At 35.7% G+C, this 288,358-nt stretch overlaps 1 protein-coding gene and 2 pseudogenes across 9 annotated transcripts; 2 read left to right on the top strand and 1 right to left on the bottom strand.

The window, feature by feature from the left end:
• Positions 1–52,089: 52,089 nt before the first annotated feature.
• Positions 52,090–52,197, bottom strand: LOC114208315 (U2 spliceosomal RNA; annotated as a pseudogene).
• An 11,911-nt stretch (positions 52,198–64,108) lies between these two features.
• On the top strand, positions 64,109–64,705 carry LOC114208285 (prefoldin subunit 3 pseudogene; annotated as a pseudogene).
• Positions 64,706–75,512: 10,807 nt separating this feature from the next.
• Positions 75,513–279,047, top strand: BLTP1 (bridge-like lipid transfer protein family member 1). Of its 9 annotated transcripts, XM_028102339.2 has the most exons (87): positions 75,525–75,728; positions 77,413–77,499; positions 92,265–92,394; positions 95,109–95,225; positions 96,226–96,304; positions 97,422–97,486; positions 108,650–108,836; positions 111,451–111,532; positions 111,895–112,088; positions 114,025–114,104; positions 115,962–116,112; positions 120,962–121,118; positions 121,533–121,611; positions 123,707–123,798; positions 125,091–125,208; positions 131,964–132,119; positions 132,381–132,478; positions 135,054–135,232; positions 135,400–135,506; positions 136,457–136,665; positions 143,436–143,663; positions 144,678–144,815; positions 149,405–149,584; positions 151,534–151,662; positions 154,522–154,641; positions 155,524–155,804; positions 160,551–160,801; positions 163,419–163,677; positions 164,633–165,470; positions 168,078–168,148; positions 169,286–169,459; positions 169,939–170,059; positions 171,058–171,204; positions 171,597–171,724; positions 172,054–172,250; positions 174,463–174,660; positions 175,369–175,580; positions 178,976–179,127; positions 179,580–179,730; positions 179,892–180,044; positions 181,034–181,274; positions 182,469–182,611; positions 185,012–185,231; positions 185,691–185,849; positions 187,374–187,549; positions 191,464–191,639; positions 194,233–194,939; positions 195,352–195,597; positions 196,056–196,149; positions 201,245–201,451; positions 203,123–203,361; positions 208,511–208,755; positions 211,579–211,684; positions 217,510–217,607; positions 218,306–218,491; positions 226,111–226,279; positions 228,016–228,227; positions 230,439–230,637; positions 236,849–236,908; positions 239,129–239,355; positions 240,091–240,291; positions 240,487–240,617; positions 241,677–241,800; positions 243,698–243,807; positions 244,335–244,425; positions 244,981–245,043; positions 247,136–247,389; positions 247,960–248,175; positions 249,684–249,864; positions 250,569–250,770; positions 252,471–252,632; positions 253,830–253,969; positions 255,288–255,489; positions 259,200–259,400; positions 260,249–260,428; positions 262,861–262,998; positions 263,761–264,018; positions 264,949–265,099; positions 265,484–265,641; positions 265,740–265,932; positions 266,152–266,369; positions 268,812–269,063; positions 269,757–269,960; positions 271,836–272,030; positions 272,468–272,602; positions 275,685–275,850; positions 278,310–279,047. In XM_028102339.2, exons 3-87 carry the CDS (start codon positions 92,298–92,300, stop codon positions 278,524–278,526), a joined length of 15,228 nt encoding a protein of 5,075 aa, XP_027958140.1. In that variant the 5' UTR covers positions 75,525–75,728; positions 77,413–77,499; positions 92,265–92,297; the 3' UTR covers positions 278,527–279,047. The 9 variants fall into 9 exon arrangements, with proteins under 9 accessions (XP_087877181.1, XP_087877180.1, XP_027958140.1 ...); XM_088021053.1 differs by lacking the exon at positions 240,091–240,291 and having other exon boundaries at positions 149,408–149,584; positions 181,034–181,277; XM_028102340.2 differs by lacking the exon at positions 240,091–240,291 and having other exon boundaries at positions 181,034–181,277.
• The last annotated feature ends 9,311 nt before the right edge of the window (positions 279,048–288,358 follow it).

The raw sequence follows: 288,358 nt of genomic DNA, 5'->3' as shown, positions 1-288,358 counted from the left end.
TGCCTTCAGCTCCCAGGTCCTGGGATAGAGCCCCTTGTCAAAAAAAGTAGGAAACACCCATAACTTGGTAACATTTAGCTCCCAAAACCTAACAGTAAATTAATTAAAAATTAATTAAAAATTAAATTAAATTTAAAATAAGTTTCAGCAAATTAACTGAAACTGGGCCTGGATTAGGGTGAAGCAAGTGATTTACCGGGACACCAAAAAACTCAGTAACCAAAAAAATTATATTTGAATGCAATATTTTAAAAAATCAATATGAATACCAAAAAACATGATGTTTTTAGAATATCAAATCTTTTTTATTTATTTTTATTAATATTATTTTTTTTAGAGAGAGAGCAGGCATGCGCGCAAGTGGGAGATAGCAAGGGAGAGAATCTTAAGCATGTTCCACGCTCCACGGGAGCCAGCCCTGGGACTTGATCTCAAGACCCTGACATCATGACCTGAACTGAAATCAAGAGTTGGTGGCTTCACGGACTGAGCCACCCAGATGCCCCAGAATATCAAACCTTTTTTAAAGACCAGGGCAGTAGCAAGCCATATTTGAGCCTGAAGCAAAAGGAGAATTATGTACCCCGATATAAATGTTTTTATGTGTTTTTTTAAAAAATGGTTATTTTTTTCACCAGAAGTAGTTGAAAAAATTATTGAAAATTTTGAGTTTAATAACATTGTGAGTTCCTGTATACCCTTCCAGAAATGTCCTAAGCACATAAGCATATATATTATATTTTTAAAACTTGGGCTCCCATTATATATTTCCATAAATTCTTTTTACCTTACTTGTTCTATTTTGTGTACTTTTCCATATCCATAGAGATCACCCACATTCTTTTTCATGTACATTATAAGTATTGTTTTTCATGCCGTGCATGTAGTCACAGGGTCTTAAGAGCAGAGACCATAAAAATCATATTCCCGAAGCAAGAATCCCTTCCTGAATGTACCCTGAGAAATGGCCCTTGCTGGTCTATTTGAAAATTCAGTCTCATAATCTCATTCCAAAACAAAATACAAAACAAAATAAACCAAAAAATTATCCCATTATTATTTACTTTAAGTATCTTTTTGAGATAAAATTGATATACATTATATTAATTTCAGGTATATGAGATGATTTAATATTTGTATATATTGTGAAATTATCACCACGATAAGTCTAGTTAACATCCATCACTACACATAGTTATAATTTTTTTCTTGGGATGAGAACTTTTAAGATCTACTTTTCTTAGCAACTTTCAAATATGTAATACAGTATTATTACATATAACCACTTGCTGTACATTATGTCCCCATGACTTATTTATTTTATAACTAGATGTTTGTACTTTTTCACCACCTTTACCCATGTCGCCTGCCCTCTACCTCCACTAAATATTTTATTCACATCAAAAATGGAATTTTACAATTTTATTTTCCTAGGTTTAATGGAAGCAAATTTATCAATAACATTTCCAAACTCCACTTCTTTGCTTCTCTCATTTTCAGTTGAGAGAATTGCCATTTGACAATTTTTCTTGGCCAAACAATGATCTTAAATAACCACTGTTAGAATAAAAAATAAGCTGCAGAATTTTTAAAAAAAGAAAAGAAAAGATGCAGGATTTCTAAATTAATGGAAGGGTAAAAATGCCAAGAAAAAAAATTGAGTCATTACAGTAAATTCAAAGAGGAGGAAAAAAGAAAATGCAAAAAAAAAAGGCATCAAATAAGATGACAAAAATCAGATTAAATATATTAATTACATAATGACTGTAAAACAGATGATTTCTTTTTTTTTTTTTGAAATTTTATTTATGTGTTTGAGAGAGTGAGCAAGGGAGAAAGAGAGAGAGAGCGCACAAGCTGGGAGAGAGGGAGAGGGAGAGGGAGAAGCAGACTCCTCACTGAGCAGGGAGCCCATTGCAGGGCTCAATCCCAGGACTGGGATCATGACCTGAGCCAAAGGCAGATGCTTAACCAACTGAGCCACACAGGCACCCCAATGGCTAATTTCTTGATTAACAAAGATTATCAGATTGAATAACAAAGACATCCTCTTGTACTGTTTGCAAGGCATATGCTTATAACCAAAAGACCCCAAAACATTGTCAGTTGATTGACAAAGAATATCAATAAACGTAAACAAGAGAGAAAAATGGCAATATTAAAATTAGAAAAGTAGAGCTAAAAGGAAAATGCATTAAATGGGACAAAGGTATAAAATCTAAAAGGAAACTGCAATAACATTTAGCTTTTATTCAACTAACAAAGAAGTGAAATATAAAGCAAAAACTTTTTATAAAGGAGCCAAAGAGAATTTACACAAATTGCAATTATAGTGGGAGTCTGACACTTTTAGAATTTGATGGATCAAGGAAACCAAAATTTTTTTAAATACGTAACTATTGAATGATATCATTAAGGAGCTTGATTTAACTAATATATTTAAACTCTACAGAGAATATATATTCTTAATACAAGCTTTGAACTCTATGAGGCTAACATAACTCTGACATTAAACCTGACAGGGGTAGAGACACACACACTCACACCACAATTAGAGCTCATTCTCACCTATGAATAGAAATAATCATTAAAACATACATAGTACTTACTATGTGCAGGCTACTCTAAGCAGTTTACATGTATTAACCCACCTAAACTCCATAACAACCCTATTATCATTTTATAAAAGAGGAAACACACAGAATGATTAAGTGACTTGCCCAAAGTCACACTGTGATTTAGTGGTAGGTAGTTTATAAGAAAGCTGGAATATGAACCCAGGAAAACAGAGCTGATTTGTGATTTATGATTACATAAATAGAATAAAGGAGAAAAACCATACCATCATATTCATTAATGCTGAAAAGACACTTGACAAAAATTGAAGTTTCTAGTTAACAAAGAAAACATTCATGGTGAACTAGAAATAGAAGAGAGCTTTCTTTGTTAGAGAATACATCAAGCCAAAGTAACAGCAAAACACTAGATGCCTTCCCACTAAAATTAGGACATTAATAATAAATACTTAAAATGGCAAGCTACACATTTATGGAAAGATAAAAAGAACTTTGTAAACAATTCACACATATCACCTACTTTTGTTCTGAAAATGAACAATTAGAATCCTGAGTTATTAATCTCTCTACTTTGTGGAGCTACAGTTTTGGTGATGGAATAGCTGTTACTTCTTTTTGGAAAGTTTTGATATTTCTTAGGCCTTTTTTCTGTTCAGACAAAAGAAGCAAACAACAGAATGGTAAAATCCCAAATTAAAACTTTCGGGATTTCATAATTCATTCCTCATACTAACCAACACACATCTTCTCCCACCCTCTCCCGCAGCTGCAGCTCCAAACCTAGACAGAGATGGTTGGGGTAGGGGATGATTAGCATCTCCAGATTTGCAAATGATACCTCCAATAAGAAGTTAATATCCAAAATATATAATGCACTTATATAACTCAACACCGAAAACCCATAAATAATCCAAATAAAAAATGGGCAGAGAAACTGAATAGACATTTTTCCAAAGACATACAGATGGCCAACAGACACGTGAAGAGATGCTCAACATCGTTAATCACCAGGAAAATGCAAATCATAATCATGATAAGATATCACCTTACACCTGTCAGTGTGGCTATTATATAAAAGACAAGAAATAGCAAGTATCGGTGAGGATGTGGAGAGAAATAAATCCTTGTGCCCTGTTGGTAGGAATGTAAATTGGTACACTGACTATGGAAAATAGTAGATTCTTCAAAAAATTGGAAATAGAATTACTGTATGACTCAGTAATTCTAATATTGGGTATTTACCAAAGGAAAACTAAAACACTAATTCAAAAAGATATATGCACTCCTATGTTTATAGCAGCATTATTTACAATAGCCAAGGTATGAGCGGCGCCTGGGTGGCTCAGTTGGTTAAGCATCTGCCTTTGGCTCAGGTCGTGATCTCAGGGTCCTGGGATTGAGCCCCATGTCGGGCTCCCTGCTCAGCTCAGCGGGAAGACTGCATCTCCCTCTTGCTCTGCCTGCAGCTCCCCTTGCTTGTGTTCTCTCTCTCTCTTTGTCAAATAAATAAATTCTTTAAAAAAAAAAACTATCATATTACAATAGCCAAGATATGGAAGTGTCTGATAAATGAATGGGTAAAGAAGATGGGATATATATATATCCCAAAGATCTCTCTCTCTCTCTCTCTCTTTCTCTCTCCCCCCCCCACAGGAATATTAATCAGTAATTAAAAAGGATGAGATCTTGCCATTTGAGACAACATGGATGGACCTAGAGGGTATTATGCTCAGTGAAAGAAGTCAAACAGAAAAAGACAAATACCATATGATTTTTCTTATATGTGGAATTTTAAAAACAAAACAAATGAATAAACAAAAAGCAGAATCAGACCACATAAATGCAGAGAACAAACTAATGGTTAGAAGAGAGGAGGGGGTAGGGAAGTGGGCAAAAATAGGTGAAGGTGGGTGGGAGATGCAATATTCCAGTTGTGGAATGACTGGGTCGCAGGGATGGGAGGTACAGCTTGGGGAGTGTGGTTAGCGGAATGGTGATAGCATTGCTTGGTTACAGATTGTAGCTACACTTATGGTGAGCATAGCATAACATGTAGAGTTGTTGAATCACTATGTTGTAACTAATGTAACATCATGTGTCAACTATACTCAAAAAAAAGCACAAGATTTATTTTATTTTTTTACAACACTGTTGCAGTTCCATTAACTTTGTTCCCTGTGCTATGCCTTTCTTCCCTATGACTTGTTCATTCCATGGCTGGGGGCCTGTATCTCCCATTCCGCTTAGGAAATAGAAGCACAATATTAACAACAAGAATAGTGTGTGCATGTGTGTGTGGGAAATATATAATATATATATATATATATATATGTAGTGAATTCCCAATTATATTTGTATTTCAGATGAACAATAAATTTGTTTAGTGTATGTCTCCTGCAATATCTGGGACATACTTATATTAAAAAATATTCATTATCAGAAAGTCAAATTCAACTGGGTGTCCATTCTATGTTTTATCTGGTTGACCTAAGTCTGATTGCAGGTTTTCATTTTGTACTGTGTGTATCTAAAACTGTGGCTAGCTAGACTGAAGACTTTTTTTTTTTTAATTTATTCATTTGACAGAGAGAGACACAGCGAGAGAGGGAACACAAGCAGGGGGAGTGGGAGAGGGAGAAGCAGGCTTCCCGCTGAACAGGGAGCCCAACGCGGGGCTCGATCTGAGGACTTTGGGATCATGACCTGAGCCAAAGGCAGGCGCCTAAACAACTGAGCCACCCAGTTGCCCCAAGACTGACAATTTTTAAGTGCCAATTTTTCCTATCTTACTCAAATTTCATTTATAAGTTCACCAATTTACATGGTGAATCTAAGATACTTCTTTTTCAGCACTCTTCCATATCGATATGTTTTTAAATATGGGTATGGATATAATTAAATTTTATTTTATTCCTGTCCATCAACCAGCAGACAAATCTGTGCATGTTTAGCTGGAACAAGTAGGCCAATGGGTGTTTTCTAGAGGCATTAATAAGAAAGACAGAATTGCAGCAGATGTGTTTTCAGTACATATCCGAATAACAGGGCCCCAAAGAGCAGTTAGTGCTCCTTTTAAAAGTACCTATTAAATATAAAATTAGAAAATGTATCAGGTGGCAAAAAAGTGTTTATTTCCTAACCATCTTATTTTAAAGGCTTGAGTTCCCTAGGGCTTATATTTAGAAATTCCAATAATCACTAACTTGAAAAAAATATCTTATTTGTATATGAACTAGTTGTGCAAATAGACACTGTGAGGCTGAAAGGCTAGAACAAGGCTTTTCACTGCAGTAGGACCTGAATTCAAACCGACATTTGACTACTTACTAACAGTATGATTTTTTAAATATATATGTTTTATTTTGAAAAATTTCAAACCCACAGAAAAGTTAAGAGAATGGAACAAAAAAACCCCTCATATACTCCTCATCTAGATTCACTGCCAACATCATTCTACACACACACACGTGTGCACACACACACACACTCAAAATCATTTGAGATCATGTAAACATTCTGGGCCACAATAAATCTGTACCTCAAGGCTTAACTATTTATTAATAACTCATGCCTGAATCAGCTATTATATTGTGTGTTATAAAAAGGTGATTTTCCAATCTTATAATTCCTTCTATCTTTATTACCTGTCATTCTACTGTAAAGAAAAGCTCTCCCTTTCCCATCCCCCCTTCCCATATCATGTAAATTTGTGATTTCTTTTTTTAATTTGGTGTGTTATAATTATCATTTTTCTTTTTCATGCTGAAATTGTCACAGATTTGGTCAGCAGGTGGCACTTCTCGCTGGCTCCTGGGTCCTTTTGACATGGCCCCATTAATCTCTGAGCACTTTGCTGCTTTCTGGGCACAAGATGTTCCAGACTCACCTTGTACTTGTACTTTTCTTGCCTCACACCTGGAATCATCCATTTCTCCAAGGACACTTGGTTCCTTTTAATGGGAAATAGTTTTAGAATCAAGATCTAGATCCTGGATACAATTACAATAGGGATGTTATTTTTTCTAAGCTTGTTCACTGAAAAAAATATATATATATACATATATGTATATATGTATATATATTTTAACATGTGCATCTATGTATATAACTATATATGTAATGCATCTTAAAATCCTAAGTTCATACTAACATGTACAATTGAAATCCAAACTGTATGTTTCTTTTTCTTTATCCCTTTTTGGATACCCTGTTCCCTTGGTGAAAATCAACTAATGTTTCCAACAATGTCAAAATATTTACTCATTAGTTCTATCCAACATACATGCAAAATAGTTTCAGAATTATAGCACCAATACTACCGCCAATAACAAACCTAGTAAGTAAAATTATAAAATTATTTGCAGGGGCACCTGGGTGGCTCAGTCGTTAAGCGTCTGCCTTCAGCTCAGGTCATGATCCCAGGGTCCTGGGATCAAGCCCCACATCAGGCTCCCTGCTAGTCAGGAAGCCTGCTTCTCCCTCTCCCACTCCCCCTGCTTGTGTTCCCTCTCTCGCTGTCTCTCTCTCTCTCTCTCTCTCTCTGTCAAATAAATAAATAAAATCTTTAAAAAATAAATAAATAAAATTATTTGCAGTGTCTTTATATATCCTACAGATGTATACAACCTAGAGAGTGTGCTTAAAAGTTACTTGAGTTAATTTTTTCTCTATGGATATGTTATTAATTTCTCATACTACTAAAATCATTTGTTTCTATTGTATTTCATTTTGTGCTTGATTTTTCAGACTTCCTTATTTAGTTGTATTTTTTGAAAATATATAACATTGATATGTTTCACAAATCAAAACTATATAAAAAGGTATACTCAGCTAAGTCTCTCCAAATCCCCTCTACCTTGTTCCCATCATAGTTAGGTACATGGTTGATAATAGATAGATAGATAGACAGATAGATGGATAATAGATAAATAGATAGATGATTGACAGATATTCATGTGTATTCTTAGCTCACCTTTTTGCACAAAAGGTACCATGTTATACACATTTTTTTTTGTCTTTTGCTTTTTTCAATTAACATTATATTCTGGAAATGATTCCACATTATAGAGATTTTTGTCATTCCTTTTATACTACTATCACTCTATTGTTTATTGAACCAGTCTTTTATGGATGACATTTAGGTTGTCACAATGTTTTGCTACTACAAATAATGCCACAATGAATAAACTTATGCACATGTAGTTTTGAATTTGTGGAGGCATATTAAGGATAAATTCCAAGGAGTGAAATTTCTGGGCCTGAAAACAGATGCCTACATAGTTTTGTTAGATGTTGCCAAATTTTCCTTCCTAGGGATTATAACATTTCGTGTTCCCACCACCAGTGAAAAAAAGGGTTTTTTTTTCCTACTGCCTGGGCCAATAGTGTGTTTTCAAGTTGCCAATCTTAGAAGTAAGAAATGATAAATTTAAAAATACTTTAATTTAGAAGTATAATCATGAGCAGGTTAATGAGTGTCTCTGAGTTTCGATTTCCTAGTTAAGATAAAAATGCCCATCTTAAAAGGTTGTTCTGATGACCAGATGTATGTAACAGATGGATTTATGGATGTGCTAAAAATCTATGAATGGACACATAATAAATATTCAATAAAGAGCATTTATTATTAATATTATTATATACTTGGTAGGCAATAGATTTTGAAGTAATTTATTGATCTTAAATAAGTCTTGGTAACTAACATGGAAAACTATCATTCCTATGACAATGGAGAATAATAGAGTCAGGGGCCTTAAAGATTATTAATGGTAAATAGTTTCTATCTTATATTCCATCTTTAATTGCTTGGTAGTGATTTATGGAGTGTTAGGTTAACAATGACTAAAATGACAAATCTTTGTTTAGCAGGTAATGTATACCTATTACGGGCATGAATGTGAGGAGTAAACACATACTTCCTATCACTGATTTGGTCCACTTCATTGATTTTTATAGTTGAGGAAAGAAGGGCAAAGAGACTGAGATATGCTATAGATGATATAGCAAGTTAACATCAGAGTCAAGATTAAAAACTAGAACTTCTCACTTCCAGTGTCAGGCTTTTTTTTATTGTACCATAGGGCTCTCTTCTCTCCCTCTCCCTCCTCTCTCTCTCTTCTCTCTCTTTTTCACACACACACACACACACACACACACACACACACACACGCCCTCGAGTGTTTGGTGCTTTGGGGTTTGTTGTTGTTGTTGTTTTACACAATTTAGCCCTCTTTTTCTGGAAGAATACACTAGACTAATAGTGTATATGGATTTTACATTTGTAAAACTTTGCCGTAATACGGTCTGTATGCTAGAGATTGCCCTGTGGTGTGTAAGCAGTGGGAAATCACCGTTTGCACAGGGGCTATCCTTCTACGTTTGTACAGCATGACCACTTGCCAATCGAGTTGCTGGTCTTGCAAATGAGGAGGTAAGCTGTGGTGTCAATGAAGAAGAAACGGTTCTCAAGTTCGGGTCTGGGTGACTTAACATGAATGGAAAAGTAAAAGGGTAAACAGCTTTTCAAATGGATAAAACTGATCATTACAGGCATCTTACAGTCCACTGAATCATTGATTCTGTTGTTCATTTTTACTTTTCCAAAGTGTGAGGTCTGTTTGTAAGCAGAGGTGGTAAGCGAGCATTCACTGTGTGAAGAGCAGTATGGCGGGGGGAGGTAAAGATTTGCATGAAGAATAGTTCAGCTGCAGAAGGAGAAAGTGAAAACCAAAATGACAAGCATTTCTACAAAGCAATACAGCAAGTGCAAATTAATACACAGTTATACCTTATCAAACCATCACTTATCTAATGATCTCAACTCTGGAACACAACCTTAAATCCTGAATAAGCAAAACAGTTTCTGAATAAATGAAAACACAAGTTAGAAAATGAGTGCACTTCACCAGACCCATCTTATGTAGCCACAGTTCAGCATACTGTCAGGACTTTGGCTTTTATTCTTCAAAGTGAGGAAGGTATTGAAGGGCTTTGAGCCGGGGAGTGACATGAATTAACCAACTCCCTGTGATCCTTTTTTAAAAAAATTGAAGTGTAGCTGACATACAATATTAGATTAGTTTCAGGTGTACAATATAGTGAATCAACCTTTATATACATTATGAAGTAATCACACAGTAAGTATAGCTACCATCTGACTGTGAACTAACTCCCTTTGACAGAATCACTTTGCCCGCCATGTTGAGAGCTGACTGTGGGTAGGAGAGGTCTAGGGTAGAAGCATGGAGACTAGTTAGGAGGTTATTGTAATCATCCAGGTAAGAGATGATGTAGGCTTGGACCTAGATAGAAAGAGTAGAGTCTGTAAGAAGAGTTCAGATTCTGGATATATGTTGGAGGTAGGGCCAACAGAATTTGCTATTAGGATGGATGTGGTATGTGAGAGACAGGGAGGAGTGAAGGATGACTCCACATTTTTTGTTGAGCAGTTTTAAGTACGGGATTGCCAATAAATGAAATGGGAAAGACTATGGGAGGAGCAGGTTAGACAGAAAGATTAATGCTTTTTAATGACGGTGCCTTGGCATCAAGAACAAGTTAATTTATATTCAATAGACTTGGTGATAAAGGGCAGAACAAATAGGTGATATATCACCTATATATAGAAAATTTACCTTTGAAAAACAATTTGGAAAAAAAAACAGTTTAGCTGACTAACCATTGGCAGTTAAAGAAACAAGTTTAGGTCTTCAAAATTGTTCCTGGTGTAGAACAGATCATTCCCTCAAAAAAAAAAATCAGAAAAATGAAAATGCTTTTATTACTAAGAGCTAAGAGGACACAAAGTACAGAAATAATCAGATTTAATCAGGCTTATTCAGGGAAGTCTTTTGGCATAGGTATGGTTTAACTCAGAAGAAAGGTTTTCCAGAAGAAACAAGGCAGAAGGAATCTTAAAGAGAGACACTCCAGCTTGGAGAATTCAAGGGGCCTCCAGCTAAAAGCCAAGGCCTTCGATTCAGGGAGATAGAAAATGGACCTGGGAGAGGCTCTGAGAGGAGGTAGTTTGAGCCACTAAGTCACAAAGTAAAAGAAAGAACAAATGGTTAGGCACCAGGATTTCTGGGGCCACCACTGACTTGATGGGCAGGTACCTACTTCCTCTCCAGAGGGGTTGGCTAAATTGTGTCAAGGCACATTTATGCCTCAGTTCATATTCTATAATTTTAAATGAGACTTCCTCTTCAAGCCTGGGAAGGGCTTATTTTCAGAAGGTATTAACCAACTGCTCATCACCTCCAATAAGGACCGGATGTGAAGAAAAAGGATAGGTTAATTCTAACAGAATTTCTTGCCTGTTATTAAATCTCAGAATGAGGTCCTGAAACAATCTGCCATGAGATTAATCTTCTTAAGCACCACTTTTTGTCACTGGCCTTTGCCAAACTCCCATGGTTTCTCATTGCTACCAACTCTAGTCTCACCTGCTCAGACCTCTGTGATCTGGCCCCAAAGTGTCTGAGCAGACGATGCCCACCCCTCTTGTCCACATGCCTAAAGATCCAGTCATTCTGGCTGCCCATCACTCTTCCCACAGACATAATGTCAGGAGCCTTTGTTCATGGTAGTACTACCTATCCAGGAATGTTTCCCTCTCCCCACTTCCCTTTCTCCCAGCTACTTTCAAGAGAGGAATGCCTTTCTGGGCAGCAGTGATCTATCTCTATACATACACCAGTTTCCAGTTTAGTATGTATGTTCATTCTTCTGGTTGAATATCCAAGGACAGGTTTTACGGTGTGATATGTGCTGGTTAATTCCAGATACTGATTTTGATAACGTATGTTTTTGTTAGAGTATAGAAAACCAACAAAATGAAAAAAAAAATCAGAAGCATGAGTACACATTCTTTCAGGTTATCAAATGGTACGTTTACGATATACCAACAGGAGTGCCTGGGTGGCTCAGTCGGTTAAGTGTCTAACTTTGGCTCAGGTCATGATTTCAGGGTCACGGATCAAACCCCAAGTCAGGCTCTGCACTCAGTGGGGAGTCTGTTTCTCCCTCTCCCTCTCTCTCTGCCCTTCCTCCCACACATATTCTCTCTCTCTCTCTTTCTCCAAATAAATAAGTAAAATCTTTAAACCAAACAAACAAAAAACACAATATACTAAACAAATGAGGATCATATGCCTTAATAAATCAGCTGAAATTAGGAATTGAGGAGGATAGGAGGGGTGAATAGAGAAAGGAGGGGAGAGCAATCTAAAGCCTGTGGAATACTTAAGAGAAATGATTTACTGCCAAATGATGAACTGAATTAGAGATTTCCTATTTTATTTTTAAAGGCTTTATTTACTTATTTGACAGAGAGAGTGAGTGAGCGAGAGAGAGAGAGAGCACAAGCCAGGGGAGATGCAGAGGGAGAGGGAGAAGCAAACTCCCTGCTGAGCAGGGAGTCTGAGGAGGGGCTCAATCCCAGGACCCTGAGATCATGACCTGAGCCCAAGGCAGATGCTTAACAATTGAGCCACCCAGGTGCACCTAGAGATTTCCTATTTTATAAACATGAATTTAAAACATAAATACATTTCTCAAACTGCAAGAAATATTTGATTAAAACTTGCGAGGGGCGCCTGGGTGGCTCAGTTGGTTAAGCGGCTGCCTTTGGCTCAGGTCATAATCCCAGGGTCCTGCGATCGAGCCCCGCATCGGGCTCCCTGCTCGGCAGAGAGCCTGCTTCTCTCTCTCCCTCTGCCTGCCTCTCTGCCTACTTGTTCTCTCTCTGTATCTCTCTGCCAAATAAATAAATAAAATCTTAAAAAAAAAAAACTTGTGAAAATGCTCTTATTTCACTCTGAGGAGTAAAAGGAGAGAAAAGGATGATCTCAGTCGTGATGGCAACAAAGCTGTATCTCATTAGTGAATGTAACATAATATGAAGACACAGAATTTCAAACCTGTCCCTCAGGAAACACTTTGCAGTTTATTGATTGTAGCAATATATGCCTAACTCTGCATGGCAGTAAAGTATATTAAATTAATTCCATTAGCCTATGGCTTGAGATCCCTACATAAAAGATTGCTAGTCTAACCACTTGAGCATTTTGCATTTCCCCAGCATTGGATGTTTTATAGGTGTCTGTGTTTACAGCAGTTATTTACGCCTATGTTTTATTTATGATAACTCACTCAGGATCGATGGTCACTTGGTAAGCTCATCTCGTTGGAAAAAACACTGATATTAATAACCTGATTCAATGGCGAGGAAAATAGTGTCATCATAAACATATATTGGCATTTCTTTTTTGTCACTGAGTTTTTAATTCCTAACTCTCTATACGGCTCAGACCGCAGATTTAAAAAGGAGGAAAACTCTAACATATGGTAGTTGTTTCAAAAACTGAATTTCCAGCATTTCTTTCTTCAAACTAGTCTAAAATATTTTCATCATTTTGAAGAAGCTTTAAATCCCCACTTAAGTAGAAAATTCTATACTTTCTTCTTTTTCTTCCCAGAGGTTCAACCGTAACTTACATGAACAAAATGACAAAATGCAATGTTTTATCAGGGGAAAATAATGATAGCACTAGTAATGGAATAAGGGAAGAACCTAAAAGGTTCAATTTCAAATAACTAACTCTAACCTTCTCTATGGCAGTTATTCTTATGAGGATTTTGTTATTCTTAAGAGAGAGATGGTGTGCGTGTGTGTGTCTGTGTATGTTTAGATTAATTTTGAGTTTTTGATGTTGTTTCATCTGAGGCTTTGATGCTTCTGTTGTTGTTGTTGTTATCTGACAGGGTAACGATAGAACTGTTTGATGGCCACAGTATAAATACCGGATCATAAACATTATGCTAATCTCACAAGAATAGTTACATGTGAATAAGTTGAATGACTAAATAAACATACTGCTTGTATTAGATTTTACACTAATTAAAATAATTTAGTGTTAGATCACAATTAACTTTTCCCTCATTAAAATTCCTCTGGCATTTAGATGTCCATCCAGGATATATGACGGACGGCACCATTTCCTGGTAATTTGGAGAGGCGTGGGAAAGGTAGGGAACTTCACTGGTAAGACATCTGAGCAACTCCTCAGACCAGATGGAGCTAACCTGGATGGGGGTTTGATGAGAACTAGGTTAAAGTCTGTTTTAATAAAGAAAAGGAGAAGAAATGGTGGATAGAAATTCTCACCCAGCCCCAGCAGCTGACAGGGACTGTGCCAACCAGATCGCCTCCATAAAGGGAAAGGCCAGAGGAGGGGTGCCAATGCTCACCAGAAAGTTCAACAAAGATAGTAAGAGAGAACGGGTAGAGGACAATGAGGAGGACCCAGAGAAGGTTGTTCTTTCCATTTATGTTTAAGGGGTGTGCATTAACTGCGCCAGTACCAGTCAAATGATATGTGTATCAACTCATGTCAATTCTAGCAATAAGGTACAAATGATTAAAGAATGAACAAAAATTCCTTGGCAGTTATGAATACCTTTGGCCATTTAGATAATTTTAATTTTGTGTGATTTTAAACTTTCACTTAGACAAACCTTTGTAGTCTTAGGAGAACCAAATTAGAAGACTTCTGTGTTTAACCCCCATAAAACCTGATCTTTGTGGTACTGGCTGAGCCCAGCTGAGAACCCTTAATTAATAAGATTGTTGTTTGGTGTCCTCAGTGCGAAGTATCGCTTGAAAGTATCATTGTGGAAGTATTCACCACAACCTGGGGTGAATCTGCTGTTAAGTATCAAGGCTTTCAGTCTTCTAAATTACTATACCTGGGCCTCATCTACTTTGTCTGCTTAGGGAGAGTCCCACAAGTGCCCCGTTAATGATCTTTGTTCTCTCCACCTAAAACTTAATTAATAGAGTAAACACCTTCTGCCTGGTAAGCGCCATCTTCCTCACAGTAAAAACTTAATTCAATTTCTCCTAATGAAAGTTTAATGTATATTCTGCTACATCCTATGACCCGGTAGGGACAGAAAAACTCAGAGTAGCAGATGGGATAGAATGAGAGATACTGCAAGATGGAAATTCAGGAGTCAAGCTGCAAAAAGGGGAAGAAGATCCAACTTCAAATGGTAGGAAATACATCCAAGTGCCAGGGCACTGTATCCAGAGAACACAGTCCTAGCGGGTAGTAGTTATCATCAGGAAAAAGAAGAAGTGGGGAAGAGAGAGAGAGGGAGGCCATCAACCGAATCTAGAACATTTCATTTCTCATAAGAAAGAGAGAGGGAGAGGGAGATCTAATGCACACACAGCAAAATGAGAATACTTGTTAAATCTGGGTGGTGGATGCCCACGTATATAATAAACCAGTGGTTCTCAAAGTAGGGTCCCCAGACCAGCAGCATCAACATCACTTGGAAACTTGTTAGAAATGCAAATTCTCAGGCTCCACCCGAGACCTACTGAATCAGAAACTCTGGAAATGGAACTCAACAATATGTATTTCAGTAAGTCCTCAGGTGATCCTGGTGCACACTAAAGTTTGAGAACCATTGTTTTAAAAGTATTCTCTGTGCTTCTCTGTATGTTGTTTTAAAATGTCACAGAGGTGATGGGGGAGTCCTTCCTGACAGGGGCGTTTGTGGAGGACAGCTCTGGGAAGAGGGTGAATTATTCTGGTCCTACAACGGAGTTTTAGGAACAGGACCCTGGTGCCCTGCAGGGTGAGGGATGGGGTGGGCAAGAGCTTGTTTAAAACAAAAGTGAAAGAGAGGTTAAGTGAGACAAAGTCTCAGGTCCAGGACAGGAAGGCTAGAACATTGTTAGCAGAGAATGTGGATGGAGAGTTAGACTAAGAACACGGCAGGCCTGCTGTGGCCAAGCAGGGCCCATCTCAGCACTGGACTGCTTAGCTACAGCAGGGCTGACTTTCGGCTGAAATGCCTGGGCTACTGAATGCCCTTTCTTCCTTCCCCTCCTTTGTCCCTGCTTGCCTTCCCACCCAGGGCAGGCCACTGGCAATCCTGCAGGGAGGGGCCAAGGGGCTCTGCGGCAATTAGAGGCCTAGGCTGGCTAAGAGTAAGGATGGTTGATGCCTTTGGACCAAACTTCTCCCCGGTCACAAAACTCCCCGTTCCTTGCCTATTCCAGATCTGAGCAAAAGGAGCAAAGTTAATTTAAAACAATTTTTTAACTGTATTTTCAACTCTATAAAAGGTAACAAATTTTAAAATGTACAGAATACAAGTGTACCAACAATCACAACCATGAATGAAATATTCACAAGGCTCCAAGTCTTCAGATTTGGCCTGAATTGACCCAGATGTTTTTCTCATCTTTTCAGTTTCATGTCGCTCCTCTCCTATGTACTTTGTTTCATCCCAGAAAGTTCTTAAGGCTCCTGGAGTTTAAATGCGCTGACCTGAAGCTCCCTGCCAAGACATTAGTACTAATGGCCCAGTCTGAAGAGGCTGCTGTATTAAGACATCAGTGCTTGACACTTCGGTCACACTTACCCTGGTGAAGAAGCCCTTATCATTTTACCTCAGACAGGGGATGCTGAGAAGGAAAAAATGCAAGGAGACTGAATTCTAAACTTTTTAACATTGCTTTTGAATTTAGTACAAATGGCACATCATAGATAACTCGCTATTTCAATACACACACATACACACTGAAGTTTATAGAAATACGTGTTGAATTCCTTCTCAGAAATTTATTTAGCACACCTTGGAAATGTTTGTGTTGCAGTTCTATCATTTACCAAAGTGCAGGAATAACATCATATTTCCTCACAGGGGTATCTAAATCTCCAAGATCTGTTAAAGGCAAACTACTATCATTATCCTGTTTCAATTATAATCAAGAACTGGTATTCATTTCAGTATCTTCCCTTTTATTCAATAGTAAAAATTTCCAGGAAGCACGTCACATGAGCTTGGAGGATCCAGACGAAGTGAAAACTTTCCAAAATGAAAATTCCAATTTTGTAGGAATAAAAATTATTCTGAACATGAAATTAAGGTTCATAGGTGTAGTAAGCAGAATGCCCTGTAAAGGTGTCCACATTCCCACATTCCAAATCCCTGGAACCTGTGAATATGTTAGGCTGCACGAAAGGGGGAATGAAGGTTACTAATGAATGGACTTTAAAATAGGGAAAATACCATAGATTATTCAGGTGATCCCAATGTAATCACAAGGGTCCTTAAAAGGGGGGAAATAAGGGTAGGGAGAAGAAGTAGAGAGTGAAAACCAGTGACGTGGCAGCATGAGGACTTGGACTGGGGTTGCTGGCTTTGAAGACAGAAAGGGGTCACAAGCCAAGGAAAGCAAGTAGACTCTATGAGCTAGAAAAGGCAGGGATATGGATCGTCCCCTCGATTTTAGCCCAGTGAGATGTACTTCAGACTTCTGACCTCCAGAACTATAAGGTAATAAACTTGTGTTGTTTTAAGCCAATACTATAGCAACAATAGGAAAGTGATACAGTAGGTTTCTGGGAGATATGGTGGAAAAGTCAGAATCCCCATTTTCCATGATTTACTTGGGAAACACACTGCTGATGGGGAGCAGGAACGGGAAGGGGAGGAAGAGGGAGGAGGTTTCCTGAGGTTATGCTGGCCAGGTTCTCTTCTCAGTCTCTCTTATCATGAATCTTCTCTTTCAAGAGAGAATTCTAAGAAAGGCTAGAGCTGGTTTGGCAGTTGAAGTCTGAACCCTGACTTCTTAATTTGTAAATGAGGAGATTAGATCAGATCATTTCAAGAGAAAACCAAGTCCATCTTGGAAATGCCCTCATTCCATCAATGAGGAGATATGGATATACTACATGTATAGAACTATGTCATCACTTCAAGCATTAAGAAGGCTCAAAACTTAAAACCTATTTGTGGTTTGGTTATAAAGAATGAGGATTTGGGATATTCTGCTTTATTTCATTACGTTTAAAAGACCTATATTTTCCATTATTTGAAAACACCTTCTGAGTTTGGTTTGTAATTCCTCAAGGCTGGGGTTCAGCTACAACCAAAGTTAAGCTCAGCAGGATGGGATTGTGTGACCACATCATGTGCCAGGGATGGGACAGTTTTCTGCAGATGGAGTACTGCTCTCTAGCTGCCGTTCAAGTAATTCTGCATCTGCAAATGTCCCAATGTCACAGCTACTGTTCTTACTGAAAAAAATGAATGAATATGCATGCATGAATGAGTATGCTGGCTCCTTGCTGCTTGTCTTCATTTATCCCACTCTCTATATAACCCAGCTGGGAAGTGAGAAAATACAATAGCTGCCTCTGGCCCAGGGCACACCTGATTTGCATTCCTCCATCCATACTTTTCCTATCACATAAAGAAGATCAAGTTGTTATTTTGGAAAAACTTAAATATTGCTTTAACACATATCTTTCCCATACTAATAAGATGAAGTAGAAAGAATATATATTCCTTCAGGGTCTTACATCCAAAATACACTGATGTTTCTAAGAAATAGTAAGGATTAAAAAATATCAACCAACCAAAAGAAATTGAATTTTTGCCACAGACTAGGTTATAACAGCATGAAAAACTGGCTGAAATGATCTATATGCTTCACCCTTGCATTCTCTCTCTTCTCTCACTAACTCATTTTCCACTTAATCTTCTGTTCATACAATTATCCACATTCTCTGTATTGACTGCGATGTCATGAGTTTTTTCATAGTGGTCTTTTGTTTGAATGAATTAAGATTGGCTGTCTAACATGTGCTGACTAACTCCATAAAGCATGAGTTAATTAATCTGTTTGATTTTCTTTTTCGCCCACCATGTGAAACTAATGTTACATCAGAGGTTGACCTTGATAGATAATCAGAAATAATGAGAGAAGAAAGCAGAGAACTGGTTTTCAGATATTTATTAGTGTTCATTTTTCGCCAAACTGAGGAATTTTAAACTTTCATGTAAAACATTTCTTAAACAGAATGTAAATTATTCACAGAATATGCCTGGCAATATATAGTATAAAAATAATACTTCTTAGGCCAGTTCAAGATCACTTGACTATCTTACCAAAGTGGCATACAGTCTTAGGAAGAACTTATTCTTTTTTTTTCCTATTCTGAAAGTTACAGCCACATTGAGCAAAGTCCTACATTTCCTCCTTCCCATTTCCCATGATGCTGGAATATTACCCAGGAAATAAACATGATTGAATCTGTTTGTTTCCTAAAACCATGAGAAAAATGCGAACTGCTTGGAAAGTTACACCCAAGGGAAAAGGCTCATGCTGAGATCATTGACGTTGTGAACATGTTTGGTTACTTTTCTCAAGAGTCCACTTCTCATCCCAGGATTGGGTAGCCTGCAGCCCATGGAGAAACAGCCTCCTGTCCAAGGTCAACAGAGTTGGGGAAAAGGACTAAGCTTGATGGACCTCTTGAATGTTTAGTGATGTTGATGGTGACAGAAATATTGCACTCAACCTTCCACCTCTGTCAGTTCCTTGGCAGGGCATGCATTTGATATTTTAAGTATAATTTACTAGATGCCTTCAAACCGAATCAAAGATTTGGATTCAGTTATACTCTCCAAGCTGCCTTTGTTTACATCTGTGGCCTCAGTTCTTGTAGAGTTAATTCTTTGTTTATCTTGCTTGCAGTCAAATGTATAAATAAAGTGGCAGCCTGTAAAGGACTTTTTGGACAACTGCCATCATGAGAATAGGGAATTGACAAAGAGAAAGAGAGGAGTAAGCAGCTCTGCTGTGTAGTGGGCAGAACAGGAAAATACTGGGGGGAGGAGAAAGGAAATAGGAGAGCTCTGTGTTTGAGATGTGTCACGAGAGAGCATGAGAGAGCATGGAAGGCATGAGATGGGTAAAGGAAATCAACAACCAAAACAGTCAAATATAGAGCTCTTGCAAGGCACAGTAGAAGAGGAAGACATCTATTTGGATTATTTTGTAAAAAAAAAAAAAAATAGCTCCCATAACCAAAAGGTTGTGAACCAGCTGAGAAGTTAACTGGCTGAGAGGCAGACTCTCTGGAGGATAATGAAAATTCAAATGAGACCCTTTTTGCCCTATAATTCAGCCTGGAGGCCACAAACTTTGAAACAAAAAAATTAGTGGCAATAAGGAGGGGTTAAAAAGAATACTTGAAATGTTGTCTAGAAAAGAGAATTCTCAAATCTTTTTCCTTCTCTTGAGAAATCTTTCCTAGCTCCTTTGTTGCAGCTTCTTTGTTCCTGATGACCTGCTTTCTGAGTTTGGTTTTCCTTATTAATAGCTTTCTAGCTTGTGGCTGAGATGGTTTTATTCTCCAGGGTCCATGTCCCTTTCTCTTGAACATTAATATTTCATCTTCTATCTCCCTGTCTTCTTGATCAGGTGTCTGCTGCCTACCATGGCATAGCTTTTCATCCGTAGAAATTTACATAGAATAAGGGCAGAATTGTGGCATGACATCTTCACTTAACCACTATTAATGTTGCCATGGCTCTAGAATACAATTTAGGGATCATCTAGTAACTAGTTAACTCTTCATATTAACTGTTGAAAATGCTAAAGCCCTCAGTTTTCTCTTTTTATCATTATCCAGGTCCTTTTTAAAATGTTTTCTTTATAAAATGCAGGTGAAGTGGTCTAGAATATGTCATTGTGACATAAAAATTATTTTGTGCAGAAGGTACTTGAAATAGGCCTTTTTCTGAATTTCCTTATCTGCCTAAAATCAGAGCCTCCCAAAAGAACTCAATTGTCCTAAATCCCCTTCCTAGGAGTTTTCCAGACTAAGGGAAGATTGACTCTTATAACCGGAGAGAAGTCACACACCACACCTAAATAGACATTGTCTTAAAACTATTATTATTTCTTATCTATTCTTCTAATGGTCCATTCATCTTTCCTAAACATCATTTGGTTTCTCTTTTCCCTTCCCTTTCATCTGTTAAGTTGACCTATAAGCCCCAAATTCTAACCATCTCCTTGATACACATTTTTCTGTGAACTTTCACACCTAGGTGATTAAATTTTGTCTTTCATTAATCTTTTGTCAGTTTAATTTACAGGCCTCCAATATAAACCAAAGAGGGTAGAATAAAATGTTTTCCTCACTGACATGGGCCATTCGGTATAAGCTTTCAATGTCCTACCGCCATATGAACTCTGATAACCCTGTGTGTTTGCCCACCCATTTCTCCAATCTGCATGGGTCCTGGCCCTCCTCCTTGCCATTTCTGATGGGCCTTTCTGTCTCTCAACCTCTATTTAAGAAATACCTTGTCAAAAAGACAACAAGTGTTGGTAAGGATGTGGAGAAAAAGGAACTTTTGTGCACTGTTGGTGGGAAATTAAATTGGTGCAGCAACTGTGGAAAACCATGTGGAGTTTCCTCAAATTAAAAATAGAAATACCATATGATCCAATAATTCCACTATTGAGTATTTACCCAAAGAAAATAAATATACTAATTTGAAAAGTTATATGCACCCCTATGTTTATTGTAGTATTAATTATAATTGTCAAGATATGGAAGCAACCCAAGTGTCCAACGCCAGATGAATGGATAAAGAAGTGGTGTGTGTGTGTGTGTGTGTGTGTGTGTGTGTGTGTGTGTGTGTGTGATGGAATATTATCCAGCTATAAAAAGAATGAGACCTTCCCATTAAGCATAATAACATCCACATTATAAGGTTCTCAGAAGAAGAAGAAAGAAAGAAGGGGTAGAAAATTTATTTGAAGAAATAATAGCTGAAACTTCCCTAATCTGGGGCAGGAAACAGATATCCAGATCCAGGATGCAGAGATCCTCCAAAAAATTCAACCCATGGAGATCCACACCAAGACACACAGTAATTAAAATGGCAAAAAGTACTGATAAAGCAAAAATTTAAAAGCAGCAAAAGAAGACACATACAAGGGAAACCTCATAAGGCTATCAGTGGATTTTTCAGCAGAAACTTTGCAGGCCAGAAGAGAGTGGCATGACATATTCAAAGTGCTGAAAGGAAAAAAATCTGCAGCCAAGAATACTCTATCCAGCAAGGTTATCATTCAGAGTAGAAGGAGAGATAAAGACTTTCTCAGACAAACAAAAACTGAAGGAGTTCTTGACCACTAAACCAGTCCTACAAGAGATATTAAAGGGGACTCTTTGAGTGGAAAGGAAGATCAAAAGTGAGAGTATGAAAAGGAAAAAACAGAAAAGCAGTAAAAATATTTCTGTAAAAATCAGTCAAGGGATTCATAAAATAAAAGAATGTAAAATGACATCATATACCTAAAACATGGGAGGGAGAGGAATAAAGAACGGACTTAAACTTAAATCATCAACTTAATATATACTGCTATATGCAGATGTTATATACAAACCAATGGTAACCACAAATAGATAATAGATATGCAAAAAATAAAGAGAAAAGGATCCAAGTATATCACTAAAGAAGGCTGACAAACCATGAAAGAGAGCAAACAAAACAAGCAGAGGATAAAGAGAGAGAGACCAAGAAACAGACTCTTAACTATAGAGAACAAACTGATGGTTACAGAGGGTGTAGGTCAGGGAATGGGAGACATAGGGGATGGGGATTAAAGAGTACACTAATAATGAAAATAAAATGAAATGTAAAAAAAAAAAAAGAGAGAGAGAGCGATCTTGCCATTTGCAACAACATGGATAGACCTAGAGGATATAATGCTAAATGAAATAGGTCAGACAGAGAGAGATAAATACCACATGATTTCACTTATATGTAGAATCTAAAAAATAAACAAAAAGCAGAAATAGACCTATAAATACAGAGAACAAACTGATGGTTGCCGGGGGGGTGGGGGATGGGCCAAAAGGGTGAAGGAGAGAGGGAGATACAGGCTACCAGTTATGGAATGAATAAGTCATGGGGATAAATGGTACATAGGGAATATAGTAAACAAGAAAAAAAATCGAGGATTCTCTTCCTTGATTTGAGGAACAAACTCTAAAAGTTAGAATAGTTAATATCTCATTGAGCACTCATTATGAGTCAAGCAGTGTCCTAGTACCTTCCCTTAGAAGTTAAATAATGGGGCACCTGGCTGGCTCAGTCAGTAGAGCATGCAGCACTTGATCTCAGAGTCATGAGTTCAAGCCGCACGTTGGGCATGGAGACTACTTTAAAAAAAAGTTAAATAACTTGCTGGAGGTCACACTGCTCCTGATGACTGGGTAGAGATTCCAGGGCACATAATCTGAGGCCAGAGCTCACTCTCTTAACCAATACACTTGATTATACTTCCTCCCCTGTTTTTAGGAACCAGTGTTTTAATAGAACCAGGTATAAGATAATAGGAAGTTATGTGACCTGGGACCTACCATAGAGATCACGCCCTACAAAAAGCTTTAAAATTCAGAATTCAAAAACACTTTTCAAATTGTTTTAATTTTTAATTTAATTTAATTTTTTGCCAAACAAAACCACTGTCTTTTGAATTAGGACTACTGGGGCAAGCTGCTAGTTTGCAGTCTTTGCCCCACAGTCAACTACCACCTTAGTAAATACCAAAGCTTCATACTCTATTTCTCTCTAGAGACCAAATGCCAATGATGGATGGACATTCCACTGGCATTTCAAGTTCATAATGGTTAAAAATCAACTGAATTCCTGCACTACCTCCTCACAATGAATTTTTTTTTTAAGTGTTTCTGGTTCCGTTATTCTGTAGTTAATCTGTATTCAAATCACTAAGCAATTGTTGACTCCTTCCCAAATCCCATCCTGGGTGAAACCAAATTTCTTTTTAGCATATCAAATTACTTCCTCTTTAAATAGTAATAGATAAAGACCTAGTTCAGGTCTTAGTCTTCATACCTAAGCTAACCTTTTAAATGGTGTCTACATTTCTAGTCTCTAATATCTAGCTCATTCAGTTGGCTTTAGATTAATCTTCCCACAAGCAAATATTTGTGCCACTCCTCTGCTTTGAAGCTTCAATTTTTCCTCTGCTAAATAATGTAGTAGAAGGTACTCTTTTGGTAATAAAGGCTGAAAGGAATGTGCATGTAGGAATCTAGAAAAGACTCCATGAGCTAAGGCCCTTAGAAGTGAGTCAAGGCAACTCTCAGATTGAGCTGCTCTCCAATCTTTCTCTCCCTCCTGGTTTCTCTGTTTATCATCATGCATCAGCCACAGAATTCCCCCCCCCCAACCCCAACCTGGTTTCCTTTGCTTATTCATAGCTTGAACCTGTACCATGCCAGGACGAATTCTGTCTGACCTCCCAAGTTCAGGGGCCATCGCTATCTGCAACAGAGTCTCTGTTCCACAATTTCAAAGTCCCTGAAAAAAAAGATGACTCAACCTATTCACCATTTGTCATTCACTTCTAGAAGGAGTATTTTGCTATATTTCCCCTTCTCATGTTGCTTTAGGATAGGTTGCTATTTGTCTCCAGAGGTGGGAGAGTATAGGAATCAATACTTCTAGTTTTCTCTATTCTTTAACTGTCTCTTGTCATGGGGTGGGTATCCAAAGACTTATGTCATCAGTGAGACTATAAAGAACTTGGCTTCTTTGGGCCATCTTATCAGTAGGAAGGATCATTTGCTCTCCAAACACTCTGCACCTTGGTTCTTTCTCTCCCTCCCTTCTCCCTCCCCCCCATCCACTCTCTTTTCTCTACCCCTCCCCTCTTCTGCCTCTTCTTTCCTCTTCTCCTCCCTTTGTCCTCCCCTTCCTTCTTGCTTGCCTCTCTTCCCCTCCTTCCCTCTCAGCTGCACTTAAGGAGCCAGGCTTGCTTTACATATACAATCTTCATGAAGTAAGTGTAGGGGAGGAAAATACCTTTTTCCTTTGTCTTTCTAAGTTCTTGGGTGGGACCCCTGTAACAAAAGATATATTCACAAGACAAAAACATATACATTTATTGTAAGTTTTATTTGACACAGGAGACTTCATAAGAAAACAAAGACCTGGGATGCCTGGGTGGCTCAGTTGGTTAAGCGTCTGACTTTGGCTCAGGTCATGATCTCAGGGTCCTGGAATCGAGCCCCATGTCAGGCTCCCCACTCAATGGAGAGTCTGCTTCTCCCACCCCCTCTCCCTCTGCCCCCACCCCACCCCCCACTTGTGCTCTCTCTGTCTCTCTCTCAAATAAATAAAATCTTTTAAAAAATAAAGAATAAAAAAAGAAAAGAAAATGAAAACCCAAGGAAGTGGTTAAATCTCAGTATTTTTGTGCTGGGTTTGATGAAAAGTGAAAAGGTATAGAAAGATGTGATAGGACAAGGGTTTGAACTAAGTGTCATAAACTGGGGGAAATAGCAAGGCCTGTTTGTTTAGATTCTTCTCTGTGTCCCTTTGTGTCTTCAAAGATAAGGATGCTCCTTTTCTCTGGGTATAGGAGGGCACCCCTTACACAAAGTTTTTATGATCCACTTTGGGGAAAGGTCAGAAAAATCCTTCCTATATGTGCTGTTTCTCAAATTCCTTCAGCTTAAAAAATATTCAATATCCCAAGGTGCCATATTTCCGGGTAGTATGCCCTGAACCTTGTCACAAGCAAACCAATGCACCTAGCTAGACCTACCCTTTTTAGTTCCAGTTTTTTTGCCTACAACTGAGTTAATCAGACCTATCCTTCCCAAGGAGTTAATCATCTTCAATCTAGGGGAAAGCTCAATTTTAGTTTCAGATCCGAGGATTCCCTAATCCAGTTTTACTAGGGAGACTTGTACTTTGAGAATTACTGGACCTCCACAGTAAAACTTGATCTCCATTGTTACCTCTTCTTAATTTGTTAGAATCCATATATATGGATTTTCATTTCATATATATTCCATTTTCATATGATTTTCTCCCTTGACCTCGAACAGAGACCCCAGATCCTCTTTCACTGAGATGGGAGTCAGGTATAGCCAGGGGTTGGGTCATGTAGTCTCATTCCTGAGATAACCCTACCTCGTGGTTTGTCAGGGACAGCCCCATTTTACAACTCATGACCCTACTGACTTATTACTATAGTACCCTCTCTCTTAAAACTGGGCTCTAGTAAGGACAAGTGATATAGTCACCCTCTCTGTTGTCTACCTAACAAGGGCTATTCATCTGCAGACTCCTAGGAGAGGGTATATGTTTAGCTATCACTATAAAATATGTCTTGTATCAGCTACAAACTTCTTGATTTGGCATTTGAGGCCCTCCATACTCCTTCTCTTGACTATTGGCTTATATGTTTTTTACACTTTAGCTAATGTGTCTGCTATTTTTTGTGGTCACACTATTTGGTTTTCAAACTCTATCCTGTTTTGTGTTACTCTGGAAATGTCTATCTCTTCTGTTTTTCATTCTGTTCCTTACAAAGCCCTGGCCTTCTTTCCTTTTCTCCAAAGCCAGGTGAAGTGCTATTGTCACCGCAAAACATATCATAAGAGTTCAGATAGAAGTAACATGGTATTTGAATGTCCATAAACAAGGACTTGAGCTTCTGTTCCATTAAGCTTAATTGTCTTCAGTCCCAGTTTTGTCAGATATCTAATGGGGAAAACACCTACCTAATAAGGTTGTTGTAAGATTAAATGAGATAATTTGTATGTAAAACACCTGGCATAGAGTGGTAAATAAACACGGGTTAACTTCCTTTTACTCCTCAGAATTCATCTAGTACTTTTGTTATACTGCTTTATATTATAGGTATTTATATATTGGTTTTACCACTTCACTAGATTTCTTAAAGTTAGGGCTTATGATGTATATGTGTGTGTGCATACATATATACATATAAATATGTATATACATGTGTATGTGTGTGTGTATTTTATATGTGTGTACATATGCTTGCATGTGTATATACGTACATATGTGTCTATGCAGAAAGCATTTTTATTACATATTCATTCCATAAATGTCCAAACTGAGACACAGAGACATTGTGACTTGCACCCAGCTAATTAGATGATTAAGGTTGCCTCCTTTTCTTTCACCCAAGATTTTATATAAGGCAAGTATGTATCTATACATAGACCTACACCCTAGAGAAGTCCATTAATGTGTTGATTGAACACCAAAGCCTAGAAGTTGGTACCATACTATCATAAACACTCTCTTCATGTATATGGATACACCATCAAGCACACACTATGATCTGCCCGTTGACTGCAGCTGGGCTGACCCCATGCCTTTACTGACCTGAGTCCAATTCGGTGATATGGACACTGGAACAGAGCATCCAGGTTAAACTGGGAAACTTCAGTAGGGGTAAACCTGGTTTGAATCCTGGTTCTCCCATTTCCCAGATTCAGACCTTGACAAAATCATTTAACTCCTCTGTGCTTCAGTTTTGTCATCTGAAAAGCAGTATCTATTTCATAGGGTTATTTTGAGGGTTAAATACTAGCACTTTAAAGAACTTAACCTGGCATATACTTAGTAATTTGCATTAGCTCTCCTCCTCCTCTAATAGGTGTTTCTACTTTAGAATTTGAAAGTTTGTGGGAGCTCCCCTCTACTTGCTAAATGGGATGCTACCTGATTCATGAATAGCTTAATAAAGTCCATTCAACCTTTAAAAATGTGGATGGGGGGGGCCTGAGTGGCTTAGTCGTTAAGCGTCTGACTTCGGCTGGGATCATGATCCTAGGATCCTGGGATCGAGCCCCGCATTGGGCTCCCTCCTCAGCGGGGAGCCTGCTTCTCCCTCTCCCACTCCCCCTGCTTGTGTTCCCTCTCTTGCTGTGTCTCTTGTCAAATAAATAAAAAAAAATCTAAAAAAAAGTGGGTGGGGGAAGAATATTTCATGTGAAATATTATATGACATGAAAATTATATGAAATTCAAATTTCAGTTTTTGCTACTCAAGTTTTATTGGAAGACAACCATGCTTATTTATTAAATATTGTCCTATGGCTGCTTTCACACCCAACAGCACAGTTGAGTAGTTGCATCAGAAAGTGTATCCTACAAAGCTGAAAACATTTACCAACTGGCTCTTTACAGAAACGTTTGTTGATCTCTGCTCTAAAAGGTTAAATTACTTGCCCAAAATTACAGAGCTTGGAGGTGCTTGGGTGGCTCAGTCGTTGTGTCTGTCTTCAGCTCAGGTCATGATCCCAGGGTCCTGGGATCGAGCCCCACATCGGGCTCCCTGCTCAGTGGGAAGCCTGCTTCTCCCTCTCTCACTCCTTCTGCTTGTGTTCCTGCTCTCGCTGTGTCTCTCTCTGTCAAATAAATTAAAAAAACTTTCATAAAAAAATTACAGAGCTTGTAGGACCCATATTTTGCATCTTGAATCCAGATCCTTTCACTCTCTCAAAAAACAAAACAAAACAAAACAAAACAAAACCAGGCTCACTGATTAGATATCTCTTTATTTTTTAGACACACAAAAAGTATATATATTTGTGTTTTTTAAATCTTTTTGGGACTGCCAGCTTCTTAGCTTCAATTCAATTGTAAAAACTTCAATTATGGAAGCAAGGTAAGTGCAAAACCCACAGATGCAGCCTCTCGAGCACAGCTGACATGAGCACCTCCTCCTCACCACTAATCAGACAGCTCCACTTTGCTGTCTCAAGCTCTCCTCAAAGCTGAAGTGTGTCACCTGCAGGATACTTGTCTCTCCCAACAGCACCATGATGAGACTTATTCTTAGCCTGACCCCAGCCATAATACTTATCAAGAGTATTATACCCCTCGGTGCTCTTGTGACTAAGGAAAATCAAAATAACATCAGCTGGAGAAAAATACCACCCTCCTATTATACCTTAATGGTGGTTTCTCCTTAAAAATTTTTTTTGAATATTTACTGACTGTGTCTACTCTGCTTACCACCTATACAGAGAAAGCTTTAGAAACTCATATGCTTACCTCTTCTGTTTCAAAATAGGTTTGTTAATGGTAGGTAAACTTACAATAACCTGGAAGAGAGTCCTCTGTTCTCAGCAGGAAGTAAGTTGCCCAGAAGATTTAATCGGGAGCAAGATGGCTGATTTGGGCAACTTCCCAGATATTACTGGGTTGGCCCATGGTATTCATTATTTTCTCCTTTTGTATGAATTCTAAAAATTAATCATGTCCATATCCAAATATAAATATATAATCATATTCCAAAACTCAGTTAATTTTTGAAACAGCCTAAATTTTGGCATAAGGCCCATTCTCCCTTCCTTGTGTTAGTGCTGAGAGTCAAGAATTGAATTCCTTCAGCAGTTGTAAATAGGGTATGTAATTTCTTTCCCAAATATGACATTGAGTACTAAGACCAGTTAGCCATTAGGCTGTGATTTCTCATGTATATTATAGTTATTAATAAATTTGTCAAGAGAAAAGGCAAAACACACATATACCACAATAAGCAGGTCTTTAAGGTAAAGCTGTAAGGTGGTTTATTTCATCATCATCGTGATCATCATTATTATGCCTATTGGAAATACATTAGGACTGATTCTCTACTAAGCTATCAGTCAGGGAAAACTCTTCCAAGGCAGTAATTATTTAAGAGTAGAGAGAATGGGTATGGCAGAGATTGCTTAACTTGCCTTTGTTAAAATTTGCACCAGGTCATGGAGCCTTCCTAATGCTATACAAAGCATTTTGTAATTTATCTTGCCATTGAAGGTTTTAAGTTTTCATTTGAAATGATTTAAGATTTACAGAAAAGTTGTAAAAATATTACAAAAACAAATTTCCCTATATTCTTCACCCAGATTCTTAAAAAATTAACATTTTACATGTGCTTTATCATTTTTTGTACAAATAGATATAGATAAATGAATAGATATAGTTGTGCTTTTGTACCACTTGAAAGTAAGTTGTAGACATGATGCTTCTTTATCACTAAATACTTCAGTGTCAATTTCCTAAAACCAAGGGCATTCTCCACATAACCACAGCACAGTCATCAAAATCAGGAAATTAACTTTGATACAGTTAAGCCAGGAAATTAACTTTGATTTATGGAGCTCATTCAAATCTTACCAGATGTCTTACAAATATCCTTTATAGGAAAAGAAAAATAAATCTGATTTAAGATTCACTCTAGGAGCACAAATTGTTGTTTGTTTTTTCTCTCTTTAGTCTCCTTAATCTGGAATCTCCAGCCTAATGACCTTGACACTTTGGAAGAGTCCATGCCATTTATTTTGAAGAACATCAGTTTGTAGATTCTGATATTTCCTCATGATTAGAGTCACACTATGTATTTTGGGCAGGAATATCACAGAGTGATGCTTGGCCCTTTCTCAGTGCATTGTATCAGGAGATACATGATGTCTACTTATTTAATTGTGGGTAATGTTAACCTCGAACACTTAGTAAGGTAGTTATGTACTGGGTTTTTCCACTATTGATTTTCCATATTTTCCCTTTGTTAATAAATATCTTATCTGGAGACTGTGTGATATCCTCTTTCTCATCAAACTTTCACCAGTAATTTCTCGCCTGAAATAGTTATTGCTATGGAAGTTGCCAAATGGTGAATTTTTAATTTCATTACTCCTTCTACATTTATTACTGTATGGAAGAGCTTTTTCTTCCTTGCACATTTATCTATTTATATTATGATAAACATAAACTCTTATTCAACGAATTTAAGTCATTCACATCATTGTTTATTTTGACGCATAAATTGTTCCAGTTTTGGCTAGTGGGAGCCCCAGTGCAAATTTCTGAGGTGAGCAATAAGGTCACCTGCACTGTGTTTATGATAAATCTGGCAGCACTGTAAAGAGTGCTTTAGAAATATGAGGTAGGAGGTAGAGAAAAGATGAGAAATGAGAGTTTGGGGTATGGGAGGGACAGACTGGGTCTTAATGTCCCTGGGGAGGCAGAATCACTAGGATTTAGAAATTGGGTGTCGAGTTAAAGGAATAGAGGTTTGGGTCTGGGTAACTAAGATAGTGGTACTTCAGGCAGAAGCAGAGGTGAGTTTGCAAATGAAGACAAGTTTCGGTTTAGACTCCTTGAGCTCAAGTCTCTAAGGAAATATCCATGTAGACATTTTTCTGCTATTTATTTGCCCCCAACCAGGAATTCTGCATCCTGGGACAATCAGATTCTACTAGAATAGGCCAGGAAGGAAGGAAAGAGAGAAAGGATGGAATTTCCAGAATTTCCGGAATTTCCTTCCTCCTGCCCTTTTCCGTAGCAGCATTCAGACCAGGTGTTAACTGAGGCACTTCTTCCCTGAGGTAGGAGAATGTGTGGTGACTGAGTGGTCTGGTTCCTATTGCTAGTGGGGTGATGGAGTGGCTTGAAAACCATGCACTCTGGGATTTGTTGTCTATTTTCACTCAGTCAAGCATTTTTTTTCTTAAGAAAAAAATAGAGACCTAGAGTTCAGAAAAGAAATAATGGTAAAGGAATAGAATGGGGAATTGTCAAAGACTGAGGCTTTACAAATAAATGAGCTCATTTAGCAGGAGTGTAAAATCAAAATAGAGGCCAGCCAGTTCTAGGGAATGCTTACAATTAAAATGTCAGTGGTAGAGGGGCACCTGGGTGGCTCAGTTGGTTGGGCGACTGTCTTCGGCTCAGGTCATGATCCTGGAGTCCCTGGATCGAGTCCCGCATCGGGCTCCCTGCTCGGCAGGGAGTCTGCTTCTCCCTCTGACCCTCCCCCCTCTCATGTGCTCTCTCTCTCTCTCTCTCTCTCTCATTCTCTCTGTCTCAAATAAATAAAATCTTAAAAAAAAATAAAAAAAATAAAATGTCAGTGGTAGAGTAAGGGAAAGACCCTACAGAAAGTAAGAATATCAAAGATGGCTTTTTGATCTATCATCAAAACCTAGATAAAACACATTTATAGGTGAGTAAGGTGAGATGAGAAAGGGACAACAGTGAATATAGTCTACACTTAGAACATCTGGCAGTGTAAGGAAGATAGCAAGTGCCTTGGATGAAGCAGGAGTAAGAGGGTTTTCTTAGGATGGAGGACCTGACCATTGCTTTACTCTAAAGTACATTAAAGAGAGCAAGATCAAGCATGTAAGAGGTCACCTCTGGAAAGCTGAAAGTTTTATCCTACCTGGAATATAGAAGAGAATAATGGATGGAATTCTAGAGAAGTCTTGAAGTGAAGACGAGGCTGATGTTCAGCTAAATAGCCTGATTTTCTCAGTGTGGTCAGAGTGAAAGAAAGAGAAGGATTCAGAGATTTCTGAGGAGTGGAGATGATTTTGGATAATGGCCATAAGGAGTGAAATATGCCGAAGGATAATGTAGCAGCATTATTGCATATAGGAGAATCTAATTGTGCATATGCCATGTTAATGATGGTTGAGCACGTTAACACCTCAAATCCTTTAGATCAGAATAAACAAACGAATGGGTATGTTTTGAGTGTGTTAAGCTTTTCAGAAAGCCGATGTTGAGTCGGGATTAGAAGTGCAAGAAGCTTATTCGGAAGAAATGCCTGTGAAGGATAGAAGGGAGGGAGTTGCAGAAGTTGGAGAGAGCCTTCAGACTCATGCAGGTCTGATCTCTGAAGGAGAAGAAGAAAGGATTAGCTAGGAAGAGTCTCAAACCTCAGTGCAGTTCTCAGAAGTTTTGCCAAGCCAATGGGAAATCCTCAAGCAAAGTCCCTTGTTAAGGGCGTTTCCCATCTTGCAAGAATGGGCTGGCTTTAGTATGCCATGGTCAGTCACTGGCTGGGAGCAGCCTGCAGAAAGCAGGGAGTGGACCTTGGGGTCAATCCAGGGAGAAGGCAGCTCCATTTTTCTCTGCAACAGGGAATTTGAAGGACCACCTACTCATGGCTGCCAAGGTGAGCATGTAATGAATACATATTTTTCAAGATCAGTTCTCTGAGGGGAAAAAAGAATCACCTGAAAGAGTTCCCAGCAAAAGCTCCAAAGATGGGCCAAGATAAAAATCATAGCCTGAGAGGACCTGTCAATCTGTTGTGACATAGGGCTGGAAACTGAACTTAAGTGGATGGATTCAGGAGGCTGTGGAAGGTTTGAACTGCCAGATCCAAACTGAGAGGAGTAGAACCTAGATAAAATTTAGGTAGAGCCCCTTATAGCCACTCTGAGGACCTTGCTTCACCAAATTTGAATAGGTAGGTGAGAAGTCAGGAAGGAAGCAAGCCATATAAATGCACCTGAACAGTTGTGGTGATTTTTCAGGAATAAGGGTAGTATTAAGGAAGAAACCACTGGGGATATAAACACTTGGGAGAAGAAACCAAGATCACATTTTTAATGCTTCCCTGATCAAACTTTGCATGGCTTTATGCTCTCTGTTAATGAGAGCAGCTGTTTTCTTATAGGTGAATAAAAAAAGATTAGCTAGAACACTCAGGACCAGCTGAGAATGGATAAATTGAATTTTTAATAACCTTAAATAGTATAATTATAGGAATCTTGGTGGAAAGTTAGGAATTAGGAAGCACCATGTAGAGAAACCAGTGTGGGTGGGTGGGAATAATCTAGGATGTTGGTCATAGCCAATATCCATCCATCCCCCTTTGTTGTTCCGTATAGCCTCTGCTCATCCTCAACCTAGGGTTGGAGTAAAAAAAAAAAAAAAATTCTCATATGCTCCTGAAGATTTCTGACCTAGATATATACCAGTGCCTAGAACATTCTGTAATATAGTATGCTTTAAGTATGTGTTGAATGAATGAAGGCATGTTCACTGAGATTTTGTAAGACATCAAAGGTCATTCTGGAGGACAAACCAAAAAACTGGGAAGTCAGAACTTTTTTCTCCTGGTTATCCCAGCTAAAGAAAGTCATCAGTTCATTTTCACTAATTTATCACCTCCAGTATGTATCTTTCTTACCTCCAAGTCCTGTTGCTTCTATTATAGATAATACTTAATAGATGTCTCTACTTTGAAAGTTGCTATATTAGTCTGGGTTCTTCAGAGAAATAGGACCAATAGGAGGTAGGTAGGTAGGTAGGTAGAGACAGATAGATGATAGATAGATAGAGATAGAGATAAAATGGATTTATTGTAAGGAATTGACTCACATGATTATGGAGGCTGAGAAATCAAAGATCTACAGTCAACAAACTGGAGACCAGAAAGAGCTTATGGTATAAGTTCTAGACCAAGTCCAAAAGCAAAAGAAGATGGATGTCCCAGTTCAAAGACAGGGAGAAAGAAAGAAATCTTTCTTATTCAGCTTTTTATTCTGTTTAGGCCTTCTACAGATTGGATGAGTCCTATCCACATTGGAAAGGGCAATCTGCTTTACTGAGTCTATTGATGCAAATGTGAATCTCATTCAGAAGCACCCTCACAGACACGTGGAAATAATGTTCAACCAAATATCTAGGCATTCCATAGCACATTCAAGCTGACATAAAATTAACCATCATAGTTGCTAACTGAAAATCTAAAAAAAAAATTCTGTGAATAAATATTTAAATAAGTGGTTCCTCCTTAGACTATTCCAATGAAGAAAACTTCCCCTGGGGTGGATTCAACACAGATGGAAATAAAAATTATACTTGGCTAATTCACAAGTTTTCAGAATTACGATTTTGCCTAAATGAGACCATTAATAAAGGCGAGATGTGAAAAAAGAGAGTTCTTTCCATTTTAATACTGACTGCCCTTATTGTATTTAAAAGACATAAAGAGTTCAGGGGCAGGCAGCAATCTCAGTTCTGATTAGTGTCATCATCCTTCAAGGTCTGAGCAAGAGGGCAGAGCCAAGAGACTTCCATTTTTAGCTAAAGGGTTATGTCATTTTAGAATAAATTCAATTATTTTTCTAACTCAGTGTCAAACTTTTAAACTCATCGGCTCTGAATGCAATTCTCTTGTGCAATGTTTATGTGCTTGACAGCTTTTGAGTAATAAACAAGTAGAAACGATAAGACTACTGGATCCCTCTAATAATCCTACCCTCTCTTCAGGATCCATCCCGTACCAGACCTGACATGTAACCATCTGACAGGCAGAGACAAAATCAGAGTGTTAGAACCAATCTCCATATTTAATAGTAGCGTCACTTGCTTTCCCTCCTCGCCCCTGGAATCCATCTTCATCCTGAAGTCATTTGTGGGCCCATCCCAGCAAGGCCAAGGAAATTCCAACTATGTATCACTGCAGAGACATTTAGATCCTTTAGGTTCTTCAGAGCAAAGCAACATTGAAACAAACCAACCTTCCTCTTCCTAATGTTGATAGAACTCTCATAACATAACTTTGGTGCATTATTTTGCTCATGGACCTTCTTTATATTTTGCTCTATCCTAAGCACTCCCCCTATATAAAAGTGATGGTAAGGAATAAGGACTCAGGATAGGGGAAAGGAAAATCCTGGCCTGCCACATTATCCGGACTCTAGCATTTAGCGTGTGCTCCACATTAAGTTGTCAAAGGGATGTGCTATTGATCTTTATCGCGATCTCATCGGATGTTAGGTCTCACTTTGTGGCATGCACAGAGCCAAACTTAGCCTGTGAGACCACCCCCTCTCAACGCTGACAATCCTTGATTCTATGAATCTGTGTCCTGGATGAAAACTGCCTACACTGTTTGACAGAGCTGTTCCTGGATGATGTGCACAGGTCTGAGTCCTCACTTGCCCCCATGTCTCACTCCATTTTTGCTGGAATGCAACAAGAGCTTCAAAAGATGGGCCTGAAAATGGATATTCCTGAGAATTAGAAACAAATCACAGCAGGGAACTAACAACATAAAAATACTTCAAACTGTGAGGAATTGAAGCAACAGTTCCTGTTGTGATGTACACAAAGGACACAGCATGTGAGCGGCTATTAAAAAAAAAAACTGGAAGGAAAAGTATGTCTTTGAGAAACAACTTTTAAAAACCACAGAGAACTCAAATGTCTCATGAGCAGAGCATGTAACTGCCACAGAAAAACCTCTGGGGTTGAAATAGTGAACCTGTGGAAGATGTTTAAAGTTTGAATCCCGACGTAAGTTTTGCCACACCTTGCTCCATCTCCTGGTGCTCACAAATCTTTCTCAGTACAACCAAAATTCCTCTTTCTATCAGTACCCAAGAACTACTTGGCCAAGGTTACCAAGTCCATTCCAAAATCACTTAAGTACATAAAAATGGCTGAGGAAGGTGAATAATCCTGATTCAGTCCCCAATCTAAAATAAGGCATTTATTTCTAGACTAATGTTTTAAGCTCAGGGTAATTTGTGAGTTGGTATGTCTGTGGGTGATTAATAAATCATATTACATCATCACTATATTACTTTTCAAATGTAGACCTACCATAGCATCTCAAGGCAAGATTACTCTGAATTGAACAAAGAATGAAAATAAAAGTGTAAGCCTATAATTAGTATTTAATATTATGTATGCCCAAAAGGGATTATTTACATAAGGATCACATTCCTCTGGGTGAAATTTTTTTTTAAAAGTCATATTTAACAAATCTGACAGTGACCCAGAACTCCCTTTTGATATTGAAGGAATAACTTCTCCTAATTGGAAAGCTAATGAGCAAGTTATTACACTCAATCTGTTTTATAATCATGATGTCTAGATTGTAAAGTCCTAGAGGGCAATGACTACACATTTTGTTCAGTGTTTTAAAGACCTTTTCCAGCTGGTGTAGTATTAAATAAGCAGAAAATTTTGGTATCACTTAGGATGCTTTCAGCTAGAATTAATGGAAATCTCATTTCAACCTGCTCAAGCCTTAGAGATATGTATTATCTTGTATAACAAATAGTCCAGAGTTAAGGAAAGTTATCAAGTCATGGGGCTCTTGGGTGACTCAGTTGGCTGAGCGTCTGACTTTTGATTTTGGCTCAGGCCATGATCTCAGGGTTGTGAGATTGAGCCCCACAGTAGGCTCTGTGCTCAGCGGGGAGTTTGCTTGAGATTCTCTCTCTCTCCCTCTCCCTCTGCCCCTCCCCTGCTCATGCTCTCTCTCTCTCTCTTTCTCTAAAATAAATAAATAAATATTTTTAAAAAGTGGCTCAATCACATTATCCAAGACTTTCCATTATACTACCATCAGAATATCAGCTTTGGCTTAGAAGCTAGCTCCCCTCAAGGTTGTAAGATGGCTACCATGTCCCAGGAATCATGAGTAGATATGTCAAAGTCTGAGGGATAATGTGGCCATCTCTTCCCATGCATCTCTTTTTAAGAGGAGGAAACATTTCCCAAGAGCCTCCTACATTCCTTTCTTCAGGAACTGGGTTATATGACTACTATTAAACCAATCACTTGCAAGACAAATATAACCCCGTGATTAATTTAGACTAATCATAATTTAAGACTTTGGCTCATGCTGGAAAGATGGACAGCTATATCAATTAAGAATAGGTTTGGTTGTAACAGAGATCCCAAACAACTGAGACTTAAATAAGAAAGAAAATCACCCCCATAAAAATTGAGAGGTTAGCAATCTTGGACTATGTACCAAAGATCTATTGCCACCCAGTGTCTTAAAACAATAAACATTTAGCTATGACTCTGAGGGTCAACTGATTTGTTCTCTGGTCTCAGAGGGACTTTGAGATCTGTTGTCAGTGGGTATGCAGCCACCGGTAGGATTTACTGTTGGTGGATGGGTTTCCTCATGTGTCTGGGACCTCAACTATGACAATTAGGCTGCCTCAGCTCTGTTCCACATTGTCTCTCAACTTGAAGTAAACTAGTCCAGGCTTGTTTCCATGCACAGGCAAGAGCAAGGAGAAATATGCATATCTTCCTATTGTGGCATAACCTCCCCAGAATGCAATGGCTTAAAACAGCAATTTCCTTAGTTTAAGAGACTACAAATAGCACTTTAGGCTGGTCTCACCTGGGCTCCTTCATCTGTTTACATGCAGCTGTGTGATGGCTAGGTAGCTCTGCTTCTGGAATTTGGAAGGCTGTTAGCTGGAACCCCTCAGCTCTCCTCCACATGGTCTCTCATCCTCCAGCAGGCTAGCCTGAGTTTGTGCTCGTGGTGGAAGCAGGGGTCCAAGGGAGAAAGTAGAAGCATGCAAGGGTGTTTGAGATCTAGGCATGAAACTGGCACATGGTCACTTCTGCTGCATTCTATTGACCACCACTACTTAGGCCAGCCCTGATACATGGTGTGTGAAAATATACACCACTCTTTTTGTTTTTTTTAGTTTAATTTTATTTCAAATCCAGTATAGTTAACATACAGTGTTATATTAGTTTCAGGTGCATTCAACAATTCTATACATCACCTGGTGCTCATCACAACAAGTGCACTCCTAATCCCCATTGCCTATTTTACCCATCCCCCCACCCACCTCCCTTCTGGTAACCATCTGTTTGTTCTCTATGGTTAAGAGTCTGTTTCTTGGTTTACCTCTCTATTTTTTCCTTTGGTCTTTTGTTTGTTTGTTTGTTTCTTAAATTCCACATGAGTAAATCATAAGGTATTTGTCTTTTCTGACTGGCTTATTTCATTTAGCATTATATATACTCTCTAGCTCTATCCATGTCATTGCAAATGGCAAGATTTCATTCTTTTTAATGGTTGAGTAATATTCTATTATATATATATAACCACATCTTTATCCATACACTTGGACACTTGGACACTTGGGCTGCTTCTATAATTTGGCTATTGTAAATAATGCTGCTATAAACATAGGGGTGCATATATTCTTTGAATTCATGTTTTTTATATTCTTTGGATAAATACCCAGTAGTGCAATTATTGGATCATATGGTAATTCTATTTTTAACTTGTTTTTTTAAAGATTTTATTTATTTATTTGACAGAGAGAGAGAGATAGCGAGAGCAGGAACACAAGGAGGGTGAGTGGGAGAGGGAGAAGCAGGCCTCCCACAGATCAGGGAGCCCAATGCAGGGCTCAGTCCCAGGAACCTTGGATCATGACCTGAGCTGAAGGCAGACACTTAACGACTGAGCCACCCAGGCACCTCTATTTTTAACTTTTTGAAGAACATCCATACTGTTTTCCCCACTGGCTGCACCAATTTGCATTTCCCCTTCTCCCCTTTCTCCACATCCTCACCAACACTTGTTGTTTCTTGTGTTGTTGATTTTAGCCATTCTGACATGTGTGAAGTGCTATCATTGTAGTTTTGATTTGCATTTCCCTGATGATGAGTGATGTTGAACATCTTTTCGTATGTTTGTTGGCCATCTGTATGTCTTTAAAGACATGTCTATTCATGTCTTCTGCCCATTTTTAATTGGATTATTTGTTTTGGGGGCGTTGAGTTTTATAAGTTCTTTATATATTTTGGATGATATGTCATTTGCAAATATCTTCTCCCATTCCATTGGTTGCCTTTTAGTTTTGTTGATTGTTTCCTTCACTGTGCAGAAGCTTTTTATTTTGATGTAGTCCCAATAGTTTATTTTTGGTTTTATTTCCCTGGCCTCAGGAGACACACTAGAAGAATATCGCTATGACCAATGCTAGATAAATTACCGCTTGTGCTCTCTTCTAGGGTTTTTATGGTTTCGGGTCTCACATTTAGGTCTTTAATCCATTTTGAATTTATTTTTGTGTATGGTGAAAGAAAATGGTCTGGTTTCATTTTTTGCAAGTCACTGTCCAGTTTCCCCAACACCATTTGTTGAAGAGACTATCCTTTTCCTATTGGATATTCTTTCCTGTTTTGTCAAAGATTAATTGACCATATAATTATGGGTTTATTTCAGGGTTTCCTATTTCTGTTCTATTGATCTATGTGTCTATTTTTGTGCCGGTACTATTGTTTTGATTACTACAGTTTTATAATATAACATGAAGTCTGGAATTGTAGTGCCTCCAGGTTTTTCTCTTTCAAGATTGCTTTGGTTATTCAGGGTCCATATAAATTTTAGGATTTTTTGTTCTAGTTCTGTGAAAAATGCTATTGGTATTTTGATAGGGATTGCATTAATCAATCTGTAGGTTGCTCTGGGTAGTATAGACATTTTAGCAATATTTGTTATTCCAATCCATGAACATGGAATTCTTTGCATTTCTTTGTGTCATCTTCAATTTTTTCATCAGTGTTTTACAGTTTTCAGAGTATAGGTCTTTCATCTCTTTGGTTAGGTTTATTCTTAGGTGTTTTATTCTGTTTGATACAATTGTAAAAGGGATTGTGTTCTTAATTTCTCTTTCTGATGCTTCATTATTAGTGTATAGAGATGCAGCAGATTTCTGCACATTGATTTTGTATCCTGTGACTTTACTGAATTCATTCATCAGTTCTAGTAGATTTTTGGTGGAGTCTTTCAGATTTTCTATATATAGTATCATGTCATCTGCAAATAGTGAAAGTTTTACTTCTTTCTTACCAATTTGGATGACTGTTATTTCTTTCTTGTCTGATTGCTGCAGCTAGGACTTCCAATACTATGTTGAATAAAAGTAGTGAGAGTGGACATCCTTGTCATCTTCCTGACCTTAGGGGGAAAAGCTCTCAGTTTTTCCTCATTGAATATGATATTTGCTGTGGGTTTTTCATTTATGGTCTTTATTATGTTGGGGTATCTTCCCTTTAAACCTACTTTGTTAAGGGTTTTTATCATGAATGGATGTTGTACTTTGTCAAATATTGAACAACCCTTGCATCCTGGGAATAAGTCCCACTTGATTGTGGTGAATGATTTTTTTTTTAATATATTGTTGGATTCTGTTTGCTAGTGTTTTGTTGAGGATTTTTACATTTATGTTCATCAGCGATATGGGCCTGTAGTTCTCTTTTTCAGTCTTTATCTGGTTTGGTATCAGGATAATGCTGGCCTCATAGAATGAACTTGGAAGATTTCCTTCTATTTTTTGGAATAGTTTAGTAGAATATATATTAACTCTTCTTTAAATGTTTGGTAGAAAAAAAATAAACGTTTGGTAGAATTTGTCTGTGAAGCCATCTGGTTCTGGGCTTTTGTTTGTTGGAAGTTTTTTGATTACCAATTCAATATCCTTGCTGGTAATTGGTTTGTTCAAATTTTCTATTTCTTCCTGCTTCAGTTTTGGGAAGTTATGTATTTCTAGGAATTTATCCTTTTCTTCTAGGTTGTCTAACTTGTTGACATATAGTTTTCATAATATTTTCTTACAATTGTTTATATTTTTGTGATGTTGGTTATTTCTTCTCTTTCATTGGTGATTTTGTTTATTTGAGTCTTCTCTCTTTTATAAATCTGGCTAGAAGTTTATCAATTTTGTTGATCTTTTCTTTTTTTCTTTCTTTTTAAGATTTTATTTACTTATTTGAGAGAGAGAGCAAGAGTGAGAGAGAGAGAGAGAGCATAAGAGCACAGAGGGAGAGGGAGAAGCAGACTCCCCACTGAGCAGGGAGCCCAAAGTGGGGCTTGATCCCAGGACCCTGAGATCATGACCTGAGCCAAAGGCAATTGCTTAACCAACTGAGCCACAGATGCCCCTCTTTTTTTTTTTTTTTTAACATGGGACTTAAACTCATGACACTGAGATAAAGACTTGAGCTGAGCTCAATAGATGCTTAACTGACTGAGCCACCCAGGTGCCCCCAATTGTGTTGATCTTTTCAAAGAACCTGTGTCATTGATCTGGTCTATTGTTTTTGTTTTTGTTGTTTTTGTTTTGTTTTGTTTTGTTCATATATCATCAATTTCTGTTCTAATCTTTATTATTTCCTTTCTTCTGCTGGTTTTGCATTTTGTTTGTTTTTCTTTTTCTAACTCCTTTGGATAATACACTCCACTTCTTGATGAGCATAGCTGCAAAGTCACATTGCAAGGATACTGGATTCAGGGGGTAGAATAACTGGGTTCACTTTTGCGGACCAATCTACCACAGCAGTGGCTCTGCTCCTTTCAGCTGACCGGTATGCTATTTTCAGGCTATGATCCTTGTCCTCCTGGTCCCAGATGTCAACCACCACATCTACATTCCAGGCTGCAGACTGAAAAAAAATAAAGAAGATGGGGTGAACAGCATGCTAGCTGTCCTTTAAGGAACATTCTTGGAAGTTTCTAAATAACTCTTTGTTTATATCCAGTTAGCCAGAACTCAGTCACATGGCCAAACAAGGGAGTCTGGGAAATGCAGTCTTTATTCTGGGTGGCCAAGGGCACTGATGACTTCTATTCATTTGGGAGAAGGAGGTAAACATTATTGTAGGATAACTGTTAATCAGCCACAACACCCAAACTGTATCAATCAAAGAAGGGGAAGGGGTTTTATATATATAACTGTATCTGATACAGTCTCTCATGTTTGAAATATATAAGAACCATTTCAATCTAGTTTTTGTTTTAACAAACTACCACCATGATTAGGGGAAAAAAAAAATACACATTGATTTTATGACTTCATTTTCCTTTTTCTCCAGAAGTGGGAGCTGCTGTGCACTAATATGATAAAGATCCCCTTTCTACTCTGATCCCAGCTTAGTTTGCACCTGGATTGACTGCAGAATGTCCCAGATATCCCTTGTAGCCCATCTTGGAGAATAGTTTTGTTACATTATTTCTATAACAGTGTGATAAAAATCTTGTCAAGAATCATACTGGCAGAATATCTTCTTGCATTCAATTATTCTTCCTAGGCTTTTGAACGACAATATGTCTGTGGGGATTGAGAGAAGCTCTGAAATTAGAGACTGTACTTAAGATTTTTCATTGTATCAGAAATCAACTCCAGTTAACTTAAACAGTAAAAAAGAATTATTGAAAGAGGTAAGAGGTGCTCAAAGTATTGATGAGAAAGCTGAACAACAGGACCGGACAGGTCCTAAACATGTTAAGACAAAGCCAAGATCAGCCTCAGTCATGGCTGCTTGGGACTTCACCCCTGACTCCGCTGCCTCTCAACACTTTCCACTGGCTTCTAGACTCCACAGCAGCTGCCCAGAACTCCCTTACTGACCCTGTGCCTTCAAGTCAATTCCTTAAGATCCAGAGTTCTAGGCAGAAGCATCCAATTAGACACTTTTAGGTCAGCTGTCCAGGCTCTGGCTACCAGAACAATGAAGAGAGAAATATCTACCCCTCCATAAGTTTTTGTAAAAAGAAATGAGGCTATTTCCCACCTGCCATTGGATTCTTCCTAAATAAAAATGATGTTAGGAAGCTGGTCAACAACAAAAATACAGAGACTATGGTTGGGTGCTACAGAGGAATAGGGCCACCTCACTCAGTTAAACAGGACATTGGGATGAAGGAGTTAGAGAATCAGTGAGCTAACATGGGGTGGGGAAAATGAAATTTATGTGTATTGGAATATATGCTGATTATCAGAATTCCAAAGGGAATTCATGATTTAGTTCAAATGATTTATTTTTTTATTTTTAATACTGGAAACAAACATTCAGTAAAATGAACAATTTGAACACAACATAGAATCTCGTGGAATATAGCATCTATACATTTGGAAATCTTATGTACTTTAAGGTGAGGTAGGAGAAATTTTAAATTGAGGGACACTCACCAATAGAAAAAATAATTATGAAATAAAAACAGCCATTTTCAGAAATGTGAGATCTCAAAAAGTGTTCACTTGTTATACCTGTTTCAGGAAGACTCTATGGCATGTACTACAACAAAAAAGAAAATAAATAAAGCAAGTGAAAAGCATAGGAAATAGAAAACAATGTATCTAGTGTAGGAGAACCCTGGGAAGAATTTCTAGGATGAGGGTGAAAGAAGATCTCAGGGGACAGCTATACAACAGCCCTAGACAGCCATTAACACATGGAGGATAGAGTAGGAGAATGGAGGATTCCAGGAGTGAGGACTCCAAAGAGTGGGAAATATTTATACATATGGATATATGTTTGGAGATATTTGGGGGATAAATTGGTGACAGACACATAAAAAATAAAGGAGGTGAAAAATGAGTTAATTATTAACCAGGTAAGATAAAAAATTATATAAGAAATATAATCACAGTCTACTATATAGTTCAATTGCAAATAACACAGTTAAAATAATGTTAACACTGAATATTGATCTAATAAGAAATAGTGATTAAACTAGATTCTGGGGCTTGCTTCAAAATAGTATGAGATGGTGGGGGAAGTAGGTGGTGGGTGGATGAGGCAGGACTAGCCATAAGCTAATGGTTGTTGAGGGTGGGTGATGGGAGCACAAGGGTTCAGTACGTAATATCCTTTTTGTGGATATGTTCAAAAGTCTCCATAATAAAATGCTTTTTTAAATGATGATATGACTATATTAGAAAGATAGTGGTGGGGGCAGGGATATAAGAGAACTAATCCTCTACTCCATAATCAGAAGCCCATAGAAAGTATCTAAAACTAAAAACTCACATAGTAGCTTAATATGCATGTTATTCAGAAATATGGACATAAACACCAGATATTATCGCTAAGACATAAAATAAAGTACCTTGAGGAGAAAGAATCAAGGATAAGGAGAGTGAGGATGCTGTTTTCCATTTTTGGCCTTATAAAGCAACTTGACTTTTATTTTTTATTTTTTTAAGATTTTATTTATTTATTTGACAGAGAGAGACACAGCGAGAGAGGGAACACAAGCGGGGGGGTGGTGGGGAGAGGGAGAAGCAGGCTTCCCGCGGAGCAGGGAGCCCAAAGCCCGGCTCCATCCCAGGACTCGGGGATACTGATACTATCTTAAGGGAGGGCACTCCTTGTATGGAAATTGTAGCTAGATGACAGCACTCTGGGGGTCCCATTCTCTTCTCAAATGGCAAGATTGTGCAAATCCAGGAGAATCTTAGATACCCAGGTGTGTTAAAAAAAAAAAAAAAGGGCAGTGGGTGATTAATGCTATTGCATTCTCTTCAGTCCTATCTGCCAACAACAGTCAGTTCATTTTGACAGAGAAAGGATGTTGCTCTGTTCTTAGATAAGCCTGACTGCTTTCCTCTCCTACTCAACTGCTTCCGGAACCCTACCCAATCTGAATGAGAACCTGTCGCCTATGACCCTAACATGTACTCCTCTTACTCCATCCTCCTAAAAGGCACTTGTCTTTGGATTGACGACTTACTGAGTCATGTATTGGTTTAATGATTTTATTCTGTTCTAGGTCTGTATCCAACTGTCTTAGGTTCTAAATTCAGGGAAATCAGGGAATGAGTCTATGTAACTGTCACATAAAACAGTCATGCAAAACATTAGATACAATTAGGTACTTCATAGATTGTTTTAAAATAGTGATGGTGAGGGACCCCAAAATCTGAAGCATAAGCTCATAATAATGATCACTTCTACAAACTGGGATTCTTAATCTGGGATTCATAAACATGGGTGGGAAAAATACATTTTATTCTAGTATCTCTAACTGAAATTTATTGATTTCTTTGGTTATTAATATAGGCAACAAGCCAGAAAAGCATCAGTTGTATATATGAATTTGTCTCCAATGGAAATCACAGATATGAGTGGCTGGGTGGTTTAGCCGGTTAAGCATCTGCCTTTGGCTCAGGTCATGATCCTAGGGTCCTGGGATAGAGTCCTGCATCGGACTCCCTGCTCAGTAGGGAGTCTGCTTCTCCCTCTCTCTCTGCCCCTCTCCCAGCTTGTGCTCTCTCTCTCTCTCTTGCTCTTGCTCTCTCTCAAATAAATAAATAAAATCTTAAAAAAAGAAATCACAGATACTTTTGTATTATATTACATTTGCTGTAGATAGCTCATAATAATGTTTACTCATCACTACTTCAAAATTACAATAGAAAAAATCAAAATTACACTACAATGTATATTTTACTATAATAAAATTATAGTAGTTATTTGACCTTGCCACTACACCTTGCTATTTGATGTGTTAATATAGAAGCAGTATATGTTCTAAATTTTTCTCTTAAAATATATGTTGTTAGATAATATATGCTTAGTATATTTTATTTCCTTTGTAATTCTATGTGTTTTATTTTATGTTTTTCAAAGCATATTCTGAGAAGCAGTTTATAAAGTCAGGCTGTCAGAGGGGCCCACAGCACATACGGAAAAAGGTAAGGATCCCCTGCTCTATGCAAAGCACTTTACGTAATTATTTCATCATTCCAGTAACCCCATGAGTTCGATAGTCTCATTCACCATGGTACAGATCATGACACTGAGCCTCAGGGAAACTAGTAACATACTCAAAATCAGAAAGCTGAAAGACGGCAAAGTTGGGATTAGTCAGTCTGATTCCAAAGCCTATGCCTCCATCACATCTCCAGCACGTTGTGAGAATTGCATGCAAATTATTATCTTATGTACTATAATAGGGTTAATTTCTGGTGTGAAATGAATTTAAAAATATTTTTGGTCCTTAGTATGCAAAAATGATTCTAGTTATTATTACTAGGACTTAAGAATAACATTTTCTGCTACAAAGGTCATCTAGGCATAAAGTGGTGGGACAAAGCAGGATAGCAGAATCTCTTTCCTCTAACATCTAATGAAATGAATTAAAAAATTGGTCTAAGTCAGGCAGCAAATATTAATTTCCAGTGATGTGACAGATAACCATTCTAGGTTGTGGGGCTGCGGCAATCAAACAAGACCCCGGTCTCATTGAACACCAGCTCAAAATTCACCCAGCAGCAAGCAAATGTGGAAAAGGAAAGAGCCTCATGGAGCAAATGGCTTCTAGGAAAGAAGATCCTGATATGATGATGTCTCTGCCTCCCAGAAGTAGTGCGAAGTCTAAAGATGGATTTCTTCTTAAAAGGTGAAAGGAAGTCTTTATCTTGATGAAGTCCCAAAAGTTCATTTTTGCTTTTGCTTCACTAGCCTTTGGAGATGTATCTTTAAAGAAGTTGCTGTGGCCGATGTGGAAGAGGTTACTACCTATGTTCTCTGCTAGGATTTTGATAGAGTCCTATCTCACATTGAGGTCTTTCATCCATTTTGAGTTTATCTTTGTGTATAGTGTTAGAGAATGGTCGAGTTTCATTCTTCTGTATATAGCTGTCCAATTTTCCCAGCACCATTTATTGAAGAGACTGTCTTTTTTCCATTGCATATTTTTTCCTGCTTTGTCGAAGATTATTTGACCACAGAGTTGAGGGTCCATATCTGGGCTCTCTATTCTGTTCCATTGGTCTATATGTCTGTTTTTGTGCCCACAGAATGGGAGAAGATATTTGCAAATGACACTACAGACAAAGTGCTGATTTCCAAGATCTATAAAGAACTTCTCAAACTCAACACCCAAAAAGCAAATAATCAAGTCAAAAAATGGGCAGAAGACATGAGCAGACACTTCTCAAAAGAAGACATACAAATGGCTAACAGACACATGAAAAAATGTTCATCATCATTAGCCATCAGGGGAATTCAAATCAAAACCACATTGAGATACCACCTTACACCAGTTAGAGTGGCAAAAATTGACAAGGCAAGAAACAACAGATGTTGGAGAGGTTGTAGAGAAAGGGGAGCCCTCTTACACTGTTGGTGGGAATGCAAGTTGGTACAGCCACTTTGGAAACCAGTGTGGAGGTGCCTCAAAAATTTAAAAATAGAGCTACCCTATGACCCAGCAATTGCACTACTGGGTATTTACCCCAAAGACACAGATGTAGTGAAAAGAAGGGCCATATGCACCCCAATGTTCATAGCAGCAATGTCCGCAATAGCCAAACTGTGAAAGAGCTGAGATACCCTTCAACAGATGAATGGATAAAGAAGATCCACATATACAGGTCCATATATACAATGGAATATTACTCAGCCATCAGAAAGGATGAATACCCAACTTTTACATCAACATGGATGGGACTGGAGGAGATCATGCTAAGTGAAATAAGTCAAGCAGAGAAAGTCAATTATCATATGGTTTCACTTATTTGTGGAACCTAAGGAATAGCGTGGAGGACATTAGGAGAAGGAAGGGAAAAATGAAGGGGGGGAATCAGAGGGGGAGACGAACCATGAGAGACTATGGACTCCAAGAAACAAACTGAGGGTTCTATAGGGGAGGGGGAGTGGGGGGATGAGTTAGCCTGGTGATGGGTATTAAAGAGGGCATGTACTGATGGAGCACTGGGTGTTATATGAAAACAATGAATCATGGATCATTACATCAAAAACTAATGATGCACTGTATGGTGACTAACATAACATAGTAAAATTAAATTAAAATTTTTAAGAAAAGGTGAAAGGAAGGTCAAGGAGGCAGGTACAGTAAGTCGGAGAAAAGACCTGAGGAGTTGAGTGCCCACATACCACCACAGGGAGTCTGCAGAGGCCGGAGATGGCACCATTTGACAAATTATTTTCAAATATGGACCTGAATGATAAGAAGAAGCCATGCATTCTAGGAATAGATAGTGGAGATTGTCAGCTGAAGAAACAGAGAACACAATAGGAAATTGAGAGGGTATGATAATTTGGTTATGTGGCAGTTGGCTAGGCAGTAATGCCCAGTTATTTATCAAACACTAGCCTAGCTCTTCCTATGCAGGTATTTGGTAGATGTAATTGACATCCGCAATTAGCTGACTTTAAGTAAAGGAGATACCCTGGATAATGTGGGTGGGCCTCATCCAATCAGCTGGAAGATCTTATGAGCCAAAACAGGTTTCCCAGAGAAGAGGGAAAAATTCTACCTCAAGTCTGCAGTATGAACTCCTGCTTAGGTTTTCAGCCTGCCCTATGGATTTCAGACCTGTCAGCTCCACACCTGCATGAGCCAATTCCTTAAAATATGTGGACTGAGATACACACACACACACACACACACACACACACAAACACACTCTATTTCAACATCTGCTTCTGAAGAACCCAGCCTACAGTAGTTGCTGCCAAGAAATATATCATATTGGTTCTGTTCCTCTGCAGAACGCTGACTGATAGGGTTCGAGGAATGGAAAGAAGGACAGTGTCATGGAGCGCAGCGGAAGTGGAGTGGGGGTATGGGTTGGTGGAAGAGTGATAGGCAATGAGGACAGAAAGGTAGGGACTGGCCAGGTTACCTTAGATCTTGTAGATTCCACAAGATAAGAATCCACAGAAGAGATGACAAGCAACAGGTTAACTGAGGAAAGATATCAAACTTTTATGGATCAAGAAATTTTTAACTATCAGATGGGCAAATATTCCAAGAATTGACAACGCACTTTGTGGTAAGGCTGTGTGAAAACAAGACTCTCAATTATCTCTGGTGCTTGATCAAGCAGCCCCAGTTCAAGGAATTTACCCAAAAGAGGTATCTTCATAAATATGAAAAACACAAAAAATTCTCCTTTGTAGCATTATTTGTAATAACAACATATTGGAAGCACCCTAAATGCTTATCCATAGGAGATCGGTTAGTAAACTCTAGTACATGCACACAGTAGAGTTCTGAGCAGCTGTTAAAAAAAAAAAAAAGGAAGATTTCTTGGTACTGATTGGGAATGATTTATGGGATATTTTGTTAAATGAAAAGCAAGAAAAATAATATAAATAGATTGCTAATTTCTAAGTAAGAAGGAAGGGGAAATAAGAGTGTGTGTGTGTGTGTGCATGTGCACGCACACACATATTTGCTTGTTTTTGCAAAAAAAATGCAGGCAAAAAAATAGCAGGAACTAGAAAAATGTTTTCTTATGGAGTGGAAGAGGTAGAGATAGGAATGAGACTTCCTTGAGTATAGCTTTTCACATGGCTTTGACATTTATACTATGTAAATATTTTAAATAATTCCAAACATAAAATTAAACGATGGGGTAGATATTGAAATCTTTGACCCAGATCCTCTGTTAAGGAAGCCTGGGCTGCCCAACTAAGCGAAGTGCAGACAGCGGCCATCCTGCAGCTGTCAGCTCCTCAAGGGCTTGCCTCAGCTGCAGATGAATGGCCTCATGCAGAGTCACACCCTTCCTGGGGCAACCACATCCTGAGACTGAGTGAAGTGGGGGCATAAAGGCCCAATGCTGGATAATAGTCCAGAGCTGCCGCCTGGTTGGCTGGGGTTTTGTTTGGCCTGTATCACAGTTTGTCTTCTCCCTTTTCCTAAATCCTGTTTCTCTTCTCTTCACAGATATTGATCTCTAATAAACACCTCGCACCCCAAACTCCAGCTCAGCGTGTTTCTGAAGAACTCCGCCTGCCACAGTTGCAGCTAAGAGCTGGACTACCCTCGCCTGGCTGGTAATATGGACCCCTCCACTGGTGGCAGGTGGAGCACAGCAGCCCCTGGCACAAGGTGGGGGTCCAATTGTTCCCTGGTGATGAGTTGGAAGAGCATACCAGTGGAGGGAAATGCGCTCATTGGTGCTCTGTGTCTCCTGTCTGAGAAGTAGACAGGAAATGGCAGTATTGCCAAACCCCATTGATGCCTTACGGAAGGACAGTGGACAGCTGACGGCCAGTTAGTAGACAATTAAAAGCCTTCTTGGGGAGCTTCTGTGGCTCAGTGGGTTAGGCGATGGACTCTTGGTTTCGGCTCAGGTCATGATCTCATGAGTTGTGGGATCAAGCCCCCTGGGGGCCCCCTGCTGAGTGTGGAACCTGCTAGAGATTCTCTCCCTCTGCTCCCCCTCCCTCCCTCTCTCTTATTCTCTTGCTGGGATAAATAAATACATTTTTAAAAAATCTATTCTCTTACAACTTTCAAATATACAATAGAGTACTGTTAACTATAGTCACCATGCTGTACAGTACATCCCCAGGACTTACTTGTTTTATAACTGGAAGTTTCTACCTTTTGACTACCTTCCCTCATTTTGCCCACCCCCCACCTCCACCTCTGGCAACCACCAATCTGTTCTTGGTATTTATGAGTTCAGTTTTTTAAAATTATTTTATATATATATATATATATATATATATATATATATATATACACACACACACATATATGTTAACATATAATATTATTTGTTTCAGGGGTAGAGGTCTGTGATTCATCAGTCTTACACAATTCACAGCGCTCACCATAGCACATACCCTCCCCAGTGTCCATCATCCAGTCACCCCATCCCTCCCACCCCCCTGCTCTCCAACAACCCTCAGTTTGTTTCCTGAGGTTAAGAGTCTTTCATGGTTTGTCTCTCTCTCTGGTTTTGTCTTGTTTCATTTTTCCCTCCCTTCTTCTATGATCCTCTGCTTTGTTTCTCAAATTCATCATATCAGTAAGAGCATATGATACTTGTCTTTCTCTGATTGACTTATTTCACTTAGCGTAATACCCTCTAGTTCCATCCATGTTGTTGCAAATGGCAAGATTTCATCTTTTCTATGGCTGAGTAATATTCCACTGTGTATATATACCACATCTTCTTTATCCATTCATCTATTGATAGACATCTAGGCTCTTTCCACAGTTTGGCTATTGTGGACACTGCTGCTATAAACATTGGGGTGCAGGTGCCCCTTCTGATCACTACCTTTGTATCTTTGGGGTAAATACCCAGTAGTGCAATTGCTGGGTTGTAATAAATAAATCTTTAAAAAAAAAAAAAGGCTTCTGGAGTTAAAAGGCCTCTCTCTTTGTTTATATACAAATAAGCTCATCTCTTTTACCAGGAGAGCAGAGGCAGTTGAGGAGCAAGTTAAGGTTCAACAACGTCAGGTCAGTTATGCTAAGGTCAGACTCTGGCGGGAGGAGAACTGGGCAACTGACTCAGGAATGGAGATGCTGGGCTGATGCTTCTGAAGACTTTGACTCCCCAGGTTCCCCTAAACCTTCTGAGCCTGTAGCAGTGTCCCACTCCTCCCTATTAAAGTGGAGTACTCCAACCAGTCTGGAAGATAATCACAGAGGCCTCTTTCCTACAAGGCAACAAATGCCTGCCTTAAGATCCCCCCCCCCTTCTCCCTTCTACCCTTTAGGTCTATGATTTGGGTTAAATCACAAAATAACAGCCAAAGTTCTGGAAAGAAAAAAAAAACACAGCTGGAAATGAGCTGGGCCTGATAATGGGAGGAAAGAAACCATATCCTAGAGCAACTGCAAGACTGTGCTAACAGGTATTGGGAGCTGAAGGAATATGCATTGATGGGATTCTGAAGGTGCTGATCAAGGGAAGAGTTTATTGACTTGAGAACACTCTACCAAGATACAGTATTTATTAGCCTTGCATGTACTCCAGAAGACGGTGTGACCTTCTTCCTAGAATGACTCCTTGAGGCATGGAAATGACCTGCCCACATGATGCCCACATCATGGCCCACACTGAGCAAACCTGGAATGCCAGTGTTGCTGTGGTAGACAGTAGAGCAAGGGATTAAAAAGTTCAGGAAAGGGAGTATGCTTGAATGGATATACTACTATGATGAGAAGACTCCACAAATGATTATGTTCCATGGGGAGACCCAGAAGACATACCATTTACCAAGGTGATGAGAACAAACCGGGACACCAGCATCAGTAAAAATTTCTAATGGGGTCAGCCCTGATGGGAGGAGAGTCTGTTACAGAACTTGGCTTACTGATAGAAATGGGGATGATAGAATCCCAAAATAATAGAAGGCTTGGGGTGGCACGTAAGTGCCAGAAGCCAGGGGATAGCAATTATTGTAATGACCCCCCAGATCAGAGGGGAAGCCAAGGGAGTCAGAACCACACAAAGTTACAGAGATTATTAGTGATATACAACTTCCCCAGGGGTAAAGTGGATTGGCAGCCAACATGGGAACTATTTAGCTTATACTGGCAGAAGCAATGAAGGATAGATAACCGAGGGGTGAGCGGTTTGATCCCTTACCCAGTTCTGCACCTGAGCCAACTTTCAGATGAAAAATTCTTTGACTTAAGAAGTGGCAGGATCTCTGGAAGGAAGAACTCTGCAACACCATGACAAGTAAACATGGGTGGTGATTTTCCTAGTCCTTTCCCCAAAAGACTTATGGTCATTTATTAAACTGATAAGAACAGATACTATACTTGATCTTAGCCAAAAGGCCGAGAAGCAATAAGACTTACGGTCACTTATATGGGTAATTATGCACCGAGGTAAAGGAAATATCCAGACGTTCAAGAACGGATGGATCCAGTGTCTAGGTGAGTCAAGACCAGGCTTACATTGGGTTCTCCGAGTCCATATTCATACCCATTGTTTATTTCCCCTGTCCCTGAATTGAGATTGGTACACTTGGCAGTTAGTATAACCTTCACATTGGTTTCTTGGTCAGTAAAGTAACAGTAGACAAGACCAAATGGAAGCCTCTAAACTACCTCCCCAGCACCCCCACCAAGATAATGGATATACAGTACAGTAATGCCTCCCCAGGGCAGCAGAAATTAGCGCCGATCTTAAGACTCTAAAGGATGCAGCAGTGGTGGGCTCTATACATTTAATTCACTAGTCTAGGCCCTGAAGAAACTGGATGAATCCTGGAGAATAACCATAAACAAGCTCAACCAACTAGTACCCCTGATCACAGCCACCATGCCAGATGTGGTATCTTTGCTAGAGAAGATTAATATGGCCTCATGTATGTGGTATGCAGCCACTGATTTAGTGAATATATTCCTTTCTATCCCAGTCAGGAAAAAGGATGGCATGGAACAGTTTTGTCCCAGACCTCTGTTAGCTTTCTTATCCTCTGTCATAATATAGCCTGAAGCCATCCAGACCATCTAGACATTCCACAGAATATCACACTAATTCATTACATTGACGAATTTATGTTGATAAAGCCACATAAACAAGAACTGGTTGGTGTGTTGGAGGCATTAGCAAGACACATGTGTTGCAGAGGGTGGAAGATAAAACCTGTAGAGTTTCAGGGACATGCTACATCTGTAAAATATTTAAAGTTTCAGTAGTCAGGGTTGCGTTGGGACAGCCCTTCAAAAGGAAAAGACAAATTACTGCCTCTTATACTCCCTACCAAGTAAAAAGAAGTATATTAACTGGTAAGCTTCGGTCTCTCTGACTCATATACTGGGTGATGAATGGCTGCCAGGTTTGAATGGAGCCCAGAGCAAAAAAGGGCTCTGCAATAGGTCCAAGCTTCTATGCAAGCAGGTCTGCCACTGGGACCACACGATCCACAGAACCTATGGTGTGAGTATATCAGTAGTAGGAAAGATGCTGCATGGAGTTTGTAGCAAGCCCTAGCAAGGAAATCAGAACAAGACCTCTGAGGTTCTGGAGCAAGGCTATGCCACTGATAGCAGAAAATTATGTACCTGACATGCTACTTGGGCCCTGTCAAGATGGAATTCCTAACCATGGGGAAACCAAGCCACCATGCATCTAGAATTGCCTCTCGTGAGAACTCACAAACTTGTAAGATTGAATAGCCAGCAATAATCTCTCATAAAATAGAAGCAGCACATCCAGGTTTGGGCACTATGAGGGCTAGAGGGCACAAAGCAAACTGCATGTGCAGGTAACCCAGACTCCCATGATTCACACTGCTGTTGCATTCATGCCCTCTCTTAGGTGAAGGAGGAGGAAAAAGTCTGACCTTGGTTTGTAGATGGGTCAGCTCCATATTGTGGGTGCAAGTTGACATGGAAGTCAGCTGCACTATAGCCTCATTCAGGAGTGGCCTTGACAGTGATGAGGAAAAGCTTACCTCAATGGGCAAAGGTCTCATGGGCAATGGCTTGGCCAAGATCAGTGACAAGGAGGTCTGGCATAGAGGCATATGGATGGACATATGGAAGTGCACACAAGGTGTGAGGATTTTTATATCACATCTTAATGCCCACCAGAGAGCATCCACTATAGGAGACAATCAAGGAGACAAAATGATTTGGACAGTTAATGTCAACCAGTTTTGTTGGTGCCCACCTAAGTACGGTACAATGGCACAAGTGTCAGTATGATATGTTTATTTCCTATCACTAGCCACTGAAATGACCTAGAAGCAATAATATTTCAGTAGCAATGAGTACATCTAGTTCCTAGATCTTGGTTTTTAAAATACTGAACTCCATTAAAAGGAAGTAGGACTCCTTGGAGAAATGGATTTCAGATCTGGGGCAGAAAAAGTACAAGGTGAGCCTAGAATATGTTTTCATTACTAACAAAGGAAGAAAGTGCTCGAAAGCTCACAGGTTCCAGCTTGAAGGAGTTCCCACCAAACTCGGGACTTTCTGGGCATCAAATTAAATAATGATGTTAATGAAATTATGACACATCGAATAAAAAGACAGTTATAAGTCCATAGTGTTCTTTTTTAAAAAGTAGGAGGGAGGAGAGAGAAGGGAAATCCTTTATCTACAAGAGAATATAAGCTAATAGATGCAGTAGAAATGATAAGTAGGAAAATCACCATTTGCAACCAATTGACATAGGTGGAGATCATTCATGAATGCTAAAACCTATAGGTAAAAATTATTAGAGAACAGGATATTCATCCAGTTTTCAAATATCACACCACAGATTATTCATTACAAAGAGAAAAAAAAGATACAGTTTTATAATGGAGAAAGGTGGTAGACACCGTTATAACCAAGAGTTGAAACTTGGCCTCATCAACAATGCAACAGGTATTTTTTTGCCTCTAGTTTTTATGTGCTTAAAAAGACATAGCATTATCTATGCTATGCTCTTGCCAGAATGTTAAACCTGAATCTAAACACAAGGAAACAGTCATACAAATCCAAATTATGGAACAAACCACAATAAAACAAGCTTTCCAAAATGCCAATCATTAAAAGCAAAATAAAAGGTCGGGGAGCTCTTCTATATTAAAGATGATTGAAGAGTTATGATAACCAAATGCAAAACATGGCCTTTGGACACTGGATCAAAAACAAAGGCAAAACCAAAACAAAACAAAAAACAAGTAGAAGGCACACTTTGGGGACGATTGGAGAAAATTGAGTATTGGACGGCATATTAGATAAAAATACTATGTTAGTGTTATGCCTCTTAGGTATAATAATAGTGTTATGATTATGTAGCAGAATGTATTTACTCATGGCACTTACTGAAGTATTTAGGCATGAAGTGTCCTGTAAGATAAAGGGAATGGGGCAAAGTGTTAACAATGGGTAAATCAGGTCGCAAGATAAATGAGTACTGGCGCGCCTAGGTGGCTCAGTTGTTAAGCATCTGCCTTGGGCTCAGGTCATGATCCCAGGGTCCTGGGATCGAGCCCACATCGGGCTCCTTGCTCCATGGGAAGCCTGCTTCTCCCTCTCCTGCTCCCCCTGCTTGTGTTCCCTCTCTCGCTGTGTCTCTCTCTGTCAAATGAATAAATAAAATCTTTTTTTAAAAAAAAAGATAAATGAGTACTAATTTTACTATTCAACTTTTCTATAGGTTTGAATTTTTTTCAAAATAGACTGTTGGGGGTGGGCACAAAGTTTTCAAAAGTAATGTGGTATACTCAACACACTGCGAAATTGATTTTGTGGTACTGATACACAAAATAAAGTGGTTTTAAAAGACAAAAAATAAATTAGGAACAGCAGTGCATGGTATAGACAAGGCTGCAAAATATATGATTGACGTGGAGGAAAAGCTTATGACTATCCCAGTGAATGCTGGGGAGATAAAGAGGTAGACTGAGAGAAGCTGCATATCCAGTGCAATAGAACTTTCTACACCTAGAAGGAAAGTGCTGTGCAGAAATGATTTTATCAGGACTCTCCTTAAAATTGAAACCATCCTCTCAGGCAGCCTGTGAAATTTAGGGCAGGAGAGTGGGGGTAATGGAGGGCAGAGGGAAGAAAAGGGCAGAGGCAAGAAGTTTCATGTCATCACCGCTGTCAGTGCTTTCTGCTCTGCTACCGGTTTATGGGATTGCAGGGAAATGATACACAGACACTCTCAAACATATAAACCTGCTGCACATCCCTGGAAAAGGGCCCTGAATCTGGGGTCACCTTGGGACTTCAGTTTGCTTCTTGGCTTTTCTCTAAGTCACAGTTCCAACCCTATTGCCACCAGAAGATCTAGGATTATCCTTCTTTTGTAAAGTTGTAGCAAGGTCTTTCTCTCATGAGCCCTGAAGATAAGCCCTGACATATGGGCAGTGCATGAATTGGATATTGGAGATAAATTATTGAAAAGCCAACACTTCATAAGCCCTTGTAACTATGGAATTAAGTTTTGGAAACATGTAAAGCTTTCCCCAGACAGGAAAAAATGTACGAAACATTTAGCATCTATATTACTTTCTTCCTGTTGCATCAACATTTTCTCATTATCAACATGTCTTTCTCAGCAAACCATTGTGCATTCAATGACATAAGCCTCTGTGTTTGCCTGTTCTGGGGACAGCCATGGACTCCACTATTGGTGTTCCATGCTGAGGAGACAGAGTCCTTTTTAGGAAAATGAAAAACTCAGCCCAGCAACCATCTCATTCGTTTTCTGTGCTTTTCTTGTGAGAAATATTCTTACATATTTACACATTGGCTCTGTTAAGTCCAACCGTATTCCTTTGCTGTTGCACGTAATAGCTTTCCGCACCATTGCAGAGAAAAAAAGATCAGGCAGGTCTTTGGGATACATGTAGCAAATACCAATAGCTCAGCATTCCTCGTCCTTGATGAGTTTCCTCTCAAATTTGTGCTGGGACCGTGTCTTGAGATACTTTTCCTAACATTTCTATTTCTAGGTAGGATGACAAAGAATGCTGGGCTTCTCCTCCTTGAAATGAGAAAATAGATCCACAGGTCTTTTATGTGCTGGGTTGCAGGGTTGTCACATCATGTGCTCTTCCTCTTTTTCTCCTTTTGCTTTACTATTTCTGCTTCCTTTCCTTTCACCTCTCTGGCATCTCATTTCTAATCAGAGATGAGTCAGAGTTTTGTGAGGCAAATGTTTCCAAACTGTATATTATAGTTCTCGATGTAATCATTCTTGAAACCCCTGGTTCTAAATGGAATCATAGTTTGCAGTGCTAGTGAAGGTATTAAAAATAAAATAAGAGTGATAAAATTTGTATTTTTTTCTTTAACAAGAATATGCCACAACTGGGCAGGAACAGATTTTGAAAATAAGGTCTCCAGTTGTTCTCAGGATTGAAAAATTCACCACTTTTGTCTCACACTCATGTGTATTAACTACTGTTTTAAGAAATCTTCCATGGCTGTCTAAAGAATGTCTGATTTAAAGACATTTTAGTTCTATTCAGAAAAAAACATCCAATTGAGCTGTTTCTTTTAATTTATTATTTTTCTCACTGGAGCATAAAGCAATACAGTACAGGCTGAAACTCTCAGGAGGAAGAGCAAAATTGTAGGAGGAAGAGCAAAATTTAGGATGTTTAGAGTTACAAGGGGCCTTGGAGGTCATTCAGTGCAACCCTTATCTGGTTCATGTAACCTATAAACAATACCCTCAACTAGGTCAAGAACTAGATTTAAAAATCCCTCCAGCAAAGATGGTACTAGAGTGGCTTGTTTTTCAGAGATCTTGAGCAAAAGACTTGTGATTCTTTTTTGAAAACTATGCAACTAAGTGTGAGAAGAATCACCTAGGATAGTATTTACAAAAACAGTACAAGGAAGCCAAATTTCAGTTTTTAAAACAAAGTAATTTTCTTGTTTGGTTGTTGTAAAGGGCTGCTGGAGCTCACAGAACAGCCTGAAAGTATTTTTATTAGATGAGCAGTGTAACTCTTATACATGAGAATGAACTATTCCTATGTCTACTTGTGCATTTGTAATATGTATTGAATTTTCTTCCCTTTTTTGGTGCCTGGAGGACAGAGTTGAGTTAGTCTTCTTCCTTAGTTCTTAGGACATTATCAGTATCTGTCCATATACTTATATTCTTCTCTTACCTTAGGTTCCCATTCTAGTTAAAAACAAATACAAGGGTAAATGTTCCTAACTACATATTTATTGTTGTAAAACATGTGGTACGAGATGCAGTTATGTGTTGTGCTATAAATCCCATTCTTCCCTCAACTTTTTCTTATTTTGATACCTGTCAAGTTGCTGTACATAAATATAACTTCTATTTGGTGTGCATCATATTTTATGCATCCATTCCTCTAGCCTCCAGCTCCCCTGATCCCTGACAATGCCACTGTATCTTCCAAAATAGCCCATCCAGGACTGTTAAAAAGATTTCTCTGGGATATATCAGGAGGGGAATCCCTGGGTCTTAGTGATCTAAGTGATCTAAATCTAACTATTTTGAGCATGCTCATATAGTTTTCAGAATGGAACTTCCACAAGCAGTGCACCATTACTCACCAAACCTTGGATTCATTCATTTTTATAATTTAAGTAACATGATAGATTATTAACATGACATTGTTAAAATTTCCACTTCTCTGGTTGCTAGTGAATTTGGGAATCTTTTGGTATGTATTGGGCTTCCTCTTCTGTGAATGTTTATTCGCGTCCTATGCCCATTTTTCAGTTATATCCCCATTTCAGTTATTCCTTCACTTTGATTTTACAACCCTTTGTTTTGTTTTTGTTATTAATGATTCATTGTTTTTAAATACTGCAAATGCTTTTCTCAGTCACCTGTCTACTAATGTTACCTGTGGTGTCTTACCCTGAACAGCAATTGTTAATTTTTTCTTTAATTTTGATGTAATCAACATCTATTTTTCATCTTATTGTTTGCCTTTAGGATCCTGTTTAGGAAGCTTGTCTGTGACGATATATCACAAATATATTCTCCTATATTTTCTTCCATTAGTGCTATTGTTTACTTCTAGTCTATTATTTATATGGATAAGGTAAGGATACAGTTGTATATTTCTTTATCTACTGAACCAGTTATTCTAATACCCCGATAATAAGTGCTTTGACTTCTCCATTGCTTTGGGGTGTGAATTTCACATATCAATTTACACACACACACACACACACACACACACACACACACACACACACACACAAAATATCTGTTCTGTTTCACCGGCTTATTTGTTCCTGCTTCGGCTCATACTGTTTTTCCTAGTAAAGCTTTGATTTAGTCTTATTATCTAGTAGGACATGCCCCTGTGCTTTCTGCTTGTTAATTAAATTGATTTAGGTATTAAGGCTTCTATTCATCAATATAAAATTTATGAGTTGTCAAGTTACTCATATTTGAACTGAATTTCCTAGGAGAGACTGCACCGATTTATCTATTTAATATAATCCATACTTAGGTTCAACTGAAACGTTATGAGCATAGCTCTCTGCTCACTCAGATCTTTCATATCCTTAAATTTTTTATTCATATACATTCTTTAGTTAACTCTTAGTTCTTGCTGGTTTTGTTAATGGTGTCCTATTTTCTGTTACAGTTCCAGCTGGAATTGTATAGCATACTATTTACACACGGTAAAAAAAAGGCAACATCACTGCTTTTGAAAGGAACCTAATTTTTGTAGTAGGTTCGTGTTTGTAAAACCCTTTAAAACCACTGTGTATTGGGGGGGGCAGCGCCTGAGTGGCTCAGTTGGTTGAGCATCTGACTCTTGGTCTCTGCTCAGGTCATGTTCTCAGGTTCGTGGGATCGAGCCCCACACAGGGCTCTGAGCTCAGTGTGGAGCCTACTTCTCTCCTTCTCCCTCTGCTCTGGTCCACCCCCTCCCATTTGCATGCTTTCTCTCTCTCCCTCCCAAATAAATAAATAAATGAGATCTTTAAAAACAAAAACAAAAAAACCCACTGTGTGTGTCTGTTCCATGGGAAATCCCATACTCAATCCTGTTCTTCATGTCTACGCTGCTCAGCGTCACCACTCTAGCTTTCTTTTCCTGAATATTAAAAACATGCTCCTTAAAGAGACTAAAATGATATGGAACCCTCCGAAACAAACAATACATTAAATAATGTTAAAAAAAAAAAAGAAGAAGAGAGTAGGAAGGGAAAAATGAAGGGGGGGAAATCGGAGGGGGAGACGAACCGTGAGAGACTATGGACACTGAGAAACAAACTGAGGGTTTTAGAGGGAAAGCGTTTGGGGGGATGGGTTAGCCCCGTGATGGGTATGAAGGAGGGCACGTACTGCATGGAGCACTGGGTGTTATACGCAAACAATGAATCATGGAACACTACATCAAAAACTAACGATATACTGTATGGTGACTAACATAACATAATAAAATGGAGTCTTGTATAACCTCCATATTTACATACTTTTAAAGTTTTTCTTTTATTCAAATTCTACTCAAAAGAGAGGGACTTTCAAGGCATTTTTGGACCTGAGAGCACACAACCTGATTTCAGTATCAACCAACATCTGTATCCACTGTTAGGGACACAGTTAGCTTATACCAATTGAGAAGAATCATGTTATAATTGGTTTTTTTTGTAAGAATCACCATTATAGCATGGAGAAAGAAAGTAGCAGCGGGCTGCTTATAATAGTTGTATGAAGGGGGAATAATTCAGTTACATGTTATTGAAGTGGGAGTTTATGGAAGAGAAAATGTGATTAGAATTTAATAAAAGTGTATATTAGACAATTATATCCTTGGTATAAAGTAATAGGTAAATAAATTAAAATATTTTGTCTTAAAGAGCTGACACTTTGATTTGTGGCCTTGACATTATTTAGAAGGTGCCATAAAAATTGCTATTGAGAATTGTACTTACTCTGAGAAATGTTAGCAATTTTAGAACACTAATTCAATGGTAGGATGTCCAACGTTTAAACTCGACTGAAACAGAGAAAAATTTTAATTCCAGAATAATAACATTGAGTATATGTACATTAACTGAAATACATTTTTCCTGTGCCATTTAAGTGAAGAGGTTGGGCAGCTTTTGCTATTGCTCACCTTCCTGGTTAGTCATAATTTTGATTCTGCTAAAAAGAGATCATAAAAAACTTAAGTCAAATTTAGGAGATTCATCATTTTAGTTTGCATATTTCCTCATAAAAAGTGAGTCTGTTTCTGTTTTGGGGTTTTTGTTTATTTTGTTTTTTAGATTCCACATGTGAGTGAAATCATATGGTATTTGTCTTTCTCTGTCTGATTTACTTCACTGAGCATAATACCCTCTAGATCCATCCATATTGTTGCAATGACAAGATTTCATTCTTTTTGATGGCTGAGTAATATACATATAATAACCCATATTTCACACCTTCTGTATGCACTCATCTATTGATCAACACATGGGTTGCTTACATATTTTAGCTATTATAAATAATGCTGCCATAATTGTTCCACAGTTCTTGGATGTTTTGTTCTATTTTTTTGTTTTTATTCCTTTTTTTCTCTTTGCATTTCAATTTGGGAAGTTTGTATTTACTTATCTTTAAGCTCCCTGATTCTTTCCTTGGTTACCTGCTCTTTACTGATGAATCCATGAAAGACATTAAGGTTTTGGATTTCTAGAATTTCTAGAGTTTACCCTTGATTCTTTCTCAGAGTTCTCACTCATCTCTTTATACTACCCATATTTTCTTTCATGTTTTCCTTTAGACTCCATGAGATAGTAATCATAGTTATTTAAAATTTCATATCTGATAATTCCAGCATCTGTATCAGCTCTGTGTTGATAAGCCTGTGTGCAACTTGGAGAATGATTTCAAGTCTGCCCCATGTCTTGCTTTGATTGCTCCTGAGTAGGTGCAGCCTAGCATATGTACACATCTTTCTGACCCCAGAGATGTCTATGATCTCAAGAAGGCTTTCTTGACAGCCTCTTTCCCTGGTTCTTTCCATTAAACTTCTGGCTGCTATGCAAGTTTGTATGAGAACAAGCAGCCTTCTCTTAATTGTTCTCCACCAAGATCTTAGTTATTTTCAATAACATCCTTAAGCATAGAGTTCTCCACTCTCTGTTCCAAATAAAGGCAGGCCTCTTAGGCAGAGCTGTGGAGGCTTTGTCCCCTGGCCTGCCTTTCCTCCTGGATAGAACCCATATGCCACTGCACTAGATCTCTGGCAGGAAACTGCTCCTCCTTCGCCCACTACCAGTGGCTACTCACTGGGATCAGGGCACAGCCCGGTCTTCCCAGCTTGCTCCTCCCAGGCTGGAACCTCCTCCCTTCCAGCTAGCTGGGGATGGGGTAAATTGGAGCCTTAGTATTTTCAGCCTGCCATGCCTGGGGTAGGGTTTCTGTCTTGAGGGGAGGCTATGTGTAGGAAGAGAGACTCCGTATACCCCTGCAGAAGTAGAGCTATTCTATTCCTTCAGTAATAGAGCTCCGGTAACATGGGCCTGAAAAAGATGAAACACCACCTGCCTACCCTTCTTGTGGTCATCATAGCCCCAGACTGGGAGCTGGGGGGAGAAGAATCTTATTCTTGGTTGCAAATTCCATCCAAGAGGTAGAGCTTCCATAATGTGGAACTGGCGGAGTATGTAAAGGAACAGATCGTGGTTCAGATGTCCCAGCCACTCACTGTTCTTACCCAGGATTTAGCATATTTTCTTGAAAGAATGTTTGCTCACATGCTCCGTGTTCTTAGTACAATTTCCAGACTTTGAATGATTGACCTTTATAATTTTCACCAGTTAAATCATTGTTTGGTGGGGGAGAGGGTCTGCTCAGGTCCTTACTTAATCATTCTGAAAATGATGTCACCCCAGGCACTTTTTTTTTTTTTTTAAACCAGTGGAGACCTGGTGTGGCAAAATGGAATCTGGAAGAGCTACAGTAAACTCTTTGTTCTCACTATCTGGCAGGAAAAAAAAAAATTCTTCCCCATTTTCTTCCAGATAGATGGTCCCAAGGCGCACTTCTTTCTATTTTTTTTCTTTTTTCAAGTTTTTATTTAAATTCCAGTTAGGTAATATACAGTGTTATATTAGTTTTGGGTGTAGAATTTAGTGATTCAACACTTACAGACAACACCAGTGCTCATCACAAGTGCTTTTCTTAATCCCCATCACCTATTTCACCCATCCCCCAACCCACCTCCCCTCTGGTAACCATCAGTTTGTTTTCTATAGTTAAGAGTCTGTTTCGTGGTTTTTCCCGTCTTCTTTTCCCCCACGTTCATTTGTTTTGTTTCTTAAATTCCACATATGAGTGAAATGATATGGTATTTGTCTTTTTCTGACTGACTTATTTCACTTAGCATAATACTCTCTAGCTCCACCCACATTGTTGCAAATAGTAAGATTTATTTTTATGACTGAGTAATATTCCACTACACACACACACACACACACACACACACGTATCACATCTTCTTCTTTGTCCATCGATTCATCAGTCAATGGACATTTGGGTTCTTTCCATAATTGGCTACTGTTGAAAATGCTGATGTAAACATCAGGGTCAAGGCACATTTCTTAGAGCAACTGATCAGGGTTAGCCAACTTTTGTATCATTTTCGTTCCATCCCTGCTTTTCTTCTCCTTTATTTCCTGACCCAGCATTTGATCTTAACCTCTGCCTTCGGTTCTGCTTTCTGGGGAACCCAGTATAAAACATATGCCATGTTTCTCTCTCTCTTTTTATTTTACTCCATGCTTTATAAATAACTAATGATTTGGGTTAACCATTGCATTATATTATTCTAAGTTAAATAATGAAAGCTAACATAAAACTTATTCCTTAGCTTATAGCTTATTATGAAAATGAAAAACATTCTATTAGACTATATGACTTTAATCTCAATGTCTTTACTTTTAACTATGTTACAGTTTGCTTTTCAGTGGTATTATCCCTCAAAATGCATAGGAACACATTCACTTGAATTAAAAATGTAAGACTTGTTATTTCTTTAACAGAAAGTCAATCTGATTTGCTTAACTGAGGTAACAATGAAACCTAACCTTGTAATTAGGTTCAAAGTGGACATTTTCGATAAGCAAGTTTAACCTGCAGCTCTGATTTTTGACAAAACATATTTAAATCACATGACATGACAAAACATTTTATCAAACATATTGTATGGAAAATATGCTGAAATTAGGAATATTTTAATTTTCCCTTTGTGACTGCAACGGGTGGCTTCAAGTGAAAAAAATATATAGTTAACGCTTCCCCACAATGACCTCCGCTAAGGATGGTTGTGGCTCAGGAGAAGGGTCCGCAGGGAACCAGCAGCAGCTCCACCTAGGGGTTCCTGAGGCCATGTTGGTGGAAGATGTAGATTCTGTCATGAAACAGCCTGGGAATGAGACTGCAGGTACATTACTAAAGAAGCGGATGAACAGTACCAGAAGTATAAGTTTATGGAACTCGACCCTGCTCAAAAGAAAAGGAGGCTGGAAGGTCAGATTTCTGAAATTAAGCAGACTTTAGAAATTCTAAAATACATGCAGAAGAAAAAAAAGAGTCCACCAGTTCACTGGAAACCAGATTCTTACTGGCAGATAACCTGTATGGCAAAGCTTCAGTTCCTCCTACTGATAAAGTGTGTCTGTGGTTCGGGGCTAATGTAATGCTTGAATATGGTATTGATGAAGCTCGGGCATTGTTGGGAAAGAATTTATCGACTGCCACTAAGAATCCTGATTCCCTTGAAGAAGACCTTGATTCTTTCTTTGAGATCAATTTACTACCACAGAAGTCAGTATGGCCGGGGTTTATAATTGGGATGTAAAAAGAAGAAACAAAGATGATTCTACCAAGAACAAAGCATAATGCTGGCAATTAAAAATGTGGTTCAGTTTTCCAAACATGTTATTTTACATACCCCAAAGTTTATCCCTAAAGGTTGACATCACTTTGACTGATTTTTTTTTTTAACAGCAAGAATGGTAATTAAAACTTAAAAAAAGATAAACATCATTTTATTATAAAAACAAAATTAGTTTCAAATATTTTATGAAATTAGCAGTATTTTAATTTTTATTTTATTTCCAACAAAGTAAATGCTACTTTCCTCATCTTTTTTGGTTTGTCATTTAAAAAGTCTTAGCTGAAATGGCTGAGGTATGCTATGGATGCTGAATTCAGGACACTTTTCTTTATTGGCTGATGTTACTTTCACTTGATGTGGTTAAACCAGGGTAGAGGTAGGAAAAACAGTTAGTTTAAATATTTCCAAACGTGCTGTCTTTAGTACATGTGGGGCCCTATGGCTCTCTGTTGCTGTTATTTGTCTTATATAACTGGATTTTCATGAATTACTGCTTAGCCAATAACTATTAAAATATTCTGTACTTTTCGTTTTTTTTTTAAAGATTTTATTTATTTATTTTGAGAGGGAGAGAATGAGAGATAGAGAGCACGAGAGGGAAGAGGATCAGAGGGAGGAGCAGACTCCCTGCTGAGCAGGGAGCCTGATGCGGGACTCGATCCTGAGACTCCAGGATCATGACCTGAGCCAAAGGCAGTCGCTTAACCAACTGAGCCACCCAGGTGCCCTATTCTGTACTTTTCAAGAAATGGCAATTTGCCTTCCTAAACAGTAAGAGGGCTATTGAGACAACACTTTTTCTTACCCCATAGAAGTACACGGGGTCTTTGCAATGCCAACATAAGGGAGATCTTGGCCAACATGAAATAACAAAATTCTTTAGCCACTCAAAACTCTTGGCTAAGGCACTTTTGTATTTCTTAACTGTTCCCCAAAGCAGCCGAACGGGAATATTAATATAAATATAAATCTGCAGTGGTTGAAAAGATTCGTGAGCTTTTTTATTCGTGATTAAACCTTATAGGAAGAATAGAAAAATCCCTGTGGAAAGCTGTTAGTACAGTGGCTAGCACTGGGTGATACAGATTCTGAGAAAAACACGAATGTATTATTCCATCTCCATGTAGTATAATACATACTTGTACAATGTTTTGTACTTGTATTTCATGATATTAAAACACTGAAGTTAAAAAAATATATAGCTAATATCATTCGAGAAATTTTGGTAAATTTCCTTTAACAACGAATGGCTGATAATTAGGTAATAAATCATTTTGTAACTCAAGAGATTTCTGATTGGCTTCTAATTCTTAGTATTATAGGGACCTAATCAAAGAAATAATTTTGATAATAGATCATAATGTGTTTTTTGGCATGTAACTCTAAAGGAATTCAGAGAATTAAGTGATACTGATATAATAAAACTCCTTTCATCCCTATCTCCTTGTTTATATGAACAAAGTTTCTGAGAGCCTATGTCAATGCGCATGAACAAATAGGAATAGTCAGGCCTTCTTCAAGCAATCGATAGGATTCATCCACAGATGCATTAACTAATTGGCGAAAAAAGGCCACTTTTTTTCACAATAAGAGATACATTTCCAGTACGTTTTACTTACTATATAATAATTTTTATCACATTTTATAAAATAAATATTTTGGTTAATTGGTTTTCATTAATAATTGCAGTTATAATTCAATGGGAATTCAAGAGGGGAGAAAGTTAACTATTAAAACTTTATGGTTACATAAAATTTTAGAAATTAAATCTATATTTATTTACATTATTTGTTGCAGATAAGAAAGAGAGGCACTCCATAAAAGGCTTTTAAACATTAAATATATATTATATTAGGTAACATTCTGCAAGGAAAATATGATGAAATTGCAAATTCAGAAAGAAAAAGAAATCATAATTTGCAATTATTAAAGAAAAATTTGTCCATTATTATTTTTAAGTGAATGATAGTTGATATAAATAACTGTAGTATTTAGGTCCCATTAAATACATTTAAAAGGGTGCTATTAAAGTTATTAAAAAAATCAATATTTGTGATAGTATAGAAAATTGTATCCTTTGCAATGATCTATATTATGAAAAATTTAAGATATTAATGTGTAGGGGTATATTGCTTACAAAATCTTTTAGGAACACATGAGCAAGAGCATTTGAAGGCCACTGACCTGGACCTAGCTGACCTGACCTAGTTCACTAACTGGACTTAAGCCCCAAAGAGAATACATGGAAGAAACCTGAAACATGCAAGGTGACTTAGAACTTTGAAACAGCCTTCTTACTAAGTAACTGCTGGAAGAGAGAGAAGAGCCCGAGCCAACAATATAATGAGCCTTATGGAGCTTGAAGTACAGTATAAAGCAAATTGGATTATGTCTCTTTTAAAGTCCTTCAATGGGGGCGCCTGGGTGGCTCAGTCAGTTAAGCGTCTGCCTTCGGCTTGGTCCTGATCCTGGGGTCCTGGGATCCAGCCCCGCATCGGGCTCCCTGCTCAGTGGGGAGTCCGCCTCTCCCCCTCCCCCTGTGTGCGCGCTCTCTCCCTGTCAGTCTCTCTCTCTCAAATAAATAAGTCTTAAAAAAAAAAAAACAGTCTTTCAATGGCTTCCCATTGACTTTTGCATATATTCCAAACCCTTCACGCCAGACTACCACCTGGATACCCAAGTCGGTTGCATGAAACAGCGGCAGCAATATCGTCCGGCATTTTGCTGAAAAGGCAGAATCTCTGATCCCACCTCATACCTTGAAACAGAATCTGTATTTTCTAAAGAATTTTTTAAGATTTTATTTATTTATTTGACAGAGACCCAGCGAGAGAGGGAACACAAGCAGGGGGAGTGGGGGAGGGAGAAGCAGGCTTCCCGCTGAGCGGGGAGCCCAATGTGGGACTCGATCACAGGACCCCGGAATCATGACCTGAGCCGAAGGCAGACGCTTAACGACTGAGCCACCCAGGCGCCCCCAGAATCTGTATTTTAAAAAGCCCCCCAAGTACTTTGTATGTATGTTAAAGTATGTGGAGCGCTGGTATACATGATAATAAATGAGTAATTTATGTAGTAGCATAAACAATGTAGTGATAGTCAAGGTATGTGTTTTAGCTTCGAAACAACCAATGTATGGTAGATTGAGGCTTAAACATGAAAGAACGAAATCCAGCTAGTACAAAACACCCAAGTGCTTCTCCTACTCCGTCAACCTTATTCTCCTGTACCAGTCTCTCCCTCTTTTGCTGTGCCTCCCCTCAAAGGTATCTTCTATCAATTCCTTTTGCATGCCAACTTTTTCTTGCCTTGGAGCTTCTTTGCGAGCTGTAGGAATTCTGCCTGAAATGCTACTCCCTTCCTTCTCAATAGACTAGGCTCATCTTTCTGATCTCTGCTCAAAATCACCTCCTCAGAGCTATCTTTCATGATCACCCTTCCTAAAGTCTCCAATACTCTCAGTGTCCCCTCTTTCTTTCCTTTATAGATGTTAGCACCATGTGTAAGTTATTTATTAGTTTTAAACTTTTTATACTGAAATAATCTGACTAGCAAGAAGTTGCAAAAATAGTACAGAGAGTTCTGTGCACCTCTTACGGAACTTCCCCATTAACAACATCTTACATGACCATATTATACTATTAAAACCAGAAAATTGATATTGAAGCAGTAACCTGTAAGTTTTTGTTTGCTTAGTTTTTCTCTCTGATCACCCCATTTAAAGTTAAACCCAGTCATTTTCTACCACATTCCCTTTTTTGATTTTCTTCTTTGTACTCACATCTTGTATACACTATGTGAAACTAATTTGTTTACTTGGATGTGGTCTGTCTCCACTTCCTGGATGTAATTTCCCTGAAAGCAAGTGATTTGTGCAGCATTGTATAACAGCACTCACAATAGTGCTGTAATTGTTAAACAAAAATACAGTAAGGGCTTAATAAATATTAATTCAATAAATGAATGGATGTAGGTAGAGATCCAATTCCAAATATCATAGTTAATTTGTACATTCGTAGTTGGGGAGCATGTTGCAACAATTAATTGTGTGCTAGTGGTAGTTATATAAATTCTGGAAATCTAATGTACATAGGGATTATAGTCAATGATATTGTATTATGTACTTCCAAATAGCTATGAGACCAGATCTTAAATGTTCTCAATACAAAAAAAGAAATAATAAATGTATGACATCATAGAGATGTGAGCTAAAGCTACAGGGTAACCATGTTGCTATATATATATATAGCAACATATATATATATATATGTTGTACACTTTAAATATACAGAATGTTATGTGTCAATTGAAAATGCCAAAAAAAAGTAATTGTAGAATTCAATATTTCTGATGACCACATTTTAATGTTGTCATATGTTAAGTGGTGGGAAGGAAATGTATAACCTCAGTTTCCCTGTCTATAAGAAGATACTCAGGAAATACAGTAATTCATACTTTTAGAACTCTTTTCTCCAACCTACAGTATTATTTTTAGTTGGGCTATTGATTTAAATATGTGATTTCATTAGAATGAAAGTAGTATATACCATACTTTTGTAAGATAATTTTTTTCAGGTGGATAATTTTCAGTTCCATTTCTTTTTAATCGGATACAGGTAGCTACTTTTTGAAACTATATTGGAAAGTTGCTTTGCTCAGACAAGAAGGAAATGACACTGAAGGGAAGAAAAAACATTTCAAGGAAATGAAAGTGATAATTATTCTATTTTGCATTGAAAATCGTGTTTTTCTTTGGCTTTGAGATTCTGTTCTGTTTTTTTTTTTTAAGATTTATTTATTTGGGAGAGAGAGAGAGAGAGCATGAGCAGGAGGGGCAGAGGGAGAAGGAGAGAGAATCTCAAGCAGACTCCGTGCTGAGCTGACCCTGAGATCAAGACCTGAGCCAAAACCAAGGGTTAGATGCTTAACCGACTGCACCACCCAGGCACTCCTCTGGTTTTGAGTTTTATTGCTACTGATAGATTCTAATGTCCCTGCAAAGATGGTATTTTTGTTTCCATCTTTATTCTCATAAATTTTGATGCAATGTTGGCATTTTGGATTCCTTAATAAATTCCACTGTATCACTACAACATTTTCTACTTAAGGCTTCATATGAAAACCCCTTGACTCAACCAGTTTTCAACAGCTAAATACCAAGGCATATTTAGGTGTTAGTTTTGCATTGCTTTTTATAGTATACCTTTTTAGATTAGGAAAGACTTAATTTGGACCAAACAAATTAATATACATTAAAAGGAAACACTGGCTTCTAGTTACATGTTTGTTTGAAGGACATCTGCTTTTTTTTAATCTGATTTTTTGTGTGTGAGAAACAAATGAATTAATATGTATAAGGTGCTTAGGAAAGATATATTGGAACATGCTAAGTGCTCAATATGTATTAACTATGACAACTGTGATGATGATGTCACTCAGCGAATTTGAATATGTAGTTTTAGTAGAAAATGTATGGTCCTTCAAACATAATAGCTGTTGGATCATTGCATCATATTTCAAACTGAGAAGTATCAACAACCAGAAACACTAGGTAATGATACCTTTATTTTTAAAGTATTATTCAGTAAATAGAAATTCTGATATAATGTGTGCAGTATTCCACATTCAAATAAAGGGTGTGATATTTACTAATTTTTAAACACTCTTTGGCTTGTCTGTTTTTACCTAGATTCCTGTTATCTTAAACTAATTATTCCCTTCTTCATTTATTTAATAACCATTTAGTGACTGTTTACCTTATGCCAGATACAATGCTGGGCCTAAATACAAAACCATGGAAGACATTCCTGGGGAAATTCACAATCTAGTAGTAGCACAAAAAGGTATTTAGAAACAGAAAAACTGGGAAACATTGTGAACATTCTGAGAAGTCTTTTTGTAGGGGCTGGGGTTGGCTTGTACAACAAACATTTATTTCTCACAGTTCTGGAAGCTGACAAGTCCAAGATCTAGACTGGCTGATTCAGTGTCTGTTGAGGGGTTGCTTCCTCATTCATAGCTGGCTGTCTTTTCACTGTGTTTTGTGATATACCTTTATTGAGTAAGTAATGGCAGCTTGAAGTTTGTAGTAGCTCTGATTCTGGGGAAGAGTGTATGACCAAGGCCGGTCAACACTACCACGGTCCCCATTGCCTTTAGAGGTAAGCATGGGACCCAAGTACAGTGAATGAGGCACAAGGAAACTTTGGCTGAGATTTCTGGAGGAAAGACTCTTGCTCTTTCTTACTGGATCAAAAAATGGGGAGGGTATAGGACCAGGAGCTCTGCCATTGTCTTGCTTCCATGGGAAACATGAGACTGAAGCTAACATAGTGAATGGCTCCTCTGAGGGATATAGCCAAACTGTTCCTGGAGATATATATGGCTTGGAACTTCATGCCTGACCTGAAGTTGATCTAATTCTGCTGTCTAAAGCTTACAAGGGCCAATACATTACCTTTACTTAGGCCAACTTATGTCAATTTTCTAGCACGTATAATTAAAAGGATTTGAGCTTAATATGTGTTAGAGGAAGAAAAATATAACCGGGGAATTGTTACACTGCAGTGATAGATTTTAATTTAGCTTTTGGTTTATTCTCTATCTTCACCACTGACTATCAGCTCCTCATGGGCAGGGACCATGTCTACCTTGATTATGTACCCATATCCAGGGCTTAGTCCAGTGTCTTACATACAGATATTAAATATTTCTTAAGTAAAGAAGAAAAATAGAGATATGAAAAATCAAAATAAAGAAGACTTCAAAATAATTTTTCACATTTATATATAAGAAATTTTATATATCACTGAGATATAGTGATAAATGATTAATGAATTGCAGAAAGAGTGTAACTACAAAGGCAATAAAGAGAGTTTATTAGAGAGATAAGATTCTGTCACTTACGCTAGCACACATGCCAAGAGAGGGTTTGAATAATACTAAGGGATGAGGGGAAAAAATCACCCTTTGTTCAGCCTTTTCTGGAACACACCCAAGATCAAGAGATAATTTACAAAAATTTTTAAATGTTATACTTTTTAAAAAAGAATAAGAAGAATAAATGAACAAGATAATAAAATATAAAAGAGTAGCAAGAGGTGTTTTTTAAGATTTTATTTATTTGAGAGAGAGAGAGAGAGATACCACAAGCTGGGGGTGGGGGTGGAGGGGGAAGGGGCAGAGGGAGAGAGGCAGAAGGAGAGAGAGAAGCAGACTCCCTCCTGACCAGGGAGCCTGACGTGGGGCCTGATCCCAGGACCCTGAGATCATGACCTGAGCCAAAGGAAGACACATAACTGACTGAGTCACCCAGGTGCCCCAATATACCAGTTTTTCTTCATCATTTTTTCATATATAACCTATGCCTAAAAGTAATACTATATATATATGCATATAAATGCTATTTTACACTATGTGCCATTGACCAGAAATTTTAACTTTTGTCCAATTTAGTCTTTTGAGCAATATGTTTATCAAGTCAGATTTGTAGGTCTGGGCTTATTACTAGTTTTCACAGGTACATGTACGTTTTTTGCTCTTCATCTTTTTTATAGTACCCTTTGTAGATCATCTCCTATAGGTGCTTTTATAGCTACCACATTTTTTTTTGCAGCTCTATGGATGTTCCATAATTTTTAAACTAGTCTTCTGAATTGGAGGTTACTTGGTGGTTAACAATCTTTTATTTTTATGAACAATGTAGCAATGGATAGCCTGTACATTTTGGTCATGTGTGAAGATATCCTATCCGTATGATTCATTTCTAGAAGTGGAATTGCTGGGTCAAAACATATGAGCACTGACAGCTTTAAGATGATATTACTGTATTGCTCTCCTTTGAAGCTGAATCAATTCACATGCCCGCCAGCAAGGTATGGGGGGTTTCTGTTTCCCCAAACCTTTTCTAATACTGAGCTATCAAAAATTTTTGAGCTTTGCCACTTGAAAAGAAAAGCAATGGTACCTCGACTGCAGCTTTAACTGGCCTTTAACTTGTTATGAGAATGAAGAACACCTTTTCTACTGTTTTAGGCCACTTGTATTTCTTTTTGTGTGAGCTGTCTGTTCATATTTTTTGCTCATGGGTTGGCGGTTTTACTTGTTGATTTGTAGGACATTACATGTTATTTTAAAGTTCAAATCATTATTAGAAAACTGGGTTCTTCTAGTATATCAAAAGATGTACAAATTTCCTCTTTCCAAATGCATGTTCAGCTCCTTTCACTTTTTATCAGCTTTAAAGTGGGTAATTGTGGTTTTCCTAAAACATATTTGACTTAAATCTCATTGATTTGTTTTAGCATTGGTGTCTCCTGAGATACTAGTTGGCATGACAGAAGCTTGAATTGTGGCCTGCATTGGCTAATGGTAAGTGAAAGAAAAATAATTTCAGTTGGCAGGTATATTGTGAAATAATACAGAAATCTATTGATTTTTTTTTGTTTTTATGGACTTACTAATATTACTGATGATGATGATGATGATGATGATGATGATGATTTGGTGTGAGAAATGACTTCAGACTTGGTATCCTGGTGTTATAAAAAGTACATAACAACTTGAGGAACACTCAAGTTTATACATCAAGACATTGCAGTTTTAAGAAATTATTAGATGATAGAAAAATAAAAACCTGAATTAAGCATTCAAAAAACTTTAACATCTTGAATTTGGTGGCAGTAAATTCCTTTATGCATTAAAATACAGATAGTATGCTGTTTTAACATTGTTTTAAAATTATCTGTAAAGTAGCTGTGGTTTTACATTTTTATGTGCTGTAGTTCTACAATTTGAGAGGTTTTTTTTTTAACTTGGATCTAGTATGGAGTAGTGAAAGATTCACTTGAGAAGTTCAAGTTCTGGTTCCATTTTCTAGCTTATGTGACCGTGGGCAAGTTATTTAACTTTTATAAACTTCCTCATCCACCACATTTACATTATGGGCTTGTGCAAGTTAAATGAAATAATACCCATAAGGCATAAGCCAAGCGCCTGGCACTTAGCATATATTTAATTTTTAAAAATTTTCTTAGTATATATTTAACTTTTGAAGCACATTTTATTTTACTCTAGTGTAAAACATTTTCATAGTGAAAATATCAATGTAACTTTGGTTAAATTGGTGGCTACCTTTGTGGATTATTTTGAAACTAATCCCTCTTATCCTTAAATAATCCTTTCATTGTACATGAAATTATGCCATTAGAGATTTATTCCGTTTCCTCTCTTTCCGTCTTCTCTCTTTCCTCTCTTCCCTCCTTCCCTTAGTTCCAGGGCAATTTAATTCAGTTCAGTTTTTGATTTGAAGAATCTGAACCACATCTAGGTAATTTCTAGATTTCTAGAGAATTTGTACTGTGACAGTTTCCCTCTTGGGCAAAGTTGGTAGTTTGGCTGTGGCAAACTTGAATTCATGTGGGGGTCCTGATGCCTTACTAAGGAACAAAAATTGAGAATGAATGGGATTCTTCCAGATTTTGAAAAAAGCTGTTGAAATTAATTTCTTTGCAGAAGTGGAGAAATAAACTCTAAAGAGGAATTCAAATAAGGGTGGTAGGTGTGTCCTGGTAGAAGGTGGAAGTAACTAAGATAGGTGAATGTTTTTCTCTTTTTGGCTTTTATCCAGTCCTTTCATAATGCACCTCTGCCAGGGCCTCTATTTCCTTATATGCAATAAAGGTTAATATGGTACGTCATATGTTTAACCTCTTCTGGCTTTATTTTATATTTGGTTTCACATCTGTTTCTTTTAGGGTAAGAGTAAAACTCCCACTTGAAAACGTTAGGAGATACAGTACTTCAGCTCAGGAAGGAAGTCAGAACTAGAGTTTTAGACATTTAGAACTTGAGGCAGGATAAATTAGACAGTAATGCTTAACAGCATGAACTTTGGAGCCACATTGCTTTGGTTCAACCCCTAGCCTTCCAAGTTATTTAACCTCTCTGTACCTTAGTATTTAAGGTACAGTTGGCAAGTTATTTAACCTTTCTGTACCTTAGTTTTTAATTTGTGAAATGGGAATAGAAGGGATAATAAGAGTACCTATCTCCCAGGGTTTTGGGAGGATTAAATAAATCAATAAATATGAAGTGCTTTGGACAGTGCCTGGCCCATGCTTAACACTCTGTTTGCTATTGCTTGCATATCACTGTGTGCATTTCTAGTGTCTTATGTACGTATTCCACATCTGCCCCACGCAATCACAAACTTCCATACAGCTAAGACTGTTTTCCACTTTCCTCTTCCTATTACAATTCGTACATAAAAAGTACGCAATATATCTGAGATAATTTTCGAACTCCAGAAAGTCGTTTGCCTTGGTTTACCCGCTGAACAATATGAAGAGTCTTTCTCTTTAAAAATGGTGAGCATCAAACCACTTTTCATTAATACAATAACAGACTCAATTGATTCAATGTAGTTTCATTTCATACAAAGTCCTGGTATTGATAAGGTCATAAAAGTATTACTCTCTATTCCGAGTAGATTCATTTCACTTCATAGCACGGGTCTGATTCTCCTTTTTGTTAGCGTTTTGTTCTTTTCTGTGCTTCTCTGTCTGCCGGCTTCAGGAAGGCCATTCATGGACATTCCCTTTGCATGAGTAGCAGGTGATTTTTCAAGCCCGCCCCTGACCTCCGCCTCATGATCCAGACTCCACCCCCAGCCCGGGGAGGAGGGAAAGGGGTGGAGAGGAAAGGGGTGGGACGCCGCAGATTCCTGGGTGGGGCTTGGGTGGCGTGCCGGCGCCATGACGTGTGGCGCTACCAGTTGACGCAGTCGCAGTGACGCCTGGCCCCGGCTGGGACCCCTCCCATCCTTCTCCGCCCCTGTGTGTCAGTGGCTGGGGCCCCCGGGCCGGACCTGTGGCAGCTGGCCGGGGTGGCGGGGTTAGAAGGTTGTGGGCGCGGGCAGAGCTTCGCGGGCCGGGTCCGGCTCGGCGCTGCTGCCGCTGCCCGAGGCCTTTGGCGTCCCTCGGAGAGAGACCGGAGCGGTTCCAGGCCGCCCCGGCGCTCACCCAGGTGAGGGGACGGGGTCGGACTGGGCAGGGTTGGGGTGAGCAGCAGTTTTCCGTCATCTCTGGAACTCAGCGGGGTGGGAGTCTGGAGGTTTGGCTTCACCGCTGTTGTCTGTTGCAGTGTCGACTCATTTTTTAGTTTCTTCTACAGCACCGGGACTTGTAGACCTGGTGTCGGAGGTCAATGGGAAGGCCTGGAAGGGCCATTGTAGTCAGATTTTTGGGGGCGCGGGCACGGGAGCGGCCTCTGTGGATGGTGATAAGGCGGGTGGGCGGCGCCCACTTGCTGGTGTGTGGACTCGGCGGGCGGGAAGGTCAGTGCACCTGCAGGCTCAGGCTTTAGCCTTTACAGCCTTTACCCGAACTGCTTAACGTAGGGTCGATTGACCAGGGGCGCTGGAGCCTTAGAATTCCTCTTTCCAATTCAGGCGTGGAGTGTTTTGTATTCTGAATTGGTGCTTGCCGAGTCTACATTACTGAAGAGTACATTTCAGTGGAAACATTATCTTTGGTCAAAGGAAGGTGAAGGGAAGTTGATTTTGCTTCTGCAGAGTATTGTCTCCCACCCACTCCCGACACTAACTCCCATCTCCATTTGCCTTAGTTTTGACAGTAGAAAGTTAGGGACGCTTGTTAAATGGAAAGAGTTCTTGTAAACTTCCCCCAAAAGGAAATCATGGTTTTTTTTTTTTTTTTTTTTTTTTACTGTCCAGGCGTGTAAGTTTCAACTGGTTTCATGTTGCTGCTTTGACTCCTTGCATGGCATTGAAGCTGATTTATTCTAAGTTAACCATAAACATTAAACATAAAAATAGATGAATTAACCAGAACATTTATCTTACATAATTGTTGAGCGGTACATATTTCATATGCATGTTCCGTCATAACAATCTTATCATGTAAGGTCCCTTATTATTATCATTTCATAGATAACGCACAGTCCTAAAAATCAACTTGTCCAAAGTCAAGGGATGAGATTTAAACTAGGTAATCTGACTCCAGTTTACAATCCCTTAATCAATACCCTTTATCATCTCCCAAGTATCTTAAGAGTTCAAAGTGGTTTTCATTAAATGAGTAGTGTGCCAGGTGCTTGGAATTGGAAGGAAACTGAGGCATCATTCTTGCCAGCAAAGACCCAACAGTTTGAGAGAACAACTTTTTTTAAGGCCACACTTTGGGTATATATATATTTTAAGATTTCATTTATTTGTTTATTTAGAGAGCGCACCCAGGGGGTGGGGCAGAAGAGAGAGAGAAAATCTCAAGCAGACTCTGAGTGTGGAACCCAATGGGGGGGGGGGCTGATCTCATGAGCCTGAGATCACGACCTGAGCTGAAACCAAGAGTCAGATGCTTAACCGACTGAGCTACCCAGGTGCCCCTTGAGTGTGTTTTAAAGGTAGGATTTGACCTCTACAACCCTCTAACTACCCAAATCATGCTCTTACTGTAGTTGTAGTGGTTTTGAAACCTTGGGAATGGTGTAGTTTGGAAACTGGTCTTATTCTAGATTTAGAAGTATTTCTTCTTTGGAAACTTTAAAGAAGGAAATGCAATTTTGGAGTAACATTAAAACTTTCCACATGTGTGCATTTGCACGCATGTAATCAAATAATTTAATCTGAAGTGGTGAAAATGATGGTATAGTCAGACTATCTTGTATATTGATTAAATGTTCTTTTCAGGTTTGTTAAGATGAAACGCTGCAGGTGGATCTTCTGAAGATAAGAAGGAAGCAAAACAACATTGCAGACTCTGAAAAAAAAATTGGGGTAAATATTTTGGCTAAGTTTTTAAAAAATCTAATTTCCAATTAAAGCTGAGATAGAGGAAATCTCACTTTCTGCTTCAGTTGTGTTTTAATCTGCTTAAATGGTCAAGGGGTGGGGGTTTGGGGGGCTGTATAATGTGACTTGCCATTCATTTTACCTGACTTTTGAATTGTTGATATCTGACAATTAAGTTATGTGCTTAGCTTGTATATTGGCAGGAGAAAGCCAAGGGGAACTTTGGCTTGATTCGATCAAGTGTCAACACTTTTTCCCCTCTTTTGCTTGCTCATTAATCTGCCTATGTTATAAACAGTTTTAAAAAGAAATGAAGAAAATTAGTTGACTTTTGGTTTGTTCTTCACAGAATACTGGGTATGATTGAACTCAAGTATATTTTTTACTATGAGTTCTATGGAGCATAGTAGAAAACATGGTTAAACATGATGAAGAAAAACTTAATTCATTTCCTTGATATTTATTGAGTACCATATACCTTATTTCAGGTTTTTAGTATTAGAATAGTGGTTATCATGGCCCTGGAGAGTCTAGAGTAGAGGATTTTTTCTAGAAGGTAATATTTTTGTGAAATACCATACATTTTCTTGAGTTTTATATGCAAAGATGTTTTTGGTTTATGTAAAAGACTAGGAAAACAGCACTACCCATATGGTAAATGTTTGTATTTATAAGTCTTTCATAATTTCAGTGAATAAATGAAGGTACTCCACTAGTGCTACTTTAAGGTACAGTGGGACACTAGGATTCTTATAGACTTCATTTTAGCATATTTTTTTTCATGTTAATGATAGTGTTGAAATTTAAAAAATTTCATGAGATGTTAAGAAAATTAACTCTTTAGGGGCACGTGGGTGGCTCAGTCGTTAAGCGTCTGCCTTCAACTCAGGTCATGATCCCAGGGTCCTGGGATCGAGCCCCGCATTGGGCTCCCTGCTCAGTGGGGAGCCTGCTTCTCCCTCTGCCCATTCCCCTGCTTGTGTTCCCTCTCTCGCTGTCTCTCTCTGTCAAATAAATAAAGAAAATTAAAAAAAAAAAGAAAATTAACTCTTTAATTTGAGAAAATTTCAGGCAATTTGTAAATAACAAGTACAAGTGACATGGTCAGGCAACAGTTTGGTGATGAATTGGAGAGTGATGAACTTGGCAGAGTGGTGATCATTTAGAGGCTGTTGTAATAATCCAGGTGGCAAATGAGAACCAGAAGTACAGTGATGCAGGTGGGAATTATGGATGGAGATGGATTAGATAGATGCAAAGGAGATGCACTGGGTAGGATTTAGTGGGCTTGAGGGAAAGTAGAGTCAGGAAAGTTTTTGGTCACTGTCATGTTCAAGCACGTAATTAATGTTTAATAAATATTTGAAAGATAAGCAAACTGAATTATATGATATCTGGCTTGGGAAACTGAGTGGATTCTGGGAAACTGAGTGGATTCTGGGGCCATTTATTATGGCAGTATACAAAGAACAGTAGATTGGGGAACATGGCTGGAGAAGATCAGTTTGGGGTTGTTATGAGGCATCTGTGAAATGTCATTAGGAAGTTGTATATATGGATCTTAGTTAAGAACACCTAGCTGGAGACATACAATTTGGAGTCTCAGATTATAGTTGCTGGTTAAAAGCAATGGGACTGGATGAGATCACTCAGGGAAAAAATGTAGAGTAAAAGAAGAGAAATGAGGATGGGGAACACTAATAAATCAGATGGAAGGAAAACACACTTCAAAGGAGATGAGTGAGTAGATAAGGAAGCAGGAGAATCACAGAAGTCAATGGAAGAACTGAGTTTGGAGAAAAGGAATGAATATTAAGCATCTTTGAGACATCAAATAAAATGAGGACAAGAAAAGTATCCATTGAACATCAAGAAGTCGTTGACCTGAGTAAGAACAATTATATATGTGGAGCCAGTTCACACTGGGTAAGAGATAAGAAAATTGAAATAGCTAATGTCATTTACTCTTTCAGAAAGTTTGGTTTTAAGTGGAACAGAGAGAGGATAGCTAGAGATACAAGTTTGAGAGAGAGTTTTTGTTTTCTAAAGGTATGAGTGATATGATTTATAATCTTTATTTGCTGAGGATAAAAAAACCATCAGAAATAAAATTTGAAGACAGAGGAATGAGGGAGAATAATTAATCACTACTAAGCTGGAAGGGATGGAATATGAGGATGCAGGGCAGGGGTACTTTAGATAGACTTCTACTGAGATAGGAGTTAAGGAGGTGGTGATGATTATGGATACAGATCCTCCTTTGTAGGAGGCAAGGTAGAGGTTGCTCCACAGAGCTCATCCAGGAGACTCCCACTTATAGTAGGGAGAGGAAATGATTCACTCGTATGATTGGTAATCTTCTTGGTGTGTTATTTATTACTCCTCATCTTTTGATAAGTTGGAGGAGAGTAGAGTACAGTAGTTTAGCTTAACCTGACAGGTATGAACCATTAGGGTAGAGATAACTTGCAGATATCTTACAAAATTACTTTTCTCATACTTTGTATTAGTTATCTATTGCTGAGTAACAAATCGTACCTGAATTTAGTGGTCTAAAATATTTAGTATCTCAATTTCTGTGGATCTGGATTTGGGAGTGTGTAAACTGGTTTCCTCCGATCTTAGGGTCTCTCAGGAGGTTGCAGCCAAAATCTTGGCTGGGACTTCAGTCATCTCAACTGCCGCTGAAGGATTTACATCCATGATGGCCCACTCACATGGCTGTTGGCTGGAGGCCTCAAATCCTCAGCATGTGAACCTTTCCAGGGCTTTTTAAGTGTCCTAACAAGGCAGCTGGTTTCCCCTGGAACAGATTATCTAAGAGAGCAAGGAGGAAGCTGTGATGCCATTTTTGACTAACCATTGCTTCTGTCATATTCTTTAGAACTGTATCACTAAGTCCAGCCCACACTTGAGAGGGAAATAATTAAGTTTGACCTCTTGAAGGGAGAAATATTAAGGAATTTTTAGACATTATAAAACCACCATACATCTTTTATCACTTGTCACATTCTTTAGGGTCAAATAAGCTCTTTCAAAGTACAAAAATATAGCCTTTATGACCAGGTGAGACAGAGGTTCTAGAAAATTGGGGAGGTGGTTAAGTCAGATTTTGCTCACTTTATAATTTGGCCTTCTTTCCTGCTAATCAGGCTCCATAACTTAACGTGCTACCAGTTAGGGTTATTTTTAAAAGTGCTTGTTGACCTTTGATTTAATGGAGGATCCTTTTAGAAGAAAAAAATTCCATAGTGGGCAAAATATGAATTTTTTATAACAAAATATGAATTTTGATAGCATTCATATTAGCTTGTAAATGTAAAGCTGGGAGGAAGGATCTCATTTTTCATATAAAGAAACTGAGAATGAAGAGATAATTACTGAGGCCATGTATTAATTGTGTTTGTGCTTAGCTTCTCAATGCCATAGTTTTCTCATCTGTAAAATGGAGAATTGTAAATGAGTAGTTATTTGTGACGATTAGATGAGTAAATACACATAAAGTGTTTAGAACAGTGCCTAGCACACAGCAAGCATTGAATAAACGTTACAGCCATTGTTATGGCAGCTATATTTTTATTATTTTAATGGTGAATTAATACCATGGAATGAACATTTCAAAGAGTAGGAGAACATTGACCAAAATGTTTAAAGCTTAAACTTTAGATTACTGATGTTATTGTACTTTGTCACTTTTTATGTATATGTAAAGTATATTTCTATATCCATTTTTTTCTACCCATATCCATTTAAAATGCTGTCTCTGATATAACCAGTAGTATTGTATAATCATATATTGTTGTTTTATTTACATGAAAGTTCAATTTCAGTTGTGGCAATTCTCCGCTCACAGGAATTGGCTACTAAATGGATCTTGTGGGCTCTTTGGGTAGCAACACGCTATTAAAAAACATTTTCTTTGTACTTGATATGATGAGAGTGTTGGTAAACACATGTTGCAAGTTTCATTCTCCTTCTCCCCACATCCAGGACCCTATTCTGTTGGGCAAGTGGTTTGAATATGTATTTGGGAGGGTTTTCTGACTGACATGACATAAGGTAGAACATAGCTTAAGGGACAGATAGGAAAATGGAAATAGTTTTATTACAAAAATCCTATAGAATTTTACTTTGCTGGTGCTTTTTAGCGTTATACCTTCTGGTGTATTTTTAATCAAAATGAAAGTGATATATTGAATTCTTGATTAAAATAAAACTTGGACAGTGTGTTCACTAGTCAGTACAAAAAATGAAGACAAAACCCCACAACCAGTGTATGGAATGTAGAAGTGGGAGGATTAAGCAGTTACTGTTGATCTCTTTGTATTACTGACCGTATCAAGGAATATGTTGAAGGTAGTAATTAGTTCTGATGGACTATTAAAAGTGGGTTATATTTAAAAATCATGGTTTCTTCTAGGTTTGGAGAGATCGAAGTCAGTTCTTTTTACCCTATTAGTAGATATGTTTTCTACAGATTTTTAAGAGATTGGTTTTGTTTTGCTTTTGCTTCTATTAAGTATTTAGGTAAATCAGCATAAATTTCTGGCTGTGGAAGTCACCTTTCCTAAAGTGCAAAATTTTTGTTGAATGATATGATTTCTTAGATGTTAAAAATTCTTCCATACATAGTATAAAGAACCATTTTTGTAGCATAGATTACAAAGTTAAAAAGTACATTAATTTGCAGATTTGTAGCGTTTGAATTGTCACTCACCATATCTGAATATTTCTTCAGCAATAGTTGCCTGGTGGCTAGTGTATTTTGGTATTTGATCTGCTTCTAAGAATCATGCTCACTGGTATTTGTAGAACTATATTATTCATATTAATGTAATACTTTCTTGATATTTATGCCAACTAATTTTTTTTGTAAAATTCTGTTATTTAGTTACATATATGTATTTTTCTTATATATTGTAAAGAATGAGATGCATTTTTAGTCATTTTTTTTTTTTTTTAAAGATTTTATTTGTTTATTTGACAGAGAGAGAGATAGCGAGAGCAGGAACACAAGCAGGGGGAGTGGGAGAGGGAGAAGCAGGCCTGGTATGCATTTTATTGTTTTTTTGTTTGTTTTTTGGTTTTTTTTAGATTTCACCTTTTTTGTTGAGCTGATTTTTTTTACATGATGTATACAATGTAACAAAATTTTATTTCACATTAGAGGCAAAAGTTACAGTAAAGCTGATTTTTTTAAAGAACATTAATAACAGTAGCTTAGCTACCACTGTTGTGTTTCTTGTCAAGCACTGTACTGTGAATTTTATGTTTGCTTTGTGTTTTTAATGCCTTCAGCATCTCTTCAAGGAAGAAATGGCCATGTGGAAACAGGCTCTGAGATGCAGTAACTTGCTCAAGCTTTATCATGGCTAAGGAAGGAATTAAAGGGATGGAGCGAGCTTTCCATTTCATATCTGGTTTTAAAGCCTATTCTAGTTCCAGGATACCAGATGATTTCTGTTATTTCTGATAGAATGTTATTTTACTACTTAATTCTGTTGGATTTTAGACTTAGTTAATAATGAATTGTGTTAGTTGCACATAGAATCCTGGGACTGAAAGGGACCTGGAGTGATTCTTTCTAGTCAGTGTTCTAAAATGAATAGCTCAGATGTTTTAATCATTCTTGAAACTTCATTTTGGATAAAAATGTTCTGATCTGATTTATGTTTTACTTTTGTTTTGGGATGTCATTATGCCATAGTAGAGATGAGCAGTATGTTCTAATAGGTGTTTAATTTTACCTGATGATGAACAGAATATCAATGTTGATGAAGTTCAAAGGAGAACTATAAAGTTGGTTTTTCAACTCTTAAAACCCATGAAATTTCTTTTATAGAAAAGGAACTGTAATTAAATCCATAGAACTTTAATAAAATGGTCTAAAGATATGTGAACAACTTTTATCCAAAGAATTGTGGCTTCATTGTTGTGTGAGAGATTTGAAATTAATTAAACTTTTTTCACATTTTTGTTACATTTGGCATTGGGTTATTAAAAAGTTGAATATCCTCTTCTTAAACTCAAGCAAATGAAAACCAGATTTTCTTGAGAGTGGAAAAGATCATTTAGGACTCTCTTTGGCTCTGGGTATATTGGGAATACTTGTTTTTGGCAATAGTTCATAATTATGTACTTTTTATAATGATGTATTTATTTCATTCATTTCTGAGACAAGTATTGAGAGACTGCTGTATACAGGAATGTGGTTGGATATGGCACTTCAATGAGTAGGGCAAACTCATCCTTAAGAACAGCTGTCTAGTGGGGGGGGCAGACTTCTAAAGTGATAATTACAATGTGATATAACTGCTAAGATACAGGTAGTCATTCAAACAGCCTTTCTTTAGCATTTTCTATATTGCCAGACATCCTATTAAAGATTATTGTAAATATTCCAAATCTTAAATTTAACACTCAGAACTCCTTAGCTGTATTGTAGAATTTTTTTTTTAAGATTTTATTTATTTATTTGTGAGAGAGTGAGTGAGAGAGAGAGCATGAGCTGGGGGAGAGGGGCAGTGGGAGGGAGAAGCAGACTCTGCTGAGCAGGGAACTCGATTCGGGGCTCAATCCCAGGACTCTGGGATCATGACCTGAGCTGAAGGCAGACACTTTACTGACTGAGCCACCCAGGCGCCCCAAATATTTTTATTTATTTGAGAGAAAGAGAGCGAGAGAGAGAGAGAGAGAGAGAGAGAGCGAGCAGGGGGGAGGGGTAGAGGGAGAAGCAGACTCCTCACTGAGCAGGGAGCCTGATGCAGGACTAGATCCCAGGACCCTGGGATCATGACCTGAGCCAAAGGCAGACGCTTAACCAACTGAGCCACCCAGGCGCCTGCTGTATTGTAGAATTTTTAAGCTCAGTACATATTTATTGAATGAACAAGCAAAAAAGCCCTACATTATCATGCAACTGTCTTAAGTATGTTCTTCCAAAAAATCAAAATCAAATATATACTTTCCCATGACAGTTCCAGAGAAAGCTCTGGCTCTTCATAACCAGGTCTTTTCACATTGTATGTAATGTATAGACTTATTCCAGTTTAAACCTGATATAGGATAACCTTCCTTCTGAAATCCTTTGTCAAATTATGGGGTGATATCTCTTTTAGAGGAGTCATGCAGCCCTGGAAGAAGATTAACCAGTGCAGTGAGGTTTTCTTGAGAAGCTGTGGGCAGGTGCACAAATCATCTAGTTCCTCCCACTCGCCTTTTCTGATCAAATGATTATTGCTGAGGTAGAGTGGAGTTGGAGGACATGGGGTAAGCTGTGGTGATGAAGGCCCTCTCATCCACCACCGTAGATCCATTCTTCTGACAGCCATTATAAACATAAATTAAAGATGAAGAAAAATAGAAGAGGAACAGGAACTGTAGAAGTAATGGGATTAGAGCCAAAAAACTGGGAGTAATAATAATTTTTTTAAAAAATGGAATGAAATAGAAGAGGTTTTAGATAAATATGAATTTGACTTTTTCAAAAATACATAGAAGCCATCAGATTCTCTCATCTTTCTGTCACCAAATCTCCCCATATCTGGGTCTTTCCTTTCCTCTTTCTTCCTGTTCAGATGAAGGAAATGTTTCTCTTTCTGTCAAAACCCAGTTCCAAAACCCAGCATATATATATATATATATACATACATATATATATATATATATGCCCTGAATTAAAGCTAACTTTAAAAAATACTAAATATTTAATATTGTGTCCTTTAAATCGTATGATTTCATGATCTCTTTAAGTACAGAATCTTTTTTTTTTCTATGTAAAAGAAACTGTCCTCAGATTTAATAGGACTAGTAACAAATTAAAAAAAAATAGTGCCTTAGTTTGGGTTTCCTCAGAAACAAAACCTGGGTAAGGATTCAAGTATAGGTAGTTTATTTGGGAAGTGATCATAGGAAACACTGGTAGAGGATGGGGAAGTAAGAAAGGAAAGGGACTGAAGTCAATAAAGGGCATTATTGTAGCAGTTACTGCTGTGGGCATCTGGAGCTCACTACCATTGGTGAACTCTTGGAGACCAAATGAAGTACTCCTCAGAGTTATCCCAAACTAAGAGCAAGGAAGCTGCAGGTGTTCATCCAACACTTTGCGAGCCATCATTGACATTAACTCTGGCATTTCTGGCTTGTCCTGATAATAAGCTGAGATGTTTCTGCAGTCAAAAAGCAGTCCTCAGGAAGATGTTACAGGTGTTCAAAATGAGCAGTATTCTTGTGTAGAGGTGAATGCCAACAGTATATGAGCAAGACACTAAAGCATTGGTTGCCATTAACAAACATTTATACAGTGTATTATTTACTATGTGCTGGGTGCAATTCTAAATGCTTTACATACATGAATTCATCAATTCTCACTATTCAGCTCTGTGACATAGGTACTGTTAGTGTTCTTGTTTTACAGATGAGGGAATAGAGCATAGAGAGGTTAGGTAACTTGTTTGTGGTCACACAGCTATAATGTTAGAACTGTTAGTTCTAACTTAGGTAGTCTAGTACAGAATCTAAGCTCTTAATCCATATAATGGCCCAACTCAGGGCTTGAACTCAAACTCAAGACCCTGAGATCAAGACCTGAGCTGAGACCAAGAGTTGGAAGCTTAATCGACTGAGCCACCCAGGCGCCCCCGCCACACCTTTTTTTAGGATTTTTTTTTAAAGATTTATTTATTTGAGAGAGAGAGAGAGAGAGAGCATGCATGAGCTCATGAACGGGGGTGGGGGGGAGCAGAGGGAGGGACAAGCCGACTCTGTGCTGAGTGTGGAGCCCAACATGGGGCTCAATCCCAGGACTCTGAGATCATGATCTGAGCCAAAATGAAGAGTCAGACACTTAACTGATTTAGCCACCCAGGTGCCCCCTTTTTAGGCTCTTTTGATTCTACTGTTTTTCTTTGATAACTGTCTCCTTCTCCCTTGCCCAGTCTCTTTCCTTTTAGTGTTCTTTACCTCCTTCTTGATGGCAGCTTACCTGCTGCCCCTTTCTAGAACAGTATAGCTATTCTTCCTTCCATTTTTTACACTCAAGGCTTTCAATTCAAATAATTTTTTCAAAGGTATTAACTGATCTTTCTGATGTTGTTTTGAAGTTTGAGTTTGATATTGCTCAGTATTTGCATTTTAATATTTTAAAAAGATAAGCATTTAAGAACTGAAGAAAGACATGATGGTAGAATGACAGATGACTGAGTTGTTACTTTTGGGTTGGGAGATACCTATTCCTTGGCCATATTTGTAAGGAGAGGCTGTGGGATACATGCTTGGGTAAAAAAAAGCCTCCTTCTAAACTGTCATTTCCTGTCTTCCAGCCACCACTCTCCCTTTTTCTTTTTAAATTATAGAAGTGTTATAATATATGCCACTTGTAAAACATTTAAACAATACCAAGAGTATCAAGAATAAAAGTGAAAGTCCTGTTTCACTGATTCTTTTCCTTCCTTCCAAATCTTTCTCACTGTTCTCTCTAGAGGTAACCACTCATGGCTTTGCTAGTGTTTTTGCAGACTTAAAAAAGTGTACACACACACACATACACACACTTCATGTATGTGCACATATATACATATGTGTATATATAGGATTATACATGTAACATACATAATAGTCTTTTTTCTTTTAGACATAAGTGGAATACTATACATTTTGTTTCTCAATTTACTTTTTCCCTGCTAACATTACATACATCCTGGACATTGCTCTCTATCAGCCCATATAGAGCCATCTCATTCTTTCAGAAAGGTTGCATATTATTTCCCAGTAGAGTATACCATGATTTATTTAACTATTTTCCTATTAATTGACAATTTTTCAAATTTCCCAGTATACTATATAATGCTGCAGTGATGTTCCTTGAAAAACATCTTTTTGTGCCTATTTCTGAGAAAGTCCTAGAACTGATATGTCCCAGTTAAAGCATATACATTTTTATAGTATCTGATAAATTATTCTTCCCAAAGATAGTTTACATCTATCAACTGTGTATAAGTGACCATTTTCCCACATTTTTGCCAATATAGTTGTTGCAGTCTTTCTCATTTTCACTTAATATGACTATTGGGTGATAAATGGTGATTGCTCCCATTTCTAGTGATACTATCTTCCTTTGTAAGTTCACTATATAATTTTGCTTATTTTTCTATCATATTCATATTTTTTTGTACTGATTTGTAGGATGGCCTCTATTTTTGAAGGACCAAATTAAGATTTGGAATTCTGTCTATAAAAGTGTTAATGGAAGTATTAGATGTTTGATAATTTTATTTTCTTTATGCCAGTGAGGCAGAAATAAAACAGTGTGAATGTAGTATTTGAAAAGATTTTACAGGTAATTCATTTTGAAAAGTAATCTTCTTGGAAAAGTATTTCCTAAAATGGTATAGTAGTGGTGGTATTAAATTAGGAACTTTGATAAATTTCTGGTTTGTGCTGTTTGCTTGAGCCATTTCACATTTTCATGCTTTTCTTTGTCACTAAAATAATAATTGCCACAGTTTCTATTCTAATGTGGACAGCAGTTTTGAAGTATATATAATGGACTTCAGGAAAAATGAAGAGAATATAGATGAATCATGAAAATATTGAGGGAGCTTGTGTTGAAACATGTAGATCAGTGTTATTTTCTTATGAACTAGATAAAAATACCATTTAAAATGATGTAATATTTGAAAACAGTGGCTGTGTTCAAGGCACTGTCACAAGTACTGGGAATACAAAGATGAATAAAACAATCTGTATTGGTCATAATCTATCAGAAGAGAGAGGCAAGATAGAGTAGGTTCAGGTTATGCATCTTTGGTGGGAATATCATAGAAGTGAGGCTGTGTTCTTCTATTAAGATGGTAGCTACATTTGTGGTGAGCTTAGCATAATGCCTGGGGAAGTTGAGCCACTGTGTTGTACACCTGAAGTGAACGGAACATTGTGTGTCAACTATAATCAAATAAAAAAAAGGGAGTGTACAGTTCCGATTTATCTTAATATTGATGGTGTTTACTTCGTTTGATCCTTAATTAAATTCACAAAGTTCTTCTTTCTCCCTTTGTCATTAATAATTATTTTGAGGGGAGTTATTTTGAGATGATATGAGAATCCTGTTGCTTATCAAAATTTAACTGATTATATTGGTATGGACTCACAGATTCTTTTTATTAAATGGGTTTTAATCTATTACTATTATTTATTTTGATGCTTAAATTGCCCCAGATTTTGCCACTGGGAGCCTCTTCAAGCTGGTTTCTGTGTCCTTTTGACATGTTCCCATCATTCAGGTATTTCCCGTCTGGAAAACATGGCTCATCTTGACTTTCCTTGCCGTATTTGTGGAATCAGCCATTTCTTCAAGGAGCCCTGTTTCTTCTTGATAGAAAATGTTTTTTAGGAGCAAAGTTCTCTGTTCATTTTAATTGCAGTGCTGCTGCTCTCAGACCTTTTAATGAGCATATGTGTATACATACATATACATGTTTGTAGCCGTATTTATTTCTGTATCTACTTATACTGAGAACTATACCTCTAGTTCTTATCAAACACCACGGGATTAATTCTAATAGTCTTCCTTTATATATCCTCCAACAGTGAGAAAACTGGCTTTTATTATCCATAATATGTTTACTTAATTAACCCCCTCCCCCATACCCTGCAAGGGCTGTTTCCTGGGTGTGTGCCCTCCTTATCCAGCTCCCACATCAACACACTACTCCAGATTGCCCTCCTGCATGGAAGCCCTATTTATCTCTTTGGGATCTGATGCTTTCCTCTTGGGTTCTGACACCCTGCATCAGGCAACCTCCCTGCTCAGGCTCCAACACCTTGAGCTGGTCTCCTTCTTCAGCCTCTTCCCCCCACTACTGATGCTCTCTTCCTTCCACTCAGACTCTAGCACCCTGTGCCTGACCTCTTCCCTACAAGTATGGTCTCCTCGTCCTGCTATGGCTTTGATACCCTGAAACACTGCCATTCTTTCACTAGCCTCTTCATCACACAAACAGATACTTAATATTATTGGGCTCTGACACCCCCCCTATGCTGAGGAGACTCCTGTCCATCTTTTCCCCAAATGCAGATGCTTACCTTACTGTGCTTTACCTTATGGATTTTAGACTGAACGATTGAGGAAGAGAAAACAACCAATTTGTTATTCCATCAATTGCTTCATGAAGAATATGCAGTAGGTTCTTTTATCAGTCTCTAATTACTCTCCATTAAGGAATTCGTAGTGTACCATGTAAACAGTGTGGCTAAGCATATAGCCCCACTTCCATCTGGATTCTCTGTGTCCATTGTTGCTTTGACTTAACTTCCTTTTCATCAGAATGTCTACTTCTTACTCAGGGCCTTTATTAAGTCTTAGCCTTTACTTCAGTACATACTCAAAATGTTGTTTTAACTATTGAGCCTTTATCTGTTGATTTCTCTTAAAGGTTTTGCATTAACTAATAATTGGAAAAGTGTAAACTTTGTGATACTGCAATTTTCTGTCTTTGCAACCTGAACACCCTCTTTCTCACTCTCTTTGGCTGTGGGTTGTTACAGTAGTTAGTGGTAGAGATTTTGGATGAGATCTTTAGATCCTCTTGGTGGATAGATCACTCGCTCTTGGATTTGATTCAAAACAGATCACCTTTTTATGTGGAAACCTGAATGCCAGGATACAACCCTCATGAAGCATCCCCAGGAGTTAGTAGGTGATCTTTTCATCAGCAGTGGTATGTTGATTACTATAAAATTGTAACAATAAATATGAAATAGGCACAGATGTTACTTTGTAGCATATAAGCCATTATTTTTAGTTTTGAATGTAAGACTTTTTCAGTGTTTTCTTCCTTTTAAAATTTGTATTTTTTTAGTTTTTTAGTTTATTTATTTATTTTTTAAGATTTTATTTGTTTGACAGAGAGCAGGAGAGCATAAGCAGCAGGAACAGTAGAGGGAGAGGGAGAAGCAGGCCCCCCGACGAGCAGGGAGCCTGATGTGGGGCTCCTTCCCAGGACCCTGGGATCATGACCTGAGCCGAAGGCAGACATTTAACCAACTGAGCCACCCAGGCGCCCCTTATTTTCTTTTTTTAGTTTAAAACAAAAAAGGAAGAAAGAAAGAGAAGCTCATGTTGTAAAGCTAGCCCCCAAATTTTAAGTTGCCAGTTGACATATTTTTCAAAGCTTTGAGAAGTATGAGAACACGTTTTTCTAGTTTTGAGATATAAAGGACATATTATATTAGGGTGCGCGACATGATTTGATACAAATATATATTGCAAAATGATTACCACAGTAACTGCCATCACTTCACATAGTTATAACTTTTTTTCTTGTGAGAAGAACTTTTAAGATCTATTCTCTTAGCAACTTTCAAATATATAATACAATATTGCTAACTACAGTCACCATAATGTACATTATATCCCCAGAACTTACTATCTTATAGCTGGAAGTTTGTGCCTTTTTACCATCTGCACTCATTTTCCCTACCCCCCAACCAAGCTGTTCACTATGAGAACATTTTTTTACTCATTTTCTAAACTGTAGGAAAAAACAGTTATTGAAAAATGAAAACATTTAAACATTTTTTTCTGGTTCTTTTACCCTTAGGTTTCCCTATCACTATTACTAATAAACATTTTGTTGTTAAGCTTTTCTTTTTCTTTTTTTTAAAGAGATGTTTAACTTGCCTCTGAATTGCTAACATTTCGACAATTTAGAAATATGAAACATTGTAATCTGGCAATGTTGTCTAACCCAATTTTTAAACTTGTTTTGTGATCTCTGAAGATAGGACTCTGGTGAGTAGAGAACATTTTTAGGAAGTTGACAAATCAGCTGTACTGAATTTCAACTAGAAAGTCGTTTTCATGTATTCTTCCTGTTTTAAAATCTGTTTTTCTAGTTTTCTGTAAAATCACCTATGCTATTTTGCCTTACATGATCATTAACCATGTATCTCTCTTTGTGATTAAGGCTCATTTTTCTTGTTGTTGTTTTGTTTTGTTTACCTTTTTCTGATTTATCACAAGATAATTTTGTTATAGGTAGGTTGGGTTAGTCATGTTAATGCTGTATTAACGTGAGAGAGAGTTTTTAACAGAGGGATAATTTTCTTGTTTCTTCGATCATAAAATAAGAACTTCTTTCCTCACTTTTTACTCTTCAGTTCATCTAACTCTTTCTCAATACATCTAAATGTGGACGTGCTTTGTTGCTGTTTGTTGCATCTGATAGGAGGAGATCTGCTTACTGTCCAAACTCTACTCAGAGTGAATCCAAAGTAGGAAGATTGTTTCCCCATGGAACAATGGGAAATACAGAGCTGATGGAGGTTAAGAAGGATTAATATAAGTTAATATATAAATACAACATTTAGTGGCAGCTTCTGAGACAAGTGTAGATGAATTTGTCTAATGTAGATCATTAATACTTCTTATTGTTGAGATAAATATCTTTGATTAGATTTAGTAATTATGTCCCTCATATTTGGAGCCAGAGTATGGTAACTGAGCCCAAGTCTCTACTCATTCTTAGAATGGTGAAATCAGGACACTAAAAATGTGATATGTTGTCTTACATTTTATATAGAAATGTGGACGTGCTTTGTTGCTGTTTGTTGTATATTTTTCATTCTTAAGGAACTGGAATGGGGTTTAATGAATTTTCACTTTTATTAAATTCACCTTTTTTTCTCCCTTACATAATTTACCTTGCAGTTTAATAAATCTCTGATTCTAAATTTAACTTTTGAACTCTTAGGCCTTTAGATGCTGGTCTGGAGAAACTTCAGTAATGGATCAAAGGAAGAATGAGAGTATTGTTCCTAGTATCACTCAGTTAGAAGATTTTCTAACAGAACACAATTCCAATGTTGTTTGGCTCCTTGTTGGTAAGTAGAAAATATTTTCTTACACTTTATTGTTTTTTATGTATGGATTAACAACTGCCAAATTTTAAGCAGTAGTTAGCTGAAGTTGAAATGCTTACAATACCATTGGTTTATTTCTTGGAAAAAAGGTTTTAATCTATGTTTCTATGAATATTTGTTCTGGCAAGTGCTCTGAAGGGCTCTTTTTCTTAGGCTTCCTCTTTGTCTGACTTAGGGGAGGTGGGAGGAGAAGAAAGACATCGTACTTAGCTTATCTTTCCTGTCTCAGGTCCACTCCTTCACTGTCCCCCTGCATCTCAACACATGTGCACGTGCGCGCGTGCGCGTGCACACACACACACACACACACACACACACACACACATGTTTGTTTTATTTTAAAAATAATAAATCCCCGTGGTATATATATTTTATAGCAAAATAGAGTGTATATGCCTAATTAATCTCATCTCTTTACTCACTCCTTACATACTTGACATGGAGCTCTGCCAGTAAAAAATTTTTTTTGTCTACTATTCCAGAAGCTTTCTAGGTTCATAGACATAATAAAAAAACAGTGTATAAATCAGTGGCAAAGAGAAGGGGGAAATATGAGTGAATGAATGACTATGAGCAAATAATAGGGGGAAATACAAAATAATAATCAGGAAAGGAGAGAATACTGTAGGCTGTTATTGTCCAGGCAGTTTTTGTGGAAGAACAGTATTTAATTTGAATTTCAGCATAACAATTAGAAAGGTAGAGGGGTAAATAGAAAGGGTAAGATGGGGTAAGAGGGAAAGAGAGTGTAATGATGTTTATTGAGTATCTTCTGTGTGCCACATATCATTGGCATTTTGCATATGTCATCTCACTTAATGCTCAGAGCAAACTTAAGAAGGCAGCAGACTCTTAACTTGTGGAATTGAGGCCCATAAGGATTAAATAACTTATACAGGTAACATAGCTGTTTTTTTCTGCATGCATGCTTATGCTTCTTTCATGACACCACAGGATATGTGGTAAGGAAATGGGTAGAGGTGAAATGTGTATAGAAGGAATTATTATTTGTGATTTGTATGTAGGATTGGATTACCATTTAAACTTTGAGTTCTATTTTTTCTAATTGACAGAAGTGAGCCATTATAAATTATCATTGAGTAAAGCCAAAAAAGTAAGATGAAATGCAGAACATTCATATGAAGTAGAATTGCATAAAAGCAGCATTGAAAATTCTCTTTTAGTTTAATTAAGGGTGTTTACTCTTGCTGTTTTACTAAGTGGCCTTATGACATTGAAGGGGGTTGGGGAACATGATGCAGTGAAAAGGCCACAATTCTCAGGTTGTATAATACTGGAAGCATACTTTCTCAGCAAATACCTCTTACCTTTCTGAATGGCCCACCATAACCTGCTCTTGACACAGTGATTTACAGTAAAAATTAGCACAAAATGTCTTTAAATTTAAAATGTAATGACATATTAAAATCACTATGTTGTATACGTGAAACTAATGTAACATTATGTGTCAACTATCCTTTAGTAAAAAAAACAAAACACCTTTTACAAAGAAAAAATAATGACATATCATCAAAATAACTTTTCAAAAGAATTGTTCTAGAAATAATTTTTGTGGGCAAATCATAGCACTTGCTACATCAGAGTTATCACTGTCAGTCTAAGCTACCCTGAGAAAATGTATTTTGACTCAGTGACTGCTTTGTTTTATCCACATTAAATAACTTTTTAAAAAAGTTAAGAACTTAATGTCATGTTGCTAAATGGTTGTACATGTTAAATTGTTTTACATTACTTTGTCCTAATTTAGAAAATAGTTATACTTTTAAAATGATTAAGTAAAAGGAAATTTATTATAGAAAATGCTTTCTTCTTTTTTATATTTTGTATATTCATGAACTAGGTTCTTTTGGGAATATTATGAATCCTATAGGTGACTATACACTTCTCATGAAAAATGGGTCAAATCTGAAATACCATTTACTGTAGCATATTCACTGGCATTCTTTAAAAGTGGGTTATTATCTTATCAGTTACAGCAAAATAGTATAAAATGGCCTGTTTAATATAGATATGCCTTTAAGTAGGGCAAAATTCTCACTTCTTTCCATTTTTTTTTAAAAAGCAGAAATTATTGATTAAAAATGAAACACTACCTTTTCTCTGATTTAAAAAATCATTGGTTTTCTTTCTCTTTAAATGACTGTAGCCTGTAGGAAGTAGCTTGGGAATGAGCTTTTAGCCTGATAAAGATGGATATTCTTCAAAATACTCAGAAATATGGGCTTTCTCTTTCCAGAACATGTTTATATGTTTACTAACAAAGAGTACAAAACAGTGAAAAAGGAAACAGAAAAAAGGAAGTATTTTTTTCTTTCTTATTTTTTGAGAGAGAGCACTTGCATGCAAAAATCGGGTGAGGGGAGTGGGAGGAGGGGCGGAGGGAGAGGGAGGAGGGGCAGAGGGAGAGGGAGAAAGAGAATCTTAAGCAGACTCCATGCTTAGCATGGAGCCCCCCTGTATGGGGCTCAGTCTCACAACCCTGAGATCATGACCTGAGCCTAAATCAAGAGGCAAATGCTTAACTGAGCCACCCAGGCACCCCCAGGCCTGGGTGTAATTAAATGAACTTTTACTGATAAATTTTTACTGAGATTAAGGTGATTGTACAGGAAACTTATAGTGAGATTCTTTTGCATTTTTTTTTCTCCCAACAGCTACCATTTTATCCTGTGGATGGATTATTTATCTCACATATTACAATTCTCGAAACGTTGGTCTTATTTTAACATTGGTTCTTAATAGACTATACAAACATGGCTATATCCATATTGGTAAGTTTGAGTAACACTGAATGTTTTTCTCCTGCATAATCTTGAGATATATATTATAAATTTATATTTTATTAGTGGTAGTAGCTTTAGAAATTTACCTTTGTTTCATGAACGTTAACCTAACTGGAATTTCTCTCATTCAGCACTCTATGACTCTATCACATGGTTAAGTTCTTTACCTCATTCTTATTTCTTAAAGGGTTTCTATAGTAACTTTTGGATTTTTTTTCTTATAAAAGATGCTCGTTAAAACTATTTGAAAAATATAGGCACATGTAAAATATGAAAATAAAAATTTCTCAGGATTCTACTATCCAAAGAAAGTTGCTAACGCACAGTGAGGTTTTTGCTTTTTTTTTTTTTTTCAGTAACCCATACTTAAAAAATCTATAAGTTGGAATCATTTTGTGCATTTCATTTTGTGGCCTACATTGTTAATTTAAGTTTCCAACTACTCATAAGTGGGAAGTTTGCAGATATGAGGGTCTATTTGGAAACAATATGCTTTGGAAAACCCTCTATCAGTGGGAAAATGGGGGAGGTCACTGTCTAGAACCATTCCAGCCTTCCTTAGAGTACTTCTTAGTGGACATAGATAAAATTTCTGTCAAACATTAAGTCATCTTCCACTAATTTGAGGCAATGACTGGTTCCTGGAGTCAAAGAAATTAATGGAGAAAGTTGGTGAATTAGTCACTGCTTTGGGGTTTATTTAAAGTTGTGCATAATTAAGGGAATTATTCATATGAAACAGCTCTTCAGAGTCTTCATATGGTTATTTAGTAGCTCAGTTCATAGTGATGGTACTTATTGTACTTTTTGTTATATTTGAGGAAAGAGCAATAGAAAATTAGTAAGGCTGGAAGGATATCAAGAGGGAGTCAGGAGAGAACATTTAATTATTGAATAAACTGAATGCTAAGATTATTTTAAGCTTCAAGTGCTCACTCTGGATCAAAACAATTCCATTAATCACTTTTTCTTTCCCCCCCTACAACAGGGTCCTTCTCTTTCTCTGTTCTTTCTGGAAAAGTCATGGTTCGTGAAATTTATTACATTACGGAAGACATGTCTATTAGGTAAAAAAAAAAAAAAAAAAAAACTCATTTTAAACAAACTTGAAATATTGTAAAAATTTTTTTCTGATGATATTTTATTTAATATGATTTGCTTTTTAAAATCCATAAATCAAAAATAATTTTTTTTTGTAAATCATATCTGGTGAATTGATGTTTAAAAATATTTTTATCAATAGATTAATTTAGCTAAGGTTTAGACTGGCACAAAGTTTATCAAATAGCAGCTTAAAGAAACGAATAATCTCATTTCATTCCTAAATGAACACTTGAGCCATTAAATTACCTGACCACTTTTCTTGTAGAATTCATGGTTGTCATTTTTTACATAAAACAAGGATCAGGGATGCTGATAACTCATCCACTAGCTCCTTATTATAGGTAATAAGTTTTAAGAATTGTTTAGTATCTGTTAGCTACTTTAATTTTACAGTAAGGAGGAAACACAAATCTGAATATAATAAGAAATGACAATTATTATGTTTGCTATGTTCTTTCTTCTGTAGGCCTTGAAAGAAAAGCTTACTCTGTTTTTGTGATTATCTTAATATTTGTTACTTAGAACTTGAAAGTTTTAAATTAGTTGAGAGGTGGTAGGGTTTGGCAATACTCATACCTCACTTAAAATAGTAGAGGCAACTTCTTTGTGAGTCTAAAATTATTTTGAAAAGAAAAGTAAAAAGTAAAGGTTGAGAGGCTATAAGTTCCTTCTTTTGAGGCATGAGGTTATATATGACTACAGAGAAGAAGGGGTATCTTTTTAAAAGTTTCTGTTAACATCCTAATGTCCCCCTTTCAAGATTTGGTTTTTGTTTATATAGTTTTTACACCATTTAAAAATTATCATTTATAAAAGAAAAAAAGTTTTTCTGTTAGCACTTCATTTTCCTATTACGTATGATCTGGTATTAAATTTTACCTAAATAGAATAATCTAATTTAGAGCTACGTAAATTCTCTTTTCCATTTTTAACTAGAGATTATGAAGCATTTATGTATACTAGTGATCTTTTGAGAATTTTCTGTATTTTCATATTCATTATCAATTGCCTGCTTTTTATAATAATTAAATGAGTAAATTGTTACTGAAGTTTTCATTTTTTGTAATTTATATTGCATAGAATTCAAGATGGATTTATAATTTTTCGGTGGTGGAAAATGTATAATCCAAAACAGAAACAACATGGTGAGTCTTCATGTTTTTATGTATTTGAAGTCTTTAGTTATATGATCAGTGTTTTCATTTATGGACATTAAAACGTTTCACATTTTATAATAGATAAAAATATTTTTTAAAACTTTGGCACTTATAAACTCTGATTTTATCACCAGTTGGCTGAAAATTCTTCAGCAGCTTTCCTTTTGCCTGGTTAAGTTTATTTACTTAAGCATATTACTTATTCAGGGTTATCCTCAGTATGACTCTTACTCCCATAGCCTTACCTCCTATTACATCTGTGGACCTAACCCAATCTGTGGTTAAAATGGACTTCCTAGTAGTCTTTAATCATTTCTACTAAGACACTTTTCTTATTTTTCAGCTTCTGTGCCTTTATTCATAGTCTTACCTGACACTGCTACTAATTCTCATTTATCTACTATGCTAAGGATGAGTAGGAAGAGGAAATGAAGGCTCTAGACTCTTCCAGCTCTGCTTTTATCATCAGAATTTTATCACCTCAGAATTTTCTCCCGAGGTCTTCATTGCACAACTCTATAGGTGCTCCTGTGCCCCTAACCCTCCTACCCGACATTAATCATACCAGTGACTTCAAGGAATGTTGACCTTGACTTTACTGTGTAGAATAGTGGTTCTCAAACTTTTCAATCTCAGGAACTGTACATTCTTCTAAATTACTGAGGACCCCAAAGAGCTTTTATTCATGTAATTTTTATTGATATGTACTGCATTCAAAATTCAGCCTGGGGGCGCCTCGTGGCTCAGTCGGTTCGGCGTCTGACTCTTGATTTCAGCTCGGGTCATGATCTTAGGGTCCTGAGACTGAGCCTGTGTTGGGTTCTGTGCTGGGTGTGGAGCCTGCTTGGGATTCTCTCTCTCCCTCTCCCTTTGCCCCTCCCCCTGCTCACACTCACATACTCTCTCTAAAATAAATAAAATCTTTAAAATAAATTAAGCCTGATAACTATAGAAATATTTATTTCATTAAAAATATCTATAACAAACCCATATGTATTAAAATAAATACCATACTTTATGAAGAATAACTTTTCTAAAGCAAAAAGAAAACCAGATAGAAGAGTGGCATTTTCTATATTTTGCAAATCTTTTTAATGTCTGGCTTAATAGAAGATAATTGGATTCTCACTTCTGCTTTTATGTTCAGTTTGTTAAAGTGCCATGTATCATACATACAGCCTTTAAAAAAAACTCCACTGTCCACTCATGGGAGAATGATTGAGAAAAAGTTTAACATCTTCAAATAATAACACTGTTAAAATAGTTTTGACCTTTTGGTCCCTGGAACAGATCTTGGGATCCCTGCAAAGGTCCCCAGACCAACTTTGGTAAATATTGCTCTAGAAGATTTTAGATGGGGCCTTGGAGAGTAGTGTCAGAAGATGATGAGACCCTTCCACCTTTTCTTAGCTATTAGGACTATCTGTGTTTCTGGCACCCCACATTAAGATTCTGAAATGGTGGTTACGGTCTGTAGAACTTTGGAATTTTCCAATTAATTTTTTTTTTTTTTTTGGTGGGTACACTTAGGATTCTTGCTATCATTTTTAACTTTGTTTCTGTGGTAAAATAGATTTAAAGTTCCCAAAAGTTTTTAAACTTACCACAAGACTGAACTAGCCTAAATTACTTTTGAATTCACTATTCATTATTATTTAGTCTTTTTTAACTGTCATTTCCTTGCATTTCCCACATAGCTTTTTCCCCTTTAACATAATACATCATGTACTTTTCCTTGAAAAGACTGGCATAAATTGATGACAATTTGACATATATAGAATTAATGAAATCAGAATGACTAGAAAGAATGGGCGGATTTCATGTCTGGAAAAAGTTTTCTAAAAATTAAGAGTTTATGAAATAATTTTGAGCAGAGGTTAAGTGATTTCAAATGATAAAAGTTTTCTTTTGGTAGTTTGAAATAGACTTTTCTGTCTGTCTCCTGTGATTCAGAATGGCTGTGTGTTAAGTCTCTATGGTTTTAGAAAATCGGTTAACACTGCCTTTTTACCTCTTTTTTTAAGCAATTGCTTTAAGCATTTTCACAGGAAAAAGTGTTCTTTAGATAGTCAATATGTTAGTGCACTGGAAATCTTTTAAGTTTTGACTTTTATCAAATATGAATATATTCAAAATTTTGAATCACTTTCCTACACTATTATCCACATTAAATTTTGTGGAGATAATATTCCTGATTATTTTTGATATTTTATTTGACTGTATGCCTTAAAAGTGGAATTTAAGTAAAGGTATTTTACTTGTACTTCAGAGATGGCTAGCACTCATTCCTAAGAGCCAAGTTCTTTTGAGTTCAGTCCCAGCTTTTGACACATTCACTTAACTTTGAGCAGGCCCAGTATTTTTGCCTCTAATTTGGTTTGTAAAGTCTATCTAGTTTGTCCCTGAGAGGTAGATTTACTTTAGGACCATATATTTTTGCTGCATGTCGTGCTTCTGTTAATCTTGCAATGATGTGCTCTTTTGATTTAGTCTCAGTTTAGTTTTTTTTCCCCACGTTTAGTTATCATAAGCTTTATTGTTAATGAGATTTCAGCAGAGCTGAAACAAAAGTTCTCCTTGTTTATATTTTAAAAAAAGCCTTTTTGTATATTTACATTAGAAATTTTATTGTATTTTTTTTCAGTGTTTTAAGATGTTCTTGTGAACCAATGAAACTATAGGGATATGAGTTGAGAAGGCCCATTTGACCTAACATCCCCCCTTCCCCACCCCATGCTCTTTACCCCAGGATTCCAAGGACTTACACAGTTAGGAAACAACTGATTTTCCCAAAATCCCTTATCAATTTGGAAACAACTAATGATCTCAAAAATCCTCATTTTGCAGATAGAAAAACAGAAATTCCTGTTACTAATAAATGGTAAAGCCAGAATGAAAACCTAGGTCTGCTAACTTCCAGTCTAGTGTTCCTTGTATTATAAAACAGGTTTGTCAAATGTGGCCAAGTAGGTTCTTAAAAATTCTTATATATAAACACTGGTGGCAGCTTATGGGAGGAATGAATATGATAATTTGCAGTATCCAGAGGCAACTGCAAGTTTTAAGGCTAAGCCTAATGGGGTTGCCCACTTTAGAATTTTCTTAGACATGCGGAATACCATCTTAAATTGTTTGTAGCTTTTTTTTCTTTTTTGAAGAAAATAATTACTTCATTTTATCTCCTTAAAGTGGATTGCTTTTCACCAAAATACATAGATGAGATCAAGAGTAGCTGACCCAAGGGCACCTTGGTGGCTCAGTTGTTAAGCCTCTGCCTTCGGCTCAGGTCATGATCCCAGGGTCCTGGGATTGAGCCCCACATCGAGCCCCATATCGAGCTCCCTGCTCCGTGGGAAGCCTGCTTCTCCCTCTCCCACCCCTCCTGCTTGTGTTCCCTCTCTCACTGTGTCTCTCTCTGTCGAATAAATAAAATCTTTAAAAAAAAAAAAGTTGGGAGACTTTATCAGTTATCACATTTGCAATTCTAATTATTTGCTCATAGTTTTGCCTACATTTCAACATTTAAATCTATGTGTTCATCAAGAAGAGCACAGCTTTGCTGAGGGTCAAAGAAGTTTCTCTCTCATGTGCTTTTAAAAGAAATTCTTGGGGTGCCTGGGTGGCTCAGCTGTTAAGCGTCCGCCTTTGGCTCAGGTCATGATCCCAGAGTCCTGGGAATGGGCCCCGCATCGGGCTCCCTGCTCTGTGGGAAGCCTGCTTCTCCCTCTCCCACCCCTCCTGCTTGTGTTCCCTCTCTCACTGTGTCTCTCTCTGTCAAAAAAATAAAATCTTAAAAAAAAAAAAATTCTCTGTTACAGAGGTTGCCATTCTTAAGATGCTAAGTCACACCTTTCCAAAATAAAGGCACAATGCCAAATAGCAATGCAGGAATAAGCGGTTTGATCTAAATACGTTATTAGTTTAGCATGATTCAGAGATAGAATATACTACATAGAAGAATGAGTAGGCTGCAAACTGAGCTTTTGGTAAAAAGTTGAACAATATTATGGAATATATATTAAAATAGTGAATTACATTCACTAATGAGACCTTACAGTCTAGATATGATTTCTTACTGCTGAAGGTCAGATCCAGATCATGTACTTTCACAGTTAACTGAGCAAGAAGTGGAGATGGTTGACATTTCTTGTTGGAAAATTTGGATACCTAATTGGAGTGTGTGCCTGAATAGATAATGGCCACTAGCAATCCAAAGAGATAGGCTAAGGTCTGTCTGGGTAAGGCTAAGATTTTCATGAGAAAACTTTAGAACTATTTTATTAGGAGAGAAGAGGAGTGTTCAGGTGCTCAAATTCTGTGCCATTGAGCTTGGTTGGGATAATTTAATGCAGGAGTAGATTTAGAGTTGTCAGTTGTTCAGTTTAATCTTAAAAAAAAAAATCTAATTTGTTTAACATAGAATTTGTTGTAAAATATTCCCTAGGTCATGAAATTAGTGATCTGCTATAGATGATTGTTGGCCAAAGACTAATTAGTGAGGATAACCATCAAAAACCTTTATTTTGGTTTTTAGGATAGTTGATTTTAAGCCATTCTTTTGGAAAATAAGTAGCAGAACCAAATACCTCTTAATATGTGATGATACAGTGTTTAAATGAATACCAATCTAAATAACCAGGCATGCATCTTTCTTATCTAGAGAAGTTCTTACATTGCTAAGAAGTGAAAGGATGATGGTAAAGTATGTCCCTTTCGTTATTTTGTCATTTAGAAGTTTTAGCCTAATATAATCTAGTACTTTAAATTTATAGCATCTAAATCTTATTTGTTAAATACAGGAAATAAAAATCGCTTAACAATTTAAAAGGTCAGTAGACTATTTTGTCTTTGTATTAAGTATTGATTCCAAGTATCACAAGGCCTTGGCAGCACTTTGCACTTCAGCTTTTTTTGCTACAAATAGCATGTGTCCCAATTACATAATTAAATAAGTGCCTTTTTCCTAATTTCCCTTTGGAAAACAAGAAGTCTCAATTAGCTGTTTGCTCAGGAGACTTAAGCAGTTCTACAACACTCATTTACCTTTTTTTCCTCCATAAATTAACTACTTATTAAGTGAAGAGCCTTTTATATTTATAATTTATATCTATCTGATTGTGTATTTATTAACAAACATTTTTGGGGGGTCCATTAGGTAAATATTAGATGATAAGGATATGAGAAGATTTCTGCCTTCAGAGATAGAACAATGTCAGTGTAGAGATGAGATTTAAAAGAGTCATCTGGGGCGCCTGGGTGGCTCAGTGGGTTAAGTGCCCGTGAAGTGTCCCAATTCTTGATTTCAGCTCAGGTCTCCCATCTAAGGGTCGTGAATTCAAAACCCACGTTGGGCTCCACGCTGGGCATGGAGACTACTTAAAAAAAAAAAAAAAGAGTCAACTGATTATACCTTTCTTAAATTATATATAAATTAAATTTTTTGCTTTGACTTTCAGTGTCATCAGAATGAATGAAACTTAAAAAAACTGCTTTTAAAATTCCCAGGAGGAATAAATGTCATTGAGAGATCTAATGTTACTAGAATTTAACAGTTTTAAATATTGCATTGAAGCTTTGAATATTGATCAGTTTTTCATGAAATTACAAAGAAATAACTGGATTCTTGATACATTTCTGTTTTCAGGGATTAATAACATTTTTTTGAAACCATCATTGCATTTATTAATATAATTGATAAGTAATTTTATGGTTAAGACCTAGTATTTAGAACCTTGGATTCTCTCTGCTACTTTCTAGTTGTGTAATCTTGGGCTTCAACTGACAGGGTTGCTGTGATGATTACATGAAATTAGCTGAAGAGAGTGTCTAGAAGAGTCCCTGGAATAGAGCATATGTTCAGTAGAGATGAGCTGCTTTTATTATTATTAACAATGTATCATATTATGAAATGAAAGATTATTTTATTTTATTTTTTATTTTTATTTTTATTTTTTTAAAAGATTTTATTTATTTGACAGAGAGAGACACAGAGAGAGAGGGAACACAAGCAGGGGGAGTGGGAGAGGGAGAAGAACGCTTCCCGTGGAGCAGGGAGCCCGATGTGGGCTCGATCCCAGGACCCTGGGATCATGACCTGAGCTGAAGGCAGCCACTTAATGACTGAGCCACCCAGGTGCTCCAATGAAAGATTATTTTAAAAAAAGAACTTATAAATTGAAAGTGAATGCATAATTTATATGACTAGTAAGAATTTGACCTGCAGAAACAAGGAAAGTAGTATTTATTTTGTATGACAGTCCTACAGGTAGGTAGAGATATTCTCATTTTATTTATTTAAACAATTTTTTAAAAAGATTTTGTTTATTGTTTGAGAGAGTGTGCACAAGCAGAGGAAGCAACAGGCAGAGGGAGAAGTAGGCTCCCCACTGAGCAGAGAGCCCCACTTGGGCTTAACCAACTGAGCCACCCAGGTGTCTAATATTCTTATTTTATAGATGGGAAAAATGAGGCTCACAGTGGTTACAGTACTTGCCTTAGGTCACATTAGTAAAAATGATGTCACATGGATCCAGTCTTACAGTCTTTCTACTGTTTAGTTACTACTTTTCTCCAGTTTCTGGAGAATCCAATGCAGGAGTCCCCAGCTTTTTTTTTTTTTTTTTTAATTAAAGAAGCTGTGTGTGCATGTATATGTGTGTGTACATGCACATTCCTTGGAAGAGGAGATACATGTCTTTGGAAAAGATGTCTATCTTTCGGGAATGTGCTCATCTGTCAGCGGAGATATTTATGAGGTTACCTTTCCAAATCAACAGGCACATTGTGTGTGTGGGGTATCTCTGTATGTGGGGCTCTGTATCGATTTATTGTGTGAAGGTGAGATTGTAAGTGTGCCAGTACTTCACATCTTTGTGTGTATGTTAGGATGGGGTAGGGGGCTGGAAAGGGTATTGCTATATTTGCTATATAGAATATTCCCCAGGGATCATAGAAAGTTGAGATTATTGACAGAAAAGATCCTGGACAAAGGCCCTGAAGAGAATACAGCCATGTAAGCCAGGTGTAGAGTTCTCCTTTATTGTTTAATCACATAGCTTGCTGGCTGGAATAGTAATTTTAATGCAGGTGAAACAAATAGAACTAGCAGAACAAATAAAAAAATGCTTTGTGAATGCAGCTAAATCTTTCTCTTTTAAAATACAAAACCAATAGGTGCTTTTAAAATGCTTATGGATTTGCTATTATTTTTCTGAAGTGATTTTTGGAAGGAAAAGAGTGGTCTAGGCATTTTATTCAATCTTATTTTTGTTTTGTTTTTCATTTTTTAATTTGAATTCAATTAATTTACATATGGGGTGTTACTAGTTTCAGAGGTGTAGAGTTCAGTGGTTCACCAGTCTTATGTAACACCCAGTGCTCATTACATTGTGCTCTCCTTAATGTCCATGTTCAATCTTATTTTAAAAAACCCACTTATTATTTCTATTTAATGATTTAACATATTTATTGAGCACCTCCTATGTACCAGGCATTGTTTTAAGGATATAATAGTAAACACAACAGGAAAAATGCTTCTCTAATGGAGTTTGCATTCTAGTGGGGGGAGGCAACAATAAATAAATATTAATGCCAAAGAAGTTGGAAAGATAGGGTAGGTATTGTTGAGGGGATCTTCCAGTATTTTAGTATCAAGTATTTAGTGTTTGTCAATGTTGTCAAAATGTTTTCAGAGATTAATACCTTTATCTTTGTGCCTTGGTGTCCTTATTAAGTTAATGTAGCCACATTCAAATCATATCAGTTATTCTGAAAGAAGAGAATCAGTTGTGCATGTCCAGTAAGTTAGTGATGAAATTGAGAGGAATCTTATTTCCATTTTTAGACAGTCACTTTTTGTTTATTCATCACTGCTGATCCAATTAGGGGCTAGTTCAGACTCTTAATTTTCCCCATTTGCTGCTACTCCAGCTCATCCACTGGCTTTTATAACATGGTCCTAATGATCAGGGCATTTGTATTCAGGGACCCTGGTAAACTATTCTGTAAGTAAATTTGAAAACAAATGACCTAAATGAGTTTTGAGGTAGATTTTGATTGAGTAATTTATGACCTTGAAGAATTGCATAATAATTCATTCCTACTTGTATGGATCAATGGGGGAATAGAAAAATATGCCACTTTGCAGTTATTATGCTTCTACATATAGGGTTTTCAAAAATTCTAAGATCCGTGTGTGGATATTTTTATTTTACTTAGGAGTATGATTTGTGGTAAGATGCTGTTATTCTTTGAAACAAATGAGTCCTATGTGCTAAGAATTGTAGATACCAGGGATACAACATTGGATAAAGCAAGTTCCTTCTCTTACAGATCTTGCTTCATTCAAGTTGGGAGGGATTCAGGTAATTAACAAGTAAATATATATAGCCTTGAGGAATGAGTGAGGAAAATATGGCATTTAGGAAAATCAGATTCAGTAGAATAGGGAGTGCTGGTTGTGGAGAGGGCTCTCTTTTACATAGGGAAGTCAGTAAAGGTTTTATTGTTTGGGGATAGTTAAACAGAAACATGAAACAAGTAAGGAAATGAGTTGTAAATGTCTGGGGAAAGAACATTTCCTGTTTGTTCATATCATTACCAAAGTTGAGACCAGTTTTTTGGAGAGATTAGGAGAGAAGAGTATGGATCCTGTAGGATTTTATAGGTCACTTAAAGGACCTTGATATTAATCTGAAGGGAAGGGGAAGCCATCAAAAAGTTAGGGAACAGAAGAGTAACATGATTTCAGTTAGGTTTTTGTAAGATCTGTAAAGATGTGTAAAGCACCCACGTAAGGGGAATAAGGGCAGAAGCATGGAGACTAGTTAGGAGGCTCATGTATTAAAACAGGTGTAAGTTGATGGTGACTTGAGCTAGAGTGGTGAGAAGTGGTTGGATTTTGGATATATGTTGAAAGGAAATCTGACAGAATTTGCTGATACTATCTGGGACACGAAAGAGAGAATTTTTTTGGCTTGAGTAATTGAAAAGATTGACTTAGTATTGATAAGATGGGGAATATTGTGGATTACATTTGGTCATCTGAGAAAAGCAGATGTTCAGTTGGAAATACCAAGTGTGAGATACCTGTTAATGTATCAAATTGGAAATATTTGAGTAATTTTCTGGGTAGTTGACCCTGGCATTTTGGGAAGAGGTTGTGGATGATTACTGAGGAAAGGTTTAAAACTAATTAGTGGTAGAGTTTGATGATTTACTTAAAAATGGATGATGATATTTATTACTGTCATGTCTTAGAATGCTCCAAATGTATTAAAAAACAGTGGTTCCTATTCTTTTTATTTTAATTTTAAGAATTTGGCCTATAGCAAGAAAAAGGGGTAAAACACTTGATTGTAATAGTTTAGGGGATTGTCTTAGTTTTTAGGCCTGTGATAAGTCTGAAGAAACAGGAGGAAACATAGGTCAAGAGTTATTTAAAAAATGCCAGAAAAATTACAGCTCCTAAACATTGTTTTTTTGTTTGTTTGTTTGTTTTTAAGGATTAGGCTTATCTTTTTCTTTTCTTAATTAGGAAGTGGTGAGAAAAAAAACCTAGATTGGAGTAGAACTAAAAGTATTACTGTATAAAAAATGAATGTTGTTGATTCATTTTCCAAGGTTTATTTTTGAAGTATGAGTGACAGTATTTTTCGTTTGTTCATTTAAACTAAAATTTACATTTATTTAGGGTCTTTGACATTTCTTACGCTTTTTTATTTTCTAGTAACTAGAGAAGAAATTAATTTTGGTGTAATTTGGTATATTACTAAAGGTGTGTACTTCATATTTAAACATAGCTTAAGCTACTGTAATGAAAGTAACAGTTCTCCATAGCCATTTTAAAAAAATAAGCCCTTCTAACTGATCATATCTAATTTTAATTGTCCTTCAATTGAATTTGATAGAGAGAAAAATGAATAAAGGTTAGAAAAAGGCAGTCTCAAAAAAAAACATGTATAATGTAAGAACACACTAAAGAAAGCACTATGGTACCTTTTTTCTGACCCTCTTTGGTTGACATGTGATACAGTGTCTTATTTTCTCAGTAGAAACAAGTACCCCATCTATCATTTTGTTGTTGGATTTAATAATTACTATTGTTACTTATACCTAAGGTAATTATGTCCTTTACTTGAGAAGATTATTGTTTGAAGTCTGCAGTTTATAAGATCTTGGTTTTGGTATTGTGTAGTTTTATTTAAAGAAAATTTTTTTAAGATTTTGGTTTATTTGTCAAAGAGAGAGTGAGAGTGAGAGAGCACAAGCAGGGGGAGCAGCAGGCAGAGGGAGAAGCAGGCTTCCCACTGAGCAGGGAGCCCAATGTGGGACTCGATCCCAAGACCCTGGGATCATGACCTGAGCCAAAGGCAGATGCTTAACCAACTGAGCCACCCACGCATACCATAGTATTGTGTAGTTGTAAAAAATAAACTAGTATTTATGAAAAATCTTTGTTTCTGTGATACAAAAATTTAAATACTAATGTGATGTTTAAATGCATCATACTTTGAGCATTTTCCTATTCATATACTTTATTATAAATTTATTATTAGGATAAAGTTTTACTTTTGGTCTGTAAAGGCCACTTTGCTGTTTTTAGCATAAAATCTTTAAATTCTGTTATACAGCCGGAATTTAGAAATCCAGGTTGTTTTAGAATGCTAAACTGGAATACTACAGTAACATCAGCTTTTTTCTTTCTTTTGCTGGTGTTTTATATATTTTTAAAATATATTTATAAGGATGCCTGGGTGGCTGAGTCGGTTAAGTGTCTGCCTTTGATGCAGGTCAAGATCCCAGGGTCCTGGGATCGAGTCCCACATTGGGCTCCTTGCTCAGCAGGGAGTCTGCTTCTTCCTCTGCCTACCACTCCCCCCCCCCCCGCTTATGCTCTCTCTTTGACAAAAAAATAAAATCTTAAAAAAAGAAAAAGAAACTTAAAAAAATAAAGTAAAATATATTTATATATTTTGTATATTTATGTTATATATATTAAATAAATTATATATTTTTAAGTTTTTGAAATTCTCTTGATCATAGAATTATGTTTTAAAATAGTTATTTTAGCTGTGAGAAAAAATTTGACTAAAAACTTCAAGTTTTTAAAAAAGTTGACTAAAAATTTTTTTTTGTAATTGGTATGTTTAGATCCAAAGGCGGAAACCAGATTATACATCACAGTCAATGACTTTGAATTTCATGTCTATAATCGTTCGGATCTTTATGGACGTCTTCAAGAATTGTTTGGTTTGGAACCAACAATAATTCCACCCAAGAAAGAGGATGATAAAACGCGGGAAAATGGAAGAACAAGAACCCAGTCCAAAATTGAAAGGTTCATAGTCACACTTGAATTTTATTAATCTCTAACATTTAACATTCACTTTTATTAGAATATCGTCGATGCTACTCACCTAAACCTAGCCTAGTCTTTCTTTGTGGTTTGACTAAAACTTACATTCACATAAATTATATAATTCCTTTATAATACAGAATTATATAATGTAAAAAGCAGTCTTGTTCTGCTTACTAGTTCTACTTACCTCCATATTGATAACTACTGTTGTCTATTTGTGTTTTTTTCTTTTGAGTGCATGTACATAAATATATACACATATATACATAGTTAAGATACAAATCTATGATTTTGTTTTATTTGTTTCTGGGCTCTCTACATTGTTTCTGTTACATTGACTTATGTTTCTATTTTTTCACCAGTACCTCACTATCTTGATTACTGTAGTTTTACAGTAAGTCTTGTAGTCAGGTAGTGTCAGTCCTCTAACTTTGTTGTTTTCCTTCAATGGTATGTTGGCTATTATGGGTCTTTTGCTTCTCCATATATACTTTGGAATCAATTTGTCAATATTCACAAAACAACTTGTTGGGATTTCAGTTTGGATTATATTGAATCTATAGATCAAGTTAGGAAAAACTTAACATCTTAATCATATTGAATCTTCATATCAGTGACATGAAATGTCTATTTATTTGATTGCTTGCTATCTTTCATCACAATTTTATACTTTTCCTTATGTAGATCTTCTATATATATTGTTAAATTTATATTTAAGTATTTCATTTTTATGGTGCTAATGTAAATGGTATTGTGGTTTTAATTTCAAATTTCACTTGTTCGTTGCTGGTATTTGGGAAAATGATTGTTGTTTATTATTAATCTTGAATCCCACAACCTTGTTATAATCACTTATTGGTTCCAGGAGTTTTGTCAGTTCTTCCAGATTGTCTACACAGATGATTGTGTCATCTGCAAACAAAGAAAGTCTTATTTCTTTCTTTCCCACCTTAATCCACTCTAGCCTCAGTAAACAACTTCTTTGTTGTATATGATGTTTCTTCTCTATGGAAGACTCATCTTCTTTGCCTAATTCATTCGCCCTTCAGGTCTCCCTGATCCTTCTATGTGTGCCCACAGAATTCTATTCTTTTTCCTAAGGTAACACTTCTTGCACTAAAATTGCCTATTGTAACTATTCTTACTCCCATTCTAGGGTACAGATTCCCTCAAAACAGAACAGTTGTCATATTCTCAGTATCCCCAATACCTCAGCTTGGTGCCTTGGACATAATATCCATGAAGTATTTAGTTGGGAATAAATGTCCTCATCATCTACTTAAAAAACTATTAGGTAAACAAGGCTAGTTCAACATTCAAAAATCAATTAACATGCTAAAAATGAAAAATCAAATGATCATATCAATAGATGCAGAATAAGTATTTGACAAAATCCAACACTCATCATGATTAAAATCTCACAGTAAACTAGGAATAAAGGAGAACTTCTTTGACTTGATAAAGAATATCTATAGAAACCCTATGGTTAACAGTATACTTAATGGTAAGAAAATAGAAGCTTTCTCACTAAGATCAGGTACAAAGCAAGGATGTCCCCTTAAACCACTCCTTTTCAACTTTGTACTGGAAGTACTACCTACTGCAATAAGACAAAAGGAAATAAAAGTTATACAGTTTGAGGAAGAAGAAAGATGTGACAGTTCAGGGAAGAGATGATCATCAATTGGGTTGGTAACAAGGAGAAGGGAGAGAAGTGGATGGATTCTAGATATACTTAGGCAAATGAATCCATAAGACAGTGATAGATTAGGTGTGGAGAATGAGTAAGAAGGATGAGTTAATAATGAATCCAGTTTCTAATTTAATTAGTGGTCATGCTCATGGAACCTCAGAGAAAGAGCAGGTTAGAGGGGAGATAGTGAGGTCAGTTTCAAATTTAGTTTTAAGCACTGAGGGCTACCTTAGTGGAGATGGCCTCAGAAATATGATTTAGGAGTTACTGGGTTATTGAAGAGTTATGCCTTGAGTTCTCATCTGAAATCATTGGTGACTTGCTGTGAAATTTTCATATCTTAAATTTTGTGTACTTTGTATGTGACCAGTTTCTTTTTTTCTTATTCTTGACCTATCATTTTCATTTTACCGAGAGGAAATTATTCTGTCACAAAGTGATAGGGATAAGGAAGGGAAAGGATCAGCTGAGTTGTCAAAAGTGCTTAAAACAGTAGAAAATATCAATGTGACTTGTACCTTGGTTATTTGTTATTTTAGTAATTAGTAATTAGGTTGTCTTATAGAATGTCATAGTGAGTATAATGGTCTATGTAATGACAACATATCATAATTTATACTTTTGTCATTAAAACTTATTACTCTGAAAACATAATTTTGTTATTATACCTTGCCAGTCTAAAAATTGATATATGATAGAGTGCCTTCCAAGAGATATTTGAGAGATATTAGTATTCTGTTAGATGTTGTCATTATTTGTTTACTGGAGCAATCGCTAGTAGATGTATTTGGAAAGTTACAGCTGGTATTACTGTGTATTATGAAGAAGTCAGCTGTGTTCTCAGCTATTTAAGCTTTTCTTATGTATGTCTATTTCTATTTTTATTTTTATTTTTCTCAGAGTTAAAGTAAAAACAGAATCTCAAGACCCAACATCTTCATGGAGATCACTTATTCCAGTCATAAAGGTCAATGTGAGCACAGTAAGTAAATTCTGCTGCAATTAATGTTTGGTGGGTTAATAATGAAACTCTTATTTTTGCAAATAAAATTTTCACTTAAGAAAGTAATTTTGGGGTTCCAAAGTTCATAAAAGTGTGAAAGAATTATTTCAACGCCAATACCATCTTAGCACACATTTATTAGGTCTTAAGGGCTACTTTATTCACAAGTACTTAGATTTCTTTAAACACTGGTCTAGATTGATCAGTGGAGTAATTTGGATAGTGTATAGTGCTAAAGTGGAATCATTTAGTTGTTGCTTGAAAATGTTTGTTATTAGGTCAACTAAGGAAAAATATATGGTCTGTATATTACAGCATAATTTCTCTTATCCATCTTTTAGGGACGTTTGGCCTTTGGAAATCATTACCAACCTCAAACTCTATGTATCAACTTTGATGATGCTTTCTTAACTTATACTACAAAACCACCTTCTAGTCATCTTGACCAATTCATGCATATTGTGAAAGGGAAGCTTGAAAATGTTCGAGTAATGCTTGTTCCTAGTCCAAGATATGTTGGTCTTCAAAATGATGAGTAAGATAGTCTTATAAATTGTCTTTCTCTGATTGACTTATTTCACTTAGCATAATCCCCTCCAGTTCCATCCATGTCAATGCAAATGGTAGGTATTCATCCTTTCTGAAGGCTAAGTAACATTCCATCATATGTATGAACCACATCTTCTTAATCCATTCATCTGTTGAAGGACATCTTGGCTCCTTCCATAGTTTGGCTATTGTGGACAAATGGGAAGAAATCAGAGAGGGAGACAAGCCATGAGAGGCTCTGGACTCCAGGAAACAAACTGAGGGTTACAGAAGGGAGGGGGGTGGGGGATGGGGTAACCAGGTGATGGGTATTAAGGAGGGCACATGTTGTGATGAGTACTGGGTGTTATATGCAACTAATGAATTGTTGAACACACATCAAAAACCAATGATATACTCTATGTTGGGCATATTTCTCTATTAAATCAGTTAACAGTGTAGTCTTGTTTTATAATTATAAATGGATATATTATCCATTGATGAACTCTAATTTTAAATATTTTCCTCTAAGATTATTACTATAAATTTTCTACCCTTTTCTCCTCCTCAGTATACTTGGGAAACTTATTTTGGGCATTTAAGCCAAACCTGATGTTTGTAGGTTAGAAAATGTTTGAACTGCATTCAACAAATGCAGTATAGTGGAATACCATTTTGAGTTAATAAAAAGTTGAAAATTGAATCTAAATTACTCTTAGAAAACTGGTGAAGTTTGGATGATACAGTTTTAGAACTGTCCCAGCTTTTGTTTTTGTGTGCAGGCAGTATGAAATTTATGAGGTTATAAAAAGCATAATTATTCCTTCTTAGTTCCAACTTTTGGCTAGCTTGCTTATTAGATTTCTCCATCATTAGGATGATGGAGAGGTTTTTCCCTACGTGGGTAGCAGAGAGGCTGTGGGTTTACCTCATCTTATTCTTCATAATCACAGACTTTGCTAAGCATCTTGTAGAATGTGGACTGTGTACACAATTCTATATATTATGGGTAAAAGTTATAATACTGAATAAATCTGGACTTTGTGAACTTTACTAGAGTAAGATAAAAAGGTGTTTTATTAATTTTTATAAAAAGATGTAAAATTATATTTTTCACTCTTCAAAGTAAGTTTGGAAATTAAATGATACTAGACATTAACCTTTGTCATTTAATACATATTTAGAAGATTGTTGAATTTGTATATATTATCTAATGATTGAGAAGTTAATTTTGATATGGAAGGAAGATGTGGTATATGAATGAAAAAGAGAAAAGTTGTTGAATCAAAGCAAGTAAAGATTAGAAGTTTGTGGGAAAGTGATTGTAGAGAAACATTCATTCCAGAATTTTTTCAAGTTGATCAACTAAATAATCTTGCAAATAGATAATATAAAGACAAAGATGATATAAAGTTGTTAAAAATAAAAATGACAGTATTTTTCTTATTTAATGTTTCTGACAGATTAAACTTTATTTTACAGATATAATAAAATATTTCCTGTTAAGTTGTAAAGTATTATTAATATAAAATGGTTGAATTTTAAGTTTAATTTTAAATTTTTGTTGTAAATGCAGAATATGGTTATTCCAATGATCATTCTTCTTCCATTGTATTTAATTAAACTTTGCTTTAAATTGAATTCTCTCATTTAAAACTTAAAAATATAAAACAAATTTTCATTTTTTCTTTTTGAAACTAATATATTGACTAAAAATTTTTCAGTACCAATTTATTATTTAGTCTAATATAGAATACAACTACGCAAAACTTCATTGTCTATGTAAAAGATGTTTTGTTTTCCTTTTTCAGTATGCTACACTTGATTGCTTTTGAGATTTTTTTTTCTCTTTTTGTCCTCAATTATTACTACCATAATTAGAATACAGAACATTTTATATTCTGGAGATGTACTTAGTTTGCCATCCCCCCTCCTTCTTATAGACCACCAAGATTAATGGGAGAAGGATTTGTGGTGATGCAGTCAAATGATGTTGACATCTACTACTACATGGATGAACCAGGTATTAGTCTTTGAAAGTGTGTTTCATAGCTACACTTCTATTCTATGAAATGTTGATAGTTAATAATATTTTAAGTCTTCTTAGTTAAGATAAAATGAACATCAATAAATCGTAAATGTGGGTGGAAGAGTGCCTCCTAAAAATTGTCTGTGTCATTTATCAAAAATTGAATATTACTATTTCAGACCAAAGGAACAATATAGGAATCTTTTGTTCTATTTTCAGAAGTATACCTCAGAAATTGTGAATGCAAGTAACCTGGTCTAAAAACCTTTAGAGAATGTGGTGACAGTTAAGGTAGTTCATGCTAGCTTAAAAAAAAAAAATCCTTTGAGGCTTGAAGTTTAAGGATTGAAATCTAGCTGGTTAGAGTGCTTCACAGGTGGCTTGAATTTTATGAAAGTAGCTAAACATTGGATTTTTAAGCCTTTTTCCCTACTTCTGGTTTTTTATGCCTTTCATGGGGTTTATGAGGTCAGAGTATTTTCAGAGTAAAACTAGGATATTACTTGCCTTTTTCACCATATGACATTTGCACTGCTGGTACAAAAGCAATGGTGGGTGAAAGTTTTCGTGCTTTAGCATGAATTAAGGCAGTGGTTCCAAACTATACTAGTCATCACTGTCTTTTTCACTGCCACCCATTTGCAGTAAAACAAATGCCAGTATCAGTTTAAAAAACTTTGATTAAGCAGTAAAAATTGTTTTTGTCAAATCTTGACCCTTGAATAAACTTTTTAATATTCAGTGTGAAAAAACGGCAAGTATACATAGTATACTTCTGCTACATACCAAAGTATACTGATGTTTGGAGGAAAAGCACTTGTATAGTTGAGTTTCTAGCTGAATTATTTGCTCTTTTCATGGAGCACCAGTTTTACTTGAAGGAGCAACTAGAGACAAATGATTTTGAGTTTCCATATGAGAATCAGAATTTTGGAAAATTTGGGTCTGCCACTGTGAGTTTAAGGACTTTTCTGATAAGACCACCAGTGATATTAACAAATGTGATTTTAAAAATGTTTAATGATGAAATTTATCAATATTTGGAAAACATATGTGTGTCTCTTTGAACCAATATTTTACAAATGCATGATGCTACAAAGTTATGCCATGGGTAAAAGATATATTCAAAGTGTTAGATCAGTAAATTTTAATGTATTAGAGTATGAAAAATTCAGTATAGGGTTTCAGATTCCACACTGCAACTAACTTTTAAGAAACTACCACTTGTTGAATTTTGGCATAGTGTCAGAGAAGAATATCCAAAATTATCTGAAAAAGCTATTAAAATACTCCTCCCTTTTCTATATAGCTATTTGCTTGAGGATAGGTTTTCTTCAAATCCTTAAACAACAGATTAAATGCAGAAGCAGCTGTGAGAATTTGCTTATTTTCTATTAAGCTGGACAATAAAGATATTTGCTGAAATAAAAACAATGCCAAAACTTATTTCTAAATGAATTAGTTTTAGAAAATATGGTTATTTTTCATTAAAAAGTATTTTCATTAAAAATGGAATTAAAATTTCATTTAATTTTTATAAAATACTTTTTTCATATATTTTCATTAAATTTTATTAAATGAAATGTAATGAGTTCAATTTTATTTAACATTTCATTACATCAACATGCAATGAGTTGTTGAAATAAAATTTTTAAAAATTGCTCAATTTCAATTTTGAATACAGTAAATTATGATTGATATAATACCAAAAAATCCCACTGTGCATCCTTGGTAATTTTTAAGAGTGTAAAGGATTACTGAGAGCACAACATTTTTAGAATTCCTGATCTAGGGAATCTTGAAGCAGTAATTTTAAGTAATTGTCTTTCTGTTGTATATTCTGCAATATAGGACTTGTTCCAGAAGAAACAGAAGAAAATATTGAAGGAGAAATGAGCAGTGAGGATTGCAAATTACAAGATTTGCCTCCATGTTGGGGACTGGATATAGTTTGTGGTAAAGGAACAGATTTCAACTATGGGCCATGGGCCGATAGGCAAAGGTACTTGAGTAAATTATATTTCTAGTAAATCTTTTAATGTATTAAGATAATGATATAAATTTTATTAAAAAGTAGCTTAATATTTTTATAAGCTACTTTATTATGGCAGAGTAAGATATCACTAAGCATTTTAATTCAAATTATAAGTTGTAAAGAAATTGGCATAAACAAGTGCACTCTGAAGGAGGGGCTAATTCCATTAGAAAAATGGTGAATGAGGAGCATATTGGTTTCTTTGTTTTTTCTTTTGTATTCAATGAGTTTGCCAGGGATTATTGGGCTGTGGAGATTCAGAGACAAAAGGGATGGGGTGGCTGGGTGATAGACATTGGGGAGGGTATGTGCTATGGTGAGCGTTGTGAATTGTGTAAGACTGTTGAATCACAGACCTGTACCTCTGAAACAAATAATACATTATATGTTTAAAAAAAAAAGAAGAAGATAGCAGGAAGGGAAAAATGAAGGGGGGGGAATCGGAGGGGAAGACGAACCATGAGAGACTATGGACTCTGAGAAACAAACTGAGGGTTCTAGAGAGGAGGGGGGTGGAAGGATGGGTTAGCCTGGTGATGGGTATTAAAGAGGGCACGTTCTGCATGGAGCACTGGGTGTTATATGCAAACAACGAATCATGGAACACTACATCAAAAACTAATGATGTAATTATGGTGATTAACATAACATAATATAAAAAAAAAAGTTCAGTTTTAGTGAGGAAAAAGAAAAGAGTTTTATTAAGGGCTGTAGTAAAGGTAAGTAAAAAGTCTTGATGAAGCACTTAGAAAGGTACTGTACTAGTTTGCTAAGACTGCCATAACAAAGTACCACAGACTGTGTAGTTTAAACAACAGAAGTTTTTCGCAGTTCTGGAGGTTAGAATTCTGTGATCAAGGTGTTGATAGGTTTGGTTCCTTCTGAGGGCTGTGAGGGAAGGGTGTATTCAAGGCTTCTCTCCTTGGCTTGTAGATGGTCATCTTTTCCCTGGTCTTCCCATGGTCTTCCCTTTAGTGTGTCTTGTAGGCCTCTGTGTCCACATTTCCTTGTCTTAGAAGAACACTAGTCATATTGAATTAGGGCCCATCCTAACAACCCCATTTAACTTAATTACCTCTCTTAAGATCCTATCTCCGAACATCAAATTCTCAGGTGCTCGAGGTTAGGACTTCAATATATGAATTTTTAGGGGACACAATTCTTCCCATAACAGGTACATAACTCATCAGAGAAGAGAATTGGGGAAGGCTTTTTAGTAGAGGTAATATGTGAGTTGAATTTTGAAACCTAAGTAGGAGTTATCCAACAAAGGAAGAGGACAAATAATTGAGGCAAAGGAATAGTTCTGCAAATGCATGATGACAATGGAGATTTGTCTTATAGTTTCTACAGGTTGTTCGGAGATTTGTAGGTAGTTAAGAAACAGACTTTATCCTGGACAGTGTCTGAGAGTTGTTTTTTTTTATTAGTCATTCTGTTAATTTTGAAGTAATTCTTATTTTAATTTATTCTAACCACATTTCTACTTACTGAAGAGTTTTAAGCGAAGAAGGGAACATTTACCTCTAATTATGAGGGAACATCTAAATTTTTACGTAAATAGACATTGCCTAAAGTCAGTTTAGTTTTTCTGTACATAAACAAGCTTGACTGGAGAAATACAAGCCAAATCATTCACCGAAGCAGATATTACTGGGCTGTTAATGGACTAATGAAGAGTGCTGATACTGACTTGATATACTGACTCTTTTTATACTTGTTTTAAAAAGTGCTTTCTACCTAGCATTGTTAGAAGAATTATATACTTTGTTAAGTAGCATGTTCTATTAATCTTTGTATCTCTAGTATATAGTAATACCTGCCTCATCAGATGTAACTGTTTAACAATTGTATGATAAATGAGTAAGTAAGTTTGTCATTTGAAAACTCTTGCAATATGCTAATACAATACTTTGTTGAGTTCTGGGTTAGGTTATTTATTAGACTTGAAAGTGAACAGCTTAAAATTTCAGGTTAGGAAACAAATGCTTTTCAAATTACTGAATTTAAAATTTCCTTTTATGATAAAATTTTTCCTGCAGTAAGCCATGCTGTATTTACTATTGAATAGTTGAAAATGAGGGTTTTTACATCCTGTTAAGTAACAGTTACATTTATACATTATTATATTTGAAAGAAAAAAATTAAAACAATGCTTTAACAGACACATAAAATATTTTTGCATTTCTAAGAATAAAGTGTGATTATTCTTAAACTGTATTTAATTTTGTTACATTAAAAAAATATTAGGGCATATTTACATAAAGTCCAAATTAAAATTCTTTTAATATATAGCCATTTTCACTTATGAGGTGATCTTTGTATTATATAGAGAAATGACAGTGAAGTTAACATAAAAGAAAAATTTGTTTTATCAACTCTTTTCAGTAGATCCTGCCACTACCAGGAGAGAACAGCAATATCTTTCTTAACCTGGACTTAACAAAACCATTCATTCAGGTTTATTTGAAAAAAAGAAAGAAAAGAAAAAAGAAAAACTTTTCTTTTTTTTTTTTTAAGATTTTGTTTATTTGAGAGAGAGAGAGACCACAAGTTGTGGGGGGAGGGCTGGGGAGAAGGAGAAGGAGAAGCAGACTTCTCACTGAGCAGGGAGCCTGATGCAGGGCTCCATCCCAGGACTCTGAGATCATGACCTGAGCCAAAGACAGACACTTAACCAATTGAGCCACCCAGGTGCCCCGAAAAACTTATTTTCACGTGGGTTTAGTTTACTCAGAATACTTTGCTCCTCACTTACATGTACAAACAGTGCATTTCCTCTTTTGTAGCCATTTCCTTTTCTTCTTCCCCATTTTCAGTTTCTATACAAATATGGATTGTAACTGGAAATGACTAGTAAGTTCAGTTTTCTTAGCATCCACTAAGATGTAAGAAATTTAGGAAGAAATCTTAACTGTTTTGCTATTGGATAGTTCATTCACTTTTGTGAAGAGATTTTGATCTCTGATATAGAATGACTTGTTAACGTATGGATTTTGATTTCATTCTACCACCTTTACATGATTTTTCTGAATCTTTAAGATACTCAGCTTTTCCTTAATGATATTTTCTTTCTGAGAATTTTCATGTCAGGGTTGAAATGCAAACTTTATGAGATTTGTACTTTATCCTTAGATAGATAATAATTACAATAACACAAACATTTTCAACATTGTCTAGCCTGTTACTGCTTTCACATAAGTGCTTTTATTTATATTTTCACACTTGATTCTCATAACCCAGTGAGATACATAGGGCAGGTATGGTAAACTTATTATACCTGTGAGAAAATGGAGATGCAGAGAGGTTCAGTGATTTCGGCAAGATAATGATGCTATAGCCATCTAGAACTAACATTCAGTCCAGCCTTTCAAGTCCACTGCTCTTTTCATTATATCCTACCTACTAAACAGTCCATTTTCATTCAATGATCATCTTGGACTTTGTCTTTAATAGTCTTAGTTTCATGTATTTGTATGTTGTAACCAAAACATTTGCAGAACTTTATTTTTCTTTCATACACACTTACTTAATGATGGCAAGTTATAGTCTATAATGGGTCAGTTTGCAACTTTTGTTCTGTTCATATAATTTTTCCCTATCTTATTTATTCCAAGTAGCATTTTCTGTTACTTTTTCAACCCTTCCTGTTTAAAAGCTATAAACTGGCACCTTCTCTGAATGTATGAATAACATTACATTAATTTTGATTCTGAAATGGAAATTCCTTGGGTTCTTTCATCTTTATGAAATGATGAGGGGAGGCAAATGTATTAGAGCCTTAGCTTCTTTACTTTTTAGAGATCTATTGCTCTTTAGACTCTTTTTGATAGATTACTGATTAAAAATAATGATTATAAGGGGCACCTGGGTGGCTCAGTTGGTTAAGCATCTGCCTTTTGATTTCAGCTCAGGGCATGATCTCAGGGTTATGAGGTCAAGCCCTGCATCAGGCTCCATGCTGGGCATGGAGCCTGCTTAAGATTCTCTCTTTCCCTCTCACTTTGCCCCTCTCCCCCTCTAAAAGATAATAAATGATTATAAAAATAAATAATAGCCACTTTATCTAGCATCATGTACTGCCAAGTCTTTTCCATATATGTTGTCATTTAATCCTCAGATCTAGTCTATGAGGCCAGTTATCTTACTCCTATTTTGCAGATGAGAAAGCAGGTCAGGTGTCCTCAGAAAGGCTAAGTAACTCATCCATAGTGTAATGATTCTAATTAAACCATCCTCCTTTAGTTCTTTGCTTTTTGATATGCTTGTAGAAAGTCTTAAATTTCTCACGGTATGCCTCAACAGTGTAAATTTGTTCTTACCTATATCTCATTTGACAACAGTATATTAAATACTCAAAGCTTGTTGGGGTGCCTGGGTGGCACAGTCAGTTAAGTGTTGGACTTTTGGTTTCAGCTCAGGTCATGATCTCATGGATCGTGAGATTGAGCCCCACATTGGGTTCTGTGCTCAATGAGGGAGTCTGTGTGAAGATTCTCTCCCTCTGCCCTTCCCCATTCTTGTGCATGTGTGTGTTGCGCATGCCTGCGCACACTCTCTCAAATAAGTAAATAAATCTAAAAAAATACTCAAAGTTTGTTGATTTTTGGAAGTATAAAACATTGGAGAAAAGAGTCTTTCATTTTACTGAAAAGAAATTAGAGTAGGTGCTATTTTGTGACTTAATTTTTTTTTCTATTTCATGTCCAATTGTTAAATGAGATAACAGTGATAGTACAAAGTTAGAATGCTGATTATGCTCCCTTATAAATGTAATTTTGTTTAAATAAGTTATTCTTTATACCTCCTTATATAGAGATTGTTTATGGAAGTTTTTCTTCCCACCTGATTATCAAGTTCTGAAAGTTTCTGAAATTGCACAGCCTGGGAGACCACGACAGATCCTTGCTTTTGAACTGCGAATGAATATTATTGCAGATGCTACAATTGATTTGCTGTTTACCAAAAACAGGGTAATTATTGAAATAATATAGTAGACAGTAGTGTTTAAAATTTAAACATGATTTTCCAGAGTATTTTTCTGGTAACTAGTTCTATACTTAGATTCATTTCTATGAGCCTCCTATCACCCTCCCACCACAATAATTGTATATATATTGCTTTCATTAAGTACCAAAAGTAGGAAAAATTAATAATAAACCTTAATTCTATAGTCTGGTTGATTTTCTTTTTTATATCTGGCCAAATTGTTTTAGTGCATTTTTAGTAAAACTTTGAACTTTTGTTCTTAGGAACTTTTAATACCCATTTCATATCATTGATGATTATATTTTGTCTGTGATAATAACTGAAAAGTAAAGATGGGAGTATGTCTAAACAGTGAGAAAATAATTATTTTTTATGGTTTAATTTTTTTCTTTTGGTAGGAAACAAATGCTGTGCATGTAAATGTAGGAGCTGGCTCATATTTAGAAATTAATATTCCAATGACAGTTGAGGAAAATGGTAAGCTGCAATGAGTACTTTCCTATTTTAAATGATTAGTAGGGGAATAATTAATCTATAAATAATAGCTTGTTATCCTATTTAGACTAACATAATGGGTTTTTTTTTCAGCTTTCTATTATATTAACAGTACATATTAATTACATAATGAAATTTTTTGTGCACCTGGAGAGAAGGGAAAATTTTTTAAATCAAGTTAGGTCTTATGCTTTTGTTATACCCTATACTTCTTTTTTGTAAGACTGAGCATAATTTGTTTAAAATGTATTTTTCCTATTAGTCTGTTGCTCTGTAAGAGCACGTGCTGTGTGTTTTTTTTTTAAACTGATGTAAATTTGGTGCTGAACCCAGTACCTGGCACATGGTATATGGGCAGTATGTGATAGTATGATTGATAGGCTTTGTTTTAGGTTATAGTGTTAATAGATTTTGTCAGGGAATAAGCCTGGTACTTTGAAAAATATAACTAAGAAAGCAGAACATTTCATATTTAAAATATTAAATAATACTCTGCTGTAGTTTCACCTGAGCTGATCTAAATTCATTATGCATTTGAAATTTTGACTCTGATACAAGTTAATCAATAATGTGATTAAATACATTTTGTTAAATTTATCAAAATATTATATAGCCTTTTTCATTTTCCTTTTTCCTGTCCTCTTATTATATTTGTAATTGAGAACAATTAAAATGAAATTCTGCTTTATTCACTTCTTAAGAGAATAGCAACGTACCTGTATTTTTAAGTCACTAAGCAACAGTGTTACTATGGCTAAGTATAATTAGAGTAATTTTTATATCATTCTTGGCTCTCTTTACTTGTTTTTGTCAACCTTTTTTTTGTTGCTGGTATAAGAAAGCAGGTAGCGGGTTGACTACATTCATTAGCTTGTATAAAAAGGTAGCAGTTGGGTCTACCTACTTAGATAATTAGTTGTGAAACAGTGACTGAGAATGGCATAGTGTATCTTTTCCCTGTAACTTTGAGGCTCTTGATGAAGAGTTAAACCTTACCTTTGCTGGTTGTAAAAGAGTGGTCATACTAAGTCTTGAAGCAGATGCTTGAGATTCTCTAGGACTGGGTGGTTCAGAGTAGTGAGCTGGAAAGAACATCTTTTAGGGTAGCCTTACTTACAGATACAAAGCAGGAGGAAAAAGACAGTTGGGGATTGTGTAAAATTGGGAGTGATTCAATTAAGGGAGTGCTTTTACCATTTTTAAACTGATATTGCACATAGGAAATATTTGTACACCTTTCTTTTGTACAATTATTGGTGCACTGGGGTAAGGGAGCCACTGAGGTTGAGGGAATCAATATCTGGAACATACTAATTATGAATTCATGCTCAGTGCCACAGCACACTGGTTGTGGAACTCTGAGTGAGTTACTGGTCTAAGGAAAGCTCAGTCAGGTTCTTGGGAAGGTTAGGTGGCTTTTAAGATGACTATCTGAGGGGAAAAGTAGATTAAGTCATAGACATTAACAAAATATAATTCAAACACATTTAAAACTTTTTTCAGAGATTCAGGTCTTTGAAAAAAAAATGCCCAGAGCAGGATACATGTTGAACTAGCCATATACTAATGACCATAGCATTATTCATAGAAGGGCAGCCCTTCAAGAAAAGAAGTGAAATACGCTGTACTTTTCTGCTTTTGTTCAGAATGGAGCTATGTTATTTGCTGTCATTAATTACATAAGGAATAGCCATTGTTTAGAAAGTATCACTATATAAGGAACAGTTGAAAATGAGGAAAACAACTTCCCTTGAGTCAGTGGGAGAAGAGACATAGTAGCCATCTTTAATAATTGAAAACTGTCAGTTAGATGGTAGGCTTACAGTTTTGCGCTGGAAAGCAAAATCAGGAGGACATTCTATGAAGATGGAACTTTATTCCTTTAGAGCTGTCCAAAATGAGAAAGGTCACCTATTAGATAGCAAGCTCCCCATCACTGGGATGTATTTGTATTGTGTCTGATGACCAGTTTTCAGGGATTCCTTCTTTGGGTGGTGATGGGAGTTGTTTTCAGTACAAAATTTTTAGTCACACATATATTTTGTAGGTTCTTAATTTTTATGTTTTCACTTACTAGGTTATACTCCTGCAATTAAAGGACAGCTCTTACATGTTGATGCCACCACCAGCATGCAATACCGGACCCTTTTAGAAGCAGAAATGTTAGCAGTAAGTCTAGAGTATATGATGATATGTATACATACGTAAAATCTGAATTTGGTTTTAATTTTTTAATACAAAATTTTAATGACCAGGAAGTCATTAAATAGTTAATCTTCTCATTCAAGAACTACCAGGTGCTCTTGGCCTTATTTTTGTGAAGAGGAGTAGATACCCAGGGCTGTGGACTCTGGCATCTCTCTTGCTCTGCTTATGGTTATGGGCAAAGTGAATATAAGGCAGTGCTAGCATGGTTTTTGGTCTTTAAGAATGTGAAAAGTTGTTAGAATATTAATTTTAAATTTTATTTTATGACTAGACTAACTCCTATGTTATAAATGAGATAATTTTTCACTATATGTTTCTGTCCCCATTGGATTCCTTCTTATGGCTTAATAAGTCATTTTGTTTTTTACTTGATGAATGAGCTTAAAAGAAGAAAATCTTACTGATACTGCAGATTACTCCATATTAGAAAAAATATGGAAATGCTTATAATTAAAATTGCAGATTAGGGATTCATTTCATTATCAGGCAGATTATTCCTTATCAGGGAAGACAACAATAACAATAATAACAAAAGCCACTACGTAGAATGGCTGATATTCAGAAAGGATTCTTTTATAAGATGGTATCATTAGGTCTTAATTGTCTAAAAAAAGCATTTTTTACACACATATATGTAAATTAAGAGGAAAAATGTGTAATTACCAAGAATATATTGAATACTACAAATGTATATTAAACTGGCGTATTCAGCATTTTAATGAATTCCAGAGCTATTGCTGATAAATGGTGCTGTGCCATAATGCTATTCCTGGTCAGGCAGCTCTTGCCTTTAGCAGAATCTCCAAACTTTGGCAGATGGAATACATGATAAGGCAACTTAAATACATGATAAAGCATGTATTTGCCAAAAGGGAACCTGGGAGGCACTGGTGGCCAAACCCTGAGCCTCTCACGTAACAGATTAGGTTTAAAGAGGAATTAAGGTCATTGATTGTTACTCTGTTGGTTTAGCTAGAGTACAGTATCAAAACTGTAGTCTGCTTTGTTGTTCTTAAAGTTTTCATGACTTAGTATTTCAAGGAGCTGGATATAACCACAGATACTGACCTTTAGCCACAGTAATATTAAAATCTCAAAGGGACCTTCTGTTTAGCTCAGTGGGAAAATAAGTTTTAATTACTCTACTAGTGTGTGTGTGTGTGTGTGTGTGTGTGTGTGAATTTATTTCTAATGTTCTTCACACAGTGTCACATTTTAAGCTCTAACATTTTTACTTAACATTTCATTTGCAGTTCCACATCAATGCCAGTTATCCCCGAATATGGAACATGCCACAGACTTGGCAGTGTGAATTAGAGGTTTATAAAGCCACCTACCATTTCATCTTTGCACAGAAGAACTTCTTTACTGGTAATTTTCTAATAAATGTAAATACAATGAGATTTATCACAGTGAACTTGTTTACATTCAGTAAGTTTTGCTTTTAGATTCAACATAGGGATTTGATGGTAGAGTTCATACTTTTTTTTACACTTCTTTTCGGGCTACGAATGTAAAAGGGAAAATTTAAATATAGGTATTTTGTATTCTCTTTTAGTGCAAACTAGGAAAATATCAATCCAAAATTGGGCTTACAAAAAAAATGAAAGAATTCATCTTAGTCTGGTACTTTCTATCATCCTAGTGGGGGATAATTTGGGGAGGATGAATCAATTTCTTTCTTTGCCTGAATTAGGCATCAGCATGGTTTCATTATTTTGTTTCAATTATTGTAATCCACAAACAGTATATTCAAATAGTCAGGTATGTTATTTTTTTATTTTACTGAAGTGTAGTTAACATGTCACATTAGTTTTGGTTATACAACTAGTGATTTAACAACTCTATGCTCACCACAAGTATAGCTACTGTCTGTCACCATACAATGCTACTACAATACCATTGACTGTGTTTCCTATGCCATGCCTTTCATTCCAGTGACTTCCTCAGTCCATAACTGGAAGCCTGTACCTCCCACTCCCATTCATCTATTTTTCTCATCTCTTTACCCTCCTCCCCTCTGGCAACCATCAGTTTGTTTTCTGTATTTATGGGTCTCTTTCTGCTTATTTATTTTGTTTGTTAGATTCCACATGTAAGTGAAATGTTGTTACAAATGGCAAAATTTTATTCTTTTTTATGGCTGCTTAATATTCCTCTGTGTGTGTGTGTGTGTGTGTGTGTGTGTGTGTGTGTGTGTGTGTGCGTGTGTCAGCACACATCACATCTTCTTTATTCATCTATTGTGGACATTTAGTTTGCTTCCATATCTTGGCTATTGTAAATAATGCTGCAATAAACATAGGGGTGCATACATTTTTTTTGAATTAGTGTTTTCATTTTCTTGGGTAAATACCCAGTAGTGGAATTATTGGATCATGTGGTATTTCTATTTTAAGTTTTTGAGGAACCTCCATACTGTTTTCCACAGTGGCTGTACCAATTTACAGTCCCACCAACAGTGCACGAGGGTATGTTACTTTTGTATTTGGAGCTCCTACTTCTTTCCATTGGCATGGATATTGAGTTGATGTTATTGTTAGTTGGAAAAAATTCGTTTATTTCTTGAAGCATATTATAATAGCTACTCATATTACTTGGGTTTAGGATCATGTAGTCTTGGTCTCTGACTAACATAAATATTACTAGATAAAAATAAGTTGTATTTATATAGAACCTTCCCATAAAAAGTTTAGCTAAACAGAGTTGGTCTGATTTGCCAGGGTCAGTGGCTACCCCAGAGCACCTAAGCTTTACTGATTGCTACATTTATCCAGCCAGCCAGCCAGCCAGCCCTCCATCCTTCCCTTTATCCACCAGTCATTTACAAGCATCTGATCTGTGCTGAGTGCTATTAGATATTTGGGGATATAGTGATAGTCAGGTATTCATAGATAGTCCTGCCTGCACATTACTTACTAGCAATATGATGTTGGCCAAATTAACCAATTATTTTACCTTCTGTTTCCTTATCTGTGAAATAGAGATAATTTCTGCCCTAATTTTGCTATTGTTAGAGTTTGGGCATTGTATAATGCCATTACTACAATATGTTCATTCGTAAGTTTTTTATATTTGTTTTTTAGTTTGGGAACTTTATTGTGGGGACTAGCTAGAAAGCTTCTGTGTTCTTGGAGTTATATAATTCCTCAAGGCTTGAGTCAGGGTCCCAGTACTAGAAGTTGTAACAAAATCCCTGGCAAGTTAAACTTTTGTCAGTGAAGCTGAACATTGAGTAAGTACTGCTCAATTCAGATTTATTAAAAAATATATAACTAAAACTCATAGTGTGTATTATGTGTCTGTCTCTGTTCTAAGCAATTTGCACATATTGAATTGTTGAATCCTTATAATAATTCCTGAGATCGATACTATTGTTATCCTTGTTTTACAGATGAGGAAAGTAAGTTACAGAGTGGTCAAGCAGTTTGTCCAGGGTCACACAACTAGTAAGTCTGTCGAGCTAGTGTTCCAACCCAAGTCGTCTGGCTCGAGATTCTGTTATATTTAGTTTCTTCGGCAGTAGCCATTTCTCTCTCAGTTAATGTTTTGTATTTTATAACTTTGCTAACCTTTTAAAATAGGTTCCTATTTTCAAGCATTTAATCCTTCACATTGTTTTTACTCCAGACATCTCACATTCTTAGACTATAGCAGTGTTAAGAATAGTTGGAGTAGATAATTCCTCAAGATTTAAAATTTTTACAGTAACACTTTAATTTAGGCTGAGCATTGTATTAGTCACTTTCAAATAGGATTTGAACGCATTTCCCAAGTTACAACCATGTTTTCCCTAAATTATTTTCTTTATTTCTAATCTCTAAGCTTATGTGTATTGCAGTTCACTTTTTTTTCCCCCTAAATTTATTTGGAGAAATTTAAAGAAAATAGGTACAAAACTTAAGTTCTCATATCCCAGATTTTACAGCTGTAACTTTTATTCATATGTCTTCTATTGCTTTTTAGAATCCTTTAAAAACTTATTTATTCTTTAAGAAGGATGACTATTAGTAACATGCTTAGCCTGGGGATGAATATACTGGGTCATAGTGTTTGAATTGTTTTGTTCTGTTCTCAGTTTTCTCTTTCCCTATTGACAGAACTCTGCAGAAAACAAATGATCTAATTTGGTGTGAGGATATGCCTAATATTCCCCAGTAGCCAGTCTTATGCCAATTATTAGATAAAGTTGTTATTTTATTTTATTTTATTTTATTTATTTGACACAGAGAGAAAGAGATAGCGTGCGAGAGAGAGAACACAAGCAGGGGGAGCAGCAGGGAGAGGGAGAAGCAGACTCCCCACTGAGCAAGGAGCCCCATGCGGGGCTCAATCCCAGGACCCTGGGATCATGATGTGAGCCAAAGGCAGACGGATGCTTAACTGACTGAGCCACCCGGGTGCCCCAAAAAGTTGTTCTTAAGAGATTTTAGTGTGGGGCAAAGACAGCTTCATGATAAATATAAAAAAGAGTCTCAGGAATAAAAGATGTAAAACAGGCAGAAGTGAAGTCTCTTCTGCTAGTATCAAAATTGATTTAGATTTACTCTGATAAGGGGGAGAAGACAATGGTAACAATATTGCTAAGCTCCAGTACAATTGACTGGCATTTTATAGGGTATTTGTCTAACAATATAATTATATAGTGAGTTGTAGAAGAGTTTTTTCCAGATGAATATTTAGATTACCAACTTAATTATTTTTTTTAAGTTTTTATTTAAATCCCAGTTAGTTAACATACAGTGTAATATTAGTTTCAGGCATACAATATAGTGATTCAGCACATCCATACAACACCCAGTGCTCATCACAAATTAATAACTTTTAAAAATTTGTCTAAATGAGTAAGGCAGTCATCAAGAAAGTGCTTCCTTTTTTCAATTATTTGATAAGATCATCTGCTAATGAGAGCAGCTTTTGGTTTAAAGAGAAATACTTATTAGATATAGTTGTTGAGGCTAGTATGAATATTTTACCATATTTTTAAATATTTATCAGTAAAGATACTATATAAGGTGATAAGGAAACTATACTGCAGAATATCTTGAAATTTCAAATAAAATATGGAAGAAAAGACTATAAGACTTGTTAAAATAGAAATTGGCTAATAACTTTATAAAATTACATTGGTTTCCTGAGATGATTAGTGGATTATTTGAATTTATGTTTATTTTACTAGCAATTATATCTCAATCTTTTAACTAGAAGTGTGAAGTAGATAAATGTAACCAATGTAAGTTGAAAGTCTCTTATTAATAATGATTCAAAACAAATTTAAACCATGATCTCAGCCCACAGAATTTATGGGTATGTTGCTTTATGGGCATTTCTTGTTTTGTATTATTTATCAGTCTCAAGTATATTGGCATGTACACTAGACTTAAACAAATGAAGCAATACAAAACAGTGTATATATTGATTGCTAGCATAAACTGAAACTAACAAATGCATATTAAGACATGAATACAGAGGAAATGGCCGTGACCTGAAGGCAATCAGAGAAGGTAAGGGAAAGACCATAACATCTAAAATGGTCTTTGTAAATGAACTCAGTGATATTAACTGATTATGTGCATAGTTTGTCACCATAGAACATTCCAAACCATGTTCATTTATATTACCTTCATGACTGTGAAAAGAGATAGCTGTTACTGCTATGCCTGAGTTAACAAGAGGACTTGAAGCAGGGAAACATTCAATGAATTGGTCAGACTCAATGAGGCTAGTAACTGGAAGAGATATTTAAGAACATTTTTTCACCTATGGACCCTGTGCTCTCTCTGTAGTATCATGTTGTTGTTAAAGATGGTTGGAGTTTTCCTTTAGCAGAGAGGATACCAAAGAGTATACTTATTTTAGATAGGATGAATAGTTTGAGTAAAAGTACAGAACTAAAAATGTTGATGAAGAAGAAAAGTGAGAAAATCAGCTTGATGAATGATAAATTTTTATGGTAGAGTTGGTTAATTCCAGAGATGACTTTTGGGTATCTCTCGATTGCTAGCCATTGTGCTAAAGAATAAAGTTAGAAAGTTGGGATGGAGTCATATTAGGTAGGGTGGCATGTGGAAGTAAAAGTTTAGAAGTAAGCATAGATACTATACAATATGATGAACCACTGTGATTGCTTGTTCAGTGAAATAAAAATACATTTAAAGTAAAATTGTCAAGTGGAGTTTTCCTTTATTCATAGAACAGGTTAATTGCCATATTCAATTTTATATCAATTGATTGATATAAAACTGCATCTCATTAATATTAATGCAAATTTTTGACATTTGATATTAAATGTATTGCCATTTTATTAAGAGAGGGATTTTTAATGTGCACAAGCTTTTGTACATTGCAGCTAAATTTTAAATGAGTTCATATGATATTATGTAAGGTAAATTTGACTTCTGATTTCCGTATTGAATATAATATCTTTCAGTTTAAAGACCTCATTTAAAATCCAAAGAAACTACTTTAAATAATTATTTTTACCTATTATTTTCTTTAGAATATCTTTAATAATAAGTGCTTCCATACATAGAGTGCTTACCCTGTGACAGTTACTGTGCTAAAACTTGACACATATAATTTCAGTTCTCACCATAAGTCTATGAAGTTGTCCTCATTTTGTAAAAAAGAGAACTGATAGCATTTATGTTATTCATTTAAGATTGCATTGCTAGTAAAATGGCAAAGTCAGAATTTAAGCCCAGGACTGTCTGCTGTCAGAGTGTGCTATAATACTGCTTCTAGTCGTTTCTCTCTCTCATATATACACAAAGTTCTAATTTTATATGCATAGCACAATGTTATATACTATGAATATACAGAGATGAGCTTGCCACCTTTAGGAGGAGACCATGTCCTGAAAGATATGATTGCTGGGAGTATAGGCACGTAAGCGATGTGAATGCCTGAAGAAAAAGTAAAACCACTGTTTTAGATTAGTGCTGATATCTTTATATAAAGAGTTTTTGCCTTTCAAGATTCAAAAAAAAAAAAAAAGGTACCAGAGGATAAGCAGACTAAATAAATGAATAGTTTTAAAAAGCAACACTTAAAACCATACAAATCAGAAATCAGGGATTATTGACTGTAAATACTAACAGGGCCAAGTTTCTGTTCACCATTATATTCTCTGAGTCTAGAACAGAGTCTGGCACACAGTAGACACTCTGTAGGTATTTGTTTAATGAGTAAAACAACATGAAAAATACGTTCAACCGTACTTATAATTAGGAAATTCAGTTAAATGAGATAACAATTTTAAATGATCAATTAATTACCAAGCTACATCCTCTCACTACCCCCAGAGAGAAAGAGAAAGAGGGGGGGGAAACAGGGGGAGGGAAAGGTAAAAAGAAGTATAATGCAGGAGGAGGGTACAATGAAATAGTCAAGCATATATTTCTGGCAGGAGTATAAATGGTTTCACTATTCTCAGAAAGCAATTCTGTAATTTATAATAGCTTTGAAAAAATTTATAAACGTTGACCTAGCCACATTCTACTTCTGGAATCAATACTGACAAAGTAATCCTGAATATGTAAAATATCTTGCATGAAAATATCCATAAAATTATATATAACACAAAAATTTGGAAAGAATCTAATATCCAAGATTACTAAATGGTTAAATAAATCCTGGCAAATCTCTTTAATGAACTGTCATTAAAATTTTTGTTAAGGTATATGAAATAACATGGAAAAATTTTGAGTTCAGTGAGAAAAAGCAGTATAGAAAATATGTGCATCTATATTGTATGAAAGTCTACATAGGAAAAAAAAAACTAGAAGGAAACCTATCCACCATGCTGGGTATTTGGGAAGTGGATTATCAGGTGATATTTTTTTCTCTTTTATCTTCTAAAGTTTTCTTTAAAAAATAATAGGTATAAAAAATAATACGTATATAAAATGCATAAAATTTCTATTTGGAACTGTGATTAGTAGGTAAATACTGGTTTGCTATTAAATCACTTACCTATATCTTAATCTTCTTTTACTATTTCAGTATAAAAGTTCTTTTTAGTTGCAAAAGAAAAATTCATTTTTGACTGGTGTTAGAATATTTATATTTTGTTTTCTGAATTTCGATTAATTTTTGCTTTCTGTTTCCCACTACCATAATTTTAGATTTAATTCAAGACTGGTCTAGTGATAGTGCTCCGGACATTTTTTCATTTGTGCCATATACATGGAATTTTAAAATCATGTTTCATCAATTTGAAATGATTTGGGCTGCTAATCAACACAATTGGATTGACTGTTCCACTAAACAACAGGAAAATGGTAAGAATTTCTTAAAAATTAGGCTAAGTATTCTGTTCATTAAGACAAATAACAATGAAAATTGATGTTGACTTTGTAGTTTTAATAGATACTAGATGTGATCTTTTTTCCATTGTCTTATAATACTCTCAGAGAACTACTTTAGAGTTTTTACTGGACTAAGCATATTATCTTTCATTTTCTTAGGTATGTATTTAAGGCAATTTTTATTTAAAGTGTTATTGAAGTTAAAAATAAATTTTCTCTTTTTTCCTCTTGTAGTATATCTGGCAGCCTGTGGGGAAACATTAAACATTGATTTCTCTTTGCCTTTTACGGACTTTGTTCCAGCTACGTGTAACACCAAGTTCTCCTTAAGAGTATGTATAATTGGGTGCCTGGGTGGCTCAGTCGGTTAAGCGTCTGCCTTCGGCTCAGGTCACGATCTCAGGGTTCTGGGATCGAGCCCCACATCTGGCTCCTTCTCAGCAGGGAGCCTGCTTCTTCTCTCCCTCTCCTCTTCCCCCCTGCTCGTTGTCTCTCTCTCTCTCAAATAAATAAATAAAATCTTAAAAAAAAAAAGAGTACACATAATTGTGTGCATTCTTTATTCCACAGGTTTATTAGTGTGTTTCCCCAAAGCTTATCTCTACTTTTCCCTGCCTGTCCTACTGCCATCCTGCAGTATTTTAGCTCTCCACCATTGTTCCTGTGCTTCAGTGTCACAGAAATGCTGCTTTTTTTTTTTTTGTAGTTAACAGTAATGTTCTGTCATTCCCCTAAGTTCCCCAACTTCCCCTGAGGAGTTTTGGCAATAAAAAGAAAATTCCCTGAGTTGATTATTTTCTTAACCAGCTCATTTCTAACCTTTGTGGCTAACTTATATGTTCTTTTGAAAAACCCCTTCTAACTCTAATGTTTAACAGTGGATGAACTAGATTTTGCACTTTCCTTAATTTCATTACTAATTGTAAACATGAATTCAAGGGACAGCCACAAATACCTCTCTTCCTTTTCTCTGAAAGGCAGCTTTAATGAGTTCAAAATTTTGTGGAATACCTAATTTTAGGGAATGAGCAATCAGATGTAGTTGTAGTATTGATGGAGGCTATGGTGGTAAAAAATAGCAACAATAAGAGCTGCTAATACCTATTAAACGTGTTCTGTGTGCCATACCCTATTCCAAGTGCTTTACGTGTATTAGCTCATTTCATTCTCAGAACAGTTTTCTTGAAGTAGTTGTTATCTGCATTTATGAAATAGGAAACTGAGAAGCTGAGTTTATATAACCTATGTGATTGGTGAGTAGCTGAATTGGAATTTGAACCCAAGTGGTATATGTTAGGCCTTCATTCTCTTAACCACTCTACTATGCTGCCTGTTGAGAAATCAGGCATCACGGCACCCCAATGTTTATAGCATTATCAACAATAACCAAATTACAAAGAGCCCAAATGTCCATTGACTGATAAATGGGTAAAGAGGTTGTGGTCTATATACACAATGGAATATTATTCAGCTATCAAAAAGAATGAAATCTTACCATTTGCCACAAAATGGATAGAGCTAGAGTGTATTATGCTAAGTGAAATAAGTCAGAGAAAGACAAATACCATATGATTTCACTCATATGTGGAATTTAAGAATACAGATGAACATCGGGATAAAAGAGATGCAAACCATAAAGTAGACTAATTATAGAGAACTGAGGGTTGCTGGAAAGTTGGTGGACAGGGGGATGGTCTAAATGTGTGATGGGTATTAAAGTTAAGGGCACTTGTGATGAGCACTGGGTGTTACATGTAAGTGATTAATCACTGAATGCTACTCCTGAAACTAATATTACACTGTATGTTAACTAACTGGAATTTAAATAAAAACTTGAAACAAAATAAAATTCATATTGTATGTAAATATGTAAAATTTTACAATATGTAAAATTATATATTATAATACATATTACATGTTGTAATATGTATTATATTATATATTGTAATTACAATTACATATTGTAATAATACAATCTAAAAAAAAAATTAAGCATCATGAGGAACAAGATTAGGGCACCGACCTATAAGGAAAAAAGTGAAGCCAAATGAAAATGTATCAATTCAGAATTCTTAAAAACCAGGTGATAATCCAAGACTTACTAGAATCAAAAAAATTAGTAGGGGCACCTCAGTGGTGTAGTCAGCTTAGTGTTTGACTCTTGGTTTAGGCTCAGGTTGTGGTCTGAGGGTCTTGAGATCCAGCCCCGCACTGGGCTCCATGCTCAGCAGAGTCTCCTTGAGTTTCTCTCTCCCTCTCCCTCTGCTCCTACCCCCGTGCCCTTTCTTTCTCTTTCTCTCAGATAAATCTTTTAAAAAATTAGTAAAATGCAGAATATATTCCACCTGAACTTATTATCAGTGATTTCTATTTATTTATTTATTTATTAAAGATTTTATTTATTTGAGAGAGAGCATGAGCGGAGGGAGAGGAGGAGGAGCAGAGGGAGAGAGAAACTCAAGCATACTCTGCTGAGCACAGAGCCTAACACAGGGCTCGATCTCACAACCCTGAGATCATGACCTGAGCTGAAGGTAAACACTTAACCAACTGAGCCACGTAGGTGTTCCTCAGTGAGATGATTTTTAATTGTTTTTTTTTACTGAGTTACATGTGAAATACCCATGAATACCCATAGAAGATAATCTTTTTACTGTTTTGTGGAAACTCTGTTATTTATTTCCTTAATTTTTTTTCTTAACTTTCTAATCAGAATTTAGTTTTAGTCTATGTAAAATCTTATTCCAGTTATTTAACTGACTGTTGATTATAAAATCTGCCTTTTGAAATTTGTTTATTTTCTTTTGAATTCTCAAGATTATTATAGATAAGTTTGGCTGGAAATAGAAACCTAACATATTTATGTTCCTGTTTTTTTACTTTGGGTTATTATGAATTATTTTTTAGGGAGAAGATGTTGATCTTCATTTATTTCTACCAGATTGCCACCCTAGTAAATATTCATTATTTATGCTGGTAAAGAATTGCCACCCAAATAAAATTACTCATGATACTGGTATTCCTGCTGAGTGTCAAAGTGGTCAGAAAACAGTTAAACCAAAATGGCGGAATATTACACAAGAAAAGTGAGTATATAAAATTAGTGATTTAAATATTTTGTGTTTATATATGGGGAAGATTCTTCTGATTCTTTCAAAGAATAAAGATAAAAGTTGATTATTTGTAATTGGTGTTTGTATACAATTAAATGAATTAAGTAACTGACCAGAATTTTATTTTTTATTCTTCAAAGAGCTGGTTGGGTTGAATGCTGGACTGTCCCAAGTGTCATGCTTACAATCGATTATACATGGCATCCAATTTATCCACAAAAAGCAGATGAGCAGCTAAAACAATCATGTAAGTGTTTTTATATAATTTGTACTTCGAGACATCTGGTTTTGTGATTGATAATCATTAAAAGTATAAGAAAAAAAATTTTTTAATTTGGAAATGTGTCTATTCATTTGATGTATTTGTATACATTTAAAAATCTTTTAAGGATTTTTGGCATAATTACAACTAACTTTCATTGAGCATTTACTGTATATCAAATACTAGACCAAGCTGTTTACTGGTTTATATTACTCATTTAATCCTTACAACAACTCTGTGAGATAAATGTTGTTATTGTAGATTTGAACAAATATGTTCAGAGTAAGTAAATAATTTTTTTTCAAGTTCTGCCAAGCTAGAAACAGAAGAACTAGAATATCAAATAAGGTGTATGTGAATATGAATATATATATAAAGCACTTGGTTTCATGAACTGTTAGTTTTTTTAATGCATTTTCACAATTATCATGTCATGTTTCCCTGAAGCTTATGTACCTTATTACCAGGGTCCAAAATGAAATTAGAGTCAAGTGATATTTTCTTTGTATTTTTCTAGTGAGTTAAGTGTTAAAGAATAGTTTTCATAATTGTTCTTGTGTTTGGAGCTTGATAATGTCACACTGTATTTGAATAGCTGTTTATGTGAAAACAACTTTGTACTTTAATGCCCAAGTATAGATAAAGCCTGTGACCTGAATTTATATTGCAGGGACTTGAGAATGTTAATAGGAAATTTTCATTGATTCTGTACCATCTAATTTATGTATTTCTACACATATTTCAATGAAGTCTGTTTTATTTCACATTCTTAATTACTAGTCTTGCAAGTTTGTTTTCATTATATACTACAGATACTGTATCAGAGATAGTTGCTTTCATGAAAAATTACAAAATAGAATTTCTTAGTGAATAGTTCCTTAAAGAACTTGTGAGAAATTCCCCACCACAAATTTTTTTTCCTTAATTTTTTTCAGTATCAGAAATGGAAGAAACAATGCTATCTGTATTAAGGCCATCCCAGAAAACATCAGACAGAGTTGTTTCTACTCCTTCTACTTCTTCACGCCCACCTATTGATCCCTCAGAACTTCCACCTGATAAACTTCATGTAGAAATGGAACTTTCCCCAGATTCTCAAATAACTCTCTATGGACCACTATTAAATGCCTTCTTATGTATAAAGGTATGATTTTTAAAAGATCTTACACATTTTTAAACACAGGCAAAATAGTTAATATCTAGTTGAAATTGAGACCATTTGAAATAGCCTGTTCGATGGTTTAAAGTTGTTGAAGATATATATGTTGACTATACTTCTGGTGCTAGAGTCAATTACAAACTTATTTATTTAAAATGGTGTACTTCTCAGTTGAGTTTTTATTTTGTATTTTTAGCATTTAATATATTCTAGGAATTGTGCTAGTTGGCTGGAGAAAGAGATGATACAGCATCTGTTCTCAAGGAAATAAGCTAGAGGACATAGTAGGATAGACATATATAGGGACAAATTTTAACACATTGTAATATAACACAGCAAAAGAAGTACAAGAGAACCTTGTCATCTGAGAATAATAAAATAAAACCAGGAAGAGTCGACTTCAATTGAATTCAGTAAAAACAGAAAACTTTATTTCATGCTAAATAATAAGCAAAGATTTGTTTGGAGCACTGTCTTAAAACCTGAAGCAAATATATGAAAATAAGTTTATTTCAGAGTATGACAAATTTAGGTTCTAAAAAGTACGCTTTCTTTGAATAAAGACCAAATCAAGTGTTGATTCATTTTAGTATAATTTTTCCATTGAAATTGTGTGACTGAATAGAATGATAGCTCTTGAAGGTTGATCAAGCATGATCAGGAACGGAGGCTATTTTAAGAAAAATATGTGAGTACTTTGTAAGTTTTCTACACATCACTTTTATTCTTTTGGTATTCAATTCGTACTTTAAAAAAGTCACCCCAGCAAGTCATCAATAACTCTTACTGATTTACTCCTTTTTTTTTTAAAGATTTTATTTATTTGAGAGAGAGAGAAAGCACATGAGGCGGGGGGAGGGTCAGAGGGAGAAGCAGACTCCCTGCCGAGCAGGGAGCCCGATGCGGGACTCGATCCCGGGACTCCAGGATCATGACCTGAGCCGAAGGCAGTCGCTTAACCAATGAGCCACCCAGGCACCCTGATTTACTCTTTTTTATAGGTAACCACTCTAAGCCTTCCAGATCCTCACTTATCACTGATACCTTTCTCTGTGATTTGAGTGGTTATCCAACATCACTTTTAGCAACTTCATGAAATGTTGCATTTTTCCAGGTTTTTGCTAATTCACTTTGCTTCAGATTTTCATCATACTGTTGGATGCTTTACTACATCTGATAAACAAAGTGAGATTGTCTAAACATTAACAGTCATGAGCAGTAGAGTTACTTGTGGGATAGGTTTTTGTGTGAGTCTAATTTTGTCAGTGTTTACTTATTTGCTTCCTTTTGTAATTTCACAACTGTGGAGGTTTGGATATTGAATGCTTAGGTAATAGGCAATCCCGTAATGTACAGTGACAGGAGTAATTAATTCTGGAAAGGGTCTAGGGTGATCAGGGTTGATTAAGGAAAGACAGTCAAGGTTTGTTAAGAAAGGTTTTCTGGAAGAAGTGCAGCTGAACAGGTTCTTATATTTATAAAATTTATATTTGATTTACTGTCATATTTACTATAAACTACCATAAAGCATCAGATGATACAATTTTAAGATAAAAGATGCAAGGGACATTGTATTTAATATTTGTGGAAATCTAAAGTTTTGCTTTGGTTTTAGGAGAGATTCCTAAAGGAGTGATTCTTCAGATATTCAAAGGGGAGAAATACATGCATACACAAACATACACATACACATGTATTTTTTTTTCTTTCTTGTGACCATTGTTTGACCTAAAGTATTCTTCAAATATTTCTCCTAATATCTTATTTTCTTGGGATTGCTTGTGAATAACTATAAAGGATTTAAAATGCAATTTTCAAGTTATAATTTCCCTGAAGAGGCTGAACTGTATTTTAATTTAAATGTAAGTAATGATTTAGTTAGCAAATGAGGGTGGTTATATTGATATAGTACTAGTTTTGAATATTACTAAAGAGATGTTATCACTGTTTTTTTTGCATTACTGTATGTATACTGAACCTCAATTTTTTCTTTTAAAAATTCCATAATTATACATATTCGTCAAAATTAAGAGGATTATAACAAAGAAGAATAAAGAGAAAGGAGTAAATGCCTTTTTTCAAGATTTCTTTACAAATTCTCCATAAATGTAACCTCTCTTGATAGTTTGTTTTGATCCAGTCTCTTCCATGCATTAAGATTTTATAACAGCTGTTTAATAGTTTCAGAGGTTTGTTGTACTAAAGTTTTTTTTTTTAATATTTTATTTATTTATTTGACAGAGAGAGGGAACACAAACAGGGGGAGCGGGAGAGGGAGAAGCAGGCTTCCTGCCAAGCAGGGAGCCTGATGAGGGGCTTGATCCCAGGACCCTGGGATTATGACCTGAGCCGAAGGCAAACACTTAATGACTGAGCCACCCAGGCGCCCCTAAAATTTTTATTAGTATTTGCATTCATCGAATTAACATAGAACTTGTATGTTCTACTAAACAAATTATTACTAAACAAATTAAAATTTTACTAAAACAAATTAAAAATTTTAAAGTTTTAAAATATTTTTAAAAATATGTGCCTAAAACATGACAAACAAAAAAGCTTTCTAGGCCAATGAACTGTGTGCTTCCTTTTATTGGGAATATAAGTAACTCGTCTTTTTTTTTTTTCTTCTTTTTTTCTTTCTGCCTACTGCCTACTAGAAAGCTTAGTGTCATGCTAACATGGAGATGCGTTCTATCTTAAATCTCTCTCTTTTAATTACTTTTTTTTTCATTTGTTTTAATATATAACTATGTTCTACTTAGTGTTAGAATGTATATATGTATATATAAAAGAAAACAAAGAGAATGTGAAAAGTCATGTAACCAAGATTGTATTTTCCTTAGTTACTAGAATTAAACATCAGGAAATTCTGAAGGATAGACTAGAAAAACAAAGAATATTTGACTGTTTAGAAAAAAGCTGATTTCCAGGGCTCCTGGGTGGCTCAGTCATTAAGCATCTGCCTTTGGCTCAGGTCATGATCCCAGGGTCCTGGGATCAAGCCCCACATCAAACTCCCTGCTTAGCAGGAAGCCTGCTTCTCCCTCTCCCGCTCCCCCTGCTTGTGTTCCCTCTCTCGCTGTGTCTCTCTCTGTCAAATAAATAAATAAAATCTTTAAAAAAAAAAAACCTGATTTCCAGGGCTTCTGGGTGGCTCAGTTGGTTAAGTGGCTGCCTTCAGCTCGGGTCATGATCCCAGGGTCCTGGGATCGAGTCCCACATCGGGCTCCCTGCTTGGCAGGGAGCCTCCTTCTCCCTCTCCTCCCTGCTCATGCTCTCTCTCACTGTCTCTCTGTCTCTGTCACAAATAAATAATAACTAAAATCTTTAAAAAAAAAAACTGATTTCTAAAATCCACAAGAGAAACTAGGGTCGCCATTATTATTACCAGGAACTCTGAGAAGAATATATACCAACATGCATTAAAATTTGTGAGAATATTTTATGGAAATATTTACATCTTCTGAATTGACTTCTCTTGGTCTTATTACATTTTTTCTTAATGGAAGAAGGGAAATCTGAATCTAAATAGTGATAGCATGTCAGTGGTAGTCAGTAGTAACTGTGGTTTAAGGGTTATGGCATATATGCTTTCCTTATTAGAAAAAACAGTGTTAATAGTCTTGAACAGAAGCCTGGCTAAGTTTCCATTAAAAAAATTTAATATTGGAAACAAACTACCTGTAGGTTGTTTTTTTTCCCCCCTGCTTCTCTGAATTTATTAGCTGTCTTCTTTTAACTATAGTGATAATTCTTTTTCCTCTTTTTTGAGAAATGAGTATCATTGTATAAGTAGGCTGGGGAAAAAAATGGTAATGTCCTGTTAACTTGAAGTAATTACTTGACACACATAATAAAATAGCTTTAGGAAAATAAAATTTCATAGAGCTCTTAAGTTGATTGAAAATACAGCTTGTTTTATCATTTTTAAATTCATTCATGCTGCAAACTCGACAAAAGAACACATTTTTTCAGTTATATAAGTTATTGCCTTTTTCTAATGTTGTTTGGAATTTGGTTTAGAGATAGTTCAATTTTGTATACTACCTACCTTAACATGGAACTGGAACTTTTATTTGTATTTGTAAATATTTATGTACATTTATTAATCTTAAAATACCATAAAAGTTTGCCATGATATATTACTACTTACCTTATACTTTGGTCAACCTTTTGGTAATTTTTTTTAGTGAATCCTTAAGAAATTAACCTTTACAGATGGAGTTCACATACTAAAAAAACAAAGCAAAACTAAAACAAGCACATGCAAAACTTAAATCTCACACTCCATATAACATTTAACGTGAGGCTAGTGTTTTAAGGGAGTTATAATTTTAAAAGTACATTTTGTTGATAATAGTCAATATGTACTAATATGATAACTTATAAAAGACTCCTAGAGTTTTATAACTCTTTAAAAACAGTCATTGACACATTTAATAAAAATTAGCAAATGTTCTCTACTATGTTGGGGATTCAGTATTTCCTAAAGAATTTGCTATGAGTTGTTCCTGTCTCAGATAATTAAATGGAGATTGTTTTGGTAGCAAATGAACTTTAGGCCCAAGAGAATATTTTTCTTTTGATTTTAATAATCTACATGAATCTTTTCTGTTTATAAGGTTAAAAATGGCAAGAGACTGTAAGAGACTTCTAAGGAATCTTTTAAAAATAAGAGATTTATAGAGTACGATTATTAAAAATTGGCTAAAATGAGTATAACTTATTTTTATTGATTTGTTGGTAACTCTTAGTATGTCAAAAGCTAATAATCGTGAACATTGTACACTGATTCCATTGACCAGTTTTATGGAGGAAGGGTGGAGTAGAGGTGATTGGGTCTGGAGGCCGTTTGTAGATAAAATCACTGAAGGAAATATTTTACTTTTCTTCTGTCTCTGAAATCCATGCCCATTGCAAACTATTGAACCTGTCCCCAGGACCAGAATGGCATGTGTATTTTTCTTTATTTTAAAGATTTGATTATTTATTTGACAGAGAAAGACACAGCGAGAGAGAGGGAACATAAGCAGGGGGAGTGAGAGAGGGAGAAGCAGGCTTCCTGCAGAGCAGGAAGCCTGATGCGGGGCTCAATCCCAGGACCCTGAGATCCTTACCTGAGCCGAAGGCAGATGCTTAACGACTGAGCCACCCAGGTGCCCTGGCATGTGTATTTTGAAAAGGCTTCTCAAATGATCTGAGGACTGCTGCTTTGAATACTTCTAGATCTTTAATGTTTAGATTAAAATCAATTAGACATTTATTTTTAGTTTTAGAAATTTAATGTTAGAATTTAGGATATAGGTTAATGTTTATTTACATTTATATTTGTGCTTGAATTTGTCCATGCTTCAGAGTTATATAATAAAGGCAATTTTCAAGATGTCAAGCAGGTTCTAAGTAGGACCTATATTATTAGAGCCAGATAACAATACAGAATGAGGAAAAAGTATCAGTTTTGTGAGTCCATAGATTTGGGATTTTATTACTAGTCCTACCACTAATTAACCAAATGACTGTAAACCCTTCAACATCCTTTTCTATGAGAAGATATTTAATTGGCTTGATTAATTGACTAGAATTCTAGCCAGAAAATAAATGTGCCAATAAGTAAAATGCAGAATTTATCAAAATACTGACTTGATTTCTAATATTGAACAAATACAGTTAACTGTGTTAACAGGAATATTTTAACAATTTTTGATTACTACTGACAAATAGATAAAACTTAAATTCAGAATAATGGGAAGAAAAAAGAATTTCATTTAAATAAGTCAGAGAAAGACAAATACCATATGATTTCACTCATATGTGGAATTTAAGAAACAAATGAGCGTGGGGGGTGGGGAAGAGAGAGGCAAACCAAGAAACAGACTCTTAACTATTGAGAACAAACTGATGGTCACCAGAGGGGAGGGGGTAGGGGTAGGGGTGAAATAAGCAATGGGGATTAAGGAGGGCATTTGTGATGAGTACTGGGTGTTGTATGTAAGTGATGAATCACTAAATCCTACTCATGAAACTAATATTACACTGTATGTTAACTAACTGGAATTTAAATAAAAACCTTAAAAGAAGAAAAAAATAATAATAAATTTAAATTCTGATGCAAAAGGAACCAGAATATTAAGTTAAAATACTTTGCATAAGAAACCAGGATGAATTATATGAACGGATGTTTTAGTAACTGTTGATAACACGTTTTTATCATCAGTAACCAAAATTGGAGATTCTTACTTAAGTTGTTAAAAACACTTCTGATAAATATTTCCCCCAGAATATATGAATTGTAGTAGTTAGCTAATTGGATTTAGTCAAATTGATTTTCAGGGACTTGATCTTCCCTTAATGGATGTCTCTGGGTATTATTGCCTCAGAACTCTGAGAAAAATTGAAAACTATTGAACATTACAAATTTTCAAAGTTTTCTTCTAGGACCTAAATTGCAAGTTTTTTGGTATAATTGGAGGTGGTGTTGTCATGAAGCTTTACTATAAACTTACTTAATTTTTTATGTTTTTGTTTGTTTTGTTTTTGTTTGCTACAGAATGTTTATTTGCTAACTAGCCAAGTAAGTATATGTCTTAAGCATATGTATCTTTTTTTGTTTGTTTTTCATTTCAAGGAAACAGACCATATACTTTTAACTAAATAAAATAGTTTAGGGAGATGCTTGGTTTACAGAATTCAGGTTCTAAGTTGAAAAGTTATTGATACATATCTCTTTAATAGAAGTTTGTTCTTGATATTTATAGGAAAACTACTTCGGGGAAGATGACATGTATATGGATTTTGAAGAGGTTATTTCAAGTCCTGTTCTGTCACTGTCAACATCATCTAGCTCTGGGTGGACTGCTCTTGGAATGGAAAATGACAAAAAGGAAAATGAAAGTTCAGCCAAGTCAATTCATCCACTTACCTTACGTCCTTGGGATATTACTGTACTTGTTAATTTGTACAAAGTTCATGGGCGCCTTCCTGTTGTAAGTGTTTACGTATCTAAATAGCTTGGAGTATATTATGAAATTCACCCAACTTAGAAAACTGTAGGTGTTTGTACACACATGCACACACTAATAAAAAAAAATCAGATTTGAAAACTTTAAAATCTATCCTTTTACCTTTATAAAGCTAGTTTATTATTTTCTTCTTAATGTGATTACTTGATCATGGATAATTTTCTGCTTTTCTTCTTTCATTTGAGTTCCTTCTTGCTGTTCTGTATAACTTTAGAACTTTTTGTCATGATGTTGAGTTGCTGGGTTTATAGTTAGCCTGATGGATACTCTAGGATTTACATTTTCTTATCCTTTATCCAACTCTAGATCATTTGGGGCCCTTATGGTGCACCTACTACAAAATCAAGATTCCGTTTGATCCTGAAGGTTGAATTGTTTTTAGGGGCTCAGATCCAGCATAGAATCCTGGTTCAGTCTAAGGTTGACCAATGGACCATTTGGGTTGACTTGGAATGAGATTATATTGCCCAGAGAACCCAGGGTCCTTGGAGTGAGGCCAGATAGGGAGGGTGAGGCCCTAGAGCATTGTGCTGTTTACTGGCTCCATATCATGCACCTAGGATTGCAGAGCAGAGGAGTCATCCCTGGTGCTTAGTGAACCTAATGTTCTTACTTGGGTACAGAATAGTTAATTTTGTCAGTAAGCACTATTTCTCCTTTTTAAGAATCAAAATCTCTTAATTATATAAATGTAATTTTGGGGATGCATGGGTGGCTCAGTCATTGAGCCTCTGCCTTCGGCCCAGGTCATAATCCCGGGGTCCTGGGATCAGGCCCTGCTTCCGGCTCCCTCCTCGGCAGGAAGCCTGCTTCTCCCTCTCCTACTCCCCCTGCTTGTGTTCCCGCTCTCACTGTCTCTTTCTCTGTCAAGTAAATAAATAAAATCTTTAAAAAAAAATTAATGTAATTTTTATTTTCATGTACCTCTTTGGTCTTATTTTCTCTATATCGTGATTATGGTATTTTGTTTGACTTTAGCATGGAACCACTGATGGCCCTGAGTGCCCTACGGCATTTTTGGAAAGACTGTGTTTTGAAATGAAAAAAGGATTTCGGGAGACCATGCTGCAACTTGTCCTGTCACCCCTAAATGTGTTTGTCAGTGATAACTATCAGGTAATGTGAAAGTGAGTTATGGTAGAGACTTAGAGATGTATTATTATTGTTTATGGGGTTGAAACTGTGTGTTAGCTTCTGTGCATAGAATATATAGCTCTTTAAATTAGAGGCTTTTAATTTAACCATATTAAGAAGTTTTGTATATTTATGTGAGTTTTTCAAGAATCTCAGTTTTCTTTTTCTTTTTTTTCTGCTGTTCCCTATTTATGTGATCCCATATAATTATATTCTATATCTATTGTTTTTAGAAATGGAAAGAAATACTTTAAAACTTTTTCATTTGTTTATGGAAGGGAAAATGTATAAAATTTTGGCGGATTCTATTGAAAATTACAACCTCAATATTCATATTAACCAGTACTCTAAATCTTCAAAACATCCATATCCACATGGATGATGCTTTTCACCAAATGTACTTACAAGACACTTTATTAATCCCATCAAGATATCCCCAGGGCTCTTTTGAAAGGGAACCAATGATATTCAGCAAATGGGAATAATTTACATTCTTGGGTAATCACTTTGTTACTATTATTTTTTATTGCCAAATGGCTTTACTTTTCATTTAACACTACTTTAGGGCTCTTCTCTACTTTTAGTCAAGTTGTGAGCTTTGGAAAAATAAATGGATTTTAATATAAAGCAAGGTAAAATTATAAATGGGTGGTGAATCTGATACCCCAAAATCACAACAGATGATAACTTACTATGGACTCTATATAGTAACTGATCATTTTATATAAAATAGCTTACCCCCCTTTGCAACTCTTTTGCCATAACTGACCATATTTTTCTACATAGAATTTAAGTTTTCCATATGTGTATATATTCAACACAGCTGACCTCATAGTAGCTGAAACTTAACACCTAATATATGCTTATTTTTGCCACTGAATGTGTTTCCTTTATCAGACTTTTGACGTAGTTGGCATACCTCATTTTATTGCATGTTGCTTTAGTGCACTTTGCAGATATTGCATTTGTTACAAATTGAAGATTTGTGACAGCTCTGCATCAAGCAAGGTTCTCAAAGCCATTTTTCCAGCAGCATTTGCACACTTTATGTCTCTGTCACATTTGGTAATTCTCACAGTATTTTAAATTTTTTCATTATTCTAATGTTATGGTGATTTGTGTTCACTGATCTTGATGTTACTATTTGTAATTGTTTTGGGGTGCCACAAACTGTGCCCATATAAGATGGCAAACTTAAGTAATAAACATTGCACATGTTCTGACTGCTTCACCAACCGTCTGTTCCCCTGTCTCTCCCCCTCTTCTTGGGCCTCCCTATTCTCTAAAACAAAAGGTATTGAAATTAGGCCAGCTAATGACCCTGCAGTGGCCTCTAAGTGTTCAAGTGAAAGGCAGAACTGTATGTTTCTCACTTTAAATCAGAAGGTAGAAATGATTAAGCTTAGTGAGGAAGGCATGTCAAAACCCAAGCTAAGCTGAAAACTAGGCCTCTTGCACCAAACAATTAGCCAAGTTGTGAATGCAAAGGAAAAGTCCTTCAAGGAAATCAGAAGTGCTACTCCAATAAATACACCAATGATAAGAAAGGAAAACAGCCTATGGCTAATACAGAGAAAGTTTCAGTGATCTGGATAGAAGATCAAATCAGCCATGCATTCCTTAAGCCAAAGTCTAATCCAAAGCAAGGCCCTCTCTTCAATTCTGTGAAGGCTGAGAGAGGTGAGGAAGCTACAGAAGATAAGTTGGAAGCTAGCAGAAGTGGGTTCATAGGTTAAAGAAAGAAGCCATCTCCATAACACCAAAGTGCAAGGTGAAGCAGCAAGTTATCCAGGAGTTCTAGCCAAGTTAATTAATGAAGGGTGGCTACACTAAACAACAGATTTTCAAAGTAGATGAAATAACCTTCTAGTTGAAGATGCCGTCTAGGACTTTCATAGCTAGAGAGGAGAAGTCAGTGCCTGGTTTCAAAACTTCAAAGGACAAAATGACTTTCTACTTATAGGCTAACACCGCTGGTGACTTTAAGTTGAAGCCAATGCTTGAAAATTTTAGGGCCCTTAAGAATTTTGCTAAATCTACTCTGCCTGTGCTCTATCAGTGGAGCAACAAAGCCTGGATGACAGTGCATCTCTTTACAACAATGTTTACTGAATATTTTAAGCTCACTTTTGAGACCTGCTCAGAAAAAGAGAGTCCTTTCAAAATATGACTGCTAATTAACAATGCACCTAGTCACCCAATAGCGCTGATGGAGATGTACCCTGAGATTAATGTTGTTTTCATGCCTGATTAACACAAGATCCATTTTGGAGCCCATGGATCAAAGAGTCATTTTGACTTTCAAGTCTTATTATTTAAGAAATACGTGTTATGAGACTATAGCTGCCATAGATAGTGATTCCTCTGGTGAATCTGGGCAAATTTGAAACCTTTGGTACAGGTGAGTTCTCCAGGATTTGGCTGCTTATTCCTGATAGCATTTGTCTTAATGCAGGGCCTCAAGGTTAAGGACCTGAGGTGATGGATGGATTATTGTGTCTGACTTATGAACCATCCTCCTTTAATTTATGAGCATCTTATGATGTATGTTAGTTGCCTAGGGCTGTCATAGTAAAGTACCTCACACTGAGTTGCTTAAAATAAGAAAAATGTATTCTCTCACAGTTCTGGAGCCTAGAATTCTGAAATCAAAGTGTTGGCAGGGGCATGTTCTCTCTCTCTGAAGGCTGTAGGAGAGGGTCTCCTTGCCTCTTCTAAGCTTTTGGTGGTTGCTAGCAATCCTTGGCATTGCTTGTCTTGTAGATGCATATCTCTGCCTTTGTCTTCTCATGGCATTGTGTCTCGATGTGTCTCTGTGTCCCAGTTTTCCTCTTAAAAGGATACCAGTCATTAGATTAAGGCCCACCCTAATTCAGTGTAACCTCATTTTAACTTGATTACTTCTGCTAAAACCCTTTTTTTTCGAATATAGTAAGGTCACAATCACAGGTGCCTGGGCTTAGGACTTGAATGTCTTTTTAGGGGACACAGTTCAGCCCACAATATCATGCAACCCCACAATAAAATCTAGAATATGATCTTTGTTGGTGTACTAGATACGCTCTATCTTTAGGACAAGCCAAGATCTATATGTATTTTTGAGCTCAAAAAATATCAATCAGAAGTATCTTATACTGAGAATTATCGAATCTTTGTGCCGGAAGTGATCTTTATTCACCATCCTCCCCAGCTTCTTCAGATAAAAAAATAGAAGGAAACTAATGCCTGGAGAAATTTTGGTGATTTTATATATTGTCACACAGCTTAGATGAAAATAAAATAAAAAATGTATCAAAAGAGCTGCTAGAGCTATTATTATAGTCATAATTAGAAATTTCCTTTTAAGAATTCCTTATGAATTTGATTTGGGTCATATCCTTAATTTTTTTTTAAGAATACATTTCCTAAAATGTGTTGAAACAAAGAATGCTAACACTGTTCCTTGTGCAGATGGCCTGCATACACATGCTAAAAGACTGCTGTAATAAAATTAGTTTGGGAAATACCTGTGAACTGTCTCAATGTATATTAGTATATTGAATTCTCTGAAAAGACTTGCTGTGAAGAAATACACAGCATTATCTTCCTTTTGTGGTCACTGTTAGGTGCAGTGGGATAAATGGTGGACAAGACAGAAATAGTCTTTACCCTAGTAAACCTGGTGGAGAAGAGAAATATTGAGGAAATAATAAATAATGGTCTTGAGACAAGAACATGATAAAACTTGCCTTTTTAGATCTCTGTGGTTGTTTTGTAGAGTATGGAGGTGGGAGATGTAAAAGTGAATGCTGGGAGGCTCTGCAAACATATTAGCAAGAGGTCATGTTATTGGGACCATGATGATAGCAGTGAAGATAGAAGAAAGTCAATGCATTTCTGAGAGATTGGGAGGTAGATTCCACAAAAATTGGTGACTGTTGGGTAAGGCATTGCCAAACCTATTTGATTCTGTATTACTAATCATATCCTTTGGAACTAGGTAGTGTTCCATGGAATACCCTATTTTAGGACATATCTTTTAGCTTTGTGAGTAAGTCCAGAACTTTTCTCTTTGAAGTATTTGCTGCTTTTTAGTAGTAAGTATGTAATTTCTGTAAGATAAATCTATCCTTTTTATATTTATGTAGTTCTCAAAATCTATATGAAAGATGGCTTTCTTCCCTTGTTCTTCATTTTATGGTCTTAATGGTCTTTGTTCTCCCCTGTTATTTTTTTCTTTTTAGTATTTAATCTCATTATTCCTGTCTTCCCACCTAAGATTGGTCTCTTACATTCCTTGTCAGTCAGAGGACTAATTTCTTTTTATTCATTGAGCCATTCATTTCTATCAGAGAGGTCTCATTCTTTCTAGGACTTTGCTGTCTTGCTTTGCAGTTGGACTCTTATGGATATTGTCACTAAAGAAGCTTAACTGAGACTCTATGGTACAAGGTTGTGTTAGGGTCTTATGGATCCTTGAGTCTTATTTTCTAGATAGCATGTTTTTACTGTTAGTCTCTGGAGAAAAAAAAAAACTAGAAATAATAATGCCGATTTTCTTGTACTTCTTATAGTCTTCTTATTGTTTTCAGCAGCGACCTCCTGTGGATGAAGTACTCAGGGAGGGTCACATCAATTTGTCAGGTCTCCAGCTGAGAGCACATGCTATGTTCTCAGCAGAAGGTCTTCCTTTGGGAAGTGATTCCTTAGAATATGCATGGTTAATTGATGTGCAGGCTGGAAGTCTTACAGCTAAGGTCACAGCACCACAGGTAGGATTCTCTGACTTATTTTCTTTTTCCTTTGCTTACCCACTTTGCCAAGAGTAAGTTGTATGCCTGTTTGAATGTTCGTTGCATTTTCACTAATGGTGTTCTGATAGCCAGACAACTCTGCTTTTTGGATGAGAGTCATTCTTGCCATTCAGAGTTTTCTTAGCAATAGATGAGTCAGAGACAAGTTTCACGTTTCTGAGCCACATAAAATTGAAGGGTGTAATGTTTTATAGTTCTGCATAACACTTTCAAGATCAAGACTTTGGGGAAAACTCAGTATGAGAACCGGTCTGGAAATTTTATATATTATTAAAATCATATTAGTTGTTTCTCCACTGTTGAAAAATTCTCTTTTTCCCAGTATATGGAATAATTTTTTTAAGAATGTTGCTTTCTTATATATTTCTTAAGTAGGATTTGAAAATATTGTTTATGGTGTTCAGGATTAGGTAGTTCGGTTCTTGTCATGTCTCAAAGCAAGATAACATCATTTGTATCTGCTGTTAATGATGTGGATTTAAAAAATAAAAAGAAATTTGCTGGTAAGTAAACCTGGTCTAGAGTGCTAGTTGTGATCCTTCTAGATAAAATCCCCCTCCTCCTCTTGTCCCCTTTAATCTTTAGAAGACTCAGAAGTCATAAGGATCATTTAGTTCTAGAAATGGACCATTGAAATTTCGCCAAATAGCCATATTAGTGTAACATTTCACCTGTTGATCCATATATTTATGATAATATGCATACTTATCTTGGCATTTTAAAAAAACTGGAATATGGTCTTGAAAGTGTGAAATGTACATACTCAATTTTAATAAAAATTACAGAATGTGTATGAAACATAGGTAGGAAATACAAGAAGGTGGATTAAGACTCTAGATACCTTGCATATCTACAAGAAATTTTTAGAAGGCAGTAAAAACTAAGATTCTATAAATAAGAAAGTGGAATGGAAAAGGGATAGTTTATATTAAAAGTAGATAAAATATATAACAAAATGTATAAAAATGGAAAGAAATATTCAGTGCTTACTGGCCTGATGACTATCCTCTCTTTATTATCCACCATCTCTTTTCTCTAATGTACAAGTAAAGACTGAAATACATATAAAAAAGTTTGTTCCTTAACAAACATAGAATAAAGCCATGCTGATTGTGCAAGACTGGACACAATTTCTTTAATCTACCAATTGCTAGTATCTATGTTTATAGTTGCCCTTATTAGAAGATGAAACATTTCTCTTTCTTCACTAGAATCTTGACATCACTGTTTCTAGTGTTTCATGAATCCATAGGTGCTTTTAATGTTTATTCCATTCTTTATATGTTTTAAAAGTGAAATTCATGTTTTCTGATAGTTTAAATTTGTACTTGTTAAAGGGAATAATATGTATACCCATATTTTAGTGTGTTTATTGTTAACAACTCCAACTATAAAATGAAAGGTTTTTTTGTAAACTGAAGATTTGATGAAGAGTTGATATATACTTAAAGTTTCTATTTGCATAAACAAAACTGCTATAATCTTCAAAATATCTGATTTTCCAAAATTGTAGCTCACTATAATAATTAGATAATAATTTCACATCCAAGCTTTGTTTATTATTAGGTAGAGAATTTTAGGTGCTTTTCTGTGCAGAGGATTCCGATTAGTTACGTAAGAAGGAAGATATAACCTTGAAGGAAAGTACTTACTTTGTAAGTTGCTGAAGTTGAATTTTTCAGCTGTCATGCATTTTTTGTCATTCACAAATGAGAAGTAACATAAGCTTATAAATGATGTCAGGGTAGAAAAATCATGATTCTGGCTAACAAGTGGATTATGTAGCAGCAGATATAAAATAGCATTTGGGTTCTTTCAAACTATTAATATTCTTGATAAGCTTTTGAACTCTGAACACATGTTTAGAATGCTAACACTGTTGTCAACCTGTCCCTGCTTATTTGTAGCTAGCTTGTCTCTTGGAGTGGGGACAGACATTTGTTTTTCATGTGGTATGTCGGGAGTATGAACTGGAAAGACCTAAATCAGTAATAATATGTCAGCATGGATTTGACCGTCGGTTCTGTGAATCCAAGGTATGTTAACAAATATGTTAGCAGTATTATAAACATCTATGGATTTTTTAAAATGAAAGATTGAGATATCAGTTTTAAATCAAATACACAGCCATGAAGTAAACATTATAGTTCAGTTTTCTCAATTAATAAAATTATTTTGCAGATTTGCAGCCAGTTGTTATTTAGTTGCAAGTATCTAACATATGAGGTAATTATTAAAACATAAATTCACAGATAAATGGAGATATTATAAAGATTATATCTTACCTCTTACATTTTTACTGTTAACTCTCATGTTTTCTTGTGTTATTACATTCTTTTGGATATCACTATGTATTTATGTAGAAGATTTAGAAACTGAAGCAAGAGGAAGGTTAAATTCCTTACATGACATTGTTTATAGACTTCCCTGGAACATACCTCTTCTTTTGTAATGTGGTTAGTAATGTTGGCATTTGCCAAGAAAAGATGGCAGTTTAAAAAAATTTTTTTTATCCTGAATCTGTAACGTAGAGATAACCATTGTAAACAGTTTCATTTTCCTTTCTAATTTCTTCCCTATATGTGTTTATCCTTTTGTTCTTTTGTTATACATAACTATGTTTATTTACTGTTATATTAGTGTGAATTGAAAACAAATCATCCTGCTTTTAATTTTATGTCCAAAATATCTATAACCTCTGCTTCTTTACCAGCAATAAAGGAAACCGCTATAATTGGTGATAAAATTATTTTTTTCTTGTTATAAACACATTGCCAGGATCTAGGGAATCCTTAGTTATATGTCAACCAAGTATTCCTTATGGATAAACCACACATACTTGTAGGTGTCTCCTTTTTTTTAACGATTCAAAGCTTTTATGTTGCATTAAAATTTTTAAAAATCGAACATTTTTTATCACCTTAGAAAATTACTTTGTGTCCCTTTGCAGTCAGCCATTCATTATTCCGTGCAACCATTGATGTGCCTTTGTCATTTTAGATCAGGGTTTTTTAGGTCTATTTTGTGTGGGGGAAATCAGACATACCTTGTTTGATTGTGCTTTGCAGGTACTGTGGTTTTTGTTGGTTTGTTTGTTTTTTAACAAGTTGAAGGTTTGTGGCAACTGTGCCGCAAGCAAATCTATCAGCCATTTTTCCAAGAGCATTTGCCCACTTTATGTCTCTATGTCACATTTTGGTAATTCTTGCAATATTTCAAACTTTGTCATTATTATTATTTGTTACAGTGATCTATGAATAGTGATTATGACTGGCTGAAAGCTCAGATGATGGTTAGCATTTTTTATCAATAAAAACATGTACATTTTTCCTAGACATAGGCTGTTGCACAGACTATAGTATAAAGTGTAAACATAACTTTTATATGCACTGAGAAACCAAAAAATTCATTTTTTAATCTTTAATAGTATTTATTTATTTTTAATTTTTATTTTAATTCCAATATAGTTAACATATAGTATTATGTTAATTTCAGATATACAATGTAGCGATTCAAAAATTCCATATATTACTCAGTGCTTATCAAGTGTACTCTTAATCCCTTTTACCTATTTCACCCATCCCCCAGCCCACTTACCTCTGGTAACCATCTGTTTGCTCTCTATTGTTAAGGGTCTATTTTTTTATTTGTCTCCCTCTCTTTTTTCCCCTTTGTCCATTTGTTTCTTAAATTCCACATATGAGTGAAATCATATGGTATTTGTCTTTCTTTGGCTTATTTCGCTTAGCATTAGACTCTAGACCCATCCATGTTGTCACAGATGGCAAGATTTCATTCTTTTTTATGACTAATATTCCAGTGTGTGTGTGTGTGTGTGTGTGTGTGTGTGTACACACCACATCTTTATCCATTCATCTATCCGTGGACACTTGGGCTGTTTTCATAATTTGGCTATTGTAAATAATGCTGCAGTAAACATAGAGGTACACATATCCTTATGAATTAGCATTTTCATATTCTTTGGGCAAATACCCAATAGTGCAATTACTGGATCATAGGGTAGTTCTATTTTTAATTTTTTTCAGCAATCTCCATACTGTCTTCTGCAGTGGCTACACCAGTTTGCCTTCCCATCAGCAGTACACAAGGGTTCCTTTTTTTCCACATCCTTGCCAACACTTCTTATTTCTTGTGTTTTTGATTTTAGCCACAAAAAATTCATTTGACTTGCTTTATTGTGATATTTGCTTTATTGCGGTGGTCTGGAATGGAACCCGCAATATCTCCAAGGTATGCCTTACTATTATAGAACACTGAGTATAATGCAAGACACCTATGTTCTACTCTGGCTCTGCCACTAATGAACATTTGCATGCTATTGAGTAAGTAATTTGCTCCAGGGCTGCCATTTCCCCAAGAAGTTCATCAGAGTAGGTGAAGTGTATGTTTTCTTCCAACCTAACCATGACCAAATCTCTTTCGGGAATAAAATAATATTAAATTTGTGTCGATTGTCCTTAGATATCATAATAAAATTTACAGGTGATATATCTGTAAAAACAAGTGTGTGTGTTTGTGTAGTATACTCATAAGAAAATCTTACAACTTTAAACTCCTGTACAGTTCTTATAATCCTGTGACACTGTTTACTTATCATTTTACTTTGTTCTTTGTGAATTTCAATAAGTTGTACATTCTGTCAACTTAGACTTGCTTTTTTCCTCTTTTGAATGAAAATGGTACATACTTATGATTAGTTTCTAATTAGTAAGACTTTAATTACTGATAATTTCATTTATCATAAAAAATGAGATCTAATTGACTAATTTTTTTAAATATACATATAACCAAAATTTTATTTAAATAAAAAGATGTAAGTGTCAAAATGGTGAATTGATAGTGAGGATTAAATATTCAATTATTTTTCTTTTTAGTTGAGTTGTATTCCTGGGCCTTGTCCAACTTCAGATGATTTGAAATATACTATGACTCGTTTAGCAGTAGATGGAGCAGATATTTATATTGTGGAGCATGGCTGTGCTACAAATCTAAAGGTATACTTTTGTCTGTTTCTTGGCCAGTGTAGTTCTTTTAACATTCTACCAAACCAAACTTCCATTTCTTTTTTTTTTTTTTAAGATTTATTTATTTTAGAGCGAGAGAGAGAGAGCATGAGTGGGGGCTGGGGGGAGGAGAGAGGGAGAACAAGAGAGAAGCAGACTCCCCACTGAGCGTGGAGCCAGACGTTTGGCTCTCACAACCCTGAGATCATGACCTGAGCCAAAATCAAGAGTCAGTCGCTTAACTTACTGAGCCACCCAGGCACCCCAAAACCTCCATTTCTTGAGGTAGAACACACATTTATAATTTGCCATCTCACAAAACACTACACAATTCCAGGAGATAGCTTTCTGTTTTTGGCTCATCCATGTTCTCTTCCAGTCTATTTCTTCACTACTATTTTACTCTAACTGAATTATAACTTTGCTTTATGGCAGGGATGTAAACTTGGAGGTTGCTTTTATGGCAGGGATTAAATTGGTAGTGTTTTTAAAAGATTTGATTTTGAATGCCTTTAGGTTTTATACATTTATATCCTGCCTGGCTCCTGAAAACATTTTGTTTGCCACCTCTGCTTTGTGGGTTACTGCTTAAAATTAAACCTTGTTAAAAGTCTGTGATTTTATTACTTACTACCAACATTTCTTTCTTCCTTCTCTTGTTTTCCTTTCGACTTATGTTCTTTTCCTTTTATCCTCTTTTTTATTAACTGAATGTCTACTTTTATTCTGTTGCATTTATCTTTTCTATTTCCCTTTTTTCTCTTTTCCCTTCTTTCATGCAATTTGGAAATAAATAACTGTTCTGTAGCTTATTCTAAGTTGCTTAAGAATACAGAAACTACAGTTTTATTTCATTTTCTTCATGCAATTTAGATGGGTGCAATTCGAGTTGCAAACTGTAATCTCCACAATCAGTCGGTTGGGGAAGGAATAAGTGCTGCAATTCAGGATTTTCAAGTGAGACAGTACATTGAACAATTAAATAATTCCAGAGTTGGACTTCAGCCTGCAGTACTGCGGAGGGCCTATTGGCTTGAAGCGGGGTCAGCCAATTTAGGACTCATTACTGTTGATATTGCCTTAGCTGCTGATCATCATTCTAAACATGAGGCTCAGAGACATTTCTTAGAAACTCATGATGCCAGAACTAAGAGGTAAGTGAAATTTAAGGAACTTAATGGTCCCAAGTTCAGACAAAAATTACCTTATAATTATAGAGGAAATTCTACTGTTAGGAATGGAATAGGAACATTTTACATAAAGACTAAATATGATTGTGCTGGGTACACCTCAGTGGAGGTATAAGAACCTGATATTTAAGTAAATATGTTGTATATCTCATCTCTGATAATGGTATGGTTGATGGAAATAACACTGTTTTTTATTGTGTTTCCAAGCCCATACTATGTGTATTAGCAGTGAAATAAGTTTAAATTACTAGTTCCCAAATAACGTTTTATAGAGCACTACTCCCCTTTCTCTCTCACCACAGCCTTCCACTTTGATTTCATCATTTCTAGAAAACATCATTGCTATCACCTTGTACTCTACAAAACTCTTCCTTTTGTGAGCTCTCACAACTGCAAGGGAGTCTAAGGGAATATAATCCTCAAGAAACAGTCATTAAGAAATAATTGTATCTGCCATTTAAAAAGTTGCCAGAGCCTCTTACTAAATCATGTCCATTTAAAATGCCAGTATAACTTTTTTCCATCCCCAGCTCCCTCATTATAAAGTTAATATGAGCTTATTTTAAAAATTGAGAAAACTATTATGAAATAAAGGAAAATAATTGCCATAACCTTACCACACTGAATTTGTCATATTTCTTCCCCATATTTTTAATGTATCTTTCTTATACTTGAAATCATCCTGTATTTATAATTTCTGCATGTTTGTGTTAAACTTCTATCCTAAGCATCTGCCAATATGATCGAAAATTTTATAAATTTCCTTTCAAACAAATGATAGAACACCATCAAAAAGATATATTGTACTTTATTTAGCCATTGCCCTTAAATACATATATAAGTGTTTCTAAATTTTTCATTATAAATAATAGTAAGAGGAACATTTTTTTGCACATAAAATCTTTTCCCACATGTTCTTTAAATTCCCTTTAAATAGTTTCCTTAGAAGGGGAGTGTGACTGTGCTAAAAACTGGACCTTTTGATATGCATTCCCAAATTCCCAGAAAGATTATTTCACTTTATATTCCCAGTGGCTTTTTAGGAGAATCTGTGTCTCACTGCATCTTTGCTATCCTTTATGTGTTTTATGATAACTGAAAGATGATATTTCTGTTTTATTTTGCATTTCTTTATTTCTGAGATTAATACTTTTTTCATGTATTTACTGGTGGTTTTTATTTCCTCATTTGTGAATTGCATATTACTATTCTATGTATATTTATTTATTGGCATATTGGTGTATTTCTTACCAATTTTTAAGAGCTCTTTATAGATTATCTCCTTTCAGTAGTCCCTGTTGCTAATATTTTGCAATTTGTTTCATTTTTAAATTTTTTTGGTCTTATGTACAGACTTCAATTTTTGTGCATTCAAATATGTCTGTTTGTAACCTTTGTAATTTCTTGTATTAATTTGAGAAAATATTTCTTTTGCTAGTAATCACATGGCACTTGTATTTTCTTATTTTTTTCTATTCCTTTTTTCTGGTTGTTAACATATAAAACTCTGTTTTTTTGTTTTTGAGGTTTTTTTTAGGGAGATAGAGAATGAGAGAGCATGTGCATGGGTGCACATGGTTGGAGGGGAGGGCAGGAGCAGAGAGAGAATCTTAAGCAGGCTCCATGCTCAGCCCAGAGCCCGATGGGGAGCTCGATCTCATACCCTAAGCTTAAATCAAAAGTTGGATGCTTAACCAAGTGAGCCACCCAGGTGCCCCTCTATCTGGATTTTGAATGGTGTGTTTGTATTAATCCAGCCAAGGGTGTAAATAGATTTTTTTTTGCAAATATGTATTCAAATACAGGGGTAAAAATTTATACCTAATACACATTTATTTTTCCATTTCATCACAAACGTTTAGATACTTTCATCTGTTAATTTCCTAAAAGAAGTATTTTTCTTGTTTTAAAAAATTATGAGTTTTTTACTGAGATTACATTAATCTTTTAAGTTACTTTAAGCCTGACATCTTGTAAACCTGAGTATGGAAGCTCATGTGTGGGAAATAATGTTTTAAAAAAACTTTGGTTTCTTTGTTAATTATTGCTCAGGAAGCCAGTTACTATGAACAAAGTGCCTGGGTCTAATTAGGTCAGATGATAGAACAAGGTGCTAATGAAGCGAAGGAAATGGCACCACGTGATTCAAGTTCCAGGTGTTCAAGTAAATCCAACTATTTAGAGTGGTCTCAGTGCTCTGTTTGGTTAAAAATTGTGAAGAATGGGATTTTATCCTACTTGTAAGCTAACAAGTTAGCCTGCCACAGTTTCACGGATGCTGCCAGAAGACACAAGACTCCTGGTCAGGGACAAAGGACTTTATTACAACAAAAGCATGAACCGGAGTCATATGTGTTTTTATGGGTTCCCTGTGCCCTCCAAGTAAGGTTGCCAGATGAAATAGAGGATGTCTAGTTAAATTTGAATTTCAGATAAACAACGAATAACTTTTTAGTATAGATGTGTCATATTGTCCCATACATTGCATAGGACAAACTTATTTTTATTTGCTATATTTGGTACCCCATTCATGAATCTTTTGGATGGATGTCTGCAAAAAAGTCCATGATGGATGTCTGCACACAGTGGGATGCATTATAGAAGAGGAATATTGAACTTAGGGGTTCTATCACTTTTATAATAAGTGGAAGCAAACCTACTCTTTTCCAGGGTGAGACATTACCTCATCTCTTTAGGTTGTTTACTGCCAGTACAATCCCAAGCAATAGCCTGGTCAGAGCTTTGCAATCTTGGCATACCCACAAGAACAGGTAGGGATGTTTAGGGCATATTGGGAATTGCCCTCCCAACATGATAACTCATTGACCTTCAGCTTTGGCTGCCTATGTGCATATTTGTTTCCCAGGAGTTTTGGAACCTACGTGTATTCTTTTTTGATATAACTGGAAAAGTTACTGGACACACAGGTCATTAGTTTCTTTAGTGTTTTTGAAAAGTATGGTTCCCAAACCACCACCACCAGTGTCTCCTTGGAACTTGTTAGAAATTTACATAATCAGGTCTTACTAGACCTCAGTCAGAAACTCTGGGGGTGCAGCCCTGCTCTCCATAGTATAATAAGCCCTCCAGATAATTCTAATGCAAGCTAAAGTTTGAGAACTAGTGCATTGGATTGTAATAAAGGTAAGGAAGGGGAGCTTACATTTGTTATGCAACTTCTGTATTCCAGATTTTATATCAGGTGCTTTACATTTAATCTTCAAAACAGTCTTATTAGGTATATCAGACCACAATTTTACAGTTGAGGAAACTGAAGCTCAGAAATGTTAACTAATTGACCAAGGTCCTAGAGTTATTAACTGGCACAGCTGGAATTTGAACCCATGTCTAGATGAATGCAAACCCATGCATTTTACTAAGCTTTGTGCTACACAAATGAGCTCAAAAAGTGTATGGAATATGTAAGGTCTTTTATTTTGTTAGTGCTTACAATAGTTTGCTGAGTGACTGAATCTTAATGCTTTAAAATAGAGAAGTGATTTGAATTTGATAACGTTTTACTAAAGTAATATGTCAGATTCTCCCTAATCCTAAGGCTTTCTCACATATTTTTCCTTCTGTCCTCTAGACTGATGTTTCACTTCTATCTTGATATAATTCATCTCATCTTTCACATCTCAAATATTACTTTTTGGAAGAGTCCTTCTATTTTCCTTGTCACAATACCTTGTGTTTTTTGTTTTGTTTTTACCTCATAGCACTCAGTATAATTTATGATTAGATATTTTTTTTTTGTGACTTGCCTTTGCCTCTGTACTCTGAACTTCATATGGATAAGACTGTGTCTGTCAGTTTCACCTAGCACAATACTAGGCACATATAAATTATGTTCAAGAAATATAAATGAGTGAATGTAAAATGAAAATGATAATACCTATTCTGTCTTCTTTGAGGGCCCTGAGGATCCAATGAGATAATGCCTGTAAAAATACTTAGAAAGACTGTTAATATGAGGTGATTTTATTATTTAAAGTTAAAAAAGAGGAATAAAAATATAGTGCCCGTATTTGAATTATATAATATTTTTTTAAGAAAGTAGGAGAGTTAATACACTGACGGGTTTTTGTGTGGATCATTCACAGAACCCAAAAAATATTACACACATTTTCTCCCATTGTCCTAATTCTTAATACTTTGTTCAGAGTCCTTATTCCAAAATTATTACAGTTTTTTCCTCTAATAAAGAATGGGTTATTTGGGTTTTATTGAGAAATAGATTTCTTATTTGCCCTACATTTATAGTGTTTTGGTGTATTTGCCATGTGAAGTAGGCTCTGAAATGCTAACAGTGATAAATTATGTATTTGGTATAATCTGTACCAATAATTTTGTCCATTTTTTACATTAATGTTTAAAATTTTTAGTCCTTTTGAGAATATTTACTACTGTTTTTAAATGGAACTTAAATGTCTGATCTTTATATTTGCTTCTTTTTAGTTTTTTTTTAGGTATGCTGTATCTCTCTTTCTGTTCCTACTTATTTTCATCTCATCGTGGTGAGACTATTTTTTTTAAGAAGACAAAATGGTTAGACACTCCACAGTAAAATAAGCTTTTGTGTTTGTGTTTACCTTGTCTTTTAAAAATATTAACAATTAATTTTAATTAATTATCTGCCAAAAAGTTTATTTCCTAATGAGTTTTTGTTATGGTGTTGCTTTTGTTTGTTTTGTCTTGGGTTCTGTTTAGGTTGTGGTTTTTGTGGCCAGATGATACCCTGAAGAATAAGAGGTGTAGGAACAAGTGTGGTTGTCTCGGTGGCTGCAGATTCTTTGGTGGCACAGTAACTGGCCTAGATTTCTTCAAACTTGAAGAGTTGACACCTTCCAGTAGTTCTGCATTTTCAAGCACGAGTGCAGAGTCTGATATGTATTATGGACAGTCTCTGCTACAGCCTGGAGAATGGATTATTACTAAAGAAATTCCCAAAATTGTAGATGGTAATGTGTTATTTTGTTACTTGTGCTAATCTTTTTTATCTTTATCCTTATGCCATGCTGAGAGAAGTTCAGTGTTACTTTGTTCAACTCAATTCTTTGAGTGGTCTTATAGGTAGGATTCAGTTTAATCTTCCTTTGTTTTGCAGGTGGTTTAACTAAAGCCAGAGAAGACTAGTGAGTTTTTTACAGTTACACAAGGCAAAAGTAGGTCTACCCTTCAGATCTATTGTTGACATTGGTGATTTTCCTAGCTTATTCTGAGTATTTCCTTATATATCATTTTCCTAGACCTCAGCTTCCAGAGATTTACTTAAGAATAGCTGTGCTTCAAGGTAACAGTTGTTTTACCAGTTTACTTTTATAGGAAAACTTAGTAGTAATATTTATACTGTTGGCCCTCATATTACCAGCTATTTCGCAAGATATTCTTTTATCACTAAAATTGAACATGTCAAGAAGAGAAATGTGGCTTTAGACCCTGTAGGATAACTTTGCAAATACACAAGTGTGTGATATGAGCAGTAAATGGAGGCTTTCAGTATCCTAGATTTAGATTTATCTAGCATCTTTTCTCTGAAGACTTCAGAAGTGGATTTTCCTTTGGGGTTTTTAGTTGTATGTTCCCACAGTTAAGTGCAGTATACTGCTTAAGTTGTCATGCTGTCAAGAAGTGAAATGTGGAAAAATCTTGGTATTTTATATTTTATATTAGCCTTTTCCCCTTTATTCAAAAACGTTAACAGCACTGCCTTTTGTCAGTGGACAAAAGGGGAGAAAAGAAGTTTCAACTTTAAAAGTTCATTGATTTCCCATGTATAAGGAGCTCTTAGAAGAAAGAGCTGGACTGCATATACCAAGTTCTTGCTTTATGATTTTTCACTAAATATTAATACATAAGTATGTACATCTTATTTAAGGTTGTTTAACTTCAGCAATTTTGCCTAGAATAAGAGCAGATTATCCTATAAAATCTGCAAACATCAAAAGTTCTTGACATTTAAAGGATAGGGAAGATGCTAAATAAAATATATCATTTTTCTTACAATATTACTTTATTACATTTGAATGTTTGTTTTTAAAGGTTTTCACAGGTATTTTCTCATTTAATCTTTAGGCTACCATGTGAGTTCTGTATTTTCCTTGTTTATAGTGAAGAAAGTGAGGCTCATCACTGAGAGGGAGTTGCACGAAGTCAGATGGCTAAGCAGAAACTAGAATCAGGGCCATCAAAGCCACTTCAGTGTTCTTTCTACCATACTACAGCTGGCACTAATTATAAACACTGCTTGATTTTCTGATCTGCAGATCAAAGTTTAACCATCACAAAGGGAAGGAAGAAAATCTACAGGGAATTTACACATGGTATAAAAGAGGGAAGAGAGCAAATTCTCTAACTGAACAAAGCAAAGCTCATTATAACTCTTATAATGTATAATAGAGATTGTATCTCCTATTGATTCAGGAGTGAGCTATAATTCCCAAATGACTATGAGTTTACTATAGAATTAACCCCTATGTAAGTATCTGACTTCTGATTGTTGAAGTTTCTAGGAGCCAAGTATAGATAAGCAGTATTAGGATACAATCAAGAGGGCACATGGTAGAATGCAGGATTTCCTTGGAAGGTCAGTGACCACTAGTTTCCCACCACTTAGAAGTGAATGAAACCCATTTTTCTTCTGACATTTATTCTGATTTTTCCATTTGTGATAGTAGAAGTGAATAATATTACTATATTATAAGTTCTTAAGTCTTCTTTCCCTTAAATTCCATCTAGAACTGTATTCTGCTTGGAGAGGTGTTTTCTCCTACTAACGGGTTCTTCTTTCTTGGGTAACACAGGGATGGCTGGAGGAGAATAGAAACTGGGCAGGAGTTTTTGTTTGTTTGTTTTGTTTTTTAATCTAAGCAATTTAGAACTCTCCTTTCATCCCCTCACCCCCAGTTTACATAACATGTCTTATAAAAGGCTGAGGAAATGTTCCACATTAAAGAGTACATGACAACTGAATGCAATAATATATGATCCTAGATTGAATCTTGTACTAGAGGGGGCAGAGGTGCTTTAAAGGACATTATTGGGTCAATTGAGAAAACTGGAAGGCACATGGTAGATTAGATAACAGTATTGTATGAATACTAAATTTACCAAGTTAATAATTATATAGTTATTACATATTATTCTTCAGAAATAAACACTTAACTATCTAGGATAAAAGGTCACTATGTCTGCAAGTTGCTGTCAATTCAAAAAGTTTTATGCATATATTATATATATTAGAGCAAATGTGGCAAAATGTTTAAAATAGGTATTCCGAGTAAAAGATAATATGGTGGCTTGGAATTATTCTTTAAAGTTTTCTGTAAGTTTGACAATTTTCAAATAAAGTTTAAAAAAATAAGAAAAAATTCACTGTCTATGGACTCTGGACCCATACTTAATGTAGATATCTTTCTATAGTGTTTAGGGTATTGCTATGTGAAATTGGATATTTGTGCTTTTAAAAAATGATTATATTTATAGAAATAGGGAATTGGATTCAGGGCTCTTATTTTTCATAAATTGCTTTTGAAATTATTATGTTCATGTAACCTACTTTTTTGTTTGTTTATTCAGGTAATGTGAATGGCATGAAGAGGAAAGAATGGGAAAACAAATCAGTGGGAATAGAAGTAGAAAGAAAAACTCAGCACCTTAGTCTTCAAGTACCATTACGATCTCATAGCTCATCCTCTTCCTCAGAAGAGAATAGTAGTTCTAGTGCTGCACAGCCTTTATTGGCCGGAGAAAAGGAAAGTCCCTCTTCTGTTGCTGATGACCATTTGGTCCAAAAAGAATTCTTGCATAGTGCAAAAAGAGAGGATGGTCAAGTAAGGTCAGTATTCAATTATATTTAGAAAATAGATTGGAAATTATAATAAGATTATAATTACTTAAAATTTTGGCAAGAAAAACTTTTCCCTCTCAACTAATCCCCTATAGAAAATTCTTTTCTCCTCCTGAACATATTTTTAAATGTCCATTTGCTGTTGTCTTGCTAATTATAAAATTAATACATATATATTCATTCCAGAAATAGGAAAATACAGAAAAATGTAGTGAAAATAAATATTTCTTGTCATACCACAGATATGAAAATTTTAGATTTTCCTCCAACCTCCTTGGCTATTCCTTCTTATTCCCTATTTCCATGTCCTCCATTTTTTTCCCTCCATTTCTTCTTTTTCTTCCTCTTACAGCCTGCCATTTGTTAGATGTTCTGGATACTCAGGACTCTGTTCTGTGCCTTTATCTCCACTCACTCTATACTATTTCCCTAGACAGTCTCAGTAACTGTGTGGCTTCAATTGTGATCTATAGCCAACATCTTTTAAATGTAAAACTCTAGCCAAAACTTTGGTCCCTGTAGGCGCAGCTACCTTTTTGATATTTCTACTTGTATGTTTCATGGAGACCTTAAACTCAGCCCATAAAAAGTGACCTTGCGTGACCAAAGCCCTTGTAGATTTTGTTGGACAAACTTTTAAAGAATGTAAAAAAAAAAGTTATAAATGTATTAGTGTCCAGGAATTATGGATGGAAGATTATACTTTGGGTTTAAGTTTTTATTATGTTGTAAACTGCCTTAATTTTTTTTGGAACTACATGGGGTATGAACACATATTGTGCTGTTTTGTTACTTTGTATAGATATTTCATTGTAAAATTTCAGATTTTCCTTTATTTATAAAATAAATGATTAAGATTACTATAAAAATTTTATAAGTACTTCTGTTTATACTTAAATTATACCATGTACAGTAATGGTAATAACTTTGCTTTCCATTTTAGTATTCCTACAGAAATTTCAGGAAACAGCCCTGTATCTCCTAATACTCAGGAAAAGTCAGTAGGTCAATCTCCTTTGAGATCTCCCTTGAAACGACAAGCCTCTGTATGTTCCACTCGACTTGGGAGTACCAAGAGCCTTACTGCTGCTTTTTATGGGGACAAGCAACCTGTTACAGTTGGAGTCCAGTTTAGTAGTGATGTCTCCCGAAGTGATGAAAATGTATTAGACTCACCAAAGCAGAGAAGAAGTTTTGGTTCATTTCCATACACACCATCGGCAGACTCCAATTCATTTCATCAATATCGGTCAATGGATTCCAGCATGTCAATGGCTGATAGCGAAGCCTACTTTTCTGCAGCTGAAGAATTTGAGCCCATTAGCAGTGATGAAGGCCCTGGAACTTATCCAGGTAGAAAAAAGAAGAAAAAGCAAACACAGCAGATTGACTACAGTAGGGGTTCCATATATCACAGTGTGGAGGGACCACTTACTGGCCATGGAGAAAGCATTCAAGATCCCCGAACTCTGCCATTCAAAACTCATCCTTCCCAGGCTTCATTTGTTTCTGCATTAGGTGGAGAAGATGACGTTATAGAACATCCATATGTTGTAGAGGTTGAGAAAACAGTAGAGAGTGAACAGATTACTTCTCAACAACCTGTGATGAATTGTTATCAGACTTACCTTACTCAGTTCCAGGTACTTAATTGGTCAGTGAAGCACCCTACTAACAAAAGAACCTCTAAGTCCTCATTGCATCGTCCCCTCGATCTTGATACTCCAACCAGTGAAGAAAGTTCATCATCATTTGAACAGCTTTCTGTTCCAACTTTTAAGGTATAAACCAGATCATTAGTTTCCACTGATAGGTTTACTTAGATAAATCAATTTTTAAGATGTTTCCAAAATTATTCTCTCAGTCGTTTTAACTATCTCTCTAGAAGAAGAAATTTTTGAAGTCATGGCTTCATGTGTGACAATAAATCTCAGGGTTACTGATGAGTATTATAAATTTAAACATCTCAAATTGAGGAATAGTTACAGACTTGATTGCCACAATGTTAGTCAATTAACATATAGTCTCTATATTATGCTCTAAGATTAGGAACAAGTTTATGAATTCAAACTTTTGTGTGTCTTAAAAATAAAATTTTGAAATTATTTTTAATAGCTGGTGTTCTTTCTACTTAATCTGTAACTGCTGCTGTGCAAATCCAATTCCATGCACTTGACATTTGAGATCTTATAATTTAGCAGGAATTGGTTATTGTCCATTTCTGTAATGAATTCTGTAAATAGCTTTTTAAAGGAAAACTGAAAATACATCAAAATAAATTTAGTGATAATAACCAATGCGAAAACTATTTTTATAAAATTATACATTTATAAGAGATTTTTTATGATTTTAAAGAACAAAATTAAGCAAGTCAGATCTTATGGAAGGAACTGAATAACAGTGTGTAGGAATCTTATGTGGTATATACTTACATAAGCATATACACTTATTTAAAGTGTCTAAATGTTAATTTATTCACTCTTAATTCAAATATTTATTATATACTACTGTTTGCCAGGCATTTGATATACAGTGATGAGGAAAACAGACATAGGACTTAGAGTTTAGGTGTGGGAGACAGTTAATAGATAAAACAGATAAGTATATGATTACAAGTTGAGAAGAGTCTTATGAAGATAATCCAAAGATGCTGGGATAGAGAATAATGGGGGGGTGGAGCTACCTATATTGTGTTGACATGAGAGGTCTATCTGAGGAGGTAATATTTAAACTGAAACTTAAAGTATGAGAAGGAATTGATGATGGGGATACCTAGGCACAGGAAGGAGCCTTGCTAAAATTCTAAAGTGGGAAAAAGTCAGTGCACATCAGTAAGTTAGCAGGGACACTGCTCATTTTGAGGCTAAAGACCTAAATAAACAAAGACCAGATCATTAAGGACTTATAGACCATGGTGTATCAGTAGTTACAATTTCATTGAAATTTCATTAGGAAACTTGTGAGAGCTTTAAGGAAATGTGATCTCATGTACTTTGGCTACTGAGTGGAATTGAACTGTCATGAAGCAGAAGAAGAAGTGGGGTGATCACTTAGGAAGCTGTGGGCAGCAGTCTGTGCAAGAGATGATAGGACTGGACTTAAGTAATGCTGGAAATGTGATAAATGGAGTTGGAATATATATATATGCATTTGAGCAATATGTGTTGAAGAAAGAAGAAACATTAGTGACAGTTACAAAGTTTTGTTTTTGGTTTTGTTTTGTTTTTTTAAAGATTTATTTATTTGAGAGAGAGGTAGGCAGAGAGAGCATGAGCAGGGGGAGGGGCAGAGAGGGACAAGCAGACTCCCTGCTGAGCAGGTAGTCAGTCTCAGGGCTCCATCCTAGGACCCTGAGATCATGACCTGAGCCAAAGGCAGATGCTTAACCAGCTGAGCCACCCAGTACCCCCAAAGTTTTTGTTTTAAGGTTGTGCCACTTCTTGCCCAGTATAAATTGCCCATGTTATGACTTCAAAATGTTCTCTTTTTTCCATGTGAAAGTATGTTGGTATATGGATTTTCCAGTATAAAGCTCAGTGGTACTTCCAATACAGAATTGTACCTAAGAGGTTAGAATTATTTTAGTATTTTCAATAAATCTTTCTACTTTGATTAGACAGTCAAATCTCTGAACTAAATAAGTCAAGGAAGGAGTTCATATCTTTAGATCAAAATAGAATATAGGTGGTAAGAAAGTTATTTTTCTCTATTAAATCTGAATAACATATAAAAGGGGTCAGTTTCGTTTGAATAATCAAATGCATTATTTTATTTGTTTTCTTTTATGGACATACAATACAAGTTAGTTTTTCCTATAATTTAATGTTTCTCTGGGATTCTTCCTCACTTAAAAGTTGATTGTGCCAGGAGAAGATTCTAAAATTAGTTTAAGAAACACTCAGTTTGATAAGGAATTTGGGAGGAAAGACATTTGAAGCACTTACCTTTAAGCTTTAGTTGTATAGTCTTTTACCCTCATTGTTGAATCCTCACAGTCTTGCCCTGTCATTTGTCTGAATAATCAGAAAATGAAATTGCCAATTACATATTTTATCTGATTTTTCTCAATTTGTTAAGTATTTTTGTTAAGATTTATTAGAGAGAGAGAGAGAGAGTGGGTGGAGGGGCAGAGAGAGAGGGAGAGAGAATCCCTACGCATGGCTCAATCTCACGATCCTGAGATCATGACCTGAGCTGAAACCAAGAGACAGGCACTCAACCAACTGAGCCATCCAGGCACCTCTGTCTGTTAAATATTTTTATTGTACATATCAAAGTCATATTAACAAGGTAATCTGGATATTCACAAATAACAGTTGATAGCATAAAATTAGAGAACAAATAACATTAAGATTCTAGACTGTGAGTAATATTTTATATTATTTTAGGTTATCAAACAGGGGCTCACAGCTAATTCTTTACTAGACAGAGGAATGCAACTTTCAGGATCAACTTCGAAGTGAGTAAAAGTTACATACTTTTGAAGTTCAAAGTCAGTCTTTCTTGATTATTAGATATGTGGCATTTATCCTGAGAAATAACCATTCTTTACTTGACTATAAACTTTATTATTTATTTATTTAAAAAATGTTCCCTTCTAATTCTTTCTTTGACCCATGGCTTATTTAGAAATGCAATGCTTAATTTCCACGTATTTGAGAATTTTAAAAGATACCATTTCATTTTGTAATCACATAGTATGTTCTTTATAATTTTGATCTTTGCATTTGTTGAGACTTGTTTTGTACCCCAGCTTGTAGTCTGTATTGGTGAGTGTTCCGCAAGCAGTAGAAAAGAGTGTTTTTGCAGTTGCTGGATGGAGTATTATTTCATTTTTTTTTTTTTACAGCTTCTCATTTTTATTTATCCATTCTTACAAATAACATTTCATTGGCCATCATGTGGGAGGAATTGTCCAGGGCCTTGGGAAAATGAAAGAATAAGATTAGTTCTGGAACATTTTTTTTTAGATTTTATTTATTTGACAGAGAGAGAGAGAGACTACGGGAGCACCAAGCAGGGGAGGGGTCCGCAGGCAGAGGAAGAGGGAGAAGCAGGCTCCCCATTGAGCAGCGAGCCCGATGAGGGGCTCAATCCCAGGACCCTGGGATCATGACCTGAGCCAAAGGCAGACACTTAAACCCACTGAGCCACCCAGGCACCCTAGAACAGTTTTAAAAAATGAAGTAATTACCGTAAATAATTCAACTCTATTGTCTGTCATGGCTTTGCCAACATTTCTAAGCAGCCACTAGCATTTCTGTTGGACATAATGAGCAAGCCATAACTTGGCATATTGAAATTGGGAACTACCAAGAATTCAGTTTTGTAGTTTTCATATTTTGGAAAAGCCCCATCAAGTAAATATATCAGCATTTTTTTTCTTACTTGATGTATTAACCATCTTTGATCAGTTTGCATTTTTGCACCTCACTTATCTTTGCAAAGCATTTGGGACTTAAAATATCTAATCTGATTCCATGAAAATTTTAGTTGAAATAAATATATATTTGAGTGGCATTCATCTTAAGGAAATTCTAACTTCTGTTCTTTTTCATGGTGTTTTTAATATGTATTTACTTATTAAATTGTATAGTACACCATATACTCCTCTGGAAAAGAAAACTGTTGATAACACAGATGATGAAACGTTGACAGAAGAGTGGACCCTGGATCAGCCAGTCTCTCAAACCAGGACCACAGCCATAGTTGAAGTAAAAGGGACTGTTGATATTGTTCTGACTCCCCTGGTGGCTGAAGCTTTAGACAGGTATTAATTTTGTTGAAAAACATAATTTTTAACTACTATTTTATAAAATGATTAAGCGTATGTGATATGTGTTCATGAAGAAGATGTTGATGATGGCTATTTTGGTTGAACAAAGATGAAAATATGTTTTAAAAGGTCTGTTATCATTTGTTACTTTTTCAGGATAAATTCTATTGCAATATTAAAATAAATATATTGCATTATATTTTCCATTTTTTGCTTTGGGCTGATAAGCATAAAATGATCAAACACCCAGGAACTAATTATTATTTTTTATATTCTTACTACTATCCAGTCAATGAAGGGATAAAGGGGAAATAATAGATTACTCTGTCCTGCAAGGAGCTTATAGTCTATCAAGGGAGATAAAACTACCGTGGATGAAATCTAGAATGGAACATAATGGAACAGTTTAGATAAACTAGGCCGTAGTATTAAGTGATATTTAAGTTTTTCGTTTACTATTTTTCTTCCCTCAGGTACATTGAAGCAATGGTTCATTGTGCTAGTACCCGCCATCCAGCTGCAATTGTAGATGATCTCCATGCCAAAGTCCTCAGGGAGGCTGTCCAAAATAGCAAGACTACCTTCTCAGAAAATGTAAGAACTTTATATTCAGTGAGTTTAGCAAATTGAGTACTCTTCATGTATGCATGATATCTGAACTTGAAAAAAAAAAATTAAATATTAAAATTTTATCGCCATTTAAATTGGAATACATGGACGTTTCTAAATAGTCTTTATATGTTATTGGCTCCTTAAGAGATACCATATATAACTATACTATGGATTAAATAGCAATAAAATATTTATTAAATTTGTAGTTTTATTTTTTCTTTTATTTCAGAAGTAGCTTAATTGTAAGCCTTTCCTAAAGAACTTTGGTCCTAAGTGAATGAGCATTCTTCCCTGGTACATTCATTTTCTAAGAAAGCAATGCTGCATATTATTTTGGCTTTTCTCTGTGATTAGATCATTTGTATCTTAATATTTTTAGATTATTTTTGTTCACTTCAGTGAATCAAGTCCTCATCTGCTGGTGTGTGGAGTCTACTTATGCTGGAGTTCTAGCTATGGGGCCAGTTTCTTAGCAATCATATCCTGATGCTCCATTTGACTTTCCAATTTATCCGGGTCATATTTGGGCTAGAGACCAGAGGCATGGTTAAGTGAGGCTGATTATTTTTAATGATCCAACTATTCAAAACATTGGCATTTCATGTGATATAGGTAGTTAGGGTCGAGGTGCACACATCTTACTACTATTGTAAGAAATTTGAAAATATTCTCAGTCAACAAGGAGCCAATTATCAAATTCAAAATATGCTGTCAAATAAATACATTTTAGTAATTCTAAAATAATACTTATACCATTTTTTTTTTTCTGTTTCTCTGTAGACTGGTTTCACTTTATTTTATATCACTTCTCTCAGCCCTGAAGCTTCTGGTATTTTTCCTACCTTTTCAAAGCTAAACTGGATGGCAGCTGGCATATAGATGGGCATAAGGGAGCACAGTGAATAAGCAAGTTGCTATTGTGGATGTTGTGAAAATTATGAAAGTTCTGTGAAATAACAATTCTGCTTTAATTTCTTTAGCTATCTTCCAAACCAGATGTTAGAGGAACAAAAACTGAACACGCCACCATAGGAACGACTAACCAAGGACAAGCACAGACAAATCTTGTGATGAAGCAAGATAATGTAACAATTAAAGGTCTTCAGGCTAATGTTAGCATACCAAAGGTAACAATTCAATATTTTAAAAAAATTTTCCTGGAAGAGGAGAACATTTTGGTGGTTTTTATCCTTTGTATTTACTAAACTGAATGGTGGTAGAATAGATCATAATATCAAAAATACATATCTTATTCCTTTGATGATCTAATATAAAAATTAATAATAGAAATAGTTTACATAAGTGGGATATTAGGTAGTATTTGCTAAAATATTCCCCTCCAGTAACAATTGAATTATGATTACTTTATGAGTTTGTGTTTATAAGCTTTATCTTCATTACTCTCAGACACACAAATAGATATACCATTCCTAACAGTAGTTTTTCATTTTCCTGGATATCTTTATGTTTAAGTGATAATATTTTTCATCTCTGAAATTTATGACATTTTGTGTGTTAGGTAAACTTATGTTTGTTACAAGCCTCAGTGGAAGAATCTCCAAGTACAGCTCCTAGTAAAAGTGTGACTCATGTTTCTCTAGTAGCATTGTGTTTTGACAGAATTGCTACGCAAGTTCGTATGAACAGGTAAGAAAGATTTTATTAATTTGAGCCGTAATTTTCTTGTTGGATGTAAACGCAAGCCATAACCATTTTAATACATATCTGAAAATTCTAATGTTAAAACTCAAAATTGGTATTGGAATTTCAAATATCACTATAGGTTAACAAAGTAGGTTTTTAAAAGTTTGTACTGTTTTTACTCATACTGTTTTTCAGTAAACACTGAAAAATTTAGTAATATTGGTTTAATTAAAACAGTGGAATTTTTTTAAAAACTGCTTACTAAATGTTTTTATTGAACTATATTATTTAAATGTTCACCATCATACTTTTTTTTTTCTTTTTCCATAAAGAGGTGTGGTTGAAGAGACTTCAAATACAGAACCTGGTAGAACATCAAATTTTGATAGGTATGTCCATGCCACTAAGATGCAGCCTCAGTCATCTGGATCTCTCAGATCAAATGCTGGAGCAGAAAAAGGCAAAGAAATTGCAGCCAAGTTAAATATTCATCGAGTTCATGGGCAGCTTAGGGGTCTTGATACAACAGGTAGGATTCTACAACAAATGTTTTTTTCTTTGACACATATAAATGTAAGAGGATTTTGCAAAAGGAGGCATGATTTTTTTCAAATATTGCTATAATTTGAATATTTTATAAGAGAAAGGTATTTCTGCATATATTGAACACATGGTATTTAATCTTTACTCATGTTCTATGAGAATGGAAGGTAAACTTTGATAGGACAGTAAGTGGTATGGCCCAAATTAAAGGCACTGCTTCTATCCCCTGTTTTCTTCATTGTATCTGCTTGCTCATTATAGAAGAGGGAGTATGATCTTTATCGTCTTTCTTACTTTTTAAAATCATTCTGTTGGCACAACTTCATTAAAAAGAATTAATTGCAATATCAAAAGCAGATGGTCAAGTCTGTAAAATACAGTAGCAATTAGAATGATAGATCTGGCTATGCCTCTTAAAATCCCTGGTGAGGTGAAAGAGAAAACTAGAGATGTCACATATCCTTTTAATATTTTTTATGTGATTCAGTACCTTTAGAAGCTTAAATGATCTCAGATTGTCAGAGATTCAATCTAGAAAACACTGAGTTTGTTAGTCTTATTTGAGACGATTTGCTATACTAAAATCTACATGTGGGACAGATGACCAATCCTGAATGAACAAATGATTACCTTGAATTTGCTCATTATATTCTGTAGGCTCTGAAGGTTCCATGATTCTTGTCTGTGTTCTGGGTCTGTATAACTGTTGTGGCTTTCTCAAAGCTTATTTCACCATCCTTGTGTTTGAGAGCAAAGCATTTGACCTGAGGATTCCAAATAAAGAGACTTTTCTTGGCTACTTGAGATCTCTCATCCTAAAGCTGGTACAAAATACAGTGGCTTCAATATAAAAACTTTTCTCAGCTCTGTAGTTTGCACTGGTAACCAGTTTGCACTTGCATAAGAGCATAAGAAGTAACTAAATAGAATTTTGAAAAGCACACTATGCAGAAAAAAGTCATCAAAGACAAAACATTGTATAAAAATGCAGGGAAAAATGTAATTGTCTTTGCTTATATGTTCATAATCCTTTCATCTGTGAAAAGATTCTCAATAATCTAATGAAATTTGTTACCTATAGGGAGAGGGAGTGGATTCCTGGGTGTGATTGTCAGAGGCTTTTCATTGTATACCCTTTCACACGTTTTGGATCTTTGATCTGTGCAAGTGTATTACTTAGTCAAAAAATTTAAGTTTAATCCTCACCTTATACATCATAATAAATTCATGGAATTAAAGGCAAATATAAAAAATAAATAATGAGAAAATCATAGAAAAATTCAAGTGAATATTTACTCTCTGATCAGGAAGATTTTCTAACCATAAATGTGAAATATAGTATTTTCATATGATGGAGTATTATATAACTATTATAATAATATCTTTGAAGAATTTTTAATGCCCTCAGGAAGTTATAATGGTTTACTGTCACTTGAAATATGGGAACCAAAGCTGGTTGGTTTCTAAAATAATCCCTAAAAAGCTAGAAGGAAATTTAATTTGAATGTAAACAAGTTATCTCTGGGTGGTAAATTTACATGGTTTTTTTTTCAAATCTTTTTTTTTTGCTTTTCTGTATTTACTAGCTGTAATCAGAGAAAGAAATGAAAAAAAGTAAATAAAATACAAACCTTTGCCAGACATGCAGGATATTAGTTTCCATATTGCGTATTGTAAGTGGTGGAATTATGGCAATGTCTGTTATGAATTGTAATTATATAAAATGTATTATCATAAAGCAGTCCTTTAGTAAAAGCTATAATTTTTCTATTTTCTAATGTTTTTCCTGTAGCTGGGTAATTAATTAGAATGATTTCTTATTTTGTAAGATGATGAGAAAGTATTTAAAAATAGTTTACCATGAAGTTGAATTATTCAGGAGCTTTTTTTAATAGATTTTTAGAGTACCCTATAATCTTTCAAAAATGAATTCATTCTGCCTCTGAGCAATTATTTCTCAATTACGGAATCTTTTTTTTCTCCCTTTTACTTCAATGTGATTCTGGCATTTTTTAAACTGTAGACATTAGACATTGTTTTAGAAGTTGGTTGTCTCATTTATCTTTCTTTTTGGCAGAGTATTAAGATATCTTTTTAAGACAGACACGGTGCCAAATGTTTACTTTCTTTTTTTTTTTTTTTTTAATAAAAACCTCTCTACCTTTAAAAATGGTCATTTTGTTCTCTTTTGATAATAGATATTGGTACCTGTGCCATCACTGCTATTCCTTTTGAGAAGTCCAAAGTTTTATTTACTCTGGAAGAGTTGGATGAGTTTACTTTTGTGGATGAAACTGATCAGCAAGCTGTTCCAGATGTAACTCGAATAGGTCCCAGCCAAGAAAAATGGGGTTGGATAATGTTTGAATGTGGACTTGAAAACTTAACCATAAAAGGTAAGCATTTTTTTTTTTCATTTCTGCTTAAGTGAGGTACAAATTGGCCCCACATTGCTGAAATGTTTTGAACAATTGAACAATTGTGACTTTTAATAACCTGAATCAGCATATTTAAGCAGAAAGTTGGGACCTGGGATTTTTTACCAGAGTGGGTGCCCTATCCCAATTGTGTAAGTGGGACTTCCCCTTCAATGTGTGATTAAAAACTAACAGAGCATGTAGAAATACAAAAAAAAAAAAAAAAAAAAATCACTGTTTGAACAAAAAAATCTGTGGTTCAGAAAAAAAATTTTGAATAAAATGTAGAGCCACCCAGCTTTTGAAAGTTTGGTTTTTGGAAACTGGATTTTTGATTAGTAGAGCCTTGCAGGATGAAAATACTATAAATCCTTTATTCAGTGACAGGCTGACTTACAGTTATATACAGTTTTCTTTTACATTATTGAGTAATATATAAAAAAAAGGAAGGCTGAGTTATATATAAGACTTTTAGGTTAGTCATATATATATATATTAGTAATCGAGTATGCCTACAGTTCTTTACCTGATAATCCAGTCTTACATGACTTTTATAGATAAAGGCAAAGTTTTGATGAGAAAAAAAGATCTTTATGAATTTTTATTTTTATTTTTTTGTCTTTATGGGTACTGTACAGTGTTGAGATACCCACTGTTTTTAATAAATATATTCATTCATTCTTATAGGAGGAAGACAGTCTGGTGCTGTTTTATATAATACTTTTGGAATTATGGGTAAAGCTAGTGTCACAGAAAGAGGTGGAGTGCTGACATCCAATAATTCTTCTGATTCTCCAACTGGCAGTGGCTATAATACTGATGTCTCTGATGATAATCTTCCCTGTGATCGAATAAGCCCTTCTTCAGACTTAAATGGAAATTCTGTTTCAGATGAACAAGTTGGTGAATTTTTAATAATAATAGTGCTTTGAAAAACTAACAAAACTACATACCCATTTCAAAATTAATTTCTGGAGTATATTTGCTTCTTTCAATATTTGGAGTTTTGCTTAAATTGTAGTCAAGATATTTTGGTGATTCTACTACTACTAGAATATAATTTCTGAAGCATAGATACCGTACCGTAGATATATCTATCATAGTACCTTGTTTAATGCCTTGCTCATATTGGGCACTTAATAATATTTGTTGAATTAATGAATGAATAGAATTTCAGAAAAGTAGGCATTGTTTTGATGTTTCAAGGATTTTAGCAGAATTCATGGAAATACTTAGTTTTGTCACTGGTAGTATTTCATGTAAGTTCTAAATATTTTTGTCACTATCCACCCATTTCAGCTAGAGTCCTGAAGAATACCTTATATGCAACTCATTTATTATTTTTATTATGGTAGACTGTCATGATGATTAATAATAGCAATAATAAAAATATTGAAAATTCTAGATTACGGAAGAGTTGTACCACTAACTGATGGGTGCAAGTTTTTTCCTCTTCGAAATTTCTTCATTTATAATAATATTGTAAGGATACTGACCTTCTAGACTTGTGAAGACTGAAATAGATAATACATATAAAAGGCTTAACTCAGTGTCTAGCACATAGTAAGAACTTGGTAAATGTTGTTTTTAAACACATATGTACATACGTTTCTAATCATTTGGAAATTAGACCAATTGAAGAGAAAAGAAACCACCTTTTAATTAAGAAATGTCATGGATATGGGGGCCTGGGTGGCTCAGTAGGTTAAGCAGCTGCCTTCAGCTCAGGTCATGATCCCAGGGTCCTGGGATTGAGCCCCATGCTGGGCTCCCTGCTCAGCGGAGAGAGACCCTGCTTCTCCCTCTCCCTCTGCCTGCCTCTCTGCCTACTTGTGCTCTCTCTATATAGCTCTGTCAAATAAATAAATAAAATCTTTTTCTAAAAAGAAAAAGAAAGAAATGTTACGGATATCTACCATTCATTGGCATAATCACCTCTGAACCCCAGGTTTTTGGTAATTTATTTTTTGAAATATTTATTTTGATTTGATGCATAGTTCAAGAGTTTAATCACAGTTTTCTTGTTAGGTCTTTGGATGTGTTTGAGTGGTGGTTGGGGATTAGCACATTAATTAAGGAAATTAAAAAATATAATAGCTATTCACTGGACAAAAGAGCTGGGAAGAGCCCAGCTGTTCTTTCTTTCTCCTCTATCCCACTGAAACACTTGATAGAAGCTCAGATGTCAGGGCACCCGGTCGACTCAGTCATTAATCGTCTGCCTTCAGCTCGGGTCATGGTCCCAGGGTCCTGGGGTGGAGCCCTGCATCTGGCTCCCTGCTCTGCTGGAAGCCTGCTTCTCCCTCTCCTACTCCCCCTGCTTGTGTTCCCTCTCTTGCTGTGTCTCTCTCTGTCAAATAAATAAGTAAAATCTTCAAAAAAAAAAAAAGCAGCAGCAGCTCAGATGTCTTCCTTGGTCCCTCTGATCCTTGTCTCTTTGCTGAATGTCCCTAAATTTTGTAACATTGCTTTCTTTGGGTTCTCTAACTTTTCCTGGTCCATATCCTCATTCAGTTCTTTGTCCTTAAATGTAGGTGTTCTTCCCATGTTCTGTTCTTGGCTACTTTTCTTTTTTTTTTTTGCTGTATGTCCACTCCCTGATTTATTTTATTTTCTAGTCCTCCATAATTTGATGACACTAACTCTTTCCCATCGGTTATGCTTTTAGCACCAACCTTTCAGTTGAGCTCCAGAATTGTATGCAGTGGCCTTTTAGCTGTCATCATTTACACATGCCATAGGTACCAAAAATTTTGTCAACCTAAATCCAACTTTTTTTTTAAATCTTTTTTTTTTTAATTTTATTTATTTATTTGACAGAGAGAAACACAGCGAGAGAGGGAACACAAGCAGGGGGAGTGGGAGAGGGAGAAGCATACTTCCCGCCGAGCAGGGAGCCCAATGTGGGGCTCGATCCCAGGACCCTGGGATCATGACCTGAGCCGAAGGCAGACGCCCAACAACTGAGCCACCCAGGCGCCCCTAAATCCAACTTTATTATTGCTTTGCTTCACATACTATTTTAATTAGTTGCTTATTATCTGTAAGCCTCCTTCCCTTTTTAAAATTTTGAGTTCTTGAAGACTGTCTTCTCTATCTTTTGTATACGTTAGCCCTAGCTCACAGCCTTGTCTGAAACCCACAGGTCAGATGTATTTGAGAATTCAGATTTTTTTTTTCCTTTAACAGAAAGGTAGTATGGTGTGTGTTTTATATGTTACATAAACTCCTAGTGGAATCTGAGACAGCATTCCATCTTGAAATATTTGAATACTTTTACAGCACAACATTCATAAAAATTCCAAGTGGGATAAACAGCCTCTCGTCAAATTCAGATCAGGTTTTGATGCCACATTTACACAAAAATATTTAGATTTCTCAGAACGTTATGAGTTTTAGAGCTGCAGATAAGGAATGTGGACTTATATATCTAGCATGTCTGACTTTAAAATTACTATTGCCTATAGTCACATTGTTTTGTAGCACTTAGGATTCAAAAAACTATTTTGTGGATATTCTGCATTCCTTAGTCATCCCACAAGAAAATGCCAGTGTTCTTCATCTTGACCAGTAATAACTAAAAGTGAATTAGCTGTGAGGAGACAGAACAGGCAGTAGACTTTTTTGTTTGCTTCTTTACTATTATGCTTACTTCCCTGCATTCTAAAGAGTAGTGATTATACATTTAAAAAATTATTATTTCTTAACATTGATTCAGATTGCTAGCATATAAGATAACTAAGAATTTTTTTATTGTAGAGTGTTATTTATTTGAACATGGACTACACTAGTATTTTTATGGCACTTGTTTTTGGAAATTTGAAATATGTTGTTAAAATGGAATGGAAAAAAAATGGAATGGAAAACATTGTAGTAGGAAACAGAAGACTTTGATTCTATCACTCATTCTCCTTAATAATTGTATGACCTTCAACAGGTCACAAAACCTCTTTCTCTCACTTTTTTCATCTGGAAAAAATAACACTTAAACATCCCTAAACAAATGTAATTGAATGAAATGATCAGGAGAAACATTCAGTTCTAAGCTCAGTGATTTATGGCTTACTACAATGTAGTGGTTTTTCAGACTATGCTCCTTAGAGCTTCAAGGATCTATAGGTATTTCTCAGAATTAGGGTTAGGCTGAGCAAGGTTTATGTTACCTGTTTTATATAAAGGTGTCATCTGTAGAACTTGATGTGATGGGAAGATTTTGTGCTTAAAACATTTACCTTGGCACTAATGGTTTTAAGCAGCTATACATTATAAGTTTTTGGTTTTTGATTTTATGTAGGATGAAGGAGTTGAATCTGATGATTTGAAAAAAGATTTACCTCTGATGCCTCCACCTCCAGATTCATGTAGCATGAAGTTGACCATCAAGGAAATTTGGTTTAGTTTTGCAGCTCCCACCAATGTGAGATCTCCTACACATGCATTTTCTAGGTAAAAAGTTTTAAACATGTAGTACTATTCCTTGATTTTTCATTTTAAATAACATATAACTCTGTTTCAGTTATTTTTTTAAATTATTTTTCTGATCTATCTAGCATTAGGGTTGCCACCTTCTTACCATCTTTCCTACTTTATGCTTTCTGTAGACATTATTCTTATCTTGTTTGACCCTTTTTCTTTCCTAGGGCTTTAGTTTTACTGTTATATGTCATGCCACCATGAACTTCTTACTCTCACCTCTAATAGGTTTTAATGTTTTCTTCATTTCTATTATCTGTTCTTCACATTTTCTACTTATATGTTCATAATTTGTATGGTAGCCAAAATGAAAAGTAATTTTGCCTAAGCAAAATAGCCACTAAGTGCAGTAGGTATGGGAGATTGTTTGAAATACAAATCTTGACAGTTGTTTTTATAATTTCTTTTTTTTTTAATTTTCAAAGGCAGCTGAACCTTTTAAGCACTGCAACTCCAGCTGTTGGTGCATGGCTTGTTCCCATTGATCAACTCAAATCATCCTTAAACAAATTAGAAACTGAGAGCACCTTGAGAATTTGTGCTGTTATGGGATGTATAATGACAGAAGCATTAGAGGTATGTCTATCAACAGTACAAGGTATCTTATTGAACATGATCTCTAATTGTTCATCATTGTTGGAAAACATCAGACCTGCAAGTTCTTGATTACTGGATATCTTCTATTTGCAGTGTCTTTGATACATCACTCTAAATCTGTTGTTTTTGCTTTGTTTCAGAATAAAAGTGTACATTTTCCCTTAAGAAGTAAATACAACAGACTTACAAAAGTTGCCCGTTTTCTCCAAGAAAATCCTTCATGTTTACTGTGCAATATACTACATCACTACCTGCACCAGGCAAATTACTCCATCATTGATGATGCTACAATGGTGAGTTACTGAAACCATATGTTAGCTTTAAAGAAGCCTCTATTCTTGGGGCGCTGGAGTGGCTCAAGTCAGTTAAGCATCTGACTCTTGGTTTTGGCTCAGGTCATGATCTCAGGGTTGTGAGATCAAGCCCTATTTTGGGCTCCATGCGGAGTCTGCTTGGGATATTTTCATCCCCCCTCTCTCTGTTCCTCTCCCTGCTCATTCTCCCAATCTCTCTCTCTCTCTTTCTAAAATAAATAATCTTAAAAAAAAAGAAAAAGGAAGCCTCTGTCGTTTCGAGGAGTCATTCATTGGCCTACAGGGTTTGAGATGCAGATGGGAAGTCCAAAGGAGAAATATGGTTAAAAATACAGGCTTATAGACAACAGTGGGCTCAGATAAGTGATTTGGGAATTGCCAACATGAAGGTGTTCGAAGCTGTGGATATGGATGAGACTTCTAGGAATGATGGTATGTTGAGGGAGAAACTGGTCAAGAATGGATATCTGAAGAGCACCAAAATTAAAGGGGGGTGGTGAAGAGAAGGTGAATAAAGCTATACAGAATGCTGAGGAGGGAAAGGAAGAGGTAGGAGAATTAGGAAAAAATGTCTTAGTTAAAATGTTAAAATAGTGGTGGTTCTTAATCTTTGAAGGGAGTAATTTCATTTCCTCTTTGTTTAATGAAAATCAAAATACATTTGATTTCCTCAATAGAACAAAAAAGGTAAAGTGGATTGAATGCTTCTTAAGGAGAATCCCAATCTTGCACCCCGTATTTAGCCTCTTATTCACCTGGTACTGCATTGTTTGTGACAGAAAGACACAATGTTGTGTTTAGAGATTGAGTTCTATTGTCAGCTTGAAATACTCTCTTTTGTGACCTTGGACAAATTATAACACATAAATTCTAGTTTCTTCGTCTCTAAATGGGGGTTATGAGATTTAAATGAATAAATGTATGCAAAGCATTTAAATGGTAACATTATTACATCATTGTTGTTACAGAGTGATGGACTTCCTGCTTTGGTAACATTAAAGAAAGGTTTAGTTGCATTGGCAAGGCAGTGGATGAAGTTTATTGTGGTGACACCAGCCTTTAAAGGAGTTAGCTTACACAGACCAGCTCAGCCACTGAAACCTCAGTCAGCTGTGGACCATGAACATGAAGACGGACTTGGGTTAGACAATGGAGGTGGTCTTCAAAGTGACACCAGTGCTGATGGAGCAGAATTTGAATTTGATGCAGGTAGTTTGTAAATATTTTAGTCAAATATAGCCAGATATTGGTAACATATATATGTGATAATGTGATATGAATATGTGATAATTTTAATCATTTGTGTCTGAAATTTGAAACCCTTATGGCTTAATTATACAAGTATGATTTGTATTAGTCCAAATAAATGATAATAATGTTGTAATCTTTATACTGACTTTTGGTTTTTACATTTAATTTCATGAGATATGATAGATTTCTTCTCATCTATCACGTACAATAACAGACATCTTTACATAGCTAGAATATTTGAATGAAGCATGTTAACTTCCTTTTAAAATTCACATTTGAAAAAAATAAAATTCATACTCATATTTGTTCATCATCTTTCCTATGCCACTTAAAAGAGTCTTTGAATTTTATCTGGTGCCTGGTTGATTCCGCATTTATGTAATGTTTAGAGTCATGCATTCAGCCTACAGTTCTGTCAGCAAAATGACTGTGCCAGAACACAGACAGTAGATATGCATTTCAGAAATATATGTGCACATTTTAATGCTTTTTCAGGGGTAAACTTTTGTTATCACAACATGTAATATTCAGTAATATTGAATTATGATATTTTGGAAAAAAATGTTAAAAGTACCATGAAAAAGGACAGTAGCCTTAAAATTAGAGCTTTCAGAACATTGATATATAATACTTTACCCAGCTTTTTTTATTGTCTTTAAAAAAAAAAACTTTATACTTAAAAGTGAATATGCTATGAGGAAGGGTGGGGTGCCTGGGTAGTTCAGTTGGTTAAGCATCCGACTCTATTTCGGCTCAGGTCCTGATCCCAGGGCTGTAATATCAAGCCCCATGTTGGCTCCCTTCTAATTAACTGTCTGCAAATTCTTGGATTAATCTGAAAGTTCTGTACTTTGAGCCTAGTTGGTTTTTTTTCCTCTCTAAACCCTTTGGCTGGGATGTGGAGGGACTGAATACAAGCTATTTGTTCCTTTCTTGAGACTGAGTGAGAAGATTGGGGTTGGGAGAGTAAAAGAAACACAAAAAATAATATAGCAGATTCCACAATTAATTTCAAGGAAATTTAATTAATTTAATTTGTTTACTCAAGGAATATGTAAAGTTGAGTGGTAGTTAACACCACCAGGAACACTGGTATTGATGTTTCAAGAAAATGATAATCTATAGCCCACTTACTCTTTTGAACTGTTTCAGCCACAGTCAGTGAACACACAATGCTACTAGAAGGAACAGCCAACCGTCCTCCACCTGGTAGCTCTGGACCTGTAACTGGAGCTGAGATAATGAGGAAACTTTCTAAGACTCATACCCACAGTGACTCTGCATTAAAGATAAAGGTACATTATTGCTGTTTCTGGTTAGAATAGACTTCCAGAGAAGACCTAAATTTCTGATATCTCAAATTCAAACATTAGGTGTTTAAATTTAAATATTCAAATAGTATTTTATATTCAAGAATTAATAATTTAATAATTGAGTAATAATAAATATTTTTATGTTGAAATGAACATGATTAGCAACATAAACAGTTTGAGTTAGGCTATTTTATGATTTTAATTACACTGTTTTAAGAAACTTAACCAATGCTTGGTAAGACATGTATATAGCAAGGTGGTTGAATACTACCTTGGGAGCCAGACAGCCTTGGTTTCAGTTCTGCCTCTGCCACTTAGTTGTTTTGTGACTGAACAAATTTTTAACTGTACCGTGTGTCAGTTTCCTTATCTGTAAGATTGAGATTACAATAGTAACTTTTTCCAAAATATGGATGTTAAGAAATAACTGTTAATACATGAAAAATGCTTAGAACAATACCCACACGTAATAAGCATGTAAGTTATTTGTTGTTGTCATGGGTTATTTATGTTTTGTTAGTTTCCTTTTCTGAGCAATGAAAATGACAGACAATTAGTATTTTAACTTTCTTTGAAAGTTTGGGTATAGACTTACATTAGTACTCAGAATCTGTAAGGTAAATGACTGATAATTTTGCCATATTAAAATATAAGATTTCTACACAGAAAAAATAATGTATTATAAACAAAATAGACATATGACAAAGGGCTAATTTCCTCATATATAAGGATCTTTTTTCTAATCACTAAGAAAAAGAACACAATCAAATAAAGAATTGGTTAATGGGCAGTTCACAGAGAAATACACACACAAATACAAAAATGTATCCTTTTATGATTAAAGAAATATAAGTTAAAATGAGATTTCATGGAGCACTGGGTATTATACGAAAACAGTGAATCATAGAAACTAATGGTATATTGTATGGTGACTAACATAATAAAATAAAATTTTAAAAAAATCAGCAGCTTCATTTAAAAAAAAAATGAGATTTCCATTTTCACGATTCAGATTGAAAACACTAACATTTGAATGGTGTATGTTGGTGAAGATAAGGAAAAACAGACATTCTCCTACAGTACTGGTGGGAGTGTAAATTGGCACAAACTCTTTGAAGACCAATTTGGCATTTTGTATCAAAATTTAAAATGTAATGTTCTTTCATCCAGTATGTTCATGTCCAGGAATTCGTTCTAAGGAAATGAATGCTCATAAATGCTGAGAGACACATGTGCAATAATGTTCTTTACAACACTGTTTATAATAGGAAAATAATGGAAGCAACATAAATGACTATTTGAGGACTAATAAACTAGTGTATCCTGATACAGAGATGCATACCATAAAGACTTCAGAAAGATATAGATCTCTAAGTGGGTATGGAATGGTTACCAAAGTACCTGGATTAAAGTAAAAACAAAATATAAAACAATATGTATCTGTGTGTTAAAAAAGGATAAATAGGTACATGTGCTTATATAGTTATAAATTATTTAAGGAGGAGAGATAAGAAAAGTTAAGAGTACTTCTAGGGGAAGGGATCTAGTAGATGAGCTCAGGGGATACAATTTATTGAATTGTCTGTGCTTTTAAAGTTTTTATTCTGTATAAGTATTGCTCTTTTAATTAAAACATTCAATGATAGTTTAATATACATTTTTTTAAAAATTTGAACTATTAAGCTTATTCTATTTCTATAGTACAGTTTGAAGCCACGATACTTTTAAATTCTCACATCCTTAATCAGTCTCAGATTTTTTTCCCGTTCGATGGTTTTTCCTAACCCTACCAACATTCCTTTGTTTATGAATTATAAAAGTCCTCCAAAAAATTGAATTGCACTGTTTTGTTTCCGATTTCTTCTTTTCAGGATCTTTCTGTCTGTATAGTCTTTTCTTATACTATTTTAAGCTGATCTGAAATTCTGAGCTTAGATGTGACAGAACAGATAGAGATGGGCAATTCTGTAATTTTTTAATTTTCCTCAGGGAATTGCTGGAAATTGTTTTTGGCATATTAGGGCTCTACAGAGAATCTCTTATAGATTTTCATTATCAAGGTACCAACAAGAGTAGTGTACTATTAAGAATTTTGGGATTGAAATCTTGCCACCAGATACACTCTTTAGATTTCAAAGGGAATTAATAATTCATTATTAAAATAAGTGAATGATAAGAGCTGTCCTTGGTGTTGTACTGTAAAGTTTTAAAACATGTTTGTGTACATTTGAGATTCACCACAATCTGTGGTGAACAGGCACAGTCTGTTTTGGTATTAATGTGAATAGTAATTAGCAGTAATAGCATCAGTACTAGTAGTGTTAGTTATTAGCAGTCATTTTTATATGCATGAGAAAGAGCCCTGTGTTGTTCCTTTTGTAGGGTATTCACCCATATCATTCTTTGAGCTATACCAGTGGAGACACTGCCACAGATTCTCCGGTACATGTTGGACGTGCTGGGATGCCAGTTAAGGAGAGTCCAAGGAAGGAGAGCCTACTCAGCTACCTGACTGGAAGCTTCCCAAGCTTGCACAACCTCCTAGAAGGCACTCCTCAAAGAAGTAGTGCAGCTATAAAAAGCAGCTCCCTAACGAGAACAGGTACTTCCTCAGTTTTGACAATTATAAGTTTACTTCTATGTGAGAATTAAAAAACAAACAAATAGGACTTAAGTTTATTTTGCTTTATTCTTTGGTTGTATAACTTATCTATGTATTACACCTTATCTTTGAAAAAGTAGTTTGGGAAACTGTTCTGTTTGTAACTTGTTTGTATCTTCATGCCCTTAGTTTGCATTTCTAAATTGCAGCATTTGATATTACTATCAGCCTAGTCAGGGTATGAGATGATGTCTAAGCCATCCAACAGTGAATTTCTTCTTGTTATATTAAAAAGAAGTTGTTTATTAGTGCCTTAATATCCAAATACCAACATCATGCAGTGATTTTGAAAACATCTGCAAAAGACAGTTTGGTCTGACTTTTAAAAAATAATTACATAAATCACATTTTCTGCTTATTACATAAGTAATACTATACTCAATAAAATTTTATTTTCAGGAAATACAATGGCCACTGATATGTTATCTGAACATCCCTTGCTATCTGAGCCATCATCTGTGAGTTTCTATAATTGGATGTCAAATGCTGTGGGTAATCGTGGAAGTGTGGTACAAGAATCTCCTGTTACAAAATCCACGCACAATAGTCTTCCATCAGGTATTGAGTTATCATGTTATTTTGCTTAACTGTCTAAGGGACATATGTAAATTTTAACAAAATTCTATTTTTCACAGAATGGTCAAAATATCAAATGTTTAATACTGTTTAGTTGAAATTTGCCAGTTTATGAAATTAATAAACTGAATTGTTAATACTGAATTGAGAGAATTGTAAGCAGTCACTTGGTATTCTTGTGAGAAGACAAATACGCCATATGTGAGATCTTATGTAATTTAAATTAGAGTTTAAAACGTCCAATTAATGTGGCCGGTTTAATTTTAAAAATGCCAAAAGGAGGTAAATGAAAAAATGCGAAGAATATGGCATAATGTACCTATAATACAGAAAATATTTTAGTTTATTCATATTCCTCTGAGAAATAATAATAGCATTCTTTTACTCTTATAGTTACTTAAATAATTAAACCTAAAGGTGTACTAAGAGGAATAAAATAAGATTTTGTCTTTGAGGAAGAAATGAGGGCAACTTATTAATTTTAAAAGAATACGTGTAAAGAGCAAGAACACTGGCAGGGAATTCACCAAGAAATGTTGGTGGCTATCTCCAGAAACATAAGTGGTGCCACCCTTTATTTTCTATGTTTTTCTTTTTGGGATATTTTTCCAAATTTAGTGGGTGCATGTATTCTTATAAAAAAAAAAAAATTTTTTTAAACATGTGAAGTAGACTTTGATCCTAGGTACTGAAGGCAGCTGAAATTAATCCATGTAACAGCTATTTGCATTGCTAGCAAATTCTGTTCATATAGAAAATACGATATGAAATATGGTTGATAAGTGACTACTCACTCAGTCCTTTGTTTTGCTGGTATGTGGATCACTCTTGAATCTGAAACTAATCCTAGTTATGACTGCATTCCAGTTCTTAGCATTGGCTCTTCTTTGAAGAAGAGAAGAGGACGCTGTTTCCGCCAGCTCTCAGCACTGTTGTAGCACAGTCTCACTACTGCACAGTTTAAATTTTGAGAAAACCAAAAAAGAACATTTCCTCTTTCTCATGGATCCTTTGCCTGGGCGTTAGAGGATAAAGGGAATACAGAGGAAAGAAATAGCACCGTTTTATTTTGTTCTGCCTCGGGAAAGCATAATTGGAAAGAAATTTACATGTGGGACTCTGTGACATCTGTGGCTTTTGCCCTGCTGCTGTCTGTAACTCTGCTTCTCAGTGCAAAGCTGAGGGGATATCAAATGCTTTTCAAAGATCTCCCGGCCATAAATTTCTGTATTTTTGACTGACTGGCTCTAATACAGATTTCATGTATGAGAATGACTGATATTTTCTGAAGTTTTAGTTTAATTTCATTTTTATTATTAACTCATGTCTGTAAAATGACCAAAAAGTGCTGTTTGTTTTGGTTTTTTTTTTTTACCTTTATTCAGTGTAAATGGTCTGGTAATACTGCTGTAATACAGGCTTCATAAGTTTGCTTTGCTGTGCCCTTTTATGTTGTTTTTATTTCCTCTTAATTCAGATTTTACTCTTGAACATTTACTCTGTTAGGTGTTGCACCCAATCTTCCTACAATACCCTCAGCCTCAGATTTCAACACCGTCTTATCTAGTGACCAGAATACTTTGGATGGAACACATTCTCAGCATAGCACTAGTCAGGATGATGTGGCAGGTGTAGAAGAAGCCAACCAAGGGTTTCCTGCTGTGCAGCTTGCTGATGCACAGGTGAGCCAGTCTGTTTTTCCGTAATTATAGTAACCCCTCATTAGGTAATTCTTAGCAGCTGGAACCATCCAGTCATCTGCACCTTGGAATTCTAGTGAAAATCTTTTTTGTGTGCTTGTCAGTCTAAAGTCTTCATGCAAAAATGGAGGAGCCTTTTAAAAGTACCTGGGTTAATTACAGATGCTAATTTAGCATCTATAGATATGCATTAAACAGAAGAGTTTAACTATAGACAACTATAATTAGTTGTCATATAATAGCATTTTTGTTATGTGGAGATACAGATTGGCTAAATAACATAACTAGAAATTAGAAGACTCTGTTAAGTACTATGTTAAGACTTTACTGAGTGAGCATTTGGGAAGCCCTGAAGATTTTAGAGCAGAGGAATTAAGTGACTACAACTGTACATGTAGAAATATTATATGGGTAGCAATGTGTTAAATGGATTGAAGTAGAGACACTATAGGTGAAAAGATGAGTTATTGAAGTAGTTCACATAAGTGGTAAATGAGGCTTTTAACTTAGATGGTTGTGGCTTTGATAAGGTAAAGGCAAAATAATGTGAAGGTCTTATTCAATTGATCAAATATAAGAGTGGAGAGCAAAATCCTTTGAAATGTATATTTTAGTCCAAATGATCACACAGCAAGTGGGTGAGTGGGACCATGGGTATTAAGAGGTGTTATTTTTTCAGGATGAGAGAGATTCCAGCATAGTTACATACTGAGGAGGAATTAGGAAGGTCCTGATCAGAAAAAGAAAAAAGGGTAAACTAATAGAGCAAGATTCAGAGAGGGATGAGGACTGTTGGAATTTAGAGTCACTCATAGAGAGAGATGTTTTAGACATAAAAAATTACTTTTTTCCTCTGAGAAACTAAGAAGGCAATAAGAACAGTTCACAATTATACAGGTAAATTTGCAAATTGGTAGCTTCAATTTTCTCTTAACATAGAAAGCAATTTATGTTAAGAAATGTGTCAGGCACTTTTAAATTTTCTTGAGATTTACTTCTCCAATACACTGGAGTAGTTTTTAGGGACTTCATTTTTTTGTTAAAGGAGAGTGGGAAAATAAATAACCTTTTTGTTGTTGTTTTGGCCTATAGAATACATTAATTGTATTTATTAGCATTCAATACATATTTTTAGAAATAATTATATTGTTTTACATATAAGATTCTAAAATCCACTAGAAACATGAATATAAATAATACAGTAAAAAACTCTGTAAGGTGATTTAGATATGTGTACAGGTTGGCGTGAATATGAAAGAGAGCTTACCACAGACTCCCTAAAAGGATTGCCAAATAGTGCTGAGGGCCTAGTTAAGAGTTTAGGTTAGTGTTGGGGTACCAATGAATGCAGTTATATCATTTCCTTTCATTGTTCCTAGCAGCTCAGCTATGGGAGTATAAGAGGATTGATCCAAAGCAGATATAGCAAGAAAAATGAGGTGATAGATATAAACAGTCTAGGAAGTTGCTGAAATGGAGTTTAAGCCAAGATTATGGGAGGAAAAAGAAGTCACATAACTTTGGAACTGAAATGTTGGTTGAGTTATCTGCATGGTCAGAGAAGTCATTCAGGATGATAAATTGGGATTGAAAAGAAAAAGAGGAAAGTCAGTCAGGAACCAAAGTTTAGTTAGGAGGATTAACAAGTTGAGGGATAAATAAATGACACACATTAGAAAAGATGGAGGATGGTTTGAATCTTGAAGAGGGAAGAATTTTTCCATTAGAATGAAAGAGTAAAACCCAAAAAAGAATATCCCAAGTTAAGTATATAAAGGAGAGGGAATTTCTCCCTAAGGTTCCAATCTAGTGTACAATTGTTGGAATTCTCTGTTCTAGGCCATTAGACCTGAACAAGAGTAGGCTGTCTTCCCAAGCACAAACAAATGAGATGATCTAGAGATAATTGAACATGTAGACTTAGGTCTTAATACATAAATGGCACTTGTCCATTTTAATAGTATCATTTAACTTTCAGGTAAAGATTACTAAGGGAGATGTACAGGGAAAGGGTTACAAGAGGGCCATGGAAAGTACTGGATAACACCTATATTTTGGATATGGAAGGAGGAAAAGGAACCATGCAGCAAAGAATAAGCGGAGTGATTATAGTGATCAACTATTGAACACATGTAGTTGCTTCTGTTTGGGTTAGCTCTTCATGACTACAAAATCAGTTAATAAGAGATTTAACCAGAGTGATTTATTTCCATAAGCTTGTATGATACTTTAAAGGAACTTTTTTTTTCAGAAAATAAATGTTAAATGACTGTTACAACCAAATGATACCATTTAAAAAGAAGTCATATGTTCATAATATTACACATGAAATGTTTTTATATTAACATAGGAAGTTGGTAAACTATTCTAATATACCAGATTTCCATTTTTATGGAAACAGTATATATTCATGCCTTTTTAAAAAGCAAGAAGTAGAATGATTTAAATTAGTTCACAATTTTATTTTCCTTGTCCTTTCAGACTCTCAGGCAAGATAGAGAAATCTTTGTCCTTGTGATTAATTTGAAGATGAGTGGCATATAATATGTGCTGAAAAGTACTGTTAAGGTTTTTTTTTATTATGTTATGTTAATCACCATACATTACATCATTAGTTTTGATGTAGTGTTCCATGATTCATTGTGCATAACACCCAGTGCTCCATGCAGTACGTGCCCTCTATAATACCCATCACCAGGCTAACCCATCCCCCCAACCCCCTCCCCTCTAGAACCCTCAGTTTGTTTTTCAGAGTCCATAGTCTCTCATGGTTCGTCTCCCCCTCCGATTTACCCCCCTTCATTTTTCCCTACTATCTTTTTTTTTAACATATTTTTTAACATATAATATATTATTTGTTTCAGAGGTACAGGTCTGTGATTCAACAGTCTTACACAATTCACAGCGCTCACCATAGCACATACCCTCCCCAATGTCTATCACCCAGCCACCCCATCCCTCCCACCCCCCACCACTCTAGCAACCCTCAGTTTGTTTCCTGAGATTAAGAATTCCTCATATCAGTGAGGTCATATGATACATGTCTTTCTCTGACTGACTTATTTCGCTGAGCATAATACCCTCCAGTTCCATCCACGTCATTGCAAATGGCAAGATTTCATTCCTTTTGATGGCTGCATAATGTTCTATTGTATATATATACACCACATCTTCTTTATCCATTCATCTGTCGATGGACATCTTGGCTCTTTCCATAGTTTGGCTATTGTGGACGTTGCTGCTATAAACATTGGGGTGCATGTACCCCTTCAGATCACTACATTTGTATCTTTGGGGTAAATACCCAGTAGTGTAATTGCTGGATCGTAGGGCAGCTCTATTTTCAACTTTTTGAGGAACCTCCATACTGTTTTCCAGAGTGGCTGCACCAGCTTGCATTCCCACCAACAGTGTAGGAGGGTTCCCCTTTCTCCGCATCCCCTCCAACATCTGTCGTTTCCTGACTTGTTAATTTTAGCCATTCTGACTGGTGTGAGGTGGTATCTCATTGAGGTTTTGATTTGGATTTCCCTGATGCCGAGCGATGTTGAGCACTTTTTCATGTGTCTCTTGGCCATTTGGATGTCTTCTTTGGAAAAATGTCTGTTCATGTCTTCTGCCCATTTCTTGATTGGATCATTTGTTCTTTGGGTGTTGAGTTTGATAAGTTCTCTATGGATTTTGGATACTAGCCCTTTATCTGATATGTCATTTGCAAATATCTTCTCCTAAGTTTTAAGTAAAATTAGAGTTATATTTATTACACAAGTCCTTTTCTTTTTTTTTTTTTGTTACACTACAGTATTGACATATGTATTGAGGTAGAGTAAGAAAAAAGCCACAGTAAATGATGAATTATAAGTTAAGCTAATTAATGAACATGTTATGTCTTTTAGGTTGTTTTCAGACCTCTTCTCAGTCATACAGGGATTCAGTCACAGGATGCAATGCCACTCTGCTACCGAATGTACTTTGGAGAACACCTTTCATTTTCAGGGACTTTGGACTGCCTTAGAGCAGATATTGTGGATTCGGACACAGCCAAAGAGAGAAAAGGCAAAAGAGCAAGAAGGTGTCTTGTGTTATTGTTCTTTTTGTGTAAAATGTTATATACAGGTTATAGTATCTTTTTTTAACTTTGTTTTCCTCTAATGCTAATGAGAGTAATTTTAATATCTTAATGAGAAGGTAACTTCCATTTATCAAAAATAACCTCATTTTAATAACCTGTGGATTTTCTAGGTTGTGAGGTCTATGCTGAGACTTCATTTTGTGCCATGTTAGCATGTGTATGTGGGTCAGCCAAAGTACATTTGTTGTATATATCCTCAGAATTTGTTTACTGTTGCTGTGGCTGAATTTTTATGATCTTATGCATTGTAATTTTATATATTTTACTTAGAATTATTCCTAACTGCCTTTCTGAGTCAACTTGCATTATTTTCTATTAGAAACAGCGTAGAAGGCATATTGAGAGTATGGCCATGAGAAACAGGAATGCTAAATGTAGCATGGTGAAAGTTAAGAACCATCTTTTACTGTCATTATTATCAGGGATAGTTCTTTAGTTTCTTTATTGCTTGAATAGGAAATATTATGCCCACTAATAATATTTGATTAATCCTTTTGTGAACATTAAATTTTACTTTGCATGGGTCTCGCTGATGTGATATAGATAGGAACAGTAGAATATGGATATAGGTGGCAATTATGACAAGAGGTTTTTGCCACATTCTTCATTTCATCCAATTTAGGTTCTTGCAAGGTGGTAGATTAAAAATAAATGCACATGTATCGCACATTTAACTAAGTGAAGTATGTTTTCCATTTGAAATATTCTATTTAAAAATTTAAATAATTTGACAATCAGTTTAAACATTTTTACAGAAATTATTAATAGAAAAATAGAGCTTTCTCAAATTTTGTTTCAGGTCTCGATATCTGAGGATTTTCTAATGACACAGGAACATGGAAATTGCATTGTCTTTTCTATTAAATATAAGACAGTCACTGCTTTTCATAGTGTTATACCATAACAGTGACTGGCCAGCTGAAGCACCACAAAGTGACCTTAATGATTATCAAGATTAGTGGGGAAAATTACCTTTGTTTTGTGACCTGGAAAAAATGTTTGTTAAAACATTAAACACTCTATTACTGCTTATTATAAATGTGTAGGGAAATGAAAAATACAGTAAAACTAATACTTAGTACCTCAAAATTTAAAACATTAGAAACACTGAGAATTAAAGTGTCTTCAATTCTAAAAATCTCATCAAAGGATAGTTTGAAAAGCCCTTGCCATCTTATCATCATATAACTTACAATACAGAAAGAGCATCTTTTCTGTACCTTGACATAATGCTGTACTCCATTGCAAGTATGGATGAGTTTCCAACACTTTTTCCTTTGCACTTTTAATGTCATGAAATACCATCACGAGTTCCTTTTACTATGAAATTTTTTGCCAGCATCACTTCCTCTGGGATATTGTCATCCTTACAACTTTGGCTATACCGTGCCCATGCCAGCTCTTTATCTGTCTGGCTACTCTTGTCTTAAGTGACTGCTTCATTATATACCAATGTTTTTTTCCCCTTTTACTTGAATCTCCTCTCTTTAAGACTTTCTTGCTTCCCTTATATGTTTTTAATTCTTGTTTTTGCAGTTGTGGATTATTTTAATTTCTTTAGAGTCTTCTCTCTCTTGTCCATTCCACTTCTCAGAATCCAGTCTTTCCTTCTCTGACTACACACTTAGCATTGATTGTAGTCTTATTAAGAGCTTGTAGATTTTCATGGATTATACTCCATAGTGGGGTTTTTTTTAAAACAATATTCATTAAAGAATTATTATTCTCTATAAAATCTTTAAGTTAAATTGAGAACATCAAAGCAACTTCTGTTTCCCTTTGTATTAGAAAAATTTGACCTATGTGACTACACATTCGTATTGTACATGGAAGAGAAAGGAAAAAATACCTTTTTTTTACAATTTTGGGCCCTGAGGTTTATTGTTATTGGTAGTTGGTTTACAGAAATCTGAGTTTTGGCTTTTAAATATTAAAATTGACTATAATATTCCTACATGAAAATTTTCAGATAAGCAGGAAGATTTGCCCAAATAATTTTCATAGTTTTTTTTTGTGTATTTTTCATTTTTTTGTTTCCAGTTGTCTTCCTCCCCACTTTCATCTTGGCAAAGTAAGCCAGTAGGGTTTCATTTCAAATAGCAAATTAATTTTATATATAAATGCGAAGAGATTAAATCTATAAACAATATGTTTAATAGAGGGGGAGAGGATGGTTAAGGGAGGTACCCTAATTGACCTATAATTGACTTTAAATTCCATTACCATTGGAGTATACCACCATATTGGCAAGAAAAAATGTTTTATTACTTCACTGAAATAACATAAATCTGATTTTAAGTAGTCAGTTATGGAATAAGATCAAGAAGGAAGATTTAAGGCCTAGTTTCCAACATATAAAAGGTTGGCCTCATGAGAAAGCATATTCTACTTGATCTCTTGCTTAAAATTATTTAAATGGTTTATAACATGTTTCACCTTGTAGGTTTTTTGCTAACAAACTAATAAAGATTATGCAGCTCTGGGAAAAAAGGAAATAAAATCTTGTCATTTTTTCTTTTTTCTTCATTTTTAGGCAAGGTCATGTGAGTCTTCCTCCACTTGAATTCAAACCAGCATTAATGTTGGAAACCTTTAGCATCAGTGCTGTTGTAATGGAAAAGTCAGTGTGCACGCCTCAGAACTCTACCAGTGCTCTTTCTTTTCATGATCTCAACAAACGGTATTATAATACCTTCCACTGTAACTTTACTATTTCTTGTCAATCAATAAGCCAGCATGTAGATATGGCTTTGGTTCGTCTTATTCATCAATTTAGTACGATGATAGATGACATCAAAGCGACTCAGACTGACATTAAACTTAGCAGATATACAGCTGGATCGGCTTCCCCAACACCTACCTTCAAAACCAGAAAACATCGGGATTTTCGCTCATCTGACTTCAGCCGCAGTTCTAGAGGAAGTTTGAATGGTGGCAATAGAGTAAACAATGCAAAGAACAAACGGACCAACAATGAAAATAACAAAAAGGAATCTCGAAACAAAAATTCATTAGGAAGATCTGAAAGAAGAACTTCAAAAGTGTCTAGGAAAGGTTCAAAAGATGTGGTGGACCATATGACTATTCATATGGATGACTCTGATTCAATTACAGTGTCAGAACAAAGTGAGCCTTCGGCTGAGTGCTGGCAGAATATGTATAAATTACTTAACTTCTATTCACTTATCTCTGATCCAACAGGAATATTGGAAAAATCTTCAGAAACATTTGGACCAGCAGGTAATGGATATCTTTATATTTGAAAAATTTCTTTTTAGAACAGCAGTAAAACTAAAACAGACTGGTTGTTGATCATGTTTTCTTAATGTTATAAGTAGATAAATGAAATGCCAAGAAAGTTGCCAGTCACCCATGGAGAGAAAATAATAATGGCACTCAGATAATCTGTCACCCCATTTCCTGTCCTTCCATACACAGTATGGTGTTAAAGATTCAGACATACGTACTTTCAAATATCTGACTCTGTTATTTACTGTCAGTATGATCATGGGAAAATGTTGGAAAATTTTTAAAATAATTTTGGTGAGGAAGAGGGCTGGTTTGGAATATGAAAAAAGATAAGATGGTGTTTGGAGTGTCTTTCAATTTCACATTTTCTATCTAAATCCATATGTTTTGTTTCCTTATAAAGGAGTTCGGAGCCCTACAGAGCCAACATGTAAAGTTGTGTTTGAGAATGAACAAGACGGTAATAGTTTGACTAAGACACAGAGGAAACGTAGCTTGGTGACTTCTGAACCTCAGCATGTTACTCTGATAGTGTTTGGGATTGGCATGGTGAACCGCACTCACCTGGAGGCTGACATTGGGGGGCTAACAATGGAATCAGAACTGAAGAGGATCCACGGCAGCTTTACACTTAAGGAAAAAATGAAAGGTAGGGTGACATTCTAACACTGTAGTGCTACTTTTCTGAAAAAAAGCCAATGCCATGTCTCTAAAATTCCTACTTGGTAGTTTTTCTTCAAAAAATGAACTTTTCCATTTATATGGATGAAGAGTGCCACTTTATATAGTTTCTTTTCCTATTCTTTTGGTTTTCCAAGTTTTCTGCACCAAGTATTACTTCTGAGATTTAAAATGCTTTTAGGCTATTTAATGCATGAATGGCATATTAAACTGTATATTTGGCATCATTCCAACTTTCACATATAATATGTACATATATAGGAATACATAGAAATAAAAAAAATTTAAGTAGTTCCAAAATAATTTAAATTTTATTATAAAACTTAAGTTATCTTTTGTCAACAAATCTATTATGGATAAAATGCTTTAATACAAAGTACAATTAATTTATTTCCAGATTTCATATTCTTTTTTCTTACATTTAAGATGTTTTACATCAAAAGATGACTGAAACGTGTGCCACTGCTCATATTGGTGGGGTTAATATTGTGCTGCTTGAAGGGATTACACCAAATATACAGTAAGTGTGTCAATTTTTATTATTTTCTTCAACTTGTTTATTATAGTTTTATAGGAAACTTAAAATTCATTGGATGAATCCCATACATGCTGAGTTTTGAGATGTGTATAACATTATGTTACCAGATACTACAGTTCCTATGTTATTAAGAATATCACCAAATGAAATGTTTTCAGAAAAATAATTTTTCCCCTTTTACAGTTGGTTTACTACCCCCGCACCCCACAAAAAAAGCTGACTCCAGGTACACTGTAAGTTTGTATAACAAGAAAAAATGATTATAATGCAAACTTCAGTTAAACATGCAACATGCAAAAAGCTTACATAATTCAAATAGTTAAAATTTTAGTCAAAGAATACAGAGTGTCTCTTGATTTTATATTAAGTAATCATTACTCAAATTCATGTTGGGTTTTAAAACTGTATCTTGCCATTTTTCATTTAAAGAATTCAACAATAAAGCCTATGAGACTCTTGTAATAATATAGGTAAACTTTTTATAGTGAGTATACCATACCATATCACTTTTCTTTTGATTCTTTGCTCTTAACCTTTTCTTTATAAGTTCTACTCTTAGATCTATTCTGAATTGTTCTGATAATGATTACCTTTCAATATATGCAGATCGTTAACCTATTATCAGTGTATTTAACCATTGACTTTGTTCATATGCTTGGGAGTATATATCTGAATTCCTAACTTCCTTTTACTGGAGCAGCTTTATGTTGTAACTACAAAATATGCTTTAATAATTTAGGTCAGACTTTGAGAATTTGCTGTTTCTTAATATTATAACTAGTCAATGTTCTGTCATCTTATAGTGAATCTGTCGTACTAAATGCTAACTAAATAGAGGATTTTGTTCAGCTGCATAAATATTAAGTGTTAATCATATATTGACTAGTAACAGTTCTAATTCATATTTTAAACATGGGTGATGTAATAACTGTCTTGGAGAACATTTCCTTGAAATATTTGGATAAGTCTTGCTGGGGTATTTTAGACTTGTAAACCTAGAGCCAAAGAGTATATTTTATTATAGCTGCCTACGTGGTCCAGATTGCATTTCCTAAGCAGTTTGGAAAGACCAGGAAATTACAGTAGTTATGACAGACAAGATCTTTTCTGATAATTCAGTGTGGGAGAAGGGCGATTATGATGTAGTAATTGCAATCTTAACAAGGACCTACTGTGAAACAGGAGCCTCTCATAGATTATTTTATTTAATCCTAATCTGAATCCTGTGAACTGGGGTGGTTTTATCCCACTTTACAGAACAATAAATTGAGATCCAGAAAGATAAAAAAGCATGTGCCTAAAATACTTAAAACCCTACAGTCAGAATTGTTGTCTGAACCTGTGCTTCTGCTAAATATCACTACAGACCTTCAGTTCCATGGTTCCTTTGCTGGCCCTAAATTGAAAGTACCACGGCTACTTTAACTTATGCAGCAAGTAAAACAAATTTCTCTAGTTGTCTCAGGTGTCTTATTTGTTCTATCCTCTTGAACCTTTTATCTCTATTATTTGTTATCTCTGAAGGGCTTCAAATAGTTTCTAGACTTGCAAAACATAGTATTTATAAAACAGATTTTTAAAAAGTATTGTATAACTTTATAAATGAATAACTTTGGTTTTTCATTTCTGATTTCAGTTAAAAGGAAATGAAACTAAAAAAGAATAGTTGAAAAGTTTCTTTGAGGGAAAATTTTAAAAGTGGGAAATAAGAAAAGCATTCCAGATGATTGGTCATGCTGTAACTAATTTATGTATGAATGTTTATTTGCTTCCTTTTTGTTTTCCTGCTTTCTCTTGAATCTTCATCTGTAGACTGGAGGATTTTCCTACATCTCCTACAAGCACAGCCAAACAAGAGTTTCTGTATGTCATATTATTTTTTTCCCCCATGGGCTTTGTGATTAATATAGTATTGAATAGTTTTAAAGAAATAGTTCAATTATCTGCATGGCTGTGAATGTATGTAGTTGTTATTTTGTAGTTTAATGTAGGTCCTTTTATAGATTAAAGCTACTGACATTCAAGGAACACACAGAGGTAAGGGCTACCTTTTGGTAATTCACACTTTGTTTTGTTGAAAGATTTTAACACTGTAGTTATGTGTTGCTTGTGCTTTTTTAAGACACCTCACTGTTAAAATTTATATTATCATAAATCCTACTTAAGGTTTGATGGGATAATAGAAACTAAAAAGTTTCACTTGCATATAAGTTTTCACTAAATACAAAAATAATTATTAAAACATTAATATAAGAAAACATTGACACATCTCAGCTTTATAATTTTGCTTTTAAGATGAGAGTTAAAAAAAATAAGATGAGGAGAGTTTACTACTCTGTTGACAGATTTTATGTATGCTTTAGTAAAAGTGCTTTTATATTTTGAGTGGCTTGATTTGACCTAGTTATATCTGATATTTTGTGGTAGTGAGCTATACTGAATGCTATTAATTTAAGTATTTGTTACATGAGTCTTACATAGGGGTGGAGATAGAGTAGAGATAATGAAGCCCCAGAGTAAATCCTCAAATTATTCACTCAGCCTGTTGGATAGAAAAGGATGGGGCCTGCATTTACTTCCTGGACTCAAGAAGTAGAAGAAGATGCGGAAAAAGTACTTGCTTCATTAGGCAGGTGGTCATTGTAGCTGATCACAGTGGATCTGTCAGAACCGTGTGAGGGTAGACTACACTGTCAATGAATTCTTTAACAAGATTGTTTGGTCACTTGCCATGAACTTTTTATATATATGAGGCATGCCTAAGGTGCTACATGTTGTTATAGTCTTCTCTTCAGAGAGATTTTGACCAGTTCTTTCTTGTGTAAAAGTGTTACACATATACTACATTACTGTAGGAGCTAGATTAAGTGACAACTCTCTTCAAGAATTAAAATTATGAATAGATAATTCACCTAGCAGCTTGTAAACTATTTAATTCTTCATTCTGGGTCTCCTTATCTCTTTAACACGTACAGTTTGACAGGAGTTAATGTTAATCAGACATCCTCTATAGTTTCTGGCTCGGTTTGATCAAGATAGGTCTACCATGTTATCCAGCTCAGAAGAACACCACTCACATTGTAGTGGTAGGCATTGTTTACACAGACTACAATGTGAATGGAGCCCTCTGGTGCTGGGCAGCACAGAGCACCTGAAGTCCTTAACATCAGAATTTTCACTGGAAATATCATTGTAGGATCCACAATAGGAGAGCAATCAGCCCCATTAGCTTTCCATTCTTACTTTTGCCGTATACCTCAAATTCCAGTGTTATATACATGCTTATATAATTGAAAGTAATATTTAAGCAGACTTCTATAGATTATAAAGGAAAAAACAGCAAGATAGGTATGGAATTTTACTGTCATGATAACAAGAGAGACTTCTTTGTATGTTTAGTTTCATTCAGTAGTTGGATGCTGTTCACAAGTAAAAAGTCATTTGCATTTTAGCACCATCTGAGTGTTCTGGCTTATGTTGAAATTGAATTTAAAATGAAATCTCATTGATAATAAAAGTAGCTTTATTTATTATAATGTTTAAGAAAAGATTCCAAATTCAGTAACTAGTCAGTATCCCAGAATCTACTCTCATGCTGGCTAGACCAATTTCATGGATTACTTTTTTCCCTAGTCTGTGATAGTCTCTGAAAATAGTTGCCTTTGTAGAAGAAAGCCACATTGTTCTCTAGTAATCATTTTTTAATTTTATATAATACGCAAATTTCATTGTCTGTAAATAATCAATACCTCTGATAGCGCCATTATTATGCTTCTCAAGGCTTATTTTAATAGAAGTTAAATATGATAAATTGTTTAGATCAAGACTGTAAATAAATTCTCAGCAAATCCTCTACAACCTAAGTAGAGATAAATGTATGTGAACTGACCTGTAGTTAATATGAAATTTGCATTTTATATGTTGTTTTGCTAAATCTATTTATGTCAATCCTTTGCCCATTTGAAAGATAATATTTATGTTTGAAGCTATCCTTTTACTAACTGGGCCTTTAATGGTGCAGTTCATTGACATGAACCTTTCCATTCTATACGTCAAAACTCCTTCATCATGACTTCTACATACATGACTTATCACGTGTTATCGTGGAATTCCACAGCTTTAGTGTTGGGAGTCATTCTTCTGCTGTACTTCTTTCTGCTCATTAATTTCACGAAATTCAGTGAGTGCTGCCATGCTCAAGGTACTGTTGTAGGCGTTGTAAAAGAGAACAAGAAATCAAGAAAGATAATATCTCTGCTTTATGTCTGTGTCAGTAGAGCTTACTAATTTTTTTGATGTATTTTATTTTATTTTATTTTTTAATTTTATTTGTTTATTCATGAGAGACAGAGACAGAGAGAGAGAGGCAGAGGGAGAAGCAGTCTCCCAAGGAGCAGGGAGCCCGATGCGGGACTCAATCCCAGGACCCTGGGATCATGACCTGAGCCGAAGGCAGATGCTTAACCATCTGAGCCACCCAGGCGCCCGAGCTTACTAATTTTTAACTAAGTAGTAGTTACTTATTATGAATTAGACTTCTATCATTTCTTTGAAACTTGTTGAAAATTTTAAAAAATGGAAAATATAAGTTAAATTCCTTCCTTCCGGTTAATTTCTTCCAACATGTTAGATAACTGATGAATTCCTTTGATTAGACTCTAAGAAGTATAGTGAATATTTTATTATATATTCAGCATCTATGCTTTCTTAGTAGTTACATATATCCCTAAAATAAATTGGGGGCAAAATGAGTTCTGAATGGAGGAAAAGTAAAAATGGAACTTTGTGTGTTGTACACATGTAATATGTCCATGTTCATTATTTTACTTGTGAGCACATCCATGTTTTCTTCCATAAACTCTATTAAAGATATAGAATGATTTTCCGTGCAAAGTAAAATAAATATATTTCAATGTTTTTATAAAATATTTCCTCAATATATGATTTAAATGCCTGAAAAATCTTAAGTCATTTAGTTCATTGAATGATTTAAAAGCATTGTCTTATTCTTAAAGTACTTTTTCAACATTTCTCTTTATTTGGCTCTATTTTAATGGTCCTCCTTCTTTATTAATAGAACTGTAGTGAAATGTAGTATTGCCAAGTCACAAGCCCTCTACAGTGCCCAGAGAGGGTTGAAGACTAACAATGCTGCCGTGTTCAAAGTAGGAGCTATCAGCATCAACATTCCCCAGCACCCTGCCACCTTACATAGCATGATGGTTCGGAGTTCCCACCAACTATCTAAGCAGATCTCAGATCTTATCAGACAGCCTTCTACAGCGTAAGTTATTTTTTCAAGTTCTGTGGTTCTGTGTAATACTTTAAATTGGTCTGTGATGTGTTAACAATAGTTTGGAGGAAGACAGAGGGTTTCATCCAAATATTGACCATTATGAACTATGGTGCAGGTGGAAAGTATGTTTGTGGGAGAATCATATTGGGTATAAAGTACTTTGTCACAAATGCAATTGTCAATGTTCTCTATTGCATCAATAAAGCTTAAGAGATCCCAGAGAGGGACTGCTGGATGACTCAGATGGTTAAGCACCTGCCTTCAGCTCAGGTCATGATCTCCAGGTCCTGGGATCGAGCCCCACGTTGGGCTCCCTGCTCAGCGGGGAGTCTGCTTCTCCCTCTCCCTCTGACTCTCCCCCTGCTTGTTCGCTCTCTCCCTCTTTCTCTCCCTCTCTCTCTCTCAAATGAATAGATAAAATCTTAAAAAAAAAAAAAAAGATCCCAGAGATTTGTGGGCATAATAAGAGGTAGTAAAAAAAAGCAAATTAACAAATTCTAGGACTGTATCAATTCTTATTTACTTTAAACTCATTGAAATTTATGACTGCATAAGTTTAAAAATTACAGTGGCCATTTATATTCCATGCATGGTTTTGTGTTGTCCTATGAAATTATTGTACATGGTTCAAGGCAGGATATGAGCATGCCACATAAATATTTTAAAGGGAAGAAAACTGGACCTTTGTACATTGACTTCTATTCCCTGTGTTTATAGCCCTTTTTCATGGGTCTGCATTGCTAAGATTTATTCCTGGTCCTAAAGCTATATAACTAATGAATAATTAATAAAAATATGGTAAGTAAAAGGTAAAAATATTGCCTTATTATGATCCTTTTGCTTAATCTATAAGGTAGAAAAACATTTGTGTGTCTTTTTACAGTGTCCTAAAGCAGTGGTATTTCTAATTGTTCTATATAGATCTTTAATTCTGACATAATATTCATTTCTGGTTGAGTAAGTAGTAATAATTTAAATGTTTCTCCTGTCAGTGTAGTATGGAATCCAAAATGTGTACATAAGACTTAGTTTAAAAATATGCTAAGGAACTCTTCCTTATTATAACGTATTGGCAGCAGAATGTTAAAAAAAAATCAGACTTGTCAGAGCGAGTTAAAATCATGGTTTTGCCATTTTCTAGCTATGCTTCCTCATTTGCAAAGCAGATAATCGTACCTACTCAAAGGTTTTTGTGAGATAAATGAAAAATGATATAAAACACACAGAGCACTAAGAATATTACCTGGCACATACTAAGCACTCCAATAATTATTGTTATTGTTGGTGTTGTTGTTATTAATGGTAATGACAGTAGTGGCAACAGAAGTAATATTACCATCAGTAATAGAGTGCACAATGCTTAAGTCATAGAATTTGGAATCAGACAAACATGAGTCTTAAATCTAGTTTCACATTAAGGATGTGAATAGCCTTGACAGTATAACATTCGTTTGTATTTTTATTACTTCTTGTTTAATTTCTAGATCATCATTTTTCTATGGCTGTTTTTAGGAAGGCTTAAGGGGGTCTGGTATTAGAAAACCTTTGTTTGCGGTTAATTTTTGCTACTTTTCATTGAGAATTCTAATAATTTTGTACAATAAAATGGTAGCTGTTCTAGTTGCATCTTTTTAAAGTGATTTTTTTTTTGCTTTATAGCCCACAGCCCATGAAAGAAGATATTGCAACGCCCCTACCTTCTGAAAAAACTCCAACAAGTGTTAATCAGACTCCTATTGAAACAAATGAATTTCCTCAGCTACCCGAAGGTTTAGAAAAGAAGCCTATTGTTCTTAAATTCAGTGCCATGTTAGATGGTATAGCCATTGGAGCCGCACTTTTACCATCTCTGAAAGCAGAATACAAAATGGGAAGAATGAGAAGTCATGGAATGACAGGTAACATTGAATTTTGAATTCAATCTCGTTAAATTTATGATTGGTTTGAGAAATTAGTAATATTTTGATGAAAAAGTACATTTGGTTTTGAAGATATTATATGAAAATTTAAATAATTTTAATCAGAGCACTTTTCAATTTCATTAATGATGTTCTTCAGTCAGGTAAAAAAATACCAGTTACACTTTCCTTGAATGACCAGCAGGGACCCTGCTTTTATTTGAACTCTTTAGAGCTATTCAACTGTTGAGGCCATTTCTTATCAAGCTTAAGTTAAATAAATTTCCACATCTGTTAGTTTCTTTATAGTCTAAATAACTTGGTTTATTTTCTCATTGAGTGAATTTAGCACAAATCAGAGGTTATTTGGCTTCTTCAAAATAACTACTTCTATAAGGTATTGTGATCCTTATATACTCTCTCCAAAAATTTTTTGCTGCTGTAGTTTTATCCTGCAACTTATATCTACAAAAGTGTGTAAATTATATACACACAGTTTCAAGAATAATAAAGAACTGTAACTTTACCAACCCATTACACAAACTAAGAATGAAAACATTACTAGTACTGTGAAGGCTCCTTCAATGAATATTTTCACTACCAGATTTTCTTCATGACTGCTCATGGAATAACCACTAACATGAATTTTGTGTTACCCATTCCTTTGCTTTTCTTTATAGTTTTACCACATATGTATATACTCAAAATGGCTTATGTTTTGAACTTTATTTGTATGGACTTCCACTAAAATGTATTTTTTAATTGGAAGATTTTTTGCTGTACATTTTGTTTGAGATTCATCTGTTCATTCATGTATCTGCAGGTCATTCATTTTTCACTGAAACCTAATAGTCCATTATGTGATTATATTACAGTTTATCTACTCTACTATCGATGGACCTTTGGCTTGTTTTATATTTTGCTGTTACAGTTGTTCTCACACACATCTCTTGGTACATGTGCATGAGTTCCTCAAGGATATTTACTTAGGAGTGGTACAGCTAGACTGTAGGGTAGATACATCTTCAGTTTTATTAGAAAGTACAAAACTGGGGCACCTGGGTGACTCAGTTGGTTAAGCGACTGCCTTCGGCTCAGGTCATGATCCTGGAGTTTCAGGATCGAGTCCCGCATTGGGCTCCCTGTTCAGCAGGGAGTCTGTTTCTCCCTCTGACCCTCCCCCCCTCTCATGCTGTCTCTCTATCTCATTCTCTCTGTCAAATAAATAAAATCTTTAAAAAAAAAAAGTACAAAACCGTTTTCCAAAGTACTTGTGTTCACCAGTATTTACTGTCCTTCCAGTATTAAATGAGAGTTCCCATTATTCCACATCCTTGTCAACATTTAGTATATTCTGACTTTTAAATTTTTGCTTTGTCTGGTAAATGTGGAATGGTAGCTCATTGTGGTGTTAATTTGTATTTCTGTAATTAAGCTGATTTTTTTTTTGTTATTAAGATATTCTTATATGTGTTCCTATACGAAGTGCCTCTTTTTTCTTTCTTAAAGATTTTATTTATTTATTTGACAGAGAGAGAGAGAGAGAGTGCGCGCACAAGTAGGCAGAGAGGCAGGCAGAGGGAGAGGGAGAAGGAGAAGCAGGCTCTCCGCCGAGCAGGGAGCCCAATGAGGGACGCGATCCCAGGACTCCGGGATCACGACCCAAGCTGAAGGCAGCCACTCAACTGACTGAGCCACCCAGGCGCCCCTATGAAGTGCCTCTTGATAGTTACTGTTTTTTGCCTATTTTACCATTGAATCATTTGTATTTTTTTTTTGTTCACAGGAATTCTTTATATGTTTTATATATTAAACTTTTAATATTATAAGTTTAACATACATTGTCATTTCATTAGAGGCTTATTTCACTTGTCTTTTGACCAACAAATATTCTTAGTTTTAAAGTAATTGAATTTACCAGTATTTTCTTGTATGATGTATATTTTTATATCTTAAATCCTTATCTTCCCAGGATATGAAGCTATTCTCATGTTTTCTGTGAAATGTTTTTAAATTTTGTTTTTTAAGTTCTTAATCTATATGGAATTATTTTTTTTAATTTGGTGTGGATTTGTCTAATCAGTTGCTACAGCATCAATTATTGACTGATCTGTCCTTTTTTTCAATTGATACATAGTCCATTATTCTCTTCTCTTAAGTGCTGATATATGTGGGGTCTGTTTCAGAGTTCTTTATTATGCTTCATTGGCCTATTTGCACCATTATTGGTGACCTATTTGCACCACCTATTTACAGTCTCATATTGCTACCTGACATTTCCTTTTTAAGAATTTATCTTGATTGTTTTTAATTACTCGCTTCTTCATACACGTTTTAGAAATCAGTTTTGTCAAGTTCTCTGAAAAAGCCTATTTCGATTCTTTTTTTTACCTTTATATTATTTTATTATTACTTATTTTTTTCTTATGCTATGTTAATCACCATACATTACATTAGTTTTTGATGTACTGTTCCATAATTCATTGTTTGCGTATAACACCCAGTGCTCCATTCAAGAGGGCACATACTGAATGGAGCCTATTTCAATTCTTATAAGAATTTAATTAAATCCATAGATTTACTTGGGGAAAATTGACAATATTTTTTGTGTTTTTGTTTTTATTTTTTTAAAAAAGATTTTATTTATTTACTTGACAGAGAGAGAGACAACACAAGCAGGGGGAAGTGGCAGGCAGAGGGAGAGGGAGAAATAGGCTCCCCGCTGAGCAGGGAGCCCAATGTGGGGCTTGATCCCAGGACCCTAAGATCATGACCTGAGACAAAGGCAGACGCTTGACCAACTGAGCCACCCAGGCAGAGAATGGACAATATTGATTAATACCGAGAATTGAATGCAGTATTTAACCCTTCCATTCTTGAATATGTTCTTTGTGTCTCGTTAGGTCTTCTTCAATGTTTTTCTGCAAAGTTTAAAATTTTTCAACCAAAGGTTTTTGTGCCTCTGTTACAAAATATATTTATTTGCATAGATTCCTGGGTACCTTGTGTTATTGTTATTGTTGTTTAGTTACTATGAATGGGATATTTTGTAAAATGGAATTTTCTAAACTGGTGGTGAGATATACAAATGCGCTTGATCCTTTTTGTTAATTTTATACTCAGCACCATAGTAAACTTTTTTTTTATTGCCCATAAGATTCTTTGGAGTTTCCTAGGTGGATACTTGTACCATGTGCAAATGATACTTTTGTTTCTTCCTTTCCAGTCTTTAAAAATTTTTATTTCTTTTTCTTATTGTGCTTCTGCTACAATGTTCAGAAAAGGGTATTGTGGGCATCCTTGTCTTACTCTTATTTCTTAAGGGAATCAATATTTCATCAATGAATGTGATGTTTGCTGTAAGGTTTTGCTAGATTCCCTTTATCAGGTTAAGAAAATTGACTTCTATTCCTAGTGTGCTAAGAGTTTCTATGAGGAAAAATTGGTGAATATTATCAGATGCTTTTTGTACGTCTATTGAAATTAAAATGTTTTTTCTCCTTTATACCATTAACATAAGTTGTATTACCAATTTAAAAATGTGCATACATTGGCATATGTAAATATGTACACATATGTATTTATATATATTTACATGTATGTCTTTATTCCTACTCCTAGCATTTTAACTTTTCTTTATAGAGAGGGACTTTTCTGAACATCTAGGTCTTTCTGTTACTAGAAAGAGAAGCACTATGAAGGGAGCTTCCAGATTTGGCAGAGTCGGAAGTATTAGGCCTTCAGATATTGGCCTGACAATAAATTAGACTCATCTTGGCCATTTATTCAGGGCATCCATGAAATATAAGACTCAACAGAGACAGTAAGTCAAAAGCCAAATAGGCAGTTGGAACTAGGAAGAAATGAATATTTAGGAGCAAAGTAAATGTACTATTAAATATCTAGATAAGAACACATAGTTATTCTTGAAATGAAGGAGAGGGACAAAAATAGTAAGAGTGACTATACTAGTGATAAGGGATGACCTGAGGCCTAGGATTACTTCAATCTTGATATTTTTATTTGGTAATGCTGGTGGTAGTAGTAGAAATTTTAATTTCTGCGGTAGCCCACCACCCTTTGCATGCTGCAAGTGATGGTCACTGAATCTGCCTGGTTGGAGTTAGTAAGAGAAGATCAGAGCAGTCATGATCCATCTGGCCATTCACAGTTGCATGCAATGTTTGGTGAAAGAGCTTTTTTCTGTTTATGCCTAACTCATTCCAAGTATAAACATCATTGTATAGTTAGTGAATAGCGAATGTAACATACAGGAGTGATCTTTTACTAGTATTTTGAAAAAAGAGAATAAATTTCTGGCACAATTGAGAACACTAGGAATATTTATTAAATTATAATATGTATGTAGGCAAAATAGGCTATTTAATGATGTTTGAGTGGAGAGAATTGGTAATGTATAGAACGGTGTAAGACTCTTGGTTGGAAAGGAGTGCAATGGGCAATGATAGATCTTGATTTTAACAAGGCTTCTTCTACTCCTTAATGCCTTCATAAACAGCTGGAGAAATATGGCTCAAATAATAGTATAGGTTATACATTTATAATTATTTAAACAACTGCATGCCAAATTGTTGATTTAAGTGTTTAGAACCAACAGCAGTTTTAGTAAACTAAAACTCATACCATGTCCCTACTTGGTATATGGTCCTGTTAATAGGTATTGTTAAGGTAAAAAAATATATGTGTTTGCATAATTTTATACCTGATGAATGTTTTCAGTGAGTACAGTGATTTGACAGTTTTCACTATTTCCTTCCATACTGAATCAGGATCAGGAGGCTAGTTGTTAGGTGCTAACCTCTCTGTTAATAAAGCAGAATGAATGTGAATATGGATTAGAATTTTTTTTATACTTAATTTCTCTTGTTATAACTCTTCTGTGATAAGGGCAGTTCCTCTCTGTTCTACTTTCTATGAAATAACATTTGTGAGTGTTTCTCTGGCACCTGGTCGGCTTAATAAATAATACTTGCTGGCTTAATAATACTGATTCTTTATAGTACTCATATATATATAAGGATTTATTTTATTTGGGATATGTATGCATTTTTTTAGAAACCAATTTTTTGAACAAAGGAGTGAATGAGCACCTGAACAAACAAACAATAACTTTTCTTATTTCTTACAGGTGCACAGACCAGGTTTACATTTGAGCTGCCAAATCACAGATTACGTTTTACTTCAAAAGTTTCTGCCACAGATATGTCAACCATTCCTCCTTCTGCCAGTCTCAACCTTCCTCCTGTTACTATGTCAGGGAAATATATAATGGAAGAACATGATAGTTATTCAGATCAGGTGTGGAGTATTGATGAACTACCTTCTAAACAAGGGTACTATTTACAGGGAAATTATCTACGTTGTGTGGCAGAAGTAAGTCTACTTTTTAATTTTCTTATACTTTGTCATTTAGAAGTCTTTAAGCTTTAGGTGTACCAAACTTTTAAGACAAATCATTATATCATTTATTCTCACAGAATTTTATACCAAATCTGGGGTGTATGTTTGTACACATGTGTGTATATATCTGTCTGTCTCTCTTTAGTTTCATGTAAATATGCTTTTTTTATTAGTCATGTTTGAATTTGTATTTCTTACATTAGATTTCATATCCATCTCTTTAATACTTTATGGTTCATTTGACCATAAAAAAACTAATAGCATTTATATGCATTGACTTGTATAACTTAAATCAATCCTAAGAGGCAGATATATTTGTTCTCATTTTGTAAGTGAAAAAACTGAGCTTTCAGGGGGTTACATGATTCATCAGGAATACACAATTATTAACAATCTTTTTTTCATAATTATTAACAATCTGCAGGTCATACAAATAAAATAATTACAGTTAAATTCAGACTAATTTCTTTACTAAGGGAAGTTGAAAACCAGCATACCTGATTCTATCATTTTTTCACTTAATATTGGTACAACTGTTGTAAGTTTAAAAAACCTTCTGATATATATTTTTTACTTGATTTGTGGTAAACAGGTCATCTGTTATTATACTAATTTAATACAGTAGAAAATTGAAGCTAAGAGAAATTAAATAACTTTCCCTAAATCTTTCCACTATCAAGTGAGTAATGTAGGATTCATACACATGGCTGTCTCTCAGCTTGCTTTGTCAGTTTTTCAGAAACAATTGCAACTTTATCAAAAAGCAGTTTTCTTTTTTTAATTTAATTTTATTATATTATGTTAGTCACCGTACATTACATCATTGGTTTTTGATGTAGTGATCCATGATCCACTGATTGCATATAACACCCAGTGCTCCATTCAGTACGTGCCCTCCTTAATACCCATCACTGGGCTAACCCATCCCTCTACCCCCCCACCCCTCTAAAACCCTCAGTTTGTTTCTCAGAGTCCATAGTCTCTCATGGTTCGTCTCCCCCTCCGATCTCCCCCCCTTCATTTTTCCCTTCCTACTATCTTCTTTTTTTTTTTTTTAACATATAATGTATTATTTGTTTCAGAGGTACAGGTCTGTGATTCATCAATCTTACACAATTCACAGTGCTCACCATAGCATATAGTCTCCCCAATGTCCATCACCCAGCACTGCCCATCCCTCCCAGCCCCCACCACTCCAGCAACCCTCAGTTTGTTTCCTGAGATTAAGAGTCTCTTATGGTTTGTCTCCCGCTCTGGTTTCATCTTGTTTCATTTTTTCCTCCCTTCCCCTATGATCCTCTGTCTTGTTTCTCAAATTCTTCATATCAGTGAAATCATACGATACTTGTCTTTCTCTGATTGACTTATCTTGAAAAAGCAGTTTTCTAACTATTTCTTTTATAAGTTTTATTCTCTAGAATGTGAAGTATGTGTGAGAATGCTCTTTGAGTTCTTTGCTAGAAATATTACAGCTATGGGAGATATTTAAGTCTGGTTTACCTTCTTTATTTTTTTTTATTTTTTATTTTTTATTATGTTATGTTAGTCACCATACAGGTTTACCTTCTTTAGATGCTGCTTACCCTAGCACCTCTCTAAAAGTTGGTATTTCTTTATGTGAAAAATGAGTGTACAAATAAAATAGTGTACAAGATTCTAGAAGTCCAATACTTATTTAAAAGGGAGATTATAAAGCATATTTCATTTGTGCTTTCTATTCTGAAAAAGAAGTGCTTCAGACTCTAGCAATACTATTCTTAACGCCTCTTTTGACGGAAAATAAAACAGATCTGATGCAGTATGTTGCATAATTCCTTACTGATATTAGCTATTAGAAAGGTATAAAGTTTGTAATTGGGGAAGAACACAATCCCAGATTTGCTAAGAATGCAGTTAATTAAAAACTCTTGAAAGAATCTAAAGTTGCATTCCTCAAACAATTGCCTGTTTTACTATGGCTTGAAATAAATACACATGAAAATCATCTTAGCCCATTCTGTACTACGCTATACAAAAAAAAGTGGCTAGTGCAACTTAGACTTTATGTAACTTCTCATTTAAGTAAAGACTACTAAATCTATTTTGCTTTACTTTTTATCAAAATATGAATGCTAACAAAGTGGTAAATTTGAAACATTTGCCTTATTCATAAGGGTGTTTCAATCTATCTTTACTATAATACTCAACTTCAATTAGGACCTGCTTTCTATTTAATCTATCTATTAATTCTTCCCAGAAATCTTATGCTTTATACTAATTATAGGGCATTTAGTAAAGCTGATTGAGTATATCTGATTTGCTATTTCATGCGAAGTAAGCCTCTTGAGAGCCATGATTTTGTTTTTATTCACAGCTATATCCTTAGCGTCTAACGAGGTACAGAGTAGATGGCCAATAAGTATTTGAATGTGCAAATAAATTTACTTTCATGTGTATTAATACTTGTCCATGGTTCTAACAATATGATAGTAGTCATTGAAAATAAATACCACTCTAGACAAAATTTCAGTTTTGAAATTAGCAGGTTACATAAAGTATAAATTTCATTCTTTTGTAAGATAGAAGAAAGATACTTTATGGGCCACTGTTATTAAAAAAAAATTAAGGAATGGCCCATAATAATGTCAGACCAGTAAATGTTGGGCAATCTGAATATTTTTTAACCTTTTTTCGAAGAATATGTAGATAATTCATTATTTTTCTTCAGAGTTTGGGATGACCTATGTGAGCAAAAGATGTAGTTACAACAAATATAGTCAGTATTGTTAATCTAATAATTCTGATTTTGTTTGACAGGTTGGTTCCTTTGAACATAATCTCACAACTGATCTTCTAAACCACTTGGTATTTGTACAGAAAGTGTTCATGAAGGAAGTTAATGAAGTAATACAGAAAGTTTCTGGTAAGATAATCTGGTACCTTATAATATAGACTATATAGCAGATTTTTATTCTCATCAGCTACATGATGTTCCATTTATCTGTGGTATGAGTATTGATCCTGTCATTTAGATATAGTTGTTGAGTCATTCCCTAAAAACTCTGCATTCCTTTTCTGGCTTTTCCACCTACAGATTCTTTTGCTTATTACTTTGTCACATGTAATACATACATTGATGATTTATAAACTTCACAAAGCTTCTTTATGCTTTCTCCCCCACCCCCACAAAAAGAGCTAATAGTGTATGTCTATTAACCAAACTGATCTTACTCATTTGGGAACAAGATTTAGATCAATATAAGATTTTTTTTTTTTAACATGGTGACTCTGCTTGCTACCTGGTAAATCATCTGTAGCAACCCTTATCGTATTTTTGCTATGCATCAAGAGTAGATTACAAATGAGTGTCTTAATCACAGTTTTACATTTAAATAGGAAATATATGTTTGATTTAAAAAATGTTTAACTGACCTTTAATTCACAAGATAAAGTATTAAGAGGTATTAGGATGGAAAATAAGTTGACTCTGCATAAGAATTCTTGAAGCTAAATATTTCCAGCATGGATATAATCATGTTAAAATAATAGTGAAAGCCACATCTATAAATTGCCATCAAGAGGAAATTCCTCCATGTTGATGAATAAATTCATTCATTTAACTGATTTATTGAGTAAGTATCTGGGTATTCAATTATAATTTTAATGAATCCTGTGAATGACAAGAACAGTGTGCTGTGTCTGTCAGAGGAGAAGCTAATATAGTTTTAAGAAATCAGAAAAGGCTATGCAGAGGAAGTCATATTCCAAAACCTCATAAATGAAATCTATTTGGCAAGAAAGGAGAGGTAGAGAGATGCAGGCAGAGCTTATGGACAAGTGTTCGATAAGGCCCCAAAGGGGGACAAAACTCATTGCAGTAGGGAATTAAATTATGTAGTACCCATGTGAACAACAGATTTTCCTGATTCTCATGAGCTGGTTCTGATTTTATGTGAAGTCAGGAAACTACTAAATGATTATATTGAAGAAGCTCAGTAGAGCTATAGAATTTCACAAGTTAAGTTGTAAAAAATCAGATCAATTGGTAGCCTTGGAATTTTTCTGAAAATGGTTGAATACAAACCATTAAGGAAGAAAAAAAATAAATAGCAAAGCCCTTTCTGCCACTGAAGGTGCCTCTATTTGGGCAATATACAGTTTTGATGTGGCCCATTTATCTGGTTAAAATCACGTTAGAACATTGAGATAGAGAAGTTCAGAATATTTTAAGCTGGTAAATTTTTATGAGTTCTACAGAATATTTTCAAGTCTGTTATTGCTGACTAAGTATAATGAAAAAATATAGACTCTTAAAGTAACTAATTTTGTATCTTTCATGGTTAAAAAGCTAGCATTATAGAGTTCTAATATCAGACTGGCACTATAAGTTGCCCTTAAGGTGGTTTTGATGAAAGAGAAATGCTTTTCTTAACCTTCGGATTACAGTCAGTGAGGAGTTACAAGTATATCCCTAGGTCTATGAAGAATGAACTGGAAAAGAAGACTAGAAATTAATATTCTAACCATGAAGATTTACTAATCACTGTGAAGAATTCAGAGATAAGATTCTAATACTAAAGTCATTTAGTGGCTAGGTCTGATCCCTGACCCATTCCTTCCTGACTATAGAGTGAACTCTAGGAAAATGGCTGAAAGTAAGTCATTTATCATCTAGCTGGCCCCAGGACCTCATGGAGCAGAGATTTTACAAAACTGGAGACTGTAATATTTTATTGAGAGAGAATACTTTGAACCCTTGTACCCAAGTTTCTTAGTATTCTAATCTCTGTATTGCTTCCCTACTCTCCCATAATCTTCATAGTTAATGTCCTTATTTCTTTGTTTCTTACACCTTTTCCTCATGCTTTTCCTTAATATTAGTTAGCTCTAGGACAGCAGTCATCAAGTTTGTTAGTAAAATTCTTTTTTTGAGGAATCAGTTCTTCTAATCTTATTGTCAATGGACTCCCTGGGTTTTAGAAAGATGTAGGTAAGCACTGACCTAGTAAACAAAAGAGATTTAGTTTTGAATATGGACAGCCATCTTAGAAACAGTGGAATGCTCAACCTAAGTTTATATGCTGGAACATAAAGACACCTGCAATTTTATCCTTGTTAACTACTACAATTGACAACTTTTCATTAAAAAAAAATATTTTGGTACAGAAATAAAAAAAAGAAACATGTAAGGAGGTTACCTTCTGAGAATTGGTCCAGTTATATATTTAATTCATAATGAGGTAAAAAACTGTGCAGTTGATGTGACTAATAGTGTCTCTGATATTTCCATAAGCTAAAATTATTGTGCAGTATATTTTGTAAGAGGCAGAGCTCTTGCTTTTAAACTTTTAAGAAAAAAATTTCTGTGACTGGATAAAAGATATTCAAGGCAGTGATCAAAAAAAATAAGTTTTTTAAAAAGTAAACTTATTAGAGCAATTTTTGGTCCATAGCAAATTGAGGGAAAGTTACAGAGATTTTCCGAATATCTCCTGCCGCCAGTCATGTATAGCCTGGCCCATTGTCAGCATCCCCCACCAGAGTTACAACTGATGAATCTGCATTGGCACACCATTATCATCCAAAGTTCATTGTTTACATTAGGGTTCACTCTTGTTGTACACTCTGTGGGTTTAGACAAATGAATAATGACATGTATAGTATCCTACAGAGTAGTTTCACTGCCCTAAAACTTCTCAGTGCTCCACCTATTTATTCCTCCCTTGGTCGCTTCCACGTTTTGGCAATTATGAATAAAGCTACTGTAAACATCTGTATGCAAGTTTTTGTGTGGACATAAGTTTTCAGCTCCTTTGGATCATACCAAAGGAGTATGATTGCTGGATTATATGGTAAGAATATGTTTAATTTCATAGGAAACTACCAAAAGTCTTCCAAAGTGGCAATACTGTTTTGCATTCTCACCAGGAGTGAATGAGGGATCTTGCTGCTCCATATACTCATCAGCATTTGGTGTTGTCAGTGTTCCAAATTTTGGCTATTCTAATGGGTTTGTAGTGGTATCTTAGTATTTTTTAATTTTCATTTCCTGATGATATGATGATACTCTGCAAAGGATCTTTTCTTGTGCTTATTTGCCATTGGTGTATCTTCTTTGGTGAGGTGTCTCTTAAGGTCTTTGGCCCATTTTTTAATCACATTGTTTTCTTGTTGAGTTTTAAGAGCTCTTTGCATATTTTAGACAACAGTCCTTTATCAAATGTAATTTTTGGAAATATTTTCTCCCAGTTATGGCTTGTCTTCTCATTCTCTTGACATCGTCTTTTGCAGAGCAGAAGTTCTTAATTTTAGTGAGGTACAGTTTATCAATTCTTTCTTTCATAGATCTTGCCTTTGGTGTTGCATCTAAAAAGTCATCACCATATGGAAGGTTATTTAGGTTTTCTCTTATAAGTTATTTTATATGACTTTTATAGTTTTGCATTTTACATTTAGGTCTGTGATCCATTTTGAGTTAATTTTTGTGAAGGGTATAAGGTCTATGTCTAGATCCATTTCTTTGCATGTGGATATCCAGTTATCCCAGCACCATCTATTGAAAAGACTGTCTTTCCTTCATTGCATTGCCTTTGCTTCTTTGTCAAAGATCAGTTCACTGTATGGGTCTATTATTAGGCTTTCCATTTTGTTCCAGTGATGTATTATTTGTCTATTCTTTCACCAGTCCCACACTGCCTTGATTACTGTAGCTTGTAGTCTTGAAGTCAGATAGTGTCAGTGCTCTAGCTCTGTTCTTCTCCTTCAATACTATGTTGGCTATTCTGGGTCTTCTGTCTCTCCATACACACTTTAGAATCAGTTGGTTGATATCCACAAAATAACTTGCTAGGATTTTGATTGGGATTACACTGAATTTAAAACTGAAATTGGGAAGAATTGACATCTTGACAATATTGAATTTTCCTGTCTATGAACATGAAGTACCTCTCCATTTATTTAGTTCTTTTTTGATACCTTTCCTCAGAATTTTGTAGTTTTCCTCATGTAGATCTTATACATGTGTTGTTAATTTATCCCTGATTAACTTAATTAATTTAATTTTTTGTGGTGCTAATGTAAATGGCATTGTGTATTTAATTTAAAATTCCACTCTTCATTGCCGGTATATAGGAAAGTGATTGACCTTTATATATTATTAACCTTGTATCCTGCAACCTTGCAATAATCCCTTATTGGTTCCAGCAGTTTTTTTTGGTCAGTTCTTTCAGATTTTCCACATATATAGTCTTGTCATTTGTGAACAAAGACAATTTTATTTTCTCCTTCCCAATCTCTATACCTTTTATTTCCTTTTCTTGTATTATTGCATTAGCTAGGACTTCCCATATGATGTTGAACAGGAATGGTAAGAGGAATCATCCTTGCCTTGTACTTTATCTAAGTAGGAAAGTTTCAGGCTTTTCACCATTGAGCATATGATTTTAACTATAGATTTTTGTAGATATTATCAAATTGAAATTTTCCTCTATTCCTTTTTACTGAGAGTTTTTATTATGAATGGGTGTTGGGTTTTTGTGACATGCTTTTTCTGCATCTCTTTTTTTAAGTTTATTTTGTATTTAAGTAATCTTTACACCCAACATGGGTCTTGAACTCATGACCCCAAGATCAAGAGTTGCATGCTCTTCCAACTGAGCAGCTAGGTGCCCCTTTTCCTGCACATCTTGATAACATCATGTGATTTTTCACGAGGATTATGATGGATTGCATTAATTTGGTTGCCTAATAGGAGAAAATTTCCCATCCCATGTATATATGCTCGCTGGGATGATGTTAAACTCAACATACATACAAAAATATTAATCATTTTAAGATGGAAAATTTAAAAGATAATTTTCTTTTCGTCAAGGGGACGAAAAGTGGAAATAGAAGTTAAACATTAAAATATTAGAATTATTGGGGTGCTTGGGTGGCTCAGTTGTTAAGCATCTGCCTTCGGCTCAGGTCATGATCACAGGGTCCTGGGATCAAGCCCCACATCAAACTCCACTCAGCGGAAGCCTGGTTCTCCCTGCTCAGCAGAAGCCTGCTTCTCCCTGCTCAGCAGAAGCCTGCTTCTCCCTCTTCCACTCCCCCTGCTTGTGTTCCCTGTCTCGCTGTCTTTCTCTCTGTCAAATAAATAAATAAAATCTTTAAAAAAAAATTAAATTAAATATTAGAAGTATTTCATGGATGCCACATTGCCTAGGCAACAAATGATAGGAACTCTACCCCAGGGTTCCCTGCCTCATTTTTTTTTTTTTTTAATTTGTAGGACAAACCTTTGCTGTAACACTCTTTATTATTAGCATGCATTACCTTATTTTTAAAATTTCACCACCTTAATTTTTCTTTTATTCTTTTTCGTTTGCAGCACATCTAAGTGTAAACAACAAAGTTCACATTTTTGATTGAAGAAATTAGTCCAGTTTACTTTTTTCCCCTCAAATACATTTTCTGAGATATATAATTACATTTGTTTAATTATATACATAATGTTTTTAGTCCTTATAAAATGTTCTTAATAAATACCTATATATGCAGTATTATCCCTAAAATATATATATATATATATATCTATATATCTGTGTCAGTGAAATGTGACATGGCTGCAGTTCCCTATGAAGGATTGAGTTAATGATTAGAAAAAAGAAATTAACTGTTTTATCTTTTTTTAAATGCACAAAATAATTATTATTTTCCTCTTAAAGTGAATACCCCAGACCTTCAATTACTTAATCTGTTTAGGTGGGGAGCAGCCTATTCCTCTTTGGAATGAGCATGATGGAACAGCAGATGGAGATAAGCCTAAAATTCTGCTTTATTCCCTGAACTTGCAGTTTAAGGTAACATATAAGTAATTATACTTTTCAAAGTATTTTTCTAAGTATTTAATGTGTTCTAGTTATAGGAAATTCATATGATACATAAATGTGCAAGTAGAAAATAAAAATGACATATGACCACATCCACTCAAGAGAAAAAGCTTTAGCAATTGAATGTCCTTTAGGACTATTTCTCTTTGTATTTTTATATATGCATATATTTATTACATTTTAAAAGCCTTGAATACTTTTCCATGCCAGAACATATAGATCAACTTTATCTTCCTGAATAGCTGTACTATTTATTATACAGCTGGTAAATATTTTGATTATTTTTCTAATTATTACAGTTATAAGTTACTCTGTAAGAAATATTTTGTACATTTGTCCAATTAACAATAATACCTTAATAGAGACCTTAATGTTTCCAGTACTTATCAGTGTTAAAAATACTATTACCAAATAGTTAACTATAATTAATGTATTTAACTCATGAACAGTTCAGATGTTAAATACAAAATGTTAAAATGAAATTTAATAGCTAAAAAATTCCCTACTAATATGAGAAATTAAAGAATGTTGCCAGTTTTATCAGCTAATTAGATAGCACATATGTGTTTTAAAATGTGGCTATTTTATCATATTGAAAGATTTCTTTTGAGTGAGTGCCTATTGTTGATTTAAGATTCTTTTTTTCCTCCTAACATATAATCTGCTAGGGTATTCAAGTAACAGCTACTACTCCATCAATGAGAGCTGTCAGGTTTGAAACTGGATTGATAGAGCTGGAACTTTCGAATCGACTTCAAACCAAAGCTTCACCAGGGAGTAGCAGCTATCTGAAACTGTTTGGTAAATGCCAAGTGGATTTAAATCTGGCATTAGGACAAATTGTCAAACATCAAGTGAGTAAAGAATATGCTGATATTAGAATTTTGGCTTTTAAATTTTGTATATCAGTTTGAACTACTTTAAATATTACTATACTTTAAAAAAGTATTTAACATTCCTAAAATTGCTAATTGTAAATTGGAGTGAAACCTCATTTAAGAAGGCCTTTACAATTTTAGTTTGTCATTTCATTGTTTTTGGGTGTTATATTGCTATAGTTTAGTGCAAATGCAGTTACATGAAGCTTAATTCAGCATCAGCATTTTGAACTAACATTGGTCAGTTCTTAAAATGTCACTAAGTTTCTTAGCTGCCCTGTTTAACATTGACAAGTTTTGCATACCATAATGTTAAACACAGAAATTTTATATATGCCAGGTTTTACACATGTATGTGCATATATGTTACACATATGTGTGTATGCGTATATATGTCTATACATATATGTGTATATATGTATAGAAGGTTTTACACATATATACACACACAGAGCAATAAATCAGATTCTATTTTATAAAAATATAATTTTCACACCTCACTGGAGCATTTTTTGTTATTTTTATTTTCCTAGAAATTATTATGTAGATTTTAACCTTTTCCTTCATTTGAAGAACTGATTAAAAGAATACCAGTCATACTTTCAAAATTGAATGGCTATATTAAAGATTACATGGGGAAATAAATGAAAAATTTTCTGCCGTCTTTAGAAAAACAGTAATTTTTTCCAGTGGAAACACATGTTGAGAAGAGAAGGGATCTAATTATCTTGAAACAGTTAATATGTTGACATTAAAAATATGGACCTCAGTCTGAGGGGGAGACACAAGATGGCAGAGGATTAGGAGACCAAATTTCATCTGGTCCCGGGAATTCAGCTAGATAGGGATCAAACCATTCTGAACACCTACGAACTCAACAGGAGATCAAAGAAAAGAATAGCAGCAACTCTCTGAACAGAAAAGCGACCACTTTCTGGAAGGTAGGACGTGTGCAGAAGTGAATTCGAGGCAATCTTCAGAAAGATAGACAGTGGGGGAGGGGGCCTCCGTCAGTGCTACTGGCAAGTGATAGAGCAGCAGAGCACAAAATCGGAACTTTTAGAAGTCTGCTCCACTGAGGGACGTCACTCCAATGGCTAAGCGGGTGGTGGAACCCTCGCTAGGACAGTGTGGTCTCAGGACCCTTGGGGTCACAGAAACACCAGGAGTGCCTGAGTGCGGCAGAGCTCCCAGGTGTCAGAGCGGGGAAGTGGGCTGCAGAGACAGAGCCGAGGAGTGGGCTCACCGCTTGAGGTTGCCATTAACCGTGATCCGTGACACAGTGGAGCCACTGCTCTTCCAGTAGGGACCCAACAAGCAGCAGATCCAGGGAGACTCCCCTTCCTCCCTCCGGAGGAGCAACAGGGGAGCGCACCGCAGGGATCTGCTGGGTTTGGAGACTCCACACGGGGTCGTGTACCAGAGATAGAAACACTCGGTGACAGACCGGGTGAGCACAGAGTGCGGCCGGAGACCGGGAAGATGGGAGTGATTGACTGCTTTTCTCTGGGGGCACACTGAGGAGTGGGACCCCAAGCTCTCGGCTCCTCTGGGGTGGAGATTGGGAGGCCGCCATTTTCACTCTCATCCCCCAAAGCTTTATGGAAAGCTTGCAGGGAACAAAAGCTCCGAGAGCAAACCCGAGCAGATTACTTAGCCTGGCCCCCGGCAAGGGCAGGGCAATTCCGCACCCCGGCAAAGACATTTGAGAACCATGGCAGCAGGCCCCTCCTGCAGAAGATCAGCAAGAACAGCCAGCCAAGACCAAGTTTACTGATCAATGAGAACGGCAGAATGCCAGCATTAGGGGAATGCAGCACATAGAATTCATGGTTTTTTTCCCCCTGATTCGTTAGTCTTTCAAAGTTAATTTTTTTAATTTTCTTTTTTTTTCTTTTTCTTTTTTTCTTTTTGAATTTTTCTTTTTCCCTTTTTCAACAAATAACTTTCTTTTTCCTTTCTTTCCCTTTATTTTTCCCCGGTTTCAGGTCTCTTCTGATTTGTTTAGTGTTTATTTTTCTGGGGTCGTTGTTACCCTCTTAGCATTTTGTTCTCTCATTCATCTATTGTCCTCTGGACAAAATGACAAGATGGAAAAAATCATCTCAAAAAAAGAACAAGAGACAGTACCGACTGCCAGGGACCTACTAAATACGGACATTAGTACGATGTTGGACCTAGAGTTCCAAATGATGATTTTAAAGATACTAGCTGGGCTTGAAAAAAGCATGGAAGATATTAGAGAAACCCTTTCTGGAGAATAAAAGAACTAAAATCAAACCAAGTCGAAATCAAAAAGGCTATTAATGAGGTGCAATCAAAAATGGAGGCTGTAACTGCTAGGATAAATGAGGCAGAAGAGAGATACAGTGATATAGGCGTCCAAATGATGGAAAATAAAGAAGCTGAGAAAAAGATAAACAACTGCTGGATCATGAGGACAGAATTCGAGAGATAAGTGATACCATAAGATGAAACAATATTAGAATAATTGGGATCCCAGAAGAAGAAGAAAGAGAGAGAGGGACAGAAGGTATATTGGAGCAAATTATAGCAGAGAACTTCCCTCATGTGGGGAAGGAAACAGGCATCAAAATCCAGGAGGCACAGAACCCCTCTCAAAATCAATAAAAATAGATCAACACCCCAACATCTAATAGTAAAACTTATGAATCTCAGAGACAAAGAAAAAATGCTGAAAGCAGCTCAGGACAAGAGGTTTGTAACCTACAGTGGTAGAAACATTAGATTGGCAACAGACCTATCCACAGAGACCTGGCAGGCCAGAAAGGACTGGCATGATATCTTCAGAGCACTAAACGAGAAAAATATGCAGCCAAGAGTACTATATCCAGCTAGGCTGTCATTGAAAATAGAAGGAGAGATAAAAAGCTTCCAGGACAAACAAAAACTACAGGAATTTGCAAACATGAAATCAGCCCCACAAGAAATGTTGAAAGGAGTCCTCTAAGCAAAGAGAGAGCCTAAAAGTAACATAGACCAGAAAGGGACACAGACAATATGCAGTAACAATCACCTTACAGTCAATACAATGGCACGAAATTCATATCTTTCAGTAGTTACCCAGAATGTAAATGGGCTAAATGCCCCCTATCAAAAGACACAGGGTATCAGATTGGATAAAAAAATAAGACCCATCGATATGCTGTCTGCAAAAGACTCATTTTAGACCCAAAGACACCCCCAGATTGAAAGTGAGGAGGTGGAAAACCATTTACCATGGTTACCACAAGAAAGCTGGGGTGGCAATCCTTATATCAGACAAATTACATTTTAAACCATAGACTATAATAAGAGATGAGGAAGGACACTATATCCTACTTAAAGGGTCTATCCAACGAGAAGACCTAACAATTGTAAATATCTATGCCGCTAACATGCGAGCAGCCAATTTTATAAGCCAATTAATAACAAAAACAAACACATCAACAACAATACAGTAATAGTGGGGCACTTTAACACCCCCCTTGACTGAAATGGACAGATCATCTAAGCAAAAGATCAACAAGGAAATAAAGACTTTAAATGACACACTGGACCAGTTGGACTTCACAGATGTATTCAGAACATTCCATCCCAAAGCAACAGAACACACGTTCTTCTCTCGTGCCCATGGAACATTCTCCAGAATAGATCACATCCTAGGTCACAAATGAGGTCTCAACCGGTACCAAAAGATTGGGATCATTCCCTGCATATTTTTGGACCACAATGCTTTGAAACTAGAACTCAGTCACAAGAGGAAAGTCAGAAAGAACTCAAATACATGGAGGCTAAAGAGCATCCTACTAAAGAATGAATGGGTCAACCAGGAAATTAAAGGAGAAATAAAAAAATTCATGGAAACAAATGAAAATGAAACCACAACTGTTCAAAATCTTTAGGATGCAGCAAAGGCAGTCCTAAGAGGAAAGTGTATAGCAATACAAGCCTTTCTCAAGAAACAAAAAAGGTCTCAAATACACAACCTAACCCTACACCTAAAGGAGCTGGAGAAAGAACAGCAAATAAAGCCTAAACTCAGCAGGAGAAGAGAAATAATAAAGATCAGAGTAGAAATCAATGAAATAGAAACCAAAAGAACAGTAGAACAGATCAACGAAACAAGGAGCTGGTTCTTTGAAAGAATTAACAAGATTGATAAACCCCTGGCCAGACTGATCAAAAAGAAAAGAGAAATGACCCAAATCAACAAAATCATGAATGAAAGAGGCGAGATTACAACCAACACCAAAGAAATACAAACAATTATAAGAACATATTATGAGCAACTATATGCCAGCAAATTAGATAATCTGGAAGAAATGGATGCATTCCTAGAGATGTGTCAACTACCAAAACTGAACCAGGAAGAAATAGAAAACCTGAACAGACCTAAAACCACTAAGGAAATTGAAGCAGTCATCAAAAATCTCCCAAGAAACAAAAGCCCAGGGCCAGATGGCTTCCCAGGAGAATTCTACCAAGCATTTAAAGAAGAATTAATACCTATTCTTCTGAAACTGTTCCAAAAAATAGAAATGGAAGGAAAACTTCCAAACTCGTTTTATGAGGCCACCATTACCTTGATTCCAAAACCAGACAAAGACCCCATGAAAAAGGAGAATTATAGACCAATATCCTTGATGAACATGGATGCAAAAATTCTCCACAAAATACTAGCCAATAGGATCCAACAGTACATCAAAAGGATTATTCACCACGACCAAGTGGGATTTATTCCTGGGCTGCAAGGTGGTTTCAACATCCACAAAACAATCAACGTGATACAATACATTAATAAAAGAAAGAACAAGAACCATGTGATCCTCTTAATAGATGCAGAAAAAGCATTTGACAAAGTACGGCATCCTTTCTTCATCAAAACTCTTCAGAGTATGGGGATAGTGGGTACATACCTCAATAAGATAAAAGCCATCTATGAAAAACCCACAGCGAATATCATTCTCAATGGGGAAAAACTGAGAGCTTTCCCCCTAAGGTCAGGAACACAGCAGGGATGTCCACTATCACCACTGCTATTCAACACAGTATTAGAAGTCCTAGCCACAGCAGTCAGACAACAAAAAGAAATAAAAGGCATCTGAATCAGCAAAGAGGAAGTCAACCTCTCACTCTTTGCAGATACCCAAAAGACTCCACCCCAAAACTGCTAGAACTCATACAGGAATTCAGTAAAGTGGCAGGATATAAAATCAATGCACAGAAATCAGTTGCATTTCTATACACCAACAAGACAGAAGAAAGAGAAATGAAGGAGTCGATCTCATTTACAATTGTACCCAAAACCATAAGATACCTAGGAATAAATCTAACCAAAGAGGCAAAGAATCTGTACTCCGAAAACTATAAAATAGTCATGAAAGAAATTGAAGAAGACACAAAGAAATGGAAAAACATCCCATGCTCATGGATTGGAAAAACAAATATTGTGAAGATGTCAATGCTACCTAGAGCAATCTACACATTCAATGCAATCCCTATCAAAATACCATCCACTTTTTTCAAAGAAATGGAACAAATAATCCTAAAATTTCTGTGGAACCAGAAAAGACCCCGAATAGCCAAAGGAATGTTGAAAAAGAAAAGCGCAACTGGTGGCATCACAATTCCAGACTTCAAGCTCTATTAAAAAGCTGTAATCATCAAGACAGTATGGTACTGGCACAAAAACAGACAGACACATAGATCAATGGAACAGAATAGAAAGCCCAGAAATGGACCCTCAACTCTATGGTCAGCTCATCTTTGACAAAGCAGGAAAGAATGTCCAATGGAAAAAAGACAGTCTGTTCAACAAATGGTGTTGGGAAAATTGGACAGCCACATGCAGAAGAATGAAACTGGACCCTTTCCTTACACCTCACACAAAAATAGTCTCAAAATGGTTGAAAGACCTACATGTGAGATAGGAGTCCATCAAAATCCTGAAGGAGAACACAGGCAGCAACCTCTTCGACCTCAGTCACAGCAAGTTTTTCCTACAAACACCTCCAAAAGCAAGGAAAGCAAGGGCAAAAATGAACAATTGGGAGTTAATCAAGATAAAAAACTTTTGCACAGCAAAAGAAACAGTCAACCAAACCAAAAGACAACCGACAGAATGGGAGAAGATAGTTGCAAATGACATATCAGATAAAGGGGAAGTATACAAAATCTATAAAGAACTTCTTAAACTCAACACCAAAGAACAGCTGATCCAATCAAGAAATGGGCAGAAGACATAAACACATTTTTCCAAAGAAGACATCCAAATGGCCAACAGACACATGAAAAAGTGCTCAACATCACTCGGCATCAGGGAAATCCAAATCAAAACCTCAATGAGATACCACCTCAGACCAGTCAGAATGGCTAAAATTAACAAGTCAGGAAACGACATGTTGGCGGGATGTGGAGAAAGGGGAACCCTCCTACACTGTTGGTGGGAATGCAAGCTGGTGCAGCCACTCTGGAAAACAGTATGGAGGTTCCTCAGAAAGTTGAAAATAGAGCTGCCCTGTGACCCAGCAATTGCACTACTGGGTATTTACCCCAAAGATACAAATGTAGTGATTCGAAGGGGTATGTGCACCCCAATGTTTATAGCAGCAATGTCCACAATAGCCAAACTGTGGAAAGAGCCAAGATGTCCATCGACAGATGAATGGATAAAGAAGATGTGGTGTATACACACACACACACACACACACACACACACACACACACACACACACACACACACACACACTGGAATATTATGCAGCCATCAAAAGGAATGAAATCTTGCCATTTTGCAATGACATAGATGGAACGTTCAGAGTGTATTATGCTCAGCAAAATAAGTCATCAGAGAAAGACGTGTATCATATGATCTCACTGATATGAGGAATTCTTAATCTCAGGAAACAAACTGAGGGTTGCTGGAGTGGTGGGGGTGGAAGGGATGGGGTGGCTGGGTGATGGACATTGGGGAGGGTGTGTGCTATGGTGAGCACTGTGAATTGTGTAAGTCTGTTGAATCACAGACCTGTACCTCTGAAACAAATAATACATTATATGTTAAAAAAAAAAAAAAGAAGATAGTAGGAAGGGAAAGATGAAGGGGGTGAAATCGGAGGGAGAGACGAAACATGAGAGACTATGGACTCTGAGAAACAAACTGAGGGTTCTAGAGGGGAGGGGGGTGGGGGGGATGGGTTAGCCTGGTGATGGGTATTAAGGAGGGCACGTACTGAATGGAGCACTGGGTGTTACACACAAACAATGAATCATGGAACATTACATCAAAAACTAATGATGTAATGTATGGTGATTAACATAACATAATAAAAAAAATATGGACCTCATCCTAGCTTTTCTACAACTTTATGTATGACTTCATATTTACTTCGTATTTACCCATTAATGTTATGTATTAATTTCAGGTGTTTATGGTACAGAATATGAGGAATATATCATTGACAAATAAAATTGAGAAAAATATATGATAGTTCTTTTGATGAATAATACCATTAATGGTGTTAAAACTTTTAGGTTTTTTGTCAAAACATTTTCCATTACTTGGTTTTATTGAGCGTTTAATTTTATTTTAGGTTTATGAAGAAGCTGGTTCTGATTTTCATCAAGTTGCCTATTTTAAAACCAGAATTGGATTAAGAAATGCCCTCCGAGAAGAAATCAGTGGTTCTTCAGATAGAGAAGCTGTGCTTATTACCTTGAATAGACCAATTGTTTATGCACAGCCTGTGGCCTTTGATAGAGGTAAGATAAAGTCCATTAACACTATCTTGTTCGATTTAGAAATGTTTTGGCAATGTTGGATAAAAACCATCTGTAGTTTACTAGTGTAAATGCTTGACAGCTAAATAGTCTCCTAAAGCTGAAATATGAGCATCCAAAACAAGTGTTTTGCTTATTTCTTTCAGTTTTTAAAGTTACTTCTTTTTAAAGTCATTTGCTTTTCTACATGGATATATAGGATGTCTGATTCAGAATTTTAATTTTAATACTAAGTTTTTTGGTTTCAGAAACTAATACACTCATTTGTTTTGGCACTGTCTTTATTCATTTATTCTGTAAACATTTACTGTCTGGAAGTGGAATACAAATACAGAAAACAGGATTCCCTGCCCTCAAGGACCTCTCAGTCCAGTGGAAGAAAGCCAAGTATACTAAAGAGAGGAGTTAGAGATACCTGTTCTCATATCTGAGGGAGCTTCTAAGTTTGCCTGTGCTTTTTAGAGGAGAAAGTAATTCTTCAGATTTGACTTGGAGTTAGGAGTTCACCAGGGAGACAAGGAGATGAAGCTAGTCTTATTTACCTTTGTATCTGAAGGTCTAGAATAGTGCTTAGCTTATAGTAAGAACTAAATAAATATTTACCAAATGAGAGGGAATATGAATGAATATATATATTAACACAGAGATCTAAAACATGTAGGAGCTTTCATAAATAATAGGAAATAAGACTGAACAGATAGATAGGGTCTAATTAATGTATATTGGGCATATACATTAGAATTGTAGAAGTAATGAAGAACCATTTTTGAAGCCATTTAAGATTTAAATTGGTGGTAGGCATTGGCTGGTAATAAGTTTGTTAGAAAACTATTCTTTTGGCAGTGTTATAGATAATGTTTTATTTTGCTAAATTCCGTGCACTTTTTTTCATTTCACATCTAACTAACCTCTCATCAGCTTTCAACAACTCCTTAAAATACTTTTTACTCTTTGTGTCCGTGACACTTTTCCTTCTGCTTCCCTAGCCCCTTCATTTTATCTCCTCTTTAGGCTCCTCCTCTGTACACTGCATTAAATGAGGGTTTTCCATAAGGTTCCATTCTTGTTACAGACTCAGATGTCTTGGCCTCTCTTTGTAGGTCCTATCTTCTTAGTATATATACTCCTACTGTTATGTACCTCTCCTTCAAGAATTTTTTTTTTTTTTAAAGATTTTATTTATTTGACAGAGAGAGACACAGCGAGAGAGGGAACACAAGCAGGGGGAGTGGGAGAGAGAGAAGCAGGCTTCCTGTGGAGCAGGGAGCCCGATGCAGGGCTCGATCCCAGGACCCTGGGATCATGACCTGAGCTGAAGGCAGACGCTCAACGACTGAGCCACCCAGGCACCCCCTCTCCTTCAAGAATTTTTAACAGTAGTAACAGTAAGCTCTACAAGGTCAGGGACCATGTTCTGTTTTCATTTCATTCTTATTGCATCCTAGTGCATAGCATCTAATAGGCATTTCACAAATAATTTGTTAAATGAACAAATGGACCTGGAATATTTTCTTCTTTCTGCCGTTATGCAGTTGCCTGCTTTCATTTGTCAAATTGACTGTATCCTCTTAGATCCTTTCTAATTCTAATGCTATAATTTTCTCATGGGAGTAATTTTTATTAACCAGCTAGATTTTGAAGCTACTGAGTTTTACTTGCCTTCTAGCTTTACAGCTTTGATTTTAATTTTCTTTCCACCCCGCCTTAATTATAAAAAGCTGTGCTATTTTGGCTGAATTATAAGGCTGCCTATGACAACTGGAATGAACAACGAATGGCTTTACATAAAGATATTCATATGGCTACAAAGGAAGTAGTAGATATGCTACCGGGTATCCAGCAAACATCAGCCCAGGCCTTTGGGACTCTCTTCCTCCAGCTCACTGTGAATGATCTGGGAATATGTCTGCCCATCACAAATACTGCACAGGTACAAAAAATCATAGTCTAAGATTAAGAGTATAATATTCTACTAACCATTTCTTTGTATATGGAGTATAATAATTTTTTCATATTAACAGTTTATAACTTGAGTTTAGTAAATAGCAAGTAAGACTGGGTTCCTTCAGCCATTATTCATCCACAGTGTATTACATAGGAATCTCATGAGACTTTGCTCTGAAGCACTCTGCCACAGAATTGTGATGAGATTGATACCCATCTGATAAATCTTAATTTTTACCTTGAAAAATAAGCAGCTTAGTTTTCAGATTTTTTTTTAAGATTTTATTTATTTATTTGACAGAGAGATAGAGAGAGCACAAGTAGGTAGAGTGGCAGGCAGAGGGAGAGGGAGAAGCAGGCTCTCCCACTGAGTTGGGAGCCTGACGTGGGGCTCGATCCCAGGACCCCAGGATCATGACCTGAGCCGAAGGCAGCTGCCCAACTGACTGAGCCACCCAGGCACCCCCAGAATATTTTTATTGTTTTGTTTTTTAGCAAAAAAGTCTTTGGCATACACTTGTTAATAAAGTAGAAGCAAAAGAACATTTAAGAATACTGTTTAATAGGGGCGCCTGGGTGGCTCAGTCGGTTAAGCGACTGCCTTTGGCTCAGGTCATGATCCTGGGGTCCTGGAATCGAGGCCCGCATCGGGCTCCTTGCTCTGCGGGGAGCCTGCTTCTCCCTCCTCTCCCCACTTGTGCTCTCTCTCACTATCTCTGTCTCTCTCTCTCTCTCAAATAAATCTAAAAAGAAAAAAATTAAAAATAAAGAATACTGTTTAATAATGTTCAATAGTCTCATCTAAAATAGGGTAGGGGATTTCAAAATGCCTTTAAGCTGCAATATTTAATGGTAATGAAATTTCCAAGTTATGTATGCCAGATGAAGCAAGAATTTTCATAATTTATGGACACGCATATGAGACAAAAAGGGCTATAAACCCCTATCAGGCCTAAGAAGTTACAATTATATCAAATACAGAGGTCTGTTTTACTGTTAAAATTTACCTTAACCTGTAACCAGTTGTTGAATGAATTTAACTTTTAGTATTTGTTTAGCAAGACATTGTGAAGAAAAACTCTGGATCGATCATTGGCAACATGTAGTATATTTATGCCTCAGGAGTTGAAAAATGGTGATTTTTTAATGGCATTATGGACAGAGCACAGGAAAGCCATATACACCAGAGGTGGCTAAAACAGAAGCTTGAGATAGAAAACTAGATGATTAGGGGCACCTCGGTGGCTCAGTTAAGTGTTGGACTGTTGATTTCAGGTCAGGTCATGATCTCGGGGTAGTGAGATCAAACCCCACATGGAGACTCATGTGGAGCCCTGCTGGGGCTCAATGCCAAATGGAGCCTGCTTAAGATTCTCTCCCTCTCCCCCTCACCTGCTCGTGCTCTCTCTCTCTCTCTAAAGACAAAACAAAACGCCCCCCAAAACGAGATAATTAACTTTTGTGAGCTTTTTTAAGATTTATTTATTTATTTGAGAGAGAGCACATGCATGTGAGTGGGGGAGGGGCAGAGGGAGAGGAAGAGAATCTCAAGCAGACTCCCCACTGAGCTCAGAGCCCCACCTGGGGCTTGATCCCACGACCCTGAGATCATGACCTGCACCGGAATCAAGAGTCAGATGCTTAACCGACTCAACCATGCAGGCACCCCTACCTTTTGCGAGTTTAAAAAAAAAAGATGAGGACAATTATATGGTTTCACTCATATGTTGAACATAAGGAATAGCGTGGAGGACCACAGGGTAAGGGAGGGAAAACTGAATGGGAAGAAATCAGAGAGGGAGACAAACCATGAGATACTCTGGACTCCGGGAAACAAACTGAGTGTTATAGAAGGGAGAAGGGTGGAGGGATGGGGTAACCAGATGATGGGTATTAAGGAGGGCACGTGTTGTGATGAGCACTGGGTGTTATACGCAACTAATGAGTCATTAAACACTACATCAAAAGCAAATGATGTACTATATGTTGGCTAATTGAACAATAATAAAAAAGATGCACGTGGCAAATGTATTCACTTCAACAATTTAATTTTTAAAAGTAGACATCTTTCTAAGCTGCTTTTTAATGAAGATTTCTAGTCTTGACTTTTTCTAAACTTTTTTTCCTATGAATCCTGTGAGAATTTCCAAATTTAAAACATTCTATCTTTTGTCTTATTTTTTAATATATTTTGCAGTCTAATCACACTGGAGACCTTGACATTGGTTCTGCTTTAGTATTGACCATTGAAAGTACTCTCATCACTGCTTGTTCTTCAGAATCTCTGGTTAGTAAAGGGCATTTCAAAAACTTTTGTATTCGTTTTGCTGATGGCTTTGAGACGTCGTGGGATGACTGGAAACCAGAAATTCGTGGCGATCTAGTGATGAATGCCTGTGAGTGTCTTTTATTTTCTGCATGAGGTTTAGAATTTTTTTAATAAAAAAAACAAAAACAGTGTCTTCATTTGTAAAACCATAGGATGCTTAGCTATAGGAATGTTATTGGACTTTCTGAAATAAGGGCTATTTTTAGTTAAAGGGAGGTCATATTTGTGAAACACTACAGCTTTCTGTAGTTTTGGTAAGTGAATCAACTAGGCATTCTTCTTGACAGTCTAACATTTGAAGATTCGTTTACTACCTGATTTTTTCCTCTAATTGATTAATGAATGACCAGATAAAGCATCTTTGCTCTGTGGGGATCTTCAAAGGAAGTGATAAATGTGCAGGATCCAGTTCATCATATAACATAGAACAACAGGTTGTAGATAACCAGGAACAGGAACTCCAGCCATAAAATAATATTGATATGAATAAATTCATGTGTCTAAATTTGTAAGCTACAGTGTGTAACTTGTGTGAATTCCTCTGATTCCATAATACTCAAGGCTAGGTGTAACTAAAGCTGTGTTTATATACAGTTTCGAAGGTATATGGATTTATTTTTATTTTAATATATTTGAAGGTATATGGGTTTATTTTTATTTAATATAATAATATATTTTAAAATATAGCAGAGTTAATAAATCATCATTGATCTTCTAATAAAGAAAAACTACATTTGAGGAATTAAAGGTTGCTAACTAAAATTCCTCAGCCAATCTCTAAACCAAAATTAATACTTAACTTTACAAAAGGTGATTTGCTGTTGTTTATGCAGTGTTTTCCCTTCTCCACTGGAAGAAAATCTTCTTTCCAGTTCTAGGTCTTCTTTAAAGAACAAGAAAACTTTTCATTATTTTTATATCAAAAACTGAAGTTTTGGCATTCCATTTTGATTAAAACTTAGATAAAATTATAGGTGAAATTCTGTTTTTGACTGCTTCTTACTTAGATAATTCATAGGTGAAATACTGGAACTTCTGTGAAATACTTGAGGTTACTAAGAAGACTTGATATCAAAGTACTTATGCTTAATATCCACTATCCACAAGAACAAAAATAGCCTTCATCAGAAATCTTTACAAATAAGCTTTTATACAGTTGTTATATATATTTTTAAAAGTCACTATAACTCTTTTGTCTGTTTTTTTCTTAAAATAAATTTAAATTACTGATTTGTAATAAGATGACCTTTGCCTTTTTTATAATCATTAAAATGGATAAATATATTTGGAAGCAGAGAGAATACCATTTCCTTAATAGTTTATTATAAAGGGAAAATGCCTGAGAAATATGCCTCTGAATCAAAATAAAAAACATGTATTAAAAATATATAAACAATAACTCTACCTCAGTGTATATTATACCAACTAAGTAGAATACTAACATGCTGATAATTGTAATAATCGTGGTTTATTTTAGGTTTTGTAGGATACTAAATGACTTGTTTTTATAACATGCTTTTTGTTTGGTGTCTTGGGAAGGAAGCAGAAGAGTTGAGTGGTTGTTTTATTAATATAAGTATTGTAAATTATAACAGTGGCAGATTAGTTTTTATTAGTAATAATAAATAGAATATAAATGACATTAAATATTTTTGACAAAAAGGTCTGAATTAGGGTAGAGAAACAAAGAACAGTAGAGTTATGCTGTAGGATTTTTTTTTTTAACAGATCATTTTAAAATCAGGCCCTAGAAAAAAGATGGCTCAGTGGAATTGCCTCTATAGGGTGATAATGTTTTCTAGGAAATGCAGTAAAAATTAGAAAGGACAATCTGTAGATAGAATTCAAAGGACCATATAAGTAGATAGAAAAGATCAGAATCTTCACTAACATTTATTTATAAAAATTATATAAACCAGGGGCACCTGGGTGGCTCAGTCGTTAAGTGTCTGCCTTCGGCTCAGGTCATGATCCCAGGTCCTGGGATCGAGCCCCGCATCGGGGTCCCCGCTCAGCGGGAAGCCTGCTTCTCCCTCTACCACTCCGCCTGCTTGTGTTGTTCCCTCTCTCGCTGTCTGTCAAATTAAAAAAAATAAATCTTTAAAAAAAATTTATATAAACCATTAAAAGTTTGAAACTGTAGCATGGCGGGGGGGGTGTAGAAGAAGTTTGAAAGACTCCAAGCTCTATGTTAACACCTGGGTAACATTAGGTCGAAAGAGCAGGAAAATTGCTATCCTGAATTCAGACTAATGGTTGATCCAACTCGGCATTCTGTTTCTGACTCAGAGACCATGGGCACAACAGGGAAGAGGCTAGTTGATTGCCTTCTCCTCATTTTGAGGATTTGGATCTACTCCTAAAAATCTTAATATTCCTTTTCAATTCATCATGGCTCTGCAATATATGAATTTATATAATTTTTTTAAACTTAATTTTTAAAAATTCTCTGACACTCCTTGGAATTGGAAGTCCTGAAAGTTTTCTATCCCTCTTTTATTTACTACCTTTCATTTGTCTCCCTTATGTTACTCAAATTTCAGAGGGTTTTCTTTTCATTCTAGCATTCTTAGATTTGAAAGAGTTATCTAAGTTCCTTTTGTTCTGATTTGTAACCCCATGACTGTAAAGGTGAATTGGGCAATCTTTTACGCTGAGACAAGATCTAGTTTTCTAATATTCTGTAATTTATATACTAAGCACAGGTACCATATGGTTCAAAAATATAATTTAGATTTTAAAGTTATTGGCATTATCTTTTAAAAACCCACATAATATTATTGCTTAATAGACTCTTTCTCCCAAAATAAGTTATAGTATTTCTGCAGCTCAGATTTGAGTAACATTTGAATATCCACTTAGGATACAGAATGAATTGCAAAAGGACATTTCATTTAAGATTTATGTACTGCCAGGTTTAGATCGAAATTTGGTTTCTATGAAGGATTACTGAGAGTCTTAACCCTGTCCTTAGACTTTACTTTTTTGAAAAGTTGTTTCAAAGGTGGTATGTCCCTTTACTGTTTAAAATTGTTGATTTAGTTCACCTCTTTTTTTTTGAAGTTGAAGTTATCAGATTAAAGCTAAGTGATAGTAAATATTTCAGAGTTAAAGTTAGATATGTTCTGAGGATAAGCCCATGACCTTAAGAGAGTAATTGTATGAGACTGACATCATGGTAGTCAGTCATTTTTTTTTCTCATAAAATGATCCATGAGGGGCGCCTGGGTGGCTCAGTCGTTAAGCATCTGCCTTTGGCTCAGGTCATGGTCCCAGGGTACTGGGATCAAGCCCCACATTGGGCTCCCGGCTCAGCGGGGAGCCTGCTTCTCCCTCTCCTACTTCCCCTGCTCGTGCTCATTCTCTCGCTGTTTCTCTCTTTGTCAAGTAAATAAATGAAATCTTTAAAAAAAAAAAAAGATCCATGAAAAGACAAGGCTGATAAATCCTGTCTGTGACCTAAATGTGGAAGTTCTTATTAACAGAAAATTATTTTTTAAATCATTTGCATTCTCAAAGTGCCATTTACATGATGGCACAAATTGTCATACCATCTAGAAACTAGAGCTTCAGCGTTGGCCGGGTATTGTCACATGCAGAATGTAAAGATAAAGCTGCAGGTAAATTCTTAAAAGCATAAAATAAAAAATGTTGAGATATGGAATATTACGAGTCATCTAAGGTAGATGTTTCATTCTGCAGACTAGAAGTTGAAACCTAAAGAGGCTAGTGATTCTGTTTATATTTAGATAATAGTCTTTGGGTGAAACATTACATTATTTAATCACAAGCATAATTTTTTTAAATTTTATCTTATTAGGTTATGTTAGTCACTATACATTACATCATTAGTTTTTGATGTAGTGATTCATGATTCATTGTTTGTATATAACACCCAATGCTCCATGCAATACACGCCCTCCTTAATACCCATCACTGGGCTAACCCATCCCCCCACCCCCCACCCCTCTAAAACCCTCAGTTTCTCAGAGTCCATAGTCTCTCGTGGTTCATCTCCCCTTCCAATTCCCCCCTTCATTTTTCCCTTCCTACTATCCTCTCTTTTTTTTTTAATATATAATGTATTATTTGTTTCAGAGGTATAGGTCTGTGATTCATCAGTCTTACACAATTCACAGTGCTCACCATAGCACATACCCTCCCCAATGTCCATCACCCAGGCCCCCATTCCTCCCACCCCCCCACCACTCCAGCAACCCTCAGTTTGTTTCCTGAGATTAAGAGTCTCTTATGGTTTGTCTCCCTCTCTGGTTTCATCTTGTTTCATTTTTTCCTCTCTTCCCCTATGATCCTCTGTCTTGGTTCTCAAATTCCTCATATCGGTGAGATCATATGATCATATTATACTTGTCTTTCTCTGATTGACTTATTTCACTTAGCACAGTACCCTCTAATTCCATCCATGTTGTTGCAAATGGCAAGATTTCGGGGTTTTTTGATGGCTGCATAATATTCCATTGTGTGTGTGTGTCTATATACATATATACATGTATACATATATACACGCACACCCCACGTCTTCTTTATCCATTCATCTGTTGATGGACATCTAGGCTCTTTCCATAGCTTGGCTATTGTGAACATTGCTGCTATAACCCCCCAACAGTGTAGGAGGGGTCCCCTTTCTCCGCATCCCCGCCAACATCTCTCATTTCCTGACTTGTTAATTGTAGCCATTCTGACTGGTCTGAGGTGGTATCTCATTGAGGTTTTGATTTGGATTTCCCTGATGCCGAGTGATGTTGAGCACTTTTTCATGTGTCTTTTGGCCATTTGGATGTCTTCTTTGGAAAAAAGTCTGTTCATGTCTTCTGCCCATTTCTTGATTGGATCATTTGTTCTTTGGGTATTGAGTTTAAGAAGTTCTTTATAGATTTTGGATACTAGCCCTTTATCTGTTATGTCATTTGCAAATATCTTCTCCCATTCTGTCGGTTGTCTTTTGGTTTGGTTGACTGTTTCTTTTGCTGTGCAAAAGCTTTTTATCTTGATTAAGTCCCAATAGTTCATTTTTGCCCTTGCTTCCCTTGCCTTTGGCAATGTGTGAAAGAAGAAGTGGCTGTGTCTGAGGTTGAAGAGGTTGCTGCCTGTGTTCTCCTCAAGGATTTTGATGAATTCCTGTCTCATATTTAGGTCTTTTATCCATCTTGAGTCTATTTTTGTGTTAGGAGGAAGAAAATGGTCCAGTTTCATTCTTCTGCATGTGGCTGTCCAATTTTCCCAACACCATTTGTTGAACAGACTGTCTTTTTTCCATTGGACATTCTTTCCTGCTTTGTCAAAGATGAGCTGACCATAGAGTTGAGGGTCCATTTCTGGGCTTTCTATTCTGTTCCATTGATCTATGTGTCTGTCTGTTTTTGTGCCAGTACCATACTGTCTTGATGATTACAGCTTTTTAATAGAGCTTGAAGTCTGGAATTGTGATGCCACCAGTTGCGCTTTTCTTTTTCAACATTCCTTTGGCTATTCGGGGTCTTTTCTGGTTCCACAGAAATTTTAGGATTATTTGTTCCATTTCTTTGAAAAAAGTGTATGGTATTTTGATAGGGATTGCATTAAATATATAGATTGCTCTAGGTAGCATAGACATTTTCACAATCTTTGTTCTTCCAATCCATAAGCATAGAACATTTTTCCATTTCTTAGTGTCTTCCTCAATTTCTTTTATGAGTATTCTATAGTTTTCTGAGTACAGATTCTTTGCCTCTTTGGTTAGATTTATTCCTAGGTATCTTATGGTTTGGGGTGCAATCATAAATGGGATTGACTCCTTAATTTCTCTTTCTTCTGTGTTGTTGTTGGTGTATAGAAATGCAACTGATTTCTGTGCATTGATTTTATATCCTGCCACTTTACTGAATTCCTGTATGAGTTCTAGCAGTTTTGGGGTGGAGTCTTAGGTTTTCCACATAAAGTATCATATCATCTGCAAAGAGTGAGAGTTTGACCTCTTCTTTGCCAGTTCAGATGCCTTTGATTTCTTTTTGTTGTCTGATTGCTGTGGCTAGGACTTCTAATACTATGTTGAGTAGCAGTGATGGTAGTGGACATCCCTGCCATGTTCCTGACCTTAGGAGAAAAGTTCTCAGTTTTTCCCCATTGAGAATGATATTCGCTGTGGGTTTTTCATAGATGGCTTTTATGATATTAAGGTATGTACCCTCTATCCCTACACTCTGAAGTGTTTTAATCAAGAAAGAATGCTCACAACCATAATTTTATTGAAAACTATTTTTGGGGTGATTTTTATGCAGGTGTAGTTCCAGATGGCACCTATGAAGTATGTTCTAGGACTACAGGACAAGCAGCTGCTGGTAAGTTCATGACTGGTATTACCCTTTTTTACATATATAAGTTAGAATTCTGCCTTTTTATACATATATATGTAAATACACATATATACACAGACATATATAGCCTTTATATTAACATTAAGAGTGTCTTTTAACTAAACTCATCCAGTGTTCCCTGATTTTAAAACTATTTTTAATATTAACATATTTTTATTTATTTAACAATTATTTATTAGACACTTGCTGATATATTGCAAAAAGTTTTGGGAAAGACAAATACGAATAAGATATACTTTCTACTCTATAAATTTAAATTCTAATGTAGTTGAGGCTCTGCAGCATGACTAAGCTATAATAAGTGGTAAGTTCAAAAAAATATGAAATTCTAATTGCTTCTGAAATCTACTGAGGGGAAAGAAAAATTCCAAATTTGGAAGGATACTAGGATTAGAGAAATCTTTTTTTTTTTTAAGATTGTATTTATTCGTGAGAGAGAGAGAGACATGAGAGTCAGAGAAAGAAAGATGCAGAGGCAGAGGGAGAAGCAGGCTCCCCACAGACTGGGGAGCCTGAAGGCAAGCTTGATCCCAGTACCCTGGGATCAGGACTTGAGCCGAAGGCAGACACTTAACTGACTGAGCCACCCATGCAGCCCAGAGAAAGCTTCTTTTAATATTTAACAAGCATTTGAATAGGGACTTAACAGATAAAATTGTTTCTGAAGCAGAAACTGGAAGGGTATGGGTCAGAAAATTCAGGCAGACAGAATATTAGTTATGCTATGAAAAGGGTGTCTAGTTAGAGTTGTCCAGACTAGGTGGAACAGAGTTATGTAAAAAATAATATGGGAAAAATGTTAAATCTCAAATTAAGGAGTCTGGACTTAATTTGGTTGACAGTGGGAGAGCCACTGAATTTTTGTGAGCTAGAAAGACACTTCCAAGGATTAGAAAGGAAAAAAAATCTTAGAAAACTGTTTAGGAGATAACTCTGGAAGTTATAACCTATCTAATGTAAATTTTTAGTGATTTTGATTTTACTTGGTATAAAGTAAGGGTAAGCTAAAGGAAGATATTTATTTAAGGGCTCTTAAAATGTCAGTGCGAGTAGAAGCTGATTAAAGTTAGTAGATTTCCTTTCTCTCCTTACTATTTCCTGTTGTCCTCCCCAAGCCTAGCCTTGGTTCTCATCCTAAGTAAATTGTCTCAGAAAGTAGCAAGGCCAACAGTCCCACTGACAGAGAACTGAAGAAGAGTTTAAGAAATTTCCAGGAGTGGGGCACATGGGTGGCTCAGTCATTAAGCGTCTGCCTTCGGTTCAGGTCATGGTCCCAGGGTCCTGGGATCCAGCCTCGCATCAGGCTCCCTGCTCAACGGGAAGCCTTCTTCTCCCTCTTCCACTCCCCCTGCTTGTGTTCCTTCTCTCACTGTCTCTCTCTCTGTCAAATAAATAAATAAAAATCTTAAAAAAAAAAAAAAAGAAATTTCCAGGAGTAATGTTAGAAGGAAAGGGTGATGACTGAGGTAAACACATACATATTTGGAGAAAGGCCACATAAAAGTCTGTCAGGACTCTGGTTTATAAGTGACGACAAGGCACACAAACTAGCTTAACCAGAAGGGGGGAGTTTATTAAAAGGAATGTACAGATCACAGTTAAACTTAGGAATGGCTATCTCAGTGAAGATAAGGAACTAGGTCAATTTAGGGGCCCTCAGGAACTCCTGGATCCAAGATTTCAACTGCCACCAGGGCTCTTTTCTTTGCTCCTCTCTGGCTGCTTCATTTTCTTCATACTGCTAATCTCCTCCTTACACACGGCAGGAGACATGGCTGCCATCAGCTCATGAGCCTCATTTCCCCACCCTCAATTATTAGAGAGGGACCATTGTTTTCTGAACTCCAGGGAAGGGTTTCAGTTTCCCAACTTTGACTCTCACCTGGCCTACTTATCTAATTCTGACTAATGAGTGAGGGTCATGGCAATTCCCACTACAGCCATGGGAGGGTAGATCAGTTCAGGAGCAGGGAGAAGAGAGAATCCATAGTTCACAGGAGAAAGAAGGGTGCTGCACAGAGGGAACAAGAGATGCACACTCTGCAAAGGGAAATCAATCCCAGACCTAGCTGTGAGAGACATTAGTTGTTACACAAGGCCATCATCCACTTTATTCCTTATAGTTTGAGTTAAATTTCTGAACTCAAGACTTACCAAAAATGCCACTTCTCTTTATTTAAACAGAAAGTAGTAGTGCTGGAACATGGACACTCAATGTTTTATGGAAAATGTGTGGGATCGATGTCCACATGGATCCTAACATTGGCAAAAGACTTAATGCTCTGGGCAATACCCTTACGACCCTGACAGGAGAGGAGGACATAGATGACATTGCTGATCTAAATTCAGTGAACATAGCTGACCTGTCAGATGAGGATGAAGTTGATACTATGTCTCCCACTATCCATACTGTAAGTAAACTCACTGTTAGACTTTTCTGGACTGGCCTTTACCCTGAGACAAGGAAAAGATTGACTTAATGTTATTTATCATATTGTAGTTGATAATTGTAGAGGAAGGGAGAGAGTGGTGGTTCCCTGGGTCTATATTTTATAATGTTGTTTTTTAATTTCATAATATTGTCTTTTCATTGACAGTTTTCATAATAACTGTCAACAAACTTGTGCCTTAACCTGCAAGTAATGTACTAACATTAAAAGCAAAGTGCAAGCAAACCTGTAGATACATACAGTACATTAGTGGTTGCTGAGGGCTGGGAGAGTCAGGGATGGGGAATGGAGAAAGACTGCTGTTAGTTATGATGTTTCATTTGGGGTGGTGAAAATGTTCTAAACAGATTGTGGTGACAGTTGTACAACTTTGTGAATATACTCAAAACCACTGAATTTTACATTTTAAATGGGTGAATTTTATGACGTGGATTATATCTCAGTAAAGGTGCTAAAAAATGAATCTGAAAAGCAAAGTGCATGCACACAAAATAAAGTATACATTTAAAAAGATGTATTTCCCTCTATACTGTATATAGTATAAATTATTTGGTAGTTAAAAGGCAAATTACTCTCTACTTTTGTTCTGGTATTGGTTTAAAAAAAATTTAAGTATCTTTTAACTATTGTTTCATGAAATAGTCTTGTTTTTAGAAAGAAATTTCTAAAAAATTAATGTTACTGTTTATCATTTAGAGTTCAGATGGAAGTTCAGTAAGTGGAGATGGCCACAAGCTCACCTTTGGTCAGCGACTTGTAAATCACCTGCTAGGCCTGACGCCCCCAAATCAGCGCTATTCTGTTCCTGCAGAGTATCTGTGTGACCCAGAGATGTGGGGCTCCCCTCAATCTAGCCAGTCCCATTTGAAAGCATGCAGAGCTCACTCATGGGGAAACGTAGGTAGCAACTACATAGATTCCTTGTGAAAATAAAGGGATTTGAATCACTGGAGAATTCCAATCATCTTACTTGATATAGATGGCTTTGATTCTTGCATGCTTCCTTTGATTTAAGGTGTTATTTTTGTGATAGTATAGATTTGCCTATGTGACCTGAGGATGGTATTGACAGACATGCTTTTGATTTTTCAGGAAGCTGTAGATTATCGAAGACAAGGAGCATCTTGTAGCCAGCCAGGAGAACTTAGAGGAAGAAAAATTATGAAACGTATAGTGGATATCAGAGAACTGAATGAACAGGCCAAAGTAATAGATGATCTTAAGTATGTGTAATGATTTTTAATATAATACAATATTTTTAAATAATAAAATCATAGAATTTTAAATATGGAGAAAACTGGATTTGGGCTAGTACAACCCCTTTAATTTATAAATGAGATCACCAAGGTCCAGTAGAGTTTGATAACTTGCCTGAGATCATACATTCATTAGTGATTAAGTTAGGCTTGAAGTCCTGGTGCAGCACTCATCACAACTCCCCATTTCTGGGCAGTTTATGACAGACTTTGTATCACATATACATATCTTTACATATATATATACACCTACATGTAACTTCACATGTGTATGTTAACATATGTGTTAGTCTTTTGCTAACATTGGTATTTCTGGAATATAATTTTTTTTTATGTTCAGTTAGCCAACCTATAATACATCATTAGTTTTTAATGTAGTGTTCAGTGATTCAGTACATCTTTTCTAATCTTCATACACCACCTGTGTCAGAGGTTTTGCATTCAGGGACTCGACAAATATGTGCATTTTGTACAATGATAGGTATTACCTAAAAACTGGTCTGTAAATTAATGACCATACAGTGACTCACATTTTCCTGTTGACTTACATTACAGTTTGAGTTTTGCTCTCAGGGGTTAAAAATGACTTGAAGCAAAATATACTTCCTCCCTTTAAATTGTACCTGAGGCTTAAATTTATGTAGAATTTTAACATACAGACATTATTCTGCAGAGTGGGTCCATAGCTTTCATGAAGTTGTCATAGAGATTCTTAATGCAGAGGTGAGAAAGCCATTTCCTAAAATATCAGAGAGTTTTTTATAGTTTAGTAAGTGATCTTAAGTATGTATAATGATTTTTAATATAATATTTTTTAATAATAGAATCATAGAATTTTAAATATGGAGAAAACTGGATTTGGGCTAGTATAACCCCTTAATTTATAAATGAGATCACCAAGGTGTTAAAAGTTATGGAGGATTTTGGCCTGTCCATATATAATCTTTGATGTTCTGTGGAGCAAATATAAATCATTCTTACTCTGTTACCTCTTTACACTAATTGCCATATTTGTTTTGCATCCAGAAAATTAGGTGCAAGTGAAGGAACCATAAACCAGGAAATTCAGCGTTATCAACAGTTAGAATCTGTTGCTGTGAATGATATTCGAAGAGACGTTCGTAAGAAATTACGGAGGTCCAGTATGCGAGTGAGTCAACATTTAAGAAGAATTTTATTATTGGAGTAGACCATTCTTTTATTTTTTACTTTATGAAACTTTGTGACCATACTGAAGTTCTCTTTCTTTCTCCATTGCTGGTGATAATACCACTTGATTTGTGCATCTCATATCCACTATGTACTAGGCACTGTTTAAAGCACTTTACATTTAACAACCCATTAAATCTTTACAATAGCCATATGAGGTAGCTTGTATTTTTTTCCCCATTTTGAAAATGAGGAAACTGAGACAGAGAGAAGTCTAGTAATTTGACCAAGGTTATACAGCCGTCAATCTTGTTGGAGCCAAGATTAAACCCAAACAGTGGGACTCTACAGTCTGTCCTTAGCCACTGTCTTTTGTCCACCTTTCATAAAATCACACTTTCTTTTCAGTCTGTATCTCAGTATGAGTCTTTTGAGATGCCCATTCTACTCCTGTCCCATTTTCCACAGCTGACTTTACCTCTCAACCACTATGTACTCTCAGCACTTCATTCTCTTTTCTTTGCACATTTAGTTGTCCTAACTAGAATGAGTCTCATAAATAACAAGTTATTTATCTTTGACCCCATTTCCTACCACATTTTTTGGGATTTAGTCCAATTGCTGAACAAGTGAAATAAATACATAGATAGATATTCTGTAAACATATAGTAGAAAATAGTTCTAAAATGTATTTAAATGGAGGTAGGTTTCCTTGGATCAAGGTGGTCTTGTTAGTGGAAAAACTACTTTTTTCAAAAAAGATAGGTTCTTAACCTTATTTTTTTTAAATAATCAACAGAACCCTCCATTTTTTGCTGGTACCCTAATACATAAAAAACATTAAATCAGAGCTGGTTGGGCCAGAGGAAGGGGGGAAAGGTTGCAGGGATCCAGGGTTCATTGGCTTAAACTTTCTTGATCACCCCAAACTCCCAGACACCCTAGTTTGAATACCGTTCTAAATTATTTATTCAAATTGAAGATAAAATCCAGTATGAGTTATTCATCACTGGCTTCTGATGGTAATAAATGGATAGTGATGATCTGTAATGCATAAGTCTGTGTTTAAAATTTTTGTTACTATATACCTAACAATCATACAATAGAATTAAAATACTGCTTATGTACTATTTATAAGGTAGTTTATACTTGGTAATTGACTGTTAAAAATAAAATCTAGGTAGAGAGAATTAGGAAAATTCTCGAAGTTTTGTCAGTGTTCTTAACATGTATCTCATCTGTCTTTCCCCCCTCACTTCCCCCTCAGTCCTCTTGCATTCCAAATCTCCATTGTCTTGGAATCTTTTCATTTTCCAGCCCCCAACTACACCTTTGGAGAAGAGGGATTTGGAGACAAGTAGAGTGTTGAGGTCACCCCTTCCTTTCCTTTCCTGTAATAGAGTGCCATGGCAGGGGTGCCCGTGGGTGGTACTTGAGATGATCGATGGCCTCCCCACCCCAGCCTCTCCCTCTCTGCCTCCAGCTCTCCTCTGATCTCCCTTTCACCTCCTCCCACCACCCAGCTTTCTCTCAGAATCTTTCCTTTTAATTCTCATTTTCTTTTGCCTTTCTTTCCTTTTTGTTTCCTTTCTTCTCACCTTATTTCTGTACCCCTCATGCCTGCTCCCAATCTTTTTCTTTTCTCTCTCAGGCCAGACAGTGAATTGTATTTTCATTTTACAGCCCTTCTAATTGACATTAGGACTGAAAAGTAGCAGAGTCCTGCTCTACTTTGATCCATCTATATACTGTTAAGTGACATTTAAAGTCAAATTTAAAGTAACATGTTATTGACCTGGGGAAACATACTATTTTGTTTAATAGAATATTTTATCTGTAGTCAGATATTATGACATAAACAATTGTCTAAAGTCATTCTTCCTCTCCCATTTCATTAGGCTGCTTCTCTAAAGGATAAGTGGGGTTTGGGTTACAAACCAAGTTATAGCCGTTCTAAAAGCATTTCTGCTTCTGGAAGACCTCCTCTTAAACGAATGGAAAGGGCAAGGTAATATATATTTCTACTACTGAAACAAGTAATAAAATTGCTGACTCCTTTATGAAGTTCCACTAATTTATTATGTTCTAATTGGGGAAATTACATAAGGGAGCAAAAATGAAACATATTAGTCAAATACTGGTAATAATGGATACTGTCAAACTAAAAAGTTTGAGGAATTCCTCTATCGTAATTATACCAGAATCATTGTGTACTTTTTAGTAAAGAAGTACATTCTACATATTAGAGGAAAATACTGTCTTACTAATTAATGAGCACTTAAAGTAAGAAGTATAAATTTTTTAATATGGTTTAGTTTTAGAAAATCTCATGTTAATTAAAATATTCAGTGTTCTTTTTTTTTTATGGGATGCTAAAGATTCAGAAATGGGATACCAAAAATTTAATCCTTGGATAAGGTAAATATTTAGAAATATTTAGAATTTACTGTCATTTGCTAGACTTTCATTAAGTCCAGGGACTTTTTTTAAAAAAGACTATTATTATTGTTTTATAACTTTATATTTTACTTCCAGTTCTCGAATGGGAGAAACTGAGGAGCTCCCTGAAATCCGTGTGGATGCAGCATCTCCAGGACCCAGAGTAACTTTCAATATCCAAGATACAGTAAGAGAGAGATTATTTGTTAGAAATACACAGTGCCAAAGAGTTTTTAGTAATTATGAAATTATAGTAGTTACACAGTTTCAAAATACGAATTCCTACAATGAAAGTGCTAATTGTGATGGGTGAAGTGTCTTTAAATTACCAAACAGCAGGACACTGCCTCTATGCTATCATTTGAGAGCCATGCTGCTCATGTTTGTGTTTTGCACCTAGAATAAAGATTCCATACTGCTTGCTCTTAGGTGGAAAGACTTTGTTGAATAATTTTCCTTTCAAGTATGAGTCCACATTAAACTAGGTCTTTTACACAAGTGTAAATGTGGAATGTTTATACTTTATGTATTTATCTTATTATGTATTTTAGTTCAGAATATATAGAGGTAATAGCAGAAACCAGAAGTCAAAAGGTCAGCTTAAAAGTTATATTTAATTTTATATATGTAAAAATTTACGTTAACATGTTTATTTTGTTTTTTTGAATATTTCTTTGCTTTTAAACTGTTGTCTTTTTATTCTTCATGAGTTTTTATATATTTTCTTATTATTTTAATTAAGTTGAAAAAAACAATATGGGGAAGTACGCCACAATCCAGCTGTCCTGGGGAAGGGTATTTTCAGGTACTTATTAAGAACAACATAAATTTTGCTTTAAAACTAATTAACCACCCTGAAAATCTGCTTTCAAAATGTCTTCCTCTCATTTTATACTAAACTCAGACATCAAAAATATTTTACATAAAACTTTAAGATTGTTTGAATTCTTTTTCATCATGTATGTTTTATAAGCTCTTGCATGAATATACTTTAGTTCTATATTTCTTTGTATGATATTAATTATTGAATCTCCAAAATTAAAGACTAAATCAGCTTACCAGATTAACCAAATCGTAAGTCAAAAACTGCTATTTATTAGTTATTTGCTAATCCCTGTGTGAATCTCTTTTCTCTACATTCAACTACAAAATGAATCTTTTCTTTAAAAAAAGAATTTTAACTAACAGAAACTAGAATCAAACTTCTCACAGAACAACAGATTAATCATTGAATGTTATTTCTTTGGAGTCACTGTATGCATATAAAACATACATTTATAAAAACAATCCATTTAAAAATTATGTTCAAAACAATATGGAAAATGTGCTACACAAGGACTTATAAGTTGAATTAACATTTTTATGAACTGTATATTTTCCCTAAATATAAGTCATGAAAGTAAAATTAAATTTTAAAAATAGATCTGTACACTAGGTATATAAATCTTTGTCTAGGAATTTTCTGTCAAGTTACGTTACAAACTGGCACTTACTCCATGTACATTTTGCTTCCCTGCCCTCTTAAGCTATAGTTTGAGTACATATCCCGTAGTTTCACTGAATGTAGTCAAACTGAATTTTGTTTTAGAACTATGAGATTATAGGGAGCTTGATAAACATGTCCTTTTTTTCTAAAAACGAACTTGGAAATAAATCATTTACAGAATTGAATTGAGGGATTCTCCTAATTGATTTTTCCCCATCCAATTTTTTTTATTGAGACATACAACATCATAGCAGTTTCAGATGTAAAACTAATGATTTGATTTATGTGTATATTTTGAAATGATTAAGTAATTCTTAAAGGCATTAATATTTGAATTGGTTCAAGTCCTATTTTTAAATAGTAGTGTATGCCATTTGTAAAAAATAGTATATAAAAATCACAAATTATAAAATAGATCATTAAGGCATGGTTAAATGTAAGATAAATATAAAACAAAGATTAAACAAAAATAAATATAAAATATATATATAAACATAAAACAGATTCTTACTTTTAAAAATGTAAATTTTAAAGATGTTCTGATATGTAAAATCTTTTACTTATTTACTAAATAACATGTATATTATAAAAAGTGAGGAAAAGCTGAATTCTGCATGTTTGAAATTTTTATTACAGTACTCCATTTTCGTGTATCTAATTTTGTTGTATCTAATAGCGTCAATAAATTACATTACCTTGCACATAACACTTTACAAAGGCTTATCACATTTTCAAAGGGTATTTAAGCAACTCTCAAAAGTGGGAATACAAATTAGATCATAGGAAGTGTTGTTGTTGTTATTGTTGTTTCTTTTTTGATCTCCTTAAATACAGGGGCCTCCTGGTGCAATTCTCAGTGACATAGTGTTTATAAAAAACTATTAACCTTAAAAAATAGTATTCTTAAGTTTGATATCTTTAATTACATAATGACTGGCACATCTGTCTACAGCCAATTAGGGACTCATTTTTAAAAGCTATCTATAAAAAGCATCCAGAATCTCCAGAATCATGAAGTACTTTCTGTACGGACACTGCGTACTCTTCCATCACTAATTGCTCTCTTGCCCTTCTGATTTACAGTTGATCGACATTATTTGCTTTGTCTCCACAGCATGTTTAACTTATGCTTAAAGAATTACACAGTATGTACTAATTAACAGGCTGATGTAAGCTTATATAATGTAAAATTTCACTCTAATTTTTAGTATGTCAGTAGTGTGACTTTCTGTGGTTAAGACCTGCTTCCTTTCCTGGTGTTCCATTTCATATGACTTTCTTTTAGTCAGAGTGAGGAAATTCAACTCTGAGAGGACTTTAAATGTTTACACATATATTTTTTTTCTTTTTCTTTTTTTAATTAAGAAGAGATGTGTAATATGAACCTGATCCATGTCTTCTCTTTGTACAGTTTCCAGAGGAAACAGAACTGGACCTTTTGTCAGTAACCATTGAAGGTCCATCCCATTACTCCTCAAATAGTGAAGGATCATATTCCGTGTTCAGTTCTCCCAAAACTCCAGGAGGCTATTCATCAGGCATTCCTTTCCAACCTGAAGAGGGCCGACGGGATGACAGTTTGTCTTCTACTAGTGAAGATTCTGAGAAGGATGAAAAGGATGAAGACCATGAGAGGGAAAGGTTTTATATTTACAGGAAACCCTCGTAAGTGACCTTTTTATTTTGAGACCCGTAGGTAACATTTCAGAGTCTAGAACTGAACTTTAAAGCATTATGTATAACTATTAAATTTTACAGAAAAAAATTTTAATATACCTAGCCAGAGTGAGACTAGGAGACATAGCCATGGTTTACTAATGTAATTTAGCTCCACATGGCATTACTTTTTTCTTTCCTTATTCTTCGTTCTTTTAATAAAATCAGGAAAATAGCATTTTACAATTTTCAAAAATGAAATCTCCTCAAATATGTAGACTATAGTTCATACACTGATATTCAGACTCCCTTAATAGCAGTGATTATGCCTGTGTCCTCAACACCTAGCACATCACCTGGCACATAATAGTTACTGAGTGCATGGTTGTTGAATAAAATGTAACTCCATCAAACTTAGGAAAAACTTAAATTAGTATGAGCTAGTTGAGTACTATGTATGAATTTGTAAAATGGGTAAAATTTATTTACAGACTGTTGCTGACATAATATATTGGGAAATAGGTTGTTGGAAATTCTTCCAATTTAATACAATGTAACGATCAATTGTTCTTTCTCTAGACATACATCTCGTAAAAAAGCAACAGGCTTTGCTGCTGTTCATCAACTATTTACAGAACGCTGGCCCACAACTCCAGTCAACCGAAGTCTCAGTGGCACTGCTACAGAGAGAAATATTGATTTTGAACTTGATATACGAGTCGAAATTGATAGTGGAAAATGTGTGCTCCACCCAACTACCCTTCTGCAAGAACATGACGATATAAGCTTGAGAAGGTAAGAAATTGGTCAGAAAAGGATACATGTAACTTCATTTGTTAGAAATATTATTGATATATCACTGAATTACAAAGAACCTTTTCACCCATGTCCCAAAATACAGATATAAAGAGTGGATTTAATCATAGTTGTAAGTTTGAGTGGTTATTTGTATAACATACTGTTTCTTTAAACAAGTGTATAGGGGCACCTGGGTGGCTCAGATGGTTAAGCTTCTGCCTTCAGCTCAGGTCATGATCCTGGGGTCCTGGGATCGAGGCCCACATCTGGCTTCTGGCTCAGCGGGGAACCTGCTTCTCCCTCTCCCTCTGCCTCTCTTCCTGCTCATGCTCTCTCTCTCTCTCTCTGTAGTCTGTGTCTCAAATGAATAAATAAAATCTTTAAAAAAAAAAAATAAATTAACAAGCCTATAAAGTTTTCTGGCAACTAGAAATGCATTTCTGCTTTAGATTCTAGCAATTTAATTAAAAGAGTTGTATCTTTGTAATTCTCCTTTAAATAAGCCCAAATTTCTCAGTCTCTGTTCTTGTATTGTGCACATTTCTGTTTTAAAGAACAGTGCAGTGCTCAGAGATATCTTGGTTATTCAGAATTTTGATGAATTCAGAAAAAAAGCAAGATTGGGAAACTGGGGGACAAAGAGCTCTCAGTATACTGGAATGTGCTTCAGGGTATAACTGCCGCTTTACCATTTGTCTCCATCATTGAAAAAGTGGTGGTATAAATAGGCTTAAGATTAGATTATTTTTTCTTTGAACATTTGCTTTTCTTTCCTAATCTAAAAAAGAGCTAAAGAAAATAATAATTGAGAGGATAGATGGGAAGTGGGTGGAAATGTCAATTAAAAAAGGGGGCAGAATGCTGACAATTGTTGAAGCTGGGAGATAGAGCCATAGGGGTTCACAGTTTACCATTCTGTTTACTTTTTGCATGTTTGAAATTTTTCATAATAAAAGATTTTTATGGGCACCTGGCAGGCTCAGTTGGTAGACCATGGGACTCTTGATCCTCAGGATTGTGAGTTTGAGCCCCATGTTGGGTATAGAGATTACTTTTTTTTTAAAAAAAGACTTAGATTGTCTTTTTGTCTAAGGAGGGTTTTATAAAATGAGAAGATAAAAAGACACTCAAGCAGTTAAATTCCTACAAATGTAGTAGTAATGATAAAAAGCATGTTAATTCATTATAATACATTGCTTATATTCAGCTGGTTTTACCTATGTAAAGGGCAATTTCATTTGGTTCAACCTAATAAGTTCATGTGAAACACCTGTGACCTCAGAAAAGCCTAAAGGTGGCTGCCCTATGTAGGTGCAGAGCACACAACATGAACATCATCCATGACGGTGTTAGCCAGGTTAGCAGCGGGCACTAATGAGCTTTCCTTTTTCAACTTTATTAATGAAGGATTACATTCCACTTACTGTATAAGTAAAAGTTTGATTTTAAATAAAAGGAGATAAATGCCTTTTTTTACAAGATAAAAATCATTTCTCTATTTATAGGAGTTATGATAGAAGTTCCAGGAGTTTAGATCAAGATTCTCCTTCAAAAAAGAAGAAGTTTCAAACTAATTATGCTTCTACCACCCATTTAATGACTGGCAAGAAAGTGCCATCATCTCTACAGACAAAGTCTAGTGACTTAGAAACGACAGTTTTTTACATTCCTGGAGTTGATGTAAAGGTAAAAACCTAAAGTCTAGGATTAAAGTATTCTTAGCAGTGTTTATTTTCTGTCATACGTGTTCTTCCTTTACCTATTAAAGTGAGACTTTCCTGGGTTGGGGGGGGGATGGGTTAGCCTGGTGATGGGTATTAAAGAGGGCACATACTGAATGGAGCACTGGGTGTTATATGCAGACAATGAATCATGGAACACTACATCAAAAACTAATGATGTAATGTATGGTGATTAACATAACGTAATAAAATTTAAAAAATTAAAAGAAAAAAGAAGTGAGACTTTTCAACATTTTTCTCTGATATAGCCATATTCTGAACATAAGAACATCTAAATTGCAGGTTGCCACTTCTTTTATACAGCTTTTCCATTAAAATTTGTCAGTAAGAAGTTACTTTTTTATGCATTGATAGTCATTACATTTGCTAAACTTTTCCTAGTCCAACTTAAACACCTATTTTTTAGATTTTAGAATTATAGAATCCTATAAGTTAAGCTAGAAGGAACTTATTATCTGGGATGACTTTTTAAATTTTAAATGAGAAACAGCTAAGAATCTTGCTAGTATCACAGCGTTTAACTTTTAAGAACTGGAACTGGGTCTTCTGACTCATGGATTGGTGTTCTTTCTTCCACATTTTTCTACATATGTTGGTTTTTCTCATCTTCATTATTTTAATTTTGAAAGTTTATTTGTCTTAATACAGTTGCATTACAATTCCAAGACACTAAAGACCGAATCACCCAATGCCTCCAGAGGATCTTCCTTGCCAAGAACCCTCTCTAAAGAGTCCAAGCTGTATGGTATGAAAGATAGTGCACCATCTCCTCCTTCTCCTCCTTTACCTTGCACTGCCCAGAGCAAGACTAACACCTTACTTCCTCCCCAACCCCCACCTATTCCCTCAGGTATTTCAGGAAAATATACGTTATTTTTAATTTTTTTGGTAACTTTTTAATCATCACCTACTTGCTCTATTGAGAATTTCTTGCAAATTTACATGTTAAAGAAAAGATCACATAGACTTGCCAATAATGACTGTATAAAACTCATATGAAAGTGTGGCCTGACCTTTGGCTATTTTTCAAACTGATACTACCTTAGAATATCAGTGTTAAAAGAAACTTAATATTCTAAATAGTTTATTTACTTAACTTCTTAGATCTATATGTATTTAGAAAAAATTTTATGTAGTTCATATTTGGGAGTTTATGATCTAGATGGAAGCATCAAACTTATACTTTTAAGACAAAGTACATTGGTCTCAACCACATTTATTAATTATCTATTACTGCATAACAAATGATCCCAAACCTGGTGGCTTATAACCTTAAACACAGTTTGTGTGATCAGCACTTCAGGAGCAATTTGGCTGCTGAATCTAACTTTACAGTCTTTCGTGACATTGCCGTCAAGATGTTGGCTAAGGCTGCAGTCATCAGAATGCTGGACTGGGTCTGGAAGATCTACTTCTATCACATTCCCATTCACATGATGGGCAAACTGGTGCTTTAGTTCCTCCCCCTGTGGGCCTGTCCACTGGGCTGCTTGAGTGTTCCCATAATAAGGGAACTGACTTCCCTCAAAAGGAGTGATCCAAAAGAGAACATAGCTACTAAAGTTGCAGTATCTTTTATGGCTTAGCCTCAGAAATCACAAACATTCACTTCCACAATATCTTAAAAGATTTATATATCAAATTCCATCTCTCAAATGAAACATTTTAAACTAATTCTTGTCTGTTCTGATATTCCCTTTTCTTGGAAATTCTATACATATAAGGTATTATTCATGTGGTGTGGTAGCCAGATTCCAAAATAGCTTCCAGTGGCCCTTGCCTCCTGGTACTCATGCCCTTGTGTAGTTTTCTCCTGCACTGAATAGGGCTGACCTGTATGCTCAATAAAATAGCTAATAAATGTGATAATGCATAAAATTTTTTATATCACTTTTGAATTGACAAGGCACATCTATGCCCATTAAGTGCAGGACAGATATTATTATCCCCATTTTATAAATGAAGAAAGTTCAGGTTCATAGAAGTTGAGCTGATTTACTAGGTTTACAAAACTAATATATGTTGGAGGTGGAAACCTAAGCCAGAGTTAGCTAAATCTTAGTTAGCTATTACATTCATTCTACTCACACAGAAATATTTGTTATGTAGAAGTGAAAGAGGGATGGCAGTCCATGTAGGGAGGCATTGTAAAAATCTACAAGCTAAGAACAGCAGGAACATAGGAAAGCCTGAAAACATTTTTCCTCACTTAACACAAAATATTGTTCATCAGATTTCTCTATGTCTTCTTAAGTGGACAAAATAATGCTAAATGAGACACTAAGCAAATTATAAACTTGAAAAATTGAAGCAACATTTGTGACCTAGAGCAAGTAGAAATAACTATTGTTTTATGTGCATCATTAATCTTTATATTCTAATATTAATATGTCATTTCTCTCAATCTGCTATTTTTATTGCATTCTTGTATGGTTTAGGTATAAGGTGCTTCACCTGATTAAACTGTCATATATAGTTCTGATTTCTCACAAAATTATTATATGTTGTATGGGAACTATTAAATTGACCTCACATTTGTAAATGTTCTAGCCAAAGGAAAAGGAAGTGGAGGAGTAAAAACAGCCAAATTATATGCTTGGGTAGCACTTCAGTCATTGCCAGAAGAAATGGTTATTAGTCCCTGCCTATTAGATTTTCTGGAAAAAGCTCTGGAAACTATCCCAATTACACCAATTGAAAGGAATTATACAAGTAAGTATCCTCCTTATATACTTACTTCCGCATCACAATTTTTTTTTTTAAGAGCACAAGCACAGAGTCAGTGTGGGGGGGGGGTGTTACAGAGGGAGTGGGAGAGAGAACCTTAAGCAGGCTCCATGCCCACTCCAGAACCCAACGTGGACCTTGATCTCAGAATCCTGAGATCATGACCTGATCCTAAATCAAGAGTCAGATGTTCAACCAACTGAGCCACCCAGGTGCCCCTGCATCACAAATATTTTAAAAATTCTATTACTTAGAAGGATTTTTAATGCTGTTATATATTATTATATAATATATTTGGTAATCAAGAATTATGGAGAGTACTTGAGAAATCATCTAGTCCTCATTTACAAATCAAGAAAAGAACTTGAGAAATCATCTCTAGTCCTCATTTACAAATAAATTAAGTCTTGGTGAGGTTATATGATTTTCCCACGGCCACAGCTAGTTAATGATAAAATTAACATCCTTAATTCCTACATTAGCTTCCCTCTTGGACTGGAAACTTCTTGAGGGCAAAGGCTTAATTTTCTTTGTACAGTGTTTGTTATAGTAGGAGGGGAATTAGAATTTGGAGAAATGAGCAGGAGGTTTGAATAGGGAAAGATGTATAGAATGATGGGCTACAGAAGCACATTTCTGTGTGTTCATATCCCTGATCTCAGTACTAGCATAAGAGAAAGGATATTTTTTTTTAAAGATTTTATTTATTTATTTGACAGAGAGAAAGAGAGCCAGAGAGCACAAGCAGGGAAAATGGCAGAGGGAGAGGGAGGAGAAGCAGGCTCCCCTCTGAGCTGGAAGCCTGATGCGGGGCTCGATCCCAGGCCCCTGGGACCATGACTTGTGACGAAAGCAGATGCATAACCAACTGAGCCACCCATGTGCCCCATGAAAGGATCTTTTGATAAATAGTTTTCCCAGAGTGTCTGGCTGGTGTAGTCAGTTAAGCATCCAAGTATTGATTTTGGCTCAGATCATGATCTCAGGGTCATGAGATGGAGTCCCCCGTCAGGCTTCAGACTGATCATGGAGTCTGCTTAAGATTCTCTCTCTCCCCTCCCCCTCTTCCCCCCCATGTGCTTGCACACGCGCATCCTCTCTTTCTCTTTCTCTCAAATAAATAAATCTTTAAAAAAAAATAGTTTGCCCTTGCCCTAATAATAAAACTAAATATTTTAACAGCTGTCAGTTCACAAGATGAAGATATGGGACATTTTGAAATACCAGATCCTATGGAAGAATCAACAACATCATTAGTATCATCTTCGACATCTGCTTACTCTTCCTTCCCTGTAGATGTTGTGGTTTATGTACGAGTTCAGGTGATATACTTCATTTATTCCTTTTTGTTTTAAAGAAAAATGCTTTTCTTTTTTTTTTTTTTTTAAGATTTTATTTATTTATTTGACAGAGAGAGACACAGCGAGAGAGGGAACACAAGCAGGGGGAGTGGGAGAGGGAGAAGCAGGCTTCCCACTGAGCAGGGAGCCCGTTGCAGGGCTCGATCCCAGGACCCTGGGATCATGACCTGAGCCGAAGGCAGACGCTTAACGACTGAGCCACCCAGGCGCCCCTAAAGAAAAATGTTTTTCTTAAGTTTATTTGAATATTTCCAACATTATTTCCCTTAAAGTTACTTTAACCTTGGATTCATGGACCTTTAGTAAACCTATAATGGCTTAGAGATCACCTGGACCTCTGGGAAGTATATGTACAATTTTGTGTGTGTATTTACTTTTCTGCTGAGGAGGTTCATAGATCTTTGGGCTTTCAAAATTTAGATCTTATACTTTTTTGGCAAAAATAAAAATGTGTAAGTTAAAACGCTTTTTTTTTTTTTTAGAATTTTATGCCCTTTTTTTTTTTATGGCACCTGTATTTCTTGCCATTATGGTCCTTTTGGGGCAAATATAAAGTGTCATTGAGATGTAAGTCACACAGTAGTACCTTTGTTAGATTTTTGCTAAGTTATGGAATTTTTATTTAATATTTTATTTTAAAATACAGTCTTAACAGTCGCCCTTTAGGACTGTATTAGCATCTGATTGAGTCCATTTATTAAAGAGGATTTGAAAACTACTTGTAACCAAACTTCAGGTTTCAGTTTACCTTCAGGTAAATCTGATAATCTCAAGAATAAAAGAAACACTAATGGTCATCTGTTCAAACTGTTTTCTACAACAGTGGTTTGGCCAAAAGGGCTTCAGGATGGAGTTTTACATTAGCCTTTTGAAGATACGATAAAAACATGTAATGGGGGAGGCCTTGAGAGTTTATAAAACTTATTAAATAGCTTTTTAAAAATTTTAGTATAAGAGGAATTATTTCCTTTAAAAATTTGATTATGAACAAGTATAATATGAACATAGATATCCTTAATGTTCTGAATCATCTAAATATCTGAATATGTATCACTCAGAGGTGATTCCTAAAATGCCATTTTGTTAATAAATTTTGGTTAATATATCATGTATCTGTTTGAAAAAGCTAAGACATTAAACACAAAAGCCTTTAAAGTGTCAAATAATTTGCTATATGTGGACTGAAGTGGAAATTGTGTTTTTTGGAATCCAGTGTGAAATTTTTTAACTAGTACCTAGAAACTTTTTTTTTTTTTTTTTGGCTTTCTGCACTTTTTAGCCCTCACAGATCAAGTTTAGCTGTTTACCAGTATCAAGAGTAGAATGCATGCTAAAGCTACCATCCCTGGACTTGGTGTTTTCTTCCAACCGAGGTGAACTGGAGACTTTAGGGACCACGTATCCCACAGAGACTTTATCCCCTGGAGGTAATGCTACTCAGAGTGGAACAAAGACCTCTACAAGCAAAACTGGAATACCGGGTATAGAAACACTCTTTTATTCCCCTGGTAGAAAGCCAACTACTATTTTCAAATAAATATTTTAATAGTGATTAGTATATATTACTAAAAAATAAATTTGGAAAAGGAGAATATTTGAGAATTAGAGTATTTATAGAAAAATATATTGAGATCAAAGTCTTTTGAATATATTTTGGTACAAGTGAATGGCAGTTGGATAGCATTTTTTGGTTGGCTTGAATGTACACACTACAAGCACTATGAAGTAAATGTATTATATGTTTTAAGTACTTTTGAATGTTTTATGCTCTATTTTTACATTTAAGAGTAATCAGTGTTGCAAATGGAAAATAAGACAGAGTTAACATGCAAGAATTTATCACAGTGAATTAAAATTGTATGAAGGGTAGTGGGTGTGTGTGTGTGTGTAATTGTAATAATGTATGTATATATTTATAACTCAAATGTCCATTTCATGAAAGGTTTTGTTTTTAACACACAACTGATGATTTCCTGGTGAGAACGTCACTGTTCACTGTATTAAAGCTCAGTGTCATTTCTGCCCTAAAAATCATAGAAAGATTGCATTTGCAATTGATAAAGATTTTATTGACCATTCTTAAAGAGACTAGAATGAGTGAAAATTGATAATTATTAATAAGAGAACTATCATTAAAACAATGGTTCATAACCAGGGGTTAAAAAAAGCCCCAAGGGGATATTTTGCAATGTCAGAAGACACTGAAAAAATGGCTAAAACAAAACATTGCTTTGCTGTGTGAATCTTTGAAAGTTTTCCTCATAAAAGAGGAAAACAAAAAGTTGATATTTTAGGGGCATCTGGGTGGCTCAGTCGTTAAGCATCTGCCTTCCGCTCAGGTCATGATTCCAGAGTCCTGGGATTGAGCCCCACATCGGGCTCCCTGCTTAGCGGGAAGCCTGCTTCTCCCTCTCCCACTCCCCCTGCTTGTGTTCCCTCTCTCGCTGTGTCTCTCTCTGTCAAATAAATAAATAAATAAATAATCTTAAAAAAAAAAAGTTGATATTTTAGAAATAAGTTTTTGCTAATGTGGTTGCCCACTGTCACACTTAGCTCCAAAATATTGCTGTTGGAATTGTGTTGTAGTCTATAAAATATTGGAGTGGTAGTGTCAGTTTTTGAAAACCTACTTTTTGATTATAAAATTAACTCACTGTTCATTATAGAGAATACAGAAAACAAGAGTACTAAAAATGAAAATAATATCCTTTTATCTTAATAACCACTATTATCACTTCCTACCTGCTCTCCTGCATTTTTGTAGATACAGTCTTCTTCCCAGGCAAAATTTAAATATGATTTCTTCTGCTATATATCTTTTAAAAACTTAAAATATAAGTTTTTCTCAAATTATTAAATATTCATCTTTCTGAAATAATTTTAATGATTGCACGATATTCCATCATTTCAGTCATACATTTGAGACTCCCTGGGCTTTTTGTTTTCTATTTGTGAATAATATTGAGATGAATATCTTTATATATAAATCAACATCCTTCAGATAAATTCTTAAAAGTGGAATTCCTGAGTCAGAGAGAGTGAACATTTTTAAAGTGTTTGATATGTTTTACTAGCCTAGTAAATATAAGATTTCTGCATCCTCACCACAGTGTGTGTAGACACCAGGTTCACTGTATTCTTCCCAACATTACACTTTAAATTTGTTTTTAATCATTGTTAATGTGATGGGCTAAAATGGGGTTTTATTTTATGTGTTATTATTTTATTGGCTAATGCGGGAGAGAGATAAATATGCCCATGTCCATTTCTCTGTTGGGATATTCACTTTTTTTCTTAATGACAAAATGTCACAAATTAATGACACTTAAATTATTGTAGTAGTATATATATGTATCATACTAAGTATATGTAGTGAAAGGAATATGAAATGAGCGACTATTTTTTATGTCCACAATTTGATTCTATAGAAAATTTAAAAAAATGAAATAGCATCCCTCATTTTATCATCGTGAAACATGCAGGAAGAATAATGATAAGAATAAATGTATAAGAAGTATAGGTTATGATAGTATCCATTCTTTTTTTTTTTTAAGATTTTTTATTTATCTGAGAGACAGCACAAGCAAGGGGAGGGACAAAGGCAGAGGGAGAGGAAGAAGCAGGCTCCCTGCTCAGCAAGGAGCCAGACCTGGGGCTTGATCCTAGGACCCTGAAATCATGACCTGAGCTGAAAGCAGACACTTAACTGACTGAGCCACCCAGACGCCACAACAGTATCCATTCTTTCAAAGGATCTTTATTGAACTTTACTGGGGCCCCGGGTCCATGCCAGAGGTTGAATGGATGGTAGTGAACCTAGCTAGCAGTTATGTCCCTGCTAATGTGGAACCTGAGTTGAATTTGGAGAAACAGAAAATAAGCAAACAAGTGTATTTTAAGTGGAAATGTGAAGTGAGTATGAGTTAGCCAAGCAGAGAGTTGGGATGGAGAACACTTTAGGTAGAGAACACAAAATCCATGAAGCAAGAAAGAATTTGGCAAGTTTAAAAAACACAAACAACTAGTGTAAGTGGTGTGTGACAAACAAAAGGTAGATTGGTATGAAAAGATTCAGAGAGATGGGAAAGAGCCAGATGATGTGGGGAAGCCACTGAAGGTTAAACAGGAGAGTAGATGTGAGATTTTGATTTACACCTTCAGAACACCACCAGTCCAGCTGTAGTCTGGTAGTTGATTGGAGGAGAACAAGAGTAGAAGAAAGCAGGGAGAACAGTTGGCCATTTCAGCAGTCCAGAGCTGATAATTGCTTAGACTAGAGTAACAATAGTGTGAGATACAGGGAAATGGACAAGCTTAGTATATGTTCTTAGACATTGAAATGATAATGGTGATAAATTGCATCATAGAGAGAAGTGGGAAGAATGACAAATAACTCTTAGGTTTCTGGCTGAGCTGTTTGCTTGGAAATGCCACTTACTGGAATTGGGAGACACTGGAAGAAAAATAGATTGGGGGTAAAGATCAAGAGTTCAGTTTTGGACATGGTGAGCTTTAAATGTTTGTGACACATTCTAGTAAGATGTCAAGTAACCAGTTGCAATATGAATCCAAAGGAGGTCTGTATATTTTGGAAATACATATTTTGGAATTATTAGCAAAATCATATAATGTTCTCTTAAGATGCTTTACTCGTATTTTTTACATTTAAAGCATATTTTGAATTAGCCTATACACCACCTATGGTAAGTGTTGCCAATGAGGACCCTTGCTTCTTCTCAGAGAAAGAGATCTTTAACTTTCTGCATTTGTGTACCTTGCTCTATTTCCACTGCTGGCTACTGAAATGTGGACTCCAGTTATATGATTTGGATTTTTTATAGTTCTCCCCCTTCACTTAAGTCCCAGCTATTTTGTGCCTCTTCCACTGCCTGCTTCCAGTGGAGCAAAGGAGAAAAGAAACAGGAAACCATGGAGTTGGCCAATCAAATGTCTAAATAATTGTTTCGAAGATGAACAGAGTATTCAACTCCAGTTAATAGAATAAATTAATTGAAAAGTACATCTAAGTCTTTATTTTGATATCAAGATTTTAAATCTATTGATCAATTAATGTTTGAGTATTTCCATTTTAATTTCAAGTCCTGTTTGGTTCTTAAGAATGTATTAAGTGACAGGCTTTTACAATCTTCTGTGACTTATAAATATTTTGGATTTCTTGTTTTCACTATAGGTTCATCCGGCCTAGGCAGCCCTCTTGGCAGAAGTCGACATAGTAGTAGTCAGTCAGATCTGACCAGTTCTAGCAGCAGTTCGTCTGGGTTGAGCTTCACTGCATGCATGTCTGACTTTTCCCTTTATGTATTTCATCCGTACGGAGCAGGGAAACAAAAAACTGCTGTTTCTGGGCTCACACCTGGATCAGGAGGACTAGGTATACTTAAGAGTATTTCCATCTTTTTTAATTTATAGCACCTTTTCAAGCTTTGATCTTTTCAGAAATCACAGTACCTTTAATAATGGATATAAAAGAAAATTTTTAAAAATTTTTAAAAATTAAAAAGATAATGGATATAAAATAAGATCAGAAACTTTATTTTTCTTCTTGACAATATCTATCCTGCCTCTACATAAGTAGAAATATGAAATAAATAATTCAGGTGAATTAATTATATAAGAATTTTAAAACAGTATAAATGACATATGTAGCACAATAATCTTTGGATTTAAAAAGGATATTTATGTTACTGAAAAGTTTAAATGTTTTACCAAATCATTATTTGTATAAGAAATTGTATTCTGCAAATAGTCAGTTTTTAAAGTGTGTGCATCACATTTCTCAATTTAAAATGAAACCACCTTCTGCTGCTGTTGCTTCTACTTGTCATTATTTAACCAACTTAAATTTCACTATCATTTTAAAGTGCAGATTTACCACTAAAAATGTCTGAGATGTTGATATTAGTGAATGTCTCTTGATTTGCTTAGAGAAGTAACAAAAACATATATTCCATGTCAGTGCTAGTTTTTGTTGGAGAAGTATTGTGAAAATCATCACTATTGTTTATGGGCTTGAAACTATTAAACTGTTGTTCAGCATGCTAATGCTCATTAGATCATTCTTAAATTTTTAACCTCACTTAAAGTGATTTTAATTGATGGCATATTCCAGTGTAGTAGATAATTTCATGTAACCAGATAGTTGCATACATGTATATATATGCATACATATATAAATATGTGTGTGTGTGTGTGTGTTGTGTTTTTGTTTTTGTTTTAAAGGGAATGTGGATGAAGAACCCACTTCAGTCACTGGTCGAAAAGACTCACTCAGTATAAACCTTGAATTTGTAAAAGTGAGTTTGTCTCGGATAAGGCGCTCAGGAGGTGCCTCATTTTTTGAAAGTCAGTCTGTAAGCAAATCTGCAAGCAAAATGGACACTACACTAATCAATATATCTGGTACTTAATTGTATAGTTTCTTAATTAAAATGCTGTTTTTCAGAATTAAGTAAGGGCCTCCTTTTTAACAGTGTTTTAATAGTAATATTAAGCTTTTAGTGATGAATGATTTAAGTGAGAGGAGTAACAGTCTAGGCCAAGGTACTCTCTCAGTCCAAGTAAGCAATATTAGGAATATGATTTCTAGATAAATGCAGAGAAATGTCACCCAAAGGCCAAAATATACCTAGTTAAGTCACTGAAAACTGCTGCTTTTCTTCACTTCTCTACCATGAATTGGTAAAATTTCTGATTTTTCATTAGCTTAGTTTTCTGATTGTAAATTCTTAAAACACTAATGAGGGATGATGGTTAAAAATTTTTTACTTAGTGTCATTAGATCTTAAGCTGTGTACATGTGTATTGCTAGCTTTGTAACTAGCCATATACCTATGGGCAAATCACTTGCTCATTTTCCTTATGTTGCGACTTGACTGTTTAAAATTAAGTGCATGTGGAACATTTTTAAGAATTCAGAGTACTATGGGAGTGAAAATTTTTAAAGTTATTAATTGCACAAATACAGTAGGTACACTTAAAGCTAGTATTCAACAAACATACCCTGAGCCTATATTTTACAGTGAACTTGTGCCGACACTGGCAGATGATTCCGGGTGCCGGCATGAATAAGGCAAGGTCTCACAAGTAAACAAATAAATGACAGTGCAGTGTGATTAATGCTGTAATGGAGGTTTACATAAAGAGGAAGAAACAGATTGTTTTATTCAAGAGATCAAAGAAGGCTTCACAAAAGAAATGATATTGGGGCCAGATCTTCAAAATTATGTAAAAAAAAATTCTTAGCTATAGCAACATGGTCTTTAATGGTACAGAGAGCATCAGAAAGTATGCTTTTGGATCATACTTTGGTTCACTGAAGCAAAGCATAGGTATAACTGAACATTTAACTGGTTGTATAGTTAAATGTCCCAAGGGAGAGAGGAGTTGGTTAGAGGGAAAGCTGGTAAAACACACCAGGACTAGATTGATAGGAGACTCATATGCCAGGCTAAAGAACAGGGTTCTGATCCTTTGGGCAGTGAAAAGCCATTAGAGGTTTTTAAGAAATGGGATAACAACACTGTGCTTAAAGATGACAGTACTATATTGTACACTTTAAAAATCTGTGAAGACAAAAAAACAATCTGTGAAGATAGTAGATCTCATCTTGAGTGTTCTTACCACACACAATAAATTTGCATAGGTATTATAAAATAACAGTTTGTATTTAAAAAAAAAAAGAAATGGGATGATGCTTCAGATTGGTGTTTTAGAAAGAGTTGATGGCAGCATGAAAAATGGGAGAGATGTTTGAAAAGAATGTTGAAATAGACCAAACAATAGGGAGTGAAGCCCTAAACTGTGACAATAAAAAAGAAGAGGGAATGGTTTTAAGAGAAATAGAACCCACAAGCTTGAGGACAAGTTGTGTAAGGAGTAGAGGAGACAAGGATGCCTCAAGTTTTTAGCTTAGGTGACTGAAGGGATAGTGGACTGTCATTAACTTAGATCAAAAATAAGAAAGTGCTTAATAGGACATTTAGGTGGGAGAGTCTGTAGATAATTGGCTGATGGGCTATGTGGATATGGACTCAGGCTGAAACAGAAATACTAGATTTGGGGGACACTGGTGTGTAACTCCTTACGGAAGCTCTGGTAGAAGAACGATAGAGCATGTAAAGCAGGGGCGGAAGAGTGCTCAGAGCAGAACCCCAAGAAGCGGTCATCACAATGCCTTCAGACTGACAAGTCCCTGCTCTTTGTCTAAAAGGAAAATAGTAGTTCTTGCCACACACTATTTGGTTTGCAACTACTTTTGAGGAAGCTTGTGTCCCTGCCCATCCCAATTATTCAGTTTCCATATTTGAGAAGAGCCTTATATTAAAGTTGAAAGTTGTTAATAAGTCTGATCTTCAGAACCCCTCAGAATTTCATGATAAAGTGAAAACAGAATTCCAAGTTGCCCTCACCTCAGAAAAGGAAATGGGAATAGTGTAAGAATGTGCTATTTTTTAAAAGATTTTTATTTATTTATTTGAGAGAGACAGAATGAGAGAAAGCACGATGGGGGGTGAGTCAGAAGGAGAGGCAGACTCCCTGCTGAGCTGGGAGCCTGATGCGGAACTTGATCCCAGGACTCCAGGATCATGACCTAAGCTGAAGGCAGTCGCTCAAGCAACTGAGCCACCCACGTGCCCAAAAATGTGCTATTTTTATCATTTGTGGAAGGAACAAATATTATCACTTACTAATCATACCTTGTAACTTATTTTGATATTTCATTAATTATAACATTATTATAATTTAGTTGTGTCATGTGTTATACCTACCATGTGACAATATTAAAGGTTTTGGAAATCTGTTCTAACAGATTTTATTTATTTATGTATCAGCTGTATGTGATATAGGGTCTGCCTCCTTTAAATATGATATGCGTCGACTCAGTGAAATTCTGGCATTTCCAAGAGCCTGGTATAGGAGAAGTATTGCAAGACGCCTATTCCTTGGAGACCAAACTATAAATTTGCCAAGTAAGCTTGTTATGTAATTGTTATTATACTTATGTTACTTTTAATTTTGGTTACAGTAGTAACAGGAATCAATGATTGATACCCCAAACTTTGTTTTACTTGGTAAGACATCCAAGTTAATCATGATTAATTAAGCATGGAAAACAGAAAATGTCGGGGATATGCTATCACATTGCCTGCATTTTTTCTCTTGGACTTAGAGAATGTTTTAGTAGTATACTGTGTAAGTGAAAGGTAGAGTTAACATGATACGGTAGAAAATATTAGAAATCCAAGTTTGAGTCTATCCCTTATTTTTTTTATTTTTCTTTTGAGAGAGAGAGTGTGCACACTTGCACGACCTGGAGGGGGGACGGGAGGGGCAGAGGGAGAGGAAGAGAGAAAATCCCAAGCAGGCTCCCCACCCAACGCAGAGCCCAGTGCAGGGCTGGCTCTCAGGACCCTGACATCATGACCTGAGCTGATTTCAAGAGTCAGATGCTTAACCAACTGAGCCACCTAGGCGCCCATCTATTCCCTTATTTGTAAAATGGAAAAAGAGTACCTGTATTGCCCCTCTCATGAATTATCATGAGAATTAAATAAAATAACATGCTGGAATGTACTTTGCAAACCATAAATTGCTGTACAGTTCTCAAATAGAGAACTAGAAGGAATCTATGATTAGAAAAGGTAGAGTGGTGAAATTTATTATTTTATCATGTGGAGATTGTACCCTGACTAATTTTGATTCTGTTAATTTTGTTTCTACTTTTCTAACAGCATCTGGCCCAGGGACACCTGATTCCATTGAAGGGGTAAGCCAGCATCTTTCTCCTGAATCGTCAAGAAAAGCTTACTGCAGGACCTGGGAGCAGCCTAGTCAGTCAGCCTCTTTCACCCACATGCCTCAGTCACCTAATGTATTCAATGAGCATATGACAAACAGCACCATGTCACCAGGAACAGCAGCACAGAGCCTAAAATCCCCAGCTTCCATAAGATCAAGGAGTGTGTCTGATTCTTCAGTTCCCCGAAGAGGTAACACTGCTCTCTTTGTTATCATTATCCCTCCAATGCCCCCAAGATAAAAATCTTAGTTACTCTCAGATTTCTGCCTCAACTGTAGGAAAATATACTCTTGAAGATTTTTATGGAAGATGGAGGGGTGGGAATACCCAAAACCAAACAACAGACACTTCAAAGTATTTGCCAGAAGAAGAGATAGCTGGATGGCTAGTAGCTTTGAAAAGGGAAAAGAAGAGAGAAATGAGCATATTATTAGTTTGTTCCATGTGGTAGTTATTTTTAGAAGTAAAACAAACCTGTGATGTTGGAAAAAATGTTTGATTTTGAAAAAGTTAATTTTTTTTTCCTGAGTGTCAGACTCATTTATGAAAAAGTCAATCTTTGGTATTCATCCATTCAGTCTTTCCTTTATTCAGCCAGTGTTTTTTGAACTCTTTTATGTGCTCAGCACTCTACTTGTATCTGAACATATAAAAATGATATAGTTCATGTCACAAGCTTAAAGTATAATGAGTAAATGCAGGATTCAAGATACACGCTGAGCCCACAGGAACCCAGGAGACGGGCACCTCAGCAGGCGTCTGCATTTCAGAACGGTCCCTGCCTTCAAGTCCTCTATTTGGCAGCCGCAACTTATGATTTTCTCCTTTGTTAAGAAAATGTCAGGGTGACGATCTGTGCTGCTGTATCCCACACGCACCAGAATTTCCTCATGTAAAGTGGAGATCATACGGAACTTTATGAGCTTTCAAGAGGACTGCTAGTCCTTAACTGAACATTCAGTAAATGGTAGCTAGTACTTTAGAAGCAATATGACAGCTATTAGATGTTAGGCTTTAATCAAGAATACCATATTTTTACTTCTGGGGCTATAGTCGTAAGAATGATAACTTTTTAATTGAGCTATGTGAGTGAATATGCATTTGATTTTTCTGTTTTTAGATTCACTTTCAAAAACATCAACTCCTTTTAACAAATCGAACAAAGCAGCAAGCCAACAAGGGACCCCATGGGAAACATTGGTCGTGTTTGCCATCAACTTGAAACAATTAAACGTTCAAATGAATATGAGTAATGTAATGGGAAATACAACGTAAGATATTCAGATACAAGGAAAATTAATCATTCATTGTAATTTTTCTTATTTTATAATAAAGCAATTTAAAACCTTTTTAATACTGAAGTGTTTGAGACAGTAGAAAAAAGCTATAAATTGCTTTATCTTGAAAATGGTTTTATCCTAAAGGTATTGTAATATAAAACAACATGGAATATGTCCTCTAAAAAGAGAAAATTATAAGGAAAACAGTGTAATTTGCTAAGAAGAAAGCTTTATTATCAATATTCAAACATTTACCACAGTTTTTATAAGAAATGTATTGTTTTGTCAAACTTTTTAAAATCCTCTAACTCCTGTTTTAATTCATGACATTGAAAGCGGTTATGTCTAATTAACAACCCTTTTTCTTTTCTCCAGTTGGACAACTAGTGGTTTGAAGAGCCAGGGCCGTCTGTCGGTAGGAAGTAATCGAGATCGAGAGATAAGCATGTCTGTAGGTCTGGGAAGATCACAGTTGGATTCTAAAGGAGGAGTAGTTGGAGGGACCATAGATGTCAATGCTTTGGAGATGGTTGGTATGTTGAAATTTTACAACTGAAAACAAATTTTTGAAAATTGATAAGTTTTCCCCGTTAGGTATTTCTATGAAAGGTAATTATCGTTTCTATTTTAGCTCATATTTCTGAACATCCAAATCAGCAACCTAGTCACAAAATTCAGATTACTATGGGTTCTACTGAAGCTCGTGTTGATTACATGGGCTCAAGTATCCTCATGGGTATCTTCAGTAATGCTGATCTCAAGCTTCAGGATGAATGGAAAGTAAATCTGTATAACACACTGGATTCAAGCATGACTGATAAAAGGTATTTAGTGAAATGTTACTTTCTGAACACTTTGTATGACTGCTCTTAGTATGCTTTCTCTCATCCAGTGAGAAAACACAAATGATTCATTTTTTTTGCAAAATGATTTTATATTATGCAACTAATATGAATGAAAAACCTGTGTGGAGAAGGGAATTTTCTTTTTTTTTTTTAAGCTATCTTCTGTAAGATATATGATAACTCTGTTTTATGCTTTAGTGAAATATTTGTCCATGGAGATTTGAAGTGGGATATTTTCCAAGTAATGATATCAAGATCAACTACACCAGACCTGATAAAAATAGGAATGAAGCTCCAGGAATTTTTCACACAACAATTTGACACCAGCAAACGAGCTCTGTCTACCTGGGGACCTGTTCCATATCTTCCACCTAAGACAATGACTAATAACCTAGAGAGAAGTTCACAAGAACAATGTAAGAATCAGAACTAAGCCTTTATGTATGCTTTATCTTTCACTAAATGTTGTGTTACAATCTTAATTTAAATAATATCTATGTACCATACATTACAAAGTGATCCATATGCTCTTTATTCTATTCACTCAGCAAAGTACCTGATTTCCTACCCACCAATAGAATTAAAGGCCATCATTTGGGAAGTCATCACGTATTACCTCCTCCTCCTGCCACAACTCATTTATAACCAACACCCACTCCGTGCTCTTGAATAATAATTATGACAATACCATGTTCTGGTTTAGAGCATGGGCTGTGGAATCAGAATGTCTGAGCTTTGGATTTTTTTTGGAGTTTTTTGGATTTATTAGCTGTGTCATATTAGGCAGATTATTATTTTCACTCAGTAATTCAATCAGCAAAGTCAACTATATTCTTAAGCACTGTTTTAGGCATAGGAGATCTCCTAGTAGACAAAGTTCCTGTCTACATAAAGCTTTGTTCTAATGGGAGAGATAGACCATAATTAATTTACTAACTTACTAACTAAATATGTCAGATAATTTCAGATAGAAAGACATACTGAAAAAGCAGGAGAAGGAGATAAAGAATAGTGTGTGAGGCCAGCTAGTTTAGAAAGGTTGGTCACAGAAGCCTTTTAAAGTTCTAGGCTAGAAAGATCTCCACTGGGGAAGAGAGTTCTGGACATAGGGACCTATTGACAAGTGCAAAGCTCCTATGGTAGAAGAAACCGTTTATTTGAGGATTATTAAGGTGGCTACTTTGGTGAAACAGAGTGAACAAGCAGGAAAGTGTCAGACATGAATGGCCAAAGACAAGATTTTGAATATGATGGCTAGCTATTGGACAGTTCTGAACAGATTTCATATTTGATTTACTTTTTCTTAAAATACTCCTTTTTGAAGAATCATTCTGGCTGCTGTATGAAGAATAGACTACAGGTGGTGAAGAGTGGAAGTACTGTTGTTGCAAACATAGTTATAGTAAGGAGGCCGTCGGAAGAGTCCAGGCAGCAAGTGATGGCAGCTTTACCCAGAGAGAGGTAAAAGTGGTGAAAAGTAGTCAGAATCAGGATCATTTTAAATAACTCTTTATAATCAGTACATATGCATTGGAAAAGCCTAGAAAGTACATATAAGCAAAAATAGAAACATCACGTTCCACCCAGAAATCATTACTCTGAACAATTTAGAGTATGTACTTCCAGATAATTTTCTATAAACCTATATAACACATGTACTTTTTACCAAAATATTATTGTTCATACTGTTTTGTAACCTTTTCTAGTGAACAGTATCCAGTTTTCCATTTTGCTAAGTGTTTATCTCCTCTGGCCTTCTGACCACATTCTATAATTGACCTTAAAATTAGTCTTACAACTGGTTTGTCCAAACCAATATATCAGATTCAAGATCACAAGTTAAATCTGGTTATGTTCCTTTACTCTCTTTTAATTCAGCATAGTCCTTATTATTTTTAATGATCTGACTCATCGAAGAGACTTATTAGCCTGTTGTCCTGCAGAATCTCCGACCTTCTAAATTTTTTTTTCAGTTGTTTGCTTGTGGTTTCATTTGTCTTGTTCATCTAGTCCTTATATTTCCTTTAAACTAGAATTGGTGTCAGGTATATACAAATTAGAGAGATGTTCCCCAAAACTCCTAGCCTAGATTCTTAAAAGAAATCCTTATCTTGAAAAACAAACCAGGCTTAGGGAACTGTTTTAGATTAAAGGAAACTAAAGAGACATGATAACTAAATATAACGTGTGATCCTTGTTTGGATCTGGAATGAGAGTTGTGGAAAACAGCCAAAAAGGACATTATTGGGATAAGTGAGAAATATAAATACGAATTGTACATCTGATTAGTGCTTCTCAAAATTTAATGTGTATCTGAAACACTTTCAGATCTCATTAAAATGCAGATTCTGATACAGTAGGTATAGGGTGGACTTAAGAGTTTCTATTTCTAACAAGCTGCCAGGTGTTGCTGCTGCTGTTGGTCCTCTGACCTCACTTTTGAGTAGCAAGGTTATAAGCGTCCATATGATTTCTAGATCTTCTTGTCACTGATTCACTTAACCCTTCTTCTGCTTCACTTGAGAGGAATCTAGATCAAGTCCCTAATTTACAGAGTTATTGTGAGAATTGTATAAAAGTTTATGCAAGCACTTTGTAAATCATGAATTTACAGAAGTGTTAGTTATAATTATCATTAGCAAGTTACTACTTTCATTAATTCTATCCATCCTTACGCAGCATCTTTTCCCAGACTATATTTTTATTAGCTTCTGCTTAATGTTAACCAGGTATTGGATTGTTTTCATCCCTTATCTGCATCACTTCAGCTATAGAAAATAGCCGCCTGCTGCCTTCCTACCTGCCATTCAGGGTGTTTGTGAAGCACTTGAGGATAAGTGGTTTTGATTTTCTTGCAGTGCTCGATGCAGCTCATCATCGACATTGGCCTGGAGTATTGAAGGTGGTATCAGGATGCCACATATCCTTATTTCAGATTCCATTACCAGAAAATGGAATGCAGTTCGGAGGATCAATGAGCTTGCATGGAAATCATATGACACTAGCTTGTTTTCATGGTCCAAATTTCCGTTCAAAATCCTGGGCCCTTTTTCACTTAGAAGAACCAAATATTGCTTTTTGGACCGAAGCTCAGAAAATCTGGGAAGATGGTAAACTGACACATTTGTAACTTTTACCTTTTCTTATCTTCTGATATGATTATAAATGACAGAGTAATTTTCCTTTCTCATATCTTTTATATGTTTTTGTTATATTTCTGAAGTCCAACTCCATTTGTTCTCATGTACTTGACATGTCAAGGAGTTCATTGCCAGTGAGTCAATATCTATAAAGTCTGGAGCATATTAAAGGACTTACTTCTGAACTTGCCGCCGTCTTACTCTGTTTCTTAGGCAATTAAAGTTTCTGCTGCTGTGGCTGGCCAGTCATAATAATAGTTATTCTAAATATTATAAAAACATAAAAGACACATGGTGGTAGTTTAAGGAAATAGTCAGGACTAAATTATAAAACTTTTATCAGTAAGGCCGTGCTTTTACCTCGGTTTACAGTGATAAACCTCCTTCCTTTTAGTTATAATTTCCTAAGTTGTGATTTCTTACGATGAAGGGAAAAAATGGTTGATGCTCATTATCTTGAAAAAATGATGATGCTCATCACCGGGGATAAATCCAGTTATAACTAAAAGAAGGAAAAATTATTTATGATTTTTTTCTGACTTCTCACTTTTTTACACCCTTATCTATGTATGAGTTAACTAAATCTGTTGCTTTAGAGCCACAACTATCTTCTTGAATCTAAATATAGTTTGTTAACATCAAGAAACTTTTTTTTCCTTCTAGGCTCTAGTGATCATTCTACATATATTGTACAAACGTTGGATTTTCATCTGGGCCATAATACCATGGTTACCAAACCATGTGGTGCTTTGGAAAGTCCTATGGCAACAATAACCAAAATAACAAGGCGTCGCCATGAAAACCCACCCCATGGAGTAGCAAGTGTAAAAGAATGGTTCAACTATGTTACAGCCACAAGGAATGAAGGTTAAAAGTTTATTTCTTTGGAGAGATTTTCCTGTATTTGAGGCTCCGTTGCCTGTGTTTAGAGTTTGAGTGGAGGGAGAATTTTCATTTCTTTAATTAAACTAGTTTCATTGGGACACCTGGGTGGCTCAGTCAGTTGGGCATCTGCCTTCAGCTCAGGTCATGATCCTAGGGTCCTGGGATCGAGTCCCTCATCGGGCTCCTTGCTCAGCGGGAAGCCTGCTTCTCCCTCTCCCTCTGCCTGCCGCTCCCCCTGCTTGTGCACTCTCACTCTCCCTCTCTCTCTGACAAATAAGTAAATAAAAAATCTTTTAAAAAACTAAAAATAAGTAAAAATAAACTAGTTTCATTTTACTCATAAACAACAATATTAGTACCTGATTCACCATCCTGGTAGTGTAACATCTCATAGACTAAAAATTATTTTAGATGTAACTGAAAACATTCAAAATAAAGTTGGTTTAAATGAAGTTTATTATAGTTAGAAAAATACCTTTGTAGTGATGCTAAACATCAGAAGTTTGGTAAAGTTACTACACAACTAAGTAATAGAATGCCACAAAGTTTAAGGTTTGGGGTGGTTGGAATAAAATGAAACTAAATACTATACCTATGAAATAAGTTTAAAAAGAGTGCTTTTGATGAGTTTTTCCATTTGATTAGAATCACCAGTCTTGTAATAATGTGGCCAGGAAAATTCTTAGTTTGTGGCTGTTTTTTGTTCAAGTTTATAGTACTGATTTTACCAGTCATGTCATCTGTATTGGAAAGGTGACTACATTGAGACCTGCTAAGACTTGAATGTTTTACTTAAAAATAACCACCTTTCAAAATGGGAAAGATGACTTGGGCCTCACTGAAAATAGTTACCATGGAATAGGCTGCACCAGAGATTAGAGACTATTAAAAATGTTCTGAGAACAAAGGAGGATAAAGAAGTAAATGAAGATTATGCATATATTGGCTATTCTGTACTGACTATTCTACCTTCCAAAAAGAGATTTTAGAGGAGGGGGTTCTTTTTGGCTGGGATACCATAGAGGGGCTATTAGCAAACTGCACTGCTACCCATGTACCTAAAAACTGCTAATTTTTATAAGAAAACCATAGCACTTATGTTGGGGACAATCAGGACTTCTACCTTATTTCAAGGTCAGGAACATATTTAATTGCAAATTCTATATAAGAGTAAAGTATTCTATCTATAGAGAACTCTGAGCTTAATGAAACTCTTTAAATTTAGACATGAATTTAGTTAAAAATAATATTCATTTTAAACTTTGAGAAACAGAAACAAAATGTATTAGATTTATCCAAAATCATGTTATAAAGCTTCGGTCTTGAGAATAGTGATATACATCTCTATCTATCTATCTATCTATCTATCTATCTATCTATCTATCTGTCTATCTATCTATCTATATAAGTAAAACACTACGTGTATATGTAAACGTATCACTATATATAAATATATTTAAATAGATAAATATATAGGTATCTCAAGACCAAAGCTTTATATGGCTCTGTTTTTAAAAATGTGAATCATTATTTTCCAGCTTTTAAAATGATAAAAATTCTGGGCGCCTGGGTGGCTCAGTTGGTTAACTGACTGCCTTTGGCTCAGGTCATGATCCTGGAGTCCTGGGATCGAGTCCTGCATCAGGCTCCCTGCTCAGCGGGGAGTCTGCTTCTCCCTCTCCCGCTCCCCCCTCTTGTGCTCTCTTTCTCTCTCTCTCATTCTCTTTCTCAAATAAATAAAATCTTTAAAAAAAATAAAATGAAAATTCTGTGTATGATAGTGTCATGAAAGCTATAGGCTTATCAATGCCTGTTGGTTTAATTTGATTCTTCTTGTCTTTATTATTGTCCATGTAGAGCTAAACCTACTTCGTAATGTTGATGCTAATAACACTGAAAATAGCACTACAGTGAAGAATTCTAGTTTGTTGAGTGGATTCAGAGGGGGTTCTAGTTACAATCATGAAACAGAGACTATCTTTGCATTACCAAGGATGCAGCTTGAATTTAAATCCATTCATGTACAAGAACCACAGGAACCTTCATTACAGGGTATGTGGAAAAATAGTTTCTAAAGTTACTAAGAAAATTCTAAAGGAACTTCCAGTTACTATCTTCTCACAGGTTATTTGTGTAATAGTAATATAGTCTAATGAAATTGATTTGCTTAGTCAAATTTTCTTCCCAGCTATTTGACCTATGGCAAATAATTTAATCCATTTGTGCCTCTTTCTCCTCAGCAAAATGGGGGGCAATAATAATGTATTTCATTCAGAGGGTTTTTCTGAGGAATAAATGGCGTGTACTTGGAAAGTGCTCAGTAAACTGTCATCACATATAGAATGTAAATCACATATAGAAACTACTCAGTTCTCTATAGTTGCATTCAAATGGATGCATTTACATGAACCCATGTAAATCCCTTATTAACAGGAAGAGAATGGGACTTATCTCATTAAATCTTTTACTATAGAACTTTGCCATTGCAGATGCCAGCCTGAAGCCGAAGGTAGAATGTAGTGTGGTGACAGAGTTCACTGACCACATTTGTGTAACTATGGATGCTGAGCTCATCATGTTTCTTCATGATTTAGTGTCAGCTTATCTTAAAGAAAAAGAAAAAGGTGGGTAGCATATTCTTTTTTTTTTCCTTTCCAGTTTCAGGAAAGGCAGTTGTCAGTGCCATTCATGTGGATTTTTATGGTCTAATGATAAAATGAGTGGAATGTGTCTCCTTCCTTTGAGTTGTAAATAACAATCAATGAAATAAATATAAATAATATATTAGTAAAACTGTGTGACAGACTTTCTGAGTATCTGCTATGTCCATGACACTCTTTCTAAACATAGCTCACACTGACTGGTGTTTTATACTTTACAAAATGTCTCCATATACATTATCAGGCCTTGTAGGAGAATCTCACAAAGGAGAAAGAGAAAGAAAATCTCTTTGAGGAAATACTGCTAGTCAAAGTGAAATGGCTAAAGAAACAACTACATAATGAAATAGCATGAATTGTATACATTGTTAGGAAAACTCAGGTAAATGAGTAGATAAATCTGTTCAGAATGCAGAAAACCTATCTTTTCATAAATAAATTAGACTTCAGTGGTGGTGTTTTGTTTTTATGAGCTAGCTAACATTTGTTTACTCCCTGGAAATTTACATGTTTGTCCAATAAGAAACATATGGTAACCTTAATATCCATATAGAACTGGTTGAATAGGGCACCTGGGTGGCTCAGTCATTAAGCGTCTGCCTTAGGCTCAGGTCAGGATCCCAGGGTCCTGGGATCGAGCCCCACATCGGGCTCCCTGCTCCGCGGAAAGCCTGCTTCTCTGTCTCCCCCTCCCCCTGCTTGTGTTCCCTCTCTTGCTGTGTCTCTCTGTCAAATAAATAAATAAAATTAAAAAAAAAAAAAAGGAACTGGTTGAATATATTATGGTGCCCATATAATGGAATGGAATACTCTGTAGCTGTTTAAAAGATGAGGTAGTCAGAAATACAGTGATATGGAATGGTCTCCAAATATATGGTCTTTATTTACCCAAAAAGTATTTATTGCACAAATATATAAATATGTAGTAGTAAAATGACAGGTGTGATTTTTTTTTAATTGCTTGGAATACATGGTATTTGTTTAGGTTGCCCTATAGTACTTCATTTTCCTAATGAGCAAAAATACAAAATTTGTCTAGCTGGTATTTCAAGATGGCCTCATGATGAATGTTTAAGTGAAGAAAACAGATACCAAAAACAATGCAAAAGTAGCGTCGCATAGATTGAATTGCTTCCCCATTACTCTTCAGTCTAGATGTGCCAAAAGTGCAGTGAGAGTAAAATCAGTAATGATGACTGGGAGAAATCTGTGAGACACTAGTTGAAACTTAAATGACTAAAACCATGTAATAGGAAATATTATATATAAGTAGGTCCAGTCTTCACTTATAGCACCAACATATACCAGTCCCTGGTAATCCTCTTGTTTTTCTCCCTGCCTTAATATTTAAACTTAATGTGGAAAAAAAAACAGACTCTAAGTAAACCTGTGAAGTTCAGATTTCTTTTCTAGGTAACTATAGGTGTGTCTATATAAAAGCCTGCCAGATTTCTTTCTTGCAGTTATTATGTGAAATCTTTGTCATTTTATGAAATACTGTGTTGGTCTTGGTCTGCCATGAACTGTGCATATTTAAAAAAAACAAACAACTTTCTTTTTAAATACAAACTGTTGCACAACAACAACAAAGAGAGAAACAGACTCAGTGAGAAGAAACTGGTGGTCGCCAAAGGGGGAGGAGTGGGAAGACAGGTGAAATGGGTAAAGGGGATTAAGAGCCACGAACTTCCAGTTATAAAATAAGTCATGGGGCTGAGAAGTACAGCGTAAGGAATATAGTGCATAACATTGTAATACACTTTTCGTGGCAAGCATTTCAAAATGTATACAGTTGCTAAATCACTATGTTGTACACCTGAAATTAATTTAATATATAAATCACCTTTAAAAGTACAAAAGCAAACTTATATAACATTCTTTCAATAGGAAAAAGGAAATGGGGACTTGATTATCAGACTTACAATACCAAGTGGTATTATTGTGGGGGATTGCAATTAAAAATAAAAATATTTAAAATAGCTATATTTTGTAATTAAGCACTAAAAGCAATTAGTTTTGACCAATATAAACATAAACTTGCCTGAGAATAATCTTTGACAGCATGGAAGACTAGACCAGAATCAACATACTTCTAGAACATCAAGATAAATTGTAGCACTGTAACGACTACCAGTAATAAAAGCAGAGCGACTGTGAGGAGGCAGTAACTGAAGGCATCTATATACTTATGTAGTGTGAACCTAAGGACAGTTTTATTCCTAGGCTCATTCCCAATCAACATGTTATCCCTACTGCTAATTCACAATAAAGTTAAAACCAGAGTTACATAATGACTATCATATTACCTAATTTATTACTTTATGCCCAATTTGTGTCTTGAAAACCTATGCTCTAAGAGAAATGCTATATATATTAAAGTTTGCCAAATAAAAACTGCTTTTGTCTGATTTGATTTTAATTTTATATATATTATGATCACCAATTTAAAAAGAATTTGTCCTTCATAAAACATTTGAGTATTCACTATAAAAAGTGAAAGACTGCTTACATAAAAAGCTCCTAAGTTAATACCAGTGTTCAAATATATAGAGGGACATTAACATCCTAAAACTATGGAGTGGTACACTTTACAGTTCACTCATTTAAAGTGTACCACTCCATAGTTTTAGGATGTTAATGTTCAGCTGTTAGGATGTTTAGGATGTTAATGTTCAGCTGTTAAAAAATGTCCACCTGTAGCCATTCTTAGGAAACCTCAATTTCAGTGCCCTATGCTTGCTATCAAATAAATCTCAGCATTCTTTACCATTAGTTTTAAGCACACAAATACATGTAAAGTATATGCTATTCCTCAAAAAAAAATGACATGTTAACTTTGACATTGTCTTTCTCTAAGAAATACCAGTAACTGGCAGTTATTTATGGCTTATTTTAAAATACTTGTTTTTTAGAAAGGGAATTAAATGAGGCTTTGGCCAGTTCATAAGTAAAATGATAACTGGAGCCTATTATACTGTTCATATGGTGAATTAAATAAATTTATAAGATATATATTTGTAATATTAATCTATCATTTTCATTATAGCCATTTTTCCACCTCGGGTCTTATCTACTCGACCAGGACAGAAAAGTCCAATTATTATACATGATGACAATTCCTCTGACAAAGACAGAGAGGACAGCATCACTTACACTACTGTGGACTGGAGAGATTTTATGTGCAACACATGGCATCTAGAACCCACTCTCAGGTAAGCAGTGGGTGTATGTATTTACCTGTATCCTATGGGATTATCGTGAGAAAGAGGTCATAAATAATGTAGCAAGTTAAGGATGGTTTACCAAAAACAGTTTTTAGGAGTTAGCTACTTATAACATCTCTAACTTCTGGCTGTCTTTTCTGCTCCTTTCTGCTTTTTTTAAGTGCTTCTAGTGCAAGGCAAGAGAAGAACAAACACCACAACTAGCTCAGCACTCTCCACTGAGTGACACCCTCTCAGTCAGTCACTAGAAGATGAGAATAACTCCACCTCCACCATTGCCATAATTTCTTTACCATCTTTTTTACCAGGACATTCTTTTCAGGTGTTTGAGGGACCTGCAGTAAACTTTTTGTTTCTTAGTTTGGGAAGATACGGTAACGGCCGTACATCATCATTAAGGAATTAATACAATTTCTCACACATGTCCCAACAGCGTAATAGAACCTACGATGTCACAGGGTCGTCTGGCTGCATGCTAAGCAATATAGAACCATCCCTGAAATGTTGAATTTAATGCTGTCACATTCAGGTTCATTTACAGAGACATGTTCTACTACAATCATGATCCCAATTATATCAACTTATTTTCATATGAAAATTTCAAAAGTATTTTCTAGTCTTAATTACATTTATAATGGCTGCTGTAACTAGTGGTGCTTGCCTTGTTTGTCCTTGTTTATGGTTAGCACTCACAACCTTCCTGTCATTTTCCCCTTTCCTCTCATCTGCTTACAGATTTTAACTGTCTGAATCATGGAATAACAGTAGCAAAAAAAAGTCCATCGTACTCTGACACAACATTCTGCAGAACAATACAGATTTCATTTAGATAAGGTTATTATTTCAGACATTTATGCCACAAAATAATTCCATAGCAATCAAATATCCATTATACAGTGGACTCTTGTATAAGCAGAAAGTAGTAACTTTGTGTTAATAATTTGTATGTAATAAAATTTGGCATTAATTAACAGTACATACACTCATGAGAAGTATTAACAGTGCCAATACTCAGAACAAAATTAAAATATTGCAAAGATCCTAATGCAGAAAACTTAGAAATTTGTTTTGTATTTATAAATCTATGATGAAATTAAGTATCTTTTAATTTAAAATGAGCATAAAAAGTTTGATTTGCCATTCTTTTTTTTTTTTTTTAAACATACCATCAGGAGACTAGTTAATATGGTGTAGTGGCAGAGAGCATGTTGAGGAACTCTAGCTCTAAGTCCGGTTGTCTAGATGGCATAGTGAACTAAATGATCTTGGCCAAACGACCTAACCTATTTCTGCCTTAGTTGCCTCATAAGAAAAGTTCGGTAAACAGTATTACCTACCTTGTAGGGTTGTTACAATAGTTAAATGAGTTAATTAATGCAAAATGCTTATAACTATTTGAGTCTTAGCAGATCAGTGCTTCATACCACCTTTTCCCTACCCAAGTTCAGAAGCAATTGAAACAGTGGGAGAGAGGCAGCTGGAAATCAAAACGACAGTTTTAATAGTGATAAAGCTCATAACAGAGAATATGGTTTGGATGTGGCAACAATGGCCTTCTAACCACGAAGTCCAGGTTTGGACTTACCTACAGGGTCTTCATCATGCAGAGCACCAAAGTTGTGTGCCCACCCCCACCTTGAGTTCTGCATTCTGCAGCCCTGTGAACTCACCTAGCCACGGAGAGCCTTTGACATTCTGGGGCTAACTTATTTAGGGGCCTGTCCTAGAGAAACCTGTTGCATGGAGCAAAGACCAAAATGAGCAGCTCTTAAGAGAAGATAGGAAGAGGGTACTGAAGCACACAACCCAGTTCCTCTGTCAACTTGCCATCAGATTAAGTCATGAATACAGGGGCTGAGAAAGGACAGGAGTGTTTCACTAATAGCTATTCCTCTATATGGAAGGAAATACCAGGAATAGGAAGAAAATGGTTCTTCCTTCAGACATGTTTAGCACATAGCAAAGACTCGGGAAGTCTTAGCCTTTTTTCCCCCACATTATGTCACATATATGTTGAACTCTTATTTTTTTTCTCAGCTTTATTGAAGTATAATTGATAAAACATGTAAGATATTTTAAGTGGATGGTGTCATAATTTGATACATGTACACATTGTAAAAGGATTCCTGCCATCAAGTTAATGTCTTTTAGAATGAACCAGATGTTTTTTAAATGTCAGGATGACCCTGTAACTTAAGAGACCTAAAATAAAATAATCAGAATGAAATTCACTTAACTCCACTGCTATGTGTAGGCTCTCAAGGATCCTTATATTTTTTTAATGCTGTTATAGTAAACCCAGGAATTGTAGCTTAGATTATTCTATTACACCGACTGAGAATAGTCTGTCTTGAGCATATTATGGAGGCTTAGTGATGTTCTTGAACCTACCTTCAGAACTGAGTTATGGCACTGTATTCCTTAATACCTATTATTTATAATTTTAGATTAATATCTTGGACTGGAAGAAAGATTGATCCAGTGGGTGTTGATTACATTCTTCAAAAACTGGGCTTCCATCATGCCAGGACCACTATTCCTAAATGGCTTCAAAGAGGAGTCATGGACCCACTTGACAAGGTTCTGTCAGTACTTATAAAAAAACTCGGTACTGCACTACAGGATGAGAAGGAAAAGAAAGGAAAAGACAAAGAAGAACACTAAAAAAGTAACTTGATATGTGAATAAATTATGATTGTGTCCATTAAGTTTTATTACACTGGAGTGTTTTTTTTTCTTTTTGTATAGTAAAATTATTTTCAGTATAACTTAAAATAACTCTAATTTTGTGGCCATTATATTGAAAGTTTGTAAGTTAACCTGTGTATTCTAGTTCCACCATTCTGTACACAGTGAAGTATTGCATGATAATGTAAATTTTGTGAAAAACTAGATTAAAATATATAAATCTGCTCAGTAGGTTTATAATTGTATTATGTGCAATATGATTCCTGCATCTTTAAAATATTTTCAGAGTAACTGTGAATTTTTGCTATTGGCCATAACTTTTAGAAAAAATCTTGTTGATAATGTGATTTTTTTTTTCGGTCATTAATTGCTTTTTCTTTTTTTAAAATGTAGTCTTGTAAAAATACCAATTTGTATATAGTTTGAGTAATTGTGATATGATTACCACTAAAATATTGTTTGTAACTATTGTAATAAAGTCACAGTAATTGGTTTCACTCTGTAGTTATTTTTGAGTCTTTTCTTCTTTTGATAGCTTATTTTTATAACAGATGCCTAACCTGTTATTGAATGTTTTCATAGAAGATGATTAATACCTTTAAAAATTAAATCATGGAAAAAGATCTTTCATGAAATGAATTTTAGCCAAAACTTTACTTTTCTTCATAATCTGTGCAACTCACTTAAACTCCCTGAATTTAACCTTTAAAACACAGATAGAAAATCTCTTACATCCTACAATGCTTTTAAGGATCAAATGGAATAATGTCCATGAAGAAGTCTGCTAAATGCTAAAGTAGGAACAGGAACAAAAAAATTGCAATTATTATCCAAACATGTAGATCCTTCTGAGTTAACTCACCGATTATACAGTGATACGAGATAAATAATAAGGTAACTACCTTAAGATCTGTTACTTTATTCTTTGGCATGTTCTATGTGTTTTGTAGAATCAGGTCAGCTCTATGGCATGTAAAAAAAAAAGGTGTATAAAAAGAGGAAATGAAAGGTATACAAGTTGAGTCTATAAAATTATCAAGTGGCAATTTCCACAGGCACAAATACATTTTTGTCCTGAAAAAAAAAATTAAATCATGGGGGCGCCTGGGTGGCTCAGTCGGTTAAGCGCGGAACTCTTGATTTCATCTCAGGTCATGATCTCAGGGTCATGGGATCCAGCCCCATTTCGGGCTCTGTGCTCAGCACGGAGTCGGCTTGTTCCCCTCTCTCTGGCTCCAACCCCCCTGCGCTCGCTCTCTAGCTCTAAAATAAATAAATAATCTTTAAAAAAAAAAAAAAAATCCTTGGTGGTGGAGTGAAAATGGAGAAGTAGGGGGAACCTGGGTTTTCCTCATCCCTCGTACACAGCTGTATTGAGGTCAGATCACTTGGAACATGCAGGAAATCCATCCGAATATTTGAAGCAGATTCTCTGTGGTTGGAGGGAGACAGCGTGGCAGATACAGGGTGCCGGGGAAGTGAATTGGGGGAGACAAAACTTCAGAGACGTGGAGGGAAGGAACCCTTTTCTCCAGGGAAAAAAGGGAGAGAGGGGGCCGGGGGTGAGAGTGTGTGGCGTTGGGTTTGCACAAGATGAGAGCCTCTCGGACCAGACTGGGGAAATGGGAACCGAGTGTTGCAGGTTTTAGCAAAACTCGAGTTTTGGAAGTGTGTGACTTCCACCGGGGCAGAGCTGTAGCCTGTGCTTCTGGGGAGGAGGGCTCTGGTTCAGAGCATGCACAAAGTGGTGCAGGGATCTGCCGGGTTGCGCTGGGAGAGAGATCATTCCTATTGGTAGAATACATTTGGAAGAGGATATATTGCCTCCCAAAGGACACAAGACCATGCAGGCGCCAACAAATGGCCTTTCATTGGCGGGGGACAAAGGTACGTGCAGAGGGTGGATGACTGTCACTGCTTTTCATGGTGCCGCAGTATAGAATCTATCCGCCATGCAGGCATGGGACTCTTTGTGGGAGAAAGGGCACTAGTCAGAGAGCAGCAAGACGCTAACCCAGAGGAGGACTAGATGCCGGCTCCTTTAAGATTTGGAATTTTGAATCCCAGCCACACCAAAGATAAAACGCAGCAGAGTTGTGGCATCAGGCATGCTGAAGGCCTTTACTTTTCGATGAGGGCTTCTGAACAGCAGGCGGTGTGAGATTCCCCCTGTTGGTGGATGAGAGAGTTGGGTGGCATCATATTGCCCTTGCTACCCACAGGATTGGACCTCAGAGAGCAACACAGCAGCCCCAAGTAGACGTGGGAGTCGCTTACACCAAACCCTGCCCGCCCCCCCCGTGCTTGGCAAGTGGTTTTGAGCCAACACAGGGCGGTTCTCCCCCAGAAGAGCAAGACAGACGGCACCGCGCATGCCCCAGTGCCTCACAGCGTCCCCTTAAGTTCTGGTGCAACTAGGACCAGGCTGTATTTTTTTTTTCCTTTAGAATCACATTTATAGTTTTTTGTTTGTTTTTTTCCATATCTTTTTCTCTCTCTCTCGCTCTCTTTTTTTGATCAGACTTTTTTTCTTTTTCTTTTAATTTTTTCCTTGGAATCAGGCTTATAGTTTTTTTGGTTTTGGGTTTTTTTTGTTTTTTGTTTGGTTTTTTTTTTTGGTTGCTTGGGTTTTTTTTGTTGTTCTTTCTCCTTTTCTCGCTCTCTCTCTCTCTCTCTCTGTCTCTGAATCAGGCTTCCCCCCCCCCCTCTTTTTTTGCCTTTCTTTTTTTTTCCATGCTTTTTTCCAACAAACAGATCAAAGCACACCTAGATAAAGGTCCAAACACTCCCCACTATAGGCAAGGAGGAAGTCTGCAGAGGACAGACCAGCGGGAAAGAGCAGCCAAAACCCAATAGCAGAGTGCATACAGCATACAGCAGAAACACTTCCTGAAGTGCCAGGCCCTAGACAGTGTAGGACCTCTTTTTAATACAGCATTACTCTAAGGTACAGGAAACATAACAAGCTTTCATAACATGCAAAAGGTAGAAACTTAGCCAAAATGACAAAGATAGAGGAATTCTCCCCAAAAGAAAGATCAGGAAGATATTATAGCTAGGCACTTGCTCAAAGCAGATAGGAGCAATATATCTGAACAAGAATTTAGATCAAAAGTCATAAGACGACTAGCTGGGCTTGAAAGAAGCATAGAAGACACCAGAGAAACCCTTGCAGAGATAAACGACCTAAAAACTAGTCAGGCTGAAATAAAAAATGCTATAACTAAGATGAAAAACAGACAATATAATCAAATGAGGATTAAAGAGGCAGAGGAGAGAACAGGTGATATAGAGGATAAAATTATGGACAATAATGAAGCTGAACAGAAGAGGGAAAGAAAACTATTAGTTCACGAAGGTCGACTCAGTGATTCCATAAGAAAAAATAATATCCATATCATAGGAGTCACAGAAGAAGAGTGGAGAAAAGGAGCAGAAGGCTTATTTGAAGAAATTATAGCTGAGAACTTCCCTAATCAAGGGGAAAAACGGGCATTCAAGTCCGAGAATTACAGAGAACTCCCCTCAAAATCAACAAAAAGAGGTCAACACCATGACATATCATAGTGAAACTTGAAAAATACAAAGAGAATTCTGAAAACAGCTAGGGAAAATAGGTCCTTAATGTGCAATGGTAGACACATAAGGCTGGCAGTAGACCTGTCCACAGAGACCTAGCAGGCCAGAAAGGACTGGCATGATATATTCAGTGTGCTAAATGGGAAGAAAATGCAGGCAAGAATACTTTACCAGCAAGGCCGTCATTCAGGATAGAAGGAGAAATGAGGAGTTTCCAAGACAAACAACAACTAAAGGAGTTCATGAACACTAGACCAGCTCTGCAAGAAATATTAAGGAGGACCTTTTGAGCAGGAAAGAGAAACCAAAAGTAACAAAGACTAGAAAAGAACAGAGAAAATCTACAGGAACAGCTACTTTACAGACAGTACAATACCACTTAATTCATATCTTTCAGTAATTAGTGTAAATGGACTAAGTGCTCCAATCAAAAGACACAGGGTATCAGAATGGATGAAAAAAACAAGACCCATCTATATGTTGCTTATAAGAGACTCATTTTAGATGCAAAAACACCTCCAGATTGAAAGTGAGGGGGTGGAGAACAATTTATCATGCTAATGGACATCAAAAGAAAGCTGGAGTAACCATACTTACATCAGAAAAACTAGATTTTAAACCAAAGACTGTAATGAGATGAAGGATGACACTATCTCATAATAAAAGTATCTATCCAACAAGAAGATCTAACAATTATAAATATTTATGCCCCTAACCTGGGAGCAGCCAAATATATAAATCAATAACAAAGTTAAAGAAACTCATTGATAATAATATAATAATAGTAGGGGACTTTAACACCGCACTCACAGCAATAGACAGATCATCTAAGCAGAAGATCAAGAAAACAAAGACTTTGGATCACACACTGGACCAGATGGACTTAAAAGATATATTCAGAGGATTTCATCCTAAAGCAGAGGAATACATATCCTTTTCAAGTGCACATGGAACATTCTCCAGAATAGATCACATACTAGGTCACAAATCATGCCTCACCTGGTAAAAAAAAGACTGAGATCATACCATGCATATTTTCAGACCACAATGCTATGAAACTGGAAGTCAATCACAAGAAAAAATTTGGAAGAAGCACAAATACATGGAGGTTAAAAAACATCCTACTAAAGAATGAATAGGTCAACCAGGAAATTAAAGAATTAAAAAAAATGGAAGCAAATGAAAATGAAAATGTGACAGTCGAAAACCTTTGGGATGCAGCAAAGGTGGTCCTAAGAGGGAAGTATATTGCAATATAGGCCTTCCTATAGAAGCAAGAAAAGTCTCAAATACACAACCTAACCTTACACCTAAAGGAGGTGGAAAAAGAAAAGCAAATAAAGCCTAAATCCAGCAGGAGAAGGGAAATAATAAAGATTAGAGCAGAAATCAATGATATAAAAATTAAAAAAAAAATCACAGTAGAACAGATCAATGAAACTAGGAGCTGTTTCTTTGAAAGAATTAAGAAGACTGATAAACACCTAGCCAGACTTATCAAAGATAGAGAGAGAGAAAGGACCCAAATAAATAAAAACGTGATTGAAAGAGGAGAGATCACAACCAACACCAAAGAAATATAATTATAAGAAATCATTATGAGCAGTTACATGCCAACAAATTAGGCAATCTGGAAGAAATGGATAAATTCCTAGAAACATAAAATCTACCAAAACTGAAACAGGAAGAAATAGAAAACCTGAAGAGACCCATAACTAGGAAAGAAATTGAATCAGTAATCCAAAATCTTCCAACAAACAAGAGTCCAGGGCTGGATGGCTTCCCAGGTGAATTCTACCAAACATTTAAATAAGAATTAATACTTATTCTTCTGAAACTGTTCCAAAAAATAGAAATGGAATGAAAACTTCCAAACTCTATGAGGCCAGCATTACCTTGATCCCGAAACCAAAGACCCCACTAAATAGAATTACAGACCAATATCCTTGATGAACATGGATGCAGGAATTCTCAACAAGATACTAGTCAGTCAGATCCAACAGTACATTAAAAGCATTATTCACCACGACCAAATGGGTTTTATTCCTGGGCTTCAGGGGTGGTTCAACATCCACAAGTCCATCAGTGTGATTCACCACATTAACAAAAGAAAGGATAAGAACAATATGATCCTCTCAATAGATGCAGAAAAAGCATTTAACAAAATACAGCATCTTTCTTTTTTAAGATTTTATTTATTTATTTGACACACAGAGAGAGAGCAGGAGAGCACAAGTAGGAGGAGCAGCAGAGGCAGAGGGAGAAGCAGACTCCCCGCTGAGCAGGGAGCCCGATGCAGGGCTTGATCCCAGGACCCTGGGATCATGACCTGAGCCAAAGGCAGACGCTTAACCCACTGAGCCACCCAGGTGCCCCAATAGAGCATCCTTTCTTGATATAAATCCTCCATAGTGTAGGATAGAGGGAACATACCTTAACATTGTAAAGGCCATATATGAAATACCCACAGCTAATACCATCCTCAATGGGGAAGAACTGAGAGCTTTTCCCTTAAGGTCAGGAACACGACAGGTATGTGGACTCTCACCACTGTTGTTCAACATAGTATTGGAGGTCCTAGCCTCAGCAATCAGACAACAAAAAGAAAGAAGACATGCAAATTGACAAGGAAGAAGTCAAATTTTCACTCTTCACAGACAACTTTATACTCTAGGTAGAAAACCCGACCGGAAAGACTCCGCTAAAAAGTTGCTAGAACTGAATTCAGCAAAGGTGCAGAACATAAAATCAATGCACAGAAGTTTGTTGCATTTCTATACACCAATAATGAAGCAACAGAAAGCAAAATCAAGAAACTGATCATGCTTACAAATGCACCCAAAACAATAAGATACCTAGGAATAAACCTAAACAAAGAGGTAAAAGATCTGTACTCTGAAAACTAAAACACTTATGAGAGAAACTGAGGAAGACACAAAGAAATGGAAAAGCATTTCATGCTCATGGATTGGAAGAACAAACGTTGTTAAAATGTTTATAACTACCCAAAGCAATCTACACATTCAATGCAATTCCTATCAAAATTACACCAGCTTTTTTCACAGAGCTAGAACAAACAATTCTAAAATTTGTATGAAAACAGAAAAGACCCTGAATAGCAAAAGGAATGTTGAAAAGAAAACCAAAGCTGGAGGTATCACAATTCCAAACTTCAAGCTGTATTACAAAGTTGTAATTACCAAGGCAATATGGTACTGGCACAAAAACAGACACATAGATCAGTGGAACAGAATAGAGAACCCAGAAATGGACCCTCAACTCTATGACCAACTAATCTTCAACAAAGCAGGAAAGAATATCCAATGGAAAAAAGAGTCTCTTCAACAAATGGTGTTGGGAAAACTGGATGGCAACATGCAGAAGAATGAAACTGGACCACTTTCTTACGCCATACACAAAAATAAATTCAAAATGGATGAAAGCCCTAAATATGAGAAAGGAATCCATCAAAATCCTAGAGCAAAATGAAGGCAGCAACTTCTTTGACCTCAGCCACAGCAACTTTCTACTAGACATATCTCAGGAGGCGAGGGAAACAAAAGCAAAAATAAACTATTGGGATTTCATCAAGTTAAAAAGCTTCTGCACAGCAAAGGAAACACCAACAAAACTAAAAGGCAACCTATGGAATGGGAGAAGATATTTGCAAATGACATAGCAGATCAAGGGCTACTATCCAAAATCTATAAAGAACTTACCAAATTCAACACCCAAAACCCAAAAAATCCACTCAAGAAATGTGCAGAAGACATGCACAGACATTTCTCCAAAGAAGACATACAAATGGCTAACAGACACATGAAAAATACTCAACACCACTCATCATCAGGGAAATACAAATCAAAACAACAATGAGATATACCACCTCACACTGGTCAGAATGGCTAAAATGAACAACTCCGGAAAACAACAGATGTTAGTGATGATATGGAGAAAGGAGAACCCTCTTGCACTGTTGGTGGGAATGCAAACTGGTGCAGCCACTGAGGAAAACAGCATGGAAGTTCTTCAAAAAGTTAAAAGTAGAGCTATCCTATGATCCAGCAATTGCACTACTAGGTATTTACCCAAAGAATACAAAAATACTGATTCAAAGGGATACATGCACCTTGATGTTTATAGCAACATTATCCGCAATAGCAAAATTACAGAAACAGCCCAAGTGTTCATCAACCGATGAATGGATAAAGAATATGCAGTATATACAAACAATGGAATATTAATCAGCCATAAAAAATAATGGAATCTTGCTATTTTCAATGATGTGCATGGAGCTAGAGAGTATTATGCTAAGCAAAAATAAGTCAGAGAAAGACAAATACATAGGATTTCACTCATATGTGGAATTGAAGAAACAAATGAGCAAAGGGGGAAAAAAAGAGGCAAAGCAAGAAACAGACTCTTAACTATAGAGAACTGATGGTTACCAGAGGGGAGGTAGGTGGGAGGATGGTTTAAATAGGTGATGGGAACTAAGAAGTGCACTTGTTGTGATGAGCACTGGGTGTAGTATGGAAATGTTTAATCGCTACATTGTACACCTGAAACTAATATTGCACTGTGTTAACTGGAATTTAAAAGCTTAAAAGAAAAAGAAAAGAAAAGGATGATAAAGCAGAGAAGGGAGACATATAGTATTTATAGAGAAAGGGATTAAAATATCAGATAGGATATTTAAAGATACCTCACTAAGAAGACTACTTCTAAAGCCCTGATGAAAATTAACCTTGGTCAAGTTACCTGGCCCCTGAGTCTCAATTTATTTCTTCATCTGCAAAATAGGCATATTATCATCTACTTCATTGGGAGGAAAATTGATAAACAACAGTACCTGTTACCCAGTAAATGCCTGGTATTATTGTTTTACTTCATATATGAATAAGTACTAAAGTTTTAAAGATAACTTTCAAATTTTTGCCACAGTATTTAATGCATAAAACATCCATGACAGAAAAATAGATGGTTTAACCCTCATTTCTGCATTGGCCATACGACTGTTGTTAGAATTTGTCATTTACTTCTTGTACACCATTCCATGTCTATTGCCTTCCATTACTGTCTCAGATGTTTAAGGCTCCTTATTCAGGGGAATAATCTGTCAAGAACTGTGAAGGGTTTGAGATTTTATTCTGTTTGAAAGCTTTAAAGTAATCTGCCCCAGTTTCCTGGATGTTTGCAGAAGACATGAGACTCCCGGGCCAGAGACTAAGGACTTTATTATTCACAGCATGGACATCTGCGTGTCTGTATAGTTCTACTTGTCCAGATCACATGGAGGTAGCATGTATGGGTCCAGATGAATGCTGCATACACAGTGGGGTGTATTACAGTAGAAAAACTCTGAACTAAGGGAAATCTAATATTTTATAATGACAGAAGAAACACTGTATCTTTCAGGGCTATAAGCCAATCTACTCTTTGCACAGGGGGTAGACACGACCTCTGTTTTCCAAGGTTGTTCGCTCTACAAATATCCTTGAAAATTTAGTCCTGAACAAAGAGCAGTTAAATGTGCTTGCAAGAAATGCAGAAACGTGGAAGACCCATTGAGAATATCTTCCAACATAATCTGATTTTTGTTTCTGAGAGATCCGAGTGCTAATAGAAATACATAAAGTTGCTCTACTCTGCTACTAATTTAGGGACTCTAAGAGACTTTTTACCATGGAGCCATCTCCATTCCTCTTTGCCTCCACTGTGTAGCAGCAACCCTATTTCCTGCAATGATTAGAATTAGTCACTATAACCACACCTTTTTACTAGTTCAACCAGTTTGCACTTGCAAACCCAAGTAACTAGGTGGCAGCCTCAGATTCTAATTTAATAAGACCATTGTTGTATTCCCAGTAGAAACATTCCTCCCTTGGATACTAAGAGTTCTTGACAGCAGAATTGGACAGAAAGCATAGATTTTGAAGGAGCTTGTTAGATGTAATAGTGAGAGGAGACACTTCCTCTTTTAAACACTCAGTTATTGGTCTCATGTATTCTGTTTATGGGAGGTATAGTGTGAGATACGGATCACTAGTTTAGAACATCTACTACATCCTATAGGGCAGCACCCCAGCCTATCTCTCCCAGACCAAGGAATCACTGAATCTTCAGTAATCTGTTCCACTGGTATAAGTACAACTGCATCTGGGTAGTGATACAACCAGTGAAACCCATGGGCCTCAACTTTCTTTCATTGTAAGGTAGGTTAATTTTC

Source organism: Eumetopias jubatus, unplaced genomic scaffold (assembly GCF_037043125.1).
Source record: "Eumetopias jubatus isolate StellerSeaLion01/CBP00866 unplaced genomic scaffold, mEumJub1_p1.0 scaffold_2, whole genome shotgun sequence".
Classification (NCBI taxonomy): Eukaryota; Metazoa; Chordata; class Mammalia; order Carnivora; family Otariidae; genus Eumetopias; species Eumetopias jubatus.
The sequence above is the reverse complement of the archived record's forward strand: the minus strand, read 5'-3'. Positions and strand labels throughout refer to the sequence as shown.

What these genes read in the sequence shown, in the direction of transcription:
- BLTP1 (XM_028102339.2), top strand. Translation starts at nt 92,298, where the DNA reads ATGGATCAAAGGAAGAATGAGAGTATTGTTCCTAGTATCACTCAGTTA. An exon ending in TTCCTGGAGTTGATGTAAAG is followed by an intron (nt 249,865 to 250,568) that starts GTAAAAACCTAA and finishes GTCTTAATACAG; the next exon opens with TTGCATTACAATTCCAAGAC. An exon ending in TTCTTCAGTTCCCCGAAGAG is followed by an intron (nt 264,019 to 264,948) that starts GTAACACTGCTC and finishes TTCTGTTTTTAG; the next exon opens with ATTCACTTTCAAAAACATCA.